Source organism: Pseudochaenichthys georgianus, chromosome 6 (assembly GCF_902827115.2).
Source record: "Pseudochaenichthys georgianus chromosome 6, fPseGeo1.2, whole genome shotgun sequence".
NCBI lineage: Eukaryota > Metazoa > Chordata > Actinopteri > Perciformes > Channichthyidae > Pseudochaenichthys > Pseudochaenichthys georgianus.
In genome coordinates, this window is record NC_047508.1 from 13,211,658 (window position 1) to 13,500,015 (window position 288,358).

A 288,358-nucleotide genomic window follows, 5' to 3' on the forward strand; every position below is an offset into this window, starting at 1 on the left:
TCATACATAATAACCTAATAAAAGTAAATGTAACAACTACTACAGTGCAACAAAACAGGAAGATTAAATGTGGTCTCTTAAACATAAGATCTCTAGCATCTAAAGCAATATTGGTAAATGATTTAATATCAGATTATAATATTGATATATGCTGTCTCACTGAAACTTGGTTGAGACATGAAGAATATGTCAGCATAAATGAGGCCACTCCACCCAGCCATGTCAACACTCATATTGCTCGAGGCACGGGCCGAGGAGGTGGAGTTGCAGCAATCTTTGACTCAAGTTTACTTATCAATACTAAACCAAAATGTAATTATACCTCTTTTGAAAGCCTCGTTTTTAGTCTTACGCATCCGACCTGGAAAACTTTGCAGCCAATCTTATTTGTTACAGTGTATCGTGCACCAGGTCCTTATTCAGAATTCTTATCAGAATTCTCTGAGTTTTTATCAACTTTGGTTCTTAAAACAGACAAAGTAATTATCGTAGGTGACTTTAATATTCATGTTGACGATGATAAAAATAGCCTTACTGTTGCATTTAACTCTATATTAGATTCTGTTGGTTTCTGTCAGAGTGTAAATAAACCAACCCACTGTTATAATCACACTCTCGACCTTGTTCTGACTTATGGTATTGAAATTGAGCAACTATTAGTCGAACCGCATAATCCTGCTTTATCCGACCATTTCTTAGTAACTTTTGAAGTACTGTTACTAGACTACAAAGCATTGGTCAAAAGCTCTTGCAGCAGAAACCTATCTGTTAGTGCTATAGCCACATTTAAGGAAGAGATTCAACCAATACTTAACTCGATAGCATGTCTGCATGTAGGGGAGGAAACTTATACAAAATGTACACCACCCCAAATTGATCATGTTGTTGATAGTGCTATAGATGCGCTGCGAATAAAATTAGACTCTGTTGCTCCTTTGAAAAAGAAGAAAATAAAACAACATAGATTAGCTCCATGGCATAATGCCGAAACCCGCAAAATAAAGCAAAAGTCTAGACAACTTGAAAGGATATGGCGTTCCACTAAACTTGAAGAATCTCGTTTAATTTGGCATATTACTCTCAATGAATATAAGAAAGCACTGCGTAAAGCGAGAGCAGCCTACTACTCTTCATTAATAGATGAGAATAAGAATAATGCAAGATTTCTTTTCAGCACTGTAGCCAGGCTGACAGAGAGCCACAGCTCCATTGAGCCTTCTATTCCCTTAGCACTCAGTAGTAATGATTTTATGTGCTTTTTTAACGATAAAATTGTTACTCTTAGAAACAAAATTAATGACCTCTTGCCTTCGACCAGTATAGTGTTATCAACAGCTCCCGGAATCGTAAGTTCTAATATTACACTAGATAGTAAACTAGAATGCTTTTCAGCCATTAACCTTGAACAATTACATTCAATGATTCTCTCTTCTAAACCATCAACGTGCATGTTAGACCCAATTCCAACTAAGCTGTTGAAGGAAGTTTTTCCATTAATTAGCACTTCTTTATTAAATATTATGAATATGTCTTTATTATCAGGCTATGTTCCACAATCATTCAAAGTAGCAGTGATAAAACCGCTTCTTAAAAAGCACAACCTCGATCCAGAGGTTTTAGCCAACTATAGACCTATTTCTAATCTTCCGTTCCTCTCAAAAATTCTTGAGAAAGCGGTCGCAAAACAGTTGTGTGATTACTTAAAAAACAATGATTTATTTGAAGATTTTCAGTCTGGCTTTAGAACACATCATAGCACAGAGACAGCTCTGGTTAAAGTCACAAATGATATTCTAATAGCCTCAGACAAGGGACTTGTCTCTATTCTTGTTTTGCTCGATCTTAGTGCTGCATTTGATACTATCGACCATGATATCCTATTGCAAAGACTAGAGCACTTAGTTGGCATACAGGGAACTGCTTTAGGCTGGTTTAGGTCCTATCTATCTGAACGCTCTCAGTTTGTACGTGTTAACGATGAATCTTCCACGCAAACCAAAGTTAGCCATGGAGTGCCACAGGGCTCAGTGCTCGGACCTATTTTGTTCACATTATATATGCTTCCGTTAGGCAATATTATAAGGAATCATTCTGTAAACTTTCATTGTTATGCGGATGATACTCAACTATATTTATCAATCAAGCCTGATGAAATTAATCATCTAAATAAAATTCAAGACTGCCTTAAGGACTTAAAAACGTGGATGACCTTAAACTTTTTGATGTTAAACACGACCAAAACTGAAGTTATTGTACTTGGCCCGAAGAATCTACGAAACAAATTATCTGAAGACATACTAACTATGGATGGCATTAATTTGGCCTCCAGTGAGACTGTAAGGAATCTTGGTGTTATATTTGATCAGGATTTATCCTTTAACGCCCACATAAAATCAATTTCAAGGACCGCCTACTTCCATCTACGTAACATTGCAAAAATCAGGCATATCTTGCCTCAAAACGATGCAGAGAAACTAGTCCATGCATTTGTTACTTCTAGGCTGGATTATTGTAACTCTTTATTATCAGGGAGTACTAAGAGGTCAATCAAGTCGCTTCAGCTGATTCAAAATGCTGCGGCTCGTGTACTAACCAGAGTTAGGAAAAGGGACCACATTACTCCTGTTCTGGCTGCCTTACACTGGCTCCCTATAGAACACAGGATAGAATTTAAAATTCTTCTTCTCGCCTACAAAGCCCTTAATGGGCAGGCGCCATCTTACCTTAAAGAACTCATTATACCCTACTGTCCTACTAGGGCATTGCGTTCCAAGAATGCAGGGTTGTTGGTTGTTCCTAGAATCTTTAAAAGTACAATGGGAGCCAGAGCCTTTTCTTATCAAGCTCCACATTTGTGGAATCAGCTTCCAGTTTGTGTTCGGGCGGCAGACACCCTATCCGTTTTTAAGAGTGCGCTTAAGACCTTCCTTTTTGATAAAGCTTATAGTTAGGGCTGATTAGATTCAGCCCCTAGTTTTGCTGATATAGGCTTAGTTTGTCGGGGGACATCTTACTTCTTCCTTCTCTCTGTCTATACCCGTGTACACTCATGTTCCGATTAACCCAGCTTCCCCAAATGTCTTTCTTTTTGGTGTCTATATACGCTGGGATCCGGAGTCATGGATGATCCTGCGGTCCTGTGTCCTGGATCGCGAGCGCTGGATCTTGAGTCGTGGCTGTGGTCCTGGATCATAGGTCCTCGATGGATATCCTCGTGGATTCATCTTCCTATTATACACACATGCATTTCCAAACATTTGGACTACCTATGTTGCAAATGTATTATCTTTTCAATTTACACACGGCATCTATTGCACGTCTGTCCGTCCTGGGAGAGGGATCCCTCCTCTGTTGCTCTCCCTGAGGTTTCTCCCATTTTTCCCTTTAAACTGGGTTTTCTTTGGAAGTTTTTCCTTGTACGATGTGAGGGTCTAAGGACAGAGGGTGTCGTATTGTCATACTGATATTCTGTACACACTGTGAAGACCACTGAGACAAATGTAACATTTGTGATATTGGGCTATATAAATAAACATTGATTGATTGATTGAATAGTTAAAGAGTAGAAGCAACTGAGCCCTTAAAACATCCATCAAATATTTTAAAGCTATTCCTGGCGGGACCTTGACATAATGTACATTCAGAACTGTGTACATAACGTTGTTTATGATGTTTCTCCTTTTGGACTTGACTATGTGAACAACACAATCTGTGACAACACTGAAGAGGCCAACACTCTCTGAACACATGTTGGTCTTGGCTATGATTTACAGCTTTGCACGCAGCTGTAAATATGTCTTTGATGATCGGTTGCAAATCTGAGTCATTGCCTCCTTTCCGTCCAGCTGTTGAGTGAAATCTTATCACAGTTGATATTATCATGCAGTCACTGTGTCAAACCAAATTGATTCATTTTAGGCTCAATAAATCAATTGTGACTTTAATATAGTTATCAAAAGCTTCCAATCTGAGTTGATACTGAGGTAAAAACAAATGGTTTCAACTCTGGATGCGTTTTCAGAAAACTGAGGTAATTAATGTTCTCTTTCTGTGACTGCCACCGCCTGCTGCTGGCAATAGGACGACCAGCTGTAAACAGCAAGAGCTTATTAAAATGCTATTAAACAGATCAGCAGCACCGTCTCATTCTGTGTCACAGTGTGTTACACTCATAACCCTGGAGGTTGTTGGAGCTATGGCTCACTTTATTTCCAGTTTCTGTTGGCAGAGGTGTTATTATGTTCCGTGCCAGCGAGCTGCAGACTAATCACTTTTTCAGGTGTTTAATTTATTCTACAATTTGTGACACTGTCATATACTTACTTTATGTTTACTTTGGAAGTTATAACATTTCTGAGAATACACCCGTTTACTTTATTCACTGTTCATTTCAAGCCAAGAAATATCACAAATCCACATTGAATAATTGTGGCACTACTTTCATCAGTTATTTAATTGTATTTCTGTGACAAATGTCCTTGCTAGATCATCATATTCAGTTATCCTTATAGTCAAAGACGCCCGAGGTTTTTTGGGTTTTCCCTTTCCTGCCGTGTAGGTTTTTGAGCATATCTATGGTCGGCAAAGGCTATAATCCCCGTGTTCTCCCCCCCACCCCCCCCCCTGCCTGAAACACCTCCATTGGACTCCTTTGTTTACTTCCGTAACATAATGACATCAATATGTAATGCTTTACTAACAATGCTGTTATTTGCTAGTGCTTCAACACGGCCAGCTAACCAATCAGAGCAGACATGGGCTCTGGTTTCAGACAGAGGGTGAAAAGAGGTGCTGCAGCAGGCAGTATGAGAAAAATAAAGACCTTTTTAAACATAAAAGCATGTTAACATGTCACAGTAGACACTACATACAAATATGAACCTGAACATGAGCAGAATAGGGCCCCTTCATGTTGAACTCAAGTATTGGTCAAAAGAAAAATGTGACTTTTTTTGGTTCGTTTTAGTCAGCTGACAATTTGAGTCTTTTGTTCCGGATTATATTAAACATTTGTGGAAATATTCTATTCAAAATACACCTTATCTGTTTCTACCAAGTTCTGTTGCTATCATTTGAAACTTTAAGTTTCCCTGTGTGAGGCCACTGTATTCCTGATATGATGCGTGCAGCACAGGAAACAGAAGTGATGCATTGAAAAAAAAAGTTGTGATAAATAAAGCCAAACTTAATAATTACTCGTTGCTTCATGAATTCACGAGTCACACTGTTTCCTAAAAGCAAAACAACTGAACAAGTGAATGGAATGACTCGGAGGCAAGAAGGATTTTTTTGTAGTCATGAAAACAGTGGCTTTTTAATGTAAACACTACATTCGATTGGTTTTTCCAGCACGGACATCCCACATGAAATAACAACCATTCACTAAAAAGGAGTAGAGGGAGAGAGAGAGAGAAAAAGAAAGCTGCACAGAAAAGCATTCACTGGGTAAAGAACAGAGGTTAAAATAAAAACAATGAAGGGAACAGGAACAGAATGCCAAAGAAACAGGTATATCATGTCATATTTTCTCTTTTCAAAACTAGAAATCAAGAAGGCAAGAAAAAGAGGTCTATATAGATGAGGGATAACATAGATTAGGGATGAACAGATAACAACTTTCCAAATCTACTTTTTGTGTGTGTGTGTGTGTATGTTTGTGTGAGTGTGTGTGTTACGTGAGAACTGTGCTTTTCATTGTAGACCTGGAAGGTGTGTATTAAACTGAAAGGAGACAGAAGAGGGAGAAAGGAGCATGACTTTATACAGCGTTGATGTGTGAACATGCGGCGTCCCTAACTAGTGGACGCAGCGAGAAACGTGCTCTCCCCAAAAAAAGTGTTTAATTTCTTCTGAAATAATAGAAAATAGATATCGTTATAATATATTTAATCGTTCTGAGTCAGGCTAAAATGAGGACACGGTTCTAATGCAGGGAAACAGGCAAAAAGGTAAAAGGAGAGGGGGGGGGGCACAGTTCAGAGCATTACAACAACACAGGGTCAGTCCGAGATCGTCGTGGTCCCATATCAGCTTGCTGTCAAACTGGAACCCTTTGCGAAACAGCTTTATTTTTAGAAAACTGAGAAATAGAGAAAAAAACGTTTCATAGCTACAAAGCACAAGAAAGATCTTTTGAGAATATATCAGGATCATTGTGATCGTAGTCGTTCATGTTGTAAGACCCTCGCTCGTTGGTTTAATTATTTTTTGTGGTTTTTTTTTTTAACTGTTTGAATTTGTTGTGTTACTGCAAGAATCCTCAACTCTATACGTCTTCTTCCATCCTCCAACACAACCTTTATTTTCATTGGACCCCGTCCATCAGGAACCAATCCTCTCCTCATTCTGTAGCTGCTATCCGTCTTTTGTGCTCTTTTTTGGTGTATTTTTTCCATCTTTTTTATTCATCTTTTGCAATTTTTATTAAAACCTTTTCTTTTGTTATCGTATTATCTCAACAGTATCTATGTGAAGCTTTCTTTTGGTAGTTTTATGAATTAACTGGTCTCTTTATACAAAGGCTTGAGTATCTCATGCTATCTGTGTCAGGGCTTTAGTAGGAAGAGAAGAGGAGAGGAAATCAGGACGACAGGGCGCCATGCAACAGAAAGAGAGATGGATGGAGGTGAGAGAAGTAAAGGCATGATGGTGGTGTGAAATTGCAGAGAATGAGAGAGAAAGTGGTATGTGTAAGAAAGGTGATCTATCAATACATTAACTAATAAATTAATCAAAAACCAGGAGGGAGATTCCTCACATGGAGAATATTAGTAGGTCATAACAGTGTGGAGTTATGACGTTGTGTACCTGCTTCTAAAAAGAGTAGCTACAGAACAGTACCTCTGTTACATGGCACTGATGTAACATTTAGCACATTGCCTATTGGCTCTCAGACTCGGCCACAACTGACAGTTGGCAAATGGCTAAGGCCTGTAGTGGGAAACAGGAAGCCTGTTGAATGAAAACTGGATTGGGGGGCAATAAAATGATACAAAAAAGAAATGTTTTGATTTAAAAAAGGCTAATGTAAAACAAAAGACTTACGCTAAAATTGGTGTTGTCAGTTTCAGCAGGTCTCAAGTTTTTTATTTAATGTTATCGCCAACCTGCCTGGTGATCTTTAGTGCTATCGACATTTGCACACATTTCTGCAAAAATTGTTATTACATAATCACCACTATACCAAGAAAAACAACTAATACACAAATAAGAGGTGTCAAGGTGAGGCAAAATGTGAATACAAATCAGTGTACAGACTGATAGTCATGTAATAAATATACACACAATCGACAAAAATAAAACAGATTCATAGTAGCAATACAAAAAAAACAGCCAAAAAAAGAACAGGTTTTGTTTTTGTTAACAACAAAAGACACAGCGGAAAAGACAAAGGGAGCAGGACGGGGAGCGGAGGCTTTCAATTACTTTGTTCAAGACGTTTTCCAGGTCGCAAGGTTTCCTGATTTTTACTAAATCAAATTAATTTGCCTGGCAGCCGGCCAAAAATAAACTGGAGGAGAAGTCGGAGCGAGAAGAGACAAGAACTAAAAACATTATATATATATATATTTTTTTATATATACGTTTGCCTATTTTTTAAAATTATCCTCAATATTAATATGTACCTAGTTGCATTTTTCTTTAAATAATCAGCAGAATCCTCATCATCACCATTTCCACAGCAGTGTCAAAGGAACAGGAACGAGGAGGGGGAGGAGGACAGGAGGGGCGAGAGAGAAGAGGGGACAAAGGCAGAGGACATTACGGGGTGTGTGGGGCGCGCTCAGTACAAGCCACACCCTCGGAGGTTGTTAGCGATGATGATGTCGGTCACGGCGTCAAACACCACCTGGATGTTTCCTGTATCTGTGGCGCAGGTCATGTGACAGTAGATTTCCTTATTTGGAGAGCGGTTCTTGCTCTCGAACTGTGCTTGAATGTAAGCTGCTGCGTCATCGTAGGTATTGGGTCCTGGAGGGAGGAGAGAGAGAGGGATGGAGAAGTTGATAGGTGAGACAATTCTCGGAAAATACAAGTATCAAAATGTAACCTACCACGATTTTCCGCTACGGTAGAATCCCACAAACAGAGATTAGATTATTATCCTGTGAGGTTTCTAGCATGCGTTTGTTTTAAGTACGAGTGTGTTTTCGCATGCTGAAGACGTGATGTCATTAAACAAAGAAACCTTACCAAACCTCAGTAACACTACGAGAAACTCTCACAGCTATTTCTCACCTTTTAATACTATTATTATTTAAATATATAAAGCAATATATATATATATATACACACATATATATATATATATATATACACAGTGGGGCAAAAAAGTATTTAGTCAGCCACCAATTGTGCAAGTTCTCCCACTTAAAAAGATGAGAGAGACCTGTAATTTTCATCCTAGGTATACCTCAACTATGAGAGACAAAATGAGAAAAAAAAAAATCCAGAAAATCACATTGTCTGATTTTTAAAGAATTTATTTGCAAATTATGGTGGAAAATAAGTATTAGGTCAATAACAAAAGTTCATCTCAATACTTTGTTATATACCCTTTGTTGGCAATGACAGAGGTCAAACGTTTTCTGTAAGTCTTCAAAAGGTTTTCACACCCTGTTGCTGGTATTTTGGCCCATTCCTCCATGCAGATCTCCTCTAGAGCAGTGATGTTTTGGGGCTGTCGCTGGGCAACACAGACTTTCAACTCCCTCCAAAGATTTTCTATGGGGTTGAGATCTGGAGACTGGCTAGGCCACTCCAGGACCTTGAAATGCTTCTTACGAAGACACTCCTTTGTTGCCCGGGCGGTGTGTTTGGGATCATTGTCATGCTGAAAGACCCAGCCACGTTTCATCTTCAACGCCCTTGCTGATGGAAGGAGGTTGTCACTCAAAATCTCACGATACATGGCCCCATTCATTCTTTCCTTTACATGGATCAGTCGTCCTGGTCCCTTTGCAGAACAACAGCCCCAAAGCATGATGTTTCCACCCCCATGTTTCACAGTAGGTATGGTGTTCTTTGGATGCAACTCAGCATTCTTTCTCCTCCAAACACGTCTAGTTGAGTTTTTACCAAAAAGTTCTATTTTGGTTTCATCGGACCATATGACATTCTCCCAATCCTCTTCTGGATCATCTAAATGCTCTCTAGCAAACTTCAGACGGGCCTGGACATGTACTGGCTTAAGCAGGGGGACACGTCTGGCACTGCAGGATTTGAGTCCCTGGCGGCGTAGTGTGTTACTGATGGTAGCCTTTGTTACTTTGGGCCCAGCTCTCTGCAGGTCATGGACTCGGTCCCCCCGTGTGGTTCTGGGATCTTTGCTCACCGTTCTTGTGATCATTTTGACCCCACGGGGTGAGATCTTGCGTGGAGCCCCAGATCGAGGGAGATTATCAGTGGTCTTGTATGTCTTCCATTTTCTAATAATTGCTCCCACAGTTGATTTCTTCACACCAAGCTGCTTACCTATTGCAGATTCAGTCTTCCCAGCCTGGTGCAGGTCTACCATTGTGTTTCTGGTGTCCTTTGACAGCTCTTTGGTCTTGGCCATAGTGGAGTTTGGAGTGTGACTGTTTGAGGTTGTGGACAGGTGTCTTTTATACTGATAACGAGTTCAAACAGGTGCCATTAATACAGTTAACGAGTGGAGGACAGAGGAGGCTCTTAAAGAAGAATTTACAGGTCTGTGAGAGCCAGAAATCTTGTTTGTTTGTAGGTGACCAAATACTTATTTTACCGAGGAATTTACCAATTAATTCATTAAAAATCCTACAATGTGATTTCCTGGATTCTTTCCCCCCATTCTGTCTCTCATAGTTGAAGTGTACCTAGGATGAAAATGACAGGACTCTCATCTTTTTAAGTGGGAGAACTTGCACAATTGGTGGCTGACTAAGTACTTTTTTGCCCCACTGTATACAGTATATATATATATATATATATATATAAATAATGTGACAGTATTAACCACTTAAATGGATAAAAAAATGCTTGTCACAGAATCTTTGACAAATGCAAACACAATTAACCCATTGTCATAATTACTTATAATTCCTATTTTAACTATAGTTAACTATTTATGAAACAGTAGTCTAGCGAATGTAAGTGCACAGTCATTTTAAAGCATTTGACAGTCAATAAAGTGTCATAGTTTTACAACAATTGACAAGGATCAGCAATTCTCCCAATGTTTTGTTGTCTTCCCATCCCCACTGTGTTGCGCACAACACTCACAACAACATAGCGCATATTACCAGAGCCTGCAGATTAAAACACACGTGCACTTTTTCCAGACCCCAAGACCACTGCTGGAGTCATATAACGGATAAAAAAAGCAGTGGAAAAACCTCCTGCTTCCCTGATGTCACCATGTGGTTACCTTTTGCCTTCCTTTGAGTAATGTAAAAAAACGAATGGTCAACGTCAGAAAAACGTTACAGTTCAATATCTGGTGGCTTTCTGCCGGGGAGGAAACTCCAGCTTTGGTTTTAAAATATCCTTTGCCAAGATCGTCATCTGATATCTATGGTGGACGTTGTAGAGTTAGGTAATTTGATATCCTAAAAAATGTGGACATTTTCCCAGCTCTAAGTACTTGTACTGCAGGAGCAGCAATATTAAGTTACAAGAGAAAAGAAAGAGGTTAGAAAAAGGGGTTTTCCGCAAGAGGTCAATTAAGGTGCATTTTATCTAGAGCAACAACACAGTACATTGCTGGAGTAGTCCGTATTTCCATTGTATGATTCATGAACCATAATACCATTAGTTTTACTTTAGTTGCATAGGGTTAAAACACAACTCTCAGAGGCTTCTCACAGGAAGTAAGTATCTGATGAGGCAGAGGAAAAGTACTAACATTTTATATAGACTGACTGTGATTATCAAGGCAGTTAGAAAACAAGTAAAGCGTGAATGGATTGGCTGAGAGAGCTGTGTGTGGGAGAGAGAGCAGGAGACAGCTCTCACTTGCCATCAGTTTCTTCTCTCTTCATGGCTGCCGAAGCGTGACTGTCTCCTGCTCTCTGACTCACAATCCCTTCCTTTTCCCTGCCACAGCTACATCTGACTGTCACCTCCACGTGAAGTTTTTCTCCCCCTCACAGCTTCTCAGCTGGTGCCCTTAACCCCCCCCCCCCCCCTTCCACTGTTTATTACAGTAAATCAATGCTCAGGATGCTCAACTCAGTGACAGTCAATGGCCAGATCGGTTCTCGCAGCAGGGACAGTGAAAACAAACGTATCTTCACATTTTGTAAAGCCATTTCACTTCATAGATTTAACTGCTGATAATCATTCAAACTTTAAACTAGTGTTTCCCTCTTTACCCTCGCCTTATAGATCAGGATTTCTGCAAGCAGGCATATCTGTGAACATAGCAGTTTGGTGTGAGTGCAGTTTAGTTATTTCTTTCCTAGAATAAATGCCCCAACACGTCAAGACCCATGACAAGTCCCTGTGTCTCGCTTGCAACATGCTGGGTTAGCCCTGAAGCTAGCAACTTAGCATCACTTAAGATGGGCTGGCATTTTAAGTGGAACAGCTATTCAGAAACGCCCTCAAATGACCGACATAAATGGCAGCCGGGCATTATGACCTTTCTGGTGGTAACCTTGTAGAACAACCTGCATTTCAATCCGATTAAATGTTCTTTCCAACCGTTTTAGAACATAAGATTGTACGTTTTGTCAGGAAAAGAACTGTTGAGCAGATTTAAAGCCTACCACTCATGTTTGTACTAAATAACAGCCTGCCGCCAGTTAGCTTTGCATAGAATAACAAAGGAAAGGGGGGAACAAGCTAGCCTGGCTGTGCACAAATAAATGTCCTCCTAACACATCACGGCATTTCGTGTTATAGTCACGAAATTTCATCTATTGATTCGTGTTCACCAACACGATCACACAGAACGATTTTAAAAGCAATGTATTTCTATTGGTAGTTGTTTCGTGCCTGCAACACGTGTTTTTGTCCGGTCTGGTCTTGGAAGACCGGAAGCTGTGTGGTTTTAATTTAAAATCGTATAATGTCTGATTTTTTTTGCCGTCCGCGAGGAAAATAAATGGGGCTCAGAGTCTCAGAATACTGAAATCTGTATTTTTTCAATAATTGTTTCCTTCTAATTTGTTATTCTTATCTAAATAACACACTGTTATTTACTCAACAATAACACACAATTATCCTTGTTTTTATTTGTTTAATTCTATTATCTCTGGCTTTTTTGGCATCCGTCAGGAACTGAATTTCAAAATAAAATAACCGGAAACAGATACACACCCACTGAACTGATTACCCAAGATCCTCAGCTATGGTTTAAGCTCGGTGATTGGATTGTTTAGCCGCAATGCACGTTGGTATATGGTGTTTATGCGATATGAAATCCGAAAAAAAAAAAAAATTTAAAAAGAAGAAAATAATACTTTATTCCGAGTGTGCTTGCTTTTCTCTTTGAAAGTCATCACATAACGGCATTGTAATACACGGTTCGGCTGCATTAAATATTACATCTGCCGTAGTTCTTTATTTATAGAGCCCTGATTAGAAGACCTCTAGACAAACAGGAGAACTGCCACCGAAACTGAATATCTGACGTGGATCATAAATATATCAGCAATTAAACAACATCTTCAATTTCTCTTTACACAATACGTCTCCTTGCAGTATCAACACTAATTCGGCTGACTTTTATATTCGATCCAATTGGTAGATAGGCTATATTTACACCATAACGGTGCACAGCTGATAGAAAAGGACTTAATATAAGAATGTAAATACTGAGTTGAGAGAATAGTCAGGAGATTTGGGTGATGGGAGACACATCTATGGAATCAGAATTTCCATAGCTTACCATTAAATGACGGATATACCTTTCTGTCTGTGATGTTTTACAAATCAGATATTAATGTGTAGAAGTAAAACATGAGAAATAGTATAGCAATATCCTGTAAAATTATGTAAAACCATGAATAAAACTACACATCTTCAGATGTTATACATACATAAGTGTCCTACACTAATAATACAAAGTTATTATTGCATTGTATGCTGTGTGTACCTTGTGTGCACCACCTAGTGGTTAAAGCATGTTATTGATTTTTCTTTTTTATATGTTATGTTTGATGAAAAAAATATTAAGAGTACATACTTTCATAGGGGGAAAGTAGAAGGTCAATGATAGAAATATAGAATATAAAAAATCAAGAAGATACTGAAAGTGATCTCTACAATAAAACAGTTTAGTGCTGGATGTACAAAGATAGTAATAGGAGGAGGTGCAAAACAGAAAAACGAATTAACCTTTATTTAAAAATTAAATAATACATTGGGTTAAAGGTGGGGTAGGTAAGTTTGAGAAACCGGCTCGAGATACACTTTTTGTTATATTCCATGGAATGCTCTTAACATCCCCATAGCAATGAATATCTGAAGTGCTTTGACAAAAAATCCATAACAAAATGTCATCTGTGGAAGCCGTAGCACTGTAAAAAGCACGACCTACCTAGGATGGCCTAGCTGCTTGTCAGCCTCCCATCGGGGCACAAACTTATCTCGTGCCCTCATTGGTCATGTGCGCGTTCGTGTGTGTTGGAGGAGGGGCTCTATAAGGAAGTGGCAGATTTTCTCCGGTTGTGTATTTTCAAATTATAGCGATCTCGAGCCGGTCTCTCAAACTTACCTACCCCACCTTTAAGGTCTTCTTTTAAATAAGAAAAAAGCTTTGGGGGTATCGACAGATACATATTAAGCTTGACAAAGTACTTAACGTCTAATATATTGCTTTCCTGCAATGTTAACTATGTTGAAGCACTTATTTTAACTGATATTATACATATAAATTATACTCTTATGTATGTAGATAGTATAAGAAATGTGCAGAATATGGTGGAGGTACACACATACTGATAGATGTCTTGTAATGCACTGTTGAGGAACCTGTGACCAAAGTTTTTCATTCATTGCATAACTACACCGTAGTTGTGTATGATATGTTAATAAACCTTTAAAATCTTGAAAGGGATGTGCAAAATAGCCATAATATACAGTCTTTAATTAACTATTAGTAGAGAATAACGAGTAATGAATATACTTTATAGGGATCTGCAGATAAATGTTTAGTCTTCTCAAGCACCAACTAATATCTCTCCTGATTGTTGGCACTTCACAATCACCTTCCCTGAATTTTACTCAGGTGTAACTAAAGTCTGATTTAAGGGTTGTTTATATTTCATTAATCAGAATCTGCAAAGTAACTAAAATAAATGTAGTGGAGTAAAAATACCAGGTTAACCTCTGAATTGTAGTGGAGTAGAATTACAAAGTAACAATGAGCTGTCATATGGGTATATATTAATGCTGCGCATTATGGACACAAGCGATTTTCACCCATTTATTAATTATATGTTTTAAATTTGATAACACCAATATGTTTAATACTGGCAATTTCTAATTGTGGGAAAAACGAAAACGTTCCCATTAGAGACGTCCCATAGAACATTTTGCGAAACACAATAGCCAGCATGTGTAGTTCTGGGGGGGCGGGGGTAATCAGTTCAGTGGCTGTGTATCGCAATGATGCTCGAAATGTCCCATATAGGCCTACGTCTGTTTCCGGTTATTTTATTTTTAAATTCAGTTCCTGACGGACACCAAAAAAGCCTGAGATTATAGAATTAAACAAATAAATAAAAACAAGGATAATTGTGTGTTATTGTTCAGTAAATAACAGTGTGTTATTTAGAAAAGAATAACAAATTAGAAGGAAAAAATATTAAAAAAAATACAGATTTCAGTATCCTGAGGCTCTAAGCCTCATTTATTTTCCTCGCGGACGGCAAAAAAAAATCCGACATTATACGATTTAAAAACAATAATCGTGGCTTGATATTGAGTAAGAACATGTTTTTACGAACCCCACAGCTTCCGGTCTTCCAAGACCCAACCGGACAAAAATACGTGTTGCAGGCACGAAACACACTACCAATAGAAATACATTGCTTTTAAAATCGTTCTGTGTGACATGAAAAAAGGGGAAAATCGTGTTGGTGAACACGAATCAATAGATTAAATGTCGTGACTATAAGACGAAATGCCGTGAGACTGGGTTGTAACACCATTACAACTCACACATGTGAGCAAAGCTAAAACGGTACATCTGTGTTCTTGTCACTTTCTTTTCATCGTATATCAGACTCTTTCTCTGTCTACATAATTGGATTCCTTTTCCCTGGTCGGCAGCTTTTTGTCTTCCCTAAGAAATCAATTCTAAGCACCTGTCAGGTTTCAGTGCTGCTTACGTGTTCTGAGAGCTATGCACTTAGGATAACTGTCATCTTTTTCTTCCTACCTGTGTATTCGGGGAAGCAGATGCTGAGTGCAGACTTCTTGATCTTCTCTAAAAACAGATCCTTCTTGTTGAGGAAGAGGATGATGGAGGTGTCGATGAAGAACTTGTTGTTGCAGATTGAGTCGAACAGCATCAGAGACTCATGCATGCGATTCTGTGGAGGAAGTATGAAGAAAAAGGGGGAGAGAGAAAGGAAGATATTGAAAAGAAAAGAAGGATGACATTGAGGAAGGAGGAGAGAGGAGAAAGATGCCAGGGAAGGGACAGAGAGTGAGAAAGAAGGGAAAAGTTATAATCAATCTAAAAATAGACCGAGGAAAGGATCAGGCCAGAGTTCAAATTTGTTTTACTTAAACACAAAGATAGAGAGAACATTGCAACACCCCAGCCTCTTTCCGATTACAACTTTTGCAATAGAGAGAAGAAGATTAAATAAAACATTTTCTAAACAAGTACAGTGCTTGTGCATCTCTGATTACATTCAGTACAACTTTACAGACAAAGCGACCACATGTGGGGTGATTCATTTGTCTCACTAACACCAACAAGAAACAGTGCAACCAGCATTACATGAAAAATATGCACACACACAATCATTAGGTCAGGAAAATAATCACACACAACATCAAGATACTTATGTGGTGCTTTATTGTCATTTGTCTTATGTATAAATACAACGTTCAATAAATTATCACAGCAGTGAGCGAGATACAGCAGATATATTTTACTTACAGTGCTCAATTCAATACCACACCCGCCCACGCACAATAAACAAGCTTGTAGATTTTGCTGTATGACCTGTACAGTATATACTGGTTGGTATGGACAGAGGGGCTGAAGGTTAGAAAAGCGACCGCAGTAAGGGAAGCTAAACGTGAGGACTTTCAGCAGCTCTTACTCCGACTGCTTTATTCGACACAGGTTCATTATGGACGCGCCCTGCAGCTTTCAGTCAAGACGGTTTGGCTACTTTTTGGGGGATTTCAGAAATTGTTTATATTGCAGAGGCATTGAATTGGCACATGGTGCTGACTCTTATGTTGTGCCACCACCTGCTGTCCAGATACATAAGGACCTTTGTCACATGAATAGGCCACTGATTGTGTTATGTTACAGTTACCCGTACACCGACTAGCCTGACTCCAGACCACATTACCTACAAATCTCTCTTTCGCTGCAGCTTATACAGTAGGAGTGTATCATTTATGGCTGGGATTGGCAGGGACATAAACTACATTACCCACTATCCTCTCTGGTTCGCTCTGATGTTATATTTCACTTGTTGGGATTCATTTGAGAGGTTTAGGTGTTAAGGTTGGCACGTGTAGGACACAGTAGGACTACTGTAGGCTATTTGTATTATATGTACAGCACTTTGGCTCGACCAAAAATCGTTTATAAATGTGCTATATAAATAAAACTTGATTTGATTTGACATTTTCTAATTTGATGTGGTTTATTTTAATAACAGTGGGCGTTTTTTGGTCCAGTAAACCAGCAATTATAATCAAAAACATCAAGAAATTCCAATTGAAATTGACACAATTAGGGGAGGATCTCACAGGGGCTGAGTTAAGGCATTTGAATAAAAACACATCTTTTTTTAATCACTTCTTAATTGTTTATTAATAGTGTACAAATTCTACAAAAAAGTTACTCAATTTAATAAGGTATGCTGTTGTGATTTATAGACATTATTTAAGTATGCAAGAAATAGTAATGCTCCTTTAAAATCGATTTAATTTGCTGCTGAATAATCCGTGCAGCAGAAACGTGGATTGGTCCTGTTCTCTGTGCTGCCAGAGGCATGAAAGAAGCTCGAGGAGACAAAGCTCCAACAGTACGCAGCCGTTGCTACCCCGAGGGCAAACACACATGTAGGCATATCCTTTCAGCTGCATGTGAATTGGAGCTTGCTAACCTACTGTGGATACAAAACTCACCAGCACATTGTTCCACAGCTCATGTCGACTGCTGGCTGCTCTTTCATGCAGACAAATAAGCACATGAATGTAGACAAATAAAAGTTTTCCACACCGTAACCTGCCCTGCATTAAGTGAGGATGATGATCGACAAAATGATTCAGTAGCAGGGCATTTGGGACGGATCATTTGTGTAATGTAATTTAGTGGTTCTATTGGTTCAGGTTCTACTATAGTGCAACCGTTAAGATAGTGACAACAGTTTGTTTTTTCTTTGCAGTATACTGCATTCAAAATAACCTTGAAATGAAAGCAGAAATGCTCAGCATGTCAATGGGAAGTATTCTTCTACAGTATGGACATGCCCATTAGTGGAAAGTGAAGTTAAGAAGTGCATTCAGAGACTGCTTTTAGGTGATCTTATTTGCACATCTTTTCGGGACAAACCATTATGATGTTTTATGCATATTTCAAGTTGCATTTCTGCACAAAGATGATTTCTCATTATACAATTCATTTCAGAAGAGAAGATTACAATGTATAAAGCCTGCAGCAGCAGCGGCCGGCTTTATGTTTGGCATCAGAACCAAAACACATCCGAGGCCTTCTGGTTGGATATGGGGGTCTCTTTTTGTATTTGTAAGTCCCCTGGGTGTGTTAGTGCCTTCAGTGTATATGCGTGTGATGAGAGCCTATGTGTGGAAAGGGTAGACCGGTGCCTTCTGGGTAATTAATCCACATATACTGTCTCCGCCACAACCTTCCATGGGCTCACACACACACACACACACACACACACACACACACACACACACACACACACACACACACACACACACACACACACACACACACACACACACACACACACACACACACACACACACACACACACACACACACACACACACACACACACACACACACACACACACACACACACACACACACCAACAGTTTGTGGATCTGTAATTGTTGTCACAGATGTGGTAGGAAGGGTCGGTGACGTAATCTTCGTTGAAAAATAAATTGCGTTCCTGAGCAGAGGCAGACATTGCCTGGCTGTATGAGTGTGGGGGAAAGTGGTATGAAACAAATGCCCTGCTCATAAATAATGAAAGAAGCAGAGAGCACTCATAACAGCTCAGTCTACACAAGAGTCCTGAGGACAAACACAGCTCAGTTCCTACAGTATATGTAAACTGTTGCTCATGATATTTACCTGGTATTTAATCTCTTTGGCTTTAATGTCAATGCTCACACGTGGACAGTTCCCACACAACACTTTCATGGTATCTAAACCACAGTTCAACCATACAGCAGCTTTGGGACAACTTTACTTACTGCTGTCGAGCACACATTGGGGTTAAAACAATAGTGACAAGGTCGACATTCAAGTCCCAGAGGATGACATGTACTTACTCACCAGCACACAATCTCTCAAAGATTACCTTGAGAGAGAGAGACAATTGTGATAATGCACTGTGCATCAGTGCAGTCAGAACATCTCTTCTGGTGGCGCTTCATTTAAAGTCATTTTATACAAGTCCCTTATACGCTATGAGGGCTTGGGAAAATCAATCCTTAAATACGACTAGAGGTGACGTCCACTGGGAGGGAAAAGGAGGGACGAATACAGAGCAACTTCCTCGCTACAACTTCCAATACAAACTAAATATTGAAGGTAGAGGTTTAAGAAAATAAATGATGCGGCTCTATTTAGTACAACTACTAATAATACAATCTCCATTACAATCTTCTATAGGGACCATTGACCAAACTAAAATGTACTCCAGGCCAAGGCACTAATGACGCGATTCCTGTGCGACATGGAAACACCCTTCAGTCCTGCTGTGTGAACATCTGTTTGGTACTTTTCAATAACATGAGAAGCAACCATTGCTCAAACCAATACTGATGCTGCATAGCTGTCAACAACTGACACAACAGACAATGTCTATGCCTAAATGAAACATCTCTACAACATATACAAAAACTATATTTTAGCTTTTTCCAAATGTGTCATCATATTTCTTAAATCCTAAACTTATATGAAGCATCTTTGAAATCATTCTAATTGCATGAGATTGAGGTTGTAGAAAAACAGCCTTGTTTAATATGTGGATTAATAATAGACTTTCCGAATGATCTACTCTGACAATTGAGTGAGGCTTTGCTGCTGACGAATCGATGCTGAAAAGAGCATGTTTGCTTCTCTAAGGACAGGACGAGATGGACACTGTTATCCATTTTGTATACTTGTTGAGGCACTAAGCAAGGCATCAAGCTGTTTGATAAGGAACTACATGATGGACAATATTAAACCAATGAATACGAAATTAGACTTATTGTGATGATATAAAATGCATACGGCTATGAGAGAATACAGAACATCGAATCATTTGAAAAAAATCTAGAAATACTTTAATTAAAGGTGGGGTATGTAATTTATTTCAGAAACACTTTTTGTTATATTCCATGGAATGCTCTTAACGTCCCGATAGCAATGAATACATTAAATGCTTTGACAAGAAACCCATAAAAAAAAAATCCATCTGTGGAAGCCGTGGCGCTGTAAAAAGCACGACCAATCATCTGAGCCGGCCCGGCTAAAGTAACTGGATGGCCTACCTGCCTGTCAGCCTTCCATCTGTGCACACACTTATCTCGTGCCCTCATTGGTCATGTGCGCGTTCGTGTGTGTTGGAGGAGGGGCTCTGGAAGGATGTGGCAGATTTTTTCCGGCTGTGTATTTTCAAATTCTAGCGATCTCGAGCCGGTTTCTCCAAAATTACCTACCCCACCTGTTAGGGATTAAGTCTTTACTTAAGATATTTGACCTTTCGGCCTGTTGACGTTTTACGACCGAACCCTAAGTCTGTTATCTGTCTTAAGGAATGGGAAGCCTCAGATATTGCTGACATTACCAGTTTTATGACCGGTCAACTCTCGGTCACAAGAGCCATAGAGTCAGATGAGTGATTCAGTGTCTCCAGGTGCTCACGGATACTTTCCCCAATATGCTGATTAGCTCTCGGTAAACTAGTTAAAGATCTACCAAGATGCGAGGCGGATCAGAATTGACATGGCAACCCACCCGTGCAGTCAGAACCTTTAACTGTGTGACTTGTGATGTGAATTTCTCCGGCCGATGCTTGTATTAAATCTCAGTGTTTGACATCAGAACTCCTATTCGTCCCGTGTCTCCTTCATGAGTCGGTGACTCCCACTGCATTGCTACACAGAAGTCTCCTCCACACCACCTTTAACTAAAGTTATTAAAATGTGTTTTTATCATTCTTATTTTGGACATTTCTCTATTTTGAAAGTGTATTTGTCTTTCAGTGACAATCCAAGCCTGTTAGCAGGCTCAGCAAAGGCTATAATATAAAATGTTATTGTGAATTTCATATTCACCTGACATAATTAATTAAGTTTGACTTCATCTAACAATTCTACAATGTATGCTGTTCTATCTTTTTGAGTACTTTGATGATTATGTTGGAGCTCCGTAGTTAACTGAGCACAGCTAAGTGCAACACATACAGTCAGACAACGTGCATCTCATCCCAATAACAAAAGAAAACAAATAACACAATCCATGCCAAATAATGCAGCAGGCTCACACACTAGCTAGTTTGCACAACACCTACAGAAATTCAGTTTTTCTTGCTTTGAATTTCTTCTTGGTAGGCTGGACATACCCGTGTCCAGAGTTAAATATCGCATTCAATAATAATCCTAAGAGCATCTTTCAAACATAAACTGAGTTTTAATTCAACTTGACCTGATTAAGTACAGTTTTACATCTGCCCTCCATGTGACTCAGGCACAAGTCCCATGCAAAGGCGTTTCAATGAAAATGTATGGAAAATACATTGTGGTAGAGGACTGATAACAGCTGGTTGCACTGCTAGTTAACCTGTAATGGTGGCTGCAGTTAACTAGCAATCAATCTAGTTCTTTGAGTAAGGCACTACTGTATGTACAAGCACGTCTCAGATGGGAACGGTGTATCCCTGTAGAAATGACTGAAGGAGTTCTGCACAGTTACTGCAGTTCTTTTCTAGGTAAAAAAGGCAAATACATTTAAAGAAGTCTCAACCAACCAATTCATTGTTTAAGAGTCAAGTTGGACCAATAGCCAGCCTGTTGGGAAAGCACTACCCATCATATCGTGAAATGACAAATAAGGGCCATCCTATGTGGTACAAACTGGTAAACAAGCATCCTGCATCAATTGGCTGACATGTTCCTGAATTATCAGTACAAGCCACACCCCCGAAGGTTATTAGCTATGATGACATCAGTGACAGCATCAAAGACAAACTGGATGTTGTTGGTGTCTGTAGCGCAGGTCACATGGGCATACACCTCTTTGCTGGGCGACTTGTTCTTGCTCTCGTACTGACACTTGATGTAGTCTATTCCCTCCAAGTAAGTGTCTGGACCTGGGGAGAGAGACAAAGAGACAGAGATGACATATCGTGGGAGTCAGGTGAAGGCTACAAAGCTGTTGTCATCTGTATTTTTAAATCAGTGGGCGGTCCTACATTACCAGCATCAGCAGGATTGTTTTTGTTATTAATCAAAACATAACCTTGGACTTTCTAGCTCAGCACACATACTGCTGACTGCAGACACTTTGATACATAGGGACAATTGAAAGATGACAAATGAATTGCGATTAGAAAAAATGCATGTATCGGTATTGTTGGCAGTGTGCCTGTTTGAGAATATCTCCAATGTATCAGTCTTTAAACAGCCACACTGTGACAGAGAATGAGTTCCCAGAGCAAACCGGGTGGAACCATTATTAATACTGTACACTGATTCATTTTACAGAAGGGCGAAATCTGCATTTGGTGTTTTAAATCTAATCTATAGCTTTATTTGATTTAACGCTTTTGGAAAACATCTACTTGGCTCTCAGCCAGTAGCAGAACTGTGTGTGTTGGTCAGAATAGGCACGAGGTCTGGCCATGTCAAAAGGATGAAGAGAGGGGAAGACGAAGAGGAGGAGGAAACAGGTTTAGAATCCTAATGGTGTCCTTCTCAGAGTCTGGCTGTGCTCTCACTAGCTTTCCCACAGTCTTGCTTTGTCTGTTTTCTCCTTTCTTTCCCCCCTCACACTCTTCTTTTTTCAGTCCCTCTTACATTCTGTTGTTCCCCCCGTATCATCTTTTTTCTCCTCACTCAAGCTCTTCTGCTTTGGAAACCTGGTAATACGCCTGTTTCATTCACTCAGTTACTTTTCGACTTCTTTGTTTTGTTCCAGACTCTGAGCCTATTGTCTCTTTTCTGCTTCCTTCAATTGTCTGTTTCCCATTGCGTCTATGAATGCGTCCTCTCCATGCATCCTTCTTCAAACAACCCCTTTGTCTATTTTCTCAGAGAAAATGTGCCTTTTTTACGGATAATTGATTTCTTTGCGTATTTGCCGCCAAATTCACCTATTTATCTTCTCCATAGGATTTCTTCACAGGGCTCATAAGAAATGTTTTGAGTTAAATATGCAGAGAACTCGGGCTGATACGATAAAGGCCAGGGTCGACCAAAGACGCATCACAGTGAACATGTGCACTGACAACATGTACGTCTCAAAGTGAGAACTGGTTGTCTGTCCTAAACCTGGTACTCTTCACATGTCACAGAGCCTCCTAGTGTCCAAACCACGATAGAGTATAGCATTTGAACTAGTAATTGAGTATCCCTATGAGGTGCATGGATATATACCAGAGTACTCGGGGAAGCAGATGGATAGTGGTGACTTTCTGATCTTGCTTTCGAAGAGATCCTTCTTGTTGAGGAAGAGGATGATGGAGGTTTCGTTAAACCACTTGTTGTTGCAGATGGAATCAAAGAGCTTCAGAGACTCGTGCATGCGGTTCTGCAGAAGAGAAAAGGGTTAATTGGGCTTTAGAAAACATTCTTCTGTATGACTATTGATCAGAGATACACACTTAAAAGTACAAACCAGACAAGTGACAACATTTGTGCAAATGTTTTCAGAAAACACATGCAAACAGATGAAGAGCCCATACTGCATATACACCATTGCAACACAAAGAGGAACTGAGTAAATACAACATGAGAAAGCAGAACAGAAGTACTGAGGGGTTCCTCATGTCTGTGGACACAGCATTTCCTGCTGCGTGTGTAGGTTGTATTTGTGTGTGAGTGCTTGTGTGTATCAAAGCATCATTAATAGCAAGTATCAGTAAGCTGGGCGTTTCAGCTGTGTTAAACAAAGCCATGCACTTCTAGCTTCAAAGCTGCTGCGTTCTTTAACTGTAGGATGGTACCACGACTCAATGATAGCTTAAAGGTAACCTGTGGAGATTTGACCACTAGGGGCACTGTTGAGCAATGCATTAAAGAGGAAGCTCTCTTTTCGGAGAGCATTAGGTATTCTGCAGCGTGTGCTCCAGGACACAACCTGCTCACAGTGAGCAGAGGTTCGTGTAATCTGCAGAGGCAACAACACTTTTTAAAGGTAGTGAATGATAAAGGCTGCAGCGTACCCGTGAATGAAAATAACACAAAACAGGGAGATGGAAGTGATGCACAGTCAAATGAGCTTTGCACATTTCTATTTGAGGTAGGACATTCAACGTGGGTATCGGGCCCATTGGCCACAATGCATTTTGTGTTAGAAATACTAAAAGTTTACAATGAATACTCCACAGGGTATATAAAGAATAAATGCTAAACAAAATAAGTTTAAGGCCTAGATGCAAACACTGTTAAATAAGCATCTGAAATGAAACCAATACAAATAAGAACTTAAACCATTAATGATACAATCAATTTAGTAGCTCGTATTATTTTCATCATGAGGCACTTTTTCATGTTAGTATATCATGGGACTCTTTTTCGGAATTGAGTTGTTAGCCATTGTAGTGTGCTTTGTTAGCATAACATAAATCAGTGTACCTTGACTAATTATCACCAACATCGAAACCTCTGTTGGCTAATTGGTGAAAGGTGAAGAGCAAACAAAACGTTGGTTTGACTTTTAATGCACATAATAACACACAATAATCAATAAAGAAAACTAAGCATACTGCATGTAAAAGTGCTTAGTGATGAATATGTATACGACTGATTATTTTCAATAATGAGTTGAAAGCAGTTTCTCTCTGGATATATATGGCCTGTTTAACTATCAACCAATCACAATAGAGGAAATTAGATATAGCCTTACATACAACACAATGACAGAAAAGAGGATATATCTATCTATACATATAGATATATAGATAGATGGATATATAGAAAGATATATATATATAAATAAATATATAGATAGATAGAAAGATAGACGGATATATATATATATATAGATAGATAAATAAACAGATAGATGGATATATAGAAAGATAGATGGATAGCAGGATATATATATATATATATAGATAGATGGATGGATATATATATAGATAGACGGATATATAGATAGATAGATAAACAGATAGATAGATAGATATATATAGATATAGATAGATACATAGATGGATATATAGATGGATGTATAGAAATATAGATGGATAGATAGATAGATAGATGGATATATAGAAATATAGATAGATAGATGACTGCAAAAAGCACACACACAGCAACTTTAATTTCATTTCATTTCAAACCTTTATTTAACCAGATTGGTCCCATTGAGATCATAGATCTCTTTTTCAAGGGAGACCTGCAATGACTTATTCCACAAACAGACAGAGGCACTGCTTCCAACTCATTGTAAGTGTATTAACCTATGGGGAGGTTTCATACCTGTCTGTGGGTGGAGCATCTGTAGAAGATCTGACTGCTGATTGGTTAGAGAGGACAGTCGGTGGCGAGAGTGACAGGAGGAGTGGAAGGAGCCAGAGATGCTGCAGGACGGAGCTTAGAGCAGGAACAGAAAATGCAACGGGCCCGCTCACCCACCCACATCCTTCTTCCTTTACCCCGAAAACACACACACACAGTACACACACACACCCCTAGTGCTGAAAAGAAAGTGTTTAGAGGCAGGAGGAGAGGAATTTATCCTGAAAAGATGATATTGTGTGTGTGTTTGTCTTAAACTAGACCAGGAGATGCAGAGGAAAACGCAATGCAAGCAGTTCTTCATTAGAGAGCAGGGATTCACAAAGCAGCAGCAGTTTGTGTTGTACTACATGTGTGTGCATATTTCTACAGAGCATTTAGATGTTGACGTGGATATAAAAGAAAACATGTAGCATGACGCCAGTGAGGCGCTCTTTTACTCTATATTGTCCCATTACAATGAAAGACATTCACAAACAAACAGACAGAATCAGTTCAGCAACCAGTTCTGTCACCATATTGACCGGACAAAACCATACCATATCAAACAGATACCACACATGACAAGGTAACGATAGGTCTTGAGAACTCTTTAAAAGCACTAAATTGTTCAATAGGACACATCAGAATGATAACAAACAAGGTTAGCTACAGCACAGTGTTAATTTCGTCAACGAAAACTATGAAGAACATTTTTCGTCTACGACCTTTTTTTTTTACGAGACGATGACGAGCTAAAAATAGATTCTTGATAACGAAAACTTTGACGAAATGTATATTTAGTTTTCGTTGACGAGACGGGACTAAGGTGTTAATGGTGGACTATCGGACATTCAAAATGCTGGGTATGTCCCCCCAATTGTCCGTCTTGTCTGTCAAAATGCATCTTACGTTTCTAACTTGCAATATCATTATTTCCGCTCTCTTCACTCCAGAAGAGCGATCTCTCTGTGTCTCTCTGGGGGGGGGGGGGGTAGTAGCTAGGTAGGGTTATTCACCCGATATGTTAGGTACAGGATATGAGCAATTACTCTTTTCAGGGTTTCACCAATGATTTTCAATGACTTCTCCATGACATGTTACCTAATTTTCCATGACCAAAAAAATTACTCTCAGCGGTACCTCTGAAAATGGTTTATTTTAACATGGAACAGGAAATAAGGTCTGCATATGAAACATGTTGTGCCTATCTAAAACAAATCAAATAGTAGGCTTACGAGCTTCTACACGCTGAAGCAGGGGTGGGCAAACTGTTTGGCTCGGGGGCTACTATGAGTTTTAAAATTTGACAGACGAGCCGGGCCAGTAGCAGATCGGTAAAAAGATATTTAGCTGTCCACTCCTCATTATACACTCGGCACTCAATGTTGACTTTTCTTTTCTTTGGTCCACTCATTGTTACAGATGCAGGTTCAACGGTGAATTAGGTTCAACGGTGAATTATTGCGTCATCGTTTGCGTCATGACGTAACCGTTTACGTGCCTTCTTATGACCCACACAGCGTTGTACGTCGCTGATTTTCTCCGCAACACCGCTCACAACAACATCAAGAGGACTGCGTCGGGTAGTTTTTAATTATACGAAGCCAGATTAAATTAAAGAACTACATTGTTTATTAATATGGTTCAGCTGCATTACTGCCTGCTGCAGTGCTGCTCGTCTACCAGAGTTTAGTCTCCCGTTAACTCGCGGCAGCTGTAAAGCTTTCACTGTCTGACTGTCACAGAAGCAGCTGATAAATATCCCCCATCCCCATAAGTGAATGTGTTTCAGTCTGAAAGCTGTTTGGCATCACAACGCTGTTATGAGAGTTTCTCTGGCATTCGACAGGTGGTGTTAGCTAATCAGACTATCTTGACTACTTGTTGCTATCATATTGTGGCATAAGCCGTTTTCTACACGCATATTTTACCGGCGTAGTTTTCGTTATGATTTTACTTGTGATGGCCACATGTAGCCCATGTATTGATTCCATCCGATAGCTGCAATAATACAAAACAACAGGAACACGTCTGCCTCTTCACAATGGTCAATAACAGTGAAGGTTATTAAAGTAAGGTGAAACAAACAGAATCACACTAAGCCTGGTTAGTGTTGCCTGACTTTATATATTACATTACATTACATTACATTGCATTTAGCTGACGCTTTTATCCAAAGCGACTTACAATAAGTACATTCGACCAGGAAGACACAACCTTGAAGAAAACAGAATCATATAAGAACATCAGGTTTCAAAGAGCCAATCGTTTCAAGTGCTACTCAACTGGCTATAGATAAGCCAGTCCTTTATTAGTATATAAGTGCTCTGTTAGCAGTTCTTTGTTAGTCATTCTATCGCTCGAAGTGGAGTCGAAAGAGATGAGTTTTCAGTCTGCGCCGGAAGGTGTGTAAGCTTTCTGCTGTCCTGATGTCAATGGGGAGCTCATTCCACCATTTTGGAGCCAGGATAGCAAACCCACGTGTTTTTGCTGATGGGAACTTGGGTCCCCCTCGCAGCGAGGGTGCAGCGAGCCGTTTGGCTGATGCAGAGCGTAGTGCACGTGCTGGGGTGTACAGTTTAACCATGTCCTGGATGTAGGAAGGGCCAGATCCATTCGCAGCATGGTATGCAAGTACCAGTGTCTTGAAGTGGATTCTAGCAGTTATCGGAAGCCAGTGGAGGGGGCGGAGGAGCGGAGTGGTGTGGGAAAATTTTGGAAGGTTGAAGACCAGACGAGCCGCTGCATTCTGAATGAGCTGCAGAGGTCGGATGGCACATGCAGGTAGACCAGCCAGGAGGGAGTTGCAGTAGTCTAGGCGTGAGATGACGAGAGCCTGGACCAGAACCTGCATCGCTTTCTGGGTCAGCTGGGGACGTATCTTCCTGATGTTGAAAAGCGTGTATCTGCAGCAGCGGGTTGTAGCAGCGATGTTTGCAGTAAACGACAGGTTGTTATCTAGGATAACACCCAGATTCCTTGCAGTCTGAGTCGGGGAAACAACAGAGGGGCCGATGTTGATAGTTAGGTCAAGAGAGGGACAATCTTTTCCCGGAAGGAAAAGCACTTCAGTCTTGTCAAGGTTGAGCTTGAGATGATGAGCGGACATCCACTGAGAGATGTCAGCTAAACAAGCAGAGATGCGTGCGACGACCTGGGTCTCTGAGCGGGGAAAGGACAGAATTAATTGGGTGTCGTCAGCGTAGCAGTGGTATGAAAACCATGCGGGCTAATGACAGATCCGAGCGAGTTTGTGTACAGGGAGAAGAGGAGAGGACCAAGAACAGAGCCCTGAGGGACCCCTGTAGTTAATTGACAAGGGTCGGACTCAGACCCTCTCCAAGTAACCCTGTAGGTGCGGTCTTTGAGGTATGAGGTGAGGAGGGAAAGTGCAGAGCCTGAAACTCCAAGTTCTTGGAGAGTGTGAAGGAGGATCTGATGGTTCACCGTGTCGAATGCAGCAGACAGGTCCAACAGGATGAGGACAGAGGAGAGGGAGGCTGCTTTAGCAGTGTGCAGTTCCTCAGTGACAGCAAGGAGGGCAGTTTCTGTTTCTATACAAGTGTTTTTTATAAGGGTGTGGTCGCGTTCTAGTCACTTTGCTCAGCGCTACTGCTTGTTACAACTTGTATTCGCCGTACTCGCCATGAACTGTTATTGCTGCCGAGTGGGGCCAGCTGAGAGAATAGACCAGACTCCAGCAAAGGTAAATTGTGTCTAGAGTGCGCCATCTAGTGGGATCAACTGAAATGCCGGGTATTGCAGGAAAAAGGCAAAATGAATGCGGTCTTTTGTTTTTTTCCCATAACTTTTCCAGGGCCTGTAATTAGTATTTTGAATTTCCATGACTTTTCCAAGTTTTTAGTTATCGTAAGAACCCTGTATTTTTCACTTGATGCTAAAATATAAATGTCATAATCTACGACTTTTCTATTTCTCTGAAGACACTGCACATGCTGGTAGTCACAGGGATTTTGGAAGATTGAATAGCTTCTATCAGTTATACCAGGAAAACTGTCACATGTTTTCATATAAAAGACCATCATCTACTCAAACAGTGCTACATGCATAAGAAGGCAATATTGTTATGTAAAGTAATGACTCTGAAGTTGGCTTTATAATAATAAATACCCCTAAGAGACATTGAGTATACATTACTTGTGCATTATCTTACTTTTAAAAGGGCTGGCATATTAAGAACGGAGAGAAATCAACCTTTAGATACTCTTAACGTTTGTCCAGTCTGGATCAGTATTATGGGAAAAGCTTGCATTATAATTATATTCAAAATGATGTCCATGAACTACCCAAAAGGGATATATGTATTACTTGATCATAATGGGGGAAGGGTATTCTTAGCTTTCCTGTCTGATTGTAGAACATCTTCACTGCACATTGCCGTACTTTATGAATCACATGCCATGAAAGTGTCTGACAGATGATATGGGCGCATGCCAAACAAATATTTTTAGTAATTTGCCTGGTAATTATATCTCCCACGTTAGTGTTTACTCTTCAATAATAAAAACTAAATGTTGACCAGAACCCTATCTCAAAAACAAAAACAGACCTGCTATTACTGTTGACTGAACATGAACACATGTGGGATGCTAATGCAGGGCCTTGACTTTGTTTTTAATTGGGATTGGTTATTTACTTTTTGTTACACATATTTTGACAAAAATGGCCTTATCTATTTAAAGTTAGTTCGCAGGCTCTGTCGGGGCAAAGATGAGGCTTTTTGAAGCTTAAATGCAAGAACCAGAAGTGAAAACCTAAACTATAAAGGAAATACATCAAGGTCTAATGGCTGTGCATCACCTCCACTAAGCTAAAGGCGGAGGTACTGTAGGCAGTCGTAGAAAAAAACTTTAAAATCTGTTAGGTTTGTGTCAGGCAAGACCTCATTTTCAGAAAGCAAAACACAAAAGTGAGAAAAAAGATGAGGGAACGCGAGGCAGTAAAATGCTGGATTCAAAACTCCTTCCTGCTCAATTGAGGTATTGTCAGAGGAAAAATGTGTATCTTTATTTCATATTTACCCTGGAAATATTGAATATCCCTTTGATGCTTAGGTTTAAATGATATTTACTGTTAATGCTGTTTAGAGCGGAAATATTTTCTGATATCAAACACAATAGCACCTGTACTTAAGACATCACCGTGACCTTACATTGCCTTCATTTAGGGACTGTTTATGAGTGTGTTTGCAAATACATATTTCCCCTTTTCATCTCACATTATCCTGGTGTTCCCAGCTCACAGGGGGGCTTGATGACATCTGCATAAATAGAGCAGCTCCTGAGCATCATTTCCTGTGCTGGAATCCTCTGAGGATACAATTCAAGTTATGTAAATAGCAGTGAGCAGCATGCATTCAAATCAGCTAATTTGTTGTAGGTTACAAACAACGCATTTCCATGGCAGGGGGTAGCCTGTATGTAGTTCAGCACATGATCTCATCAAAGGTAACTATGCGTTACCACTCCCACAACCTTATAAAACCAAATAACAGATGTAGACCGTAACTTCCCATTATTAAAATCTGCTTGGCCTTGTTTTGGAAATGTGTGGGAGAATGATTTTCATGTTTCCAATGCGCATTTTGAATATGGCCTTCAGCGGTGTTGATTTATGTACTCATTTGTTTGGGATAACGGAGGATCAATATTATGATATCCTATTACATTCTTGGAAATGCACACTAAAATGTAAATATTACATTTTTTATGCATTCATTTATGCATTTAGCAGCTGCCGCCCTGTTTCAATCTGTCACACAGGGCGTGGGTGTTATGTCAGATTACACATTGAATCTACAAATAGAACAAGCTTGTAAATGTCCTTCCTAATGTTTATAAAAGGACCACAAAGTGACAATAGGAGTATCAGTGGGACAGGGAGAGAGGGACAGAGTGAAAGAGAAAATATACAACACATGACCATCTGTCCTTACCGTGGTCTCGTCCTCGTGCAGCACCTGGTCGTATCCGCTGAGCGCCACGCAGAAAATAATAGCAGTGACGTCCTCAAAACAGTGGATCCACTTCTTCCTCTCCGACCTCTGACCTCCCACATCAAACAGCCTGATTGGGGAGACAGACGTGAATAAATACACATGTACACCCTAACCATGACCGCTGGAGGAATACTGTAGAGCTGAAACTGTCAAGCGACAAAAGAAGCACACTCAAGAAAAAGTTCATGACCAGTATCTGAACCCTGATGAATCTTTTCCATCGAGCAATTCATGTTTTTCCACAAGCCTGGAATGACCTCTCATGTATAAGCTGTATTTTGGTGGTTTTTAGAGAACTCTAGAGAAGCCACTAACAGCGGGGAGGGAGTCTAAAGTGAAGTGAAGCCATTTCCACATGTGATGGGTATAATGGTTGGTGAAGGGTTACACCCAGTACAGGAACACTGCTGTCTCCCACACACTCCCTGACTGCCAGTAATAACAATTGAGCCGGAAATATTTGGGCTTCTCACCAAAAGCACACCCAGCACATGGCCTACTCAACAGCGAGAGTAACAGCGTCACAGGACGTGTGTGGCGCAGTGGGTGGTGCGCATGTGTTTGGATCAGGGGGTCACAGGTTCAAACCCCACTGCAGTCAGCATGTCGTTGTGTCCCTGAGACACTTCACCCCAAATTGCTCCTGTGGGGATTGCCCACAGTATTGAGTATGTAAGTCGCTTTGGATAAAAGCGTAACAAGTAACATGTAATGTAATGTCATCCAGGAGAAACAATATTTCCCTGCTTGTCTAAATTGAGTGTGCGCAACTTGAACACACTGTATGATAAAGGCTGGGACAGAAACAGTGGAAGTCAGAACTTACATCCATCCTGAAACATAATTGGTGTCTCCAGTTTATTAACCTTCTCCCCTTTGTAAGTCTGTTGATACTTTTCTGTGTGTGTGTGTGTGTGTGTGCACAGGAACATGAGAGGGGCAGAAATATGGTAGTTAAATTAGAGGTTAGAAAAAGCCTCGCCATTCTTTTCTCTCTTTTTTTTCTACCCCCATCATCACAACACACCCCTCCACTCGGTCACCATTCCCACAGCTCTGTGCTCTAATTGAATCAGATCTCATTAAAATGAGAGACATAAATATAGGCACCTTTTATTAATTACACACTGGAGTTCCTACTGTAGCCTGGATGAGGAAGTAAAGTCAGTACCGATGACAGTAAGATAAATGCCCTGGGTTAAAACTGACCTGAAGTGGAGATTTTTGAAGGTAAAGTGTGTCTCGACAATGCCTGTGGTCTTCACTCGGGTCCTCAGGATGTCCTGCTCTGTGGGCTGGTAGTCTGGTGCACCAATCCGATCTAGGCTGTCTAGGTAGCTGCACACACAAAGACAGACATGATTGTTATTGGCAGAAATTCACTTCTTGTTTAGTTACCCTAACGCAGCGTCCACACGGCGGCGTGCATTGAAGCTTGCCGGTGAGCTTGTCTGAAACTTGACCAACAACCAATCACATGGGAGGGGGATATATTTTCAGGTGATGGTCATCATCATGGTCCCGTAAATCTCCAGAGCTTGCATTCATGTGGATAAATTGTTATGCTATAAATTGTTATGCTATAATATATATAATATATAGATGAATTCAGACGATTGCTAAAAAACATCAGGTAGGATTTTCTGTGAAATGGCAAGATGGGTGGGAAGAGGGGGGGACGGGTGGAATGGGAAAGGGATTCCCTATATATATATATATTTTTTTTTTTTCTTTCTTTCTTTTTCTTTTTTTATTGTCTATATAATTTGTATCTGTATAAGTCCCTTTTGTGAGGGCAAAACAAACAAAACAACAACAATAAAAAGTTGGTCACAAAAAAAAAAACTGCACTTCCTTCAATCCTCAGCAATTAAGGGCATTTTGCTAATCACACTGACAAGAGAAGAAGTGTTTGCACCTACAATGGATGCATTTGTTTGTGATCCACCTTGTGTTACAGTAAAATGTTGTTGCTCAAATGGTTGGTGCCTCTACTGTAACATGTTTACATGCTTCAATGTTCAAAAAGCTCTTTATTTTTCTCATACTGCCTGTGCTGCAGCACCTCTTTTCACCCTCTGCCTGAAACCATAGTCCTCTCTGATTGGTTAGCTGGCCGGCTCTTTTGTGATCGACCCCTTAGAGAGGTCCCGCCCCTTAGCCTATCACGTAAAAGCTAGCCAATAGAAGCTCGTTACATAGTGATGTTATTATATTATGTCTCAGGCAGGGTGGGAGTGTGTGGGAGTGAAACTCTCTCTGGGATTGTAGCCTTTGAGATTGTATCCCTTGCAGACTATTCACAACCTTTATAAGACACTACAAGAAAAGTAAAACCCCTAAAGGCATAATAGGGCCCTTTCAAACAATACAAAACAAACAGAATGTGCAAAACTAACGAGAGTAACAGTGACTACTCACTGCAGCAGGGATAATTGCATTTCCTTTATACATTCCCTCTATGAAGGGGCACAGGTCAGCTACAGATCAATACTGTCACAACAGTTGTATAAATATTCTGTACTGCCAATGTAAATATCCCTACATTCTCGTCTCCATGGTTGCTACACCTTAATAATAATAAACACTATTAGCCCTAGTCAGCAGATGGAAGAAAATCTACCATGTTGAGTAGCCACTGGGTAAGAAGTGAGAAGGGGAAATGGTTTTCTGAGATCTATTCAGTTATGTAATAGAATATCCATGGAAGTGGACTTTGATTGTTTTATGGAGAAGTATAAATCAAATGAATGGCCCAGATCAGAGATTCATCTCACAGCCTATGCAGGGCAGCTCCCCGGCTGAGGGATGATACTCTACTGTCAAGTAAAGAATAAGGCAGTGAGTGAAGAAAGAGCTGTGACTTTATTTCTTATTCACTTTTACAGCATGGTTTGTTTTGTTCTTTGCTGTGTGGTTCCCAACTCAGAGGTTATTATTCCTTAAATATTCCCTTCTGAGAGTCAAGTGCAATCCAAGTGTAGAGTTCGGCATTAACTGAGCAATATGTTCCCAACCAATCAGACATTATTGGTAGGGCTGCACTGTCCTAATGTTATCACAATTGCAATATGGACTATTGAAAGTATCGTGGTGCAACAAACGGTATCCTACAGACTTAATGAAAAATCCTTGTTTGGTACAGATCTTAAATTATAAACGAGTGTCGTGGATGTTTTTGTCGAAAGATTATTGCGAGTGTATCAGGCCTTTGAAATGAATGCTGTGTTACTTTTGAAAAGAATGGTAGAAGAAGATGAAGTCTAGAGAGGGAGGGAGATGTTGGGCTGACGGTAACAAGAAGTGGTTGGCACACACAAGTACAGCGCACACTCACACAGCTTCAATGATAAGAACTATTGATTAGAGAGCAAGGAGTATGTGTTAGAGTGGGGGTGAGGAGTGAAATTAGATAGGAAAGCTATAAGGGAGGAGACAAAGAGAAAATAAGAGGGTGAAAGCAGTGTTTTTTTTTGTGTGTATTTTCTTACCAGGCCACAATAAGGCAAAGCAATCGGCAAGACATGGGTTTATTTTTTTAAATGGAGAATATATAACAACATGCAGCATGTCCTATACACAGCTGTAGACTAAAGCATCAGCTGACTGGCTCTGCTTTAATAATGATGTAACTGTCAATAAAACATGATGATTTGGTGCTGTTTTTAAGCAAAATAATATAATCTAATAAGATACAAAGATGGATAACAACGCTTCTACTGCTGTGGCTAACAATATTTAGAAGAAGAATAAGAGGAAGAAGAACTGAAGCAGAATCAATATTTGTATGTATTTTTAGTCAAATAAAACACACATTACACCAATTATTGGGAATGAAGTGATAATAATCATTAGTTGAAGCCATACAATGTTAAATTACATATTCAATACCCTCTCAAGATGTATGCCATACGTCATTCACTCTTGGCTTTATGTTGGAAAACTACCAGACTGCACTTAAACATTAGACTTTAAAGTAAGAAAGGCCACTTAGGGTTGCCATTATTTTACATGTTACTTTGATGACCTTTACTTCCGCTGGAGGTTGACACCTCTTTGAACAGAAGCAGTCACCTTTTGGAATAATGTTTTGGATATGCACTTACATTATCACTAATGCACACAATATTCCACATATAGAGCTGCTATCCCCCTGGAGGTCTTACACCCACAGTCATGTCAATTACATTAAAGAAGCCTGGGCAGGATAATGACTTTTGCGTGCTTATGTAGTTTTAGATGGCGTACAGTATATAGACCACTGCTGCATTAGTCTCTTCCCTCATCCTGATATAACTCTTCATGGAGCGCCACATTGATTAACACTGGACCCCAGTGTGTGCTCCTCTAATTTGCCAGTGATGCAAGTATTATAGATTATCACTGAAATAGAGGCAACTGGAGAGTATAGCGTATGTAGTAAGCTTACCACACACACACACACACACACACACACACACACACACACACACACACACACACACACACACACACACACACACACACACACACACACACACACACACACACACACACACACCACACACACACACACACACACACACACACACACACACACACACACACACACACACACACACACACACACACACACACACACACACACACACACACACACACACACACACACACACACACACACACACACACACACACACACACACACACACACACACACTTTTTGTGGCCAGTCAGAAGACGTGCAGCTGCGTTTTCGACTAGCTGCAGGAGTGTAATTGAGGCCTGGTCCATACCCACATACAGAGCGTTGCAATAGTCCAGTCTCAAAAGGTATTAATAACCCTTTCTAGGTCTTCAAAAGATAAAAACGACTTGGTTTTGGCCAATAGTCTTATTTTAAAAAAGCAGGATTTGACTACGGGGATGACCTGCTTGTTGAATTTAAAAGTGCTAGTGAAGGTCACTCCAAGGTTCATGACAGAGGGGAGGATGTTTTCATTGAGAGAGTCCAGAATATCAACTGGAGGTCGGGGTTCAAAAAAGATGACCTCAGTCTTGCTCTCATTGAGGTTAAGGAAGTTTTTGCTCAGCCAGGATTTTATCTCTATCAAGCAGTCCATCAACTGCTGTAGTGAGTGTTTGACATTTGCTTTGAGAGACCGATAGATCTGTACATCGTCGGCGTAGCAGTGGAAGGGAATATTGTGTTTAGTGAGAATTGAACCTAGGGGCAGTATGTACAGTAAAAAGAGGATGGGGCCCAGGATAGAGCCTTGGGGAACCCCACAGGTAAGAGGGGCTTTAGCAGAGGAGAAGGCACCTAGCTGCACTGAGAAGTTACGGTCTGTCAGGTAGGACCTGAACCATGCCTGTGATGCCTGCGGACTGTTGAAGCTGTAACAACAGGATGCTATGGTCCACAGTGTCAAAGGCAGCTGTCAGGTCTAATAGCACCAGGACAGCTGGGCTACCTGAGTCGGCGGCTAGGAGCAGATCATTAAAAACTCTTAAAAGGGCTGTTTCAGTGCTGTGCATAGGTTTGAAGCCAGACTGAAACTTTTTGTGGATGGCATGCGTGGTTAAGAACGACTGTAACTGGACATAGACTACTCGCTCCAGGGCTTTAAATAGAAAAGGTAGCTGGGAGATGGGCCTAAAATTTGCGAGAATGGAGGGGTCGAGATTTTTCTTTTTAAGTAGTGGCTGGACCACGGCATGCTCGAAGGCAGCTGGGGCACATCCTGAGCTAAGAGAGGTGTTTATTAGTAATAAAATACTTGCTCAAGCTGATTCGAAAACATCTCTGAGAAGGCGAGAGGGAATGCTATCTGAGGTGCAGTTTGTCGGCCGCAGGTGCTTGACAACATCCGAGAGAGAAGAGAGGGATACAGGCTCAAAGTGGTTGAGGACAGCAGGGCACAGAAAAGGAGCAGGATCTGGGGTAGCATTAGTGTGGGCTAGCCTTTTTCGATAAGAAATGTAAGAAACTTATCACAGAGAGTAGGTGATGACACAATTGAAGAAACATCACAGGGATTAATGATAGAGTTGAGGACATTAAAAATAACCTGAGGTTTATGGCTGTTTTTGGAGATTAACAGAGAAATGTGCTCTGTTTTGGCTGCTTTGACTGCCGTCTGGTAGTCGGAAAGGCAAGCACGAAGGATTTCTAGGGAAACATGGAGTTAATCCTTTTTCCATTGTCTCTCTGCATGCCTGCAGGTGCGAGCACGAGTACAGTCATTGAGCCACGGCTCTGAGAGAACTTCGGTGCGTCTCTTTCGTATAGCCCGTTCGTTCACACGAGGCCGTAACGGAAACGGACCCCGCAAACGATAACGGGTCCCAAGGTGGGTAGATCTGCAAATGGAATGCACTGGGGGGGAAAAACGGCTCCGTGTGTACGCCCTACTCGATCATTTCCTGATAACGATGAAGCCATACCCCCACCTCTCCCCACCTCTGCTGCTCACTGCTGTAGCATGGTCAGTAGCTACTGGCTACTGCTACTGCTACTGACCATGCTATAGATGTTAGTGCAAAATCTACAGCTACAACCATCAACAACAAGTGGACATGGAGAACTACATGAACAGTTGAACTACATGTTGCTAAATCGCGGGGCATAAACAGAAGGGCAACCATGGCAATCATGCTCGGGGGTCTTCTTCGCTGCTTTTGGTGTATTTTGTGGCGAAAGTACAGCGCCACTTACAGGCCTGGCATATGTACTACAGCGTCTCCAGCGCTTTCGAGGCAGACATCTATCGACGGCCGAAATCGGCTTGGGGTGTCAGGGCCTTTAGCCGTACAATGTGTTGGAGCGCTAGCCAATAGAAGCGCAAGTGTTAAATAGTGATGTACAGATGTAGCACTCCAGATCAGACTCACATGGGTGTGTCCCAGTCAAAAGCCCAGCGGATGCCAGTGGCTGGGGGTGTTGCCAAATTGCTAGAGGGCGTTGCCCTATTTCCCCATTTGTTCAATTACAGGATTTAACCATGAGATGGCGCTTCATTCACAAAATACACAAAGACAACTGGGTGTTGTAGAACTTAGTCTGTTTGCAATGTTTGCAGCTCTGCAGTTGTGTTTACTGAATACTGTAGCATTTAATCACTTATTTGTTACTGTATGGTTTTCACAAGCTACTATAATGAAAAAACATCAATATTTTAGATCAAATAAAGTATATAGTTTGCTTTATGCAGTATATTTCTTGTAATATTGTTGGGGTATTTTTACACAGTACAGTAGATTGAAGTCAATCAATTTATACATTAAGATAAGATAAGATGGACCTTTATTAATCCCGTGGGGAAATTCAGTAGTTCAAACAGCAACAGGGTGAGAGTGAAAAACAGGACAGCACAGATTCACACAGATTAATAAAATCAAAAATAAGATGAGCGATAAAAATAATAATAATGAGAAACTATGAAATAAGAAATGAATAAAACTAAAATGTAATTATCATATCATATTATAATTAGGGCTGTCAGTCGATTAAAATATTTAATCGCGATTAATAGCATGATTGTCCATAGTTAATAGCGATTAATCACACATTTTTTATCTGTTCTAAATGTACCTTAGAGGAATATTTTTCAAGTTTGTAATACTGTTATCAACATATGAGTGGACAAATATGCTTTATGCCAGGGGTGGGGAACCTTTTTCCTCTCAAGGGCCATTTACATTTTTTCAACATCCTCCGAGGGCCGTACAAATGATTGACCTCTGCTTAAAAATACTAAAATCACAGCCCATTCATTTGGCCTTTCTTTCATGCTGTGCAAAGAAAAAGCAACCTCTTTTGCGGTCTAGATTTCTTTAATTTTTTTCTTTTTTGCGTGTGTTTATAAATGACCTCGAGGGCCGTACCAAAAGGTCTCGCGGGCCGTATACGGCCCGGGGGCCGGAGGTTCCCCACCCCTGCTTTATGCTAATGTTTATTATCATTTGAACAATGACAAATATTCTCATGAATATTAAACACAACAACCTCTGAACAAATATTTGCCTCAATTCAACCTGGAACCTCTCCCATACAATAATACAATACAAATGGTGCGTGTGTGTGTGTGTGCGTGTGCGTGTGTGTGCGTGTGCGCGCAACTCAAGGCATATGCTCGAACGGGAGCTGCCTGGACGCTGCAATCATGTTGCACACTATCCGAGCTGAGTGTGCTGACTTTTCGTACAATGTCCCACTGTCTGGCTTCCTGCATAAAGTCAAGTGCTCGGCGCAGTTGTGGCGAAATGTCGCTCCTCTGTTTTCATTTAAACAGCTCCTTCTATCCGTTAGCGCAGCTAGCTAGCACCAGATGCTAACAACAACAATGCACGTAAGGTCTCTCTCACACACACACCCTCCCGGTCCTCCCAATAGCCAGTTGGTGCCTGCCGGTGAGCGTGGAAGTGTGGTCTGCCACAAGCGGGCGGCAGGAGCGGGCTGTCAGCATCAGCTTGTAGATGGTATTTTAAACTCGATGCGCTCAGAAACTACGGGGCGGACGAGGAAAAAAAATACACATGCATTAATCACGTTAAAATAATTAGTGCCGTTAATTTGTATTATTATTATTAACGTGTTAACTTGACAGCCCTAATTATAATGTATTGTATTATTAAGTAATATCATACATTAACCCCATTATAGCAGATGCCACATTGAATGGATGGACACATGTATGCATCAATAATTACAAGTATTACTAAATACAAGTTGTAAAAATAGTTATATGTATTTAATATTAACCCTTTGGAGTCGACCGTCATGCCGGCGTGATCAGATCACATGACCTGTTCAAGCCGGTGCCGCATAAAAACAACAGTCCGGACAACATTGCTGTGTGTTTCTGTCGAAAGTACTGGCTTGAAACTATATGCCAGTCTTTGTTTCATGCAAAAAGACCCAATAAACACGGACATACGATGATATAAAGTTAATACAGATATATTTCAGAAGTATGAATAATGGAAGCACATATTTTAATATCTTCGCCGTATTTTATCATTTTACAAAACGGAAAATACTGGAAACTGTAGATTCTGCTCAACAGGATGTATTTACCAGGGAGGGGGTGAGGTAATCAGGTAAACGGAGTGATACGAAACGAGACGAAAAGAGACGGCGGGAACCGAAGAGAGACGGCGGGAAATGAAGAGAGACGAAGATATACGAAGACAGGCGGCGGGAGACGAAGAGAGACGGCGGGAGACTGCGATTGAAGTAAAGTGACAGACAAACATTGAGAATTTAGATATAGTTAGATAGATTTAGAGTTTTGAAGATTCAACTATGATGAAGAGAACTCTGAACGTGAGTCAAGCTTTAAGCTTGTTTTTTGACATGGAGGAGGAGGAACCTGTGATGTTGCCCTCTGTGTCGTAGTTGACAGAAACCGCTTTGAAGCGTGGCACAGATAAAGACAGAAAAAACAGATTTTTGTACATAATGTGTATATATATATATATATATATATATATATATATATATTTGTATTATATTTATAATAACACTTTTGCCTTATCAGAATGAAATCCCATGCTACCTCAATCAAACTTTCACATTATCATAGTGACATCCCATGTATATATTTCCAGCTTTTAAACGGTTCCGTTGTGTATGTTTGTGGTACCTATATGAAAAATACTATCATTTTCAAAATCTGTTTTTAGGTTTTTTTTGTGATTTTGGGTCCAAAATGTTCATATAGTAGAAGATCACTGCTCTAAACAAAGTCAAAAATCATACATCCAAACGAAATAAATATAATTAATTATGATGAATACGTTAAGTCTTGTTCATTGTTTTTCACTTTTATTAAATGTTTGATATTTCCGATGGAAATGGTGGACTATCGGACTTTCAAAATGCAGCATATTTTCACTCCTAAACACATATATTCTCCTTTTACATACATACATTTTCACACTCACACATTCATACATTTTGCTCTCATATTATCATATTTCAATGCACACATTCATATATTGTCACTCACACATTCATGCATTTTGTTCTCATATTCATATAATTTAATGCTCATATTTATACATTTTGCTCTCATGCGAAATCTACTAAAACAAAGTATGTCATGGTGGTCAGCTGTTAAACACAAAAGTGTATCTTAAGGGCTGTAAATATAATAAGCCTGTTGTCAATTTTAGACACAGGCTTATTACATTTACAGTGATTAATAACATTCATTTTCTGGACTCAATGTGTGTCTTGGCTGTTTTCTTTGTTCCAAGCAAACGAGTTATTTTTGTTTTGAAATCACTTCCGCGAGTTTCGCGGGCCTCCCCCCTCGCTCCACTGACCATTAGACCATTTAGTAAGGTAAAAAGCAAAAGGGCAAAAACGTCTCTCAGACGCTCTTCCGTTTACTTTTTTAATAAAGAAAAACAAATGGTCCGTAGATACACGGACTCATATGGTCTATGTACATGTATGTATACTGTAAGGGGGGGGGGGGGGGAGAGCTGTGGAATGTGACCCTTGGGAGAATTCCTCCACACATTCCAATGGCCAATTCGTTTTAAACAAAGAGTTCGCAACACAGGACAGCATAGGCAACATGGGGGGTGGGGGCTGGTGAACGGTCTGGTCAATGTTTGTAAACACAATCCCCAGGATGTGTCCTAATCAACCCAAAAGAGAAAATGAAGATATCCTTCTCTCTCTCGACTCGCTGGTATCTCGAGCTGAGCGCTCATTGGTGTTCATACTGCTCACAGGCTGGGCTGCTGTGTATATCTAGTGTATTCATACTGTACCCCTCCTCACTGTTTATTCATCATTCAAACATTTACACCTTCCTTTTTTCCCGTCAAGAGGTTGAAAAAGATTGAGTCCTATGTTTCCAATTGGTTCCCAAATCTGAACATTGACTAGTGGCATAAGATCAGGAGCCGGGTAAATGAGAGACTGAGGAGCCCCCGAAAAACATATCCCGAAATAGCTCGTCCTGGTTTCCGCAGCAGATAGGCCTACAGTATGGTGTCTGTTATGTCAGTTATTTTAAATAAAATGTTGAACACTGAACTTGAACATTGTTTCCTCTTTTTATTTTATTTATCATTTTCGGGACAGGGAGACGTGGAGAGACGTGTGTGATTAATTAATTAATTTGCAGAAATGTAAAGTGATCTACCTAAGTTCTATTAATATTTTTGACGGGAAGAGCCGTGTAAATGGGTGGCCATATATGCATTTGAAAAGCAATATAAATCACACAGTTATTATACAATAGGCTATAAAAGCACCATCGATAACCATTACCTTTATCCAATTCAAACTTTGGACGGGAAAAAAGGAAGGTGTACATGGTTGGGCTTTTTTTTTCACTCTACACTCGTCGATCAGAGCGAGCGGAGCACATTTTCGCGAGCGGAGCACATTTTCTCATCCGCCTCACGGAGCGTGGAAAGTGAGGGGCAGGGCTGCCTCTCTTCCGTCGGCGTAGATAGGAGGTTTACCTGTGCTGTTGTGGGGAGGTTTTTCCCGGGAAGTCGCGGAGAGACGGAGCGGCTGCACGTTGTTGTTTGGGCCCCCTTTTTCCACCTGCCCAGTTGTGCTGTGGCGGGGACCTGCTTCCACTTGTCGTGTGCTGCTGTCCTGGCGAGATTTTACCCCGGGGGTCGTAACGGAGAGACCGGAGCGGCTTCGCGTTCGGGCTGCGGCCTGCTTTACACCTGCTGTAGCGGAGGCCTGTATCCACCTGCTCCACCTGTCGTGCTCTACGGTGCCGAGGACGTTTTACCACGGGGATATCGCTGAGAGACCGGAGCGCCTCTACGCCTCGAGCTGGTCCTGCTTCGCCTATCCTGCTGTAGGCCTACTGAGGAGGTTCTGCACCGGGGATATCGCGAGGAGAACGGAGCGCCTCCACATTTCGGGCCTGCTTGCACGCCTATCCGGATGCTCTGCTGGTCTGGGAAAATGGCCCATATCGGGATTCTGCTATGCCTGTTAACTGCTTTGGACTATGAGAAGATCTCTAGTCATTCTGAGAAGACTACTGGATTCAGGTCTGTTCTGCCACCTGCAGTGGGCATCCCCTGCAAAGGTTCGGATGTGTTACACAAACAATTACCGGTTGCCTTGTCACAGACAATCTGCTCGACAAAATATGTTTGTCTTTTTTATTTTCCTGCGATGATGGTTCTTCAGGACTGCTTCTTAAGCTCTAATCACACTCTCGCAGACTTTTCCGGTGTTTCTAAATTAGATGACAATGTATGTGTCATTTAAGAGGAAAAGATGCCTGTTTTTTTTGTTGTTATTACTGTCAGGAAATGTACAACCTAACCCTGGTCCGCCCAGTAGTAATAGTCAGATCGCTACTCCTGCTGATTTTAAAGCTAGGTCTGGGTTGGGTTTCATCCACTTGAATGTGCGCAGTCTGTTAGGTAAACTAGATTTTGTCCGTATCTGGGCAAAATCGACTGACGCTGACATCATTGTCTTATCTGAAACATGGCTAAATAAGTCTATGTTGGCCTCTGACATTGCCTTAAATGGTTTTAATGTGTATCGTACTGACCGGCCTAATAAAGGTGGTGGCGTTGCAATTTATGTTAAGAATAAGTTCAGTGTAACCACATTAATTTCCAAATCGATCAGTAAGCAATTTGAATTTTTAGCCTTAAATATAGAAGTGGCAAAGGGTCAACAGGTCATGTTGGTGGGCTGCTACAGACCCCCCTCAGCTGTCAAAGACTCCTTGTCTTCACTAGCAAATATTTTATCACAACTAGACTACAAGGAAATAGTGCTACTTGGAGATTTTAACTGGGACTGGTTAACTGCAGTGTCAGAGGATTTTAAAAACCTTTGTATCTCATTGAATGTTACTCAGATTGTTGACAGTCCTACTCGCCCAAATATTAAGTCCCCTATTAAATCCTCCCTAATTGATCTCATTTTAACTAATGTTCCGCATAAATATTCTTCTGTGGGAGTATTTGCAAATGATCTGAGCGATCACTGTGTTGTAGCCACAATTAGGGACACTAAGGTCCAAAAGGTTAAACCTCGCATTATCATCAAGAGAGACATAAAACATTTTGTGGAGCAGGGTTTTGTGCATGATCTGTTTGATTTTGATTGGGGTAAAATCGATCTGTGTGCTGATGTTGAAACCGCATGGTCTTATTTTTATCTTGGTTTTATGGAGATCATTGATAGACATGCACCCCTGCGTAAATGTAGAGTATAGGGACGAGACAATCCTTGGTTTTCTGCTGAGCTGTCCAGTCTCCTTCATGAGAGAAACAAGGCCTGGGCAAAGGCTAGGAAATCAGGCTCAGAGATAGAATGGCTGCGTTTTAGGCAGCTAAGGAATAGCTTCACTTCAAATGTCAAAAGTGCAAAGTCAAAGTACTATTTGTCAGTTACCACAGAAAACCTAAATAATCCTAGGAAATTTTGGAAAGCAATAAAATCGATATCAACCGGTGAGATCCGTAATGAGCTACCTCCGTGCCTTACCACAGCATCTGGCCCTATATCGGACAGGGCTACTATGCTAAATTGCTTTAATGAGCATTTTGTGTCCTGCGGTTCTCTATTTGATTCTGTCACTAACTCTGCTTCTGTAAACACCACAGTCTGTGACTCTGAACAACGTGGTCTGGAAAACCCTTTCAGTTTTACCCCTTTTACTGTTGATGTTGTTCATGAAGCCTTATCTAAGCTAGATCCTAGGAAACCGGCTGGCCCGGACAACTTGGAACCTTTCTTTTTAAAGATAGCTGCAGATTGTATTGCTCCACCTCTTACTTCTCTTTTTAACCTCTCCCTCAGCACAAATACAATTCCAAAAGTATGGAAGTCTGCTTATGTCTTGCCTGTACTGAAAGGAGGGGAGGCAACTATTTTAAATAACTCTAGGCCAATCTCTAAATTGTCAGTTCTGGCTAAGGTTCTTGAACACCTAGTGAGTGAACAGGTAAAGGAGTTTTTATGTACAAATGACATCCTGTCTAAACATCAGTCAGGATTCAGAAAGAAACACAGCACCATCACTGCCACAATGAAAGTGGTGAATGACATTACTAGTATTTTAGATAATAAGCAGAGTTGTGCAGCTCTGTTTATTGACCTTTCCAAAGCGTTTGACACCGTTGATCATCGCATCTTAAAGCAGAGGCTACTCAGTATTGGCATATCCAGCCATGCAGTGGGTGGTTTGTGAACTACCTCTCTGAAAGGTCCCAATGTGTTCATTTTGATGGACTGTCTTCTGAGTGGTTAAACATTTCTAATGGTGTACCACAAGGTTCTGTTTTAGGACCACTTTTATTCTCCATATATATTAACAGCGTAGGTGATAATGTGGATGAAGCTACTTTACATTTGTATGCGGATGATACTGTGATGTATTGTGCAGGTCCCTCCATTAAGGAGGCTGGTGTTAAATTACAGGCTGTTTTTAACACTATTCAGACTCAGCTCTCTGAATTAAAGCTTCTTTTAAATGTGGATAAAACCAAGGTAATGCTCTTTTCAAAAGCAAAAAAGACACCAGAGCCTGTTTTAGATATTGTAACTACGCAAGGAACAAAACTTGAAGTTGTTGCCTGTTACAAATACCTTGGTATCTGGCTTGATGATTGTCTCTCTTTTAAACTTCATGTCAATAACCTGCTAAAAAAACTGAGGGTTAGGCTAGGGTTCTTTTTCAGAAACAAGTCCTGTTTCTCGCTTGAGGCCAGGAAAAGGCTAGTCACTGTGACCTTTTTACCTGTGCTGGGGGATCTGGTCTATATGAATGCAGCTGCCCATTGCCTGGTCAAGTTAGATGCTGCGTATCACAGTGCACTGAGATGTGTGACAAACTGTAAAGCATTAACCCATCACTGTACCCTGTATGCAAGGGCTGGTTTGCTTTCACTAACTGTACGGAGGCTCAGTCACTGGTACATTTTTATATGTTAGGGAAACTTCCATCTTATATCTGCTCCCTGATCTCACGGAAAATTGTAAGTGGCTACTGCCTGAGATCGAATGCTGTGGTTTTATTAAATGTGCCAACTGCTAGGACTGTCTTAGGGAAGACAGCTTTTAGATGCGCAGCTCCTCTGTCTTGGAATAGTCTGCAAATTAAATGGAAACTGAACAATCTGGTGCCACTAAATGTTTTTAAAGCTCGGTTGGATGCTAGTCAATCAGAAGCTATTGGTACCTGTTTATGTGGATAATTATGTAAATGATGCTGTATGATGTCCTTTTGTTGTTCTGTTTATGCTTTTATGTTTCATGTGGAACTACTTGAGCAGGTCTCCCTTGGAAAAGAGATCAATGATCTCAATGGGATTTATCTGTATAAATAAAGGTTTGAAATGAAAAGAAAAGACTGTAGGCCTACTGTATACATACAAAGGCCATTCAAGCTAGAGTTCTTCTGGAAATGTTCACATCAGGCCAGAGTCCTGCATCGGGTGACCCGCAAAAAAGGTGATTCTCGGGTGGTATATGCTTTTTTCCGGGTTCGGTTCTGGGTAAAACAAAGATGATGCGGGTCGGGTCGCGGGTATTGCATAATAAATATATTAAAATAATAATAATTTAGTTTATTGTTTAAATCCTCGGACAGTGCATAATCATAACCTCTGCAGCGCATCAATCTGCTGCTGTGCGCGCCACATTCGAAATAGCTGAGGTGAAGCTCTCTAGTGGAGAATACAGCATTTTCAATAACACTTCCTCAAGAGCGAAATCCAACGTCTGGGAGGCTTTTGGTGTCATCCTAGATGGAGAAAATAACCAACATCCCACGCTTTTTGAGACAAATATGCAACTGCATGTGTTAATAATTGCACGTTTTCACTACTCATATATAGGCTAGGCTATGCGGGTTCGGGTCGGGTTGCGGATCTTGTGCCGACGGGTCGGGTTGCGGAACTAATTGGCAATATGTGCGGGTAGCGGGGCGGGTTCGGTATTGCACGTCGCGGGGCGGGAGCGGGTCTTGAAAATCAGACCCGTGCAGGACTCTGCATCAGGCACCTTCAAGTTAAACAATACTACAGTAAACAATTAACACAGTAGGCCTAAATTATGTGGATTAAACCACATTTATTTCGTTAAAAATAAACGAAATTTTGTTTGAATGATTAAATGTCATCAGGCACCTTCAAGTTAAACAATCAGGTGTACACTTTAATGTGCCGCCACCTCCGGACTCGGCTTGACTCGGTTTAAAGAATGCACACATGTGTTTAATCGTTTATGTCAAATATGTACTAAGTAGCCTAAATACATTTGTTCCTGCTCAAGATTAGATTCAACTTTATTGTTATTGCACATATTGCAGGTACTGAGACAACGAAATGCAGTTTAGCTTCTAACCAGGTGCAACAAGCAGCGAAAAGTAATGTGCACAATACTACAGTAAACAATTAACACAGTAAATTATGTGGATTAAACCACATTTATTTCGTTAAAAATAAACGAAATATGATTTTGTTTGAATGATTAAATGTAGGGTGAATTGCCCTAATGTGGAACATTTTTGCATTTCAGACTTCGGGAATATATTGCGATATGAAGCCGATACAATAAATCAAAATCCAGTACCATTCGAAATCCCCAGTAATATTAGACACTAATAATACAGTAAACTATTAACACTGTACATATTATTGTTTGCCCGTGGGATTAGGATGATCGGTAGTGAGAGACGCTGCATTTTCCTCCGGTCGGATGTGATATAAAAACAAAGCGATTATTTTGTTGTTGTAAACTCACGTGGATTAAATGTAGTGCATTCATTTCAACTCGCGAACATATGATACATTACATGATCGTGAGGATGATGATTGAAAATCGTTTGTTTGAGCCTGGATGCATTTCCTGATCTAAAAACATAGCGATGGTTTTGTATTTACGCCAACGTGAATTAAACATTATTTTGTTAAATAAAAACATGGTGATGTTTAGTAAATGATTACATGTCTCTTATTTAGCACAGAATATGATCCTATCCGTGACATATGGATCTTAACAAATATCCGCTATATCAGATACCTGTAGATCAGCTGTTTATTTCACATGAGTTCCAGTGTGGCAGCTTTTCACGGCTCCCCCTGGTGGATCCATTATCCATTGCAGCTGGTTTAATTATAATTAAATGTATTTATCAAGGGGGCGTTTCAAGTCCTGCGGGGGGGTTTTCCTTTTCAGCAGGGGCCCACCCCGTGCCGATCACGGACCCGCACGGGTAGGCGTCTGAAATAAAGCGCTACATCTGTTAGGGAGGTATACAAAGGACTACAATCAAGGAGTTTCAGGCCCGCTGGAGCAGGGGTTCCCAACCTTTTTTCCCAAGAGCCACCGCAAATGTCTCCTGTTGGAAGTTGCCTCAAATCATCTGAGGCCTGGCGCACCCCCTGCGATCTTTGGCGTCCCTCCAAGGGGGGCGTGCCCCCCAGGTTGGGAACCACTGCTCTGGAGGGAAGTTTGGGATGTTAGCTATTTATTTAAAACCTATATAACACACTACAGGAATGGGGAAAACCCCAAAAAGCATAATAGAGCCTCTTTAACACTGAGCAGATTGCAACTTTTATTTTGAATTTAAGCCTTTTGTGGAACAACATTTAAACAATGGGTTACCTATGGTGTCAACAGAATATATATATATATAACTTTCTAAAGCCAGCAATCGACAAATAGCAGCACCCAGCAGGATGAAATATGTTTACTTATTAAAATCAAAACGGCATAAGTAGCTTTACATTATTATCCAATAAGAAGTTCAATGACGGTCATATCAAATGCAAAGCTAGACGCAGAATCAATATCCGTATTAAAGAAAGAAGAATGATGCCCTTTTGTGTGACCTTCAATTAGATCTAAACAAGGATACTAAGACAGCTTTGCTTTTAGTGGGCTTGGTGCACTCCATCTGTTTCATAGTGCGGTCTCTCACTGTTATAAACCAACTGTCCATTTCAAGTGGCAACATTGTCAAAAAAGGCAGCAGACGTAAATCATAAACAGTGGATGTGTTTTGCGATAAATAGGTCACGACATGCAGGGCATTGAAGAGAGAGAGATGGCTGCTGGCAGTACATGTTCCTGTCATAAAAGAGATTTCTGCTTTCATTTTAATACTACCACACAGTGCATGTGTGTTTACACTCTCCCCCCCCCCCTAAAACCCTCACTAAATACCTCATCTTTGAACTAACTGTTAAACCTGACGACGAAAAACGAGAGGTTTCTTAAGCAGAAATCCTCATGGTATGATCATGTGATACCAGTCCTATCTGTTCATTGGCTGCTTCTCCTGTTCTGCACCACAAGTTCCAACATAACAGGAAGTGTGCATTCATCTTTAATGTGACATTTAGCACACACAGAGGCGGCTTTCATTCACACACAGAGAGGATGTTGTTTGAATTAATTTACCAAATGTAATTGTTGACAGGAATATGTTTGCACTTCCAGGTTGTCTGCTATTATGAGAAATAACTAAGTGTTGCAACTCTGTATTTTCTTCTGTCCATTCTGTCTTGCTTTATCATCACTTTTGACTCAATGGAATACTCTTTTTCCTGACCTTTTGGTCTCTATTGTCTCTCAGTCTGTATTCTTTAATTATTCTGATCTGTTTTATCCTTGCTTAAGCCTCGGCTTGGACTCCCCCGACTTAATGTATCTGAACGTATCCCTCTATATCCTTCCTGCCCTTTCTCTTTGCACCTTATCTCAACTTCCCTGCAGCTCTTAAGTAACATCTGTGTCTGCACTAGATTTGCTTCTAGACACTTAGTTTTCACTGGTAGATTTCCATCCAAGTAGTGCATTTGATGGCTCTTTTCTTGCTTGAGTTTTTTTTTAACTGTCTGCTGCCTCTAAATGCTTCTTGAGAAATAAAAACACTGCCAGTGAACTGAAACGAGTACTAAAGTAGAAATTCAAACGCAGGAATGATTTTCCTGGATGAATATGAATTCATATTAAGTGGTCACAAAATAAACTAACACACAAGCTACATTCACTACATCCACAGTTGCCTATAAGAGTGATTTACAGTATGTGTAGTGTATGTGCCGCACACAGCAACAAAGATATACAACTCTATCTGTCACTCTCCTTCAATGTATCTTTGTCACTGTGTAATTTCATTAGATGTATGGCGGACAATTACACAAGGGCTACACGCACAAACATGGAACTTGAGTAAAATGTCCTCCCCACACCCCCACCTTCATCGCTCTCTCCTGTTTTTCTCCAGCTGTCTCTCTCTCGCTCTCCACCCACACTCAGGCACTCAGCATAAATCAGGCCGTGTACTTGTAATGGTGATTGACTATGTGTCGTAATAGCCAGTGTATGATCGTATCTAGGAGATTATAGTTAAATATAAATAGTTGAGTGTGTGAGTGCATGTGTTAGGGAGCATGTGTTTCGTTTTCATCTTTTATGGTTGGTGGGTGTATTGAATTAGGCGGGGGGAGGTCGGTAATGACTGATGTATTGATCCTGACACGTCTCAGCTGAACAGGTGGAACACACACACTCTCTTGCTGTTGTGCTGAGTCAGTGATATAGTGCTTATTGGAGCGTTAAACAAACACCATCGCAGTTCGCCAATCTGTCCTATCACTCACTAGAAACACACACACATACACATGCCCACTGACAACAAAAGGATGCACACACTCAGTTTGCCTGTATTCTTATCTGATTATGCTAATTAAATATTGATAATAAGATGATAACAGCAAGGAAAATGTATGCTTTTCTAAAAATGAAATACTTTAATTTGTCACTTTGTAACATCTCCCATTCATACTCAAGCATACTCTGACTGGATGATATCACTTGTGATCAGTTGGATGCGGCAGGAATGACTCCTGAAACCTGGAAATGAGTAAGCAATTCTGCAGTTTCAGTTCCCCTGTCTCAAGGTCAAGAGGTTTTTTTGGTGAGATTTCTATGCTTCTTAAATGTTTTAAACACACTTAAGATATTTTACATTTGGTTCTATAACATAAGAGACACTATTAAAAAAATGTACGCAACTTAACAAAGATGCTGCTAACAAGTAGCTTAATGATAACAGAGGTTGTCTGGGACATCCAACATTATCAAGTCAAACACAAGGACATTTTAACTCCTGGCAATTGCATTTAAGCTTGTCAAATCTAAAAAATGCATTACTTTGTTAAAACCTGTTTAGCCCTGAGCCTGTTTTTCAGGTTTCAGGCTCGAAAATGACATTCCCAGAACAAATGACCATATCTTCCCTTTTAAAAGGGTTAAATTAATAATCTTTTTTCTCAAAGTAATGATAAACCTGTGAGTTGGATGTTGAAAATTCAGAATCAATATAGATGTTTTTTATTTGAAAGAAAATTGAGATTGAACATAGCTGTAAATTATAGTGTCCGTCCAAAAATTATTTTTTACTTATAGTGAAAACTACCCTTGGATGATGGTAAGGTTGACTAAAAGCTTTATGAATGCAAAGTACAACATATAATAAGTACCCTGTATCAAGATTGATGCAAAACAAGTGACATTTGACATTTTTAGAGAGGTTTAGCAAAACAACTCCACCTCTGAGGTGATTTGGGTGGAAATGGGGGTTTTACAGTTTTTCTGGAACCCATTGGTCGATTTTGGTGATTGACATCTCTTTTTGACCGTTAGAGCCAATAGAATCGAAGGGGAATCTCCCCGCTCACACACATGCTAAAACAAAAAGGTGGGGGCTTCGCACAAGCAGTTTTGCATCAGAGTGAAAATATTTCTAGCTCTGACATCTAGAAACGGAAAAGCAAGTTTATTGTTTATGGATTATCAGAAATCATTTCAAAGGGACACAGACACATTGGATTAACCTACGGATTAACTTCAGCAGTGTTTTTATCGTTTTAATGTCATTGAAGACCACTTTTGACCAGACTACAACACAGGTGAGCCATGTTAGCGTTTTTAGCTATCTAGCACCACATGTTTTGATGTCTGTTCTTGTTAATATCTCCGCGAGTTCGTATAATTGAGAGATAATGAAGGGTACCCCTCGATTCTGTGTCATCTCACAATGTGAAACGATGGGTTGGATGTGCAGCAAAGATAAATAATAAGGTTTTGTGAGTGCATTTTGGTGCAGTCACCTGTTAGCATTTTTCGCTCGTTGCTAATTCAGAGGCTCAGCGTTAGCATTGTGGGGTTTTAAAAAAAATAAAAATAAATAAAATGATCAGTGTAGGAGCCAATTAACTGTGGGTATAAAGGTAGGAACCTGTGTGTTGGTGAGAGGTTCCGCCGGAAGGCCCATACAGTTTTTGACCACACACACAGAGCAAACACACACACAAACACGGGATTACAAGCAAAGCAAAGGTATTGTGTAAACGGTAATATCGTGTGGTGAATATGGAAAGAAGCAAGTAAATGGAAACCAGTAAAATGGAAATAAATGGACTGTTTCAAACTGGAAACTTTGTTTCTGACCTTTATTCGGCAGCAAACTTGTGTGCGTCAATTACACCCACCAAGCGGATCCTCAGAGGCTTAAAGCATTGGCTTAGCCTCTACACATAGTTAAAAACTGTATGGGCCTTCTGGCGGAACCTCTCACCAACACACATAGGTTCCTACCTTTATACCCACAGTTAATTGGCTCCTACAATCAGTTAGATGAGTTTCTTCCTGTTACATGGATATAAAACATTCAGTTTATTAAATGAACATGCCCTCAGACACTGTTACCTGCAAGATGTTGCGGGAGGGCCCCGGTACCGGAGTCTAAATTCAAGATTAGCCTACACTTCATCCCTGCAGGATTCAATAACCACACAAATTATAATGTTAAACTCTGTAGAATACGTACTACTGCGCTGAGTCGTTGAGCTGGTACTCCCGGGCGCGGCTGAAACACTCCTGGTTGCCTGAGTCGGACCACAGGCGCATCATGGCGCCGAGCAGTTCGGCGGAGTAAGGCTCTGTGTCCTCCATACGAGTGACCACGTCACACACCATCTTAGCATCCGCCTGGAGAAAACACAAGAGGAAAGAAGCAGGAGGTTAGTAATCTTAGAGGCCTGAGGTGGAGCAGCGTTTGTCCTTAACTCTAGTTGCTGCTATCACATCACCACTCAAAATGACATTAGTATAACTGTAAACAAACACAGAGTTGTTCAATGCATTTTAAACAGTGTGCCACTTATAGGATACATTTCCAAGTGCACTACAATATGATTAATACCCTATGTTACTTGAGGGTGATCTAGTATATATTTTTTATTTATTAGAAGTATTACATAGGAGCAGAGTTGGTTACTTTGTAACGCGTTACTGTAATAATATTACTTTTGTCGTAACGGAGTAGTGTAACGCGCTACTTTTATAATTCAGTAATCACACTACAGTTACTAACATTGCCCCGACACACGTTACTTCGCTACTTTTATAAAATCAGTCATAATCACACTATGGGCTCAGAACAGTCTCATAATACACACATGCACACAGAAGGATTCACACTTGTATTTCATGATCTGCAAAAGGATACACACTTGTATTTCCGGATCCACACTTGTGTTTTTCAATGCACACACAAATGTGTTCCATTTCATATACATGTAAATAAAATCCAAATACAGAAAAAAGTGTTACATATGTATTTTTGATCCTCACATATTTGTTTTCCATTTAAATCCCCTGAACCTGCAAACACAAACCGCTTCCTGTGCACGGATCGCTGTGCATTCGTGTGTGGGTTTTTTGAGACTCCCCTGACGGTCAGCCGATTCGTACTTGGAATTTTTTCTATCTATAGCCAATCAGATGTCTCAATTTTAAGCCTGAGCCCTCACATGAGCGCGCCCCCACGGGGGTAGATTTTATGTAGAGAGTAACGAAGTAGTGTAATATATTACTTTTTTTTAGTAATGACCCCATCTCTGCATAGGAGCCTACCTAACAATGGACTAGAGGGGGGACGGTTACCATGAAAAGAGCATGGAAAAGAGAGGACGCTTGAGGTAACAACGATTACAGAAGGGGATTACAGAAAATGACAGAAGAGAACAAGAGAATCAGATTAGGAGGAGAGAGAGAAATGAATAAGAGCCTTTTAAGCTCCCGCTGCTCTTTTATTGTTTGGTGAAAAGGCTTCACAAAAGCATCCTTTAAAATCCAAGTCACTACAAACCCTTGGTCAGTTATTAGGCAGACACACTAGCTAGTGTAGTTAAAGAAAAAGCCTAAATTATACCTTTTTAATGTCATCAAATTGCATTGTGGGCAAACCATTGAGAAGATTCTTTAAAAATCTCCAGCCAATCTGCCTTTGGCGCGTTCACACCGCAGTACTTTTCCCACTTTAGTTCATCAGAACTATTTAGTTCTGATGAACTAAGTACAGATCGCGTTCACACCGGAATAAATTCCTGGGGAAGGATTAGGCCAGGCATCCTCAAAGTACGGACTCCGGTCCGGATCCGGACCGAACCACAACTGTCTCTGGACTCTGAGCAAATTATACTTTTCATATGTATTCTCTGTGTTATCTGCGAGACATCGCCACAACGCAACGAGTCAAAATGATCCGCTATGTCCATAGACTGCAAACAGCGCTCATCGGACATTTATGAGAGAAAGTCTCTAATGTCCGAGTGCAAGTGAATGCAGCACAAGATGCACGTCATGTAACCCCTCCCCCGGTCCTGGCGCGAGCCTGGACATATGATTGGCGGCGATTTCATTTGAACGGACGGGGAAAAACGAGAAGCATTCGGACCCAAGCACTGAAGGAATGAGGTATTTGCGGTCTACACTGACAGAGAAGAGACTGTCAGTTTGGCTGTACTCAGCATTGAATCAAAACGCACTAAAGCTGTTGATCTTAATACGTTTGTGAGGCGTTTTGCTGAACAAAATGGTAATCGCCGCATTCAGCTGTAATACACGTCAACTTGATGCTCTGCTCACGGATGAGCATACAAAACTATTAAGTTGATGACCTTACGTGTGTAAATATATTTTTTTCTTTGAGGGGGTCTGCCCCCAAAAAACAGTTTTAAGTCCTGAGAAAGTCAAATAAGACGGTGTGTAAAACTACACTGCTCAGCCAAAAAAAAGTAACCACTTGGATTTAACTACGTTAGTAGGTAAGGACATTCCACTGAATAATAACTGAAGAATGCATGACTAAAGTGATGGAGACCATGTTGAAAGCAAGCAAAAAGAGGAAATAACAGGTCAAATCAAGCAAATGCCCCTCTCAGATTCCACAGCAACCAGAAGAACATAAATACAGGCTGGTGATTTGATTAATCAGCTTTGTGATGGAATAAAAAATGCACAGTGCATTTCCTTAGCTGTGGGTGAGTCCACTGACACCACTGACAAGGCTCAGTTGCTGGTGTTTGTGAGTTTTTATGATGAGGCAAAGGGGGAGTTTGTTGAAGATGTGTTGGGCCTGACGAACCTCAGTGGACACACAAGGGGGCAAGACATTTATAAAGCAATAATGGGAATGCTGAATGAAAGAGGGTGCAGCTGCCTTTATTCATAACTGTGCAGCTCTTACACTGCGACTCTGAGGGGTCAAGCACAGACACAATAACAATGAAAACTGCTGCATACAGATTATTTTTGTTTTTGCAACCTCGTGTTAAGAATCTTGTTGCAATTGTTTAAAAGTTTGAATGACCGTAATAAACGGACCTTTGTCTTATTGAAACATTTATTTTGGACCTTTAAGATTTGTATTTGAGTACCCCTGGATTAGGCAAATGAAGCCGCTGACATCACTTCTTCTTCTTCTTCTGCTTTGGGTTTACTGGCAGGCCGCAAACAACTTCACGGCATATACTGCCGCCGGAAGTCCCCGGAGTTGGGGACTGAAGCCTTCTGAGTAAATCGCCAGAACGCCGACACCTCCTCATCTCCACCGCTCCCATGTTTTATTTTGTGTTGCCATAAATTAGTCTCTCTGCGTTTCTGCGCTGGCCTAATGCTAGTAATGCAATGCGAGGATAATAAAATGGCGGCTTCACAAAACTTTTTTGGAGTTTTACGAGGCGTGGTTTGCAATCCGCCCAGCCAATCAGAAATAGGAACCTTTTTCTCCCACGAAAGTCCCTGCTCTCTAGCAGGGACTGAAAAGGGGGTTAAAAGGTTCTCATGAACTAATTTAGTTAACACATAACACATAATCCCAGTAGATGCTGATACAATTCACATGATAGTACAAATTTGACTTGACAGTATCTAGAGGAAATCAGAGGGACAACAAAGTAATTCCGAATCATCCTCTTGAAAAATCTATAGTAAATGTAATTGCTATCACTCAATATAACTTGATATTACATTACATTACAATGCATTTAGCTGACGCTTTTATCCAAAGCGACTTACAATAAGTACATTCGACCAGGAAGACACAACCTTGAAGAAAACAGAATCATATAAGTACATCAGGTTTCATAGAGCCAAACATTTTAAGTGCTACTCAACTGGCTATAGATAAGCCAGTCCTTTATTAGTATATAAGTGCTCTGTTAGCAGTTCTTTGTTAGTAATTCTATCGCTCGAAGTGGAGTCGAAAGAGATGAGTTTTCAGTCTGCGCCGGAAGATGTGCAGGCTTTCTGCTGTCCTGATGTCAATGGGGAGCTCATTCCACCATTTTGGAGCCAGGATAGCAAACCCACGTGTTTTTGCTGATGGGAACTTGGGTCCCCCTCGCAGCGAGGGTGCAGCGAGTCGTTTGGCTGATGCAGAGCGTAGTGCACGCGCTGGGGTGTACAGTTTAACCATGTCCTGGATGTAGGAAGGGCCAGATCCATTCGCAGCATGGTATGCAAGTACCAGTGTCTTGAAGTGGATTCTAGCAGTTACTGGAAGCCAGTGAAGTGAGCGGAGGAGCGGAGTGGTGTGGGAAAATTTAGGAAGGTTTAAGACCAGACGAGCCGCTGCATTCTGGATGAGCTGCAGAGGTTGGATGGCACATGCAGGTAGACCAGCCAGGAGGGAGTTGCAGTAGTCTAGGCGTGAGGTGACGAGAGCCTGGACCAGAACCTGCATGGCTTTCTGGGTCAGCTGGGGACGTATCCTCCTGATGTTGTAAAGAGTGTATCTGCAGCAACGGGTTGTAGCAGCGATGTTTGCAGTGAAGGACAGTTTGTTATCTAGGATCACACCCAGATTCCTTGCAGTCTGAGTCAGGGAAACAACAGAGGTGCCGATGTTGATTGTCAGGTCAAGAGTGGGACAATCTTTTCCCGGAAGGAAAAGCAGTTCAGTCTTGTCAAGGTTGAGCTTGAGGTGATGAGCAGACATCCACTGAGAGATGTCAGCTAGACAAGCAGAGATGCGTGCGACGACCTGGGTCTCTGAGCGGGGAAAGGACAGAATTAATTGGGTGTCATGAAAAACCATGCGTGCTAATGACTGATCCGAGCGAGTTTGTGTACAGGGAGAAGAGGAGGGGACCAAGAACAGAGCCCTGCGGGACCCCTGCCAGTGGGTCTGGGTGTATGGGAGAAGGAATATGCTGTGGAGAGAGCTGCTGGGGTGGATGTGTTGAATGGAGTAATCCAGGTCTCAGTGAGAGCAAGGAAATCCAGGGTCTGCAGGGAGGCGTAGCCAGAGATGAAGTCAGCCTTACAGATGTAGCGCTTCATTTCAGACGCCTACCCGTGCGGGTCCGTGATCGGCACGGGGTGGGCCCCTGCTGAAAGAAAACCCCCCCGCAGGACTTGAAACGCCCCCTTGATAAATACATTTAATTATAATGAAACCAGCTGCAATGGATCATGGATCCACCAGGGGGAGCCGTGAAAAGCTGCCACACTGGAACTCATGTGAAATAAACAGCTGATCTACAGGTATCTGATATAGCGGATATTTGTTAAGATCCATATGTCACGGATAGGATCATATTCTGTGCTAAATAAGAGACATGTAATCATTTACTAAACATCACCATGTTTTTATTTAACAAAATAATGTTTAATTCACGTTGGCGTAAGTACAAAACCATCGCTATGTTTTTAGATCAGGAAATGCACCCAGGCTCTATCATCATCACCACTGCTATAGTCTCTTTCCATCTGACTTCTATTGACATTCATCTCTTGACAGTTTTTTTTATCCTTGTTTTTCCCATGTCTGTCCTTCAGCTGTCCTTCCATCTGTGTACATGACCATGTTTGTTTTGTTCTTCTCCATTTGCCCTCTCTTGGCATCATGTTCCTGTTTTCTTCTTTCTCTCCTTTCCTTGAGTATTAATGTCCATCACAACACCCTCACTCTCTCACTGTCCATTTGTCAGGCTCTTCTACTCCTTGCGTCTCTCGGTTTGATTTCCCCTCCCTCCCTCTTCTCTTCTGTCTTTTAGTCAGCAATCTAGTTTCCTTTCATAACTCTCTACATCTCTCTGTCCTGTTCTGCTGCTACCCTTTCTCACTTTCATGACACTGACCTGTGTTCTGTTAAACCATTTTTAACTCTGTCACCAAGGTGTGTCTGTGTGTTTTTGTATAAGACCATGTGACAAGTGTGTGTTTCTACATTTGTCAGAGATGATTGAACTGATTTTAGTGTCTTTTTATACATTCAAATTTCTTTCTGGACTGAATGGCTCCATCTACAATATGATAGAGTGGGACCAGAATTGTATATACACAATCTGTCATAACATGTACAATTGCATATTTAAGTTTTGAAACTGTTGCGTTGTCTTGAGCAAATCATAGCAGAACAAGAACAAATAATACTTAAAGGGGCCCTATTATATTTTTCGGGGGGTTTCCCTTTCCTGTAGTGTGTTATATAGGTCGCAAGTGTTTTGTGATTTTGTCAAGTCTAGTCCAAAGTCATCAAATTGGTGACTCGAGTCTGACTCGAGTCCAAGTCACGTGGAAATTGGTATCCCTGTGAAGAAAGTATTGCTTTTAAATGTATGTATGGTATTAGTCCGAGTAATTATAATTCTGTCTATGACACCAATTTCAGAGTTTACATTTAGGTACATTCTGTGCATATACTTCTAAAACTAGGCATTTGTGGTGTTTTAGCATCAATAATCAGAGGACATTTGTATATGATAGTTATGAGTAATCATACTTTGTATTTCTTATTTACCTGCCCTTCATCCTTGCTTGGACAGTGCATGGGCAATCATGCCAACATCATTCCTCCATCCTCTGTATCTGATCCTTTCACTTCTTTCTCTCCTCTGTCCTTCCATTCAATACCCAATCAGAGCACTTCTGCGTCCTTGTCGTCAATCTATAGCGAATCATCCCTCTGCACAGTACATCAGTACGCCCACCACACATTTAACTGCATAAACTTACCAAACCTATATTTACGAAACACACATTCCTCCATCCTTCCCTCCATGTATATGTGTGTAGGTGTCATCTAATGCAGAGGCTGAATGAGCAGAATATGACACCTTTAATTATAGAGAACAAAATGTACCATGTATTTCAAGAGTTACGTCACACACATCACCTTCTCTGACCTTTAACATTTACTGAGAGCTGTTCACTTTCTCTCCACTCACATCCTGACTAATGTTCTTAAAGATGTGTTGTACACTGATTTGCATTTTTCTCATACAGGTATATACACATGTGTACTGATTAAAGAGAGGCTTGAATTTTAAATGTATGTGCCGGTCTATGCAATAAACTGATAACATATGGCTTTATTATTGAGGCACAGGTCCTCCGATTCTGTAAGCAAATGTATTTTATCCTCACATTAATTTAGTTCACTTTATGGGAAGGATTACACAATTTGATCTTATTTACAATAATTTGTATAATACAAACTAAAACATCCCTTTACATTTGAGATTACTGGCAGTGATATCAAGGGATTGTGTTATCTTTGGCGTTTATGGCATTTCTTACCTGGCTGATACCAATGTTTGAGAGTTTAAAAATTGGATACAACAATAAAAAAAAAAATCAATAATCATGTAACTTAAACAATTAAGACTTACATGCTGTACTGTGTGATAAGTGGGTTGCCCATATAATGACACAGCAGCGAGAATGATACGTGTGTTATACCTACAGTCTGTTTGAGTGGGATTGTGTGTTATTTTACAAAGGGATGGCAAATCAGCAGGGCTACATTTATAATTGATACCCATCTACACTGACAGGATAGGTCAGGATCTAATGGGAAAAAATCATCCCACTGGAAAGATCTTAGTTACAGATTTAAACTCTAAAATCATCGACATTTTTACTAAAAGCAAGAGTCGAAATACCAAGTAAACATATATATTATTTTAGGTATTGAAGTGAAAAACTCAGTGAGCAGGTACTGTCTAGACACAACGATAATAAATAAATGATTACAAAACAATGTAGTGATACGTGAGATTTGTGGCAGCAGAAACACCCTCAATGTTTTCAACTTGATTCTGTTCACTTGTTTATCCTTCTGCTAAGAACCTACTCTTTGATGCAGACTGAAACTTCTCCAAAATCCTACATAATAAATAACTAGAACAGTATAGAGACTAATTCATTGTTTAAATGTCCGGATTAGACACTAGTATTTATTGATTACTGACCTTGTGTTTTTTTTTAAGATAAGGTCTAGTTGGTTCTTTTTTTTTCGTTAGATGAATATTATGCAAATGGTCTCAATTATGTTTTATTGGACACTAAAGATATACATTAGCATTTCAGATAGGCAGAGGAGGAGACAATGTATATTATTACTGTTACTGTTACCTATAATGGTGCATTTCCACTACAGCGCGTAGCACGGTTTAAGCCCGGCCCGTTTTTTGTTGCGTTTCCACTAGGGGTAGTTCCGGCTAACGGGCACTCGTTCACAGTTTTTCTGGCCCTCCAAAATCGTGGTTCTTTCCGGGTCAACAACCGGGCTGACTATGCTAAACTAGTGACGTGAGTGTCTACAACTACAACACAATAAACATATTTTACCGGGATTTAATTGTAATACACATTTCAAAATGATGCCGAAGTAACAACATACTGATACCGGTTAGTAAAAACCACGAATTAATGCTTTGACAAGTCTGCAGACAGACAACTACGGCCTATACAGACATAAATAAACCAGTGACTGTATTTGCCATGACACAGACAGTCTGTGGTTTGTACTTGTTTAACTTTTGTCTAGTTTCTGAACAGATATGAGGAGCTGTGAGCTCTGAGTGCTAACAGCTGATGTTTTGGTTTTGTGGTTCGCATTGAAGATGACGTCACGGCTCCGCCTACACTGCGTTACTATAGTAACTGCCCCAGCTACTAAACAGTAATGGAAACGCAGCATTAAGTGAGCCTGGCCTACCAAGGCCTAACTATACCGTACTAAGCCGTGCGAGGCCCTGCATTGGAAATGCGCCATTAGACACCTAAGAGGAGTTAATGTTGAGTGCTGCATGGTTTCCGCCAAGTGTTCACCAAAAACTGAAATATTTGTTAGTCATTGAAAATTGAGCCCAAAGTGCATTTTTTGCTATTTCACAGGTCCATACACCTCCTGGTCGTTCATGGAAGCACTATTTGACAATCCCTGTTGAGTAAGATAAACATGAAAGGGGCTAGAAGTTAATCATTTGCTCTCTGACACGGTTGTCAGTACAATCTTTGAAAAAAGGGCTCTGGCAGTGACAATAACCCTGAGCCACTTTTAAATCCAAGTCCCTGGTCTGCTGTTTGGCCTCATGAGACATCCCGGACATGTATCTCTTTCAAAAAAATGAAACTGAAGCTCTCTCCATCTGTCATCCTCTACATGGCGCAAAGCCTATTCAAAGGGGGAGTTCATCTAATGGAAATGTGTTTCAGCGCAGGGTAAAAGCTCTCCGTTCCATTTCCCCTCTGCCACTGATGCTCCGTCCTCTCACTCAGCAGACACACATTGCCTGATGCGCAATGAGTGGGAGTGTGTGTACATCTGGGTGTCGGTATGAATGAGGGGCAGAGAAAGAAGAAATTGAGACAGATTTCTGTTTCTGTGCAAGTTTGTGTTTGTATGTCCTGAGAGGGTGAGTTTCAGTGTAAAGTCCTGGGCAGAGGGCCACCGACACATTTAAAACACACAGCCTAAGCCAGGATACTTTCTAAACGGGCATATGGAAGGACAGGGTCAGGATGTGTGTGTCTGTGTGTGTGTTTTTTTTTGTGTCAGAGCGACAGTAATGGTCCGCTCGGATAGGACCAATGGAAATCTTCCTTTTTGCCTCTGTAGCCATCTTTGAGTTCTACTCAAACCTCCACACATGCACACAAACACACAACCACAGTCACAGTTGTCAAAGAAACAGGGATAGTAATTACCTTTTAACCTTTTCCTGATTAAATGACCCACTCTTATCTAGGAAAACATTACTGGATCCAAGGCCAACCACTTGGAAGGTCCACGAACATATTTTTAATAATCGCATTTTTGAATAACTGCCGTCATGTACACAAGAATGCACTCAATCAGGCAATCATTTGAGTCAGAAAAGAAAACTGTACGTCTGCAGTAATAATACAATTACTGTAAAAGCAGTTTACCACTAAAAACTGTAGTAAATCTCAACCAATACTGAGCACATTTACTGCAAGTCTATTAAAAATGAACAGTATGTCAGAAACTGTCAATACTCAATTAGATGTTCTAGGTTAGTATTAGTCATAATTGTTTTTTTTATCAGAATTCGTTTTCTGTGTGCAAGAAATCCAGTGATGTTTAAAAGATTAGCAAGAAAGTCTGAGCAGTAGACATGTTGAACTCAACCACCCAAATATTGCATCTTTTTAATAAGGACTACGAGGCATAGCGTAAAAAAAGAATAATGCTGGATAAATCAAATGACAAAAAGGTAGAGTTTAAACTAAAGTAATAACCGGGGAGCTCACATTTGGTAGGCATTGTGAAGTACATACTGAATGTGTTTGTAGTATGCAGACTTTCCTTTGCTAGCTAGCATGGTAGCTAGAGCAAGGGCTAGAGCAGTGGTTCCCAAACTTTTTCTGTCAGGCCCCCCCTTTGGAGAAAAAACAAAGTCGGGCCCCCCCCAACACAAGTCAGACTCAGTGGCGGCGCCAGAGATTTATTTTGGGGGTGCTGTGGGGTAGCTTGAGGTTTCATAGAGGGTGCTCAAACATTTAGGGTTTCCCATTAATGTACCGGGCGCTACAGTGGAATTTTCTACTGCAACAATCCCCACGCATATACACAACGTACTCGTGACTGTTACAATGAAGGCTCGATAATCAGCTCACTGCATAGGTGTAAGCCGGGTTAAAGTGCTATTTTTATAGGTGGTGTGTGGACCTCACATAGATTTATTTTTAAATATTGAAGTTAAATGCATCAATCTGGTGCACTTTGAGAGCAAAATGAAGATATCTATGGATACATCTCTCAACACCCATATGAAACAGAACTGTAAACAAATTTACTTTTTCTTTATGGATATTTTTCAAATCACCCTTTTAAACTTTATTCTTGTTTTACTATCATATAGTATTTCATACCTGTTTTTCATTCATTCTCTTGTTTTTTTATAACTATAATGATAAACGTGTGCCTCGGAAATAATTGTTTACATTAATGGTGACCAAAACGTTTGAGACCCACTGAGATAACACTGAGAGAGTCCTTTAGCTCACTGAGTCTCTCAGTCTGACAGCAGAGGACTCTCCTCCACTTTGTTGTTGAAAAAAACTCCTTATATCCGTTAGCGTAGCTCGCTAGCACCAGAAGCTAATAACAACGATCTCCGGTACCGGTGCGCTCTCTCTCGCGCATGCACACAAAATGGCTCTTTTCACACACATACACAGAGCCGAGCTTTAATGAAACACAGAGACCCAGACGTAATAGTGCTGTACTGTGTCATATTATTTTCGAATCAATAATTTTTGAAATTATGATTTACATTTTTTTTTTAATAACCATTTTTTCTCCTGGTCTCTCGCACCCCCCTGTCATGACTCTGCGCCCCCCAGGGGGGGTGCGCCCCACACTTTGGGAACCACTGGGCTAGAGCAATGCATTGACCAAAGGTGTGACCAAATTATAAATTAGAGTGTAGGATCAATTCAGATTGTCCACATGCAAGTATAATCGATTACATTTTGAAAACTGAAAAGCAATTATTTTCAGATCAAACTAAGTCTAGCACTCGGAGAATCAACCTTGGGTAAGTAAGTGCATCGCAATAAATAACCATTGATTCATATCATTCAACTGGGCAGTTAAACAAGAAAGCTATTTTTTGTAATCAGTCAGCTCTGGCTGATGTGAGAGGCAACACAAGGAGACAATGACTGTGCACAAGAAAACATTAGCATGTTAGTGTGTGCGTGTGTGTGTGTGTGTGTGTGTGTGTGTGTGTGTGTGTGTGTGTGTGTGTGTGTGTGTGTGTGTGTGTGTGTGTGTGTGTGTTGTTTGACGTCATAGTGAACATCAGCCATCGGATATCGTGAAGAAAAAAACATGGCTGGCATTCTCTATCAACAATCTGTTCTCACTCGCCTTTCTCTATCTCTCCCACCTCTCCCCTCCCCTCTTCTATTTGTGGACTCCAGTTTCAATTTCTTCATGTATCTTGTCAATGACAACTTCTTTCTTTTTTCAACTTATGTCTCTAATAGTCTAACCTTTATCTTTCATTGTCTGGAAAACACAATGTGACACTTTATGTTTATGTGTCTGTAATCCAGTACAAAAAACACACTCACAAGTGATTTACATAAACGTATTGTTTTACATATCTTTTTTTGTCTCCACTTTATTATTTCATCTCATTACCATCTCTTTTCTCTTCTCTCCTCTGTTGTCTGCCGGCACGACCCCACCCTCTCACTCAGTCTCTCTCCTTTTTTTGCTCTCACTCCTTTGCATCATGTGACTCTCAGCTGCAGTTGCCATGGAGACCATCCTCATTTCCCAGGAATGCAATCTTGTCTCAGATTCTCTCTCCCTCCCTGCCAATTCTGCTGCACCCTCCTCCTCCATCAGCATCATCCTTCTTTCCTTCATCTTTTCCTACATCGCCTTTCCTATCCAGCTCTGGCGGATATGGGACATGTATAGTATATGCTGTTATTTGAGTGGATCGTTAAAACACACTTAGTCTGTAGCAGCCAGCGAAAAAATCAATCAATTCTACTGTCCCGACTCCCCACCTCAACCCAGAGAGACAGAGAAAAGAGATGGAGAGAGCAGGAGGAGGAGGAACAGCAAGCTCGGCTTTGCATGTAATCATAAGCATGGACATGAGTGTGTTACAAAACATTATGTATGCAAAAACCTCTTCAGCAGGGAAGCATATTTATGACGCTGTTGTAAGTCTCCACCTAGAATGGAGAACAATAATGTAGACAAAGGGCTCAGAAAAAAGTAGCAGATTGCAGCAGAACACCTTAGATATTTTATTTGGGAGGCCTCATTAAGACAGGGTATGGGTTTTACTTCAAAGCTGTTTCAAGGAGTCTAATCTATCAGTTTACTCAATTGTATAGCAGCTTAAAAAAAAGGTGTGTGTTACTTCTCAGCTGTTCTGTAGCATTACAAAATATGCGCAATGCTTAATTTAATTCCAGCCTTAATGTGTGTGTGTGTCCCATTTTACTACACCAACAACACTACAAGGCCCACCCCAGACACCAATCTATCACATCTGTGGCAGCTCTGCGGACACACAATCTAACGTGTAACCAAGACAATTAATTGAACCATTTTACCAGCAATTGTCATGACATAAACCATGTGGCCTGCCACACCCAATGAAATTACTGCATGACAGTGAGAAATGGGTCACGAGTGGGAAATGAATGAGCACTAAGGATGTTAAGGCAGGGCAAATAGATGGCATGAATACTGCCTGAAAACACCCCCCAACACACACACATCAGGACCTCCATCTGTCTCTGTCAACAGCCATTATTTAAGAAAAAAAGAAAGAATAAAATCAAAAGTCTGTTCTGGATCTGGAATATCTATTGGCTTGCTGGCCATCTTCCTTTTATGTCTTCTCTGTTTTGCAGTTTGGGCTCTCACAGTTGTGTTGTACTCTGATGCATTGCAAATAATTTAAAAACAGGATCACTGTGCTCTTTCCTTTGTGAGGATAAAAGACTGATCACTTGTTTTGTTGCGAGGCAGCTTCACACTCGGTATGATTAATTGTTTGTTGACTCCATTTAGACCCCATTTACACGCAAACGCATTCAAAACGCAAACAAACCTGTGGCGCTGTACTCCCGCCACAAAATACACCAAAAGCAGCGAAGACCCCCGAGCATGGTTGCCCTTCTGTTTATGCCCCGCGGTGGATTTAGCAGCAGTAGCAGTAGCTACTGACAGTAGCAGTAGCTACTGCTACTGACCATGCTACAGCAGTGAGCAGCAGAGACGGGGCTATGGCTTCATCGTTATCAGGAAATGATCGTATAAGGCGTTACACACGGAGCCGTCTGCCCCGCCAGAGCGTTCTGTTTGCAGATCTATCCACCTTGGGACCCGTTTCGTTTGCGGGGTCCTTTTCTGTGTTTTTTTCTGTTACGGCCTCGTGTGAACGAACGGGCTATACGAAAGAGAAAAGTAGCAGATACAACCGTTTGCGTTCTTGTGTAAAAAGCACATTAGTGTTGTGTTCTTAATGTCTTTATGATTTATTAATCACAGAGAATAGATACATTGTTAATCAACACTTTTACAGTAGGTAATCCACTGTTTTGCACTTTGGGCATTAGAATGGTTAAGGAAATCTAAATACTTTTTCTCCTTTATCCTGGTATTTTATTTTATTTATTTTCCAGTGAGTCTGTTTAGCTATTACAATCTGACTTCACCAACAATACATCTTGAAATCATTCCCATATCTGATTCTATCTTAGATTTTGTTGTCTTTTTTCAAACTCCCCCTTTTCCCTCTCTCTTCAGCTGTCACTCTTTGTGCTCCGAGTGTTCTCTTGGCTCACCTTATCAGTCCCACACCATCACTAACTGCTTCTTTCTTCTCACACTTCAACTATACTTAGCTCCATCAGTGAGCTGTCCCCCCAGCACTTTACTAATAGTCCTTGTTCTCTGAGTTTAATGGTAAGGCAGATGCAACAATGACACTCAACATACAGTAAATGAATCCTGAAGAAACATTACAATTAAAGTTCCTTTGAATCTTTTGAGAACTGGCAGGTGGTAGAGATCAAATCATACCCAGCACACCTCTGTATTTCAGTTAACGTATAATATATTCGCATAGCTGTTATATAAGGCACATATAAACAAGTGGAGAGGGATAACAAGTAGTTCCTATGTCTGGGTGTTGGCTCTGTGGCAGTTTAGCAGGCTGATTATACACATTATAGACACGTTTATTGCTGCTTGTGTGTGTACAGATATATTTGTGCCCTACTGTCTTCCACGCTAGCCGTCAGTCATGTGGATTGTTTAATCATAATATTTGTTCATCAACTGTGTTGTGCAAGACACTTGGTTCTTGTACTCTAAGAGTTCTCTTGAAAAAGGATAATGTTTGCATAAAGTAAGTCGGTTTTTGATATTTGTTTACCTGTTGCTAGAATTTTGTTGGATGGGTAAGGTCTGTCGTATTACTTTTAAGAATAATACTTTTTTTACAAGTAGTTGTAAAAGAGGCCCTATTATGCTTTGGGTTTCTCTCCTTCCTGTAGTGTGTTAAAAGATGTCAACGTTCCCTCCAGAGGGAGTTTCTCTCCCACACACTCCCCTCCCGCCTGAAACGACTCCTTTGTTTACTTGCGTGACATAATGACACTTGTGCTTCTATTGGCTAGCGCTCCAATACATTTGACATGATAGGCTAAGGGGAGGGACATCTCCAAGCGGTTGACCAATCACAACAGAGCCGGCCAGCTAACCAATCAGAGCAGACTGGGCTCTGGTTTCAGACAGAGGGTGAAAAGAGGGAGTTTGAGAAAAATAAAGAGCTTTTTGAACATTACAGCATGGAGACATGTCACAGTAGAGGCACAACATACAAATATGAATCTGAAACCTGTCCTCTTTAACAATACCATTTAGTATACAGTACAATCTATTATGTGTTCCTGCTGCCAGATTTTTCATCCTATTAAGATTTCAACAAATTAAGAATGAAAATGAAAAGAAAATCTTTCGATAGGACTTGTTCCATGACTTCACTTTTATGATAATCAGCTAAATATTTCGACAGCTTGCATGAGAGAAAAAAACTGGAACTCAACTGAACATTGCTGGGTTCTGAGGTAATGGTAGGATCAAATGGATTTTAAAGTTGCCATGAAATAATTCAGCAAAAATATTTAACAAAAACATGGAAATACCCCAATTATTTTAAGTTGGTGTCATGAGTATAAAGAAAGTTATGCGCAATTTAGAGCAGTGAAACTACTTCCTTTCATGCAATCACTCAGTGGAACCTGCAGATCATGAATACCAGGGAGTCATAAGATCATCTGTGGTGGTGAGCAGCATTGACCTTTTTAAAAGAGACATTCAGCAACAAACACATTCAGCAACAAACAAACAACTTATTCAGGGTGTCTGCCTGGCGTGAACATTAGATTCTACTTCCTAGCCTTTTATGTATCCAATGCTCCTGGGTTGCAGTATCAGTATCAACAAAGTGAATCCATGTGATCGAGACAGAAGGCGAGGGGGAAGGGAAGGAGATGTAAACAGGAGCAGAGGAGCGATGAAGAAGAGAAGACATGAGGAGTATTTGTTGGGGCCCCCATTCCAACCACTAGAATGTGAACAGACAAGGCCAAAACACAGCATCCAATCGTGTGAAAGGAAGGTGGTCAGGTGACCGCATGGCTGCATGTTCCATGGAGGTGGCCAGCTAGTCTGGTTGCTACGGTAACAAGTCGGTATCCTAGAGACTGGCAAAAAAGCCTTATAGAAAACTGAATGGTAAGAAACCCAGAGGAAGGAGAGAGAGAGATATGGCACACACACACACACACACACACACACACACACACACACACACACACACACACACACACACACACACACACACACACACACACACACACACACACACACACACACACACACACACACACACACACACACACACACACACACACACACACACACACACACACACACACACACACACACACACACACCCCCCCCCCCCCCCCTTGGGACAGTGTGCATTTTGGGTGCTGTGGCCATTAGAGATAAGAGCTGTTTGATTATCTTATTTTCCCAGCTACAAACACACACACATCTCCACACACTACAGCCAGGCCTGATGCTTCATTGAACTATAAATAATGACGGTCCACACTCACAAACAGGGACGCTTGATGGGTCCAGCCTAGATATGCCTGTGTGTCTGTGAATCATCCAAATAAAGACGGGTCAACTGTGTGTGTCATCTCAACCTGAGAACAGATTGTACTACCTTTTGTATGAACCCATTTTTCCCTCAGAAATCATTTAACAGGACCTTTTTTGTGAGCGTGTCATAGCAGAGCATCATCGTTATTCTCTAAGCTCTAAGCTCGTCATTTGGATGTCTTCATGGTTCATTTGTACACTGACACCAATTGTATCACCATTAGTCGCTGTAGACTATTTCAGAAGTGTGACATTGTATTTGTAATGTGATTATCAAAAAAAAGTCAGTGATTACTTCTACTGCTGATTTAAGTCTCTGGCATCCAATTGAAATATAGAAGACACTCACTACTTTCTTCAAACAAAGTGACCACACAATTATTTCTTATTGACCTCTGAACTGTAGTGGAGTAGAAGTACAAAGTAGCATCAAATAGAAATACTCAAGTAAAGTACAAGAATCTCAAAATTGTACCCAAGTACAGTACTTGAATAACTTAGTACTTCCCACATCTGAAATCAGATATGACTTCAAGTCATGTCATCATTTCTTAGTATTTGATCCTTCAACTTGGCCTCATGAAATGCGAGGACTTCACAGTTTTGGCAACACGTTTTGGAGAAAGCAAATTGGAGGCTTACACAGAGACAGGGAGGTGCATCTGCAGCATCTTCATCATCTAGCATGCAAGAAGAGGAACTAGAGGACAGTGAAGGAGACACTGAGGAGGACAGTGAGGAAGACTGCACTTATTAACACCACACTTCGTGTGGGGTGAGTACCGAACGCTGTCTCCTGGTACTCATCTGAGTAACTCACTAAAAAAGTTATCTGCACCCCTGTATGTATGTATGTACAGTGGGGCAAAACAAGTATTTAGTCAGCCACCAATTGTGCAAGTTCTCCCACTTAAAAAGATGAGAGGCCTGTAATTTTCATCCTAGGTACACTTCAACTATGAGAGACAGAATGGGGGGAAATAATCCAGGAAATCACATTGTAGGATTTTTAATGAATTAATTGGTAAATTCCTCGGTAAAATAAGTATTTGGTCACCTACAAACAAACACGATTTCTGGCTCTCACAGACCTGTAACTTCTGCTTTAAGAGCCTCCTCTGTCCTCCACTCGTTAACTGTATTAATGGCACTTGTTTGAACTCATTATCAGTATAAAAGACACCTGTCCACAACCTCAAACAGTCACACTCCAAACTCCACTATGGCCAAGACCAAAGAGCTGTCAAAGGACACCAGAAACACAATTGCAGACCTGCACCAGGCTGGGAAGACTGAATCTGCAATAGGTAAGCAGCTTGGTGTGAAGAAATCAACTGTGGGAGCAATTATTAGAAAATGGAAGACATACAAGACCACTGATAATCTCCCTCAATCTGGGGCTCCACCCAAGATCTCACCCCGTGGGGTCAAAATGATCACAAGAACGGTGAGCAAAAATCCCAGAACCACACGGGGGGACCGAGCCAATGACCTGCAGAGAGCTGGGACCAAAGTAACAAAGGCTACCATCAGTAACACACTACGCCGCCAGGGACTCAAATCCTGCAGTGCCAGACGTGTCCCCCTCCTTAAGCCAGTGCATGTCCAGCCCCATCTGAAGTTTTCTAGAGAGCATTTAGATGATCCCGAAGAGGATTGGGAGAATGTCATATGGTCAGATGAAACCAAAATAGAACTTTTTGGTAAAAACTCAACTAGACGTGTTTGGAGGAGAAAGAATGCTGAGTTGCATCCAAAGAACACCATACCTACTGTGAAACATGAGGGTGGAAACATCATGCTTTGGGGCTGTTTTTCTGCAAAGGGACCAGGACGACTGATCCGTGTAAAGGAAAGAATGAATGGGGCCATGTATCGTGAGATTTTGAGTGACAACCTCCTTCCATCAGCAAGGGCATTGAAGATGAAACGTGGCTGGGTCTTTCAGCATGACAATGATCCCAAACACACCGCCCGGGCAACGAAGGAGTGGCTTCGTAAGAAGCATTTCAAGGTCCTGGAGTGGCCTAGACAGTCTCCAGATCTCAACCCCATAGAAAATCTTTGGAGGGAGTTGAAAGTCCGTGTTGCCCAGCGACAGCCCCAAAACATCACTGCTCTAGAGGAGATCTGCATGGAGGATTGGGCCAAAATACCTGCAACAGTGTGTGAAAACCTTGTGAAGACTTACAGAAAACGTTTGACCTCTGTCATTGCCAACAAAGGGTATATAACGTATTGAGATGAACTTTTGTTATTGACCAAATACTTATTTTCCACCATAATTTGCAAATAAATTCTTTAAAAATCAGACAATGTGATTTTCTGGATTTTTTTTCTCATTTTGTCTCTCATAGTTGAGGTGTACCTAGGATGAAAATTACAGGCCTCTCATCTTTTTAAGTGGGAGAACTTGCACAATTGGTGGCTGACTAAATACTTTTTTGCCCCACTGTATATATATTTTAGAGTGTAAAGTGTTGTCTGTAGACCAGATTTCTTTCCAGCACCTTCATGCCTAATTTTAAATTATATTAATACATAATTTGCCTTATTGCACTTACTGAAATGTTGATGATGCACAAGTCCATAATAATAAAAAATAATAATAATATTATGAGCCCATCTCTGGTAAAAACAAGATATAAAGTTATTTATTTTCATGATTGTATAAAGAAAACTTAGTTTCAACAATATGAGTGTAGTATGAGTAAGAGTTTGTATAATGTGTGTGTGTGTTCATAAGTCATAGAAATGCTGGCACTCGTCTGACTAGCACTCATCCTACCGTGATAAAAATATGCAGTGTAAGAGTGTGTGCATGTGTGTGTCAGCACCCTGGGGGCAGAAGTTTCTGAAGTACAAGTCTAGAAAGCAGCAGTCATGCACTAGCTGCTTGGCTGACTTAACATACACAAACGCACACACAAACATCTTCCGTTTCCCTCCCCCCCACACATTTTTCTCTCTCATCACTCAGCCCATTACTCTGGTCTTTTCAAGCTGCCCCCCTCTCTTCTCTCTGTTAGAGGACTGAATAATAGTGAAGAGAAGCAGCTATGGACAGACACACATCCTCAGAAGAGAGAGAGAGGGGTGCGCTGAGGCATATTACTGTTTGCATGACAGCACTCATACAGCAATCACTATAGCAGTGAACTCACAAAGAGCACATCAGATCATGGCGGCATTAAATCTGGCAGTCTCTTTCTCTGTTCTCCTGCAGCACTTCCTCTGTGTGTCACCGTGTTCATCACAACAGGCGCCAGTTCAGTGTTCGTCTCCCATACCAAGACCCAGGGTGGGAATTTCATGACGGCCACGACGGCCATGGCCGTCGTTGCCCCGCACTTTGGCCGTGATGCCCTGTTAAAAAAAATGCAATTCACGGCCAAAGTGGCCTTTGTGCCCCTGTCAAAAGTTAAAAAAAATGTCCTGTGGTATTGGTATTTTGACTAGCAATTTAGTTAAATTGTTTCGTTTATCAACGCTACAATATAGCGTTTCGTGAGTCGGTTGTCGTTGTTGGGGGGGGGAAGCTCTCGATGTGCTCCGCAGCAAACAGCTGTTTGCTGGAGCACAGCGCGAGCAGGCTCCCGTGAGCGGGAGGGCGCTCCTTTTTCACTACAGACTATCGCGCCACCTAACCATTCGCCAAAATGTTTTTAATACGGGCGGTAACCGGACAAGCGCCGGGCAAAAAACAGTCTTCTAATAAAAGAAAGTCACCGGAGGAGTTAAAGGAGTGACAGGGAGTTGGCTGCAGTGCCGCGTCCTAAAACCCTTTTATAATCTGTCGATTAGATTTATGATTCAAAAATTATAAAAGTAGGGTAGACATTTATCAAACAGGTTTGTTTTCCATAGACCTTATTTCCAGCTATTTTTCAAAACCCTGTGGAGAAATTCCATTGCTTTTTGTGGAGGGAACCAGCCGCTTACTTCCTGGTTTCAGGACGCGTCACTGGCTGCACCTCTCAATATGATGCCAGTATAAACAAGGTCTTCTGTCGGCTCTGTACATCAATGCCGACCTATGCTGACAAGTAAGTGAAGAGTAGACAATATAAAAGGTATTGGCGAAATGTCCCAGCAGTTTAGGATAATGAAGGTTCTAATCAAATCAATTACATATAGCCATTACATGTCTAACTCCTAATGACAGGAAGGCAGAAAGTGCATTATACAAATAATAATACTCATAATAATAGCAGACATTTTTTAACAATGACCACAATATCATTATTTTAATAAACCAAATATGAACAATTGAGGAAAATGAGGAAGAACTGATGATTAAAATGTTGTAGTACAAGTAGTAATGTAGTTAGTGCATAAATTATTGCCAGTGGTTACAATGGTGGGGCCAGTCAAGTGACAATACAATTGTACCCTTACTGTCTACCCCTGGCTGACTTATGTTGTTTATGGCTGAACTTAACGTATACGTTTAAGAAACACTATTGCTATTCAGCCGTTTGTAAAACGACTGGTGTTGACGTTAGTGCTACACTTTTCAGTCATGTTGATTGACCAGCGTAATTTAACCAAACAGCCTTTGTGCCCTGTCATGTGGCCTTTGTGCCCTGTCATGTGGCCTTTGTGCCCTGTCATGTGGCCTTTGTGCCCTGTCATGTGGCCTTTGTGCCCTTAAAAAAAATGTGAACGGGAAGGCCAAATGGCCTTGCCCCTAAAATGACGAAATTCCAAGCCTGCCAAGACCTTCCTCTGCACAGAGTCAAAGGCCCTGTCTGTGTGCATGTGTGTGATTTTGTTTCCATGTGCTGAGAGAGAACAATCGAAGGTTAAAACTGAAATAGTAACACTAAACCACCCATAAATGATTTAGGCAAGGTTATGTAAATGACAAATTAAAAGTTTCTAGCTGAACTGTCCTGTGCACATTAGGCCTAGTACAAGGGCACAACAAAATGCATCTGTGTGTCTTTCTGAATTATTTTGTTGTAAAAGCTTGTTGACAAAAGCAAAGCTTGTGGAGCTGATGGGTAAACTACTGTAACTGGCAAAATAATACTATTTTACACTAGTCAGGAGTGTGGGAGCGAAACTCCATCAGATATACATGCACACAAACCTATTCAACAGACTACAGAAAGGAAAAACCCCAAAAGCACAATATGGCCCCTTTAACAGCTTGAAGTTCACTAAAGCTTAATGTTGACCTGTAATACAAATTGTAAAATGTGTGCAAATTAACTTTTTCCCCAGAACTAAATGGTTATTCAATAATCAAATAGATTTTCCTGCAAATGTTGCTTGTTTTAAATGGTTCTGTGACAACCACAACAGTGGAATTATAATTGAAAGCATTGAGCTGGTGAAAGCTTCCCCATCCGTCATCATAATCCTGCGTATCAGTCACGGTAACCATGTCCTTATTTTCTTCTCATCTCTTTGCCTTTAGGCAGTTGCAATATAGTGCTGATATAATGCCATAAATAAATATTGTTATTGGATATAAAAAAGACGAGACAATAAAGAAGAGATTCACTCTGGAGAATGAGAGGTGAAAAGTGATATCTCACTGTAGGACAAGTAATGTGCATATTGGTGGATAGTGACAAATGGGACTAAATCAATATAAGTGGACACTATTGCAATGTGTTTGGCTGTGCAGTGATATACTGTGTTATTGTTGAGGATGTTCAAAGAGTAAAAGAGAGGCTGTGGCTCAGTGTGTTAGTGCGTTGATCTTCGGATCAGGGGAGCACCGGTTCCATCCCCACTGCCGTCAGCATGTCGTTGTGTCCCTGGACAAGACACTTCACCCCAAATCGCTCCTGTGGGGACTGCCCATTGTATTGAATATAAGTATTGGATAAAAGTGACATGTAATGTCAAATAAATTAAAATGGATCCCGAGTAATTTTTTTGTGCATTAGGGCTATATGTAATGGACCACAATTGTGCGAAAAAACAAATATAATGCGTGTCCTGCACGTCATATATTGATAGTAATGTTTTGGGAAAAGACTAACAGAAGATAGGCATTATAGTTTGGGAAAGGCCAATGCTAATAACTAGTGCTGTCAAAATTATCGCGTTAACGGCGGTAATGCATTTTTTGAATTAATTGCGTTAAAATATTTAACGCATTTAACGCATGTGCAGAATGGCCCGCCCCATACGTGCCACCAGTGGCAGCGCCAGGGTATGGCTGGGGTAGGCTACACCCATACCAAGAAATGGCTTAGCCCCACCATGAACAATGATGTTAAAGTAAGCAAAATAAAGTCTGCCAACTCGCGGAGTAAATTGCACAGACAGCAGTTAGTAAGATTTATTTCAGTAGCCACAGTTTTGAAAACTTTTGTCACGTAGTGATCGTCTTCTCAATAGAACATCTTTGATAACGGCGTGGTGTTGTTGCAGGAAGTCCCGACGGAGATTACATTTGCTGTAGTACAGGGGTGCACATAACTGGTACGCAGGTTATGTGCATAATCTGAAATGCGTACCGTCACTTGTGTCACAAAGCGCATTTGCGTACCGACGTACTTGTGAAGCTTTTCCAGAAGGCGGTTAGATCACCGGACGACAGAGTCGGTCTCCGTGTGCACAGACAGGGCTGCTGTTAACGTCGGTCTGTACAACGGAATTGTGCTAAAACTATGCCAACCGGCTGCGGAGGGAGACTCCCCCCTTCACTGGAGAACTGCGCTAAAACAGCTGATCACAACGTTCACACTCTGTGGTCACGAAGTACTCCACTCGTCGCCGCCGCCTTCTTTCATTTATCTTTCCATTCCCACAACAATATACATAAATAAATGGCATATTTTGGACATAGTTCGAATGGTGATTAATCATGATTAATTAATTTTTAAGCTGTGATTAATCTGATTAAAAATTGTAATCGTTTGACAGCCCTACTAATAACTGTTTCTTAGAAAGAGTTACGTAGATAAAACGAGGAAAACAAGATATGAGACCATTTACTACTTTTGTGAAGTTTTTCCCATAATATGTGATGAAAAGGAGTAGTCACTACTACTTGGTGGAACCTCATACGATGGCTATTCTGTATACATTTCAAGGATTAATGAATATCGGAAAATTACTTTAAGCCTAAAAATAGTATTTTTTGTGATTTACGTTCATTTGTGTGTTAGCGTGTGCTTTTTCTAACAAGGCACAATTTTAGTTTGTTTGATTATTGATGTATGTATACATGTGTACGTATGAGAAAAAAATAATTAATATACAACTCCTGCTTTACTGATGGGCAGGGAAACATGGATACATAATCAGTGCAGGTCTACATGTTTGAGCAGATTTACATCGAAACATTTACGCACCAAATATTGATTAGACGGGGAACAATTGTTCTTTCATAACAGTGTGATGTATACAATAATATAATATATTCTGCCTCCTACAGCCAACACACCAGGATCTGCTGACATAGCAGGATAAAACAATACAAAGTCCACAGTGTGTTTTTTTGAATATATACAATATAGAAAATGCATGTCCTTTTTAGAAGTGTAACAACTTCAAAACTAAGGGCAGTTAAAGAAACACCAGTTGCAATAAAATAAAGTTATTGAGTGCCCTCACAGGTACAGGGATACATGTATGTGTGGGAGAAAGAGAACAATGATAACACATGGGTCTGAGAATTAGTGAACTGGTTAAATTATTATGCTCAGGGTTTTGTCTAAACCGAGGGGTGCTGCGCCGTTTTACTTTCGGCGTGCACCCTCATACCAGAATGCCGATTTCCCCCGTAAAAGTGATGATTGAAGTGATGCCAGAAAACAATATTTATGTCCCGGTATATATAATTACTCCAAAAATATGAAAATTGTGGATAGTGTAAAGAAATATTTGTATGTATTCAGGTTAGTAAACTATCAAGATGCTTAAAAAGGGAAAATGATTTGGGTGAGAAAACTGTGAACTGTGTTTGGAGCCTGGGAACATTTGGTTTTGTGAGGACAAAGGAAGAGGGGGAAGGTGTGGAGTTGACATACAGTCATCTCAGATCCCTGTGATAAGGAAGCTGAGCCACTGGGATTGGGGACTTAAGATGTGGGGTGTTGATGATAATTTGGGCAGCCAATCACTGGTCTGGAAGGGAGGCGCAGATAACTCCTCCTTGGGTCAGCGAGGGATATAGACAGAAACCCCGCTGTGTTCGGTCTCTTTCTTCTCTGACTGGCTGGCTGGCTGGCTGGCTCACGTGAGTATCAGGTAAATGTGGGATCCCACAGAACTGTATGTAATTTGTACTGTATTGATTGTACTTGATTGTATTGCATTGTATATTACCATTAAAGTGGATTATTGTTAAACGGTTACTTGTAGGTTCTGGGTTTCCTTCCTGTAAGATAATGGCTCGTGTAGGGACGCGAGGAGATTTGGAAATGCGGCCTAATTAACATTTATATCTCCTAACAAATGGTGACCCTGACGTGAATAAACATGAGCTGTGGAAGGATTCAGAGGACCACACTGGGTCGGGAACAAGCACTTTTAGACGCCTCGGACAATAGCAGGGCCCTGTGGGATTGTCTGTAGGCGTTTCAGAGTGTTTTTGAAGTTTGAATGGAGTATACAATGCATCTTTTTTACCATGTTAGGAAAGTTATATATAACACGTGAACGTTGATCGCCAGGTATAGAGAGTCCTGCGTAACGAGAAATTAGAGCAGTTTAGCGTGGATCTTCAGGTAGTTTAGTCCTGAAGTGGCGTAGGAGCGGTGCAGTTCGTGGGATGTGCGGTGTGAGTCCCACACGGCGAAACCTGGATGATCGATATTTCTGATCGGTCCGCCGTTTATAACTGGGGGTAAAATAAGAGTCCAAGACCAAATAAGCGAAAGTGTCAGCGGACTTTTATCTGTTAAATCCTTGGGAGAGAGCGCTAACGTCACCTACATTGTGACGAGACCGGCTCCCGTTTCCCTTGTCTGTAAAAATTAATTTGAAAGGCTGACGTAAACATAACGTTGATCGCAAGGTAGGCAGAGAGTCCTGCGTGACGACATATGAAGCACGTTATCAAGCCGGACAAAATGTAAGGGGAATAAATCTGTGTGATTTTTACCTAAATAACCTGTATGAGCATTGTCTATGGATATCAGACATTGAGTCAGAAGAGTGAAGCTCATTTGTGCTCTGCTGCTGCCATCTAGTGGCTGAAAGGGGGGGAAGCACGTTAATTAAGTCAGATAAATAAAAGCGAAGTCAATATATTGCGTATATTTAACTAAATGAGCTGTCTGTGGGTTGTCATTGTTGATTAGTACAGACCTTGTTTTATGTTGGTAAATGTCATGATACAAAAGCAAGCTATTCATCACAATTGTATTTTTAGGTTATGAATAAAACAAAAAGTACTAGCTTATGCCCGCTTCGGTTTTCAATGTTCGCCATCACGTTAAAACAGGATTGGTGGCATTTTCAGTTCATTGCTTGCTTCCACACGCCTTCCCCCTCCTTGTCTCTTTCACGACTATAGTTAATGCATTAGAACGATTGTCAATTTGCCGTGTTTCTAGGAACACGGCTGTTCCGGAACGGCCTTTCAAAATAAAAGCCAAAGGCCGCTGTTCGCCAGAGATGCCTTCACAATAAAACAGTAATTACCTTAACAATATATTTAACTTATATTGCGTCTTTAAATATTGATTTTAATTCATTACAGATCTAACCTGCTTGTAACACCACTTTGATCAAAATAATAGGATAAGCAAGTGGTTAAAGGGGGTTTCCTGTCTGGCTCATTTGATTTAGAACTGAAGTAAGGGAGAATAGTGTTTTATGAGTCATTCCTCATGGTTTATAAAGATAAATCATCAGTTTGTCTGGACTTTGATATAGAGATAGGATCATGGTGGAGAAGGAAGACCTTTTTTGGTTTCAAATTAAAAGTAGAGTTTAAGGATGAAGTAAGCAGGACTTCAACTGGCCAAAAGACATTTTAAAGTTTAATATTCTTGGTTAGCAAACAAGACATCTGATTATTATGTCACACATGATAATCTTGTTATAGAAACTAGCTTAAAATATTGGAGAAAATATGTAGATGTTCTTTCGTGGTGTGTGGAATATGTGATGCTGGAAACATTTTCAATGTATAGGAGAACATGTTTTCCTGAAAGAGTTATGTTGGGTAAATATGTAGCAATGGATGAAACAATTTTTAGAGTGAGTTTTTGTAATATCATTTGTAGACATCAATTAGGTTGTTTAGATGGCATTTAACAATTAAGACAGATAGTATGATTACAAAGAGTCAGAGTGGAAAGGGTTGGATTTATTTAACCTCAGTGTGCTAGATTTTTTATAGGTAATGCGTCCCGAGACCTGGACTCCCCCTCTGAGTTAGAAAAGGCTTCGATCCCGACCCTCCAAGCAGACAAAAGACCTAACCCAACAGGAAACTCCTCCTTCTCCATCGAACAGACAGAGAACCAGAGCTGAAACAACAACAACAAGACTGCAGCCAGAACTATCTCCACCTGTGGCATCCAGAACCAGACAGCATGCTGACGGGCAGAAATCTACGCTCATCAGTCCCTCAGACAGGACCATGAAGTTCCAAGCTGAGCACAAGAGCAAAGTGTGGGAGATGAGAGCAGAATCTGCCCCCCATAAAAACAGCAGAGAGACTGTAAAGGAGGGGATAAAATGCAAAGCAGTGCAAGATGGGGCATGCAGAGGTAACTGGGCCAATGGCTGACAGCGGATGAAGTTACAGCTGATGGACTGAAGAGAACACAGAATCAGAGGAGTTGGCATGGTCGATTAGAAGTGAGGAGGCCGGGGTCACGGCTTGAGAAAACCAGAGGAGGAGAAAAGGAAAACGGGAATGAGTGAGTTTACACATAAACACACTTATTCACAAAACGCACATTTAAAGCATAAATACATAAAGACAGAAAGATTTATTAAAATAAAAATAGCAGTAGACTATTAGGGTAAAATGAGAACACACTGAGGGTTCAGAGTACAACCATACTCTTCAATCTTTTCGTCAGGTTAACAAAATATTCTTTGACATTTTTTATTCACGTGTGAATAAAGTAGTGGGATAGTTTTAGGAACCACTCTATAAGACAAATCTTTATCTGTATGGATAATGTTAAAGGGAGAGCTGGTGCCAAGCCAGATATAGTATTCCAATCTAAATAATTGATTTCACCATTGTAGCATAGTTATTACCATGGGAAATATGAAATGACTTCTGTTTTTAAATCCTTGATAAAGGAGGGAGGAATGGTTGCATGTTCGGACATCCAGGGTTCCACACACTGCTAAAGAGTTTAACATTGGTTTTTAGGTGGACCAGAATTGATGACATGTGGTTGTTATACCATTGTTATCGTGAACAAAACATAAATAAGGACATAGTATCTGCTTGAAGATGAATGGATTTCATATCCTAGAGGGGATTAGTTATTGTGAAGACTCCACAAGGTATCTACTAATGTATTGTAAAGAACTTGAATTGACTTGATAAATAAGTGAAGATAAGAAGATGTATGGACCATAAATTAGTCAATTGGTAAATAAAAATAGCGGAAAAGAGGGGAACTATTAAAGGGAAGTGAAAAATCAGTCTAATACACACTGATACAAAAAAAGGGGGGGGGCATGAAGGAAGTATGCACTGGATTTTTTATTCGTGTGTGAATTTGGTAGTGTTTTAATTTGTTACAGTATTGATCAGTTCAAAGGGAGAGTTTTAGTAACAGCTCTATAAGATCAGATACATATTTATTTATATAGGTCATGTTGAAGGGAAAGCTGGTTCTAAACAAAATATAGTATTTCAATTTGAGGTACTGGTTTCATGTTCAGACACCCAGAGTTCCACACACTGTGAAAGAGGGTAACATTGTTCTTTAAGTGCACCAGAATTGAAGATAAATTGATAGAATGAGTTATGGAATAAATAGCAGAGCTTTACAGATCCTAGTAATGTTTTGACACAAGATAGTGAGGTACACATGTTTCTGAAATAGATCTATTAGTCATTTTAATACTAATTAGGTGTAAATGAATTGCAGTAATAGTACAATAAGGAAGTGACATTTTTTTGGCTAGACACTTTTCAGGGAATGTGGGAAACAGCAAGGAGGGGTTGGAGATATCTTGAACATTATAGTTGTAATTGTGAATTAATAAATGATGGTGCTCCATATATACAGATTTGTATAGACGGAGGATGCTGGCCTGTGCTGGAACATCAAAGTCTCTGCAGAGCACAACACATGGCCAAAAAGACTGAGACCAACTGACCGACAGGGTAACTTGGGAAGGCACTGTCAATGACTGACTCTGCGGTGAACCTGACCAAACCTGACTTTACAACCTGACAGTGTGAGTGTGAGTGTGTGTATGTCTGCACCTGATCAGTGCAACTGCATGATTTGAAACGATGACTAATCAAGCATGTTTTGGACTAACACATTATTTTTGTGTGATAATAATGTGTGAAATGAGAGCTTTCCTAACATTGCACAAAAGGGGAAACCGTATCTAATCTGGTTGATGATGTTTCACTCCCACAGGAGGTGGCTGTTTGCAGAATGTGAAACTCAAACTAGGAAATTTGGAATTCTGTTTCTTTTAGGACTGAATGATGGAGAGAAACACTCTCAAGTGTTTACTGGGAAAAATGTTTGGTATTGTCTTATAATCCATTATGACCTGAAGGTTTTCTTCCCATACAGGTTTTTGTTTACACATGAGAGAATGTGTAAAAAAGGGGGAGTGTAAACTTTACAATGTACATTTTTCATTTAGGGACTGAAAGGAACCTGCTGCCCAACTCCATTGTTCAATCTGACCATTGATTGACAGTTTTAGAATTGACCTGCTCCATATTTGGGGATAAGAGGCTGTTTGGTGAATGTTGACATGTCTCTAATATTGATTGAGTTATAGCAGGTAACACAGATAGAGAATCCGTGGCCAAGGGGCTGCCAGAGAGATGTAAGTCCAGAATGGAATACTGGAGAGGCTGACCGGTGAGTAATGTGTCAACTAATGTTTCAACAGGTATTAAAGTAACGGAGGTTTGAAATGTAGAAAGAACATATTTACAGTTAAGCTAAAACATAGTAATGTAATGAGACACAATGTAATTTGGACAACATCATGTAACTAGTCTGGTAAAGAAGTAAAAGCCATAGACTTGATTGTTTAGGTCATTATGGGGATATACATTTCATCTACATTTAGAAAGACATTTGATGACAATTGGTGGGAATTCTGTATTCATTTTTTCAGTGGGATAATATCTAAGCACTGACGGGTAGAAGCAGTATCACCAGGAAGCCATTCACTTTGTTAGTATTGTGATTTTGGTTGTTTTTGAATCCATAAGATTAGTGTGTTTCTTTACCAGAAACATTAACAGTTCAAATCATATTTTTAGATTTTTAATGGGATCTCAGGGATTTCATTTAAAAATAAATACAGATGCTTGTCAGAAATTCAGAGCTATTGAAATATGTTATTTTAATTTACCTAAAGATGTTGGGGTTCTTATTTAGTGGGCACAGTCCAAGATTCTGAAGCAGCACAATTAATTTAGAAAACCTGTGCACACACGTCTGTTGTTTTAAGACACCCCACCAACAGGCTCCAAGTTGCCACGCACTGGTGGGTTAAACAGCCGAGGGCCCCAGAGCCCGGAGCGTAGGCTTGAGGGATTTGTATCAGATTTCTCCACACAGGTTGCGGACGCCGAAAGAGGGACCCGAGACGCAGGAGGCTGACTGTCAACCCCAGGCTCTCCGGCCCCGACCGAGTGACCCAGAGGACATCCCGCGCCGTCCGCCTACAAGGAAAGGGGGACAACTGGTACCACTGTGCGGAGCCAGTGTGCGGCGGGGGAAAACACCTGCGAGGACCCTAGACGACATCAGGACGGATCGGGCTCTCATCATGGAGGTCGACTGGGAGGCATCATCATCGGACCGGAGAAGGAAGATCGGGAGGACATCTATTCAGCATCGACTCGGAAGCCGCCATCAGCAAGCCGGAGGAGAAGGAAGACATCTCGCCGCCGTCAGCGGATCAGAGGGGACAAAGACACGGCAAGCCAGGATGGCACAGGGGACTCCACTCTCCGCTGAAACAGGAGTGTGGGTTAAGTGCAACAAGACGGTGTATGGAGCCAGCCAGGCCTGCCAAGCTATGGGCAGCCTCTACCATGACAGCTGCTTCACCTGCAGCGCCTGTAGTCGAAGGCTGAGAGGGAAGGCGTTCTACTATGACGCAGGAAGGGTTTTCTGTGAAGAGGACTTTCTGTACTCTGGGTTCCAGCAGTCTGCAGACAAGTGCAACGCAGGTGGACATCTAATCATGGACATGCAGGCCCTGGGGAAGTCTTACCGCCCCGGTTGCTTCCGCTGCGTCATCTGCAACGAGAGCCTGGACGGAGTGCCCTTCACTGTGGACACTGAGAATAAAAAGTATGGAGACTCAGCAGACAAGGATGCAGTTTTTTGCAAGTGCCTTGTGTAAATTGCACTCTCTTTTTTAAGAGTGCAAAAGAGGGAATTGTAAAGAAATATTTGTATGTATTCAGGTTAGTAAACTATCAAGATGCTTAAAAAGGGAAAATGATTTGGGTGAGAAAACTGTGAACTGTGTTTGGAGCCTGGGAACATTTGGTTTTGTGAGGACAAAGGAAGAGGGGGAAGGTGTGGAGTTGACATACAGTCATCTCAGATCCCTGTGATAAGGAAGCTGAGCCACTGGGATTGGGGACTTAAGATGTGGGGTGTTGATGATAATTTGGGCAGCCAATCACTGGTCTGGAAGGGAGGCGCAGATAACTCCTCCTTGGGTCAGCGAGGGATATAGACAGAAACCCCGCTGTGTTCGGTCTCTTTCTTCTCTGACTGGCTGGCTGGCTGGCTGGCTGGCTGGCTGGCTGGCTGGCTGGCTCACGTGAGTATCAGGTAAATGTGGGATCCCACAGAACTGTATGTAATTTGTACTGTATTGATTGTACTTGATTGTATTGCATTGTATATTACCATTAAAGTGGATTATTGTTAAACGGTTACTTGTAGGTTCTGGGTTTCCTTCCTGTAAGATAATGGCTCGTGTAGGGACGCGAGGAGATTTGGAAATGCGGCCTAATTAACATTTATATCTCCTAACAATAGACAGCTTTGTTTTGAAGGACCTCCGAATAAATAGGGCATCGATGTCCGGTTGGTCTGCCGGTGAGGAATTGCAGGAATTATTATTTTCACCAGCAAGTTGGCGGGGAAGTAATTTGGTCCGGGAAGTGACGTTGGCACCATCATACTATATTTTTGTAAAACAAACCCTGTTCTTCATGTCTTTTTCTCAAACTGCCTGTGCTGCAGCACCTCTTTTCACCCTCTGTCTGAAACCATAACCAGAGTCTGCTCTGATTGGTCAGCTGGCCAGATCTGTTGTGATTGTTCAACTGCTTAGAGATGTTCCCCCCTCTACCTATCAAACACAATGTGTTGGAACACTCCTCAATAGAGCAGGGAGTGTGCGTTAGTGATGTCACCATGTTACGGAAGTAAACAAAGGAGTCCGATGGAGACTTTTCAGCGAGGGGGAGAGGGTGTGGGAGAGAAACTCCCTCTGGAGGGACCTTTTGGATTTTAGGCTTTACAGACCGTTTACATGCACAAAAAACATTAGAACGCATAACAGGAAAGGGAAAACCCACACGTGAATAATAGGGGCCCTTTAACTATTTCTGATCAATCTGATGCTGTCTGGCACAGATTTACTTCCACAGCCAACTAAGTTCCAAATAAATGGAGAGAGGGGAGGAATGGAGGGAGGAGAGAAAGAAGGACACCAACGAGGATGGTTGAGAGGGGAAGAGGAAGAGACTCCAACCAGCTTTCCTTTAAAAGTCCAGACACGTTGGGGCCAAAACTGTCATTGCCCAACACACAGAGGCAAACAAACCCTTGAGCCTTTCCTCCACTAGTGGATCAATAGAAGCAGCACTTAGGATTGCAGCACAAAAAGAGATGGAGAGGGGAGGGTGGTGAGAGTGAGGCCTGGGAGGAAGAATTAGGAACATTCCAGAATCAGCGGTGAAGTCGGATAGGAATCTTAAAACCCTTGTAGGGCGAAACTGTGGAAAGTAAAAGTCTTGTGTGGGTGTGAAGTGTGAACATGAAAGTGAATATTAGATTTGAAAATCCAACATAATTGTTACACCTTAAACAATGTATCTCCCAAGTCTCTTTCATTCCATCTTTTGAGAGTAGTTTAGATTCTCTATTTTATCTATGCCCACATAAACTTTATTGTACATGGCCAAAAATGTTGTAAACTCATTGCATTCATGCAGATGAGTTCAGCACTGGTCTGTGGCCATTTCTTTTTCATCTTTGTTGCTGCTTAAACAGCCTTTTCAAAACAGAGAGGTGTCTAAACATTGAGTTCCATCACATATTTAAAAAAGGGAAATAAAGTAAAAAATTCTGATCAATTGTGTTGAAACTACAAGATCATTTTCAATCACTAAAATGTCTCTTTCATTCTTTTTTATTTGCCAAAATGGGTTCAGCAACAGATGAAAGCAAATGAATCAGCAGTTGGACATAAGAAGAGATACAAAGAGAGACGGATGCACAATATGTTAAAGGGTAAGAAAGGAATACAGGAAGATAAGGAAGTAGGACAAGTGGACAGGGTGGAAGGATAGATGGATGCTTTTCCATTTCATGTGCACAGGGGAATGGGTTCTGCCTTCACACACAGGGGACACCCCATTTGAGGCTTGATTATTTATGAACAGACAGATGAAGCTTTTTATGAAGTTAATAATTGAAGAAAGATGAATTAGAGTGGGGGAGACAGGGATACAGGGTAGAGACACTTTTTTTGTAATATTATTTACCATAAACCTACTCAAAATGGAGGGCTGGCCTCCTCGCCCTCCCTTCATCTACATTTCCATTAACCTCCTTCTGCTTTTCTTCACGTTTTCCACATGAACAGTGGCCATCTTGATTTTCTATTCGGCACCTTTTTCCCCTCTCTCCCTCCCTCCCAGGTGATATTGTTACCATGGCAACAGTAGACATCAGAATTAATGACTTTGAGGGCTCATTTCTCTTTCAGCTACAGTGAAACCCACACACACACATTGTGTCAGGTTGACGGGACATGACACTGTCCTCATGCTGACTCGACATAACTGCAACATTAGTAGACACATGCAGACACACAACGATCCAGGGATACATTTACTGCTGACACAATAAAGATTCCACTATTAAAACATTATTTCAAATCTCTAATTAAAAGTTGTTCATACTGCTGGCATTACAATCTAACATGGAATGAGGAATTGTATTTGAAACACATTAAGGTTGAGGTTTCAGACCATTTTATTCATAGTAATCAGCAATATAAATGAAATAGGACTATGCAACAGAGGAGGTGCAAACTATTGTTCGCATTAATCAGCAAAGTGTTAGATTTGGGGAGCGTAAAGCAAGCCTTCAGTTGCATCATGACGCCGTCTACCATACCCCAGCGGGATGTTCAGCTGATGGAAATGTTCAAACGTTAGCAGATGTGTCCGAATGTGAGCGCTTTGTTCGTTGAGAGGTGGATAATGGCGCTCTCGAGGTGGACACAAATACAAATCTGTTGACCAAAGACAGGAAAGGAGAAGGGCAACGAGAGAGAGGGAGAGACTCAAGCTGACGGTATATGCTAACCTTCAATTAGCAGCGGTAGTCAGCAGGGCATTAATTAGCCTCTAAATGCCATGGTGGTGAGCAAACATCTGCACACACACACACACACACACACACACACACACACACACACACACACACACACACACACACACACACACACACACACACACACACACACACACACACACACACACACACACACACACACACACACACACACACACACACACACACACACACACACACACACACACACACACACACACACACACACACACACACACACACACACACACACACACACACACACACACACACACACACACACACACACACACACACACACACACACACACACACACACACACACACACACACACACACAATGGGTACAGTCGCCTGCACAGGTACTAGTTCATGTAACAAGTTATTTAATGTCCTTTAAATGTGTGCTGTAGACAATTTGACAGATAATGAAAAAGACAACATTATGTACACTGTAGGGCTTCTGTATTCAGATGCACAGGTGTGGATTGTGTCCACAAACAACTGAAGCTGTGCCACTCTGCTATTTCTGAATGCTCAGCTTTGCCCAGGCACCCTTGATTAATGACATCACAAATTGAGTTTGCTTCACAAGAGCCAGGAAGAAATGTTGCTGAGCGGTGCTTACAAATCTGATTTTAGAGCAATTTCAGTCAGGCTTCATGAAATACCACTGCACCAAGACTGCACACCTCACAGTACTTAAAGATCCCGACATCCCTCGAACATCGTCTTTTTTAGCTCTCTCTGACCTTTGCGCTGCCTTTGAAACCACTGATCATCTGAGGCTGAATCCTAATCAGAGTTTGGGGATCTTTGGTTTATCCTAAATTTGATTTACTCCTTATTAAAAGTCATCTTCAGCAATTCAAGATTGTAATGTATGATGCTGACCTTTGGGGAAGCTCTAGTTCTGCTCATGTTCAATTAAAAAGGTCCCTGCGGTGAGTTTTGGTCGCACATTGATGATACTTCTGGAATCTGTGTGGAATCAGCTTTCATGTGTTTGTACAGATCTGATAAGTAATAAGGTATTTCTACCGTGAGTTCTGTGCTAAGTGGGTTAGCATTTTTTTTCCGAGGCTTGATATTACCCTTGCGTTTCGTTTAGCTAAACATTGTTAATATTGTCTGATAGCTGAGTTTCTTCCCGTTAAGTGGGTATGACACATTCATAGTTTGTTAAATGTTAAGAAGCCCTCAGACGCTGTTTCTTGCAAGATGTTGCGGGGCATGGGGCTTAACTGGTTAAGTCTTGTCTGGGCACATGTTTCACAGTATTAAAAGCTTTCACCCGATCTGGGAACAAACTACCGAAAAACACAAATCAACATCACTGTAAGTTCACTCTGCTCTAACTTTCCTGGCCATGCAGAGCACGATCAACACCAGCAGCAGTCTAACTGATAGCGGCTGGCGACACAAATATTGTCAGCAAGGTCACCGAAATGTCAGTTCTGACTTGCAACAACTCAGACAGAAGAGCCGATGCCTCGGATTGACAGGGCCTCTGTCACGAAAATGCACTTTATTCCTTATATAGGTATGGCCATAGGTCAGATTGTTTGCCATTCCTGTCAACTTCCTTATTTTTGGTTGTCTACTGGTGCAAATGTATCACATTTGATCTGCCACAATCTTTCTTCTAGCACAACATTTTTTATAGGAACATTTACAAGAAAACAAGAGTGTACCGAAGGGTGTTGAAGAAGTCTACAGGACAGTTATTCAATATATAAAAGGTGCTCCAATTGAGATATACAGACACCTCTCCATGCTTACCTCACAACATGCAAATACAGTCACACCACAACAATGGGTAGGTCAATTAATTGCAGGGACCTCTTACCCTTTCAATCCTTAAAACAGACACATACATGGACTCACATAAACAGAAGGTGGCACACAAACAGAGTTACTGCAGCTATTGCTCTCTGGCAAACAGCTGGTTTCTAAATAAGAGGCAGTCATCAAATATAGATTCAAATATCCTTCATAATTTACATCTACAAGGCACAGAGACACACTTCCATTGCTCTGGCTACATGTATGCACTGCATGTGAGTGTGACCTGGGAGATGCGTACGTCACCACTCACCAAGTAGGAAAAGGGGATACATAGAAAATAGAAAAAAGAGGAATAGAAAAGGAAAGACAGAGAAAGATTTAAATAAAATGTGTTCCTTCTCTGTTGTACGACCAAGTGAGGAGTCAGGTTCGATTGTATGCAGAGAGCCAGTTGCTTATTGGTTCATAATTTAGTTGGTTTCATTTTTACCAAACTCATCACATGGTGTCCTGGTGTGGCAGCCAGATTGAACACAGAGGAATTCAACCACAACAATGTCAAAGAATACACAAAACTGCATGAAACACAAAGAGGGAAGATATTATGCATTTCTGTTTCACTAGACAGTTTAGAGCATAATATCTATACGTTCCTTTTCTCCTCTGAGTGTGAGTCTGTGTGTGTTTGCAAACAGACTGTACTGTATACAGAACAGAAGTGTAGGATACTGTTTCTGTGGTCGGACATAGCAATTGATGACATGTGGCTATTTTGCAGAGGCATGGAAATGTGATGACATTAAACGCAGGGTGCTTTATCAACCTGATCCAATCACACACACAGGCATGCAATAGCAGAGTGATGTGCCAATGTGCTAAACCCCCAAGGACCATCTCCAGGGCTCCTTTACTCTATGCTCTTTTTTCTCTTTCCTGTTCTTCAAGTTTTACACCTGAGGGAGAATATTTCATCCTCCCCTCTCTGTCCCCCTCTCGAGGGGCTCAAGCAAATGTGCTGTGTCTCTGAGCACCTGAGATCCCAGTCCCTGAGGAAACTCACACTCATTCCTTGAGATAACTGGACCACAGGACACAAACTGTAAAATGCCAGTTGCATTCATGAGATAGCAAGCCAGTGCTATTGACAACATTACACAATCATTTATTTTGATTAATTGTAGTGCATGCTGTTGTTAATCAGAATCAGAATACCTTTATTAGTCCCCCAGAGGGGAAAAGGGGGCCATTTCAGCTTTGTGGGGGTTTCCCCTGTCCTGGAGTGTGCTATATAGTTTGTTATGCATGTACATGGTCTGCAAAGGCTAAAATCCCTCCAGAGGGAGTTTCTCTCACACACACTCCCCCGGCCCCTGTCTGAAATGCCTCCATTGGACGCCTTTGTTTACTTCAATAACATAATGATGTCACCATGGACATGTTTTGCTTCTATTGGCTAGTGCTTCAACACATTGTACATGATAGACTGAGGGGCGGGACATCTCTGAGTGGTTGACCAATCGGAAACCAAGGTAAAAAGAGGTGCTGCAGCACAATTATGAGAAAAAAAGAGCACTTTTTGAACATCAAATATGTAAACATGTCAGAGAATAAGCACTAACTAAAAATGTGAACCTGAAATTAGCATAATTTAAAGGAAGCCTGCAGATCACCGTGAAAAAAAGAAATGTTTAGGCTTGTTCATCTAACAGTGCAATTTTTTTCCCCTCAGTCCCTCTCTCTTTCATTGTAGAAATATACTGTTGGAGTTTTATTATTCTCGTAAAGTATGGATTTAGAAGTTTATTATCACACTATAACTGGTAGTCATTTGTTTCTTTGCCCCTTACCTTTTTGTAAAAACAAGTCATATTTTCAAACTCCGCTGCTAACAAAATGTCCCCTCTATCATCAATGAATATATTTTCTATAACACCATTGTAATCAAGTTTGTTAACCAACGAAAAAGGTTCCCTCACTGTGGCATCCCTAACCAGTGCTGATGATTGGCATTCCTGGTAGTTTGGGGCAGAAGCAAAGCATCATGGTCCGTTCTTGGCAATGTGCTGTTAAGGCATGGCAGGACAGGTCCATGTGCCTGTCAAATGACGCTGGTAGCCCCAGTCTGGCAAACACAGTGAGGAGGTAAGCGAGACAGAGGCTGTGCAGTTGCTTTTTGTGTGTGTGTGTGTGTGTGTGTGTGTGTGTGTGTGTGTGTGTGTGTGTGTGTGTGTGTGTGTGTGTGTGTGTGTGTGTGTGTGTGTGGTGTGTGTGTGTGTGTGTGTGTGTGTGTGTGTGTGTGTGTGTGTGTGTGTGTGTGTGTGTGTGTGTGTGTGTGTGTGTGTGTGTGTGTGTGTGTGTGTGTGTGTGTGTGTGTGTGTGTGTGTGTGTGTGTGTGTGTATGTAAAGTGCTAAGGGGAGCTTGTTAAGAGCTCTTGCAGATACACAGTGATTTGTGTGGATGCGACTGTGTATTGCCTCCCCTAAAATCCCTTCTCTGAGCCTTTTCTGACGTTATGCACTCTGACGTGTTTTGCAGGTTTGGCTCTATCCAAACAGGACAGTTGGAACGCAGCAACACAAACAGAGAAGACAAGAGGGCAGTGGAGTGAGTGGAGTGGAGCTACTGTAAGTGAAGTCAATAACACACTACGTGGGTTGCAATCACACAGTATGTACCAGCAGCTGTAGTGGAAATGTTTATCTTTCCTTATATGCTTAAACCAAATGCTTCTCAACTCATTGGCTAAAACACCTATACCATTTCCTGAGATGTGCTGTTCTTTCTTATTACTCTAATGAGGGGTTTTATTCCCAAGCGCTTCAAGGCTACAGAGCTGATTTGGCAGACTATGTTGAGACTACTCCTCTTCACACAAAGTCTCACAAGAACTTCCCTATTCTGAGAACCGTTATACTATCTACAGCTCAAGGACAGGTGTCTAATAACAATATGAGACTGTGTGAAGACAGATATTCTGAGCTTCCCGCCCTTTCCTGTATATAAGCTTTGCTATGTTATTACTATTGCGCACACTCCTGCAGACTATCCTATACTCTGTGAGACCTGTGTCTTGAAGCTTCAAATAAATAACCAGAAAGACAACTGCTTGTTTCACCATTTATTTGTTTGATCACCCTGACTTGTGTATCTCCACCGTATTGACAGGGGCTAAGATTTCCATAACAATTGGCGTTGTCGGCAGGATCTCTGCAAGTTCGATTGGGGACACCTACGGACGCTGGTGGTCGCTCCAGGATCCTCGGATTCTCCTCTACCTCGACAGAAACCGTACGGGACGAGAGGACCAGCGCCGGAGTGGAACCGATTGACTTCACGAGATCCAACAAACTCAAAAGGCTTTCAATACTCGGTGAGATGTGCAGTGTCTAAATTGGTTATAGTTAAACGTAATTAAACGCATGACATTTATGAGAGGGACTGCTTGAAAGTAGGATATTTGGGATATCCATCGTAGCCTGGGTTTACGATCAGTAAGCTTTGCTATGTTATTACTATTGCGCACACTCCTGCAGACTATCCTATACTCTGTGAGACATGTGTCTTGAAGCTTCAAATAAATAACCAGAAAGACAACTCTGCTTGTTTCACCATTTATTTGTTTGATCACTCTGACTTGTGTATCTCCACCGTATTGACTGGGTCTAAGATGTCCATAACACAGCCCATGTGTTTGTTCTAAGAACTACTATTACAGAAATAACAGGCATCATTTGGTCATCATTACATCTCAGATTATTTCTTTCCATCACTCTAATCATTCCATTCATCTTCAACAACTCATTCTTTAAGTATATTTTTTATTTACCTTTGTTTAACCTGTTAAGCCCAGGCTCGAAAATGAGATGCCCAGAGCAATTGACTATATCTTCACTTCTAAAAAGGTGTAAATTAATAATATTTTTTCTCAAAGCAATTATACACTTGTGAGTTGGATGTAGAAAAGTCAGAATCAATATAGATGTTTTTATTTTAAAGTAAATTCAGAAAAAAAATTATAGTTTCCGTCCAAAGAAAACCCATTACTTATAGTGAAAACCACCCTTGAATGATGGGATAGTAGACTAAAAGCTTTAGGATTCCAAACTATAACATATAATAAGCACCCTGTATCAAGATTGATGCAAAACAAGTGAAATTTGACCTTTTTAGAGAGGTTTAGAAAAAAAAACACCTCTGGGGTCATTTGGGTGTATTTTCTATATCTCTGGAACCCATTGGTCGATTTTGATGATTGACACAATTTTTTAACCGTTAGAGCCAATAGAATCGAGAGAGAGTTCCTAAATCCACCTACACGTTACCATTGAGGATTGAGAGTGATGTGCACGCAGTTTGCCCAAACTGAAAGCTATGTTAAACTCTGAAAACTGAAAACTAGGCTTATTGCCATACATATGATGATGGATTATCAGTAATCATTTCAAAGGGACACAGAGACATTGGATTAACCTTCAGCAGCGTTTATATAAATAATAATAATAATATATAATATTTTTATAGCGCCTTTCAGGAAACCCAAGGTCGCTTTACAAGTCGGGTAGGGGGGGGGGGGAGTAGGGGAAAAAAGGCAGACAGGTTAAGGGGGTGGGGGGGGAAGTAGCGGAAAAATAAACCTATTAAACTAACTATACAGTGGGGAAAGCCTTGGTAAAAAGGTGCGTTTTGAGGGCTTTTTTGAAAATGTCCAGGGTTGGGGCGCTGCGGATTTCGGGGGGGAGAGAGTTCTAGAGGGTGGGGGATGCCACACTGAAGGCTCTGTCACCAAAAGTCCGCAACCTGGTACGGGGGGTGGAGAGGAGATCCTGTCCAGATGATCTTAGCTTCCGGGATGGAGTGTGGTAGCGGAGAAGGTCAGACAGGTATTGGGGGGCGAGGGCATGGAGGGATTTGTAAGTCAGAAGAAGGAGTTTATAGGTGATACGGTGCTTGACTGGGAGCCAGTGGAGGTGGATCAGGGTGGGGGTGATGTGCTGCCAGGGCTTGGCCGAGTTCTGCACATACTGGAGAATGTCCAGGGCTTTACTGGGAACCCCGAACAGGACTCCGTTGCAGTAATCCAACCGGGAGGAGACTAATGCATGAATGAGGGTCTCGGCCACGGAATCAGAGAGTGATGGTCGTAGACGGGAGATGTTCCTGAGGTGATAGAAGGCAGACTTAGTGACGGATTTGATGTGTGACTGAAATGAGAGAGTGGAGTCAAGGATGACACCCAGGTTACGGACTTCGGGAGACGGGGAGATGGAACAGCCGTCAATGTGGAGGAGGAAATCCCCAACCTTCCAGAGCAGTGCTTTGGGGGCCACAACCATGAGCTCAGTCTTCTTACTGTTGAGTTTGAGTAGATTTGCTGTCATCCAGGTTTTTATGGCATGGAGACAGTTGACCAAAGACTGTGGAGAGAGCTGGGCGAATGGTGAGGTGCTGAGATAAAGCTGAGTGTCGTCAGCGTAGCAGTGGAAATTGAGACCGAATTGACGTATGATCTGGCCAAGGAGGAGCATGTAAATGGTGAAAAGTAGGGGACCAAGCACGGAGCCTTGGGGGACACCATGGTTGACTGGGGCCAAGGGGGAGGATGAGCCGCTGATGCTAACAAACTGAGACCTGGTTGATAGATAGGACTGAAACCATGACAGAGCTGTGCCAGTGCCATCTCCCACTTGTAGAGGCTGTACTGGAGAGGTTTTTTTACCCCGGAGTCGTCGCGGAGAGACGGAGTGGATCTACGCTTCGGGCTTGGCCTGCTTCCACCGGGCGTGTGCTGCTGTACGCAGGAGGATCTTACCACCGCTGGGGCCTGCTTTCCACCTGTCCTGGTTCTGCTGTTGCAGAGGCCTGCTTTCACCTCGGGGATACCACGGAGGGACCGGAGCGCTTCCACGCTGCTGTTTTCGCCTGTCCTTTGCTGCTGTGCTGATTTTGCTCCAGGAACATCGCGGATACTGTGTGCTGGTCTTGGAAAATGGCCCATATCGGGATTCTGCTGTGCCTGTTAACTGTTTTGGACTATGAGAACATCTCTAGTCATTCTGAGAAGACTACTGGATTCAGGTCTGTTCTGCCACCTGCAGTGGGCATCCCCTGCAAAGGTTCGGATGTGTTGCTAAAACAATTACCGGTTGCCTTGTCACAGTCAATCTGCTCGACAAAATATGTTTGTCTTTTTTATTTTCCTGCGATGATGGTTCTTCAGGACTGCTTCTTAAGCTCTAATCACACTCTCGCAGACTTTTCCGGTGTTTCTAAATTAGATGACAATGTATTTGTGTCATTTCAGAGGAAAAGATGCCTGTTTTTTTTGTTGTTATTACTGTCAGGAAATGTAAAACCTAACCCTGGTCCGCCCAGTAGTAATAGTCAGATCGCTACTCCTGCTGATTTTAAAGCTAGGTCTGAGTTGGGTTTCATCCACTTGAATGTGCGCAGTCTGTTAGGTAAACTAGATTTTGTCCGTATCTGGGCAAAATCGACTGACGCTGACGTCATTGTCTTATCAGAAACATGGCTAAACAAGTCTATTTTGGCATCTGACATTGCCTTAAATGGTTTTAATGTGTATCGTACCAACCGGCCTAATAAAGGTGGTGGCGTTGCCATTTATGTTAAGAATAAGTTCAGTGTAACCACATTAGTTTCCAAATCGATCAGTAAGCAATTTGAATTTTTAGCCATACATATAGAAGTGGCAAAGGGTCAACAGGTCATGGTGGTGAGTTGTTACAGACCCCCCTCAGCTGTCAAAGACTCCTTGACTTCACTAGCAAATCTTTTATCACAAATAGACTACAAGGAAATAGTGCTACTTGGAGATTTTAACTGGGACTGGTTAACTGCAGTGTCAGAGGATTTTAAAAACCTTTGTATCTCATTGAATGTTACTCAGATTGTTGACAGTCCTACTCGCCCAAATATTAAGTCCCCTAATAAATCCTCCCTAATTGATCTCATTTGAACTAATGTTCCCCATAAATATTCATCTGTGGGAGTATTTGCAAATGATCTGAGCGATCACTGTGTTGTAGCCACAATTAGGGACACTAAGGTCCAAAAGGTTAAACCTCGCATTATCATCAAGAGAGACAAAAAACATTTTGTTGAACAGGGTTTTGTGCATGATCTGTTTGATTTTGATTGGGGTAAAATCGATCTGTGTGCTGATGTGGAAACCGCATGGTCTTATTTTTATCTTGGTTTTATGGAGATCATTGATAGACATGCACCCCTGCGTAAATTTAGAGTAAAGGGACGAGACAATCCTTGGTTTTCTGCTGAGCTGTCCAGTCTCCTTCATGAGAGAAACAAGGTCTGGAAAACCCTTTCAGTTTTACTCCTTTTACTGTCAATGTTGTTCATGAAGCCTTATCTAAGCTAGATCCTAGGAAACCGGCTGGCCCGGACAACGTAGAGCCTTTCTTTTTAAAGATAGCTGCAGATTTTATTACTTCTCTTTTTAACCTCTCCCTCAGCACAAATACAATTCCAAAAGTATGGAAGTCTGCTTATGTCTTGCCTGTACTGAAAGGAGGGGAGGCAACTATTTTAAATAACTATAGGGCAATCTCTAAATTGTCAGTTCTGGCTAAGGTGCTCGAACGACTTGTGAGTGAACAGGTAAAGGAGTTTTTATGTACAAATGACATCCTGTCTAAGCATCAGTCAGGATTCAGAAAGAAACACAGCACCATCACTGCGAGAATGAAAGTGGTAAATGACATTACTAGTATTTTAGATAATAAGCAGAGTTGTGCAGCTCTGTTTATTGACCTTTCCAAAGCGTTTGACACCGTTGATCATCGCATCTTAAAGCAGAGGCTACTCAGTATTGGCCTATCCAGCCTTGCAGTGGGGTGGTTTGTGAACTACCTCTCTGAAAGGTCCCAATGTGTTCATTTTGATGGACTGTCTTCTGAGTGGTTAAACATTTCTAATGGTGTACCACAAGGTTCTGTTTTAGGACCATTTTTATTCTCCATATATATTAACAGTTTAGGTGATAATGTGGATGAAGCTACTTTACATTTGTATGCGAATGATACTGTAATGTATTGCGCAGGTCCCACCATTAAGGAGGCTGTTGTTAAATTACAGGCTGTTTTTAACACTATTCAGACTCAGCTCTCTGAATTAAAGCTTATTTTAAATGTGGATAAAACCAAGGTAATGCTCTTTTCAAAAGCAAAAAAGACACCAGAGCCTGTTTTTGATATTGTAACTACGCAAGGAACAAAACTTGAAGTTGTTGCCTGTTACAAATACCTTGGTTGGCTTGATGATTGTCTCACTTTTAAACTTCAGGTCACTAATCTGCTTAAAAAGCTGAGGGTTAGGCTAGGTTTCTTCTACAGGAACAAGTCCTGTTTCTCATTTGAAGCCAGGAAAAGGCTAGTCACTGTGACCTTTTTACCTGTGCTGGACTATGGTGATTTGATATATATGAATGCACCTGCCCATTGCCTGGAAAAGTTAGATGCTGCGTATCACAGTGCTCTGAGATTTGTTACCAACTGTAAAGCACTTACTCATCACTGTACCCTGTATGCCAAGGCAGGTCTGCCTTCACTAACTGTACGGAGGCTCAGTCATTGGTACATGTTCATTTATAAAGCCATGTTGGGTAAACTACCTTTTTATATCTGCTCTCTGATCTCTCGACGAATTGAAAGTACGTATTGCCTGAGATCTCATGATGTTGTATTATTAAATGTGCCAAGTGCTAGGACTGTCTTAGGGAAGAAAGCTTTTAGATGTGCAGCTCCACTAAATTGGAACAGTCTGCAAACCTGTTTATAACTGAGCACTTTGGTTCCCCTGCATCATTTTAAAACTCGGCTGGGTGACATGCTGTTTGATACTCATGGTACCTGTCACTGTAAATAGAGTTTTTTTTGTAAACTGTACCCTGTACATTATGTTGTATGTCATCCTTATTGTTGTTCTGTTGTTTTTATGTTACATGTGTAACTAATGTCCTGCAGGTCACCCTTGAAAAAGAGATCTTTTGATCTCAAGGGGCTTTCACCTAGTTAAATAAAGGCTACAAAAAAAAAACAAAAAAAAAACTTGGCATTCCTGAGGCAATTCTCATTTTTCATGGCTTCACTTAAAATAAAAACAACAATAAAGACATATACGTGCTACTCTTGGCCCACAGAGGGCGATGTCTTTCCAGCTCGTCCCTATCTGTGTCTGTCTGTCTCTGTCTGTATCTGTGCGCTCATGGAGCCTCCTGCATCTTCCCCCCCTTCTTCTTGACCCTCTTCTATCCCAGGTGTGAAATCCTCATCTCTCTCATCATCTGAGAGCTCAACATCTGAATCTCCCTCAACTATCTGGTACAGAATATGTCTGCTTCAGTTCCATCTCCTGCAAACAATATTGAGTCATTAAGTCCATGAAGATGGTCCTGACGTCCACTAGAATGGACATATATAAAAGAGCTCTTATTTCAAAACTTGAATAATTTAATTGCTTTCAAAACTAAATTATATAGTTCCTCACATGTTAATAAACAAGAATATATATCATTTTCATGTTAAAAATAACAAGTATTCAACAATATTTGACTTGACTTGTTTTTGGTATGCCAGCCATTTTGGATGAAACGAAAGAGGAACTTCCCAGCATGCCATTTTAACCAATGACATATCACTGGAAAGCCCAGGATGTCCTCTGTACAGTACATCAGAGATTGATAAAGTACCTCAAAAGAGTAAAAGGAGATGCATGTTAACAAAATGTCCACTACAGTGGACATTTGTCAATGGGCTGGGTCCCAGGAGATATGACACTTTGGTTTATCATATTTCAAAGTGTGGACTGCATCTTCAGCCAACATGCTAACATTAGCACACTGACATTGACAATGCGGATGACAGATATGTATAATGTTTATAATCGCCATCATCTCAGTTTAGTGTGTTGAGGATGTACCACATGTATTGGTATTCAGCCCAATCGTGTTTGAGACATTTGACCAACATTTAAAAAACAAATGTCAACCTCAATATTGTGTTGAATGGGATGTTTGGAATCACCGAAGATATTAAAATTCAGTATATAGAAATAATAAAAGGTCTGTGTAAAATGTCATGGAAATGTATCCAGTAATTTGTGCGATATTTTAGACTGGATTAAAGTGATAGACTGACTGACTCTGCTATCCCCTGACACAGAGCTATGGCTAGCAAAATTAGTAATTGGATAATTGTTTAACATCAACATGTATTAAAAAAGGAAATACAATTATTAATGTAAAAGTAGATTACTATGAAAACATAATCAGTTGTTGCCTGTACAAATGTTAATGGTATGATTTCAGATGTTAATATACTCATTTTATTTAGCCTTTTTCTGCACTGTACCTTTACTCTAACAATGTAAATGTCATCGCTGCGACACAAATAAAGGATTTCTGTTTCTGAAGATGACCCACAGGTCACCTAACCTAATATTTTGATGACACAAGCGCTCTTGGGTAAATGTACAAAGCTTGTTTCCTCCTCACTGAGTATCTCTGAGATGCAAGTGAGCCAGGCATCCATTCGTTCTCTAAAACCGCTTAGCCTGTTCAAGGTCGCAGGGGGCTGGAGCCCATCCCAGGGTGGTTTGGTTGCCAGTCCATCACAGGGGCTGGCACACACATTCATACTCACATTCACACCTACAGGCGATATGTAGCAGCCAATTCCCTAAACGTGCTAGTCTCTGGACTGTGGTAGAGCAAGGAGAACATGTCAAATGTACACAGGAGGGTCCCAGCTGGGCCTGGGATTCAAACCAAGAGCTGACAGTGAAACAAGCTACTGAACCAAGCCGTAATGCTTCAGTGCAGCCGGCGGTGGAAAACTGTCACCGCACTGGGCAGCCTCCAGTATCCAAGGAAACCTGAGTAGTTGTAGACAGGAGATCTCTTCTATGAATACTGAAACAACTGTTTGTACATCTACATTAAAATCATAGAAGATGCACTGCAATAACCTAAAACATCCATAAAACAAAAGACACACTCCCCAAATCTCAGGTATGGGATCATGGTTTTCTGTTGCTAAGATACAGTTCACATCTCTCTTTTATAAAAGGCGGACTTCTCCCTTTCTGGTTTACTATATTTATCCCTCTCCCTGCATACACTCCCATGATCAGCACACACACATCCACACACAGCTGGCCTTACATCCACACAGTTTACTGGTTTGTGTGTTAATTAACCAGCTGCATTTACCCACAGACTAATGACCTCTCAACACAGGGGCCGGGATTAAAGATTCAAAGTCTTGATGAATTGATTGAGCTGGCCAATCAGGTGCCTCATACAGAGCTTATCCTATTGATCTTTTGGAGTTGATTTGACGAACAGAATAGAGCATTGAAGGTAAGGCAAGGGAAACGTGGAGAAAAGCCAGTGGCGGCATTAGAGAGAGGGTGAAAAGAGGGAGGGAAAGATGATAAGAACAGATTCAAGGAAAAAGAAGAAGGGATTGAGAAGAAAACAAATTTGGGGAGAGCTATAAGGTGTAAGGATGATATGAGGAAGGAAATGATGAGGAGAGACAGGTGGAGAGAGGATGCGAGGGAATACAAATCAAAGGGAGCTCAGCACTGCAGGAAGGTGGCAGACTGACACACACTTCAAACACACACACACCCTGCTTTCACCAACACACAAACACACACTTCAAACATCTGAGGTTGTGTAATGGAGGCAGTGTCCACTCAATGACCTTCTTAACCTGGTAGGAAGGAATCTTTAATGACACAAATGCCAATTCAAAGCCTCGTAATAAATAACCCATGAGTGTGTGTCACAGGTTTGGGGACATTGGTAATATGGACACACCAAGCCCCCAGCAAGTGCCTCGCTCGATGAAGTACATTTCTGACAGTGGCCAAACGGTGATACTACAACTTCTGTCTCAGTCAATTTTTGCAATTGGGCCCAATGGAAAGAGGCGTCTTTAAATCAGTGTAAAAAGTTATAAAATCCTCCAATTGCTAAATCCAGAGTTATATCTCCTCCTTTCCAACACTGTATCCAGTTCTCTTTATACATCCATGGTTAAGAACTGATGACGTGTAGTGCCATCATTCTCGTAGCAGAGAAAGAGATGCTGGGACTCACCTGCTGCATCATCGATGTCCATCTTTCACTTTTTCCTATCTGACTTATCCATACACAGCTGTGGAGTCGGTATAATGAAAGATAGGACGCACATATCTCATTAATAAGCATTTCTCAAACCGTTTGTCAACGAACAAAAAAAAAAAAAATGGGTCAAACTTGTTTTTTCGGGTCAGTCTCCAACAGAGCCGCAAATAAGGAGCAGCACACGGTTCTCTAATTATTTTTAGCAGAGGGAAGTTGCATTTTATACTCTTTACTTATGCTGTAAACAACAAAACTAGCCCCCTGGATAATATGACTGAAGCTAAAAGAAAATCATCCTCATAGGTATTGTTCTATTGAATAGCATTTTACATACCATGAGTCCAATCAACAACAAAAGCCAGAAAATCCATGACATCAATCAGCAACACAATCAGAAACATTACAATACACCACACAGGAGATGGTATTTGAGTCCCAAAAATGTATGTATCCCAATCAGAGACAACCATTTTGCCCTGACATTGTCAGCATCTGCAAAATCATTTTAAAGGATGAGGCTGGTTTTCTAGACTACAATTGGATCGCAAATAGCAATTAAAGTTGGCAATTAATGTAGCTATTTTCAGTTGAGCACTGAATTGATTGTCTATAACATGGCACAAAATATAAATATAAATGACCATCACAAGTTTGCAATCCCCAAGACAATTCCTATCATCACTTGTTTTAGCTGACAGTCCAAAATTGTTGTGGATTAATCGATTACAATAGACTTATTGTAGCAGCTCTAGACCAAACCCATCAATGGGTCTGTCTCTAAATACTTTACCACTTGTCCAGCTTCTCAGCCCCAAGACCATTAAATGCATATGATAAAATATACAGTATACGTAAGGCTAAATAATTAAAACAGCTGGCCAATAGCACATTACTTACATTACAATACACTACAGTTCCCTTGTTTATTGTTGTAGGCACACATTACCCAGTATGACCGTGTAGCTCATTGATCTGTTTTTGATCATTTCTGGCCAAACAATGGAGCTTTATGGAATAGAAGAAGAACATCTGTCAGGCTTTGGATACACAAACAATACTTGTTAATAGTTTCAATGTTATTAGGTGGAATGTTTTGACAGAATAAGAAATATATACACTTTCACGTTCTGGGGGTTTAAAAATGCAGCTACTAAAAGTTTGCATTAAACAATATGGACAGAAAAAAAAACCTTAAGGGCTTGTGTTGCTCTTCAACACAAATCAAAGTGTTCATATGTCATCTTTGACTGGAATACTTGCATAAAAAGTACTTATTTAACGTTTTAAACAAAAACTATGGTTCTTGAATGCTTTGCATGTTTAAAGGTTTAAATACAACACACTTTAAGAGTCAAAGTAAGTCAAGAAAATTAGACCTGTTGTACGTACCTCCAAATTATACTACACTCAAGTGCGCCCATGTGCAAGTTGTTTTATTTTTTAATGAGCAGAGGGAACATTGTCATCAGTGGGGTGTTGTTTACACACCAACATATTAGGATACACACAGACTAACACATGAGGATAACTAGCTGGTTTCCACAACAACAGGTTGCAACCTGTCTGACAGCTCTCTCTCTCCCTCTCTCTTTCTTCATCTCATCCCTGTGTTCGTTCCATCTCCATGTCCCCCCTCCCTCGTTCCTGAGGGTTTTTCTGATGCCAGTATTTGTGTATATGCGTGCACATACACGATGCAGTCAGATAACAGCTGCGTCCTTAATTTCCTTCTCTTCATCAGTGCTTCTATATTAAAAGTTGTGCTTTAGGTGCCCAGCACAGGGTTCCTGCAGGTTTCACCACCTCAAATTTAAGACTTTTTAAGACCACTTTGAATAGAATTTAAGATCTATTTCGCGTCAAGAAAGTATGAATGAAAATGTCTATGAAAGAAGAAATACGTCCCATAATTACTTACAAAGTAAATGTATTCATGTTCAACATAAGAATGATGACTGAACAATAACAGGACACAGAACTGTGTTAGACAAAAAGTGTGTGAGTGTGTGTGTGTGTGTGTGTGTGTGTGTGTGTGTGTGTGTGTGTGTGTGTGTGTGTGTGTGTGTGTGTGTGTGTGTGTGTGTGTGTGTGTGTGTGTGTGTGTGTGTGTGTGTGTGTGTGTGTGTGTGTCAAGAGCTATATTCAGAGCTCTGCTGCCTTCATGCTGTTGTATGATTGGTGTTTAGCTACGGTATTTAGCGTCCCAAACGTCACCCGGAGGTCCCCCGATGTTGCGGGAGCTGCTGCACTAGCTAATGCAACATTAGCTAAACAAACGCACATCTTTTTTTGCAACAGGTGCAGCGGGCTTCAAACACGTTCCCCTCCACTGGTTTCAACCAAGCACTAAATTCGATGTTTTCCAACCAAATACAGTTGAACTTACACTTTTCCCATATTTATGTGTAGATAGATTAGAAGATACCGGAGTTTCTGACTGCCGCTAGCTGAAGCTTGGTTGCTAGGTTACTAGCTGGGTGTTCTCCGATAAGGGGCCGGAGAAACAAAATTAGTGATTACTGGTTTTACATGTATGTTGATGTATTTCAATACAAATTGTTAGGGGGAGGGGCTATTGGTTACTTTGCAGCCCGGACATTTCCCCCAAAACACATTTAGAAGCGATCGCAACACAGAAGTAGCCTACCTTTCAAATCTGATAATTTTTAAGACCTTTCTTATTTTTGTTATCATATTTAATACTTTTTAAGGCCTTAAATTCTCATTATCAAATGTAAGACTTTTTAAGACCCCACGGGAACCCTGCAGTAACAAGTGTAATGATGAGGAGCGAGGTGAGGCTTAAGGCACGGACACACCAGGCCGATTATCGGCGTCGGTGGGCGTCAGGCCGACGATGAGCGTCGACACGCCCTACTCAGATTGGTGTGTCCCGCACCGTCTGGTCTTTTCAGCCGGGCCGACGCCTTTTCGGCCGAAAACAGTCGGCCAAAGGGCAGTCGGCAAAATAAATCACTCTGATTGGCTGTTCAGCTTAGCGAATCAGTGCATGAGAAGCGAAACGGAAGTGAGGGTCCCAAACAAACTATTAAGAAGGCAAATCTGAGATTTCATTTAACTCCAGCTCTCGACACAGGTTCGGGAAAGCCCCATGAGCTTCTCGTTGTAGAGTGAAAATGGAAAGCAAACGCTAATTGTTGTTTGTTTATATCACGCAGTCTGTTCTTCTTCTCTCGGTTATCACGCAGTCTGTCTTCCAATTGTTGCCTCTTTTGAATGACAAATACACACTACCACCGCCTTCTGGTAAGGAGAGTTATTGCCACTCACGCATGGGCAGTTCGTACGTGCTACTTGGCCGTCGGCTGAAGTTTTTGCGGTGTGTTCCAGTGCGACTGTTGGCCAAGACACAGTTGACGTGAGGCGAAATAACAGTCGGGGTCCGTCTGTGTCAGTTCTTTGTTGTCAGATTGGTGTGTCCGGGCCTTTAAGGATCTGACTGAGTACAACACTGGAGATTTAATGTGAAAACGCTTGGTTTCCATTGTATCTGTCGTAGTTGTTTTTTGTTAAAAGATAGCGTTGCAACATGACAAAATTATAGGACATTTTTTAAATAATCAATTTTAAGTCAATCACATGAGTGCGCCCCCACGAGGGTAGATTTCTTGCATTCATGACGTAGCGCTTCATGTACGCATTTTGCGCAGTCCGGAGCTGACAGGTTCATGGAGCCTGCCTGCAGGCGCTAACCTCAGGACACCTCCACTCTCAGTACAGCGCCACTTTCCGAACAGGAAATGCATGCAAATACAAGCCTTTATATTATTAAGGTACATCGCCACTTTCCTAACCATTGATGAATGCTTGTGTACACAAAAACGGCAGGCAAAACCGTTTTAAATGTGTGTTTCCTGTGTGGCGAATACAGCTGCGTTATTTATGTCTGTATGAAGTTGTTGTGAGTGTGGAGGGAGCAGCTACAGGTTAGCTTAGCCTAATCGATCAGTGCACTACGAAGCCAGTGCTAGACAGTGAACTGTCAACGGGGGGAGCCCCGCCGGTCATTATCGGCCGATATTCACTCTTAATAGTTTGATCGGTGCTCTCTATAAAGGCCGATCAGGAGAGCTGGATCTGATCTATATGGACAAAAACGTGAAGTATAACCGGACGCAAGAGAGAGATCAGATCAGCTGCTGAGTCTGACGGAGACATGCAGCTCTGCATGATCACCTGAAGCTCCGTTCTCTGTTTAGCGAGCTGACCGGATTGCGCAAAATGCGTATATGAAGTGTCATGAACGCAAGAAATCTACCCTCGTGGGGGCGCGCTCATATGATTGGCTTAAAATGAAGGAGACATCTGATTGGCTATAGAAAGAAAAATTACAAGTACGAATCGGGTGAGCGTCAGGGGAGTCTCAAAAAACCCACACATGAATGCACAGCGATCCATGCACAGAAAGTGGTTTGTGTTTGCAGGTTCAGGGGATTTAAACGGAAAACAAATATGTGAGGATCAAAAATACATATGTAAAACTTTTTTCTGTAATTGGATTTTATTTACATGTATATGAAACGGAACACATTTGTGTGTGCATTAAAAAACACAAGTGTGGAGCCGGAAATACAAGTGTGAATCCTTCTGTGTGCATTATGAGACTGTTCTGAGCCCATACACTTCTGCCATAAGGACAAAACTTGTGCGTGTGATCGTCTCCCACTGGCACCATTCGGCTTCCAACTTCATTTATTTAACCAGCATTGACATTGAACAACTAATGTTGAGCATGCATGCCTACACATACTGTCAGGCTGGTGAATATACACCCAATGGATTGTGTGGATGCATTGAAGCAATTAGTGTATAGAAAATGTAGCCGAAGGCCAATGCATCAGTAACATACACACTGGCACACACTCGAAAAAAATTACATAAATAAATCTGTAGCTCGAGGCTCACTCTTAATACCCTCTAAAGCTATTCAGAGTCAGAACCAAAGATTGCAGTTGTGTTACAGCAAGTGTAAAGATAATGTCAGAGAAATATCTGGCAGCACAATAAGGAAATTCTGATAGAATAACAATCACCAAAATGGCTGTTAGCTTAGCCCCCCCCTCCCACTTTGGTCACTACATTTGTTGCTGTGGCTCTAGACTCTACATATGCTGGTTAGAATGATAAACATTTCTCATTTACCACTCAAATTATTTCTATTCTTGATGTAAGATATACTGTAAGTATTTTGTCAATACTAGCTGCCAGCTTGATGCAGCTTTTGCTGGCAGATTGTATTTATTATAAAATAGTGTTATATCTCGTAGATCAGTGGTTCTCAACTGGTGGACCCGTTTCGAGTGGGTCGCGGTTGTGTGAGTGAAGAAAGAAAATTGTAAAAAAAAAAAAATTTTATTTAGTCAAACTTTTCTTTTGAAGGCCCGAATTTCTAACGCTGTGCATGCAGTAGGCGCTGAACTGGAAGTACCGGAGACCATAAACGGCTTTGAAAACTTCTGTTACGTAGTGATCATCTTCTCAATAAAACATCTTTGCTGATGTTTTTTCGAGTCTTCTGGCAAATCAGAATCAAGATTGTTGCCGGAGAATAACTTTGCGGTAGAACAATTCTTTATACATCCATGGGTACAACTTCAGATACAAATGAACACGTAATGAAATATGACCCCCGGTTTGATGATTGACAGGTCACAGAACAATGGGAGCTATCTACCCTAACCCACAATTTAAAGTAAGTCACACAGACTATCTCTCTCTGTGAGGAGCAGCAAGTTCAGCTTCAGAACAAAGTGAAAAACAAACAATGGCATAAAATATTATTAATATGTCGGGTAGTGATATATTTATTTATTTTCTTCTCAGAGTGTACCAGAATGCGTAGTTTACGTTAGTATTTCTAAAAATCTCCTGGGGGAGAATCCCCCCAGACCCCCCTGCTGGGGTTGGGTTTTCAGCATGTGTGCCTTTTTATACAGTTCAGCGTTGATTCCATCAACTCATTAAACTTTTTTTAAAAGCATACTCTAGTTATGTGAAGGGATATAAGGGATATGCACTGTACTTCACTGTAATTAATATTGTATGTTGAAAAGCGTATATATTACAGCTCGATTTTTTGTTGAATAGATTTGAGTGCTTCAAAATGTTGGGTCGCGATTTATTGACCAAGTAAAAAGTGGGTCCTGAGGCCTGACCAATTGAGAACCACTGTCATAGATAGATATCAATGTTTTTAACAAGACTGTGTACTTTCCTTAAATAAAAATAAACAAATCAATAACAAACTTAAAATTGATTTGACGATCAAAAAGCACAATGAATAATATCATTTACGTCTCTTCCTCTGTGGCTTGACTGGTATATCCTAAAGCTGCTTACATGTGTTCAAAAGTGTTCAAACTGACATGGATAGAGACACTAAATAATAGGAAAATGACTCTATAAAAAGCAGCAAGAAAATAAATGTTTAAATATTAATTAATACAAAACAATGAATATCTCCAACAAAGACCAAGGAGGTAAAACTTGCTTGTAGATTCATACAGCAGTGACGACGTGCAGTCTATTTCGAGCTCGCTATCAATGTGTGAGTGTGTGTGTGTCACACCGCCCTTGGACATGGGCTTGCGGAATGTGTTGAGAGCAAGGCAAAACACTTGGTTGCCACAGCAACTGTCCAAGGCCAGGGGGGACACAGATGTAGGGAGGGGGTGGGGTGTTATCAGAAGACGAGGCGAGAGCAAGCAAAAATAGGACAGGTGGAGAGACATTTTAGCGATCAATAAACTCTACCAAGAGGGACAACAAGGTGAAGGGAAAGACATAAGTAGCGAGAAATAAATGAAAAATGGCAGGAAGGTATAAAAAATGTGAATGTTTATAAATGAATTAATAGGTGTCCCCTTTTGGAGCTATGTTCCATCGTTTGTGGTTATGAGTAGAACATCTTAAAGTCCTCTGGTTACTTCTAAGGGAAGTCAGATGTGGAGTGTAGTTTAAACACAGCACAGTCTGCTCCCCCTATCTGTTTCTTGTCCTCTGTCATATTATCTCCATTCTCTCTTAAATCATCTTATTTCCTTCCTCTCTCCCTCTTATGCTTTTTCACTTTGCTATAAACTACAATATGTCTCTTCTTTAACACGCGTGACAGCGTGAAACCCTTCTGTCATTATTTACCCTCAATACTAATTCCAGCAGTATACTCTTTATATCAGGATATAGAAATATTGTTTTGGAAAATGATTGATTTACTAAATGAAATAATATTACTTCCTCAACATGGTTGAAACAAGAAAGGTAATGAAAGTAACTTAAGTCAATTATACTTACTAATTGTGTGTATCTGCTTATGTCTTCTCTATATCTTATATGTCAATCTGACAGTGGTGTATGCATTACATGACATGTAAAAGAGGCGTGATGTTAACACTGCACCGTCTAATAAAATATAGCATACTGTTTTAACTGAATCTCCAATCTTTTATAGTGATGTTTCCACTTCTTTAAGAGTTTGAAGAATTCAGAAGGTTTTACCCGGTCGAATTATCTACAATTTCTCTTTAACGTAAAGCACACAAAAAGGGGCAACACGAATGCTATTCATTTGAAAATGTAAATGGGACTTGAGTCAACTGATTAAAACGATTCCCTCTATCCATCCATGCATATGTTCTCATGTAGCAATACGGCAAGCAACAAAATAACCTTGTGTACCCTAAATGTGTGAAACAGGCTTTTTCATTCTGTCCATTCACAGTAAGTAAATCCAGGAAGATCAGCTGCTGCATCTCAGTGTGGGCCACTCCCATCAGCTGTTTACATGGAGTAGTCCCTCCAGTAGAAGAAAGAGGGACTCATGCATAGAGAAGGACAAGGAGGAGGAGGAAGTTCCCTCAAGGCACATGACCTCTGGCTTGCAGTACCATTTTATCTAAATGATTATAAGGCAACAATTAGCAGTCAGGTCCTTCCCTTCACCTCTGACTAGATATGCAATACCAAGACACATAAAACACACACATATCAAAACCTAATCAATAGGTGTATTGTTATTTCACCCTCCAATCTGAGCATCAACAGCTTCCTTGTGATTCAAAATGCACTGTGCCTTTGGATAAGATTAAGGCTAAGAGTGAGTGTGTGCGTGCGTGCGTGCGTGCGTGTGTGTGTGTGTGTGTGTGTGTCAGAGTAGAAATAGGCTACAGAAAATAATACATTTAAAGCATCTTTTACTCAGAAAGGTTGCTACCAAAGAAAAACAGGGCGAGTTAGAGGCCAACATTGACTGACGCATTATAATGGCGCGTTTCCACTGCAGCGGGTAGCTCGCTTTAAGCGTGCTGAGCCGTGCGGGGCCCGTTTTTGGTTGCGTTTCCACTTGGCCTAGTTTTGGCCCGGGGCTACTTTTTCACCTTTTTTCTGGCCCGACTAAATCGTGGTTCTACAGCCAGGAACAACCAGGCTGAGTCGGGCTGAGTATGCTAACCTATGGCGCGTTTCCACTGCAGGCCTCGCTCGGCCTCGCTCGGTTTGGTTAGGCCTTATTAGGCCCGGCTCACTTTAATGCTGTGCTTCCATTACAGTTGAACTGGGGCAGTTACTATGGTAACGCAGTGTAGGCGGAGCCGTGACGTCATCTTCAATGAGAGCCCAAGAAAAACAACACAGCCGTTAGCTCTTAGCACTCAGAGCTCACAGCTCCTCATATCTGTTCAGAAACTAGACAGAAGTTAAACAAGTACAAACCACAGACTGCCTGTGCCATGGCGAATACAGTCGCTGCCAAGGTGAAAAAGTAGCCCTGGGCCAAAACTAGGCCAAGTGGAAACGCAACCAAAAACGGGCCCCGCACGGCTCGGCACGCTTAAAGCGAGCTACCCGCTGCAGTGGAAACGCGCCACTAGAGAGAGAATTGCTGGCAAGGTGGCTACAACTACAACAAGATGAACATATTTGACCGTGATTTAAATTGTAATACAGGTTTCAAAATGATGCCGAAGTAACAACATACTGATACCGGTTAGTAAAAAACCATGAATTAATGCTTTGGCAAGTCTGCAGACAGACGGCAGGCGAAAAACCCTTTTAAAATGCGTGTTTTCTAAATGGAGCTTGGCTAAGCTAACGTTATATATGCTCCGACCGTCCACACTCACAACAACGGCCTATACAGACATAAATAAACCAGCGACTGTATTCGCCATGACACAGGCAGTCTGTGGTTTGTACTTGTTTAACTTTTGTCTAGTTTCTGAACAGATATGAGGAGCTGTAAGCTCTGAGTGCTAAGAGCTAACGGCTGTGTTGTTTTTCTGGGGCTCTCATTGAAGATGACGTCACGGCTCCGCCTACACTGCGTTACTATAGTAACTGCCCCAGTTCCTAAACTGTAATGGAAGCGCAGCATTAAACTGAGCCGGGCCTAATAAGGCCTAACCAAACCGAGCGAGGCCTGCAGTGGAAACGCGCCATAAGTCAGCCCTTATTATCTTCATCATAGTTATGCTATTACTCCTCATCAATCTAAATGACACATCATTGTCAACTATGTTGCATACTACAGCTCTACGGTTGTATGATTTAAGATTAGAGAGCTTTAAACTCGATGTTTCCAATGACATCATTACATTTGTCACCCACGTTGCTTCATTTGTTGTGCGGGTTTTCAAAGAGGATTTCTAGTATGAATGCAGAATATGGCAATGAATTAAATAAATAGGTGTGACAAAACATACATAATGTAGTTTTTCCCACAGAAAAGGAGAGAGGGGGTTGTCATGTGATGGCGGCAAACATTTGTCCCAATTGCATTGCTTTATAAGAACATCAGTGCTTGTATCTAATGTACCTTGACTTATAAAGATCCAGTTTAGATGTAATCTTAAATGCATACAAGTAATCTCAGGTGCTGCGTCGCAGCATTCAGTGGGTGTTTCTCAATGTCGAGGACGCTTGCTTGGTAGCACATGTCTTCCGGATCACTTGCTTCAGAAGCGAGGCAAGAATCCTTCCGAGCCTCGGAAAACGAAGAATTGTGGAACAGGCTAACAGGTGTGCAGGTGTCCGCCTTAAATGGAGCGCGATTTCCGCCAAAGATTTGGAAATTGGTCCGTGCGCAAAGCATTGTGGGGATTTTAAGACCGCGGAGTCTACACATGTGCAGCCTCGAAATGTTTCGCTATGAAGTATGCCGGCCTCGGTAGAATTCCAAGTATTCTGGACATTGGAACAGTCCTTTGGCGGCACTCAATTACGTAGTATGCTTGAAATAGTGGCTCTGGAGCAGCTTTACTCGACATTGAGAAACACCCAGTGTAATGCTCACATTGGGTTCAACGCGTCATAGAGCGACCAAGTCATTTCATTGGACGAGAGGCATACTATGAGAGCTGGTAACAGGGATGCGTTAAAATGTAGTCAGTAATTTGAGGAACTGGCGAAATGACGAATGCTGATAAAGTTGAGCTCGAAAATCCTCCAGCATCATTGAAGTCTCCGGTTTGGTAACATTTTGGTTTCGCAGTTACGTACAAGGATGACGGACAAAGACAGGTGGACCGAACCAAAGCTGTTTGCCGGCATTGTTCAACTAAAATTGGTTACGCGGCTGGCAATACATCAAACTTGCACACTCATTTGAAAAGGCAACACCCGAACGTGAATATCACCGGTACCAAAAGAAAAATTACTGAAGTGTAAACCCAAATCCCACTAGCATTTAAGCCTCCACCACTCGCAAAAAGTTCAGACCGAGCCAAAGCTATTTCAAACGCCAAATATCCTTATATCGCCATGTTAGCAAAGCGCTACCTGGTTTGGGAAAAAAATCTAATTGCGATTTTTCTAACAAATATTGCGATTGCGATTCGCGATATTTGTTTTTAAGTGACCCAACGGAAGTTTATTGTAAAATGCGGCCATATTTCCGGCTAGGAAGGTCGCATCAACATGCTCCCGTCTCTAGCACCCCCGCAGCCCGAGCTACGAGTGAATGAACTAAACTTACATGAAACTTCGGTTGGGTTGCTTTAAAGTCAAGCTTCAGTTTAAGATTCACCCTGTAATAGAAACATGTGATGGAGCATTACTAACCTGACTCAGATGGTTCACCAAACCATCTAGGAAAACTCCATTGGAAGCCATTTGGAAAGGGCAGGCACTTTCAAAAATACTTGGCAGGTGATTGGATCAATCCGTCATATTTGTATTTATTTATAGAAGGAGGGGTAGGTAAGTTTGAGAAACCGGCTCGAGATACACTTTTTGTTATATTCCATGGAATGCTCTTAAGATATTCATTGCTATCGGGATGTTAAGTGCTTTGACAAAAAATCCATAAAAAAATGTCATCTGTGGAAGCCGTAGCGCTGTAAAAAGCACGACCAATCATTTTAGCCGGCCCAATCATTTTAGCCGGCCCGGCTAAAATAACTGGATGGCCTACCTGCCTGTCAGCCTTACATCTGTGCACAATCTCATGCCCTCATTAGTCATGTTGTGTGTGTTGGAAGAGGGGCTCTGTAAGGAAGTGGCAGATTTTTTTCAGTTGTGTATTTTCAAATTGTAGTGCACACGAGCTGGTTTCTCAAACTTACCTACCCCACCTTTAAATAAAAATATCTAAGATATAGTATGACAATACAGTTCAAATAAAAAAAAACTCAGATTACATTGTAATTAATGTTGGCATGACTGGTTGCTTAATATCATTTTTTGCACCATAAGAAAACAAGTTAAAATCAGTACAGGTTTTAAGTTCAACTGGACGAGTATTCCAGTGCTTGATGGCCGTAAACGAAAATGCTGATCGTCCAAAGGCAGTGCGCCTCAGAGGGATGGTTAGATCTGCATTTGATGCAGATCTGGAGTTTTTGCAACTCTGCTCACGGCGAAGCTGAAAAAAGCCCCTCAACGGTGGTGTTGTAGAATTGTGAATGATTCTGAATACCAATCAAACTCGGGAAAGTAGAACATGACTATCAAAACTGAAAAGTTTGCATTTGGACAGTATATTGCAATGATGCAGTGGGTGTTTTAATGACTTTCTATCCATAACTTTTAAGGCTTGTTTATAAAGAACCTCAGGTGGTCTCATAGCAGTCTTATGGCACATTTCCACTGCAGCGGGGTAGCCCTGTTTAAGCGTCCCTAATCGTCCTCGCTCAGGCCTGGGGCTGCCTCGCTGGCCGTGGCGCATTCCCATTACAGTTTAGTACCTGGGGTAGCAACGCAGTGTAGGCGGGGCAATCGGCTTTTTTTCACATTTCGAGTTGTTCCGTCGAGCTCCCGCTGTGATCATCCCCAATGAGATGTAGGAACGTCGTCACCTCGATGTGCTTTTCTTTGACGTTGCCATTTTTGTAGCTCCTCCGTTTACAAAAATGCTGTGTATAGAAATGCTGCAAGCTTGCTTCTAGATATATATATATTAGGGCTGTCAGTCGATTAAAATATTTAATCGCATGATTGTCCATAGTTAATCGCAATTAATCGCAAATTAATCGCACATTTTTTATCTGTTCTAAATGTACCTTAAAGGAATATTTTTCAAGTTTTTAATACTCTTATCAACATATGAGTGGACAAATATGCTTTATGCTAATGTTTATTATCATTTGAACAATGACACATATTCTCATGCATATTAAACACAACAACCTCTGAATATTACAAATATTCGCCTCAATTCAACCTGGAACCTCTCTCATACAATACAAATGGTGTGTGTGTGTGTGTGTGTGTGTGTGTGTGTGTGTGTGTGTGTGTGTGTGTGTGTGTGTGTGTGTGTGTGTGTGTGTGTGTGTGTGTGTGTGTGTGTGTGTGTGTGTGTGTGTGTGTGTGTGTGTGTGTGTGTGTGTGTGTGTGTGTGTGTGTGTGTGTGTGTGTGTGTGTGTGTGTGTGTGTGTGTGTGTGTGTGTGTGTGTGTGTGTGTGTGTGAGAGAGATCGTTGGAGCTATGTGCAACTCAAGGCATATGCTCGAACGGGAGCTGCCTGGACGCTGCAATCATGTTGCTGCAATCATGAGTGTGCTGACTTCTCGTACAATGTCCCGCTGTCTGCTGCCTGCATCAAGTCAAGTGCTCGGCGCAGTTGTGTGGATAGGGCGCTCCTCTGTTTTCATTTAAACAGCTCCTTATATCCGTTAGCGCAGCTAGCTAGCACCAGATGCTAACAACAACAATAGCCGCGTTCACACTGCGGTACGGTAAAGCACGTAAGGTCTCTCTCTCTCGCTCGCTCGGGCCACACACACCCTTTTAACGCGTTAACTTGACAGCCCTAATATATTATATATGCACATATATATATATATATATGCGCATATATATATGCACATATATATATGCACATATATATATGCACATATATATATATATATGCACATATATATATATATATATGCACATATATATATATATATATATATGCATATATATATATATATATGCACATATATATATATATATATGCACATATATATATATATGCACATATATATATATATATATGCACATATATATATATATATATATGCACATATATATATATGCACATATATATATATATATATGCACATATATATATATATGCACATATATATATATATATGCACATATATATATATATATATGCACATATATATATGCACATATATATATATATGCACATATATATATATATATATGCACATATATATATATATATATGCACATATATATATATATATATATGCACATATATATATATATATATGCACATATATATATATATATATATGCACATATATATATACATACATATATATATATATATATATATATATATGCACATATATATATATATGCACATATATATATATATATGCACATATATATATATATGCACATATATATATATATATATGCACATATATATATATATATATATGCACATATATATATATATATATGCACATATATATATATATATGCACATATATATATATATATATATATATATATATATGCACATATATATATATATATATATGCACATATATATATATATATATATATATATATGCACATATATATATATATATATATGCAACGCTCGGGATGATCTCGCGTGCGATCTTGTGACGATTCTCTCTGACCAATCAGCAGTCGAGAGTGTTGACGTCACTAGTTCAGCCCTGGCCTGATAGAACCACGATTTCATGGGGCCGGAAAAGAGGGAAAAAGTACCCGCAAGCCGGTGCTACGCTATATGGAAAGGCCACCAATAACTGGCCTGGCCGCTTGAGGACGATTAAGGACGCTTAAACGGGGCTACCCGCTGCAGTGGAAATGCGCCATTAGTTGCTTGGGACCAGCAGGTTATACTGTAGTGAAAATGTGATAGTATCATGGCATGCAAAAAGGTTTTCGATGCTTCTATGGTTAATGAGATCCTAATATGTTTACATTTGAAAATGTTATATTTCAGCTTTCTCGTCATGCTTCTAATATGGCTTTCAAAAGTCAAATTGGCATCCAAGATCACTCCCAATCTGTCCAATCACATTCTATAGTGGGCCACTTCTGATTCGTTAGCAATGGCTGGTACATGTGGAGCACAGCACTTCTGATTGGTGTGGATGACTGACATACAAGAACAACAACAAAAAAATGTAAAAAAATGCAAAAAATCCAAGGCTTTGCGATTTGATAATCGCATCATTTCAAATTGCGATTTCGATTTAAAATCGATTAATCGTTCATCCCTACTACCTGGCTGTATCTGCTACCTCTGTCCCTAGCGAGAGGGTGTTTTCCACAGCAGGATCCCAGGAGATCTGCCCTTTCGGCAAGCAATGTGGACAAGTTAATTTTTCATTAAAAAAAACATGAAAATACAATGACAAGCAAGTCATTATGTCAAGCTGGCTGCTTAGGTACTAGTGCAGTACAGTTCAAGTACAGATTATTTCAGTTCATCGAAATGCTGCACCTTAATGTTTATTTCATTATATTCTGTATTTATTTGAGTGAATACATTATTCACAGTTTAATAATAATTAAAAACCCCCAAAAAATGTTTTATGTTTTGTGATAATTGTTTCAGCTGTACCGAAAATGTACCGAACCGTGACCTAAAAACCGAGGTACGTACCGAACCGAAATGTTTGTGAACCGTTACACCCCTAGTACGTATGTAATGTACATCTTGACAACTCTTGGTTTGAAACGTGATAGTTTTGGGAGCTAAAACCTGAGGCAACGGACAGGAGAGGTTGGTATAACGCAACACTGTCTGCATGATCGTGACATTTCTAATTAACCTCCTACCATTGCACTGTATTGAGTGAAAACTGATTCTCTTCTGTGGATTACACTCATAATCCTTCAATTAGCGTATAATATATTAAACTTGTGTGCTTTAGGATTTAAAGGACTTAGAAGCAGGACTAACTTAGATTGCAATGAGCCTACATGGAACTAGCATGACAGGCAGTATTTCCCATCATGCCCTGTATTATGAATAAAAACCCATGTCAATACAAACTGACACCACTTTTGACAAAAAGTTGAAGATGGTCATCAGAGCCAAGGAGAAAGAAAATATTTTTACATGACAAATAACTTAAAGAAAATACTTTATTTTGACTTCTCAACTAAACACAAGAGACATTGTCATTGTCATGATTTCCTTCTCTCTACTATCCCAACGTATATTCTCATTAAATGCTCTATAAAGCATCTGCAAACGCTAAATATGCAGCTGTTTGTTTTGGATTGTATTTTCTGCCTGAGAAATTATGTTACGCACCCGTTATAGATGATACCCAAACTAATTCTCCAGCTGATCGCATAATATGCCCAACTCTGCTGACAGACACAGCTGCTGAATAGGCAATGTTTAACCAGTCCAAACTGTATACAGTGCATGGGGAAGTTGTGCATTAACCATGAACATCAATCTGTCCTTGGATTATGAGCTGCAAGTGAGCCTTTGGCAAGGTGACTGAGTGTGTGTGTGTAGTCCACATTGCTACACTGCAGCCCCAGTAGGTCTTCTAATAGATGTTAAAACCAAATATGTAAGCAAGTTACTGGCATAACCTAGATTATTTTTCCTTCTTATGTCATTTTATTTTGGATGCATTATTTATCAGTGTATGTAAAAAATGCTTATTTACCATTATCAGCTCTAGAAAAAAAGCTGCTATTAAATCTAGATGTATTCTACATTTACAATAAAACTCTGCACAGGCTCAGGCAGGCACAGTAACAACGACATGTTTCCATGACAGATTGACAATTATAGTGACCAAATCAAAATAATGTGATTTATTCTGTCCATCCGTATTTCTTCCTGAGAGGTCGGAGCTGTGACCTTAAGCTGGTAGAGATAGGTGTCTTGCCCTGAGATACTTTATCAGGTCCGACACAAGAGCTGGACTCCTGTTGCTTTGGTTGAAAGACAGTAACTCTGTGTAAGGCACATTGTGAACTCTCCCTCCAATTTTGCAGTGGCAACTTGCCGTATTAAAGACTAAAGCTGAGCATTTGACGAATAAGCTCAATGGTTCATTCTGAATGATATCTCCATTTAGCTTTGTTCAGTTTACAGCTGTGTTTTGTTTCTGTGCTACATTTCAGTGTTTTAAATACTACACAACACACTGTTGGTGATAGAATTTCCAAATGTAAGTGTAAATATTGCTGTGGGTATGTGATTCCACTGTATGCATCTGGTGTGTGTGTGTGTGTGTGTGTGTGTGTGTGTGTGTGTGTGTGTGTGTGTGTGTGTGTGTGTGTGTGTGTGTGTGTGTGTGTGTGTGTGTGTGTGTGTGTGTGTGTGTGTGTGTGTGTGTGTGTGTGTGTGTGTGTGTGTGTGTGTGTGTGTGTGTGTGTGTGTGTGTGTGTGTGTGTGTGTGCGCGTGTGTGCATGCGGGGGGCGAGTGCTGACCTTCCGCTCTTTGTCTCCGTACTCCAGGCCCAGTGTATCCATGGCACGGACGATGGCTGCCAGAGATTGGATGGTGTTGCTGTAAACGACAGGCTTGTACTGCTTTACGTCATCACCAGAGAAACCGTCCTCATGGATGATCCTAAACAAGCACAAATACATACAAATTAGTCAATAGGTTGATAAGGATTGGCATTGCTTTTGTGTACAGACAGGGAACAACAGTGCTTTCATACTCCTTATACAGACATGAATAGGAAACATAAAAACATGAATGAAATAAGAAATGATGTATGAATAGCCAGATTTGATAGTGTGTTGACAATTTATTCATCTCCATGTATAAAGAGAACTGGATACAGCGCTGGAGGCAGGGCATGAAGCCAAAATAGCATGACAGAACAAAAATACCAGTTTGTGTACCTGGATGTTTAAGGACTCTGGGCCTAAAGAGGATGCGCACCTGGATTTTCCTTAAGCCCCACCTCCAACCAGCCGGGCTCAAATGTTAAAACAATTATGAAAAACCTATTAATGGAGTGGGAAAATAAGTCTTGGCAAAGTAAATGTTCCTAAAAAAAATATGTACATATATACGCTGTTTCACTAACATATCTGAAAGTTAGTATGGTAAAAAGTATTCTTGGGCTCAATGATATCATGTGACTGGCACAGAAGTTGTAGTACTGTCGTTTGGCCAATAAGGAAATTAGCTTCAACACCTGGTGCACTTCCTGGGGACTTGGGTGCACTTGTGCAACGATCAAAAGGTAGATAGAATCCTTGGTCTGGGGCTGAGGCAGAATGTTGACCACCAGCAACTAAACTATTTTCAGTCAAGGAATATTTCAAACATGTCTGTATAGTGTGAACCTTTCCCCAAATACAAAAGACTCGGAAACACAACTCTCTTTATATGAAAGTTTAAAATACAAAATGTTTTTCCTATTCCTGGTGATCACTGCATCTAGGTCATGGTGCAAAATGTGTGTTAGTATTTCCAAAGTGTTACCATTTACATCCCATACAACATTGGAGAGCCCACAGTTGTACATTGTGGTTCCACTAATGTGCATTAATCTACATATTCTGTAACCTGCATGCCCTGGAGATACTGTATCACAATAACCTGATTGAAGATATATATATACACACAACTGAAATGTTAAATTAAAAAAGGTATTCATGTATTTTCTTTGGAAGTTTTTCCTTGTACGATGTGAGGGTCTAAGGACAGAGGGTGTCGTATTGTCATACTGATATTCTGTACACACTGTGAAGACCACTGAGACAAATGTAACATTTGTGATATTGGGCTATATAAATAAACATTGATTGATGATTGATTGATTGATTGATGTAGACATTAGGGCTGTGCATATTCACTGGTCTCACGATTCGATTACCATAATCCTGTCAACGATTCGATATCCCGATGCATCACGATTCCAAACAATGCGTTGCCTCCTCAATTTTCTATATTACTGCACATGGCTTCTTTTTCATCAATGAATACATGCAGTAAGATACATATGAACTCCCTTTTTATTATTTAGAAAGTGCGTCAGAAATCAATAACATAAATGTCTTGACATTAAATAATAAACCAAAGTAAACCAATTGTATAGGTCTGGCCTCCATATATTTGCGTGTGAAATTGTTCCATCCTCAAAAACTAATGCTTCTGCAGTGTAGCTGCAGCTTCGAGCAACAGTTTTCTACTCAAAAAAGGACACAGTGGCCCAATTCCTATCCACCCCCTACACACTACCCCTCCGTTCGCGCGCAGGGTCCGCCACATTAAGTGCTGTTCCAAACAAACGAGTGTGGAGGGGGAGTGGGTTATCAAGCCCTCAAACAGCGAGGCTGCATCGGTGCTGACTTCACCTGCTGCCCTACCTGACCGGACTCAACGCTGTGTGTGTCCGTCATGAAACAAGCTGTTTACAAACAGTTCCTGCAAACATTCACTGATAAATTGCGATGTTAACAACCTCATGATCACCTCATATTTGTTTAAGTTAGGGTCAAACCTGTGTTTAGTCATACCTATGCATTTTATTATAGAGTAGAGTTTTAGATATTTACAGACTGTTGCAAAAACTAAGAAGCTTATAAACATCAGGTTTAAAACTAAAAGAGCTTTACAAAAAAGCTCTCACAATTAAAGATGTTTGGAGTTTTATTTTAGTTATTAATTTTATTTTTTGTCCAAAAGATGCTGATTTGAAACCGTTGTTACATACAGTTACAGCTAGTGCTGCGTACCGGCAAGTTTCGGTTCAAGTCAAAACCGGAACGTCGGGAACCGGTACTTGGACTCGCAAAAAAACTAGCACTTACGTATATTCTGGTGTCTGTTGTTATTTAAACATTCCCTGATAAACGTTATTCAGCGTCAATAAATGAGTGCTAATCCCAGTGTGCTCAGTGTACAACATCACATGTCATTTCACCTTCGATTCACGGTTTGAAAACGTAGCCTTTCGCCACATGCTAATGCTAACCGGAAGTGAAGAATTTTCAGAATAAAAGTATTAGTTAAGTTAATAGTGTGAACTTCCGGTTTTTTCAGAATAAAACTGATTTAAATTAAATAGTGTATTTAATTCAAAATTACGCCATATCAACATTGATTTTAATTTCTAACAGTATGTATGTACATCACTATGTATGTAGTATGTACTGTATAATGTACACATGTAGAGTTGTAGAAAATACATGTACAGACAGTACAGTACACTCTGACTGTACAGTCACTACAGTTTAGCCTATACTGTATAGTAGGTGTGTAACAGTGTAATGCGTATAGTCTACTCTACACTCTACCTTTCAGCAACGTTTTAGGGATTTAGGCTCAGTCAGCTCAGGGACTGTTTGGTTACTTTAGTTTGGTAAATGAAATAAATGTTTGAACTTTGTAGTAGTTCACTGTAGTTGCTGTCATAAGTCATTTGTAGACTAAGTGGCAAAAAGTGTTTTTTCTACATTTGTACTTTGTAGAGAAATGTGGACACAAGTTAGATGGGAGCACAATACACCTGATGAGTTTGAATTTGAGTTGATTATTGTTCATTTTAAATTGATAATTAGCTCACAATAAGTTCACTTTAGTTACTCACACAACTTGACACAAGACATGGGTTCAGGTCCGGACTTATAAGTCCGGACCTGAACCTGAACCTCTGGACTTGAGTCCGGACCTGAACCTGAATGTGAGTCCAGGTACGCAGCACTAGTTACAGCATTTCCTGTTTCTGCCGGAGAGAGGGGATTTTGTTCCAAAGCTTGCCGCTGTATTTCCACCCTCAACCTGAAAGGAGGGAGCCTCGTTAAGCTGCGAGTGTCACTCCGTCACGGAGTGGGTAGGGTGGCATCACAAACATGACTTGAGTCTGAACACAGCAGACAAGAGGAGTATTTACAACAGCATATCAAAAATAGTGCATGTGGGTGCACACTTATTCTCTGTCTTGATGTTAAATAAATCTCATGATTATATGAGATTAAGTTAGCGTCATCATATCTCAATGAGTGATTAAGTGAATAATAACGTTTCTATCAGGTTACTATCAGCCTGTCACTCATTATATTCAGGGAGGGGTTTGGAAGAACAGAGGAGACGGTGATCGTGGAAGCTTTCCTCCTGCCTTCACAAACTGTACACACGTATTTATCATCTGAAAATAGCAAGAGGATATTCATACTCTGCAATCTGCAAAAAAAAAAAACTGACATGACGATAACGAGTGTTTTTCAAAAACATAAATCGATGTGTGTCTCTGAGCCGCAGCGACACGGCCTGATTCAGAGCGGGTCATTCTGCTTGTTGGTTCTGGAGTTCTTGTGTTGGTGGATAAAGCAGACTGCTCCGTGTTTGGAGTCGCTGTGCCGCTGTCACTTCTGTTCCCTGATCTCTGCGTCACCGACCGATTTGATATTTGTGTGACAGAAAAAAACGTTATTATCCAGCCGCGACCGGAATATCAGGAAGCAACGTTAATACGCTGTAATCGATTATGTTCCTGCATCGATGCAGAATCGTCCACGTCACGATGCATCGTAAAAACGATTAATTTCAACACCCCTAGTAGACATAAGAAATGTTCCTGGGCTGTATTAGAAATATTGGGTAGATATAGGAGTGAAAAGGTTTCCAAGAATTGGGGGTGAGGGGTTAGTGAGAAAACACAGGTGGTCCAAGGTGGGTTACAACAAAAACACAAAAGAAAGAGGGAGCAGGAGCGGGGGGGGAGGGTTGGAGGCTCCATAACCAGCGGGCTAAGCTGACATTTAGGCACACTGGGCTAGCAGCAGCCCATCCTGCTGTTTTAAATGTCATACCGCCTTTCACTGCAGTTACACAAGGACACACCGACAGACAGATTTAGAGGCAGTTAGACAGTTACCCATGCGGACAGACCGTCAGGAGGATGTAGACATGGACAGATGGACAAATCAGAGAAAGTCAAACACAGAGAGTTGACAGAGTGATAGACAGCCATGAACACCAGACAGGACACCAGAAAACAACGGCCTAATACAGACAGACGGATACAGGTTGGACCAACATTGTGAGGCGATTCAGAAAGACTATGTCCCCCCCACGCATGAATTAATCTGAGTGAACACAATTTCCACCAGAAAGAGCTGAGGATAGAGCCAGGCTCGTTCTTTAAAACATATCTAGAAACAAAAACACCCATCTTGATCTACTTCAGTACATTTGTCTAGCCCTACTGAGGCTCTACCCTCATGACACCTCCTGATACACCACAGATACGCCAAGGGGCACACCACCCACACATCTCTGTGATGTTTGACCCGCCTACCCACTGCATCTATTCAAGTGCAACACATTTTTGCCAGTAGGATTTGGTTGATTTGATCAGGTACAATTATTTTTAGAAGGGTAATTCGAAGACCACAGATAGCATTAGTATTTGAAAATGTGTGTGGAAAGTTGTAGAACCATTTAGAACATTTGACAACATACACTTTATTGAGGCGATCTTGTAGTGTAGAGTGTGAAGAAATATTTTAATGAGATCTGTGCAGGGGAGAATTTTAGCGTTTTCCCTATGTGTCTTGTTTGTAATTTACACAGGGCAAAAGGCCCTGCCTCCCTGTGGGGGAGTGTGGCTAATGCGCAGATGGTGTTAACAGACCAGTCCTTTGTCTTTGACATGTGTGATATCGATTAGGATGGAAAGCGCGTGAATATAGGCCACTCCTATATTCTCTGTGTAGAATTGCGCTGTTCTGCTCTGTAATGAGCAGTGTTGACTTGGGATTCTCATGATGAAAGTTGTGTCGATACCTTGTAAACGCTCACGGCCATGACTCTCAATAAACTCAGGTATTTGATTTAAAGCGGATTCCAGCTTCCATTTCTTTCATCAACATTGCTGAGCAGAAGTTTCTCTCACAGATTGGCGTCACGGAACAGGATACCAAAAGATCTTCAGAGGCTGGTAAGTATATTTCTATTTTGAGATTGGCTTGCCAGTATCTGAGGTTGACAGTATCATAAAATTACCTGTAAAAAGAACTGAGCTGCTGCAATTTTTTTTTGTTTCTCTACTCATTTACATTCGGAGGCTAATTATAACCTCGGGAATCGGTGTCAAGGGGGAGTGGCCGCAGTTGCAATTGTTGTCTGACACAGTACACTTAGCAGGCTATGCTGTTGTAAATGACTGGGAAGTTTTAGAAAGCCGGGCCTTGCCAAATGGCACGTCGGCTCAGGCCGCAGAATTGTATGCTCTGCTGAGGGCGTGTATTTTGGCTAAAGATAGAGTTGCAACCATTTTCACAGACTCCAGGTATGCATTTGGTGTGTGCCACCATTTTGGTGTCTTGTCGAAAATGCACGGTTTCTTAACTTCGGCTGGTAAGCCTATTCAACATAATGCGTTAGTAGCTCAGCTATTAGACGCTATCATGCTCCCTACACAGCTAGCAGTAGTTAAGTGCGCTGCTCACACAAATTCTGATGATCCTATATCGCGTGGAAATGCGTTAGCCGACACCGCGGCTAAACAAGCAGCAGTTTCCTCTTCTTCTATGGTGCTCCAATGCCCCTTCGACACAATCCGCAGAGCCCATTTGTTTGCCTTCCTTTAATGATGCAACATGCAAGCCCGCGCTGATGTTAGGGATAAAGATTTATGGCTAAGACGAGGTTGTACACTTGACGCTGAGTCCAGCTTGTGGCTCCACCCAGACGGACGGATGGTCTGTCCACGTTCATTCCTCCATGTTTTGGCACATGTTGCACATGACAAATCACATGTAGGAAAAGGAGGGATGAATGGGATTATAAAGTCCCAATGGTTTGCTCCAGGCATTACACTAGCTACACAGACCCTAGTAGATAGATGCATGATATGCCAGCAGACAAGACGAAGAAGTGGTCAAATTCAGCATGAACACTTACCGCCCCCCTCGGGGCCCTTTGTAAATATGCAAATTGACTTTTCACATATGCCACCATGCCAAGGATTCAAATATATTTTGGTAATAGTGTGCCAGTTCTCCAAATGGGTAGAGGCCTACCCTACCAGAAAAGAAGATGCTAGAACAGTTGTAAAGTGTCTTCTCAAAGATGTTATTCCTAGATTTGGTGTGCCCACAGGAATTAACAGTGACAGAGGTCCAGCATTCATTTCTAAGATAACCCAGAGTCTAGCTACAGTGTTAGGGTTCAAATGGCAATTGCATGTTTCCTATCACCCACAGAGCTCACGCCAGGTTGAGAGAATGAACTTGACTATAAAGGAGAAACTCACTAAAACAATGTTGACCACAGGACTAAAATGGGTAGACGCGCTGCCACTAGTTCTGTGCTCCATCAGAAGTTCACCAAATGCAACGACAGGGCTTAGCCCACACGAGGTATTGATGGGAAGGGTAATGTTCGCAGGATCTAGCCCCCCAGTAACACCCCACAAACTCACTCTTTTGTGGACAGAGGATTACATGACTAACTATGTCAAATATCTAACTGACATGTTGAGAAAGTTTCACAGGCAGGTGGCTGACGGGCTCCCCCAGCCGGGAGAGGAGCCCACCCACCCCTTTCAGATTGGTGATAATGTACTAATCAAATCTCTTGAAAAAGATGCTCTGTCTCCGAGGTGGAAAGGTCCTTTCCAGGTGTTAATAGTGACCAGAACAGCCCTAAGAGTACAAGGGAGACCGGAGTGGATTCACGCTACAAGATGTCGTCTCTCCCCTCTACCGGATGCTGGCGTGTGAAGGCAGTCATCATCATCGTCATACTGGGTCTTCTGTACCTGGCCAAGGTCACCCTGCTAGATGGAGCTGTGGAAATCCCAACGACAGGTGGCGAGGGATCTCGCCCGTCTGAGGAAGAAAATAAGGTGCTCTTATCTACGAGCGCAGACGACTTGACCACTCAGGGCCCAGACCCTGAGGGCAAAACGACACCAACGGGCAAATCAGTGCCTAGCGACAAGGACAGGTTGTATCCAATCACCACACAGACATTCAGTATGGTGCAAGAGACACAACGAGAAAGAAAAGGAGGAAGAATCAGGAGGATTGTCTCCCTCCCTGATCATAAATCAGAGACTATTTCTTTTAACTGTCCAGCTTTAATATGTGATCCATCCAACTGTATTATTATATTTTATGTGTCCTTAGTTCACTCAACGTGGGAGATATATCCAATGGACCAGTACCGTGCGGACGGGGTGGCGTCGGAGGGGGTGAGAATAGCACTCGACACCATTGAAGACATGCCCCCAGAACTGTGGTGTAGCACTAGAGAACAGGTTAAGACACTGATAAAGGATAAAGCAACATGTAGAGTGAGGAAACCAGATTACCAGGTTCCCAATCCAGGTGCTACTGCATGCAAACTGTCTGGACCAGATGGAAAAACAAATGTTCTATCCACTCCACTTAAACACTCAGGAGGTGATGTAGATTTTTCAAAAAAGGCCTTAATCACTCCTTTTAAACGAACTAAAACTAATTCTGCAGTAAGTTTAATGTTAGACTACGCACATGAACGTAATATTAGCAACTGTTGCCAGAATCCATGCATTCTCCCATGTTTAGCCCAATTCCTTTCACAAAAGTGGAATATAAATTAGTCAGCTGGAACGATATTGACTCTAGGATTAGCGATGAGGCTGAGGACTGCTACACTCCTTCATACCCAACAGAATCGGATAAACCGTTACAGTACGAGGGTCTGGTCTCTCTCATTGTTGAGACAGTAAATACAAATTACCTGCCTGACGGTTTCAAACGATTGATGTTTTTAAAACTAATATATGTGAAGAAATACATTAACCTAGCTTTTGAATACAGATTCCAGTTAGCTCTGGTACAAACTAATTGTTCGGTTAATTCCACAAGTCCAACATGCACAAAACAACCACACATGGCATCTTTATTAGTTGAAACTTTAGTGACAGTGGTACCCTGGTTTGGCTCCAGAACAGTGGACTCCGTTGAGGTTCAAATACATGATTGTACGCAACCAATACCCCTAGCCAATCCCCCTACATGTGACTGTTCAATATATGTTCCCCCAATTGTAGTACATGAATGGAAGAATGTGTCCATCTGTTTCCAGAATGAAGCAGGATCTCACACCTCTCTGGATGTGGGACACAGCGACTGTAATACCATAGTGAGGGTAAAATTAGCCAGAATTCCCCTCCCACAGAGTTTACTTAGTTTGTGGCGACCGGGCTTATGGCTGCGTACCATATGACGTTTTTTTATGGCACCTGCTATCTAGCCTACCTAATTCCTTTAATCCGTAAAGTAGAGGCAAATGAGATTGCAGCGATACTTCCCTCTCTACACAGGAACAGCAGGTCCATTACAAAAGGACAACAGGTAGCGAGCCTATTTTTGCCTTGGTACGGCATTTATGTTAGTCAGCAGGAAATCATGGCATTATCCAAAGTAGTGGAAAATCATCTAAATGTATCAAACACAGCAATGTTAGCTGAACATAAATAATTGCAAGAAGTTAGGACAGTAGCACTACAGAATCACATGGCGCTGGACCTCCTCTTAGCTGCCCAGGGGGGCGCATGTAAAGCAATTGGTGCGGAGTGCTGTTCCTTTGTCTCTGACGCCACACCGGAAGTCATGGATATGATTCATGATACGGCTAACGGGATAAAAGAATTGCATGAAATTCATGGGTTTACATTTGGGGATTTAAGTGGAACCCTTGGATCCTGGGGAGCGGGGTTGGTTAAATTTGTGGTTACTGTTGCAGTGTTTATCTTGGTTGTGCTAATCCTAGTGATTTATTTGATCACTGTAGTTAAATTAGCCATATGCAGGGTTGCCAAGACTACCCTGCAGGCCCCACAGAGGCTAGTGGGGTATTCTACTGTAAATGACACAATGTTGATGTACGACACCGAGCTTCCAGACCCATGGGTCTCCATGGCAGTTCCTGTACCATGGGTACCTCCTTTCAGCGATTGATACATTGATTAAAGTTGACACTCAGAATAAAGAATAGATGTTTTGATTTGCCTTGAATAAAGAACAGATGTTTTGGATGTTTCCTTCCTCAGGTTGTTACAATAAAATGTCTGACTTTTCCTTTTCAGATTTTGAACAAATGTATTTGAATAAAATGTATGTAGTAAGTGCCTTACTCTTGAATTAAGTGTATTGAAGTAAACGTAAAGTAATGTTAAAGATTGAGGACACTGTACCTTTACAGATTACAGATTGATCGATTCATCACTGTGAATGTATACCTTAACTGGGAATCTTAACTGGATTCCTTATGATTCTGATTTTATACCTCAATTGGATTTCTTATAATCCTACATTCTAATTGTGTTTTAATAAGTAATTGCCTTGAAGTAAATCTTTAAGATGTAAGCTGATTTTGAATTTGTGTTTGATGAATGAGATTAACTGAGTGATAAATGATAAAAGATCTTGTTTTGAAACATATATTTTACCATTATATTTGTGTATTACATGTGTGTTATTATTGTGCTTTTGACAAAAAGAAATCAAACACTGAAGAGAGATGATTTTTCTATTGTGGTTGTCTGTATCAACCATTGTGATTGACTGTTTCAATCTTATTCTGCTTTTGATGTAATTAATGTAATGAGAAATCCACACAAACTCTGAGGACGTTTTATTTGATTTAAGTAGTGATTGAAATATTCTTAGACTAATGTTAATTGGTTATCAATAAATTGATAAAAGGGAGGATCTGTGAAGAAATATTGTAATGAGATCTGTGCAGGGGAGAATTTTAGTGTGTTCCCTCTGTGTCCTGTTTGTAATTTACACAGGGCAAAAGGCCAAAAGGCCAAAAGGCCCTGCCTCCCTGTGGGGGAGTGTGGCTAATGCGCAGATGGTGTTAACAGACCAGTCCTTTGTCTTTGACATGTGTGATATCAATTAGGATGGAAAGCGCGCAAATATAGGCCACTCCTATATTCTCTGTGTAGAATTGCGCTGTTCTGCTCTGTAATGAGCAGTGTTGACTTGGGATTCTCATGATGAAAGTTATGTCGATACCTTGTAAACGCTCACGGCCGTGACTCTCAATAAACTCAGGTGTTTGATTTAAAGCGGATTCCAGCTTCCATTTCTTTCATCAACATTGCTGAGCAGAAGTTTCTCTCACAGAGTCGACCATAGGTGCCAACACAAAATAGTTACACCAGGAGATTGATAACCATCTGTGATGTGGCTATAATGACCAAATGGCTAAAGGCTAATAATAGAGCATCTAAAACAGTCTATAGTTTCAGAAAAGTACATTACTTACTGTAATGCAGCCTTTGAAAGTAGAGAAAGACTAGATCTTATTACGATATTTCCAAAATGGAATACAATATCCAGCCTCATATCACAATAGCAATATATAATTGATTCATGGCCCAGCCCGTAAGTAATCTAGAAATCTGTCTTCAGAGACAGGTTTGTGTATAACCTGTGTACATGTTTAAAGAATCTGAAAATGGTGGATTCCTGGACCCATTACCAAAGTACGAGTATGCACATAGGGATTGATTTACAGTTTCACAACCCTCCTTTGGTGTGAATTGAACAATCATACCAAATAGAAATCATTAATTAAAATAAAGCAACAGAAGAACACATGTAGCCATGTAAGCAGTTCCAGGGGGGCAGTACTGCAGAGCCAGAGAGCAATTGTTTGGAAAATTGAAATGTGCTGTCCCATGAGAAATTACAGAGAACTTGGAATAGGAGCTTGGGGATTTAATTGGCTCTACTGGATAACATTCAAGAAATTGTTGAGAAATACTGCTTATGGGGTATGATGCATCATAGCTGAACCAGAGGCACAGTTCAGACATTTGGGAAATAATCGTATTATTCTTGTCTGAGTGCAGTTGCCAGGCAACTTGCAGAGACTCAGAAAGTTCCTGCTCCCTGCTAAGCAAGATATCATTTGTTAATTAGTGAGCTTTAGAGGTACAAGTTGGCGGATTTTTTAACCTTTGAACTAGTCTGACTAACAGAGCGTGGGTATTAGCCTGCCTTTAGGCTGTATATTTCGTATTATTCTCCCAATCTTTGTTACTGTATTGCAAGGCACTGCGGCTGCATCCGGGTCTTAAGCCCTGCCTATGACATTAGGATTTGATGAAGGAAACATAAACCAGCCAGAGTTGTTATTTATTATTACTCTATAGCAGAATGATTATGGGCCATATTTTCTGCAGCCCTGACACAGCACTGTGGATATTATTATTTTTAACAGAGCAAGCCGTTTCCTCGTGTCGTCTTCATGCTACGCTAAGTTAAGCTAACCTGACAGTCTTCTGACTTTTGTCATGTAACACTCAGGAAGAAAGGAAAAATATATCTAGAGCTGCACGATTTATAAAATATGTATTTAAATGTTATCAATATCGCTATAAGGAATAGCACAATATACAAATCACAGTAATTGCAATATTTAGTAGAGGCAAAATATATTAAGAAAGATCTTAATTAAGTTTAGGTTCCCGACCTTTAAACAGTCTTCTACGGTCTTAATAAAAATATGTGTTTGGGACAAATCACACCATGATCATTTTGAAATATGGTCAATGTTAATGTGAATAATGTTTCAAAAATCATCATTACAACCAATATTACCAATCATAAAGAAATTTCTCTCTCAGTGAAAATAATTGCAAATAGTTAATTCAGTGTAAGAAAAAGTGTTTAGAGAGTACTTGTTCATGGACAAGTGAGTTTGGCAATTTACTTATCCGAATACATTTTTCACTTGTCCATTGCTATATTTTGTGCATGATGCACCTATTTTAAATATTATTAAATAACAACATAAAGCATATAAGAATCTGGGTTACTGTAACTAAGGTAACATTTAATTGTTTATTTGTTCATATTTGGCAAGAAACATGCTATACAAGAATCTTCCTCATGGGGCCACTGGAATCTTCTTCTTCGGCATTGTATTTTACATTTTCCCACGGTTTTACGACACCGCTAACGTAAGTGAGCGGTAAGTAGGGATGGATATCGTTAAGGTTTTAACGGTACTACTACTTTTATCGATACCGCTTATTGATCCGGTACTCTTATCGGTTCTTTTGGAGACAAAAAAACTAAACAAATTGTGAACAAAACTAACATTGCTTTTTATTTACAGGTCACATGTCATGGCCATTTCCACTGATCATAATTCCATTGTTGTGGTCAACTAGAATAGATGTATACTGTGCAATTTTACAAACTCACATTGGTTTCGCATACAGCATCTCTGTAAAGTATGTGTATTCACTCTCTCCACTAAACGGCTCGTTGCAGCTCTTGCCCCCCCCCTCCCTGTGAGCCCAGTGTGCTCCGATTGGTCGGGACCAGTCGGGACGTTGTGAAGCGCGCTAAGCTCCGTGGAGGTGTAATTTCCTTGTTTAGCGATACACAGCGAAACACAGCCAAACTCACCCTGCCTGAGCACACACAAAGTCACAGCCGAAGTAAAAACAATAAGTGTGGCTTGATATTGAGTAAGAAAAAGGTTGATAAACGCTGTGAGAATGGGTCTGCAGAGAGAATTTCGCCGCGATCCCAACTGTCTGTTATCAGCCTGCAGCCAGGGAGGAGAGATCAGCAGAGCTGCATGCACTGAATGTGTGAGGAAGTCCGTGGATTGTCAATTTGGACCAATCAGCGGGGGTTAACGTAACGGCTCCGCGGACGTAACGTAACGGCTCCACGGATTGGTCCATTTAGTTCCGTGGACGACATGAGATCATGATGTCCCCGGAAGAATCAAATGGACAGTGACGTATCTCCAACGAGGCGTTTTGGAGAGGTATTTTCTGTTTTAGAGTTTTACTCCCTACATGGTGTACTTTGAGGGTTTTGACTCTGCACACCGTTTACATGCATAAAAACCTTCATAACACACAAGGGGATGGGCAATAACTGGAAAAGCATGACATGTCACTTTTAAATAAAATAAATAAATTTCACATCAAAAGAAACAACAGTGTTTTAACAAATCATATTAAATAATGTGATGACAGAACTGTAAAAAGAATAGCTGAAACTTTAACAAAATAAATAACTCAGTTACCTCTAATCATTAACCCATGTTTGTATAATGTAGTTAACTCTGTGTGTTGCTGCATGCATGCATGTAGCAGCTGCGTGTGTGTAAACTGCCCCGCCCGCTCGCAAACAGACCGGAGAGAGAGATCTCTCGTCTGGATTGGAAAGATCAAAAATACAAAAAATAATCATAGACGCATTTTGCAGTCTTTTTGCATATTAGAAACCGGAGTTGGCGACACTAAAAATGCAATATAATGTTTGTGTAGCAATAATACATATGACATATTTTAGATAAAAAAGATAAAAAGACCCATAACGTCGGAGCTTAACGGTACCACGGTCTTTAATAATTCAGCCCCAGGGCCGGATTAATACCGGGGCTCGGTACCCATCCCTAGCGGTAAGATTGTACTGCATTACACATAGGGATGGGTATCGAACGGTACTACTACTTTTATCGATACCGCTTATCGATCCGGTCCTTTAACGGTACTCTTATCGGTTCTTTAGAAGAAAAAAAGGTAAATTAACTAAACAAATTGTAAATAATGTGAACTTACAGAATAGTAAAAAACAAATAAAAAACAAGTATTTACTGCAAAAATACAGTGGTACAGAGCAACACAGGTGGGGCATACAGGTATGCAGCAAAAGGCCTAACGGTTCTTCTGGAGCAGTGTTTCTCAAACTTTTTCATACCAAGGACCACTTAACCAATAAAAAAACACTCGTGGACCACCCAACTCAACACACTCACTCCCTAAGCGTCCAATAGCGACGTTTGGTCAGTGTCCGTGGCGTCCAATTGTGACGCTCCTAGGCTCCTTCAGCGTCATAAAGGGACGCAAATAGCTTTCAACTGATTGCAATGTATTCCCATCTGCGTCGGGATTTGACGCTCATGGAAGCACGGCATTCGTTTATGTCGGCTGCCCTTAAAGGTAATGTGAGCGTCCATTCCCAGGAGTAAAGGATGGCAGAAGACACTACACTACCCAGAATCCCCAGCTATCGTTTGGACTACACCATGTGCTCTTGACAAACCCCGTGATAGTCCTCAAGCTCTGTGATTGGAGAGTGTGCTCCGAGGGTTAAGCCGATTCTCGAACAGCACTTGAAATGGGATGGAACCACGGCAGACTGTACAAAACTGGATTTGAACGGGTCCACCGCATCCCCCCTCCCCCACCCCAGAACTACACATGCTGGCTATTCTGTTTCGAAACATGTTCTCTATGGCACGTCTCTACTGGGAGTTGTAGTTTTAAAAGACGTTTTCGTATTTCCCATAATAAGAAGTTGCCAGTATTAAACTGTGTACATCCCTGGAGGTTTAGGGGACAGGAAACACTCACATTTAAAACATATAATTAATAAATGGGTGAAAATTGCTTGTGCCCATTATGGGCAGTATTAATATATATACCCACATGCCAGCTAAGGTCAGAAGAGCTTTATTTAACAGCTGGTCTTATGTGTGTAACCCCTGTGATAACATTACATTACATTGATTGATAAGCCTGAAACATGCACTTGTCAAGGTTCAGAGGCACATTTTGCAAATATGGCAGTAGCCATCGATCAGCTTAAGATAAGATATACTTTATTGATCCCAAGTTGGAACATTTGCGTTACATCAGCATGTGTAACAGTTAAATATGCAGTTGTGTTTATTTGAAAATCATTTAGTATAATCACATAAATTCTGTGTTTTATATTCAACAATTCTGTGTTCTTTATTTATTGATTGTTCAATACCTGACAAGGCCGGAGATGAAATATCTACATACATCTTCTAAGAGTATAATACATTATGTATAATATCAGTTAAAATAAGTGCTTCAACATAGTTAACATTGCTGGAGGTATGCACAAATATTGATAGATGTCTTGTAATGCACTATTGAGGAACCTGCAACCCAAGTTTTTCATTCAGTGCAGAACTACACCACAGTTGTGTAGGCCTATATGATATGTCAATAAACCTTAGAAAATCTTGAAATCTTGAAAGGGATGTGCAAAATAGTCATTACATACAGTCTTTAATTAACAATTAGTAGAGAATAACGAGTAATGAATATACTTTATAGGGATCGTATTAATATCTAATAATAAAAATATTGAAATTCAATAACATGCTTTAACCACCAGGTGTGCCTTTATATCAGCTGTGCACCTTTATGGTTTAAATACAGCCTATCTACCAATTGGATCAAATATAAAAGTGAGCCGAATTAGTGTTGATACTGCAAGGAGACGTATTGTGTGAAAAGAAATGTAAGATGTTGTTTAATGGCTGATATATTTATGATCCACGTCATGTTTTCAGTTCCTCATGTTTGTCTTCTCATCAGGGCTCTATAAATACAGAAATACGGCAGATATGTAATATGTAATATGTAATGCAGCCGAACCGTGTGATGACCGTTATGTGATGACTTTCAAAGACAAAAGCAAGCACACTCGGAATAAGGTATTATTATTATTTTGGTCTGTTTCCGGTATTTGTTAAAGACGATGTGCTCTGAGATATGAGACTGGAATTGCACAGGGGAAAATAACGTAGGCTATCTTTAGATGCGGATTTTGTTAAACTAATATGTTTAGGCTGTGGACCAACACTATACATTGACGGGGAAGGGGGTAGCAATAAAGATAACACCATTAAACAGTTACACAACATAACAGAAATAATATCGATAGCCGCGTCCCTAGCAACCACCTTGGTAACAATGAAAACGTCGCGATTTCCTGAAGTAATCTTCGTAATAACTAGCAAACTAAAGATCATGTACATCCACTGCACACATAATCTGAAATAACAACTCATATTTCTCGCATCAAATGACATCAAAACGCATTTTAATGGCCAAACTAACTTTAAAATAGGCATTTTCTACCAAGAATAAAACGAATTTCGGCCATGTTTTCTTTTTCTGCAGGGAGAAATTTGAAGATCATGTGACATAGACGCTGGGGATTCTGGGTAGTGTAGTGTCTTCTGCCATCCTTTACTCAGAACAAATATTTGTTTCTCCGAATCGAAGGGGAAAAATACAAAAGCATTGCACACAATTTAAACCAATCAATGTTGTGTAATTAACAAGGATAATCTGGTGTTTTTTAGTCGATGAGTAGTGCAGATATCACTGTAAAATCAATCGACAGTAAGAGGAATACTTACTTCCGGGTGTACAATTCTCCTTATCCAATGGGAATGGATGCTCACATTGCCTTTAAGGGCAGCCGGCATAAACGAATGCCGTGCTTCCATGAGCGTCAAATCCCGACGCAGATGGGAATACATTGCAATCAGTTGAAAGCTATTTGCGTCCCTTTATGACGCTGAAGGAGCCTAGGAGCGTCACAATTGGACGCCACGGACACTGACCAAACGTCGCTATTGGACGCTTAGGGAGTGAGAGTGTGTTGCCTAACTCCACAAATATCCAAAAACACATCGTTTTTCTAGAACAGATTACAAATCGCCTGAAAATGGTACAAACAAGTGGCAACATGTGTGATGAAGGTGTTGCACTGGGCTATATCATGCAATAGGAAGTTAAACTTAAGCTCAATCCATTGCTGAGATATTTCCGCGAGAGTGCGGAAAACTTTAATTTATGTATTTCAAATGTGAAATTTTACCAATATACTCACGGACCACTAGGGGGTGCTCACAGACCACCAGTGGTCCACGGACCACACTTTGAGAAGCATTGTTCTGGAGGAAGATTGAGGTTGTGGTGGAACATTACGGGACATAATGTGTTGTTGTTGTTTAGACAAATTGCTCGTGTTACCTACCGCCCTTACATGCTAAACTCTTATTGCACTTTTGGCAGGGAGCATTGCCCGCTCTCGGGTGGACGCCCTCTCAGCCCTGGTCTGGCGGAAACTGACAATTGGTTTACTTTGGTTTATAATTTAATGTCAAGACATTTGTGTTATTGATTTCTGACGCACTTTCTAAATAATAAAAAGGGAGTTCATATTGATCTTACTGCATGTATTCATTAATGAAAAAGAAACCATGTGCAGTAATATAGAAAATTGAGGATGTAAAGCATTGTTATGCATCTGTTACGAATAGGTGAAGCAGGTAGGACTCAAATGCAGAATAACGAAAAGCGAGCTTTATTAAATAATAAAGCTGTGGCAAAAACAAGGCAGAATCCAAAATATCCAAAGCAGCACAAGGAACACAGACCGTGGAATAACATGGAGGGGAAACAATGAACCGACATGGAACACAGGGGAAGACTAGACTAAATACACAGAAGGGTAATCACAGAACAAGACACAGCTGGGCAGGGGAGGAAAAACACAAGGACAACAAGTGAACACAATCGGGTAATCAGGGAGGGAAACAGTCAGAAAGCAGACAGGCAGGAAACGGGGGTGAACACTTTACACAATAAAACCCAAAGACAAGAAAAACACCAACACAGACAAAACTACAAACGTGACATAACATGAGAATCGTGATAGAATCGTGACAGAACCCCCCCCCTCAAGGGACGGATCCCAGACGTCCCAAAAAAAAAAAAGGTCCAGCAGGGTGGGTGGAGGGGGACCGGAGGGAGGACACCTAACTAGGGCCAAGAAAGGGTGGGTGGAGGGGGTCTGGAGGACGGGTCTCGGGCGGACGGCCCGGGGGAAAGGCAGAGACCAAGGAGGGGGTCTCGGGCGGAAGGCCCAGGGACGGGGTCTCGGGCGGAAGGCCCGGGGGCAAGGCAGAGACCAAGGAGGGGGTCTCGGGTGGACGGCCTGGGGGCAAGGCAAAGTTCAAAAAGGGGCGAAGGCCACAGCGAGCAAACTCAGGGGGCCGTGCATGAGGGAAAAAGCAGCGGCAGGAAGAGTCAGGGGGCCGGGCCCGAGGACGAAGACCGCAGCACTCAGGGGGCCGGGCTCGAGGGCGAAGACCAGACAGCTCCGGAGGCCGGGCAGGACCCGGTGTCGGCCGAACAGGAACCGGAGCCAGTGGGACAGGCTTCGGCAGGATCCCCCACGGAAGAGGACCAGTAGTTGGCAGGACCCCCGGTGAGACAGGTGATGGTGGGGCCTCCAACGGAACAGGACAAGGGGTTGGCAGGACCACCGGCAGAAGAGCAGTCGGCGGGACCTCCAACGGCACAGGACATAGGGTTGGCAGGACCCCCGGCAGAAGAGTAGTTGGCAGGACCCCCGGCAGGAGAGTAGTCGGCGGGACCTCCAACGGGACAGGACAAGGAGCTGGCAGGACCCTCGGCAGAAGAGCAGTCGGCGGGGCCTCCAACGGCACAGGACAAAGGGTTGGCAGGACCCCCGGCAGGAGAGCAGTCGGCGGGACCTCCAACGGCACAGGACATAGGGTTGGCAGGACCCCCGGCAGAAGAGTAGTTGGCAGGACCCCCGGCAGGAGAGTAGTCGGCGGGACCTCCAACGGGACAGGACAAGGAGCTGGCAGGACCCCCGGCAGGAGGGCAGACGGCGGGACCTCCAACGGGACGGGACAAAGGGTTTGCAGGACCCCCGGCAGGAGAGTAGTCAGCGGGGCCTCCAACGGCACAGGACATAGGATTGGCAGGACCCCCGGCAGGAGAGTAGACGGCGGGACCTCCAACGAGACAGGACAAGAATCTGGCAGGACCCCCGGCAGGAGAGTAGACGGCGGGACCTCCAACGGGACAGACATGGAGTTGGCAGGACCCCCAGCGGAACCTCCAACAGACCAGGACATTGGGTAGGGACTTGAGACGTGACTCAAGAGGGGAACTAGAGACGGAACTCCAGAGGGGACTAGAGGAGAGACTAGAGGAGGAACAAGAGGAGGGACTAGAGGAGGAACTAGCGGAGGGAACTCGAGAGGGGACTTGAGAGGGGAACTAGAGAGGGGACTCGAGGAAGGACTAGAGAGGGGACTAGAGGAGGGACCTCGAGAGGGAACTCGAGAGGGGACTCGAGAAGTGACTAGAGGAGGGACTAGAGATGGGACTAGGGAATTGACTAGAGGCGGGACTTGAGTAGGGACTAGAGATGGAACTCGAGAGGAGACTGGAGAAGTGACTAGAGGAGGGTTTGGGGGTCACGGTTCGGTACAACAAGAAAAAGCAAAAAAAGTCCCAAATGCATAATTCCAGGTTTGTTGTTATTTATTTTTGAACAGTAGTGCAAGTTTCAGTTTAAAAATAAGGAACTCTGACATTTTGAATAATTAACTGTATTAAACAGTTAAAAACAAACCACAAACAGTATACACACACTCAGGTGGCCATATTATAATTGCTGATGTCAAACAAAAAGGTTTCATCAAGCTGTAAAACTAAAAAGAATGTCTTGAAAATATGACATCATAAATAATAAGAAAGTGTTTCAAGAGTGCAAAGTCATTGAAAAACATTATGCCAAAAGCTTCCGTTATTTATTTTGGTCTCTCGGCTCTCATGTCTATTGGCTTCTTAAAAACAGTGGGGATCAGCTGTTGAACTGCTGTTGTCTTTTGCCGGGCTCCAGTGATTGGCAAATCTGGGTGATGCCTTCTGACATGATTTTGCATGTTTGGCGTGTGTTCCCATTAGCATACCGCACTGCTATCGAACAACACCGACACACCGCCCTCGTCCGATCCACCACTCGCACTTCATCGTTATTGTAGTCCACAGGGAACCCGAAATGTTCCCACACAGCTGATTTAAAAGAAGCAGGTCGGTTCTAGCTCCTGTGTGTTATCTGAAATCACCATACTAACTTTGCTTCTTCTTGTAATTTGTTTGTTTGGTTGGTTTTGTTGTTGTGTTTCTTCTTGTTCTTCGTTTGTTTAAAAGCTGACAAACAGCTTTTAGGCGCAATACCGCCCCCTGGATTATAAATAGTGTAGTGGATACTGCCCTGAATGACAGACTTCTTTCCCACTCGTAAAAAAAAGGCGTATTCGCCGTGTGACTGCATGTGCCGAACCGTGACGTCCGAACTGTGACGGTACGGGACGAATACGGATACCGTTACACCCCTACTAAGAAATGATCACATGACTTGAAATGATATCTGATTTCAGATGTGGGAAGTAACTAAGTTATTCAAGTACTGTACTTAGGTACAATTTTGAGATTCTTGTACTTTACTTGAGTATTTACTATTTTATGCTACTTTGTACTTCTACTCCACTACAGTTCAGAGGCAAATGGTGTACTTTTACTCCACTACATGTATTTAATACCTTTAGTTACAAGACAGATCTGGGTGAATGATGTGAAATATAACCAAGTGTTAAATCAGACTTTAGTTCCACCTGGAGTAAATTCACAAGCTACCCTCAGACTTTTACTGTAACAGAGTATTGCTACACAAGAGCTGAGTACTTCTTCCACCTCCGTCTGATTTCAAACTCTTCCATTAACACCCTGAGTAAGTTTGCAGCTGTGTGTTTTGCTCCACCTTGTTGTAAATAAAACTGCAGCAGCTTGACCACAGATAAATTAAAAGTCTCACATTAAGGAACGTTGTGATCCGCTGATTTGGTGCAGTTCTCCAGTGTGTGCGCGGGGCAAAGAGTGTGCACAGGGGAGTCTCCCTCCGCAGCCAATTTGCGTAGATTTGGTACAATTCTGTTGTACATACCGACGTTAACAGCAGCCCTGTCTGTGCACACGGCGACGAACTTTGTGGTCCAGTGATCTAAGCCTGCCTCCTGTAAAGCTTCACAGCTCCGTCGGTTATGGCCTGCGTGGCTTGGCCAGCTCCAGTTCAATCAGTCCAAGAACGTCTGAAGATTTTTTGTAGGGAGCAAAACGCCTAGGAGGCTGCTTAATGTATTTTAGTTTTTTGGACATGTCTAATAGTTTACTCCACTGAGTGTTGACGAGAAACACGTGTAGACAAAATATGTGTTTTGTTTTTGATGACCTATCAGGTACGCAAAGGCGCGCAGTGATAAAAGTGACGTTACACATTTCAGATTTTTGACGCGCATGCAGACCTGCGTACAAGTTATGTGCACCGCTAATTATAGGTCTGGGTCCGTATAGGTCGGCGCCTGGGCTCGGATCTGGACCGCGGTCCGCCTGTTACTGAACTATGATGTATATATTATGGATGAATCTGTACTGCAGCACCGCAGAAAACAGATAAAGGTAAAACCTTTAGTAGTTCTGCATTATCTTGACACTCATGGCTTGCCAAGCAGAAACTTAAACAAAAAAAACTCTTCCTCGCATCTTTCATTGAACCAGAGGGTGAAGCGAGGACAACATTAATTGGCTGCTTCAGTCTCTGCAGAAACAATGTGTCGAGCTGCAGATGCCAAGGAGAGGCTGATGTGTCTTTAAGAGACAACGCAAACAACAAATCAATAAAAACCTTCAAAAAATAGAATCAGGGACGCCTGAACTCAGAGATCTCGGTACCTCAGGACTTTTCATTTCCAACACTGGACATATGATATCTGTCATCAATCTGCTCTGGAGTATAATGAGATACCACGGTTTTGCAATTTAAGAACGGTGATAGTGGACCTGAAAAGATAAGCGCTATGCTTTTGTGAGATGTGTTTCGAAGTAGTATCAAACTCTCCCATATGATCTTCCAACTAGAAGTCAGCGTGGGCAGGGATTAATGGAGAACACAGTAGAATCATTACTGTCTTCCTAGAAAGTGAATATTATCCTTATTACCCTGGAAATATGAGAAAGATAGAGCAACATATCAAAGAAGTCATAAGAAAGAATCAAGGGCAACAAAGTAAGAAAGTGTTGTAGGAAGGTATTTAGAAGCCTATCAAGGACTTGTTTTCAAGTGTGTGTGCGTGTGCCTGTGTGTGTGTGTCTTGGGTTGACTGTCCTGCTGATGTGAGCTTTCATGCATGAGGACCTGTTCTCATTACCCACTCTCCAAGCCCTTCTGTCAGCAAGAGAGAGCTCCATGTGTGTATGTGTGCAATTTCCCGTGGCTTTGGCACAATCTGCACAGTGACCTGAAACATAGTTTAGTTTCACACTGAGTCCAACACATGGACAGAGAGACGGACATATGGGCAATTTAACCACGATATTGTACCATGATATAGCTGAAAAATGTTTTGGATGTATAACAGGTGCTAAATGTAATGAGTAACAGTGAGCAATCAATAATCACATTGACATCATTTTCTTTTCTTTTGTTGTGAGATTGCAGGAACTCATATTCTTTGTTTTCTAAAGTATTTCTAAAAGGTGTCTCATGATCATCTGTAATCAAACAATCCCTGGTCTGTAACTCAAGTGGTCGCACGCATCTCTGCTTGTCTGGCTAAAACATCAGTGTATGTCTGGTCACCACCTGAAGCTCAATCTAAACAAGACTGAACTGCTTTTCATCCCAGGTAAGGACTCTCCTATTCATGATCTTTCCATCAACACCTGTGCTGAGTGTGACCCTGGAAGAACAACTACATGTCACTGCTAACATCGCTGCTAGAGCCCAATACTGCAGATACGCACTATACAATGTCAGAAGGAAACGCAGGTCCTGGTCCAGGCTGGCCCCAGGTCTTGATTCCTGCAACTTCCTCCTGGCTGGAATACCTGCAAATGCCATCCGACCTCTACAGCTAATTCAGAGTGCTGCAGCCCGACTGGTCTTCAACCTCCCCAAGTTCTCCCACACTACACCTCTCCGTCGCTGCCCAAATCCGCTTCAAGACACTGCTACTGGCCTACCGAGCTGTGAGGGGATCAGCCCCTTCAACCCAAGCACTTCACTCTGCATCAGCCTATCGGCTTGCTTCTCCATCACTGCGAGTTGGACCCGGGTACCACCGACCAAAAACACGCCCGTTTGCTATCCTGGCTCCTAAATGGTGGTATGAGGTCCGCAGGACAGCAGAAACTCTGCATATCTTCCGTCGGAGATCAAAAACCTGTCTGTTTTGAGTGTACCTTGGCAATGGTATAAAGAATAAAGGAAAACACTTAAGAAAGTGAATTTAGTATTTGTAACTAATTCACCAGCACTCATAACGGTAAGCCTTGCTTGAAGTGAATATATATCTACACTCTATTTGTAGTTCGGAGTCTGAATCTTTATGGTTTTTGCATCCCATAGTAAGTCCCTTTGGATAAAATGAAACTTATTGTAATTCAATACATTTACATTTGACAGCATTGCATTGAAAAATAGGGTCAATCATCAGCACACTTAAATAATGTGTTGACGAATAGTCTTTTTTGCTTTTTTTTTATTATTTCCAAACTGATTGGAGCCATGGCAGCCATGATAAGAGCTGTTTGAATTCTTTAAATGATAGGAAAGGAGCTCCAATGCTGTCTTAATGATATCCTTTAGCTTAGGATACACTGGACCATCCTTCACAAAACAGAATTAAGGTAATGCTGTCCCACAATTCCTTGCGGCAGCAACATTTAAATAGATGTACAATCGTACATCTGGCTGATGCTAATATCGGCTGTGTTGCCTATAATTTTCCCCACACTGCACTCTTCAAAGGCAGCTGCAGTGCTGAACAAACAATCCTGCCACTTAAAGAGCCTGTGACAGCATCCCAACAACTGTTGTGCAATGAAATATTGGGCTACTAGTAATCTCGAACCGTCAGTTTAAAAAATAAAAAGCGATACCGTTCCGTTAAATATCAATAATTTCGAACATCGCGGGGAAATTCCTTCGACTCATTTTGAAGTTTTGGGGGAAGCCGGAAGTGACGTCAATGCGTGAACGCTTCGAGAGCCAAACACGGACAAAGTGTGTTGTCATGCGTAGAAATGGTGAATTACTGAGATTAGGCACGTTAATAACGTTTTAATGAAGTTGACTACAGTATATTCATATTTGTCAGTGCTTTCATGTCAATTCGGCGACATAAACATAAATGATCGTGGTGAAGATGATGATTACATTAGGATTAAAAATCGGGAGTGAGAGCTGCTGAATTTCCTCCCGTCGGATGTGATATAAAAACAAATCGATTATTTTTGTAGTTGTAAACTCAAGTGGATGAAACTACATTTATTAGTGCTTTCATGTCAATTCGGCGAACATATGAACACATTAAATGATCGTTAGGATGATGATTAAAAATTGTTTGTTTGAGCCGGTCTGCATTTCCTGATGAGAAAACAAACCGATGCTTTTTGTAGTTGTAGTACACCAACAACATGGATTAAACGTGTGGTTTTTTTACCACAATGTTGGGGAGATTAATGGATAAAATGCACGGATTATTATTATTATTCCCACTCCGATCGGGACACGAGGTCCACCGTTTCCCCGCAGCGAGGCTCCCCCCGTTGACAGTTTACGTGGGCTGGGTGCAGTGGCGGACTGGCCGGTACCGAAGTGGGCCGGTCGGATAAGTAACTAGCACATCCCCCATAGGCGGCGCGTGAGGCTCAGGTTTGAGAAGGCTAAATAACTTCTTTTACCTGACGCTGCCCGCCTTCGGCGTCTATAGAAAAGAGAGCAAATCTCTCAAGTCATATTACAGGATAAAGGAAATACAGTTTAAACTGCCGTATGCAGAGAAGACGCCGACGTGTCGCACTTATCATTCATATTACATCATCAATCAGATCATCGATCATATAATATTAGGGGTGTAACGGTTCATAAACATTTCGGTTCGGTACGTACCTCGGTTTTTAGGTCACGGTTCGGTTCGGTACGTTTTCGGTACAGCAGAAAATTATCACAAAACATAACATATTTTTTTTTAATTATTATTAAACTGTGAATAATGTATTCACTCAAATAAATACAAAATATAATAAAACAAACATTAAGGTGCAGCATTTCGATTAACTGAAATAATCTGTATTTGAACTTTACTGTACTAGTAGGCCTACTCACAAAACATAAACTATTAGTTTTGGGTTTTTAATTATTATTAAACTGTGAATATTCACTCAAATAAATATAAAATATAATAAAATAAACATTAAGGTGCAGCTTTTCGATTAACTGAAATCATCTGTATTTGAACTGTACTACCTCAGCAGCCAGTTTGACATTAGGACTTGCTTGTCATTGTATTTTCATGTTGTTTTAAAGAAAGATGAACTTGTCCACATTGCTTGCCGAAAGGGCAGATCTGCTGGCACTCGCAACGTCTCCTGCTGTGGAGAACACCCTCTCGCTAGGGACAGAGGTAGCAGACACAGCCAGGTAGCGCTTTGCTAACATGGCAACATAAGGATATTTGCCGTTTGTAATAGCTTTGGCTCGGTCTGAAGTTTTTGCGAGTGGTGGAGGCTTAAATGCTAGCGGGAGTTGGGTTTGCACTTCAGTCTTTTGGTACCGGTGATATTCACGTTCAGGTGATGCCTTTTCAAATGAGTGTGCAAGCTTGATGTATTGCCAGCCGCGTAACCAATTTTAGTTGAACAATGCCTACAAACAGCTTTGGTTCGGTCCACCTGTCTTTGTCCGTCATCCTTGTACGTAACTGCGAAACCAAAATGTTCCCAAACCGGAGACTTCAATGATGCTGGAGGATTTTCGAGCTCAACTTTATCTGCGTTCGCCATTTCTACAGTTCCTCAAATCACTGACTACATTGGAACGCATCCCTCTGACCAGCTCATCCAATGAAATGACTTGTTTGCTCTATGACGCGTTGAACACAATGGGAGCAAATTACTCTGAATGCTGCGACGCAGCACCTGAGATTACTTCCAAGAAGTTGTTCACGTTCTCAATTTTTTACGTTTAACGTTATATTCGTTCGGTACACTTCGGTACACATGTGTACCGAACCGAAGGGCCCGTACCGAATAATTTCGGTACGGGTACGTGTACCGTTACACCCCTATATTAGTGTTGTCACGATACCAACATTTTGGTTTCGATACCGATACCAAGTCAAGAATTGCGATTCCGATTCTTTTTCGATACTTTTCTTAAAAAAAGGGAAACACGGAATATCGGCTTTAAAATTAGGAATAACAGATGATTTTAGCAGTCGGAACAACTAAAGCAGCAGTGTTACTAAGAACAGAAACGCCAAAGAGTCACATCTAATATAAATATATATAAAAGCATTTATTTTAATTGTGTAGCAGTGAGTTTAACATTTTGGCAGCACTGTTGAGCATTTTGAAAATGTATTTTCATGCCTCTGTGCAAGGCTTAGTCTTTCTATCTTTATAGCCACTGGTGTAAAGTAACTAAATTCATAAACTCAAGTACTACTTGGGTACAATTTTGAGATACTTGTACTTTATTTAAGTATTTCAATGTTTCTTTTGCTACTTTGTACTTCTAATCCACTACAGTTCAGAAATAATGGTGTACTTTTCCTCCACTACATGTATTTAATCCCTTTAGTTACTTCACAGATCTGGATGAATGATGTGAAATATAATCAAGTGTTAAATCAGACTTTAGTTCCACCTGGAGTAAATCCACCAGCTACCCTGCAGTCTACAAAGTCATTCAAACTAGCTGCACATTTACCAGCTTTGAGAACACTTTCATGATCAATCATTATAAAACATATCATATATATTATTCGGAAATGGACCAATCTGCACAAGGACTACTTTTACTGTCGCTACTTTAATACTTTTACTTGAGGAACATTTTGAATGCAGTACTTTTACTGTAACAGAGTATTCCTACACTCTGGTGCTTCTAGTACAAGACCTGAGCACTTCTACTTTTACTGTCGCTACTTTAACTATATTTTGATGATAATACTTTTGTACTTTTATTTGAGGAACATTTTGATTGCAGGATTGTTCCTACATTCTGGTACTTCTACTTTAACTCAAGTACAAGACCTGGGTACTTCTACTTTTACTCAAGTACAAGATATATACTTATACCACCTCCGTTTATAGCCTATGAAAAAAACTAATAGAAAACGAAGGCTAAAGCTAACGTTAGCAGATAGTGATGCTAGTTTGCTAGTTAAGTTTGCTCAACGATAATATTGCGACAGAAACACTTTTCAGTGCACATCACGCTCTTCCGCTGCGACAGGGAGCTCCGCTCTGAACACCTGAACGGCCCGTTCACAGACTTCTGGCGTCTTTTTTGTCAACAAGCCGAGGCGCAGCGGCAGTTGCACTCCCACTTGCAGCCATGCTTCTCCTTTTCTCACATGCTCTGGCAGCTAGCGCGTGGCCGCGTGCAAGAGAGAGGGGAGGGACTTAGAACGTGCTTGAGAGGAGCGGGACTGCAGGCACGGCTGCAGTGCAAGAAGTGGAAGCAGAGCGTTGAACACACACGGCTCTTATTAAACGGCGTTTTTTCACGGGAGTACTTTTCCCCGTCATTCTTAAAGTACCGATACTAATGAAACGGAGGAATCGTACCGTTTTTAACGGCAGGGTATCGCGGTACCTTTCAAGTATCGGTACACCGTGCAACACTACCCTATATAATATCATAATATATCATATATTTCCTTATCTGAGTCAGCTTCTCCAGCCTCATCTGGCCGTGCAACACTCACAGTGTCACAGACTGTATGCAGAAGTATTATTTTATGCAACACATTATGTTGACGAAACACTCGAGACAAATGTAATTAAAGTCAGATCCACTCGTGTCTTAGACGTGAACGCGCTCTCAGCTGGAGAGAGAAACCCTGGCTTGATTTACCGAGTTGATAACCAGCGTCGTAGGACCGCTTAGCGAGATCTCGTTTGTTAGTTTGTTGTTGTTAGTTTGTTTGTTACTCAAACATATCCAGGGTCTGTTGAACTGGCTTCGTAGTACAGGGCACAGGTGGCTAGGAGCGCTAATGTCAAAGACACAGACATTATACATTATATTTGTATTTTACCAGGATACAGTGACACAAATATTTACATATACTATCTACAGCACCCGCCGCCCCTGACATCCCCACTCCCCCCGTTGACAATTTACTAGCGGTACCGAAGTGTGCCGGTCGAGAGTCCCGGGATGATCTTTAGTCCCATTCCACCACTGGCTACATGACCTATGATCGCCCATATTGACGCACCTCATTCCTAAACTTCTAACAGATACAACATAAACCGATCCCTCAGCCTCATATGAGCTCTCAGACACGTTCAAAATTAAACTGTCATCGCTCTCTGAGCTTGCTGCTGTGTGCACCATCGTGCGTTTACATGCAGAAGCTGGGATCCTGAACGGTGCAGCTGGAGCGCTGTGCCCGCAATGACGTCACCCATCATTTGGCGGGACTTGAAGAATCCGCGAGAAGATCCAGAAAATTGTCAACATTGAAGGCAGATTAATGGTTATCAAAGTACAAATATCCAAAATCAGTTCCGTAACGGTTTTCAAGGGGACAATATTTACTCAAATTGATGGGTTTGGATGATGGGGGAAAACCGTGTCACAGGCTCTTTAAGCAACATAATGCAGAAAGAGAGAACATTCTTAGACCCCATTTACACGCAAACGCATAGGAAATGAATACGATATCAAAAAAGAAAGCGCTGGAGACGCTGTAGTACATATGCCGGGCCTGTAAGTGGCGCTGTACTCCCGCCACAAAATACACCAAAAGCAGCGAAGAAATCCCCCGAGAATGGTTGCCATGGTTGCCCTTCTGTTTATGCCCGCGGTGGATTTAGCAACATGTAGTTCATGTAGTTCTCCATGTCCACTTGTTGCTGATGGTTGTGGTAGAGGAGCTGTAGATTTTGCACTAACATCTGTAGCATGGTCGAACTGTAAATCCATCCATCTTCTCCTGCTTATCCGTGGTGGGGTCGCGGGGGTAGCAGTTCCAGCAGAGAGCCCTAAACTTTCTTTTCCCTGGCCACATCAACCAGCTCTGTCTGGGGGATCCCAAGGTGCTCCCAGGCCAGCGAAGAGATATAATCCCTCCACCTGGTCCTAGGTCTACCCCTTGGTCTCTTCCCAGCTAGACGTGCCTGGAACACCTCCCTAGGGAGGCGCCCAGGTGGCATCCTTACTAGGTGCCCGAACCAGCCGTAGATTTTGCACTAAAACTTCTTCGGGTGGCAGTATACGCCGTGAAGTTTGTTTGCGGCCTGCCAGTAAACCCAAAGCAGAAGAAGACCAAGTGACGTCAGCGACTCATTTGCGTAATCCATGGCCATGCCGTCATTGCCCCTCGGTCTGGCCTTGAAGCCCCGAAAATAATTGTAAGTCCTACGGCCACCATGGCCTGCGTGCCCCTGATACTGTCATCTCGAAGTTGCTTTAAAAGCGTCAGAACAGTGGTTTCTGAACTGCATTATGCTGCAACCTGATCTCACCAGAATGCGTGACTCCACCACGACTCCTTAACACCGCATTGCATGGTGGACTCACGAACTTTGTTACATTTACGTGTCTGCACCACGCAAACAACCCCAATGTAAAGTGAATGAGGCTCTTTTGTCGTGGTGCACACACGCATTTCTACAACGTCCTGCAGTGAGCTTTTATTCTATAAAATGTTTTTAAAATCTACTTTATAGCTTGTAGTAACTCACATAATTTTTATTTTTCGTCAGAATGTATTATGGTGCAATAGTTACGAATTTTTGTTCTCAAAAAACAGTGCATTGTGTGTAATACAACTGTGTTGTTAGTTTTTAAGGAAGGCCAGAGCTTCAGCTGTGTCCAATAGATTGTTCCCTTTAGTTTACGTTTTTTAAAAGAACATTATATTCCGATTTGATCATGTCCCCTTTATTGTATTACGGAGAGCAATGTGAGCATCCATTCCCATTGGATAATGGAGGATTTTACACCAGGAAGTCTGCACTACTCATCAACTCAAAAACACCAGATTATCCTTGTTGATTACCCAACATTGATTGGTTTAAATTGTGTGCAATGCTTTTGTAATTTTCCCCTTTGATTCGGAGAAACAAATATTTGTTCAGTTTAGGATGGCCGAAGACACTACACTACCCAGAATCCTCAGCTCTTGTTTTCCGCGTTGCCTAAAGCTCTGATTGGTTGACCTCCAACAGCATTCCATATGAAAAAAACGTTTCGTAAAAGATAAATCATACTTTATTCAGCAGTGCTTGCTTTACTCTTTGAAAGTCATCACATGAATGCATTGTAAATATTACACATGTCGTAGTTCTTTATTTATCTACAGAGATCTGGCCTCAAAAATAGACCGGAAACTATTCTTTTACCGTTCCGTTTTAATTTCACAATAAAGTTAGTAGTAATAATTTGTTTTGATATTATTGTTTTTTATTAACTACTAGACCGCTGGGTCAGATCCTTCCACGTGTGCAGCAAGATGCTGGAGATCTTCTAGTCTGTTGTGGCCAGTGCACTCTTCTTTGCTGCGGTCTGCTGGGGGGGGCAGCATCAGAGCCGGTGACACCAGCAGGATCAATAAAGTGATCAGGAAAGCTGGGTCTGTCATCGGCATCAAGCTGGACCCCTTTGAAGCTGTGGTGGAGAGGAGGACCCTGAACAGGCTGTTGTCCATCATGGATAACCCCACCCATCCTCTCCACCTGCAGCTGGACAGACAACGGAGCTCCTTCTCCAACAGACTGCTGCAGCTCCGCTGTCACAAGGACCGATACAGGAACACATTCCTGCCCACTGCAATAACTCTGTACAATAAATCACCGAAGGCTGGAAGAGAACTCTCTGCTCCATAGTTTCTCTAATACAACCTTGCTGTACATTTTACACATATATAATCTGTTCAATATTTGATATTCCATTGTCATATATTTTTGAATATGTATATTTGCATATATAATATCTACATGGGTACATGTATATTTTCTATTTCAACACGTATATTTTATATTTTCTTTTTTTCTATTCTTGTTTATTTGTAGTTTTGTTTTATTGTAAAATGCCTCGTCTTTTATGCTGCTGCAACAAAAACAATTTCCCAAATTGGGATCAATAAAGTACCATCTTATCTTATCTTATCTTACATCCGGACTAAAACCACCAGACTCAGGGACAGTTTCATCCCACAGGCCATAAGACTATTAAACACCTGAACTTTGAAATAACATCCATAGCATTAATCTGGTTGCTACTTAGAAATGATTTGTCTAATATATCATATTCCAATCAATCACTTGTATAGACTCTTATTGCACTGTTGGAGGAGCTTGTGACCTGTTTTGAATAGACAGGCGTAAACTTCCCGCACTGCCACTCCAACATCCAATCACAGAGCTTGAGGACAAATCACAGGGTTTGTCAAGCAAAGCACATGTTGTAGTCCCAAACGATAGCTGAGGATTCTGGGTAGTGTAGTGTCTTCGGCCATCCTAAACTGAACACATATTTGTTTCTCCGAATCGAAGGGGAAAATTACAAAAGCATTATACACAATTTAAACCAATCAATGTTGTGTAATCAACAAAGATAATCTGGTGTTTTTGAGTTGATGAGTAGTGCAGATAGCACTGTAACATTAATCGACAGTAAGGGGAATACTTACTTCCGGGTGTAAAATCCTCCGTTATCCAATGGGAATGGACGCTCACATTGCTCTCCGTAATACAATAAAGGGGACGGGATCAAATCGGAATATAATGTTCTTTTAAAAAACGTTAACTAAAGGGAACAATCTATTTGACACAGCTGAAGCTCTGGCCTTCCTTAAAAATAACTAATTTAATAAAGATCACAGTTGTATTACACACAATGCACTGTTTTTTGAGAACAAAAATGTGTAACTAATGCACCATAATACATTCTGACGAAAAATAAAAATTATTATGAATACAAATAAAATAAAAGAAGCCTCCCGCGAGTTACTACAAGCTATAAAGTAGATTTTAAAAACGTTGTATAGAATAAAAGCTCACTGCAGGACGTTGTAGAAATGCATGTGTGCACCACGACAAAGGAGCCTCATTCACTTTCAGTGTTGGGACTAACTGTAACGCCGTTATTTTTGGCAGTAACTAGTACTCTAACGCATTACTTTTTAAATTCAGTAACTCAGTTACCGTTACTACATGGTGCGTTACTCCGTTACTGCGTTACAAGACTATCATGGTGGCGGCGGAGCTCAAGTCTAGTTTCTCCACCTGGAGATATTCTCACTATTTCACTTTTATCGAGCACAAAGAAAAGAACGTTTTAGTTAAATGTAAGTTGTGTCCTGGCGGGTCAAAGAGCCTATCTACTGCCCAAACCAGTCATTCAAATCTCTTAAAACATCTGCAAAAACAACATGCTGGGACGAAGCTAGTAGCTAAGACCACAGAGACTCAGCCGACGCCACTCCACCTCCACCTGCACCTAAGCAACAGCGTCTGGATTTTAACCAAGGGACTGCTAGCCAGGGAAAAGTCACCCGCTTTCAGGGGAGCTAGTTAGCATGATACCATGTCCGGGCGGCACACGGCATATGAAACGGAAAACTTTTTCCAACTACCTGGAGAAAGAATATACAAAAATGTAAAGCCAGCTAATATCGATGCTATCCAGATTGCATATAATGCATGTCAAGTTGATCAACAGATTGTATTATTCTCCAATGCAATAACAGTACTAAAATGAAGGCTATAAGAGCATTAATATAATGGGAGCCCTTTTTTTAAGTAACTAAAACGTTACTTTTCACAGTAACGCATTACTTTTTGGTGTAAGTAATCAGTAAAGTAACTGAGTTACTTTTGAAATGAAGTAACTAGTAATGGTAACTAGTTACTGGTTTTCAGTAACTAGCACAACACTGTTCACTTTACATTGGGGTTGTTTGCGCGGTGCAGTAAATGTAACAAAGTTCGTGAGTCCACCACGCAATGCGGTGTTAAGGAGTCGTGGTGGAGTCACGCATTCTGGTGAGATCAGGTTGTATGCTGCGTTCACAAAGGACGCGATGCAAATATTCTCAGCGCTCTAACCGCTGGAGTTTCACCGCGGCTGTCAACTGTGTTTACTCCTGTCATTCAAACAGGATGCGCTGGAGAGGGGGCGGGGCTTATATCCATGTAAATACTGTGGTGGAAACCAACTACGACAAAATTAACCTATTTTACCATGATTACATTTGAATAGACGTTTCAAAATGATGCCGAAGTAACTACATACTGATAACGCTTAGTAAAAACCAAGCTGTCTAGTCAGGATTCAGACAGTATTGCACTTCATGTATTGTCTTGGTTGATTCTGTTGGCTTATATTTTTATTTTATCAATAAGGTATTTATATTGTTTTTCCCTTTTGAAACAGATGTTCAGTTATGCTAAAGTATTTGATTGCACTTCAAGTCTAAAGTTTACATTTTAATTGTTTGGCACTGACTTTTCCTCATTGATGTTTTATGTTTTACTTAGTTATGTTTACTCTCCTGTTTATTGATGTTACATCACTGCTAGTGCTACCTAAAACAGAAAGTGAATTTTTACACTGAGAAACTGTGCCTTGAATATTTTATTTTATTTAGCAAGAGATTGCACTTTACTTGGTGAAGAAACCAGTGTTAACGTTTGTTGTGTAGGGTGTAGGCCTACCTACTTGAACACTGAGGAAGCCATATCAAAATTCCTGTTGAATTGTTCATTCAGGGATTCATTGCAGAATTAAAACCAGCTTGAAATGCTATTTTGGTCTGTTACTCCTTGTTATTGTAGTTTGTGTTACCTTGTAGGTCAGGGGTACGGCCCTCGAGGTCATTTATAAACACACGCAAAAAAGAAAAAAATGAAAGAAATCTAAACCGCAAACAAATTAAACAAGCGAGTGCCTGTTTTTCCTGGCCAAGATCAGGGTCCTTGAACACAACACGAGCCTAACGTGTCATCACGTGGTATATGTCTCGTCTGACAGGGGTGCAAATCTGACGGAGAGCACCAGAACACCGCTCCGGCACTTCCAAAAATTGCAGTAGCCAATAGAACAATAGCAGTAGAACCCTTAAGGAGCCGTACACATGCCGCAGTTTCTGCGTGGCTGTGTCTTCAGTTGAAAGCCCAGTGGCGATCTGCTCATCTGTCATACTGATCATACAGTCAATAACTTTGTTGTTATTAGCATCTGGTTAGCTAGCTATGCTAACGAATATAAGAAGCTTTTTCTCCAACCAGTGAGGTAAAGGCACATATTTATATGATCATTATTACAAAAAAGTAAGATAATAAAGTAAACAGGTATAAAATACTATATAACAGTAAAAAAAGTTGTTATTAATAAACAAGAATAGCCTACAGTTTGAAAGGGGAGTGATTTGGAAAATGTCCATAAAGAAAAAGTAAATCTGTTTACAGTTCTGTTTCATCTGGGTGTTGAGTTGAGAGATGTATCCATAGAGCTCCTAATTTTGCTCTCAAAGTGTACCAGATTGATGCTTTTAACTTCAACATTTAAAAAAAAATCTTCCCGGGGGAGCATACCCCCCGAACCCCCCTAGAAGAGGTTAGGTCCCCCCCCACTTAAATCATGTCCACATGGATAGGAAACTAAATACATGTGTACACATCTTGTGTCCATATCTTTCTGTTTTGGTGTTCATGCCACAACAGTGCACGTGCATGCATCATCATGGTAAGATGTCTGGATTAAGAGGTTGCTTTTTCTTTGCACAGCATGAAAGAAAAGCCAAATTAATGGGCTGTGATTTTAGTTTTTTTAAGCAGAGGTCAATCATTTGTACGGCCCTCGGAGGATGTTGAAAAAATTGAAATGGCCCTTGAGAGGAAAAAGGTTCCCCACCCCTGTTGTAGGTGCTTGTACTGTTAAGTAACTTGAAAAATAACCATAATAACCGACATGAAAAAATATCGTGATAAATATCGTCTATCGTGATACTGCTTGAAAAATATCGTGATATTATCTTTTTCAATTTCGCCCACTGATTACTTGGTGTGAAAATATGGTCAGTAGCAGTAGCTAGTGACAGTAGCTACTGACCATGCTACAGCAGTGAGCAGCAGAGGTGGGGCTATGGCTTCATCGTTATCAGGAAATGATCGTATAGCTCAGAGGTGCCCAGTACGTCGACCGTGGTCGACAGGGGCAATGCTGGTAGATCGCGAGTCATTCATAAAAAATAAAAAATCCAGCTCCGTTAAAATGGAGTGGCGAAGTCTCTCCCCTTCCGGTGGACCTCCATGGGACCTTATTTCGAAAAAATGATGTATTGAAGTCAATGGAGAGAGAAAGATTATCTTTCGATCCCGTTTGAATTGTGCCACGAATTACACATATGATGTTTGTCAATTTAAAAGATAATTTTGCAAGTCAAAAAAAAAATAATGTGTAGCAACAGATTTGTTTGTGTGAAACGCTCAATTAACTACATCTCTGGTCTCGCAGAACAACACACGTCACCAAGATGGCCGTCACTACTGTCTTGTCAACAAAACAATTGACTACCCTCACTATCACTACAATGAAACACGTCCAGAAGAATGTCCTGCAAAGCTGCCTGCCTGTCTTCCTTTGATTCTCTCTGAACTGCCTGGTCTTTTTAATGTTTAATGTCAACCATTTGTGCAGATAGCATGAAGTAGAAAAGATCGGCGATCACCGATGCTAGCGTTAGCATTTCTCCCCCGGGCTTAAATTGTGTATTATAGAATGACCGGTGACAGTACTCTTCAAAGGGTTCACGAAATATGACTACTACTCTTATTGTTTAACATTTTGGGTTACTTAATGTTACTTAATATTAAGGCTAATGAAAATGACAAGGCTGTAATGATAACTAACGTGCTAGCTATTAGCTAGGTAGCTAACTTGATCCAGCCACTCCTGGTCCTTTCACCAGACGGGAAGCGAAAGAACGAGCAAGACCCATTGCTGGTATGATAACAACCTGGTACTAAGCACACAGGCATCTTGTTCAAGTTATCTTATCTTAGCCAGCGCCATATAGATAGGTTCTATCTATATGGTAGAATACAACTTTGAAGCTTGTAACGGCATAATTACAAGCGGAGAACGGAGCAGGCATAACAACAGCCGGTGTTTCTCGTGAGTGTTTTCCCCGGGAAACAAACACAATACACACAAACGCAAAATTACACAAACACACACACGTATACACACACACTCGCGAGCTTCCCCTCCAAACGAAAATATCTTCCCTCCGTAGTATCCGTAGCATCAGATCGATGGATTCCAGAGAAGAGAAAACTTTGAAGGCCTTTTTCTCAAAATGATGACTCTGTGACAGTCATGTGACATATTTCGCTTAATATTTAGAGTACAAAAACAATCCTGATATCATTAGAAAGCTAGGAATCTCCAGCAGTGTATACAACTCAAAATGTGTCTTCAGGTCAATGCGACTGATTTCGATGGAACAGGTCTGTTACGTTCCCTCTTTGCTAGGGGTAAGAAAGGGAAACGACACGACCAGTTTGTAATTGGTATTGGTTACCGGTGGTTTTATTTGTAACGGCAAAGTGAGCAAAACGTTGCACACAAACAGCTTGGCCCAACAACGGGTCAAGCTGTCACTAGTTCACAAAAGGGTCTCCAAAAGAGAGTAGCCCAGTACTATACAAAGGAAAGAAAATACCTCACTTCTAAAGTGGAAACAAACAACAACAAAACGGGACTGTGGGCAAACACAGCTGGTGCGGGTCTACGGGTGCTAATCACCTGGATCTACGCAATATACACACAGGAATGCTGATCTACAGGTGCTAATCACCTGGGTCTAAGCTGTTTCACAATGTAACTATCCTAAGCTAAGCAACCTGGATCTACGCAACACACACACACAAACCCTACACTAAACACAGAATACCACGACACACTGCTAACCAATGTGCTCGCACAGAACCCTACAGAATACACTGTTAGGCAGTCTACAGAAGCACAGAATACACACTGCTAGTCAGTCTACAGAATCACAGGAGGAAGGCTTTGTCACAATGAGAGGGTTGAGGCGTCTGTCACACAATACAGAGCCTCCAGAATGATGTCCATGCCCGGCCTTTGTACTCCTCCCCCGGATGACGTGGCAGAAGCCGGCGGGGATTGGGTGACATCCGTCCAATCACCGCAGATGTTGCAAGGTCGGGACGGCCAATGACAGCAGTGGAACTGCACAGCTCATTTACATAGGCACAACGTTAAAGGTACAAGGTACAAGGTAGCAACGGCTGTAACAAGGTCACAATTGTGACATCACTTATGCGATGGGATCGAAAGATAAGTTCTCTCTCTTCATTGACTTAAATACATTATTTTTCCGAAATAAGGTCCCATGGACCGGAAGTAGATGTGTGTGACTTTGCCACTCTATTGACAAAACAGGTTTTGATCCCTCCTCCCTTGGCCTCCCTGCTACTTAATTCAGGAGTTTACTTGATTGGAAAGCGATAGGTCGCTTTTTCTGTCAGTCTGTTAACCCAGAATGGAAAGCGATACAAAATCAGTAAAGTGCCGGAAAACTCAAATTAAGTTAGAGACAAACAACAAAATGAGTGCGAACCGAGCAAAAAGCTAAAGACAGACCACTTCCACCCAGAATGGGAGGAAGAATATGTGTTTGTGATGTCACATTCAAAGGTTATTTGCCTTATTTGTAAAGCAAGCGTCGCTCTGCCAAAGAAAGGTAACGTGGAGAGGCATTATCGGAGTGTTCACCAGGCATATGACAGCGACTTCCCTCCGAGTAGCGAGTTTAGAAAGAGAAAGGTCATGTATTATTGCTACACAAACATTATCTCGCAGTCTTAGTGTCGCCAACTCGTTTCTAACATGCAAAAAGACAAACAAATGGTATGGTCGGTGTATTTTCGACCTTTCCAATCGAGACTAGATCTCTCTCTCCCCCGTCTGTGTGCGAGGGGGCGGGGCAGTTTACACACACGCGGCTGCTACATGCAGCAACACACGGCGGGGATGGCGGAGAGAAGCGCTCTAAGGTGTGGTTAAATGTTACCCATCTTGAGGTGGACAATGCTCCTTGCCAAGAGAGTTTAGCATGTGAGGGCGGTAACACGAGCAATTTGTCTAAACATTTAGCAACTGTGCTCCACATTCAGATGGAGGAATGCACCGGGTTCCACTGTCTTTCTAGCAGCTCTGTAGCCCCATCCACGAGTAACGTTTACACGTCAGGTGTAGTTAACTACATTATACAAATATGGGTTAATGATTAGAGGTAACAGAGTTACTCTTTATTTTGTTAAAGTTTCAGCTATTCTGTTCACAGTTCTGTCATCAGATTATACGATTTGTTAAAACACTGTTGTTTCTTTTGATGTGAAATATTTATTTTATTTAAATAAAAAACAATGTTAGTTTTGTTCACAATTTGTTAAGTTCATTTAATAATGTATGTATTTTTGAATCAAGTATTCATCTTCATTGTTAGTTTCTACATGCCTAAAACAACCTCAAGCTAAATCTAAAAGTTGATGGCTAAATAAGAGCGCTTGAGAAATTGTGCAAGGCATACAGTAATAGTCCGAATAGTCGATTAATCGTTTCATTAATCGATAGATTAATCGATTATCAAATTAGTCGTTGGTTGCAGCTAGGGGTGGGCGATATGACGATATATATCGTCGTGACGATATTAGGTCTCCACGATAGGACGATATCTCTGAAAAAGCATATCGTGATAAAAAAAAAAAAAAAAAAATAGCGGGAGGGGAAGAAGCTCTCCGTGCGCGGCGCAGGGGGCTATGACAGCGGAGCCTCTTCCCCTCCCGCTCCCCCAGCCTCACCTACTGATTTTAATTTCACCATATATCAAGCCTGATCGATTTCACAATGTCAGCGCACCTCTGCTTTCGTTCAGTCCGAGTTGTTTGACACGCTCCCAAAGTCCCCGCCCCCTTTCTTTGCAGCGAGCAACCATAGGGCAGGCATTTCATAAAGGGGCTCCTTATGAAAAGACTAGCAAACGGTGGAAAGACATAACTGACGCGGTGGCGTTTTATGTTTTTCCCTTCAGTTATGCTAAAGTCTTTTATTACACTTCAAGTCTACTCTAAAGTTTACATTTTAAATATTTGGCACTGACTTTTCCTCATTGATGTTTTATGTTTTACTTAGTTATGTTTTACCCTCCTTTTCATGTTTATTGATGTTCACTGCTCACTTGTTCATTCAGGGTTTCATTTCTGAAATAAAACCAGCTTGAAATGCTATTTTGGTCTGTTACTCCTTTTTGTTTTAGTTTATGTTACCTTGTAGGTGCTTGTACTGTTAAGTAACTTGAAAAATAACCATAATAACCGACATGAAAAAATATCGTGATATATATCGTCTATCGTGATACTGCCTGAAAATATCGTGATAACATATTTTTCAATATCGCCCACCCCTAGTTGCAGCCCTATTGTAGTTATTCCATGTATAAATAAAACGTGTTATTCAGCAACCCTTGCAATTTGGGATTTTATTTTTGGTTGGTAGACCTCGGTGAGCTGGTCATTTCAAAAGTAGCTCACCAGCCAAAAAAGTGTGGACACCCCTGGTATAGGATGTACACACGGAGCCGTTTGGCCCCCCCCAGAGCATTCCGTTTGCAGATCTATCCATCTTGGGACCCGTTATCGTTTGCGGGGTCCGTTTCCGCATTTCCGTTACGGCCTCGTGTGAACGAACGGGCTATTGAAAGAGAAAAGTAGCTGATGCCACTGTTTGTGTTCTCGTGTAAACAGCACATTAAAAAGCTGCTTTTTAAATGATCGGTGCTTTTTAAGAATGTTCTCTCTTTCTGCATTATGTTGCTTAAAGGCCCTGACACACCAACCCGATTTTGGGAGTCGGAGGCCGTCAGAGGCTGTCGGGCATTCGCGGCGCCGTAGTCAGGTTGGTGTGTCCCGCACCGTCGACCGTGACACGCCTTATTTGGACTGCCAGACCAAATAATCACTCTGATTGGCTGTTCAGCTAGCAAATCAGTGCATGAGAAGCGAAGCGGAAGTGAGGGACGTAAACAAACGATTTAAGAAGGCACACACAGACTGCTATTCATTTTCATCTCATCATGGCGATCTGGAATGATGCAAACGAAGACCTGCTCATCACCTTGATCCAGGAGAGGCCAGCTCTGTATGATATTACGGAGAAAAGATACTCTTCTTCTTCTCTGTCTTCCGGTTGTTGCCTCTTTTGAATGACGAATACACACTACCGCCGCCTGCTGGTAAGGAGAGTTATTGCCACTCACGCACTGAAGTCGGTGCGGTGTGTTCCCGTGCGACACATGGCCAAAACGCAGGAGAACACAGCCAGGCAACAGCCGACTTCAGCGTCGGCTAGTCCTCTGGTGACTGCTTGGTGTGTCAGGGCCTTAAGTGGCAGGGTTGTTTGTTCAGCAATGCAGCTGCCTTTAAAGAGTGCACTGTGGGGGAAATTATAGGCAACACAGCTGATATTAGCATCAGCCTGCGAGCTAAACCAGCCACCCAGATTGGCCAGATTATATGCAATTAAGTAATGACAGCCACTCTTCAGCACCATTACCCTCTGGGAACTGGTGTGAATCATACAGAACTTCAAGTTGATATGCCAGTGCTATGCCACTAAACAACATCATTACATCTACAATAAAAGATGTATTGACAAGGAAACATTTATAAGTGTCCTCAGTTCCCCTAAAATGTAAAGAGAGTGCTTTTGGTGTGAAGGTGACAGTCATCAGACAGTGGCATTTACATTTTATCTCATCAATGTAAGTGAATTATAAAGCAATGCAGTACAGAAGGTCAGCATCTCTGAACACCACAAACAACAAATGCTAGATAAAAGAACAAGCAACCAAAACACTAAAAAAGGACCTTGTTATCAATTTATATAACATTCAAGTTTGTTATATGTGCTTTAGACTTAGCACACACACATTGTATTGAACACAACATGCCTGCCTCTCACCTTCCTATATTCCATTTTTCCTCACTCATATTTATCATTACACCTACTCATGTTAAACACAAAGTCACTATCTCTGTTCTGCCTAGTTGCTAGCTTACCACTGTTTGTCCCGGCACACACACACAAACAAAACCCTGTGTGATTGGTGCTTTATCGCTATGCTGTGCATCCACTCACTTTGTGGTCTTTGTCAACATAGCTCATAGTTGTGACAAAGTGCACGCTGACCGACTCCTGTCCACATAGCCGGACACAGTTACGTGTGTGTGTGTGTGTGTGTGTGTGTGTGTGTGTGTGTGTGTGTGTGTGTGTGTGTGTGTGTGTGTGTGTGTGTGTGTGTGTGTGTGTGTGTGTGTGTGTGTGTGTGTGTGTGTGTGTGTGTGTGTGTGTGTGTGTGTGTGTGTGTGTGTGTGTGTGTGTGTGTGTGTGTGTGTGTGTGTGTGTGTGTGTGTGTGTGTGTGCGTGCGTGCGTGCGTGCGTGCGTGCGTGCGTGCGTGTGTTTTACAGCAAGTGCTAAGAGTGAAGGAGAAAGAGGGGATGGATGGTGATAATGGATTTGAGAGACAGTATGAGAGGATAGGGAGATAATCAGAAAAATAAGCTATAAATAACCAAAGGTGTCAGTAATCCAGCCCCCAACTGACAGACACATATATACACACACACACACACACACACACACACACACACAGTGAAATTGAGGCATCTCATGCTCTGTCATTTGGCTCCACTCAGTTGCAATCACACCTTGAGGTCAAGCAGCAACACCCTGATCTGAGCAACCACCTCTATGCTCTGGGCTCTTTTTTTATTTTCAAAACACCCATAACTGGTTTGTCGATTTACCACAAATTAAAGTAAGTAATCTATTGGATGGATGGCCATGAATATGGGGACACAAATAGACAGTTTCCAGAGGATGTTTGCTGTGACTTTGCCATGCGCCATCATGATGTGGACTTTTGCTGTTTTGAGTAACTGTTAGCACTGTCATTGTTAGCATGCTGATGGTAGCATTTAGCTAGTCTAAAGAGAGACACCATATTTTGTTTGTATGATACATATTTTAGTCCAACTGATTTATAGACCAAATACATGGAGAGAAAATGACATTTAACAAAACTGGTCTGACAGTTGATAAATCCTTCTGATGCATCGGATCAATAAACACATGTTTAAGGGGCCCTATTATGGCCCTATCATTTCCAGGTTCATCTTTCTAATGTGTGCCTCTACTGTGACATGTAGAGGTACATGTTGAGCATGTTAACAAAGCTCTTTATTTTTCTCACACTGCCTGTGCTGCAGCACCTCTTTTCACCCTCTGTCTGAAACCAGAGCCCAGTCTGCTCTGATTGGTTAGCCAGCCGAAACTCCCTCTGGAGGTAACTTTGGGATTTTAGCCTTTGCAGACTATTTCCATGTACTAAAACCTATATAACACACAACAGGAAAGCACTAAAAGTCTGGATTCCAATCTAGTGGAAAAAATGAAACCCATTCACCTCCACATTTGCTTTTATATTCAATAATAAGTAAAAAAGGATAAGAAAAAAAGCTATTGTTGTAAACCTGAAAAATGGATTAGGCACATTTCCACTGAGACAGGTAGATTAGGAGTTTCCGCCACCGTTTACTTTTTGAGTCTGACAATGAATCCCCTGCTGGAGAGGAGTCCTGGCTCCAGGTTCGGTCATGTGCTGATGGAGCGCTCCTTGCCAAGGGACACAGTCTGCTTCACACAAGTTCAGAGGGGATGTTAGGAGCTGCACACACCCAGGCAGACAGGAGAACAGAATAATTACAGTTCAGTATTACATCTGGGAAGACCTCATTAAATCGGTCTGACATTACCTCTCTGCTCCACTGTCACATGTTCTCTCTATCTGCCTCTCTCCTCTGCCAAGTTCTCTTTCATCCCTTATTCCTGTGCGCCCCCTCTCTCACTCTCTGTACATTTCATACCTAACATCAAACTTGTTCCCAGTCAGTCTCTTCCACTTCCTGCCATCTTGTCTATCCTAATTATGTCTTCTTCTTTACTCTTCTCCCCTCATGTCCTTCCTTTTCCATTAAACACAGTGTTGCACCTTTTCTCCCTCCCCAATGTTTGATTTCTACAGGGAAACACAGGTGTGTGTGTACACAACCCACATGCACATGACACCTGCACACAGTTGCAGAGAGTGCAGTGTCCTCATTACTGTTGCCTAATTTAACAGTTGGGGAACAACAGCTGCACTAAAGAGTCACACCCAAAATATTGTGTCTTGTGTCAATTATCATTTGCTGGATTTTATTTTAATTCTAAATTCAGTCAAAATATTGTCTGGAAAACCAGACAGTAGGATTAGGGCCCTTTCACACCTCAGTACTAGGCTATGCTGGTAAATGTGTGTCCCCTTTGTACAGTAGATACACCAACTATAAAAAGGAACCAATTTGTGGTAATCATAGGTATAAGTATTTTTGTTGTACAGTATACGGTAGCCATGATGATACCTGAGCATGCTCTATATATGTAACATGTTCCCACTAGATCCATCCAATCACACCACTTTGCTTCCACTGTCAAGTGTCAGTTTGCTATTTTTTAAAGCATGTAGAATTAAGCAATGATGACAATTACTGATTCTCTTCTCAGAAAAAATATGTTTTCTTTACTTAGAGACCTTGAACAATCTTGGCTACAACCACATGTTGTACCCCTCTGTTGCCAGTGGACTCCAATAGGAACATATAAATGTCCCTTGTGAGATGCAACAAAAACATTCCAAGTACAATTTCTATCAAAATTCCTTAGAGCATTAGAGGAAAGTATGCTTACATAAAGTCATATAAAAGGCTCATGTTCTGCATTTCAAGACGACAGTACAATTATGGGAAGTGGTTGATCCAGGAGAAGTTGATAACATCAATGTTGTAGCCTGTATAAGGTCAACATGCAATGTAAGGCATTTGTAAGTTGAGGATTCCTCCAGACTGTAAGAAGGAATGGGACAGGGAGGGAGGGAGAGGGCCACAGGTTTAATCAGGTCGTCGCAGATACAAGGCCAAAATGTAATTATTCAGTTCTCCTGTCTTCCCCTGTGTCAATATGAATTACTTACTCTGAAGGATTTAAACCAAGGAAAGCCCAGTCATCTAGTGGTAACAGACACATGGGGCCTTCCTGCATTCAACTGCCAGATAAATGGCTCTAATATTGCTGAGTCACAGCGAAGCACTCCTAAAGTGGAGGCTAAGGCTATCAAATACAAATGCCTACTTAATTATTGACAGCTGTTGGATATATTACTAATAAATGTTAAACAGAGACTAATGAAAAAGAAGAGAATAACTTGTGTTAACCTTTTCATGTAGACAATCATCAATTCAAAACTTTAATGCGCAGAATCCAATGATTTATGACATAATATTTCTTTTAAAGTATGATATTCCCAACCACCTCGACCATTGCTCAGTGCAAATAAAGAGATGTTAGCATGATACCACGCTAGGGATGTCCCGATCACCTTTTTTTGCTCCCGATCCGATTCCGATCATTTGATTTTGACAATCTGCCGATACCGATTTTTCCCGATCCGATCTTTATGCAATGCATGAAGAGAAAAAAAAGGTAACAGATAACGGCTGGTCATCCAACGCGATGAATTCAGCTATCTTGGCTGTTATTGTGTTGGCCTTTTCACTGTTCTGGGGCAGTTTCTCTTTCCTTTTGAAAGTCTCTGAAAGTGGCGGTTGTGTCAGTGCCGTTACCCGAGTAGCCGCTGTGTACTCACCGTGTTGTTGTTGGTGTTTGTTTCTCAGGTAGCGTATTAGATTGGTCGTGTTGAACGTAGCTCTGTTCTTTCCACCACGCGGAACCTCTGCCTTGCAAATATTGCATCTGGCTGTTACACTGCCTTCGCTTTCAATTTTATAATACTTCCAAACTCCTGACATTTTCTCTGTCCCGACTCCCGAGTCACCAGCTGAACGTAGCCTCTCGTTAGCTTACTGCTACTATTAGACACTGCGCCCACCCTGTTGCCAGATTTCAGAGGAATAAGCAACCAGGTCTGAAAACAAGCCCAAAGAAAGCAACACATACATGATGTTGTGTCATTTTAAACCAAAACTAAGTCCTCAGGATGACTTTAAGAAGTGAACATGGTCATTTTTGTTTTGTAACATTAAATTAAAAAAAATATTTTATATAAAAAAAAAAAAAAAAAAAAAAAAAAATCCCGATCCCCGATTTTTTGAAAATCACGTGATCGGCTCTGATCCCCGATCACGTGATCGGATCGGGACATCTCTATACCACGCTAAACTTAACAATGTAGCTGCTTATCACTAGCATGTTAGCAGGTGAGGGGTTTATCTTATTTAGACAGTGGAACAAATAATACAAAAATATAATCCAAGAATCCACTCAATTTAGAAACGCTGACTAATACAAACACACGTAATGTGAAGCAATGCAATAGCCATACTGTCACTAAATATTGATTTTTGTTTAACTATAACTTCAGTTGCTTTTGTTTTGAATCAACCCTGTAGCTGTACTTTGTTGAGCGGTTGTATCAGACAGCATTATGTGGACCAGTGTTTATTTTAGCTAGGGCTGTCAAGTTAACGCGTTAATAACGCAAAAAAAAATTAACGCCACTAATTATTTTAACGCGATTAACGCATGTGTATTTTTTTCCTCGGCCGCCCCGTAGTTTCAGAGCGCATCGAGTTTAAAATACCATCTACAAGCTGATGCTGCTGACAGCCCCGCTCCTGCTGCCTGCTTGCAGCAGACCACACTTCCACGCTCACCGGCAGGCACCGACTGGCCATCGGGAGGACCGGGAGGGTGTGTGTATGTGTGGCCCGAGCGAGCGAGAGAGAGAGACCTTACGTGTATTGTTGTTGTTAGCATCTGGTGCTAGCTAGCTGCGCTAACGGATATAAGGAGCTGTTTCAATGAAAACAGAGGAGCGACATTTCGCCAAGCACTTGACTTTATGCAGGAAGCCAGACAGTGTACGAAAAGTCGTAACATGATTGCAGCGTCCAGGCAGCTCCCGTTCGAGCAGCGTGCGTGTGCACACGCACACGCACACATTATTGAATGAGAGGTTCCAGGTTGAATTGAGGCGAATATTTGTAATGTTCAGAGGTTGTTGTGTTTAATATTCATGAGCATATTTGTCATTGTTCAAATGATAAACAGTTGCATAAAGCATATGTGTCCACTCATATGTTGATAAGAGTATTAAAAACTTGAAAAATATTCCTCTAAGGTACATTTAGAACAGATAAAAAATGTGCGATTAATTTGCGATTAACTATTTTAATCGACTGACAGCCCTAATTTTAACACTTTGTCCACATGATTTACATACTGTAGGCTGCCTGAAGGGAAGACCTCAGGGAAACCTTGCACTACAATTAGGGCTGTCAGTCGATTAAAATATTTAATCGCGATTAATCGCATGATTGTCCGTAGTTAATCGCGATTAATCGCAAATTAATCGCAAATGTTTTATCCGTTCTAAATGTACCTTAGAGGAATATTGTTCAAGCTTTTAATACTCTTATCAACATATGGAGTGGACAAATATGCTTTATGCAAATGTTTATTATCATTTGAACAATGACAAATATCCTCATGAATATTAAACACAACAACCTCTGAACATTACAAATATTCGCCTCAATTCAACCTGGAACCTCTCATACAATAATACAATACAAAGTAAGTGTGTGTTCGTTGGAGCTATGTGCAACTCAAGGCATATGCTCGAACGGGAGCTGCCTGGACGCTGCAATCATGTTACGCGCACTATCCGTGCTGAGTGTGTTGACTTTTCGTACAATGTCCCACTGTCTGGCTTCCTGCATAAAGTCAAGTGCTCGGCGCAGTTGTCGGCGAAATGTCGCTCCTCTGTTTTCATTGAAACAGCTCCTTATATCCGTTAGCGCAGCTAGCTAGCACCAGATGCTAACAACAACAATACACGTAAGGTCTCTCTCTCGCTCGGACCACACATACACACACACACACACACACACACCCTCCCGGTCCTCCCGATGGCCAGTCGGTGCCTGCCGGTGAGCGTGGAAGTGCGGTCTGCCACAAGCGGGCGGCAGGAGTGGGGCTGTCAGCATCAGCTTGTAGATGGTATTTTAAACTCGATGCGCTCTGAAACTACGGGGCGGCCGAGGAAAAAAAAATACACATGCGTTAATCGCGTTAAAATAATTAGTGGCGTTAATTTTTTGACTTGACAGCCCTAACTACAATACAATCTAATGGAACATCTCACACCCAGATAAAATGATATTCATGATATTGGATTGAAACCGGTCCAGCAAGGTTAGTAGTAGCCTGTGCTGTATGGAGAAGAAGAGTATATTTGTTTCTGTCCTCACTTGGTGTGATACTGACACATAACTCAAAGCAGGAATTCAAACATACTCTTCCAGCTACAAACCCAGCCACAGTCCTCATCAGCTGACTTTCTATCAGCTGAGTGTAGTCACTGTAACAAGTCTCCTTTGTCTCGCAAAGCACTGAACTGACGTAAAATCTGCCAGAGGTCTAACACAAAAAACACACTCCCACAACTGAATCAACTTATCCACACAAAACAGCCAAATGGTGTGAATGTGTACAGGCATGCACACCCGCACGCACAACTTCCTATAACAAAAGACCTTTGTTTTTTCATGAGAAGCCCTGATTAGCACGCGGACCACACACACACAGTCACATTGACCTGGTCTGATACAACTCTGCAGACCATGAAAGAGAGCAGATGTAGCTTGGAGCGAAAACGGCTTTTCATATAAGCAAAAAATAAAGACAGAGGAAGAGAACAAGGAAGGGTATTGATGTAGAGACAGAATAATGTGCTCTATATTCAAAGCAAATGTTAAGTTACCACTAAAAACTAAACTGATAATGTGATCTGACAGAACACATACTGTATGGACATTGATAGGTAGGCTGAAACCTGGCCCTCCACACCTTTATTAGCAGTGCTGCTGTTAGCAAGAATATATTGGGGAACTTGTCAAAAAGCTTTCAACTGTAACGGCCCGTCCACACTACAGCTTCGACAGCTTCAAAAACGGTTTCCAACGCGTCTGCCCATTCACTTTGAATGGGGTGACGTCACGTTGCTTCGCTTTTCGCCGAACTGAATTGTGAGTAGCAGAGCGGTCCGTCTCCGGCGTCAGAAGTTGAACAATGTTCAACTTCTGACGCCGGAGACGCCGGAGTAGCCAGCGCCAGCCAATCAAATCCCGTTTCTGAAAATCTGACAGCTCAAGCCCTAGCCAATCAAACCGCGTCTAAGCTGGGAGAGATATCCCGCCGTTCATTTATATATTTCAAAAAAAGATGGAGGAGAAACTAATTATCGCCGTAGCAAATCACCCGGTTTTGTATGACCAGACCCTCTTCACCTACCGGGATACAAACCGGAGGAACCAGGCATGGAGGGAGGTGGCAGAGACAGTGGGTGAAACTGGTAGGTTTTCGCCTGTTTGGGGAGTTTATATATATATTGCTCCCATAAAATCCCCGGGGTTTTTTGCTTTGTATGTCGGGGGCGGGAGATTCATGTGATTGGTTGTTGGTCGCGTTGGTCGAATAAAATCCCCAAGCTTCAGACACGCCCAGCTCCAAGCTATTTTTGAAGCTGTAGTGTGGACGCTCCGTAATTAAACCTGCTTTGACTGTGTAAAAAAGCAAGTTTGTCCAAATGTCCAAAAGTCCAAAGAAAGACGTGTATCTGTCGAAAGAAGAAACAAGTACACAATGAAATGCTAACCTAAAAACGGCTAATGTTTGGCATATGGGACATTGTTTTGTGTTGCAGAACAAAACGTCCAAATCTCTTATGCTTGTATTAACCACAAACCTTATTTAAAGTAAAGTAAAATGCCAATACATTTTTGAGGTGTAATAACTCATTCCTGTACCACTCTATTAAGACGGTCTGTTTATGTGTCTAAGTGTGCTTTGATAAATATTGTTTGGTGGACTGCTGCTCATTTACAAAACGCAAATAGGAGTCAAATGCTGAATACATACAATGTTATCAGAGACTGCTTGGTCATGACAGCACACACACGCAAACAGCTATCATGAGATGCTTCCTTACTGTTATTTCACAACTCACTGAGGCAGCCAATCAAATCATTCGGGTGATGAACAGGCTCACGGCTACATTTAACCAATGAAGGGTGACTCTGGCTGACGGACTGTTTCAGACGACCAGTTACAGACTGTCTCTTCATGCAACACTTGAGTTGGTGTCGATATGAACACCAACTCATATCGCCCTCTCCCCCGGCTGTTACCCCTCCCTCTCTTTTTCTTTCTCTCCTTGTGTCTACCAATCCCAGGACAAGGAGGCTAATAATTATCGAGGAGAACAGAGTCCAGAAGAGGAGTACCCTTTGCACCTTGTCAACCATGTCCCCGTCTCCCTTTGTCACTTCCTCTAGGTTGCCTAATAAGTGAGAACATTTTATTTCACTTGCCAATCTCATCTGAAGCTCAAAATGGCTTTGCTCCCCTCCTTTTTGTCTCCCGTAACTCAATCACACTTATCCTCCGCTCAACCTCTCCCCCCTGCTGTTTCTTTCCGCATTCCCATATCACTACCCTTCATTGAAAAAAAAGAATAATTGTCCTCCCCGTTAGCTTTGCTGGGTGTTATTTTTTCCCTCTTATCCGAGTAGTTTAGCCTCTTTTTTATCCACCACTTCATTCTTTATCACTCCTCCCTTTCCGTATTTCCACCACTTTCAACAAACTTCCTATTTTCTCTAGTGGAGTCCTTTCTAAGCCCACTTGCTCTTCTCTTTCTTTCCATCTATTAACGCCCACTCTCCCTCTGCCTTTCTGCACAAAACACCAGCTTTTCTTCCCCCATCTTCCTCCCCTTCCCCCTTTTATTCTCCTCTTCTGAGGCTTAAACCTAATTATCTCCTGCTCTAGAGAAACCACACACACGGTGGGAACAGCCTGTCGGAAGCAGTGTAGCCATGAGGGTCGGACGGCGTTTGTTCTCCCTCCGGCCAGTCGCCTCCGATCATGTCAGCATGGCACAAACACACATACATTGTAGGAGAGAGCCAGATATGAAGGAACAAGATAAAGGCAGAGGGTGTGAAGCTCCATATTAGGGATGCACGATAATTATCGGCCCGATCATTATCGGTCCGATATTAGGAATTATGACGTCATCCCGATAAACCCGATACCAGTATTAATAGCCCCGATAATATACAATATATTTTTTGGGTAACAAAAAAGAAAAAAATACTGCGGTGTGGGTGGATTGGGATGAGGGGCGCTTGTTTTTCACTCGGCTCCTCCCGTTTTGCCAGTACTGTGGTATTAGTGGTTTAGGAAGAGGGGAGTTCTTCACAAATCCAGCGGTCCCTAATACTTCGAACCTGATCAGTCACCTGAAACATCGCCACGATGATGTGTTAAAAGCGTACGAAGACTAAAATACAATACAAAGTGTGTGTGTGTGTATGTATGTATGGGTGTATGTATGTGTGTGTGTGTGTGTGTGTGTGTGTGGTGTGTGTGTGTGTGTGTGTGTGTGTGTGTGTGTGTGTGTGTGGTGTGTGTGTGTGTGTGTGTGTGTGTGTGTGTGTGTGTGTGTGTGTGTGTGTGTGTGTGTGTGTGTGTGTGTGTGTGTGTGTGTGTGTGTGTGTGTGTGTGTGTGTGCACACGCGCACTGGAGCTATGTGCAACTCAAGGCATATGCTCGAACCGGAGCTGCAATCATGTTGCGCACTATCCGAGCTGAGTGTGCTCACTTTTCGTACAATGTCCCACTGTCTGGCTTCCTGCATAAAGTCAAGTGCTCGGCGCAGTTGTGGCGAAATGTCGCTCCTCTGTTTTCATTTAAACAGCTCCTTATATCCGTTAGCATCTGGTGCTAGCTAGCTGCGCCAACAACAACAATGCACGTAAGGTCTCTCTCTCGCTCGCTCGGGCCACACATACACACACCCTCCCGGTCCTCCCGATGGCCAGTCGGTGCCTGCCGGTGAGCGTGGAAGTGCGGTCTGCCACAAGCGGGCGGCAGGAGTGGGGCTGTCAGCATCAGCTTGTAGATGGTATTTTAAACTCGATGCGCTCTGAAACTACGGGGCGGCCGAGGAAAAAAAATACACATGCGTTAATCGCGTTAAAATAATTAGTGGCGTAAAAAAAAAAATATTATCGGTCTTGAGAAGCAGGAAGTTATCGGTATCGGTTTAAAAAAAAACAATATCGTGCATCCCTACTCCATATATTATATGCTCAAATTCTAATTCCAGAGACATTGTTTAATATTTATTGAAAATATTCTGCATACAGCTAATTGTAGAAAGTTGTTTTTGTCTTATTCAATGGGCTACAATGAGAAAATGATGAATGTTTGTGATTTACATAAAGAACCATCCATGTGACTTGACTCGTGCATTCTAAGAATTTATAAATTGCTGTCCTGTGTGTTGGTATAAATGAGTAAGTGTGTTATTGAACTACAAATCAAGAAGCATGTCTATTGGTGCTATTCAGCGCCGGTGAACATCAGACGGGATAAAAACACATGCAGTGTACCGGTTGTTTTATATGGGTTGTAAATTGTTAACTATGTCAGGAAGACTCACTGTGCTCATATTCTCAAACGGCTTCTTTGTGTAATTTCAAGCATATTTACTTCCCTCCTTATTGTGAATCATTTAAATTAGGACTCTGTTAATTTAAAGGAAACCACAGAAAATGATAGATATAGTTCGAGATATCCTAACTTCTAATACCATATCGTTTTGAATCCTGAAGCCTACATCTCCCATAATGCAACTCGATAGCATTGTTCATTAGACTTTTACTGTTTGGAAAACGCCCATGTCTTTAACATGCAATGCCTGAGTTTGTTAGGCACATTTCCTATTATATATTTGTTACCACCAAGCCAAGGTCGAGATCATCATTTGGGTTATTTTTAACTTGAGAGTACTCCAAACAGAGCCATTATGCGGCTGTTTCTGCAGTATCAACCACGACAAGTAAACCTGGAGCTATTCCTTTAAAAAATAACCCAATAATTGAAAAAACAACAAGGCATTACTAATATCCAGCTCAGTGGCTGGTTCTAAGGACTTTGTCAGAGCCTAGCACACACATCTCACACATCAATGACAAGAACAAAAGGGAGGGGGCTGCACTAGGATCTCTAATCCTTCCCCCACTTTTTATAATGGCTGTGCCAAAGGGTGGCTTCCTTGGTTCAGTTCAATTAAGTGTTGCAGGAATGAGTCCTAAACCCAGAAACTAGTCAGCATTTCAATTTTTTTAATTCGTCTATTAGTCGAACCTCAATGCTCCGTCCGTGCGGTGCGCTGTGACTCATGGCTTTCTACATGGAACACTTAATTAAATATTTAAAAAGGTACATTATTTCAGTTTTATTTTATATTGTACGTGAAGCACAATGTGTCATGCTGATATAATAACATTATTTGTCACCCTTTAAAACTAAAACCATTTTGGGAGATCAAAATAAATAAATAATATTAATAATTTATCATATACGTGTAACGATTCGTCGACCAATTGCCTAAATTGGGGCGATTGGTCGACTAGAAACATCTTTAGTTGAGGGCAGCCCTAGTGTAATGTACTCATACTTTCCTATAATAGTTTCCTTACAGACTCACACGCATACAGTGAGCGCTGCTGGAGAAGTCAGTGTGCCAGCTGGGCAGCGAGTGAACCTTTGCACACGTTTAAACACACAGGTCCCATAAACAGATGGCCTCGCACACACACCAAACACACCTCCATGCAGGAGATAAAGGTATGTTGACACATGACCAAAAGTCTTTTGGCTAGCTACACTCCTTTATAGGCCATCATGTATGTATAGACAACATACACAACCCAGTCTTTCACATGTTTCTCTAGCTAAACATCCTTTAAAATGTGCATTTTCGACAGTATTGTAAACAGCGCTTCATATTACCACTGACAAACACACACACTGTAGCTCAACATACACACCATGAAAACCAAATCTAATCAACTCGTCTGTCTCGCTTACTCTGTCTGAGGAAGGCAAACACACCCACACAATTGGTCACTTGAGCACGCTCCAGATGTTCAAAGCGCTGTGAAAGAAAATGCAGTTAAGGGCTTTCCACTGCTCAGATGCGGTTCCGGAAATAGCAGAGCGTCTCTGAACAGGAACGTAAAGGCTTCCCTACAGGGCGATGTCCACCACTTGAAAAGCAGCTTCCCACTCTATAATATCAGATTCCCTTTGAATAGAAGGACAAACACGAGAACATATTGTGAACAATACACGTAAAGGCTCAAATGGCACCACAACAGCAAGTATTCCAGTTTACAAAGACAGAAAGTTTCTCCTGCATTAGTTGAACATCTGTGCCAGGTCTATGACATCATCACAGGGGGAGGGGGCGTTGTCCACCATTATTTTTTTTTTAAGGCACATTGCATCACAGTGATTACTACACTGAAATCGGTTGGCCCTTAAGAATCATGCAGAGCGTATTCAATCAAATGATACTTTTTAAACAGTTAACAGAGAATGTTGTCTGCCAGATGCAGCCTCAACAAATCATGCATAAGCAAGAATAGCTTCTAGGGTGTTCTCAAACAGAAACACGGAGGTGGAATAATTGAAACACGTAAGCGTGGTGTGAACAAGCTGAAAGGAAATTGGCTCTCTTTCTGTCAGGAAATACTGTCAAATGAATAGTACCCATAGTATGCATAATAGCTGGAATAATAGTATAATATTGGTGAGCCTTAGTAAACTCACAAAGCCACATATTAATATTATTTAATGTGTGATTTCCTACAGTGAAATGAAATCAAGAGTGAAGTTGCTCCCAAGGTAATGACCTATACAGTATGCTTAATGAACCCACTGGGGGCATTAGTCAGTGTGCAGAATGTGCTGTGCTGCTGGAATGACCATTAACAGCTGAGAATCAGGATCCAATGAATCGTGTCCTCATGTGATATGTCACATAAGACCACAACCAAAGCCTATTATCGGCTAAAACGCACTCAGCTGTCTGTAAAATGAAGCGGCAGAGGAGATTCAAGAGAAACCATATGTCACCACTGCCCGGATTACAGATAAAATGACGGAGAGGGGTTAAAGTACAGTACGGTTCTGTAAATCCTGTAAATATATTATAGGATTATTGCAATGATATAGTAAATACAAAAATACTATTAAAGTCGCAATGAATTTTACACTAGTAAGCACCACAAATAAGTCCCTATAGAAGTATGAGAGGACACTGTAATGATACCGCAGGAGGAAAAAAAGACAACTTTAATTACTGCTAAGTGCCACAGGTACACATTAAGTCTCTACAGGGGTAAGGCAGGAGCACTGAGGTTGGATTTGATCAGAGCCCTATGGGATAGCTATATTAGTAAGAAGACATTAGACACAGACACCAACAGGCCACATGGTATTGTGGTACTAGTTCTGTAACGGTACAGGATGTTCTATCATCCTTTCCTTTCCTTTTTGTCAAACTCTATTCTAACACCGTTCAACTGAAGTCGCGTATATCTGTCGCTAAACTTCATATATATATATATATATATATATATAATGTATGACAGAATCACCCAAATATATGAATTAGCTGAGTGAAAGAAAAACTACTTAATGGCAGGACCCACTCCCTCTGAGCAGTCAGGCAGACCATAACCCCAAAACCAAGGTACATATTGAATCAATAATTATGTTTACCATTAAACCATTAAAGTGTGTAATGTGAGGTTGCCTCCGCACCTGAGTCCGAAGGAGCAGATGTGGAGGAGGAAATCAAAGTAAATCAGTGGCGGTGTGATCCTGCCCTTGAGCATTCATATCCTGACACTATGTGATATTGATTAAAGATTGCCCCTGTCCAAAACCCCGTTACCAATACTGAAACAAAGTGTGTGAGCATAACAAAGGAGAGTTTAAATGGATTATTGTCATGACACCTTCAATTTGCTACAAGAGTACTATATATTTCCAACATGACCTGGTGAAATGGCCACATGTCAATTTCTGAACCATCTAACTGAAGCAAAGTTGGTTAGTTGACTTATCCTTGCAGCTTTAATAGACACATATTCTAATGAGAACAGACAACCATAGCAGTAGAGATATTCACTACATATACTGTTTTCCCTTCACCCAATTTGGTACATGACTCCGCCCACATAGAGCAACATCAGATGTTTGACAAGGTCAGCCCGGGTAAATGTTTGGGCTGCTATCGGGTCAACACTCGTGCTTTTTCAAGAAAAAAACATGACACAGAATGACGAGCTTTGTGTGTGTGTGTGTGTGTGTGTGTGTGTGTGTGTGTGTGTGTGTGTGTGTGTGTGTGTGTGTGTGTGTGTGTGTGTGTGTGTGTGTGTGTGTGTGTGTGTGTGTGTGTGTGTGTGTGTGTGTGTGTGAGAAACAGAAAGAAAGAGTGAGAGAGGGACACACATCCACTCCATAGGGTTATTAGACAGTGCTTTTTAGAGACTTACTTCATCTGTTTGACGATGGTGCTTTTCCCTGACTCTCCAGCCCCTGATGGATAAGAGACAAGAAGACAATGTAAACAGGGTGTGTGTGTGTGTGTGTGTGTGTGTGTGTGTGTGTGTGTGTGTGTGTGTGTGTGTGTGTGTGTGTGTGTGTGTGTGTGTGTGTGTGTGTGTGTGTGTGTGTGTGTGTGTGTGTGTGTGTGAGTGAGAGAGAAACGGGGAGAATCAGCCTCCTAAAAACCTAAATGAATATGAAGAGCAGCAGCAGGGTGGAGATTAAAAGATGGAGAATTGGCTGCACCCTTTCTTCCTCAATGTGCTTTCCTTTTGTTATTCCTTTCTATCCACCATCTTTCTAGTAAGTCAATCAAATAAATAATTCTACTTAAAGGCTAGTTTCCCACAGAGAATCAATCTCCCACCCCAAACCAATGATACAACACTGCCTGTGCTTGGGCCTCCACTGCTGCATAATGCCATTTTAAAAGGCCCCCAATCGGTAGGTATTATAGATTGTCCACCTTGTACCCACTGATTCTTCAGAATTACAGTTAATCCACCTCTTTAATAAGAAAAACCTACCATAGCAGGTTGCTTCAACGTGATGTAATGAGCAGACATGGTGTGTTTAGTATGGAGAAGGAAGCTAATCAATGCCCATGTATGGGATTTTGGCGTTGTTTTAATATCTTATGAGGGATGTCATGTCTTTATGTATGTCAAGAGCAATCTTCAGTAATGGATGGTCATCTTTTACCAGATGCCCGCCCACCCCCCCCCCCCCAACAACACACCTTTCATCACCCCCGAAGCGTTTCATTTCTGCCGTGGCTCTACAGGCCCTACTGTGAGCAATTCAACTCTTACCGAGCAGCAGCAGTTTGACATCTTTGGCCATGGTGACTCCGTCCTCCTTCAGGTTTTTCTCGATGGCTTTGCTCCGATCCAGAGCCGCCCTTTCCTCTGCGCTCAGAGTACATCCCATGGTTAGAGAACACAGCTTGAAAGCGTAACCGAAACCTTGATCCAGAGAAAATTAAAGCAATGAAAGATTGAACGAAGCGTGTGCGCGGAAACAACGCTGTTTGCAAATCCGTTTTTTATTTTCTTGGTTGATTTCCTCCTTTTCTGCGCGGTGTCTTCGATCCCTCTTCCTCTCGCTCTCTGGGCAGCTCCCTCTCGCTCGCTCTCAAGCCAGGGGTACGGCTCCGTTAAAGCATTTAAATCACTTTGATCCACGGCGCGAACACAACTCGTTGTAGCCACCGCAGTTTCTCAAACGGGGTCTCTGTGGTGGGCTGTCTGTCCGCTCGTCCTCCGTCTCTCTTCGGTGTAAGTGTCGGTAAATCACTGTAACGGTTTTCTCCGCTCGTCGACAGTAGGCTCTGTGTTACTCAGCTGCGGCTCGCATCGTTTGATTCCAGCACTGCTTCTCACGGCGGCGCACAGCGTACCTTCCTCCGTGTAGCTCCTCCGAGGCTGGCGGCGGAAACTCGCTCTGTAACTCTACTGCCTCCCGGTAGCTCCGGTAGGGGCTCGGTCGTCCGTTAGTTCATTCGTTCAATTGCAGGTTGCTGACGTCAGAACCGTGAAAAGAGAGAAGTGGGGAAAGAGGGAGCATCAACTCGAAGTGGCGCGGCCTGGTGGTTCAAAGTAGGCTTCCTTTAGAAGCTTTTTGTACCAAAATGTGTTATCAAACACGTAGAAAGATATTAAACGCCGATTAAATTTGGTTTAAAAATATAATTTAATTCTCAAATCACGTCATGAGATTACACAAAGTAAATGTGTAGGATTTAGTTTAAAATTCCTGATCTGCGCATGGATAGGCTCGATTCTAGATTAATGTTATGCGGTCACTGTAGGCCTACGTGACTCAGCCAATTAGAGTTTAGTACAGGGGTATTCAACTAAAATTCAACGAGGTCCAGTTAGAGAAAATGTCCCCATGCAAAGGTCCGGAACATCAAAATGTCTAAGTTGCTTTATGAATTAGTGTGATATTGAAGTAGCCTGCAGCTTTATCAACGTCTGCATGCAATCAACAACTGACTGCCAATCAAATAAAGAAATTACAATTCACAAACAACAATATGTATTGTCAATTAACATTGAACTATACAGATATACACTAACTACTGTGGATATGTGTAATGTTCCTCTCGGGCTGCAATTAAAAATAAAATAGCTTTTGAAAATGTGTGCATCTTAAAAGCGCTTAATTTTAGATAAATAAAGTGTAGCAGCAGCTTGAGTTTCTCTTTTTCTTTGTTAACCGTTTCACATCATGACTTAACAGTTTCAGACGATTATAGAACAATCAGTCTTTACACATCATAACAATTTAATAGTTTTAAAGTTTCTCTTTCTTTCCCTCTTATATTGCAGTCCCTGACTCACTTTGTTCTGTTCAGTGCGAGAATTGAGCTCGAGCTTGTCCTGCCAGGAGTTTGTAAATCTGGGCTGAAATTGTGTCAGACTCAGGGCCATTCTCATACACACATGCAGGTGCTCATTGGTTAGCCTCGGCTATAGCCTGCCCTGGAACGATATTTAGTTTTGATTTTGATCCTGGTCGACTGATCATATCGGGCTCTGAGACTTCTTATTTGTTGTGACCTCAGTTCTGACTTGAGAGGGAATGTTTGGTCAAACCAGGGGCGGATCTACGGGGGGCAGCTGCCCCCCACTGTAGATCATTGCCCCCCCAGCTGCCCCCCTAACTTTTGTGTCCCTAAAACTGTACTTGTAGAAACAAACCTACACTATGTCCACAAGCTTCTCAAGCAACGAAACAAGCAGTGCATTCATTAAAACAGAATCATTTTAAATATCATCTTAGGCCCGTTAAAAACCCAGCTACGGCCCTGCATTAAACTGAGGAGCAGCGTTCACACAGACCGCGGCTCGCACCGCTGCAGAGATGGAGCGAGCTGTCCCAGCACCTGAAGGTAGATCACATTCCCCTGGGAGTATTTCCCCTTCCACTAGTTTTGTTTTTACTAAAGATCAGAGATTGACTTTTTTTTTTATAAAACGCTGCAGTTTGAATCGATAGCGTTTAACAGACGGTCGCTGTTTGGGACGTTGCATTACAAAATACTACGCAGACAGCGCTAGCTGGGAGATCGATCACTTTATTTGCTAAACTATGCGGTACTATTAAATCTACGTAAATTACACATCACAGTTATGAAGCCGGATAAATTAAACCAGGATATATCCTTTACCGTCAAACTGAATCTAAACACAGCTGCCTGTGTGCGTTTGATAAATACTTTCTGATTTCATATTTATTATAGGCTATGCTACTTATTAGCTACATGGCCCTAACGTGTAAAGTTATACAAGCATTACCAGTGCTTTTCACAAGTAGACTCTTGCAGGCCAGAGTAGCTGGAGTGAGTCAACAACAACACAAAGACATATCTGAGAAGTGATCAGGATGAACAGAAAGAGGAAAAGGAAAAGAGAGATCACTGAAGAGACCAGGAGGAAGAGGAGGAGATGAAGACATTAGTGAAGAAGAAGAAATGTATGTGAGGAATAAAGATTAAGTGTCAGAAAGAGGGACATAGGCAGGGATCAGGAGGCAGAGGAGAATCCAGCTGGACCACATGGTATGTTTTTATTCTCCTTACATATTCCATCACAGCAGCACAATCTAGCAGCTCTTAGTATTGACACATGTTGAAATGTGTTGCTGCACAGGTCACCTTTAGCTTTCTTAAGAGATGGGTGATGTTATTTGTGTACTTAATTATAACTAAGTACTCTTACTGTACTTACAGTAAACAGAATTCTAGGGTATCATGAGTATTGAGCTGTTTTATACTGTATTTTAGTTTGTTTGTTTGAACACCTTGTTCCTCTTGTGCATTAAGAACACTTGTGTTAGGGCATGGTTTAACAATAAATAGGTTATATATACAGTATAAAATACCACACTGTCCGCCCTCCCATGCCACCCTGGCATGACCTCTTGCCCTCCCTTTGCCACCCCATGTAAAATGTTCTAGAACCGCCACTGGGTCAAACACTTTTATTCAGTGGCGTTTTGGCACTTTTAATGAGCGCCACGGTCTCTGAACAAATGAGACACACTGGCTCTGTGCTCCCAGTGGGCCGGATGAACATGAATGAGTCCACTCAGGGTTCAAAGCACTGTCCACTTTCCTCTTCTTGGAGAGCGCCATGTGTAATTATTTGTCTCTCCCTGTCTGCAGCTTACACGCCTGTTCCCTCTCCTCTCCGCTTCTCTCCCTGTATCGCTAATTATTCTCTTCACTCACTTTCCTCTCCACTTCTATCTGCCGTGCTCTCATCTCTTCTTCTGTGTTTCTCTCCCTGTATCGCTCACTCGTCTCTTTAGCCCCCTGTCGGCGGCGGTTAAAATAGAATCGCCCCGTCAAAATTGAAATCCCCTATTAATGTATTGATTATAGGTCCGGGTTCGTATAGGTCGCAGATGTGAGTGAAGAAAAAACTTTTATTTTGAAGGCCCGATTTTCTAACGCTGTGTATGGAGTAGGCGTTGGACTGGAAGTACCGGAGACCATAAACGGTTTTGAAAACTTCTGTCATGTAGTGATCATCTTCTCAATAAAACATCTTTGCTGATGTTTTTTCGAGTCTTCTGGCCAATCAGAATCAAGATTGTTACCGGAAGTCCCCATGGAGAATAACTTTGCGGTGGAACAATTCTTCATACATCAACTTATACATCTCCTCTGTCATCATCCTGTTGGACCTGTCTGCTGCATTCGACACGGTGAACCATCAGATCCTCCTTCGAACTCTCCAAGAACTTGGAGTTTCAGGCTCTGCACTTTCCCTCCTCACCTCATACCTCAAAGACCGCACCTACAGGGTAACTTGGAGAGAGTCCAAGTCCGACCCTTGTCAATTAACTACAGGGGTCCCTCAGGGCTCTGTTCTTGGTCCCCTCCTCTTCTCCCTGTACACAAACTCGCTCGGATCAGTCATTAGCCCGCATGGTTTTTCATACCACTGCTACGCTGACGACACCCAATTAATTCTGTCCTTTCCCCGCTCAGAGACCCAGGTCGTCGCACGCATCTCTGCTTGTCTAGCTGACATCTCTCAGTGGATGTCCGCTCATCATCTCAAGCTCAACCTTGACAAGACTGAACTGCTTTTCCTTCGGGGAAAAGATTGTCCCACTCTTGACCTGACTGTCAACATCGGCACCTCTGTTGTTTCCCCGACCCAGACTGCAAGGAATCTGGGTGTGATCCTAGATAACAAACTGTCCTTCACTGCAAACATCGCTGCTACAACCCGTTGTAGCAGATACACGCTTTACAACATCAGGAAGATACGTATCCAGCTGACCCAGAAAGTGACGCAGGTTCTGGTCCAGGCTCTCGTCACTACTGCAACTCCCTCCTGGCTGGTCTACCTGCATGTGCCATCCGACCTCTGCAGCTCATCCAGAATGCAGCGGCTCGTCTGGTCTTCAACCTTCCTAAATTTTCCCACACCACGCTGCTCCTCCGCTCCCTTCATTGGCTTCCGGTAACTGCTAGAATTCACTTCAAGACACTGGTACTTGCTTACCATGCTGCGAATGGATCTGGCCCTTCCTACATCCAGGACATGGTTAAACTGTACACTCCAGCGCGTGCTCTACGCTCTGCATCAGCCAAACGACTCGCTGCACCCTCGCTGCGAGGGGGACCCAAGTTCCCATCAGCAAAAACACGTGGGTTTGCTATCCTGGCTCCAAAATGGTGGAATGAGCTCCCCATTGACATCAGGACAGCAGAAAGCTTACATACCTTCCGGCGCAAACTGAAAACTCATCTCTTTCGACTCCACTTCGAGCGATATAATTACTAACAAATAACTGCTAACAGAGCACTTATATACTAATAAAGGACTGGCTTATCTATAGCCAGTTGAGTAGCACTTGAAATACTTGGCTCTATGAAACCTGAAGTACTTATATGATTCTGTTTTCTTCAAGGTTGTGTCCTCCTGGTCGAATGTACTTATTGTAAGTCGCTTTGGATAAAAGCGTCAGATAAATGCAATGTAATGTAATGTAATGTAACTTTAACACACATATGACCCCCGGTCAGAACAATGGGAGCTATCTACCCTTACCCACAATTGAAAGTAATTTACACAAACTATCTCCTCTTTACTCTTTTCTCTGTGTGGAGCAGCAAGTTCAGCTGTCAGAACAAAGTGAAACACAAACAATGGCATAAAATATTATTAATATGTCTGGTAGTAATAGATGTATTTATTATCTTCTCAGAGTGTACCAGAATGCGTAGTGTATATGTTAGTATTTCTAAAAATCTCCTGGGGGAGAATCCCCCCAGACCCCCAGTCTGGAGTTGAGTTTTCAGCATGTGCCTTTTTGTGTTATAGAGTGGCGAAGTCCCTCCCCTTCCGGTGGACCTCCATGTGACCTTATTTCGAAAAGATGATGTATTGAAGTCAATGGAGAGAGAAAGGTTATCTTTCGATCCCATATACGAATTACGCATATGATGTTTGTCAATTTAAAAGATAATTTTGCAAGTCAAAAAAAAAAAAGTGTCGTAAAACTGTGAATTAACACATTTGTCATTTGCTGCGTTAGGCTAATGGCTGTCGGCCAACAGAAGTATCAAGTATGAAATAAAACCTTAAGGTTATTTAGAGGAAGTTGTTTCCCAATGCAAAGTGTTCTAGTGCCTCTGATGTAGCCTGACATGGTTCCGATCCATTTAGATTTTAAAAATGTTGGAACTTAAACAAGATAAACTATAGAATTTGTGTCAGTCTGTCTTTTGCTCATGATTTAAAAGAGTAATTAGTTCAATTGACTCCATGTACAGTCAATCAGTGGTGTGGTTTATTATTATCCAAGATATAACATTGTCACTCAAAACTGTTTTGCATTCCCTTTTATACTACTTTATATTCCCTATAAATAATCAATTGCCGTGTTTTTAATGTAAGTAACCTTACAAATATCTATTTTCATCAAATGCAGGTATTTTAAAACATTAAAATGTCATCCTTGGTAAATTACTAATTATTTAATGCAAAACAAAAAGAAGCCCTGGTTTAGCCATTAGCCAACAATTGTGATTAATTTAGTAATGAAGCAAGACCATTTGTGTTTAAGCATTGCACTCTGCAGGTCTGTGGTACTAGTACTACCTTTAGTTCTTCTGGTTTTCTGACCTGCTTATAAACTGTTTTGGTTAAAGGCTCATCTGCCCCCACATATGAAACCTAAGGCAGCCGTTTCCTGCACACATTCTCACACAAACTGAGAATATGCTACCCTGCCTTGAGGACCTGCATGAACTGGCAGTTAGCCAAAGTGAACAAGTGGCTGCTGCAGGAAGTCAAGCATTTGCTAACTAGTACGGTAGCCACATCCTGGTGTTTTTTAAAGGAAGTCTATTTTGAAAGAGTGACTGAACTTCGGCAGTTGTGGGGGTAATGTTTCTGGGAGATTTTAAAGATAAACAGTCACACACTAACATGCTCACACAATGATAAGGAAGCATCTCACTTTAGAGTATAAGCATGCTAATAGTTACTACAGCTTATTTGCCTTAAGGATGACTATGACAATTATGGAGATTTAAAAAAATGATCAAAATTGATTATCCAGGGACTCTGAATATAATCACCAAATTCCACAACAATAAACCCAATAGTAGATGGTGGTGCTAGAAACACATTTAGAGGATAATGCAAAGTCCCATGAAAAGAACGTACATTCAATGTCATTACATTCTCCATTTGACCAAATTTCACCCTTTCTCTTTTGCTTTCAAGGGTCATGATGTCCCTTCAGACCATATTTGTTGTGTCCCGTCAATTATGTTAAGTTTTGTCATGTTAGTTTAGTTTATGTTCCACTTCCTGTTTTATGTTGTACTCACCTTGTCTCATTCCAGGTCCCTTTACTTCCTGCTCTGGTTCCTTTTCCCGCCATCATCAGTGTCTGCCCCGCCCCTGATTGTTTCCACCTGTGCCCACTTACCTCATGTATATATTGTCCTGTCTCCCCTTGTTAGTTGTCGGTTCGTCTTGTTCATTGCTCCAAGAAGTAAGATCTAAGCCATTGTTTAATGAAAGCCAGTGTTTTGTAGTGATGGTGAGATGAAGCCTTATGAAGCTTTGAAGCTTTCCAGCCAATTGGTTCGCAAAAGGGTTCATCTCATGAGGCTTCATCATGGGCTTCATTTGAACACAAACCCCCTGTTGGTCAAAGTGTGTAAAACAGGCAGATTGGACATCTCAACAGTGTGCTCTATCTCATACCGAGTTCCCATTGAGTAAAGCCTTAGAATTACTCTAAACAACGAACATTAAATCATATTTTCATGTTAACAATATTGTATTTATTCCAGTTTAATGATTGTGATTGAAAAGCCTAAGGAGGCTGGTAAACATTGCAAAGAGGGATTTGTATTCCTTAATAATATTCGTAAACTTAACCATGTTGTAGCCGGAGAAAGGCTAAACCATATCAAAGAATACATTTATTAACTACATTATCTCATTTAGCTGTAGCTTTTATAAACAACAGAAAATACGTATAGGCGTTGAACCAGGGACCCTGCGGTCACGAGTCAACTGCTTTCAGGCTGAGCTACAGCACACACACTGAATCTCACTGAAAACACTGTAAGATATTTATTCCTGTATTTATTTATTCATGTTTTTATTCCTACATTTATTTATGCTTGTATCTATTTATACTTATGACATGTTCCGACCTCTATATAAGTGAGGGTCTGAGCTCTCTTGATTCCATCGTGTCACCGGGTACAGGAGGGGTAATATGGTTCTTATTATACATCCATGGGTATTATGAGCGTTGTGGTTCAACGGTTCAACCGATCTGAATCGCTTCGTGAAGCAGTCACGTGGTATCGACAGGCAGCGAGGCTTCGTTTGTCATCGATGACGTCACTGGCCCAAAACGATACAAGCCTCGATACATGCTTCACAAAAAGCTTCGGGGATTACTCGACACACGCTCCGAAGCCTCGGCGCAATACGTAACATCACTAGTGTTTTGCCTTTTACCATCCACGAGAGCGCTTTACGTTTTGTCAGTTTGTTCATTCCTCTAAAAGAGTGATTTTTTATTTTTATTTGCAAGTAAAGACTATTTTTTCTTCAAAAACCTTTTTGTCTCTGGGTCGTGCATTTGAGTCCTCCAAGCTATTGAGTCAAGGTTCCTAACAGAACGAACCGACCAATATGGACTCAGCCGACCCCAAGACGCTCCAGACTGCCCTGTCTGCACAGGGAAACATCATCTATCAGCACCAGGGGCAGCTAAAAACCATTAGCCATGGAGTGAAGGACCTTTCAGATCGCCAGGAGGATTTCCAAACCTCTGTCACGTCGCAGGTGAACCAGCTGGCAGAACAGCTCCACAGAGTCCTCACTCATCTAGAGGCAACTGCTACAGCTCCGATTTCTGCTACGCCACCTGATGCTAATCCTGCTGCTAATCAGGCCGAGGTCAGTTTCTCTCCTGTCCCACTGCGGTTGGCATCGCCAGAGAAATATTCAGGTGAATTTGGCAACTGCAGAACCTTCCTGGTCCAGTGTGACCTGCACTACAAACTTAACCCAGCCGCGTTTGTGTCAGATGAGGCTAAAGTAGCATTTATGGTCTCCCATTTAACTGGCAGAGCTGCCGCATGGGCCACTGCGGAGTGGTCAAGAGAATCCAGTATATGTGGATCTTTCACAGAATTCAAAGACACTATGAGCAGGATTTTTGATCTTACTTCACCTGCCGCTGAGGCCACCCGTGTACTCATGCAGCTCAAACAGCACCCACGGCCAGTGTTAGATTATGCCATAGAGTTCCGTACCATAGCCATAGACAGTGGCTGGAACACCCCAGCATTAATAGACGCCTTCCGGAATGGACTATCTGAAACCATCAAAGACCACCTGGCTCCACTAGAACTACCACAAGACCTGGAATCGCTGATTTCCATGTCTATCCGAGTTGATAACCGCCTCAGAGAAAGAGAGAGAGAACGGCGCCGAACTGCAACAAGACATCCAAGCCACCAGGGGCGCTCTCTGGATAAGCAGCCTTCATGGGATCCCTTGTTTCACTCTTCATCAGGCCCAGCAGTGACAGCGCCATCACAGGCACCGGAGGAGCCAATGCAGCTCGGGAGAACAAGGATTTCTCCAGAGGAAAGACGGCGCCGCCTGCAGGAGGGATGTTGCTTTTACTGTGGCCAATCGGGTCACCAGCAGGCAACATGCCCGGGAAAAGGGCTTGCTCACCAACCATGAGGAGGGCGTTGGTGAGCAAGATTTCCTCTAACTATCCTCCTCGCACACTCACCCAGGTTAAAGTCACAGCTAACAGTCAGACACATACTCTGGGGGCGCTAATTGACTCTGGGGCTGATGAAAGCCTCATAGACTGGGATTTAGCTAAACGCCTTAATATTAAGACTGTCCCTCTCAAGCATCCTGTCAATGCCAGCGCCCTAGATGGCAGACTAATGTGTAAAGTAACTGATTGTACGGAACCCATTCAAGTAACAATTGATAATAATCATGTAGAGATAATGCAGTTTCATCTATTCAATTCAGCACAACATCCACTGATTTTGGGGTTTCCTTGGCTAAAGACACATAACCCACAGATTGATTGGGGTTCAGGACAAATTAAGGGATGGGGAGGGAATTGTGAACAGTCCTGTAGAATCCCACAAACTGTTGCAGTTTCGGTTAGAAGCTCAGATTTTCCTGACCTTTCCAAGGTCCCCTCATGCTACCATGACCTTAAGGAGGTTTTTAATAAAACCAAAGCTCTGTCACTGCCCCCTCATCGCCCTTTTGACTGTGCCATCGACCTGCTGCCTGGCGCAGCCATCCCTAGGGGGCGCTTATACTCCATCTCGGGACCGGAGCGTGCGGCCATGGACGATTACATCTCCTCCTCGTTGAAAACGGGGATAATCCGTCCCTCTTCGTCACCTGCTGGTGCAGGATTCTTCTTTGTGAGTAAGAAGGATGGGTCGCTCAGGCCATGCATTGACTACAGCCCATTGAACAAAATAACTGTTAAGAACCGCCACCCACTCCCGCTGATGTCTTCAGCATTTGAACTGCTTCAAACAGCTAAAGTTTTTACCAAACTCGATCTTAGGAATGCTTACCACCTCGTCAGGATTAGAGAGGGAGACGAGTGGAAAACGGGGTTCAACACCCCAAGCAGACATTATGAATATCGGGTCATGCCTTTTGGACTATGTAATGCTCCTGCTGTATTTCAGGCCATGGTAAATGACATTTTGAGAGAGTATTTGAATGTTTCTGTTTTCGTGTATCTGGATGATATTTTGATTTTCTCCCCAGATAGTCAGTCTCATGTCATGCATGTCCGCCAAGTTCTCCAGAAGCTTCTTGAGAATCAGTTGTATGTGAAAGCTGAAAAGTGTGACTTCCATGCAACCACTGTCTCCTTTCTGGGCTATATTGTCACCGCTAATCAGGTGCAGATGGATCCATCCAAGGTCAGTGCGGTGGCCAACTGGCCGACTCTTGATAGCGGCAAAAAGGTTCAGCAATTCCTGGGGTTTGCCAACTTTTATCGGAAGTTTATACGCAACTTCAGTTCTGTAGCCGCACCTTTGCATGCTCTCACCTCCTCTAAAGTCTCCTTTCAGTGGACCTCCCAGGCCGAGTCCGCCTTCCAATGCCTCAAGAAGAGATTCACCACGGCACCTGTACTCACTGTTCCGGATCCCCAGAGACAGTTTGTGGTTGAGGTTGACGCATCCAACGAGGGCATCGGGGCTGTGTTGTCCCAGAGATCCTCCGAGGATAACAGGATGCACCCCTGTGCCTATCTATCGCGTAAGTTGACCTCAGCTGAAAAAAATTATGATGTGGGGAACAAGGAGTTACTAGCTGTCAAAGCAGCTTTGGAGGAGTGGAGACACTGGCTAGAAGGGGCGGAGCAACCATTTCTTGTTTGGACTGACCACAAGAATTTAGAATATGTTAGGAAAGCCAAGCGACTAAATTCACGTCAGGCCCGGTGGACTCTGTTCTTCAGCAGATTTAACTTCATATTGTCTTTTCGGCCCGGTACACAAAACCGTAAGCCAGACACACTGTCTCGTCTCTTTGAGCCTGAACATAATGCCAAGGAACCAGTATCAATCCTTCCACTGAACTGTGTGGTTGGGTCGCTAACATGGCAGATAGAAACAGATGTGAAGCAGGCGAATGTTGTGAGCCCGGCACCCAGCGAGTGTCCAGGCAACCGCTTGTTTGTCCCTGTGTCTTTACGCTCTCAGGTAATCCACTGGGCTCACACGTCCAAGTTCACATGCCATCCCGGCGTCCGACGAACAATGTTTGCCATAAAGCAGCGGTTCTGGTGGCCGGCCATGAAAAAAGAGGTCTCCGAGTACGTGGCGGCCTGTCCAGTGTGTGCCCGGAATAAGACCTCATCCCGGGCCCAGATGGGTCTTCTCCAGCCCCTCCCAGTGCCTCAGCGACCATGGTCGCACATCTCCATGGACTTTGTGACTGGACTACCGCCCTCCAAAGGTAACACTACCGTCCTGACGGTGGTAGACCGTTTCTCAAAGATGGCACATTTCATTCCTCTGCTCAAACTTCCCTCTGCCAAGAAGACGGCAGAGGTCATGTTAACTCACGTGTTCAGAATCCATGGTTTCCCCAGTGACATAGTTTCCGACAGAGGACCACAGTTCATTTCCAACTTCTGGAAGGAGTTTTGCCAGCTCCTCGCCGCCACCGTCAGCTTATCTTCCGGTTACCACCCGCAGTCCAACGGTCAGACAGAGCGCCTGAACCAAGACCTCGAAACATGCCTCAGGTGCCTCGTGTCCCAGAAGCAGACCACTTGGAGTGATCACCTTACCTGGATAGAGTATGCCCACAACACTCTCCCCTCGGCTGCCACGGGTCTTTCCCCTTTCCAGTGTGCTAATGGGTACCAGCCTCCTCTCTTCCCTGCTAATGAGGAAGAAGTCAAGGTTCCATCCGCGCATGCCATGGTCCGACGCTGTCGGCGGGTTTGGGCCGGTGCTCGGCAGGCGCTACTCCGGACCTCGACCCGGATGAAGTCAGCGGCGGATCGCCACCGGCGTGCGGCTCCCCTCTACAGGGCGGGCCAGAAAGTCTGGCTCTCCACCAAGGATCTACCCCTACACGTTCACTCCAAGAAGTTGGCACCGAGGTTTGTGGGTCCTTTCCCAATTTCAAGAGTCATTAACCCTGTCTCTGTGCGCCTCAAACTCCCCAGATCTTTGAGGGTCCATCCCACGTTTCACGTGAGCAAACTCAAGCCAGTTCGAGAGAGCATTCTGGTTCCCGCCTCCAAGCCCCCTCCACCACCCCGGATCATTGAAGGTGGTCCGGTGTACACAGTCAAGAGACTTCTGGCGGTCCGCAAACGGGGCCGAGGACGACAATTCTTGGTTGATTGGGAGGGTTACGGCACTGAGGAACGTTTGTGGGTCTCCTCAACGTTCATTGTGGACAAGACACTCATCAGTGACTTCTATGATCGTCACCCTGAGCAGCCTGGGCCGTCAGGAGTCGGCACTAGAAGGGGGGGTACTGTTGTGTCCTGTCAATTATGTTAAGTTTTGTCATGTTAGTTTAGTTTATGTTCCACTTCCTGTTTTATGTTGTACTCACCTTGTCTCATTCCAGGTCCCTTTACTTCCTGCTCTGGTTCCTTTTCCCGCCATCATCAGTGTCTGCCCCGCCCCTGATTGTTTCCACCTGTGCCCACTTACCTCATGTATTGTCCTGTCTCCCCTTGTTAGTTGTCGGTTCGTCTTGTTCATTGCTCCAAGAAGTAAGATCTAAGCCATTGTTTAATGAAAGCCAGTGTTTTGCCTTTTACCATCCACGAGAGCACTTTACGTTTTGTCAGTTTGTTCATTCCTCTAAAAGAGTGATTTTGTTTATTTGCAAGTAAAGACTATTTTTTCTTCAAAAACCTTTTTGTCTCTGGGTCGTGCATTTGAGTCCTCCAAGCTATTGAGTCAAGGTTCCTAACAATATTCCTTGGCACAATATGGCCCTCTTTTTTTTTTGTCCCAGGACTAAAAGTGGTTTCATTTGAAATTGAGATGAACGGTACAAGTACAAAATATCTGAATGTTTCTTCATATAATCAATATGAGAAGCCTCAAACTGTGTAAGTTGAAAAACAGTACAATATATTGGATTCTCACAAATCAGTCCCATATTCCATATTCCATCTATATCAAATTCAGTACAAAAAACATATCAAATCTCAGTTTTTATTTAATATAAATGATTTAACCCCAAACAGTTTTAAATAATGGTTTTCTTAAAGACAGTACACTTAAGGAGCCCTCAGATCATGACCTTCTTAGTGTCGTGTCCATGGAAAAAGGAAGGAATACAAACAGGATTTCCTGCTCATGTGATGAGGTCTATCTTTTCAACTTTGTAGAACTATCTTTCAGTAAAACTCAGAGAAAATGAAAGGTTTCATCACTGAATGTTCATACAGTCACTGCAATCCAATCAAACATTTTTTTTATTAGGAGCAACTGACACTGCGAACCATTGAGACCATTTGTCACCCCGCTTCAGGCTAAGCAGTCTTAACATCAATTCTCAAGTTAGTAAATATTTGACAACCCAATTTGAACATATAGGTTGTTTGTCATAGATGAGATCTATGTTCAAGATGTTTTTGAACATCTTCACAAAGGGCGTTGACACTAAAGTTGACCTTTGACTTTTCAGATAGATATGCTACTTCTAACATAGAGTATTATTAATACAGGGTTCTAAATAAGTAAAAGTATGTCATATTACAGTAAAGTATAGCTTGTAAAAATGCAAAAGCACATTATCTGAGAGTAATATTAATGAAAACTGGACATCTGAAGCATTTCTGAGCTTAATTAGGAGATATTTGCCAAACATGTTTTCACTTTAAACATTGAATTCAGTGAGTGTAATTGTATCTAGCACACACTCACTGATATCATAGAGGCATTGTTGCAGTTAGGGCAACTTCTGTCTCCTTTTCCTTCCTTTTTCACATATGCTCAGTCCGTTAAAAACACAGGCTGTGGTTACTGTTACAAAAGGAGAGCACACATACATACACACTCACACACACACACACCACACACACACACACACACACACACACACACACACACACACACACACACACACACACACACACACACACACACACACACACACACACCACACACACACACACACACACACACACACACACACACACACACACACACACACACACACACACACACACACACACACATAAAAGTGACGCAAGTATTCCTAGCATAGAGTAAGCACTATGTTGCCTCAGCCTCAGGGTGGCATTCGTACATTCATCTTGACATTCATCTGACCCATGGCAATTATTCTGCCAAGCAGAGGATTGCAATTAGAAAACTGTTCTACTAGCTAAAAATCGGTGTCAATAAGCACTGTAAACTTCATGTGTGCTGTGCAAGAAAGAAGTGGTAGTCAGGAATATTCAAGATTCAATTCAAAGATTCGAAGATTGAAGTTATAGCAGCAGACACAACTAAGGGAAGCAAGGCAATTATGTGCAAGCGTATACTACAGTCAGTAACCTGCAATATGATGCCATAGCTCCACCAAACAAAGCAAGGAACTATGGGTTATTTTTAATAAAAAGTGCAGAGATGATTAGACAACACTGGCATCATCTTTACTAAATAAAAGCACATGACTGGGGGGAAAACTGTAGGATGAGGGCTAACTTGCAGGGTGTCATTTGCACTCCTTCTTCCGCGGCTTTTAAAGAAAGGTGTTTAAAGATGGAACGGGCCGGATCAAATAAGGGCAGAATGATTTGAGTCAGAAAGAGACAGGCCCAAAGAGGAAGTGGTGAGTGGAAAACGGGAAATGAAATGTAGCAGTGCGGAGGCAGCATGAAGCATCCGGGTGATCATAATGATGACATTCATACACTGACTGCAGTACTGAGTAAATAAACTCAAACAACAGAGGAGGGAAGGGAGACACTTGAACATTTTTTAAAACATTCCCAGAAAGCAACTTGATGATCCAACAAAGCAGAGAAAACTACATTGAGACGTACATAAAATAAACTATCAGAAATAGTCAGCCCAACAGAATCAAATGGTATTTCATGTTTATGATATCATAAATATTCACTTTACCTTGATTATGCTTAACTTCATTTGTTAATATAATTAAAACAGGTGAGTTAAATATAACACCCCCCAGAAAATCATTTTTTGTACCTGGCTGCAAACACATTCTATTGTTGATGTTTTTATATGGGAGTTTATAGGGATTGGCTCACTTTTGGAAACAGCCTCAAGTAGCCTTTCGGTCAATTGCAGTTGATGGCACTTCGACATGTATTTTTTTCTGGCTACGGAGAGTATTGCTTGGTGGGACAAACAAGCAACGGAAAAAGATTCCAACATTCACGTCGGATTGATTTCATTATTACAATCCCCCACCCCCCCACCCCTGCCTGAAGTCTATAATTACTGATGCATTAAAGTGTTATCAAAGCTGGTAAAGGTGCAGCTAGTTTTAATTTCTTTGTAGCTTGTGAATTTACTCCAGCTTGAACTAAAGTCTGATTGAAGTGTAGATTATATTTCACATCATTAATGGAAGTACATACATAGCATGAAATTAAATACTCAAGTAGTAAAGACATTTTAAATTGTACTTAAGTACAGTACTTCAGTAAATGTACTTAGTTACTTTACACCTCTCAATCAATCAATCAATCAATCAATCAATCAATCAATCAATCAATCAATCAATCAATCAATCAATCAATCAATCAATCAATGTTTATTTATATAGCCCAATATCACAAATGTTACATTTGTCTCAGTGGTCTTCACAGTGTGTACAGAATATCAGTATGACAATACGACACCCTCTGTCCTTAGACCCTCACATCGTACAAGGAAAAACTTCCAAAGAAAACCCAGTTTAAAGGGAAAAATGGGAGAAACCTCAGGGAGAGCAACAGAGGAGGGATCCCTCTCCCAGGACGGACAGACGTGCAATAGATGCCGTGTGTAAATTGAAAAGATAATACATTTGCAACATAGGTAGTCCAAATGTTTGGAAATGCATGTGTGTATAATAGGAAGATGAATCCACGAGGATATCCATCCAGGACCTATGATCCAGGACCACAGCCACGACTCAAGATCCAGGGCTCGCGATCCAGGACACAGGACCGCAGGATCATCCATGACTCCGGATCCCGGCGTATATAGACACCAAAAAGAAAGACATTTGGGGAAGCTGGGTTAAACCTCTGTTTATTTCTATACAGTAACATGGTGGCATCTCTTCGTAACACTCATGCTTCTATTGGCTACCACTCCAACACATTGTACGTGATAGGCTAAGTGTTTGACCAATCATAAAAGAGCCGGCCAGCTAACCAATCAGAGCAGACTGGGCTCTGGTTTCAGGCAGAGGGTGAAAAGAGTTGCTGCAGCACAGGCAGTATGAGACCTTTTTGAACATTAAAGCATATAAACACGTCACAGTAAAGGCACAACATTCAAATATGAACCTGAAAATGAGCAGAATTGGGCCCCTTGAATAAAGTCTGGACTGTTTTGAAAGTTTCCATTACTAACATTTTAGTTGAAGATGGGATGAACCAACATTAACTACACAACCCCACTGCATATTCTGGTTTTGTTTCGGGTTACATAACATATACAATAATATTGATAGGTTTTTGTCTGCAGCTGTTAATGAGGCATATTATTTTCTGGTAATTTTATTTAGTTAACCGTTTTCTCTGTGTGGAGTATTTGGTGCACGGGTTTTGGAAATTACTGTTTATTTCGTGTCTAGCAGTGCTACTTGTCAAAACAATCACCTCTGTGTAATAAATGTGTGAAAAAATAAGTGAAATGTGTTTCCCTGTAACGGAAGGAGCCTCAGAACAGTTTCATATTGAAGAAAAATATTTGATCAACCTGTGGACTGTAACTCTTCCATCCTCCATAGTAAAATAAAAGGTATGCGTATGTTTACTCATTATCTACTTAGATGATCAGTTCTACAGTATCTCTGTCAACGAATGTTCGAAGATTACCTAAAAAGTAGTTTGATTTTTCAATATATAAACATCAAACAACAGCATATAAACTGCATTACAATAACAGCAAGCTTTAATGTCCCTTCTTTTTGTTTGTTTTTAACAGTGTATTTTCTATTTATTTTAATAGCCCCAATCCTTTCCTTTTAGTAAATAAAAATGAAGGCAAGATAATCAAATTAACCAAAAACAACACAGTAAGGTATGGACAGGATAAGCAATTTGAAACTCTATACAAATAATTGAAATATATATTTACACTGTGGATTCACCAGAGTAATGACCCAAATAAACTTTCTGCAGACTTTAAAAAAAGGTTGTGCTAGATATTGCAGCAAGAAAGAGACTCAAACTATAATATCACATTTATAAAAAGTGCTGGACAAAAGCCAGAAACCGCATGTAAACATTTACTGCTGAGAGCTTCCCACGATGATCCTGCACAGACATTGTAGAGCAGTATTAGCCTACATGGCCCAGTACCTGGAGTGAGGATTAAAAATAAGGATATGTTCTGCAAGCAAAATGTAGATATTATACATGTATTGTTCTTTGGTGTTAATCCCTTATATTTCATTTCGAAAGCTTTTTCGCATACATTCATTTACAACCTCTCAATTCAACGCGCTCTTTTTGATGCTTCCCCATAAACTGAAATGTTAGTTTATGTGTCAAAGCCAGGAGCACATCAAACATAATCCAGGACCACAATTTGTGTAGAGCTTGTATACAAATTCAAGATTTTTACATGAAAGAAGACTTATTTTCTTCAAATATGGTGACTGCAAATAACTGTAGGGACAGATCTGAACCCGCAGGCACTTCAGCCGGTGTTTAGCACATCCCTGTCACCCGTAGATCTCTCACTACCAACCTATAGACGAGATCCAGACTGCCAAATATAAACACCCGCCCTCTGCAGGCCTATACAAGCTGTGAGACATCGAAAGCTCAAGGCTGGAACGCACAATAACACGAAACAAAATACACACTGATACACAAATCCCCAAAAGGCACTGAAGCGTAGTGTAATCCCTCTTAAACAGTCAATGGAGATAAGTGTGTGTTTTTGTGTGTATACTTTCTGTGTTATGTGAGGACCATATTGATTTGAATGAGAATCTATATATATATATATAGAGTTTATCATGTTGAATTTTTAAGTAAAAAGAAAAGTAGGAGCATTTACATAGAGAAGGAGAATACAAATAAGAATATATTAAAATTCAGAAAACAGTTTAACAAATTATTGTTTACAAAAAGTATTGAATGATCCATAGTGGTGAGTTAGCAAGTGCATTACATTGTAGGCGGTTTAGGCTTTGTTTCACCTGGTAGAGGAAGATTTTTGTGTGTCTCGTGTGGCTGGTTTATAATTTGTACTATTTAAGATAGGAGCGACAGTAGATCACTACATCTGTTTACATTACACTGAATACATTTTCCCCAGATCCACAATTATAGCTGCACTGCCTCCTGGGAAGTCACTACAATTGGCTAAGGCAGCGCCAAACACCTTGTCCAAAACCTTTACATCTTTTGTTATAAATGAACTAAATAAGAAAATAAACATTTGTTGAAATGTATAACGTTACACTTAAGAGATAAAAGAAGAAGTACATCCGACAGAGCAAGATGTGTATATTAGATGGTGTGTTAACAAAAGCCATGGTCACACAAATATATAGTCTGTTGTCACAGATATCTAATGACATTTACATTTCATACTGTATTTCACTCATGGTAAGTTTCTATATTTCACCAATGGTGAACTTTCAAATTAAAATGGTATGCCTATAAGTTTACTGTTGGTGTAAGATTAAAAGCGTTAGCTCTGTCACCTGAATTTAAGCTTTTTAAGTAATTCCTCTTTTTATTTAATCGTTTATTTACAGTAATGAGTTAAAACATTAAAATGTGTCAAGCGTAACAGTGCCAGATTTAGCTTTGAGCTAATTTCCATCCGCAGTCCCTCACATAAAACATTTAAGAAGTTTACATTTTACAAACATAGCAAAAATAAAATACATGATATGCAAAAAGTGCAAAAGAGCAAGAGCAGCATATACAAGTATTTACCACATGGTTATACAATATAGCAGCAACGACATATTTCATTTAATTTCAAACCTTTATTTAGACAGATAGGTCCCTTGAGATCAAAACAACATAAAAACAAACAATAGAGGACATCATATTTACATATTCACCAACACTTACAAACACCCATAGTGTCAGAAAGCATCTCGTGCAGACGTGCCTTAAAAACATTCAGAGAAATAAAATTGCTCAATTTTAATTTGGACTGTAGGCTGTTCCAAGCAAGTGGAGCTGCGCACATAAAAGCTGTCTTACCTAAGACAGTCCTCACTCTTGGCACATCTAACAAGAACAGATGTAATACGGGAGTTTGCCCAACATAGCTTTATAAATAAAAGTGTACCAGTGACTGAGCCTCCGTACAGAGAGTGATGGTAAACCTGCCTTGGTATACAGTGTACAGTGATGTGTAAGCGCTTTACAATTTGTGACAAATCTCAGAGCACTGTGATACGCAGCATCCAATTTGCTCAGGTAATTGGCAGGTGCATTCATATAGACCAGATCCCCATAGTCCAGCACAGGTCAAAAGGTCACAGTGACTAGCCTTTTCCTGGCCTCAAGCGAGAAACAGGACTTGTTCCTGTAGAAGAAACCTAGCCTAACCCTCAGTTTTTTAAGCAGGTTATTGACATGAAGTTTAAAAGAGAGACAATCATCAAGCCAGATACCAAGGTATTTGTAACAGGCAACAACTTCAAGTTTTGTTCCTTGCGTAGTTACAATATCAAAAACAGGCTCTGGTGTCTTTTTTGCTTTTGAAAAGAGCATTACCTTGGTTTTATCCACATTTAAAAGAAGCTTTAATTCAGAGAGCTCAGTCTGAATAGTGTTAAAAACAGCTTGTAATTTAACAACAGCCTCTTTAATGGAAGGACCTGCACAATGCATCACAGTATCATCCGCATAAAAATGTAAAGTAGCTTCATCCACATTATCACCTACGCTGTTAATATATATGGAGAATAAAAATGGTCCTAAAACAGAACCTTGTGGTACACCATTAGAAATGTTTAACCACTCAGAAGACAGTCCATCAAAATGAACACATTGGGACCTTTCAGAGAGGTAGTTCACAAACCACCCCACTGCAAGGCTGGATAGGCCAATACTGAGTAGCCTCTGCTTTAAAATGCAATGATCAACGGTGTCAAACGCTTTGGAAAGGTCAATAAACAGAGCTGCACAACTAGTAATGTCATTTACCACTTTCATTGTGTCACAGTTTGCTTTCTCACTCACCTATTTTCTGCATTAACTTTCCTTAGTCACCTGGTAGTCACACCCTGTCTCTCTCTCACTCTGTTGCACCCATCAGCTCCATTAGTATTTAGGCCCACTTCACTTTCACCTCAGTGGCAGATCGTACTTTGCAGCATGCCAGTCTTTCCCGCATTACCCTTCAGATTGCTCTCCCGGTTTCGACCCTGCCTGTCCCTGACCAGCCTGCCTCGCCTGCTCCCTGACCCGTGCTGTACCTGCGACTCCCGTCCTGCTTTCTCCTGGAACCCTCGCCTGTCCCCGACCAGCCCTTTGCCTACTATCTGCCGTTTTGTCTCCTACCAGCCTATTGCCATCAATAAAGCTGATTACCGACTATCCCTGGTTTCCCGTGTTCTGCACTTTGGTCCTCAGCTCGTTTGTGACAGAACGATCTGGCCAGAAATGGACCAAGCAAACACCGGGTCTCCTAGAGACCGCTTTGAAAGGGTTGAGGATGCCATCCAAAGACAGGAGGTCACGATAGCTACCTTAGCTACCGAGACCCACCAGACAACCTCAACCCAGGGACAAATGCTGGATTACCTTACCTCCCAGATGCAACAGATGGGCGCCACGGTACAACAGCTAACTGCTACCATGGTTGCTACCGCCCCTCCGCCCGCAGCTCCGATGCCCGCTCCAGCCCCGGGCCCGACGGGATACGCTCCGGAGCCTCGTGTGGGAACGCCGGAACGCTACGCTGGTGAGCCGGAGGGATGCAGTCCTTTTCTCACAAACTGTTCCATATTGTTTTCACTGCAGCCCCACACCTTCGCCTCCGAGGCGGCTCGTGTAGCTTTCACCGTTAATCATCTGACGGGAAGAGCCCGGTTATGGGGAACTGCAGAGTGGGAGCAGCATGGCTTCCGATCATCCCACAACCTGGTCAAAACAACTCCTGTGGGTGGAGTATGCCCACAACACCCTCATCAGTTCCGCTACTGGTCTTTCCCCTTTTCAGTGTACATACAGTTTTCAACCCCCATTGTTCTCTGCATTGGAGAAGGAGGTTACCTGTCCGTCTGTCCAGGCTTTCATCAGACGTTGTCGGAGGACTTGGAGGCAGGCTCGAACAACTCTGCTTCAGTCTGCTAACCGGTACGCCACATCAGCGAACCGCCGACGCACCAAGGCACCTGTGTACCAGGTAGGCCAGAGTGTGTGGCTTTCCACTCAGAACATTCCCCTTCGGGTGGAGTCTAAAAAGTTAGCACCCAGGTTTATTGGACCCTTCGAGATTGTCAAGGTCATTAACCCCGCAGCAGTTCGACTGAGTTTTCCCCGGAACATGAAGATCCATCCCACCTTCCACGTTTCCAGGATTAAACCTGTCCGGGAGAGTCCTATGATTCCCGCCGCCCCTCCACCACCACCCCCTAGGATGATCGATGGGGGCCCTACCTACACCCTTCGTCGTCTACTCCGTTCCCGTCGCAGAGGAAGAGGGGTTCAATATTTGGTGGACTGGGAGGGCTATGGTCCCGAGGAAAGGCAGTGGATTCCTGCTCGCCATATCCTCAACCCTCAACTCATCCGAGACTTCCACCTGCGTTACCCGGAGCAGCCTTCTAGGACCCACGCTCAACCAGGCGTTAAGCCAGGGGGCATTCGTCCGCTACAGACCAGAGGCTTCGTCGAGGGGGAGGGGGAAGCGTCATCAGTCGAGGAGGACGAGGATTTCCAGGAGGGAGAAACCGAGAGAGCATTCTCAGATGAGTATTAGCCTTTCCCCATACCTCCACCTTCCACCCTTTGTCTGTAGGGTTTTTGTCTATTCTTCTTAGATATATATATATATAGTTTTTTTTTTTTTCTCTTTTTCTCCTAGAAATTTTCTTAGACGTCAGGAGCCGTCCATTAAGGGGGGGGGTTCTGTCACAGTTTGCTTTCTCACTCACCTATTTTCTGCATTAACTTTCCTTAGTCACCTGGTAGTCACACCCTGTCTCTCTCTCACTCTGTTGCACCCATCAGCTCCATTAGTATTTAGGCCCACTTCACTTTCACCTCAGTGGCAGATCGTACTTTGCAGCATGCCAGTCTTTCCCGCATTACCCTTCAGATTGCTCTCCCGGTTTCGACCCTGCCTGTCCCTGACCAGCCTGCCTCGCCTGCTCCCTGACCCGTGCTGTACCTGCGACTCCCGTCCTGCTTTCTCCTGGAACCCTCGCCTGTCCCCGACCAGCCCTTTGCCTACTATCTGCCGTTTTGTCTCCTACCAGCCTATTGCCATCAATAAAGCTGATTACCGACTATCCCTGGTTTCCCGTGTTCTGCACTTTGGTCCTCAGCTCGTTTGTGACACATTGTCGCAGTGATGGTGCTGTGTTTCTTTCTGAATCCTGACTGATGTTTAGACAGGATGTCATTTATACATAAAAACTCCTTTACCTGTTCACTCACAAGTCGTTCGAGCACCTGAGCCAGAACTGACAATTTAGAGATTGGCCTATAGTTATTTAAAATAGTTGCCTCCCCTCCTTTCAGTAAAGGCAAGACATAAGCAGACTTCCATACTTTTGGAATTGTATTTGTGCTGAGGGAGAGGTTAAAAAGAGAAGTAAGAGGTGGAGCAATAAAATCTGCAGCTATCTTTAAAAAGAAAGGTTCTAAGTTGTCCGGGCCAGCCGGTTTCCTAGGATCTAACTTGGATAATGCTTCATGAACAATACCAATAGTTAAAGGAGTAAAACTGAAAGGGTTTTCCAGACCACATTGTTCAGAGTCAAGGATTGGAGCGTTCACAGAAGCAGAAGTACAGTCAGTGACAGAATCAAACAGAGAGCCACAAGACACAAAATGCTTATTAAAGCAATTTAGCATAGTAGCCCTGTCTGATATAGAGCCAGATGCTGTGGTGAGGCACGGAGGTAGCTCATTTGGGATATCACCAGTGGAAATCGATTTTATGGCTTTCCAAAATTTCCTAGGATTATTCAGGTTTTCTGTGGTAACCGACAAATAGTACTTTGATTTAGCACTTTTTATTTGAGATGTGAAGCTATTTCTTAGCTGCCTAAAATGTAGCCATTCTACCTCTGAGCCTGATTTCCTAGCCTTAGCCCAAGCATTATTTCTCTCATGAAGGAGACTGGACAGCTTAGCAGAAAACCAGGGATTGTTTCGTCCCTTCACTCTAAATTTACGCAGAGGTGCATGTCTATCTATAATTTTCATAAAACCAAGATAAAAATAAGACCATGCAGTTTCTACATCAGCACACAGATTGATTTTACCCCAATCAAAATCAAACAGATCATGTAAAAAACCCTGCTCCACAAAGTGTTGTTTGTCTCTCTTTGTGATGATACGTGGTTTAACCTTTTGGACCTTAGTGTCCCTAATTGTGGCTACAACACAGTGGTCACTCACATCATTAGCAAATACTCCCACAGATGAGTATTTATGTGGAACATTTGTTAAAATTAGATCAATTAAGGAGGATTTATTTGGGGACTTAATATTTGGGCGAGTAGGACTGTCTATAATCTGGGTAAAATTCAATGAGGTACACAGGTTTTTTAAATCCTCTGACACAGAAGTTAACCAGTTCCAATTAAAATCACCAAGCAGCACTATTTCCTTGTAGGAAAGTTGTGATACATTTTTTTCCAATGACGATAAAGAGTCCTTGACAGCCGAGGGGGCCTTGTCGCAGCCCACCACCATGAGCTGTTGACCCTTTGTTACCTCAATATTCACGGCTAAAAATTATAGCTGTTTACTAACAGATTTGGAAACCATATTAGTTACACAAAACTTATTTTTCACATAAATGGCAATGCCACCACCTTTTTTAGGCCGGTCAGTACGATATACACTGTAACCATTTATATAAATGTCAGAGGCCAAAATGGATTTATCTAGCCACGTTTCTGATAAGACAATGACATCAGCATCGGTCGAACTCGCCCAAATACGGACAAAATCTAATTTAGGTAACAGACTACGCACATTTAAATGAATTAAACCTAGCCCAGATCTAGATATAAAATCAGCAGGAGTAGCTATTTGACTAATACTGCTCGGTGGACCTGGATTTGGCTGTACATTTCCTGATAGTAACAACAATAAAAATACCAAGCACCTTTTCCTCTTAATCAACACACATACATTGTCAGCTGTTCTAGAGTCACCAGCAAACTTCGCGAAAGTGAGATTAGAGTTTAAAAAACAACTCTGAAGGACCATCGTGGCAGGCATGTGAGAAAGACAAACATTTTCCGAAATGAAAGTCTGCGACAGTGCAACCAGCAATTGTTTGTGCAACACCTCCGAAACTGTACAGGGGATGTCCACAGCGGGCGGCAGAACATACCCGAATCCAGTAGATTTTTCAGGACGACTAGCGATCTTCTCCTTGTCCAGCACAGCCAAGAAAAGGCACAGCAGAAACACGACACCCGCCATTCTCCCAGTCCAGCACAACAGTATCCACGAGGTTCCCGGAGCAAGGTGGAATCAGGCCTCAGCTACAGCAGCACCGCAGAGCAGAGCAGGTGGAACCATGCCTCAGCTACAGCAGCACAGCAGAGCAGAGAAGGTGGAACCAGGCCTCAGCTACAGCAGCACAGCAGAGCAGAGAAGGTGGAACCAGGCCTCAGCTACAGCAGCACAGCAGAGCAGAGAAGGTGGAACCAGGCCTCAGCTACAGCAGCACAGCAGAGCAGGTGGAACCAGGCCTCAGCCACAGCAGCACAGCAGAGCAGAGCAGGTGGAACCAGGTCTCAGCTACAGCAGCACAGCAGAGCAGAGCAGGTGGAACCATGCCTCAGCTACAGCAGCACAGCAGAGCAGGTGGAACCAGGCCTCAGCCACAGCAGCACAGCAGAGCAGGTGGAACCAGGCCTCAGCCACAGCAGCACAGCAGAGCAGGTGGAACCAGGCCTCAGCCACAGCAGCACAGCAGAGCAGAGCAGGCGGAACAAGCCCCAGCTACAGCAGCACAGCAGAGCAGAGCAGGCGGAACAAGCCCCAGCTACAGCAGCACAGCAGAGCAGAGCAGGCGGAACAAGCCGCAGCCACAGCAGCACAGCAGAGAAGGTGGAACCAGGCCTCAGCCACAGCAGCACAGCAGAGCAGAGAAGGTGGAACCAGGCCTCAGCCACAGCAGAGGGCGAGATAGTTGCTAAAAGAAAATCACGACTAAGAAAAAGTGCAAGAGAAGATACAAGAGCTACATAAAGTGCAGGAGGAGATACCCCTGTATTAAAGTGCATTTAGCGGTGATTGCACGTCTGTTTGTTTCTCAACCATTCTTTGAGTTGACCTTTGAAGCTATTGAAAGTGGGACAATCCCGTATCTCAGTTGGGAGGCTATTCCAGAAAGAGCTGTCTTTAACTGAAAGTACATTTTGTCCAAATGTGGTCCGTTTACTTGGAATTTGACTATTAACACATGTAAAAGGATGACTCGGAAACAGCTGGTGAGCGTAACATTTGTTTATTAGAAAAGGGGAGCTGGGAGTGGAGGTTGGTTATGGCAGCAGTGGGAAACAGTGATGTTACGTATTGCGCCGAGGTTTCAGAGCGTGTGTCGACTCGAGTAATCCCCGAAGCTTTTTGTGAAGCTTGTATCGAGGCTTGTATCGTTTTGGGCCAGTGACGTCACCGATGACAAACTACCCTACCCCTCCGTGACGGAGTGAACTCCGTCTGTAGCCACACACGCAACTGAATGAAGTTCCCTCCATTAAGGGTTAAGGGTATAAATACAGCGGCAAGCTTTGGGACGGCCTCCCCTCTCTCCGGCAGAAACAGGAAATGCCGGCCCGTAACTGTATGTAACAACGGTTTCAAATCAGCATCTCTTAGACAAAAAAAAGTAAATTAATAACTCAAATACAACTCAAAACATCTTTCATTGTGTTACTTTTTTGTAAAGCTCTTTTAGTTTTAAACCTGATGTTTATAAGCTTCTTAGTTTCTTAATAATAATAATAATAATAATAATTCCTTACATTTATTATAGCGCCTTTCCAGTGCTCAAAGCGCTTTACAGATACACATTACACATATTTTTTATACATGCAATGGTCACTGTGGACAATACCCACAGGAGCAAGTTCAGGTGAAGTGTCTTGCCCAAGGACTCTTAGTTTTCTTAGTCTGTAAATATACACAACTTTATAATGCAGCACAATCTAGCGGCTCTTAGTATTGACAAATATGTATTGAAATGTGTTGCTGCAGAGGTCACCTTTAGCTCTCTAAAGAGATGGGTGATGTCATTTGTGTACTTAATTATAACTAAGTACTTTTACTGTACTTACAGTATTTTCTGCTGTATTTGAGTTTGTTTGTCTGAACATCTTGTTTCTCTTAAGCATTAAGAATACTTAGGGCATGATTTAACAATAAAAAGGTTATATACAGTATAAAATACCACATACTGTACGTCCTCCCATGCACCCCCTTTGCCACCCCATGTAAAATGTTCTAGAACCGCCACTACGAGACATAACCTTACAGTATAGTCAGAAAAAAGTGTGATTATTTTCTGATATTGTACACATTATGATATTATGAATACTGTGGGCCCACATACCTTTAGTGTGATTATAAGTGCATGTGAGTGAATATTGGCATGCAAATTCGTTTTTGTAAGTCCTATTAATTGTCTCAATGCGCTCACACATCTTAAGAAAGTTATCACCAAAAATGTTAAGAATGTTTTTAGAGAACGTTATCCTACCTTTCAGAAGAACATCCAAAATAAAACTTCCCGCTTTTTAAGAATAGTAGGGCATAATGTTCTAACAATGTTATCAAAAACATCTTAAGAAGGTTATCAAAAACATCTTAAGAAGGTTATCACCAAACATTTCAAGAATGTTTTTAAAGAACGTTATCCTATCTTTCAGAAGAACATTCTGGGAACCAAACTAAAGGTGCATTCACACCTAATAGTCCGTTTTCTGGTGCGCACCAGAGGACAGTTTGTGACATTGTTTCATTTTTTGAAGATATCCGTGTTCTTGTGACGTAAATACTGCGCTTCCTATGTTTTGGTGCGGACTGCGTTCACACCAGCAATGAACAGCTCCAGAGTTCGCAAGCAAGCGCTCCGAGAACACCTATTTTAGCGGACCAGAGTCTGGTTGTTTAGTTCACTTAAGAGGTCTTGGACTGTGTTCACACCAACCCAAATGAACCGTACCAAGTGGCTAAACGCGCCAGGGTTCGATTCAACCGGACTATACAAGGCAGGTGTGAACGCACTCTAAAACTTCCCGCTGAAAACATTCCTAGAACAATGATTGGTAATATTCTCAGAATGTTTTTAGAACCAAAATGTCTAGCTGGGAACTCACACATGCCACCGCAAACATGCAATATCTGCTTACAGCTTATCATGAATGACGTGCTTGTTTGTTTTTTTCAAAAGGAAAATATGGTCAGATTTTTTTAAACATCCTTTTCAAAGAAATGCAACATGTTTGTTTTTTAAAGTACTCTACAAATAAATCTGACGTTGACCATGACCGTGTTAATATTTGCCATCACAGGAACGTTTTATGAAAAAAAGAATAACATCCTGAAAACATTATCCGAATGTTGCTTTGAAAATGTTCTTCTTTTGTTATCATGTAACATTGAGGGAATGTTTTATAAAATAACATATATAATATGTTAACACAACAACGTCCGAAAAACATCCTTATAATGTTGCAGGCAAAACGTTCCACCTTTGTTAACATATCACATTAAAAACATCACATTCATCTCAGGCCTCAATAACATCCTCAAAACATCCTCTGAATGTTGCAGTTAAAACGTGTCGTTATGTCTTAGTTAACCTTAAACCTTATAGGAACATTATTTGAAATAATAAGCATCCTCAAAAGGTTCTTTGAACATCAGATTAAAACGTTTCTTAAAAAAGTTATTAGAACCTGTAGATAACGTTAGCCAAAGTTGTGAGAACGTTCCCAGTGTGTATTGCGCAGCTCGTTAAGGCAAGAGTGCGTGATGTCACAGCTATAGTGGAGGACAGCTTGAAATTTGCCTTCATATATTTTTTTTAACTTGCCATAATTCCCAAACCCTACACTCCTGAGACATAATATGTCATGACAAATGTAGGAAAACCTCTCTTAGTTTGGAAAATAAAAAATAATTAAACAAAATAATTAAACAAAATGCCTCTTGAGGGCATGAAGTGACAAAAACGTTCAACATGTCTCCATTAAGACCCAATCTAAATGCAGCGTAATCTTTCATCACAGCACCAGCTGCACACCTTTAGTTAATCTGCCAAAAATGCCACATTATTGATCCAAAAGTACAGAAAAAAGCACACATACACTCCCCAGGATCCTGCCATGCTCCGCGTTGACATTTTACCAATAGGTGCTACGGTTTTCAACAAAAGTTAGAAATGCAAGAGGTTTATCCCTCATTCAGAACAATGGAAAGGCTCTCCTTTCACTGCACCTCTGATCTCTGGGCTTACACACACAGGTGGTTGTAAACATTAATTCACTACTTACATTTAATATTTAACTCCTGCTTTCAGCTACAGAAACCATTCAACTATTAACTTATTCAGCTATTTCAGGACATTGAGGCTATACATGTTTTTTAAACATTTTCTTTTAAATATTAATCTTCTTCACTATTTTTCCTAATCATCCAGTTTAACATTTCACTTTCAAGTTTCCAACAAAGTCAATGCAATGCATTTGAGCAATTTGGATTCAAATCATTTCACTTTTCTGCATTTCCCCGCTAAGTTCAGCAACACACTTACTTGGTCTCTGTAGCTAAAAGCACCTACAGAGACCATTCAACTAATAACATATTCAGCATTTTCTGCATTTTCAGCTAAATTCAGCAACAAATGTTCACAGTTTACAGCATTCGCACGCATTTTCTGCAGGAAATGCATTTTCTAGTTAACACTCACAATTGCTCAATTCAGCAACCTTCTCACCTCCATTTCATATCTATACTCCTTCCTCCTTTACTTTTACACATCACAGGTTTTTTCTATGAAGTGACTCTTTTACCTCATGCACACCAACGCAACTCCGGTTCAAGCTCCGTGCGAGAGCTTTTCAGGTTCGAACCGGTTCTTCGGTTTAGCTCCGGTGTAGGTACCAGATGTGTTCGGGGCATGGATGTATAATAAGAACTGGATACAGCGTGGGAGGCGGGGCCTCATTCATTCCTATGAGAGTTGCTCAATGGCGCATGATGACAAAATGGCCCAACTTTTGAGAGAGCGAAACGTCACAGATTACCCGGCATGCCTGAGAAGTACCCGTATGTGCACTCATAGAGCATGCGCAACTTTAACCACGCCGCCCAAAAGGCTCGTTCACATTAAGCACATGAATTTGCGTACACGTAACAGCACCGCGCGTTCATGACAGCATGGTACTGGATTTATTCTTTCACACACACATACGGGTATTGGGCTGAGTGTGACACCGTACTTCCGGTATCCGCCATTTCATGCGAGGTGCAAGCAGAATATCATAGTCTATTGCCTTATAAAACAAATACACATCCTATCTTCATCCTGCAAAAAAGAGCCATACGAGTTATACATAAAACTACCTACAGAGAACCAACAAATAAATTGTTCATCAAACTAAAAACACTAAAACTACAAGACCTGGTTGACTATAAAACTATTCAAATTATGTTCAAAGCCGCAAATCAACAATTACCTCATAATATCCAGGGACTTTTCACACAGAGAGAAAGCATACACATGTTGAGAGGAAACTGCATTTTCAAGAAACCACCCGTACGAACAAATGCCAAACTTCATTGCATCTCATCAAAAGGTGTTAGTCTGTGGAATAACTGTAACGATGCACTGAAATATTGTACAAGTCTATCTAAAATGAAAGTATTATTTAGGAGTCTAATCATTAATGGTTATGAACAGGACCTGTAAAATCTCATTTGTTGTTATTTCTTGTAATTGTAAAAAGTAATTTCTTTCTGATTGTTTTGTAAAAAAAAAAGAAAAGATTAACAAGACAAACATGTCGCTGATGACGATGACCTAATGTTTTATAAGAAAAATATATGTTAGAGGGGGTAGGACCAGAAAAGTTTTTTAAGCTTCTTCTTGCCCCTGTTGAACATGAACAGAGACTATCTGAAAATTATTATTATTGTTTTTTTTTTTTTTTTGGTACTTTGTTATAATTATTAATCTGAGTGAAAAGGAAAAAAAAAAAAAGAAAGGAGAATATATATATATTATTGTTATATATTTGTTTTGTTTCTGACATGTTCAATAAATTGACTAACTAACTAATCAATATCTAGTCAACTCTAAAATACCACATATATGCAATGGCATGATAATATTATTGTGACAAGTGGGGTATTCACCTGGTGTTTCCAGAAATTAGACGTAGATGCAGCCAAAATCGACGAAGGCCACTTTCAAGGTTCGTTTTTCCATACATCTGCAGGCAGTCTGTAAGGGCAATCCGACAACCCACACAGCTCTAGTTTACGCTGCTAACGACCTAGAGCACACCCCTCAAGTCCAGAGATGTAATCCGAAGACATGCAGCGATTTCTTCGGTCGTTAATTCAGAAAAAAAACCTAGTGTGCTCTGCCTGGCTATGTTAGCTAGCTGTTTATATTAGCACCTCCAGGATATTAGCACCTCCAGGAAAATGGCGTATTTATATATATGGCACGCGTTGCATTGTGGGTAGCTCGTGATGTCACTGTGTGTGAAAGAATATTAAAGAGGCGGCAGTTAGCAGCTAGCGGCTAGCTAGTAAATTATGCTAAATTACACATCAATCGTTATGTACTTTTATATTACGCTGACATCAGGATCTAGTGATATCCAAGCAACAGAGCTTCATTTAGCATGATACTTGTGTGGGTTGTACATGAAACCACTTGGTAATATATAAAAATGTATATGTTGAAGCCTGTTATGATCAATTGTGAGTTAAAACTTTATTTAAAAAGTAAAGCTGATGATGGATTACTGTGGTGGAGTTAAAATAACAATAGCCTATTTCTTTTTTAAATGTGATGGAGTAAAAGGATAGTAACTATGATTATTCATGTTAAGTAGCCCACAAGTAACTAAAACAATTGCAAGTGCAATAAGAAGCTACAGGAACGTTAATCTACGTCGGTAATATTAACTTTATTTAATACAACATTTACGGTACAAGATTTACATCATACAGCCCATGTAGTATAATATTTTACAAATGATGAATTACAGCAAACATGTGCAATATATCCATTATTACAGCTCCGTGGGATGGCAGTAAGGCGATATGGGTCCGTTGTTATTGTGCATCCATGGGTAAAGAGAAACTCATGTAGAACTGAACACGTAACATGAACGTGCCGGGCAGCGCAGTCCCATGGGTTAGATGCGCGTTCATAATGCGGAGGGAAATATCTCTCAGAATAACATTATTAGCACATTTTTACAACTTGAGGAACGAATGTTTTTAATAAGGGCTATACAAACGTTCATACTGGGTAGTTTATTTAGTTTAAAAAAAATTATCTAACGAGTTACAGACCACTCTTTCCCAATGTAAGTAAATGGGAAAAAGTGTTTCCGGGCCCAGCAACCTAAAGGAAGTGTAGTACCGCCGTTTGACCAGCACGAATATTCTCATCAGACTCCAGGGCACTTCCTGCGGGCTTGGTTCGGGGTGTCACTACCCGATCCGTCCCCCTGCCTGATCGGTACTGCGCATGTGCGAGATGGTCCGCCATCAGTGTTGCCAACGTGGCGATTTTCTCGTTAAATTTGGCGGCTTTCCAAACCCTCCGGCTACTTATTTGTGTCAAAAGCGACTAACGACTAATCTAACGATTTATAGTGGTATTATTAGGGACTTTTCTGGTGTTTGGAGACTCACGTATTGTTCTGCAGTTAACGAGCCGCGGGTGCTGCCGTGAGCCCTGCCTCCCTCCCATAGTACTCACAGGTGCTCAGACTGACAGTTGCCTGGCCGCAGCAGAGCTGCTGCTGCAGTCAGAGCAGAGAGGAGCCAACCACACTCCCTCGCGTCGAGACTGCAAATGAATTGCGCATGCGCCAACTGCCAAGCCGTCCTGGTTTTGAGCGGGATTTAAATGTAAATGTTTCTTCACTCACTTTCACACTATAATAAATAACTGCCTTTGCTTTGCTTTGACTCACACAGCTTCAGTCACTCAATCACCTCGTCCACTGTATGTGTGCCTCTCTGTGATAAGCTAAACATCATGGCAGTCTAAATTGTATTCTCAAAAATACAGAAAGGAGTGGGAATCAAACCCTGAGTATAAAGGATGGTTGAAGCCATTTATTGGAGATGACACACGGGCATACTGCCTTTATTGTAAGGGGGATTTCTATGCCAAACTGTCTGACATCAAGAAGCATGTTAAAACCCAAAAACATACTCAAAAGGCAAAGACATTTCTGATGTACTGTCGTCTGGATTTAACTCCGGTGGTTTCAAGTTTTGATCCTTGAAGGGTTGGGAATGTTTTTTGTACTCCCCTCTACCATGCACTCTCCTACAGCCGCCATTACATGATATGCACATTAGACGATGACGTCATTTAGCGACTTCTGCCGACTTTTCGGACAGCTAATAGCTACTTTCCTTACTATGGAGTTGGCAACACTGTCCGCCATATTGGACAACTCCGGACGGCAACCCAAGATGGCAACCCAAGATGGACACTTGACACAGTGGCTTTTAGCAAAGCTCAAAAATAAAACGAGAGAGAGATGAGTTATTGTTATTACAACGTGACTTCACTATTATTTAACAACTCTTTTTATGGGGTTCTTTTATATGGGGTTAAGTACATTGTCAGAATAAGTGAGAAATGAATTTAACTTCTGTTAGACATTACATTACATTACATTGCATTTAGCTGACGCTTTTATCCAAAGCGACTTACAATAAGTGCATTCGACCAGGAAGACACAACCTTGAAGAAAACAGAATCATATAAGTACATCAGGTTTCATAGATTCAAGTATTTCAAGTGCTACTCAACTGGCTATAGATAAGCCAGTCCTTTATTAGTATATAAGTGCTCTGTTAGCAGTTCTTTGTTAGTAATTCTATCACTCGAAGTGGAGTCGAAAGAGATGAGTTTTCAGTCTGCGCCGGAAGGTGTGTAAGCTATCTGCTGTCCTGATGTCAATGGGGAGCTCATTCCACCATTTTGGAGCCAGGATAGCAAACCCACGTGTTTTTGCTGATGGGAACTTGGGTCCCCCTCGCAGCGAGGGTGCAGCGAGTCGTTTGGCTGATGCACAGCGTAGAGCACGCGCTGGGGTGTACAGTTTAACCATGTCCTGGATGTAGGAAGGGCCAGATCCATTTGCAGCATGGTACGCAAGTACCAGTGTTTTGAAATGAATTCTAGCAGTTACCGGAAGCCAATGAAGGGAGTGGAGGAGCGGCGTGGTGTGGGAAAATTTAGGAAGGTTGAAGACCAAACGAGCCGCTGCATTCTGGATGAGCTGCAGAGGTCGGATGGCACATGCAGGTAGACCAGCTGGGTCGCTTTCTGGGTCAGCTGGGGACGTATCTTCCTGATGTTGTAGAGAGTGTATCTGCAGCAGCGGGTTGTAGCAGCGATGTTTGCAGTGAAGGACAGTTTGTTATCTAGGATCACACCCAGATTCCTTGCAGTCTGAGTCGGGGAAACAACAGAGGTGCCGATGTTGATAGTCAGGTCAAGAGTGGGACAATCTTTTCCGGGAAGGAAAAGCAGTTCAGTTTTGTCAAGGTTGAGCTTGAGATGATGAGCGGACATCCACTGAGAGATGTCAGCTAAACAAGCAGAGATGCGTGCGACGACCTGGGTCTCTGAGCTGGGAAAGGACAGAATTAATTGGGTGTCGTCAGCGTAGCAGTGGTATGAAAAACCATGTGGGCTAATGACAGATCCGAGCGAGTTTGTGTACAGGGAGAAGAGGAGGGGACCAAGAACAGAGCCCTGAGGGACCTCTGTAGTTAATTGACAAGGGTCGGACTCGGACCCTCTCCAAGTTACCCTGTAGGTACGGTCTTTGAGGTATGAGGTGAGGAGGGAAAGTGCAGAGCCTGAAACTCCAAGTTCTTGGAGAGTGCGAAGGAGGATCTGATGGTTCACCGTGTCGAATGCAGCAGACAGGTCCAACAGGATGATGACAGAGGAGAGGGATGCTGCTTTGGCAGTGTGCAGTTCATCAGTGACAGCAATAAGAGCAGTTTCTGTGGAGTGGCCTGCCTTCAAACCAGACTGGTGCGGATCCAGAAGGTTGTTCTGATGGAGATAGCAGGAGAGTTGTTTAAAGACAGCACGTTCAAGTGTTTTAGACAGGAACGGGAGGAGAGAGACAGGCCTGTAGTTTATAACATCAGACGGGTTGAGAGTGGGTTTCCTTTAGGAGAGGGTTTACTCTTGCCTCCTTGAGACTGTTGGAAAGTGACCAGAAGTTAGAAGTGTTGATGAAATGGGTGGGAAAAGGTAGAATATCAGGAGCGATAGTCTGAAGGAGGTTTGAAGGGATAGGGTCCAGAGGACAGGTGGTAGGGCGGGCAGATGTAATGAGGGTAAGAACCTCACTTGGAGAGAGGGGAAAAGGAGGTTTGTGTGCGGGTGGAAGGAGGGTCTGGTGACCCATCGGTGAGTAAAGGTGAGTCAGAAAAAGAAGAGCGAATATCATCAACCTTTTTTCAAAGTGGTTAACAAAGTCGCTTGACAGAAGTGAGGAGGGGGGAGGGGCTTGGGAGGGTCCAAGAGGGTGGAGAAGATGGAAAATAGTTTTTTTAGGATTGGAATAGGAAGATTGGATCTTATCTTGAAAGAAAGTGCTTTTTGCCTGAGAGATCGAAGCAGAGAAAGAGGAGAGGAGAGCCTGATAGGTTAGGAGGTCGTCACGGTGTTTGGATTTCCACCATTTCCGCTCTGCTGCCCTAAGGACGGTTCTATTAGCACGCAGTGCGTCATTTAGCCAGGGAACAGGAGGGGACTGACGAGCCTGCCGAGATGTGAGAGGACAGAGAGAGTCCAGAGAGGATGAGAGAGTAGAGAGGAGAGTTTCCGCAGCAGAGTTTGGAGGCAGGAGTTGGAACGAGTCAGAGGAAGGGAGGGCTGAGAGCACCGATGAGGCAAAGGTAGAGGGGGAGAGGGAACGGAGGTTACGGCGGACAGGTGCAGGATGAGAAGAGATTAGTTTGTTATGTTTGGAAAGGGGTAGAGAGAATGAAATGAAGAAGTGATCGGATGTGTGGAGCGGCTTTACAGAGAGGTTAGAAGTAGCGCAGTTCCTTGAGAATATGAGATCAAGGACATTGCCAGCTTTATGAGTTGGTGGGGACGGAGACAGTGAGAAAGCAAAGGCGGTTAACAGAGATGTTAGTTCGTCTATCTTCCCCGTCTGGAGGTTGAAGTCTCCGAGAAGTACAGCGGGAGGGCCAGTTTCAGGGATGTGTGACAGGAGATTATCCAATTCCTCCAACAAGTTCCCCAAGGCGCCTGGTGGACGGTAGAGAACAACAATGGTTAATTGTATAGGATGGGTTACTGTGACGGCATGGAATTCAAAGGTGGAAGGAGTGAAGTTAGGTAGCTTGAAGAGGGAAAAGCTCCATTTGGGAGAGAGCAGGAGACCAGTGCCACCTCCTCTGCCAGTGGGTCTGGATGTATGGGAGAAGGAATATGCTGTGGAGAGAGCTGCTGGGGTGGATGTGTTGAATGGAGTAATCCAAGTCTCAGTGAGAGCAAGGAAATCCAGAGATTGCAGGGAAGCGTAGCCAGAGATGAAGTCAGCTTTAGGAACAGCTGACTGGCAGTTCCACAGGCCGTGGTTGTTATTACAACGTGACTTAACTATTATTTAACAACTCTTTTTATTGGGTTCTTTATGTGGGGTTAAGTACATTGTCAGAATAAGTGAGAAGTTAATGTAACTTCTGTTAGACAGCCATATGCCATACATTTGTGCATACATTCACAGTAAATATGTATTCAGTATGATAGCTGTCTAACAGAAGTTAAATCCATTTCTCACTTATTCTGACAATGTACTTAACCTATGAAACCTGATGTACTTATATGATTCTGTTTTCTTCAAGGTTGTGTCTTCCTGGTCGAATGCACTTATTGTAAGTCGCTTTGGATAAAAGCGTCAGCTAAATGCAATGTAATGTAATGTAATGTCTAACAGAAGTTAAATTCATTTCTCACTTATTCTGACAATGTACTTAACCCCATATAAAGGAACCCCATAAAAAGAGTTGTTAAATAATAGTGAAGTCACGTTGTAATAACAATAACTCATCTCTCTCTCGTTTTATTTTTGAGCTTTGCTAAAAGCCACTGTGTCAAGTGTCCATCTTGGGTTGCCGTCCGGAGTTGTCCAATATGGCGGACCATCTCGCACATGCGCAGAGTACCGATCGGGCAGGGGGGACGGATCGGGTAGTGACACGTGTCACCAGAGGTGTTCGGGTGTATTTCCGTCGCACCCGTCATCCGTCATAATCCGTCATATACTCACATCCCTCTGCTCCCAGCGCTCTGCTGCCACACACCGGCCGTCTGCGGACTGCAGCCGGAGGAACTCGGGGACAGCTTGTTATGTGTGGGGTGCTATGGTGGGGTCCCATGTACTTGTGCACATAAATAATGTTTCTAATTAGTTACAATTAAAAAATATATATTCTGCGTTACTTTTATAAGGCCACTAGATTAAATAATTATGAAATGTGTAGATAGAATACATATCTTTCAGGTTGTTATTTTGTCATTATGTTTAATGTTTTATTTACCTTTTAGTATTTTTATATAGTATCTGAACTTTGGAGAGGAGTTGGGAGACACACGACACATCAAATCATCTACAGATCAAGACGAAGCGAATGGAAATACTCCCATACTCCTAAAATGTTTGTGAAAACGTGTGCAAAGTCCGAAAATCCTAAAAATAAGCTCATATTTGAATTCCCCATACAAAACACATCATTCAGTAAAAACAAGGCCCCACTGATCATCTACTCTCTGAGACTATTCCAGGGATGTCTGGCTTGAGTTTCTACCACCAGGGAAAGTGGACAAAAGTGCCCGAGATCAGACTCTTAATTTACACAGGGCTTAGTGCTTGGCTTTGGGCATGAAAATTCAGGAAACTCCCCTGAGTATTTTATTAAATATCTGAACTTTGGAGAGGAGTTGGGGGACACACGACAGATCAGATCACATCTACAGATCAAGACGAAGCGAATGGAAGTACTCCTAGCGTGTGAACATGTTTGTGAAAAACGTGTGCAAAGTCTCCGAAAACGGAGCAGTGGCTGTGATGCTAGCTTTGCGGCTAGCGGTTAGTTGTTATTGTTTGAAGTCGTTGCTATGGAAACAACATGACGAGACACAATTAATATCTTCTACTGTTAGAAATTAAAATCAATGTTTTGATAGCATAATGTAGTAGGGTCGACCGATTATCGGTTTGGCCGATTATCGGGGCCGATATTCCGCATTTGACCGATTATCGGTATCGGCCTTTTTTTTTATCAAATTGCCGATAAAACGTTGGCTCTGATGCGGCCGTTTCTCTGGCTGCAGTCACCACTCTGTGTACACGAGCAATGTCCCGCCCACAGCGCTATCTGATAGGCTATTACTGAAGATTTTCCAGGCGGGAGCCAGCCAGAGAGGCGGGACCTTCTCAGATTACAGGAAGGTGCGAAAGAACGCAGACACAGACTGAAGCAAGCAGCAGCGCTGAGCGGCAGAGCCATACATGTGTTAAACCGAAGTTCAATAAACATCCCAATCCCCTATGCTGAAGTTGCAAAAACACCACGATTTTATGATCCAATTCTATCAGTTTCCCAGTTACACAGGGATGCGGGAAGTCAGTCAGAGTTGGGGGTGCGTATGCAGGTCTCACAGCGGAGTAGTAAGTACTGTGGTGGCGGAGGGGGGGGGAGGGGCTGCGAGTGAGCCTCGCAGTTTTTTCAGGTTGATATGTGGAAGCTCATTAGCTAATCAACATGTATTTAGCAAATGTTTAGCAAAATATTAGAAGTGAGGCTACTAGACTAACGTTAGGTCTACATTAATAGCCTCACTTTTAATAGTTTGCAAAACATTAGCACTAGTGTTTTACAGTTGCTAGCAGCTTATTGGGATTTTATACTAGATAGACAGATATAATAAATTAAGCATTATTGTTAGTTAAGCATGTCAGCCTGCAGCCCCACTTCTTGTCTCTCTCTAACTCATTGCAGATGGCTGCACTAAAGAAAAGGGCACAGAGAGAGGAAAACCAGTTGTAAGATGTTTAAAAGTTAATTAAAACATCATATATGCTTAAATGCATTTCAAAGAAGTTGTGTTGGAGTTTGTGTTATTCTACATTTTGACACCAAGATTTTTTTTTTTTACTGCAAATGTATATCGGTTCCAAATATCGGTTATCGGTCTCCTTGATTACTAATAATCGCTATCGGTATCGGCCTTGAAAAAGCCATATCGGTCGATCCCTATAATGTACCTTAAACATACCGTCAGTTTAGATGCTGTTTTATACTGAAAAACCAGAAGTTCTTGTGCACAACCAGTTGTTAAGCTTTTATTCTGAAAATCCTTCATCTCCGGTTAGCATGAGGCTAATATACCATTTACTATTGAGGTGAATTTAGCAGCGATATGATATGATGTTGCACAGCGAAACCTACTGATTTCAACACTACAACTATAGACGTCGAGATATTATTATTGTTGGATAAGGTACAGTTTATTTGAGTATGTTATTGTTTACAGATGTGGGTAGCATGTGACAACATTCGGAACGACCGGTGTTGTGTGACATTATGCCTCCCGAGTCCCCGGCTGAAGTCGAATAGTCCATTTAGCTTAGGAACCTTCCTAAAGGAGTGAAATGACCCGGAAGTCCCTCAGTGGCAGCCATGATAAGTGCCGTTCGAATTCTCTAGAATGATGAGAGTGATAGGAAAGGAGGTTTCAAACTTCCTTTATAACCTCCTTTAGCTTAGGAACCACCTCCCTAACCAACAGGAGAAGCGAAAATGCTGCCCCACAATGCCTTGCAGCCGCAGCATTTGCCGTCACTCAACAGTCGGCCGTTCACGGAAACAACCGATTATGACCGAGAAATGATATCATGAAAGTTACGGTGCTTATTAAGCATTTTAAAACATAGGTGGTACGTTGCCAAAGTGCTTTGTTTTGAACGTTCATCAGTATTATAATCAAAAAGAGAAATATGAACGTTAGTTTTCACTGCAATGATCAAATAAAGTCAACATTTCACAGTCTTTACTGAGCTGTGTGGGGTTTGTTCAACTTTTAAAAGATGTTTGAATGGTGATATACACAGTGATAGATGTTAAGGACTAATGTTTATAATAAATACATTTGTATTGATTTTAAGATCTTTAGTTCATACAATCATATGTATTGGGATCATTTGTATTAATGTGGACCGGAGGAGAGGGTGACGAGCAGAAGTTTCACTTTCCTTTTTTATTTCAATTCCAACTTTGGTCATGAAGAATATGTTTCTCTGTTGTCCACGTTCATAAAGCAAAGCAGCAGCATCAGAGCACGGTGCAGAGTCTCTAGATGAGTTTACAGAAGTCCCTCGTTCTTATTAAACATCCATGTTGTAGTCCGCTGTATAGAAAACTGTGGTTTCCATAGTTTCCCCACAGCAGCAGACGCACACAATGACGTCCGCTGGCGCATCATAAACACGTCGGATAGTGAAAGTGCATTCGGATTCTCTAAAGTACCGCAGTCTCTTCTCCTAAGTCCTTTTGAATTCTCCTGTCCACTATCCCTTAACCCCGTGACGTTTCACTCAGAGGTCAAGGAATAGACGATAGGGTTAGAACTTAGGAGCTGATTTTTGGACTATTCGACTTCAGCCCCCGTCATGAAATGCCCCCCTTGTCACGGGAACGCGCATTTCTAAATGATACGTTTACGCCTCTAAATGACACGTTTACACCATAGGTTTACACCTTAAAAAGATGTTTAAAACGAAAAGTAAACGTTCAGGGTTTTTATTAATGGTAATATTCAGACTGTGTGTTGTTTAGTGGTAGCTCATAGTCTGATTCTTATGGTTTAACTTTCGCTCCGTATTTGAGATGTCGAAATTCATTCGTCACTTCCTTTTCAGTTTTTGTTGTTTTTAATCTTTTTTTTAATCATTATTGTTACGTCCTGTCTGTATAAACGTGCTTTAAAATGTATTGTTAATTTTACATAGTTGTCATCTAATAATCAAATATGTTTACAAATGTTACATAGTCTTTGTCAGCATATTATTATATACGCTATGCGTACAAAATAAAAGTGTGACATTCCTGAAACTTGCTCCATTTATTGGTACCAGTCCTAGAACCATACCCTGAAAAATGCTCGAGGGTGGGATTAATAGAAACCTCTTTTGTTTGGGGGGGGGCATTTTATGACAGGCCTGGCCATCACAATATGCCCCCCCTTGCTATCTTACAAAATAAAAGTGTGACATTCCTGAAACTTGCTCCATTTATTGGTGCCAGTCCTAGAACCATACCCTGAAAAATGCTCGAGGGTGGGATTCATAGAAACCTCTTCTTTTTGGGGGGGGGGGCATTTTATGACAGGCCTGGCCATCACGATATGCCCCCCCTTGCTATCTTACAAAATAAAAGTGTGACATTCCTGAAACTTGCTCCATTTATTGGTGCCAGTCCTAGAACCATACCCTGAAAAATGCTCGAGGGTGGGATTCATAGAAACCTCTTTTGGGGGGGGGGGGGGGCATTTTATGACAGGCCTGGTTTATCATCCGAGTCAGAAATAAAACCAATATGGAGTGAGTGCTAGTCCTGCAATTGTCCACACATTTACATACACAGTAATTAATAATACATGTTGAATGAAATAAAGAAATAAAGTGACATATTATCCATACTAAAATTGTGTACATTATCCAATTGGGGTTGTTTGCGTGGTGCAGACACGTGAATGTAACAAAGTTAGTGACTCCACCACGCAATGCGGTGTTAAGGAGTCGTGCTGGAGTCACACATTCTGGTGAGATCAGGTTGACATTATCACACATAAAATAAACATTTATTTTGAAGATTTATTAGATTTTTATAGGCAAAGTTTAATATAAGAAACCTTGCAGTCTCCCTGTAGCAGCCAAAATCATGTAGACATAAAACGGATAATTAACTTTAAAAAATACAGCCGCTGAGGCAAGTTAGCAGATCTTACGCAGGGCAATGGTCATCCAAATCCAGACAAGAACCTCCATTTGTGCATTTTATTCCATTAACAAAGTACAATGAACAGGTTTCCTATATCTCTTCCTTAAGCCTTTCCTATATGGCTTTCCTTTATGTGGCTTGAAACACCCTGCTAAAAAACCGTTTGCCTACTAGTGCTCTGGCTCCCACCACCCACCTGTCTCCAATATATACAATTACACCAGGTGCTCTAACCACCCAGTGCCCAAAACATGCCTTCAAAATAAAAGCATATAAATTACTTTAACGTATGAGACTAACTAAGAATATATTTACAATAAACACTATAAACAGCAAGAAAATAAATGTTAAACTATTAAATAATATTAAGAGATATATAGCTCCAACACTCCCCTTAGCCCAGATCAAGAAATAATGTAATGCAGGTAATTGCTCCTGTGGGGATTGTCCTGAATGTATGTAAGTCGCTTTGGATAAAAGCGCCTAACAAATGACATGTAATGTAATGTAATAATTATCTTATATAGAAAAGAGGTTTCTATGAATCCCACCCAACAAAAACTGAAAAGGAAGTGACGAATGAATTTCGACATCTCAAATACGGAGCGAAAGTTAAACCATAAGAATCAGACTATGAGCTACCACTAAACAACTCACAGTCTGAATATTACCATTAATAAAACCCTGAACGTTTCTTTTTCGTTTTAACCATCTTTTTAAGGTGTAAACCTATGGTGTAAACGTGTCATTTAGAGGCGTAAACGTATCATTTAGAAATGCGCGTTCCCGTGACAAGGGGGGCATTTCATGACGGGGAGGCATAATGTGACACAACACCGGCCCTGAAATACCGTTGATGTGAATGAGGTATTTGTATCCCTTTGTATTTTCATTCAGACCTCCCTGCTTTTTGAGCCCATTAAATATGCACCATATGTTTCCTCTCGTTTCCTTTTTCCTCGTCGGTGCAGAACTTTGTCCCTGCTTCTGTGACGCCGCCAGTTGAAGTGCTTCAGCTCCGTGCTGCTGGTAGCTATGAATAAAAGACGCGATATGCTGTTGTAGTCTGGCCGTGCATCTGCCTGCAGCTGCTGCTTCAGTGATCTCTGAGGACCCCTGGCTGGTATTTGAGGAAGAGGAGAACAAAAGAGGATCATGTGTGAAATAGCAATGGGGGAACACTTCTTTACATTCACCTCAGTAGGGGCATGAATGGAAGGAATTCATGAGTTTGTCTGTGGGTGTGATGCCCTGACTTGATGCGTGTGTGTGTGTGTGTGTGTGTGTGTGTGTGTGTGTGTGTGTGTGTGTGTGTGTGTGTGTGTGTGTGTGTGTGTGTGTGTGTGTGTGTGTGTGTGTCTGGTGCAGGCGGGGTTTGGCAGGGAGGGGTTAAACACCACAGCGATGCTTCATGGAGCGCGATGAGAGGAGAGGTACTCTGGGACAACAAGCTATTCCAAATAGCACTCAGTCTGAATAATGCAGCAGTATGGAGGAGGGAGGAGGTGAGGGGAAGAGGAAAGGGTGTAAGAGAGATTGTGTACTAGTGAGTGTTGAGCAAAATAGTTTCAAAATGATGCAGGGAGTGCAAGGTGGAGGAGAAAAGAGAGGAAATGAGGTGCAGGATGAAAGGCGAGGAATAAATAGAGAAATGCAGAGTGACAATGATACAGGAGAGGTGAAGAAGAAGAAGAAGAAGAAGAAGAAGAGGGAAGTGGAGGGAGAGGATGGTGGAGGTGGCAGGAGGATAAAAGAGGGAACAGTAGAGATGTGGAGGCAAGAATAAACAGAGCAATCTGTAGCAAGAGGAAGGGAAGGAGGACATGAGTAGGGAGGATCAAGCTTTTTTTAAGGTCTAATAATAGCTCCACATCTACAGCAAATATAAAGACAGCTGTGTACTTTACAAGAAACCACATTTAATTAGTTATTTGATGCTGCATGTTTCAATGATACAATAAATATCATAGTATTGAAAGAGGAAGACAAAGACAAGCAATAGGTAACAAGGAATACATACATTAAAAAAACATTTCAAATGTAGATGGTGGGATCAAGATAATTCATATTCATAATACATTGAGATTTGTTATAATACCATACAATGTATCATTAATAAATAATAAGAACAGCTACAAATTTAAATCTATGATGAATTGTTTCACATCTATATTTTAAATATTAAAATCCCACTGACATCCCACTTAGTTGTCCATCTCTTAAGTCAAAACAGTGTCAGAATTTAAACTAAATGAAAATATACTATTTTTAATACATGGACTTAAGGGGATTAATTAGGTTTTGGCTAATTTAAACCTATGATATATGTTTTATAGATACACCAAATAATTAGTTGCATAGCGTCTTGCAAATAAGAAGGTGAAATAAATATACCCGTAGTACAAAAATATATTAAAAAAATACATATGTAGCAAATAAATATGAGATACTTTTTAACACTAGAAATATTATTTTTAATATATAGAAAAATGTAGCTCTCAGTACTGGAATAACAGTGGGGAAATTTAGGCAAAAATGATGTATGCTTCTTATATTATCCAACACATAACTAAGCAATTAATTATAAATATGGTTATTCTTCAATTTCATAGAAGATGTCTCTAAAAAAGCCTCAATGTTTAAAAGACACCCCGTTTTTTACCTGGAGGATATCACAGAGGTTGAGGTAAAAATATAATCTCAGGGTTAAGAGGTTCTAAGGCTAGGGATGCATATGATTATGACACCAACTGTATAAAGACACATACCGACGGTCTAATAAAACCAATTACTAGTGAATAGGGGTGTAACGGTTCACAGAAGTCACGGTTCGGTTTTGTACCTCGGTTTGGAGGTCACGGTTCGGTATGGTTCGGTACAACAACAAAAAAGAAAAAAAAGTCCCAAATGCATAATTCCAGGTTTGTTGTTATTTATGTTTGAACAGTAGTGCAAGTTTCAGTTTAAAAATAAAGAACTCTGACATTTTGAATAATTAACTGTATTAAACAGTTAAAAACAATCCATACACAGTACACTCAGATGGCCATATTATCTATAATGGCTGATGTCAAACAAAAAGGTTTCATCAAGCTGTAAAACTAAAAAGGATGTCTTGAAAATAGGGATGTCCCGATCACCTTTTTTTGCTCCCGATCCGATTCTGATCATTTGATTTTGACAATCTGCCGATACCGATTTTTCCCGATCCGATCTTTATGCGATGCATTAAGAGAAAAAAAAGGTAACAGATAACGGCTGGTCATCCAACGCGATAAACTCAGCTATCTTGGCTGTTATTGTGTTGGCCTTTTCACTGTTCTGGGGCAGTTTCTCTTTCCTTTTAAAAGTCTCTGAAAGTGTCGGTTGTTTCAGTGCCGTTACCTGAGTGGCCGCTGTGTACTCGCCGTGTTGTTATTGGTGTTTGTTTCTCAGGTAGCGTATTAGATTGGTCGTGTTGAACGTAGCTCTGTTCTTTCCACCACGCGGAACCTCTGCCTTGCAAACATTGCATCTGGCTGTTACACTGCCTTCGCTTTCAATTTTATAATACTTCTAAACAGACTCCCGAGTCACCAGCTGAACGTAGCCTCTCGTTAGCTTACTGCTACTATTAGACACTGCGCCCTGCCCACTCTGTTGCCAGATTTCAGAGAAATAAGCAACCAGGTCTATGAAAACAAGCCCAAAGAAAGCAACACATACATGATGTTGTGTAATTTTAAACCAAAACTAAGTCCTCAGGATGACTTTAAGACGTGAACATGGTCATTTTTGTTTTGTAACATTAAATAAATAAAAAGTATGTATTTTTTGAAAATCACGTGATCGGCTCCGATCCCCGATCACGTGATCGGATCGGGACATCTCTACTTGAAAATATTACATCATAAATAATAAGAAAGTGTTTCAAGAGTGCAAAGTCGTTGAAAAACATATGCCAAAAGCTTCCGTTATTTATTTTTGGTCTCTCGGCTCTCATGTCTATTGGCTTCTTAAAAACAGCGGGGATCAGCTGTTGAACTGCTGTTGTCTTTTGCCGGGCTCCGGTGAGTGGCAAATCTGGGTGATGCCTTCTGATATCATTTAGCATGTTTGGCGTGTGTGTGCCATTAGCATACTGCACCGCTGTAGAACAACGTCGACACACCGTCCTCGTCCGATCCACCACTCGCACACCTCATCCATCGTTATTGTAGTCCACAGGGAACCCGAAATGTTCCCACACAGCTGATTTAAAAGAAGCAGGTGGGTTCTAGCTCCTGTGTGTTATCTGAACTCACCATACTAACTTTTCTTCTTCTTGTATTTTGTTCGTTTTGTTGTTGTGTTTCTTCTTGTTCTTCATTTGTTGTTTAAGGGCGGCTGGCAAACAGCTTTTAGGCGCAATACCGCCCCCTGGAGTGTATATATAGTGTAGTGGATACTCAGGGTTGGGAGGGTTACTTTGTAAATGTAATCAGTTACTGATTACTGATTACATGGCTCTGAAAATAATCCGAATACAGTTACAGTTACGTGTCTTAAAAAAGACGTAATTGTTATGTATGTGTCACATCAGGTGTGACTGTGCCTTTAAGATGGCACCGGGAGTTTTGGGATGTGTGAACCGGATACGGTTGTGTTGTTGTGGTGTTGTCATGGAAGCGTATGCAACAACGTGTTCAATAAACGGTCAACCTAAATGTCGTAGTCCATAGTCTTATATATACAACATTGGCGACGAGGATTATGGATTCTCTACTCTCACCTCTCTCCCCGTTCCTCGCACTGCCGGGCGAACCGCCGATTCCGTGGGTTCGCTGGCTTGAGTCCTTCGAAACGTTCATAGTAGCCGCGGGGCTAGCTGAAGCTAACGACGACAGGAAGAAAGCCCTGCTGATACACTCACTGGGCAGCGAGGGACAGCGGATTTTTCGGACTCTCGGACTCGCTCCGAAATATGCGGACTGTGTTACACTGCTCACTGGACACTTTGCTGCCCCACAAAATGTTATGCTCCGGCGGATTGTTTTTCGGCAACGCCGGCAACAGGCGGGTGAGTCCGTCCACCATTACGTGGCTGATCTGAGGGGACTAGCCAGCCTCTGTAAATTCGGGGCGCTGGAGGATGAACTAATACGGGATCAGCTGGCTGAGCACACTAACAGCTCGACTCTCAGAGAAAAGCTACTAATGATGACAGACAAGCTCACTTTAACAAGAGCAGTGGAGGTAGCTTTCCAGTTTGAGTCAGCAGCAGCCTTAGCATTCCAGCTAGCTCCCTCCTCCGGTTCCTTTCCCCACAGACCCATGCTACTAACTCAAACGGTGGCGCTACCCATGGAGCCTCACGGGGAGGTTTTCCCTGAGGACAACTATGATGTGAACTTTGCAGCACGCCAGGGTACGGCAGCACGCCAGGGTACGGCAGCACGCCAGCGTACGGCAGCACGCCGGCCCTGTGATAATTGTGGCTCATCATCGCACCAGAGTCGAGCTCCGAACTGCCCTGCTAAGGGACAGAGGTGTCAACGCTGTGGCAGACAGAACCATTTTGCACGGGTCTGTCGCTCTGTTCCTGCAGCCGACGGCCCACCTCCACGTACGCCTGGGCCACACGCACCGACGACCATCCACTCCGTGGGCGCCATCTCCCGACGGCTAAAGTGCTGCACGGTGGAGCTGGATGGGGTCTGCCTCCCGCTGCTGCTGGATACGGGGGCCTCCAAGTCCCTCCTGAATGTTTCCAGGGTCCGGCGTCTCTTTCCGCTCCGAACAATCACCGCCGACGCCGAGGATTTGTACGGGTATGGACACTCTAAAATTGGAATGGCTGGCACAATCACCTTGGCTGTGCGTTACGGGACTAAGACTCTCCCCGCATTCACCTTTCAAGTGTCTCACCAGGGGGCCAACCTCATGGGTTTTGATTTGTTTTGTGAGTTGGGTTTCACCCTTGTGGACAATTCTGGGGCCGCTATCTTGTCTGTTGGCTCGCCGTGGCATCAGCGCTGGCCTGCCCTGTTCAGTGGTTTGGGCTGCCTCACCGCCTTTGACCACCAGCCCCTCCTCAAGCCTGAGGTACACCCCGTGATTCAGCCCATACGCCGCCTGCCTCTCGCCCTGCGCGACGACGTCACCGCCGAGCTGCAAAAACTCTTGGACGCGGGCATCATCGAACGCATTGATGCTTCCCCGTGGATTTCAAACCTGGTGGTGGTGAAGAAGAAGTCAGGGGGCCTGCGCCCGTGCATCGACCTCAGGCCGGTGAACAAGGCCGTGATACCCGACAGGTATCCGCTGCCCACAGTGGAGGAGCTAGCCGCACAATTCTACGGCTCTTCCATGTTCACGAAACTAGACCTTCGTCAAGGCTACCTGCAGGTTCCGCTGCACCCTGACAGCCGCAGCCTTACAGCTTTCGTGACTCATGTCGGAGTGTTTCGCTACACCCGCATGCCTTTTGGCCTCAGCTCGGCCCCCAGCTGTTTTCAAAAAATCATGTCCACCATCTTCGCCGGCATCCCGGGCGTGGTCGTCTTCCTGGATGACATAGTGGTTCATGGTGCTTCACCAGCCGTTCATGACGAACGCCTGGCCTCGCCAGTCACAACCTCACACTCAATGGGGAAAAGTGCACCTTCGCTGTTCCAGCCATCGAGTTTGTGGGGTTCCGCCTGACCGCCGACGGCCTCAGCCCGTTACACTCCAACGTAGAGGCGGTGCTGCGCCTGCCTGAGCCGTCCTGTCCGGCTCAGATCTCTTCATTTCTGGGGATGACGGCCTACTACCTGCGCTTTCTTCCTCAGTACTCCTCGACCACCTCCCCACTACGTGAACTCCTGAAACAGGACGTGGTCTGGGAGTGGACCCCGGCCTGCTCTGCCGCTATTCGCCAGCTCAAGACGCAGCTCACCTCAACGCCGGTGCTCGCATTCTTTGACCTGAAGAGCCCCACGTTCGTGACCTGTGACGCGTCCAATACGGCAATAGGGGCGGTGCTGTCCCAGATCCAGGGGGTCACAGAACGCCCAGTGGCGTTCGCCTCTTGGTCCCTCAACTCGGCCGAACAGAAATACTCAGTGGGGGAGCGGGAGGCGCTGGCCTGCGTCTGGGCGTGCGAGCGGTGGCACATGTACGTGTATGGGCGGCATTTTACGTTGCATACTGACCATCAAGCTCTTACAGCCCTGCTTGCTACATCGGGGTCGGGGCACAAACCGCTGAGGATCTACCGCTGGTCAGAGAGACTCCTGCCGTATGACTTCACCACAGTGTTTACTCCCGGCAGGGAGAATGTGGTGGCTGACCTGTTCTCCCGCGCCACCCCCACCCCAGCGCCCGGCGAGGGCCCGGACGCAACAGAGTCAGAGCTCATACTCATGCTCCACGCCCCGCTTCAGGCCGCGGTTTCCCTGGATGACCTTCGGCTCGCGTCGGAGGAGGACCCCACTCTCTCCCGGCTCCGCACTTACATCCGGGAGGGATGGCCTGCGAAGTTCCCGGAGGAGCTGGCGTCTTTTCATCGGGTCAAGGACGAGCTGACCTGCTGGAACGGTGTCTGTGTGGCTCGGGGCCTCCGCACGTTCGTTCCCATCAACCTCAGGGCCCGCGTATTGTCTATGGCGCACGAGGGCCACCTGGGTATCGTGAAGGTAAAACAGCGCTGCAGGGATTTGGTGTGGTGGCCGGGCATAGATCGAGATATAGAGACAATGGTGAAGGAGTGCACGGCCTGCCTGGTCAGTGGCAAAACTGGCCCGCCACTCCCACCGCCCCTGCAGCCCTTGCAGTGGCCACACGCGCCTTGGGAGCACATGCAGCTGGACATCTGTGGGGAGCTGCATGGCGTCCCGCACCACCAACGCTTCCTTGTTGTGATGATTGGAGGGTGGGTATGTAGGCTCTGTTGCCCTGTCTGTTGAGAGGGCTGGGTGTGTGTGTGTGTGTGTGAGATCCTTGTGGCTGCAGGATGGGTGAAAGGAGAACCGCAGATTGAGGCGGTGAACTTTGTGCCCATGTTTTTAATAAATGCCCACGCCGGGTTATATTTTTGGACGTTCTGCCTCTGCCTCCTTGCTTGGTCGGGCCGCTCAATTGTCAGCTTCACAATTGGTGTCAGAAGTGGGATTTGACCAAGTGAGGAGGTGAAAATTGCGAGAGGGAAGAGGAGGGACCAAGGAGAGGAACTGCGGCTGGGGGTGGCTGTGCCTGGAACGGACCAGGGGGCCACGGCTGTTGGGCAGCAGGAGACGAGAGACGAGCCGCAGGAGACGAGAGACCAGCAGGAGGAGCAGCGTTTGCGGGTCGAGGAGGCGGACCCGGACCCACGAGACTGTACAGACACTGTGCTTCCGGGGGAGAGGAGGAAGGAAATGTGGCGAAGGTGGCTTCGTCACTATGGACTGACGGCTTCAGGCCGGATGATATGGCACTTTGTTAGCGTGATTGCACAGTATAGGTTGTCTGTGGCTGATGATTGTGTGCACCTGGTGTCCTGTGGTGTCTCCTCCCCCCTCACCTGTGTCTTGTTGTGATGATTGGAGGGTGGGTATGTAGGCTCTGTTGCCCTGTCTGTTGAGAGGGCTGGGTGTGTGTGTGAGATCCTTGTGGCTGCAGGATGGGTGAAAGGAGAACCGCAGATTGAGGCGGTGAACTTTGTGCCCATGTTTTTAATAAATGCTCACGCCGGGTTATATTTTTGGACGTTCTGCCTCTGCCTCCTTGCTTGGTCGGGCCGCTCAATTGTCAGCTTCACAGTCCGTAACAGCTCGGGTGGTCACAGACTTCCTCTCCTCTCTGTTTGCTCGGTGGGGCAGTCCTAACGCCATCACTACGGATAACGGCCCACAATTTGTCTCCTCTGAGTTCGCCACCTTTGTGGAAGAGAGGGGGATTAAACACATCCGTACAGCTTTCTACCACCCGCAAGCAAATGGGGGGGTGGAAAGGTTCAACCAAACCCTAAAGAACGGGATCAGAGCACACCTGGCAGATGGTCTTCCGTTCTCAGCCGCGCTGCTTCGCACCTTGCTTCACTACCGGGCGACGCCGCATTCAACTACCGGCAGCTCCCCAGCCCTCTTGATGATGGCCCGTGAGCTGCAGCTCCCTTTGGATCGGCTACGGGCCCCGGCGGCCATCACGCCAACAGCCACACCCTGCCAGAGTGCCAGGGTTGCAGAGGCTCAGCGTTGCATGAAGCAGCGGTTCGACAAGAGACGGAGGGTGAGAGCGCCTCCCTTCACAGTGGGGGACTGGGTCAAGATTCACCGTCCTAACCGGGACCACAAGCTGCTATCCTTCTGGACGGCGCCGATGAAGGTCACCGCTCAACTGGGGTCAGCCACCTTTCGTTTGGCCGACGGATCACGGTGGCATGCAAGCCGGCTTCGGAAGGTGGCACCGCCCCCCATCTTGGACCCAGGGCCCAGGGAGGACGGGGACTTTGTTTTTTCTGATGAGCAGTTGCAGGGTCCAGCCGGGTTCCCACCTAAGCCGGTTGAGCCAGTGGTTCGTTTTGAAGCTCATCCGGCCCGTGTCCGGGTCAGACCAAGATACTTGGAAGACTATATTGTGAGCTTGTGACTCTCAGGGGTAATGTTCAGAGCATAGTCTGTTGCGTGGCAGAATAATCCACATGGCTATACTGGTGACTGGCAGTCTACCCAGTTCATCTAGAGTAGATAGCTAAAAGTTAATTGGGTTCCTTGTGGGGAGGGGTAAATGTTATGTATGTGTCACATCAGGTGTGACTGTGCCTTTAAGATGGCACCGGGAGTTTTGGGATGTGTGAACCGGATACGGCTGTGGTGTTGTCATGGAAGCGTATGCAACAACGTGTTCAATAAACGGTCAACCTAAATGTCGTAGTCCATAGTCTTATATATACAACAGTAATCAGATTACTTTTAGATTACTTTTGGATTACTTTCTTTTTCCATCACAGATGGGTATGTTTTGGTGAACAGGAGACACAAAAAAGGAAACTGAACGTGTTTTTACTGTTTTAATGGCTTATCAAGAGCACATCTGAAACGATTTAACAACATAATACACGTTTTGGGGATGCAGCTTGGGATGTGAGGAGTGAGGGACACGGCTTAGAACGGGTGTGTCGCCTTCTGTCCTGCCAGTGTTGGCAGGACAATTAAAATGTCGAACTCGGACTTCATTTTAAGGACATTTCGGCCAGGGGTGTAGAGCTATAGTTTAAGCACCGGATTGGCAAAACAGGAGAGTGTGTGCACCAGTCTGCCTTGATCTATGAATGCATGTCCGTGACACTCACAGTATCTGCTGCCCACAGCTGTTTTTTAGAAGGAAAACCTCCTTCACTTCATGACATCTCTGCAGCGCCAGGAGGCAGCGGGAGGGTTAACTCAGCCTCTGAGAAGACGAGCACGCCGCGCAGTGCCTTTCACGCACCGCCTTTCACGCACCGCCTTTCACGCACCGCCTTCACTGTGTATACCTTCAGAAATAATCATTAGTAAGGCTAAAGACTAAAGAGCGACCGCAGGCTGATGTGTTTTAACCACACACATATATATACACACACGCGATTTAAACGCAGACTTTTGTTCCTCCATGTTTCGTTGTTATTGTTTCACTGAGCGAGCAGACCCGCGATTTTTTTTCAAACGCTATTTTGGTCCATCTGCGGCGGTAATAGGTTTTGTGATGATTCGGCTGTTACTACTTGAATATTAAATGTTGAGAGGAAATCTTTCCACCAATAATTCCAATAAGTAATCCAAAATGTATTCACTTCAGGTTTACGATAGTAACTCCAATCAGATTACTCGTTTTTCAAATGTAACGCGAGCTGAATACAGTTACTTGATTTTTGTATTCTGATTACGTAACGCCGTTACATGTATTCCGTTGCAACCCAACCCTGTGGATACTGCCCTGAATTACTTTTTTCCCACTCATAAAAAAAAGGCGTATTCGCCGTGTGACTGCATGTGGCGAACCGTGACGGTACGGGACGAATACGGATACCGTTACACCCCTACTAGTGAATCAATCTATCAGCACGAGGGAAGTTCCATCATCCTGGAAGGTGGCCACGGTGACACCGATCTTTAAATCTGGGAATAAGGCAAAGATATCCAATTATAGACCTATCAGCATCCTCCCCTGTGTCTCTAAGATTGCTGAGAAATGGGTGTCAAAACTAATCACCAAACATTTAGACAAAGGTTTCGCTCCACTCCACCCAATGCAGTTTGGCTTTCGTGCTCACCACTCCACTGAGACAGCTAACTGTGTCTTTGTGGAAAAGGTTAAATGTATGTTGGACACGAGCCCATATGTAGGTGCTGTCTTCCTTGATCTCAAGAAGGCTTTTGACACTGTTGACCACAAAGTGCTCCTTACAAAGCTGACTCATTTAAACTTTTTGGCAGTTTCTATACATTGGTTTAAGTCTTACTAATCTAACAGAAAACAGGTGTGTTTTGGTCAATGGTGCCAAATCGCCCGGCCTTGTCAACCCTGTTGGGGTTCCACAAGGTTCCATTCTTGGACCCTTACTTTTTTCACTGTACATGAATGACTTGCCTAATGTATGTCCTGAGTTGAATGTGCAAATGTATGCCGATGATGCGGTCATCTTTGTACACGGGAAGAACACTGAAATGATCTCATCTTGTCTCTCAAAAGCTTTGGACAAGGTTCAACACTGGCTGAACAACATTTGCTTACAGTTAAACATAAAAAAACAGTATGCATGATGTTCAGTAAACGACCAGTCAAAATCGAAGGATCCAACATGTTTTTAAAACGGAGCAGAAATAGAACTAGTCTCCCAGTTCAAGTATCTTGCAGTCATCATAATGGACTCAAACTTGACTTTTAAGAAACATATTAAGAAAGTATCCAATACCATTAAATTCAACTTGCAACATTTTAAACAAATTAGACCTTTCTTAACTGTCAATGCTGCAAAGTCATACCTCCACTGTGTGATTCTATCCCACATTGAACACTGTTTTACAAACTGGTCGTTTGCTTTAGCCACAAGCCTGAAACCCATAGAACAGCTGTACAAGAGAGCTATCAAGGTGTTTGACAGAAAGCCTTATTCATAACACCACCATCCTTGAAAAACACAATTTCTTAATTTTTGACAATTTTAAGTCTTTTACAAGTATGTGCTTTTTTTATAAATGTTTACATGGACTGCCCCCCCCCCCCCCCCCCTGGGGGAATTAATCCACAAAAAACACACTGGACGCTGCACTAGGTCAGAAACCAGAGGAGACTGTGAGGTCCACCGTAGACAGACCACTTTTGGACAAAATGTCCTCTCCATTAAAGGCAGCTCATTGTGGAATAGCCTCCCAACTGAGATACGGGATTGTCCCACTCTCAATAGCTTCAAAGGTCAACTCAAAGAATGGTTGAGAAACAAACGGACGTGCAATCACCGCTAAATGCACTTTAATACAGGGGTATCTCCTCTTGCACTTTATATGTCGTAGCTGCTATATTGTATTACCATGTCATAAATACTTGTGTATGCTGATCTTGCTCTTTTGCACTTTTTGAATATCATGTATTTTGTTTTTGCTATGTTTGTAAAATATAATTTTCTTAAATGTTTTATGTGAGGGAACTGCGGATGGAAATTAGCTCAAAGCTAAATCTGTCACTGTTACGCTTGACACATTTGTAATGTTTTAAGTGATAATTACTGTGCATTGGCCCTGCCAAATAAACGATTAAATTAAAATGAAAAGCAGAACACATCATACTGGGAAAACCTTAAACTGTTATAAATGGGTGGAAAAAACTAAAAACCCTGAACTGCTTAAGGCCCTGACACACCAAGCAGTCACCAGAGGACTAGCCGACGCTGAAGTCGGCTGTTGCCTGGCCGTGTTCTCCTGCGTTTTGGCCATGTGTCGCACGGGAACACACCGCACCGACTTCAGTGCATGAGTGGCAATAACTCTCCTTACCAGCAGGCGGCGGTAGTGTGTATTCGTCATTCAAAAGAGGCAACAACCGGAAGACAGAGAAGAAGAAGAGTATATTTTCTCCGTAATATCATACAGAGCTGGCCTCTCCTGGATCAAGGTGATGAGCAGGTCTTCGTTTGCATCATTCCAGATCGCCATGATGAGATGAAAATGAATAGCAGTCTGTGTGTGCCTTCTTAAATCGTTTGTTTACGTCCCTCACTTCCGCTTCGCTTCTCATGCACTGATTTGCTAGCTGAACAGCCAATCAGAGTGATTATTTGGTCTGGCAGTCCAAATAAGGCGTGTCACGGTCGACGGTGCGGGACACACCAACCTGACTACGGAGCCGCGAATGCCCGACAGCCTCTGACGGCCTCTGACTCCCAAAATCGGGTTGGTGTGTCAGGGCCTTTAGGTGTGACATTTCCAAAAACTCAAACAGCAAACCTTAGATAACCACTTACACTACTCTACATACATGTATTGCCATACTGTTGCAGAACAGAATTGAGTTCCAACAACATTGAAATATTATAGCAGTAGAAAATATTCAAAGTGTAAAACATCCGGTGAGGTGGACATGAATAGCCGGATTTTAGGATTAAAAGACGGCTTAAAAAATAAACAAATACAAACGGCGGCAAAAATAACAGCTAATGAAGCTGACTTCAGGAAAGAGGGACTGATACAAAACTTTAAACAACAGCAGGGGCAACAACAATTGGATCAGAGTCAATCAAAAATAGAGTTATGACAACGATAATTTTTTAAAAAAACAATGAAGGAATAATATACTTTTTACAGTGAGATTGGATCTAACCTGGTTGTGGTAAACTGCACATATCTTGCTGCATACCTGCCTGGAAGCAACATTTTCTCTGACATCATTGTTGTTAGAACATTTAAGACAGGGATTTGACACTCTTTGGTTGATGGCTGGTTAAAAGGGCTGAAATCTAATTTGGAGGATTCACAAATGCAGAGGGGTAACTGGAGAGGAGGAGAGAAGACAAAGAGAGCCTGAGAAACACACGTTGAGAGGAAAGATAATGATATTAACAGCAGCTGAAGGCCCATGCAGACAATGTTAGGGGGGCATGGGCCATAATGTATAAAGGGACATGCTAGTGGTTTTTGTTAATAATTAAATAAATATTTGCCTAGAATAACAACTTTTGTGAAAGTATTAAGGTATATTCAGATGTGTGTATTTAAAACAAACCTGAGGTTGGTTCATACACTGCCAAAAGTTAACTAATGAAGCATGCAAAGAAATGAAGTGTTTTCAGTCAATTCGGAGTGACAGGAGCTCTGTACTGCTGACAGAGATGCACTTCCTCGCACGCCTCCATACTCCAAAGGCATTAGGGCATACTTGATCCAATTATAATGGCCAACAAGAAGCCACTGGTATTGTCTGACTAAGATAATAATAATAACTTATTATAACCCATACATATTAATAAATAAGGTGTATGAGACACAGGTTTATTTTTTTTTCACTTATTTAAGATAATTTTTACAGTTAAAATTCCTTTAACCCTTCAGTCCTTCCCTTCAAAATAATGCGATATAATAACAGTTTCTTTTTTCTGAATTACATGCTTTGTTATTAATTAATCTAAATATATAATAGCATATAGCAAGATTTGCTGTGAGAAGCATTTCAAAATATTCAAATGGATTTTTGGAAGATGAGTGAATCAATGAGTACGCATTATAAACGTGTAGGTCAACATGTCTTTAATTTCAATACTATTTCTCCAATATCTTGTATGCCACAAAAATCGTAAATATGTTGAAACTTTAGCATCAGCGGCATTGCTAGCTAGCTCCGAGCTAGCTGCTAAGTGCTTTATGTGAGGAGATATTTCAGGCTTTAAATTCTCCGATGGTACGGAAATGTATGGAAGCAAACAAGAGACAGAAGTATTTGAATGTTATATATTTATAGCATTGAAAATAATTACTTTGAAAATCATGTATCTGAATTTTTTCAAGTTAAAAAAATGTGAATGTTCAAATACAGATCCCAAAAATTCAAGTGAAAAAAATTTGAATGCACAATTTCGGTGTATAAAATTCGACGTCAAAAATGTCGGTGCAGCATCATCCGGGCTACTCAGACAGGATAAGCAATCGAGTCCGAATGCAATCAAACCAACTTCTGGCCTATCAGAGCACGGCTTTGTCAGTCATGTGATCACAACAACACGGGAGAAAAATGACGGAGAACAGTGGGGCTCGGGTAAGTAGTCAGTTTGCCTTGCTGTTAGCAAGCTCCGTAGTTATCATTAATTGAAGTAAATCACAACGTTACCGTGTAATTTTGTGTGTGTGTGTGTGTGGGGGGGGGGGGGGGGGGTGACGGTTTGCAAAGTAACGTTACGATCACTTCGGTTAAATAAGTCAAGTAGACCATGCTACACTACACAAATACTCTCTTACAAATACTCTCCTGTATTTAAACATGTTAATGTTACTTTAGTAAAAGTATGCTAGTATAATTAGGAAAGTGTTAAAGTATTTAAAGTAGGGCTGTCAAGTTAACTTGCTAATAACGCGCTAACGCAACAAAAAATTAACGCCACTAATTATTTTAACGCGATTAACGCATTTGTATTTTTTGTCCTCGGCCGCCCCGTAGTTTCAGAGCGCATCGAGTTTAAAATACCATCTACAAGCTGATGCTGACAGCCCCGCTCCTGCCGCCCGCTTGTGGCAGACCACACTTCCACGCTCACCGGCAGGCCATCGGGAGGACCGGGAGGGTGTGTGTTTGTGTGGCGCGAGCGAGGCACACCTTACGTGTTGTTGTTGTTGTTAGCATCTAGTGCTAGCTAGCTGCGCTAACGGATATAAGGAGCTGTTTCAATGAAAACAGAGGAGCGACATTTCGCCGACAACTGTGCCGAGCACTTGACACGAAAAGTCAGCACACGTCCAGGCAGCTCCCGTTCGAGCATATATGCCTTGAGCTGCACATAGCTCCAACGATCCATCACAGTGTCTCCACACACACACACACACACACACACACACACACACACACACACACACACACACACACACACACACACACACACACACACACACACACACACACACACACACACACACACACACACACACACACACACACACACACACACACACACACACACACACACACACACACACACACACACACACACACACTTTGTATTGTATGAGAGAGGTTCCATGTTGAATTGAGGCAAATATTTGTAATGTTCAGAGTGTGTGTGTTTAATATTCATGAGAATATTTGTCATTGTTCAAATGATAATAAACAAACATATAAAGCATATTTGTTCACTCATATGTTCATAAGAGTATTAAAAACTTGAAATATATCCCTCTATAGAACAGATAAAAAATGTGCGATTAATCGCGATTAACTATGGACAATCATGCGATTAATCGCGATTAAATATTTTAATCGACTGACAGCCCTAATTTAAAGTAGACACAAGTTATACTATTATATTATATCATTTGTTTTATTGTTATTACCGATGCAAGAGTTGACTTAACTGTGTGTAGTTGGAGCTCATTTTGAACAATGAGCTAACTAATGATTACTTTCATAATGGTTTAATGTGCTGACTATTTTCTACATTAATACATGAAGGTCTGGTTTGTTCAAACTCTCAAAATAGTACAATCGCCTACAGTTTGCAGCAGTGGGCTTCACCGCACTCTGTCCCGGAGTTCGCCGTTTGGCTCTGATAGGCCAGAAGTCGGTTTGATTGCATTCGGACTCGATTGCTTATCCTGTCTGAGTAGCCCGGATGATGTTGCATCGCAATTTTGGACATCAAATTTTAAACCCCGAAATGTTTGATGTCGAATTTTAAACACCGAAAATGTGCATTAGAATTTTTTTCACTTGCAATTTTGGGATCTGAATTTGACTATTCATTTTTTTTTAACTTGAATTGTTACATTTTTATTTCACAAAAACATTCAGATACATGATTTTCAAAGTAATTATTTCAAATTCTAACATTCTCAGTATCAAAAATGGCAGTTTTAACCAGAAAGTGGCCATATTTTTACTCTCGGTGGGCTGATGTCAACTACCATGAGTAGACCATTGGATATAGAGAGCAGGAGATACAAATGATTGTCTCTACTGTGGATAACTTTAACCCTTAATCTTCAAAATCGACCCAAAATTCATCAAAATCAGCAACGGAGAAATACAACTGGCAGAATTGGATCAAACAAACCAGAATTAGCAGAGACATCACCTGGGTTGAGTCTTTGACCACTTCTGTTTTTAATGAATACATGTTTTTAACGTAATAAGTATATAGTATAAAATATATAATAAGATGAAATGTTCTTATTAACATTGTTCTTTTTTGTGTCATTGTAGTCTTTAAACTGTAATTGAAGTTGCTCATTTTTTACAATTGACTTTATTTTACTAACAGCCAGGCTATTTGTTGACGTTTACATTAGAACTAAACACAATGATCAATCCATTTCCTGCATTTATATTCTTGTACTTTTGATTCCGCAAACGCAACAAAGACACCATTTTTAGTTTTCAATTCACCACACACTCTTAGTATATTGAGCATTGTTCTCACTGCAGCCCTATGCAGACAGCTTCACATTTACAGTTGCCTGTGGACATTGCATGGTTAATTGCATACACAACATGTATTTGCAGAGAGCAAATTAACAACAATTCCAATACTAATTAAAAATGAGTAATACTAATGCCTCTTAGTCTGCTTTCTTTCAGTTTTATTTTTTTTAACAACTTAAAAAGTTCATACACAGGTGGAATACATGTTCAGTTTCTTTGACTCTCTGTAACAATACACTTTAGTCTTTGCAAAAACAATTCACATTTTTAGCAGGTTGGCATCCATTTTCAAAAGCATCCAAGCACCAAGATCGCCTGTGTGTCTTTGTTGATAGCAGGTGTACTTGCATGTACGCTTTGTCATAAGAAAGGGTATTATACGGCGTATTGTTGTTCGTTGGAAGTGCCTGTGGGATGCCAGTCTTTTTACAGCAGATATTTTCTCACTCAGAAACACAAATACTTCCTTATCTATATGCAATCTCGACAAGCATAAATGTCATTTAACACACATCCATTCATGTCCAGTGCAAATTATTAATATGGAAAACAGAATAAATTAAGAACACAACAGCAACTGAATGTGCGTATTCATCACTCTTGAAAAGAAAATCATTAACACTCATATTATCATGAGGAACAAGAATAAATTCTATGTCTAAAATGTACTGTATACTCTCAAATATCATACGACTGTGATTTTTAGTGCAATTTCACTTGTTATACACCACAGCTTGTTTTTTCTCCCCTGCACAAAGAAGGAGTGTGTGACACAAAGATGTTAACCTGCAACGGGCAGTTTGCATTAGCTTTCTAATTTGGCAAATTAAATATAATGTATTTTATAATCATAATATGAACACAGCTATTAGCTAGTAATTCTTCTTTAACTTCAATTGTAATCATTTCTATATCAGTGGGATTGATTTCTAACTTTTGCAGAATCACTCTGAAGCCAATCTCAATGCAAAGTTAAATATTTATAATAGGAAAGTTATAGTCATTAAAGTCAAAATAAGTAGTAGTAGTACACGACAGATTCAAAGGTACATAATCGAAAAAATGCAATGCCTTTTTGAAAGCTAATGCAAATCATTTCCCTTATATTTAGCCTTGCTAGCAGCGCAAAACTCTGACGATAACATTTGTGGTCGGCTGGTCAGTTATTTCAAATATTTTTCATCTGAATTGGGCTTTTAGATACACATATGGGACTAAATGTCCAGTTACTTGTTGTGTAAAGAAAACATTCCTGAAGCTGTATTACAAATGATCCGTTAAGTGGTTCTGATTAAGCTACAGAGCTAGCTGTGGTAGCCTACATCGTAGCTTAGCTGGTGTGTGTATCCCCAAAACTTAAATCACTGGTTGAAGCTTTTGTCCGACTCAGAGTAAAGAGCTTGCAGGGCTTTTAGACTCACACACTAGCATTCTCCTTCTCAGTGCATATAACCTGTGTTCCAGTCCAACACTCACAGTTGCTGTATCCTACATTCCTACGGTCATCCATGTATTGCAATTTTGTGAGTTCTCACAGTTCTGTACAGTATTGCACAATTCAACTCATCCCAAGGAAGTTTCCCAGAGGAATATTTATCATTAAGTCAGCCTTTAAACTGTTGCCTGCAATCAGTGATGAGGACTAATATTTTACATCAATAGTCAAATAGTTATTTTTCATTTATCGTTCCATAACTTCAATTCTAAAGTAACCACCCCACCATACATTTAATCAAACACAGTCAACCATAATGAAATTTTCTTGAAGACTGGCTCCTGGACAGTTTAATATTCTTCTCTTTTTTTTCAAAGTACAAAAAGTAGCATCCCACTGTCTTTACTTTGTTTCGGGGATTCTATTTTCTATGCACATTCAAGTCCTAACTCAATAGGCGCATTAGGCGCATTCACACTGTGGTACTTTTCCCACAAAGGTTCATGCGAACTTAGTTCATGATCGCGTTCACACCAAAAAGAGCCGGTACTAAAATTAGTTCATGCGAACCTTTTTACCCCCCTCGAAAGGACTTTCGAGCGGCTCTTTTTTGAGAAAAGAGCTATATTCCTGATTGGCTGGGCGGATTGCAAACCACGCCCCGTAAAACTCCCAAAAAGTTTTGTGAAGCCGCCATTTTATTATCCTCGCATTAGCATTATTAGCATTAGCATTAGCCCAGCGCAGAAACGCAGAGACTAACTTATGGCAACACAAAATAAAACATGGGAGATGAGGAGGTGTCGGCATTCTGGCGATTTACTCGGAAGGCTTCAGTAGAAGCTGCTGGGACTCCCAGCAGCTTCTACTGAAGCCAGTCCCCAACTCCGGGGACTTCCGGCCGGGGACTTTGGGCGGCAGTATACGCCGTGAAGTGGTTTGCGGCCTGCCAGTAAGCCCAAAGCAGAAGAAGAAGAAGTGACATCAGCGGCTTCATTTGCCTAATCCTCCCCCAGGGACTTTTTCCGGTGTGAACGCGATCTGTACTTAGTTCATGCGAACTAAAGAGTTTGCATGAACTAAGTTTGCATGAACCTTTGTGGGAAAAGTACCGCAGTGTGAATGCGCCTAATGTGTGGTCTTTGTTTCCAGATGAAGACGGTAACATTCATTACTCTAGGCCTACATTTTGCTTTTGAGTTTGGGAAAACTCTGTAAATGAGGCCAGTATCTCCAGTATGCATTTGTTTGTCATCTACAAACAGAACATAAATTACCTATTGTCAGAACTAAAACTAGTGGTACAGATTGTGCAAAAATGCAGTGGTGTTCGTGGTTGTGTTAAATGAGAAGTCTATTTCCTTTAAACTTCACATTTAAATAGACAGAAGAGAAGTAACTCTAAGTCTCAAGCTACATGTCAGGACTGTGCAAAGATACATTAGATGGGTGCTTCAGGGTGTAAAATCTCCTATCAGGATATGTTCAAAAAAAAGGTTTATTTTCAGATTTTGTGGCTTGAAACCATTTTGTTATAAAACCTTTCATATCATTCAGAATCAGATGTATTACTCCCTTCTCATCTATCTCAACACATTTATCATGATTTGAAATGCATGAAATATATGAGGAGCCCTTCAATTTGCAACACCCTTACACAGACTGAAAGAAAACCACATAACTTGTAATATACAATATGCTACATCACCCCCTTTTTTGCCAACGTTTTCTCTTGAATACAAATACAGTATACTTGTCATAAGGATAAAATAATAAAAAATATTCATTTGTACATCCGTAATAGATTATTTATATAGTAGAGGGAGAAAAATTCACTTCCACAAGCAGGAACTTCCTCTCACACAAAGACTAAAGTGCTGGAGCCAAGAATGCACCATCTGCATCCAGCTGGCTTAATATTGGAGTCTAGATATAAATATGTCATAACACACTTGTTTCTTAGGGTAACTATGAGACACTTACACCCGTGTCTGTCCTCATGCAGGCAGCAGTCATGCCCACAGAGCTGGAAACTGAGGATACAGTGTTTTGTACTGGCAGGGCCGTGGGATCAAACCCATGCAGAGTGGAATAATGAGGGGAACAACCGCTTCTGTGTCCTGAGGAAAGAAACAAGAAAATATGACAACCACAGCACTTCCGCATGGAGGAATGAAGATAAGGAAAATAACAGTTAATTTAATAATCTTAAACTCTTGGATTTAAATACATGAAAGGGACCCTGTATTCTCCATCAGGGTTAGTGACGTTAAAGTGTTCTTCTCTACCTAATCAATATCATAAGGTAGTTGAAGTGTAGTCATTTAAGACCGTAGAGCTAGAGTCAATAACCATTTCATTTTTAAGATGTTGTTGGTATATCTGAGTAAAATGGAAGGCTATCATGTTGTGAAACCAATTGGAATGTCAACTTGAATTGTCTCATGTCTCAATAAGCCTCATAAAAGCTTCTGCTACATGTTCTCAAGAATTGACTTTAGTCCAAAACAATGTCGGATTGTCCAATGATGGACAATATGGATAGAACAAACTCTCTCAGGAAACACATGGCACATGAGTATTGAGTTAAAAGGAAAATGTATGTATATTCTACTTAATGCTCTAAAACTATTATAATATTACAATTATCTACAGTTCAAAATATATCTGCAAAATGTTTGCTTGTTATGTTGGTGGCAATAACATAAATGTGTGTTTTTAAGGATGAGTCTTACGTATCATCAAGAAACCCCATGTACTATTATTGTCCAAATTCCAAACACATCAATGCACAACAGTGCTGCAATGATTATCATTTTATTTGCAACACAGAACTATAGATTTCTTAAGGTCAGTCCCAAAAACACTGGCATCCTGCTGGAAATACACGTTGGTGCACAAAATGTGTATTAACCCATGTCTGTAAATAGCCCCTAACAAATGTGCTTTTGAATCTGTTTGCAGGAACAAAGCAATGACATTGCCTTGCTGCTTTGGGAAGATGTTCCCTTTTTTAAGGAAAATATATACTCTATATTTTTGGAATGGGTAGGAAACCATTTGTTTGTACTCCACCTGGGTAGGAACCTGTGGGCTTGGGGCTGAGTTTCACATAAAGGCTGTAGAAGTCATGTTTGAAAAAAGACCAATACGTTGGTGTTTTCATGGGATTCGTTGATATTAACAAATATATATAATATCCCCAGCGTTATACTTTAGTGACTCAGCCCTAGGATTAATAAGATAATAACAAATACTGAGCACTTTACCAATGGAATAAGTCACAGGATCGTTACCTTCCACTTCAGGAAAGACAGTCCACAGCACATATCGATCACTGTTCCTCACAGCCAGCAGCTGGAAAAGCCTCCGCTTCCTGGTTCTGGAACATGTACTGTGACAGAAAACATACGTACAATTAGTATATCAACTAACCATTAAAGGTGGGGTAGGTAATTTTGGAGAAACCAGCTCGAATGCGCTAGAATTTGAAAATACAGAGCCGGGAAAAAACTGCCACTTCCTTACAGAGTCCCTCCTCCAACACACACGAACGCGCACATGACCAATGAGGGCACGAGATAAGTTTGTGCACAGATGGAAGGCTGACAGGCAGGTAGGCCATCCAGTTATTTTAGCCGGGCCGGCTAAAATGATTGGTCGTGCTTTTTACAGTGCTACGGCTTCCACAGATGAAATGTTTTGATGGATTTTTTGTCAAAGTACTTAAGATATTCATTGCTATCAGGATGTTAGAGCATTCCATGGAATATAACAAAAAGTGTTTCTCCAGCCGGTTTCTCAAACTTACCTACCCCACCTTTAATGTCATAACAAATTGTTGAACATTTGTGCTATGTTGGACATTCATTATTCAACATGTGCTCATTCAGGTGATACATTTGATGTTTAAAGGCCTGTCCTTTCATACAGAAGCTGGGCTGCCAACACCCACACCAGCAATATGTGGACACTTCCTTTCTCCACTGTGTTCCTAATATAGACTGTGAGCCCTGATTGTGGTCATCTGGCCAGGGATGAATCGAAACACTCAGATTGGAAGGCTATTTTCCAAGAAGCACATCAATTTGCATTTCCACTTTCTTTTCAAACTGCCACATCCTCTTGTTAAAGTGATTTTGTTAAGCTACTTGTCAACCGTTCTCTCTGACACCAGTATATGACTAACAGATGAGAATGCTGCGTGGGGTCTGGGTGCCGTGTTGGCAGGACGTTGCGGGGCTCGCTGCTCCGCCCTTTGAGGCTCGAGGAGCGGAGTGTGTGTGTGTGTGTGTGTGTGTGTGTGTGTGTGTGTGTGTGTGAGGAAGTCCGCGTAGCCGTTACGTCACTTAGCCCCGTACGTCACTACGACCCAGGAAGAAAAAAATGGAAAAATAAAAATCTCCAACAAGGCGTTCTGGGGCAGCATAGACAGGTCTTTTCAGGGTTTGTGACTTTGCAGACCGTTTACATGCAGAAAAAGCAACATAACACACAAGGGGACGGGTAATAACCGAAAAAGCATGACATGGGACCTTTAACATATGGCATGAAAAAGTATATTGAGTTGCATTGAGGTTCTCTATAAAACGGTTATGTCCAAAGTTAATATTCTGAAAATTAAAACCAATTATGACCATATGATCGCCTGTGTTGAAAGGACTGAGAAGCGTATAATCTCCGCGCTTGAATAAATCCTGCAGATTCTCAAGACCAACAGAAGTGTCAGTGTGTTAGAGTGGAGTGATGAGGTGCGTTCACACCGCAGTACTTTTCCCACTTTAGTTCCGATATAGTTCGGAAATGTTGCGTTCACACCAAAAAGTGCCGGAACTAAAATTAGTTCATGAGAACCTTTTCACCCCCTTTTCCGTCCCTGCTAGAGAGCAGGGACTTTCGTGGGAGAAAAAGGTTCCTATTTCTGATTGGCTGGGCGGAATGCAAACCACGCCCCGTAAAACTCCCAAACAGTTTTGTGAAGCCGCCATTTTATTATCCTTGCATTAGCATTATTAGCATTAGCCCAGCGTAGAAACGCAAAGAGACTAACTTATGGAAACACAAAATAAAACATGGGAGCGGTGGAGGCAGCTTCTACTGAAGCCAGTCCCCAACTCCGGGGACTTCCGGTGTCAGTACAATATCTGCTCGGGGTACCATATCTGCTCGGGTGTATTTCCGTCGCATCCGTCATCCGTCATATGACGGATTGTACGGCAACTCAAGAGGGCCATCATACACGGTCAAATTCCGAACATTTAAACATAGCCTACACTTCATTCTTTACTTTGTCCGTTATTATATGTAGAAGATTATACTTTTTCTCCGTCATGTTGTTTCCATAGCAACAACTTCAAACAGGCATAGCCTACACTTAATTTCTTTACTTTATCCGTTATTATCATGGTTATTATATGTAGAAGATGTTAATTTTTTCTCCGTCATGTTGTTTCCATAGCAACGACTTCAAACAATAACAACTAACCGCTAGCCGCAAAGCTAGCATCACAGCCACTGCTCCGTTTTCGGAGACTTTGCACACGTTTTTCACAAACATGTTCACACGATAGGAGTACTTCCATTCGCTTCGTCTTGATCTGTAGATGTGATTTTATGTGTCGTGTGTCCCCCAACTCCACTCCAAAGTTCAGATATTTAATAAAATAAAATAGTTTCCTGAATGTTCATGCCCAAAGCCAAGCACTAGGCCCTGGGTAAATTAAGAGGCTGATCTCGGGCACTTTTGTCCACTTTCCCTGGTGGTAGAAACTCAAGCCAGACATCCCTGGAATAGATGATCAGTGGGGCCTTGTTTTTACTGAATGATGTGTTTTTTTATGGGAAATTCAAATATGAGCTTATTTTTAGGATTTTCGGAGACTTTGCACACGTTTTCACAAACATTTTCACGCTAGGAGTAGGCCTATGGGAGTATTTCTATTCGCTTCGTCTTGATCTGTAGATGTGATTTGATGTGTCGTGTGTCTCCCAACTCCTCTCCAAAGTTCAGATACTATGTACAAATACTAAAAGGTAAATAAAACATTAAACATAATGACAAAATAACAACCTGAAAGATATGTATTCTATCTACACATTTCGTAATTATTTAATCTAGTGGCCTTATAAAAGTGTTGGCTAAAGTAACGCAGAATATATATTTTTTAATTGTAAATAATTAGAAACATTATTTATGTGCACAAGTACATGGGACCCCACCATAGCACCCCACACATAACAAGCTGTCCCGAGTTCCTCCGGCTGCAATTCCGCAGACGGCCGGTGTGTGGCAGCAGAGCGCTGGGAGCAGAGCGAGGTGAGTTGCGGTGAGATGCCGTACAATATAACGGATATGACGGATGACGGGTGCGACAGAAATACACCCGAGCAGATATGGTACATGAGAGGCTTCTCAATTCTTAAATTTCCCCTCCTCGACTCCCCTCCTCGAGACTTAGTCCCGCCCACAGGAGATGCGAGCGGAGGACCGAGGAGGGGAACCGATGAGAGAGGAGGGGAAGCAGCAGACGTTTAAAGAAATGAGAACTCCTCTCCTCTGAGCAGTCATATTAAAGCGACGTCCGTTCATTATTACGTGGCAACAGCTGCATCAGCTGTCGAGTGTTTTGTCATAGCCTGTATTTTATAATCTCTGTTAGATCAGCTGAACATTGTTCCCCCACATAATTACTTTGAATTAATTGAGAGTGCGGTATAATGAGACAATAACAGGCTACAGATGCGGACACACACACATAAATATAAATATATAAATATATACTGTCATAGTATTGTTAACTGACTACAAGGGGAGTTGTCATATACGTTACGGCATGTTACGACAGTTACAGTAAGTGGGGGTGGCGGGAGAACCACCGGAGGGAGCAATAAAGGGTCCAACTGTTCCGTTGTCTGTTAATATCCAAGATATTACATGGTGCCAGAAGTGGTCGAGTTTCAACCACCAGAGAGTTTTTGTTTCGAGAAACCCGCCGAATGGTCAGACTGGAAGAAACGGTTTACACGGTACAGGACAGCTACTAAGTTGGACAAAGAAGAAGGTCCAGTTCAAGTAAGCACGCTGGTGTATGCGCTCGGGAAGGAAGTAGAGAACATTCTCAGCTCTTTTACCTACGGGGAAGAGGAAAATGAGTCGCAGTATGATGTTGTACTGGCATAATTTAATGCATATTTCATCCCGAGACGCAACGTTATACATGAACGGGCATGTTTCAACCAGAGAGTGCAGCGCGCGGGAGAGTGCAGCGCGCGGGAGAGCGCGCAGAGACATTCATCCGCGCACTATATGAGCTGTCGGAACATTGCAACTTCGGAACGGCTCGTGAGGAAAACATAAGAGACAGAATCGTGGTGGGAATTCTAGACAAGGATCTGTCTCAGAGGCTACAGCTGATCCCTAACCTCACTCTGGAGATGACGGTACAAGAGGCGCGTCAATCAGAGGAGGTAAAAGCTCAAGTTAACCATCAGGGGGAGCGGGCTTACGTCGTGCAGGAAGTAGCACAAAGGCATAGCAGAGGTGCAACACAGAAGTGGCGGCACCCACAGAGAGAGAGGCGCCAGGAGAGAGAGAGTGAGAATGACCACAGGAAGTGCTGGCGGTGCGGCAAAATGCCACACAGCCAGCAGGATGACTGCCCAGCAAGGAGGTCTACTTGCAATACTTGTGGGAAAAGTGGACACTGGGAAAGGGTGTGCAAGAGCAAGCAGGTGAGAGAAGTGACTGAGGGTGAGGGATCAGAAGATGGACAGTATTATTATCTGGGCTCAATTAATAGCATGCCTCACAATGATAATGAATGGACAGTCACATTAGAGATTGGTAGCTCACCTGTAGAATTTAAAATAGATACTGGAGCCGATTGTAGTATCATAAGCGAAACTGTGTACAAAACACTGGAGCCAAAAAGGGTTCTACAGAGGCCAAAGAAGGTGCTGAGTGGTCCCGGGGGTGGATTGAACTGTTTAGGGCAGTTTATAACTCAGACCAGCTACAAGGGAAAAACATACACATGCAGGCTCTATGTCATTAGAGGGCAGAGTGTGAATAACCTACTCAGCAGGCCAGTAGCTGTAGCTATGGGGTTAGTAAAGCGAGTGGGCGAGGTCAACACCAGTGAACAGGAGTTTGGCCTACTGAAAACACAGCCTGTGAAGATAGCTCTAAAGGACAATAACCAGCCCTATGCAGTATGCACAGCACGCCGGGTCCCCATACCGCTCCTGGGTGCAGTGAAAGAGGAGTTGGAGAGGATGGAAGCCAACGACATCATTGAAGCCGTGACTGACCCAACAGAGTGGTGCGCACCCATGGTGCCAGTCCAGAAAAAGTCTGGAAAAACACGCATCTGTGTGGACTTAAAGAAGCTTAATAAGGCTGTCAAAAGGGAGAGATTCATCTTGCCGACATCAGAGGGGATGATAGCTCAGCTCAGCGGCTCCACAGTCTTCTCGTCACTTGACGCAGCGTCAGGGTTCTGGCAGATCCCACTGGACAAAGACAGCCAGAGGTTGACCACCTTCATCACGCCGTACGGAAGGTACTGTTTTAAACGTCTTCCCTTTGGGATAAGCAGCGCACCTGAGATATTTCAGAGGAAGATGGTAGAGACGCTGGAAGGGCTGGATGGCGTTGCCGTCTACATGGACGACATCATCATCATCCATGGCAGCAACACCAGCGAACATGATGAGCGGCTGCAGAAGGTTCTGGATCGGCTGGAGTCTGCAGGCCTGAAGCTGAACAATGAGAAGTGTGTGCTGAGAAAGGAGGAGCTGCACTTCCTGGGTCAGGTGATCAACAAAGATGGTGTACGACCCGACCCGGCCAAAGTGTCTGCTGTCAGCAAACTTGAACCACCAGAAAACGTGCAGGAACTAAAGAGAGCACTCGGCATGATCAACTACCTGGGGAAATATATTCCAGACTTCTCCACAGTGGGCCAGCCACTATATGCACTGTTAAAAGCAGACTCGGTGTGGATGTGGGGTCCGGTGCAACAAGCAGCCTTTGAGCGAGTTAAAGAGCTCCTCACAACGTCACCTACCCTGGTGTACTATGATGTTACCAGGAGCACAGTGGTCTCAGCAGACGCAAGCAGTTATGGGATAGGCGGTGTCCTGCTGCAGCTCCATGGCGAGGAGAGGAGACCGGTAGCATACTGCTCAAGGCGACTGAGCGACGCTGAAACCAGGTACGCTCAGATAGAGAAGGAGTGCCTGGCGAGCGTGTGGGCGTGTGAGAGGTTTCAGATGTATCTCCACGGCCTACCAGCATTCAGACTGATTACAGATCACAAACCCCTCATCCCACTGATGAACTCCAGGGATCTCGACAATGTGCCACTCCGCTGCCAGCGACTCCTCGTGCGGTTGATGAGGTTCAACCCGGAGGCTGAGTATGCGCCGGGGAAAACCCTGGTGGTGGCAGACACACTGTCCAGGAGCCCACAGGAAGACAAGGAGCTCAGTAGAGACACAGACGTGGAGTGTTACGTGGCAGCTGTGATGAGCAGCATTCCAGCATCGCCGAAAAAGATAGACAGCATCCGCGCGGAGACGGCAGCGGACGAGCAGCTCCAAGAAGTGATCAGGTACATACAAGCGGGGTGGCCTGAACACCTAGCACACATAAACACCTGTGTTAGGGAGTACTTTCCCGTTAGGAACGAACTGTCTATGCATGATGGGGTAGTGACCAGAGGGAGTAGAATAGTGATACCAGGGAGATTGAGGTCAGAGATACTAGAACGCATACATGAGGGCCATCAAGGTCTTAACAAGTGCAGAGACAGGGCCAACACTTCGGTGTGGTGGCCTGGCATAGCCACACAGATCACACACAAAGTCGAGAACTGCATGTACTGTCGAGAGCAGAGGAGAGCACAGAACAGAGAGCCTCTCCTGTCAACACCTCTCCCAGACAGGCCGTGGAAGAGAATTGGCATAGATGTATGTGAACATGAGAGAGAGAGTTACCCAGTCATAGCTGACTACTACTCTAGATACCTGGAGATACTCCACATGCCTACCACGACTAGTGCACATGTGATCTTGAAGCTGAGAGCCACGTTTGCCCGGCACGGAATACCGGAGGAGGTTGTCAGTGACAACGGACCGCAGTTCAGCAGCGATGTCTTCAGAGGCTTTGCCTGTGACATGGACTGTACGCACACAACCTCTAGTCCCCACAACCCACAAGGAAACGGTTATGCTGAACGTGCAGTCCAAACGGCAAAGGGGATTCTGAGACAAAAGGACCCCCTACTTGCTTTAATGGTTTACCGTTCTTCTCCACACAGCAGTACGGGTGTCAGTCCGGCAGAGCTCCTAATGGGCAGGAAAATCAGGACGACGCTGCCCACTCTGGCCAAGAACCTGCAACCAAAGTGGCCGAGCAGACATCACATCAGAGCTCGAGATGCTGCGGAGAAGAGCAAACAGGCCTTCTACTATAACAAGCGCCATGGCGTGAGAGAGCTCACACCACTGCAGCGAGGAGACCATGTTCTCACCAGACTGGACAATCAAAAGACCTGGTCCACACCTGCAGTAGTGGCAGGTGAGAGTGTTACACAGAGGTCTTATCTCATCGAGACGGAGCAGGGTGCTCTGTACAGACGTAACCGTCGACATCTCCAAGCGGTGCCCGTAGCGGGGCCTCCAGCGAACGACGACACAAATCCCAGGAATAACACACCAGACATTCAGATGAGCCCAGAACATGGCTCGCCTGGTCCAACAAGGAACACTGATGGACTGATCCAAACCAGGTCTGGTAGACCTGTTAAACCTGTCCAGAGACTTGACCTGTGAGGGGACAGTTCAATAAAAAAAAAGGGTGTTGATATTGTAAAAAAAAAAGAGAGAAAAAAAGGGGAGATGTCATAGTTATTGATGTGTTGATATTGTTAAAGAAAATATATCCAAGTTATTGATATGTGTTGAATTGTTAAAGAAAAGATATCTAAGTTATTGATATATGTTGATATTGTTAAAAGGGAAAAAGGGAGATGTCATAGTATTGTTAACTGACTACAAGGGGAGTTGTCATATACGTTACGGCATGTTTACGACAGTTACAGTAAGTGGGGGTGGCGGGAGAACCACCGGAGAGAGCAATAAAGGGTCCTGTTAAATAACCAACTGTTCTGTTGTCTGTTAATATCCAAGATATAACATATACAATTTAAAGTATGAGAGCACTCATAATAACGTAACACAATCAGAGACTGGACATATATCCCCCCCCCCCCCCCTCTCTCTCTCTGGTCGCTGAAATGGGGAATTGAAATTACGGGCCAAAAGTTGTATTTACAAGTATTAAAAATAAGCAGAGGACACCAAACCAACTGGGACCCATCTGTCCACCGCATCTACGCACTGTCCATTACAACACACACCATACACACTGTACCACACACACACCTACACACTGTAGGCCTACCACACACACCTACAGCTCCTAAAGCATAATCAGGCTACAGCCATTGTGTATTTTATTATGTGAAGCACTAAATGGTCTTAGAAAAATATCGACTCTTTGTTTGTAGTTATCTAGCCCACTAAACTAAAGCAAATAAAGAGAGTAGCCCTGTTATACTGAGTAATATACATTTTCTGCACGGACCTCACAGCTGTTCTCTCTGGAAACATCGCGACGCAATGAAAGCAGTTTCTAATATAATATCCAGGGGATGCCATTGGCTGAGATAAGTCCGGCCGTGTGTCACGCCTCCACCGTTCCCGGAAATGCATCCGCGGGGGAGCCGTGGAGGAACCATCAGTGTATCCTCGGTTATAGCTCCTCCAGAGAGCCTCCTCGATGCTCGATGCTCGGTCCTCGGTGTGCATTTAGAGAAATTAGATGTCCTTCAAAATGGCGCGCTGAAATTCATTTCTGGGTCACTACCGGAGGACCGAGGAGTCGAGGAGGGGACATTTGAGTATTGAGAAGCCTCTATGGATGTATAATAAGAACTGGGTTGCGTTCCAATAGTCCATTTAGCTTAGGAACCTTCCTAACGGAGTGAAATGACCCGGAAGTCCCTCAGTGGCAGCCATGATAAGTGCCGTTCGAATTCTCCAAATGAAAGGAAAGGAGGTTTCAAACTTCCTTTATAACCTCCTTTAGCTTAGGAACCACTGGACCTCCCTTACCGAAAGGAGAGGAGAAAATGCTGCCCCACAATGCATTGCAGCCGCAGCATTTGCCGTCACTCAACAGTCGGCCGTTAACAGAAACAACCGATTATGACCGAGAAATTATATCATGAAAGTTACAGTGCTTATTAAGCATTTTAAAACATAGGTGGTAAGTTGCCAAAGTGCTTTGTTCTGAACGTTCATCAGTATTATAATCAAAAAGAGAAATATGAACGTTAGTTTTTACTGAAATTATCAAATAAAGTCAACATTTCAGTCTTCACTGAGCTGTGTGGGGTTTGTTCAACTTTTAAAAGATGTTTGAATGGTGATATACACAGTGATAGATGTTAAGGACTAACGTTTATAATAAATACATCTGTATTGATTTTAAGATATTTTCATACAATCATACATATTGGGATCATTGGTATTAATGTGGACTGGAGGGAGAGGGTGACGAGCATAAGTTTCACTTTCCTTTTTTATTTCAATTCCAACTTTGGTCATGAAGAATATGTTTCTCTGTTGTCCACGTTCATAAAGCAAAAAGCAACAGCCTCAGTACACGGTGCAGAGTCTCTAGATGAGTTCACAGTAGTCCCTCCTTCTTATTCTTATTATACATCCATGTTGTAGTCCGCTATAGAAAACTGTAGTTTCCATAGTTCCCCCACAGCAGCAGACGCACGTCCGCTGGCGCATCATAAACACGTCGGATAGTGAAAGTGCATTCGGATTCTCTAAAGTACCGCAGTCTCTTCTCCTAAGTCCTTTTGAATTCTCCTATCCACTATCCCTTAACCCCGTGACGTTTCACTCAGAGGTCAAGGAATAGGAGATAGGCTTAGAATTTAGGAGCTGATTTTTGGATTATCGGAACGCAACCCTGCTAATTAGCGCATGATGATAAAATGGCCCAACTTTTGAGAGAGCGAAACGTCACAGATTACCCGGCATGCCTGAGAAGTACCCGTATATGCGCTCATAGCGCATGCGCAACTTTAATCAAAATGCTCGTTCACATCAAGCACGTCAATTTGCGTACACGTAACAGCACCGCACGTTCATGACAGCATGGTAATGGATTATTATTATGATGGTTTGATATTAACGAGGCGGCAGTTAGCAGCTATCGGCTAGCTAGTAATTATGCTAATGTACACATCAATCGTTATGTACAATATTACGCTGTAACAGGATCTAGTGATATCCAAGCAACAGAGCTTCATTTAGCATGAAAGAATTATTGCACTATATATTATATATATATATATATATATAATATATATATATATATATAATATATACTTATAATAATAAGTAATATTAGGCTAACTTTATTTAATACAACATTTATGGTACAAGATTTAATCATACAGCCCATGTAGTATGATAATGAATTGCAGCAAACATGTGCAATATATCCATTATTACAGCTCCGTGGGATGGCAGTAAGACGATATGGGTCCGTTCTTATTGTGCATCCATGGGTAAAGATAAACGCAACTCACATTGGTTTCTCAAACAGCATCTCTGTAAGCTAGGTGTATTGACTGAATTTCACTCTCTGCCTTTAACGGCTCGTTGTAGCTCCAATAGCTCCAGCCCCCGCCCTCCCTGTGAGCAGTGTGCTCTGATTGGTCGGGACACGTAACATGAACGTGCCGGGCGGCGCGGTCCCGTGGGTTAGATGCGCGTTCATAATGCAGAGGTAAATAACTCTCAGAATAATGTTATTAGCACATTTTTACAACTTGAGGAACGAATGTTTTTAATAAGGGCTATACAAGTGTTCATACTGGGTAGTTTATTTAATTTAAAAAAAATTATCCAACGATTTACAGACCACTCTTTCCCCATGTAAGTCAATGGGGAAAAGTGTTTCCGGGCCCATGGCAACCAAACGGAAGTGTAGTACCGCCGTTTGGCCAGCACGAATATTTTCATCTGAGTCCGGCGCACTTCCTGGGGGCTTGATATGGTACCCCGAGCAGATATGGTACCTACACCCATAGATATGTACTTAGTTCATGAGAACTTCATGAACTAAGTTCTCATGAACCTTTGTGGGAAAAGTACTGCGGTGTGAACGCGCCTATTGAGTAAGCTCAGGAGTGAGTATTGATTCCTGCCCCGGAGACAAAACAAAGTGCCTCCCCTGTGCTCTCCAACCACCATTTATATAGTGAAAGGTATCATAAAACATGTGCCTCTGTGCTTTGGATATGGGTTACTAATGGCTTAACCCCTGCATGGTGAAAAAAAGGGCGCAAAGATGTGCGATGTTTTAATAAAAGCTAATTCATAACTTTTCATTTTAGTTATGAATCAAGTATCGCAATAAGAGATGTGTTGATAGTATTGGGAAGTAACAAACTGAGGAAAATATGTATTTGGAATACAAATCAATAATTTTCATGCAACAGGATATCATCATTTTAGAATTGTTCTTGCAATACAAATCGTATTGTGGGATTCACCTAGTGTCAATCTTATTACAATCAATCTTAAGAGAGCCAAAGTGTCTTTTTTCTTTTTAATGACTGATTTTAAATGCCATTTTCTTAATGTCTTTCATTTTTTGTAAAGCACTTTGAATTGCCTTGTGTTGAAAAGTGCTATATAAATAAACTTGCCTTGCCTTGCCTTTGTATGAAATAAATTGCGTCCGGAAATAATGCGGTTGTATGAATTGCAATATGGACAGCCAATTATGGACAGCCAATTATGACTTGATTAGGACTCAACCGCAAACATTGGGACTAGCTTGTCGTGACTAGTTGTTACAATCATTCAATTCACACATCTAATGTTTAAATAAATAAAGAAGGCCCTGCAGAACACAAGTTCATCATATATGGTATTATAATACACCGTAAATTACTTTTTACCTTTTCTCATTTAATGATTGTGACAATGTGATTTATTCTTGATACATAAAGTGCATATCTTTTAAAAACGGTATTGATCGTTGTCTTCCAATCTTATCACAGTGAAAATTAAATAGGAATAAAAAGAGGAATGTGTGTGAAAACTAAATTATTCCAACTTTATGGGCAACAGTGCTGTTTGATATTCGGAATCACTGATGAAGACACATTCCAAATGGCTTATCAGGCAAACACGTCTCTAAATGATTTTGAACCAGTTTATAAATTATTCTAAGGAACCAATTTCCCACTTAACATCTCTCCACTTCAGCTTTTAAAAGCAATCTTCAAAATGCAGCTGCAAAGCATTTTTTGGAGAAGTGCTGTATACCAGTGGGATTTGTTGCACTCTTCCTGCGGCAGCTGCTGGCAGTGATAGAGCGTTTCACAAGGTGAGCCACATGAGAGAATATTTAACGCCCACAATATGTCAAGACAGATTGAACAGCCTCACCGTCCTGTCATTTCAATACAAGGTGTTTCAAAATTGTACTTCATCACATTATTGAATACTTTGCTAGCATAGATGTTCAGCAATGGGTACATTGCTGAAGAGGGTTGTGGGGGAAAGTACATTTCATAGTGGGAGCCGTGTGTACAATCGATATGATAGTTGGGCTGAAAAAACCTCCTCCTGGTCAAACTTTTCTGCACTTTGGTGTTATTTGCGTGAACCACATCAATGTATCTTTGCGATGAGTGTCTCAGTTGTCTGGCTTTTTGGAACCAGAAGTGCCGAGAGGGGGAAGCAGAGTAGAACAATATGCTAAAAAATATATAGATTTCAGATGACCAAATGTTACAATTACCTTTTTTGAACACACTGTGGAATTGTTAAAGTTCTAAGACAGAAACACGGTGAAAGCCTTAACAGAACAACAACAATCAAATCAACCATCATGCTATATTGAGATGGACTTGTCATTGCATGTTTAACGGAGTGGTTCATCCAGAGTACATGTCCTCTTCTAAACTGTGTCCACGTGTTAAACAGCTCTCACACTATGACTCACTGATTTGAGGTTGGACTCCATCTCTGTGAAGTTCCACTCGGTCAGAGGCAGGCTTAAACTGAAGGGCTAGAGTAAAAGAGAAAGAGAGAGACACATTAGTAAGACAACTTTTATTCATTTAGAGTGCTGTATAAGGAGAGTCTGGCACCAATACCAATTTGAAGTTTCAAATATCAGACAAATATGAATCTATGTGGAGTAAAACAAGTTGTGGGTTTCCATTTGTATAGTGCAGATCTACTGACATCCATAACAGCGCTGGTCCCAGCTTCCACAACATTCTGCTGATGGCTCCTGAGCAGCAGCTGTTGCAGTTCCTCCAGGCTCATATCCACATTCTCATCTGAAACCTCCACCCTGCAAACCAAACACACACACGTACACTTACATACTTAATATATAACACAGGCTCAAAGGGTCACTTTGTTCCCTACTTGTATCACTTCTGTACAAACATCTCTGTGTACATTGCATTCTCCATGTGCCCCACCTGTGATCTGTGTGAACGCCTACCTGTCCATTGCAGGTCTCTTACTCCTTCTCTCCACCATGGACGCCACAGAGCCCCTCCCCTCCAGAACAGACTGGACCATTGCGACGGGGAGGACAGGAGGTTCAGAGGAGCAGACGTCACAGGAGGAGCTCAATGCTATGGCCTCTCCTGCGCCTACACTGCCTCCTTTTCCTGCTCCTCTCACTCCTGGACTCACAGGCTCCTCTTTGATAAGCATCATGCACTTCTCCCTGTTGGATGAAGATGGAGAAATGTTGTTAAAGGTGAGCTAATGAACGCTATTAATTCCTTTCCGCATCCACTTTGGCTGAACCAATCGGACAGAACCCAATAAAGTTGTAGGAGAGAACTAACATTTAATACCAAGTGCCAAAGCGTCTTTGCACCAACGATATGTGTATGTGCGTGTGAAAACGATGCAGTGGTCTACAAAAAATGAATTTCAATATGGAAAACATGTGGTTCAAAATGGATGAATAACCAATAATAAAATTAGGACTCGGGAGTAGCCTGGATTTGACCTGCAAAACAATCAGTCACCCCTGCCAATATGAATGATCTCTTTCACAATATCGGGTTATAGATGTTGCAATAGATGTGGAGCTGATTCTTGAGGTTACCTAATCTACAATGAGCAATGGTGAAGTTATTTTGCATCACTCACCTGGCCTCTTCAGGTTGCATCTGGAGGGCCATACTGGCCTGAGACATATCAGTAACATCAGATATGATTGGTCCTCCAGTCAGCCCACTAGCAGAGCAGGAAGCAGTATCATTGGATGGCTGGGAAAGAAAAGGAAAGAAAAAGAGTACTTTGTTGTGTGTTTGATGATCTTATGTGGGTTCTCCTCTGCCAACATTTCTCTCATTGGGCCCAATGTGTTGATCCAAAGCATTGGTGTCAAGTTACATTGCAACAAACTAGACTTAGCTAAAGCCTTAGCCTATTTCCCTAGCTCTCTCTGTAATTGAAAAATATACCTTTTAATGATCTCACATGGTTTTGGTAATTCAGATTGGTATCCACCATAGCTAAATCCAGATTTAAGATGGATAAGAAAACTAAAACAAAACAAAAAATAGCCAAACTAGTTTGACTTACAAGCCTAGCAGAGTAGGAGTGGTTGCTATCTCAGCTTATTTGTTGTGGTTAAGCTAAAGTGTTGAATATCATTCAAATATACAAGATATTAGGGATATGAAAATGTTATTAAAATATAGTTCCTTTCTGAAACAAACTAATTAATATGGAAAACACTCTTTAATTGAAGCTAGCATACTGTGTTTTCCATATATTTTATCCAGTATCGACATTTTATTATGCGTTATGCCAGTTCATCAGGGAGGGAACAAAAGTCTAAAAATGGTATCAAGTGAAGGGCAGTATGGTTCCCTTGTGTAATTATCATTTACAAACCACTTTACACAAATATTAATTTGCTTCAATCCAAGGCTTTAGTTTGTACAGCCTGCAATAATGTACACTGCACAGCACATCTACGGTACGGCCATCAAACGATGTCACTGTGCCCTGCTGCCCTCTAGTGGCGATGCAACATAACAGATAAACTCAGAGCAGCATGTCCAGATAATATACTGTCTGTGATGTAGTGGAAAGAGCATGATTAAAGAACAGATTCAAATGAAAGTTTTTATTTTCTGAATGATATCTTATCTGTCTAATAAATACTGTGGTAAATCACAGACATGGCTAAACACTTAGAAAGGCCATCCAGTAACTTTATGTTTACTGTGTTTGTCTGCCAGCAACATTTGATCTGAATGTGGTAGGTCAGGTCAGGAGATAAATAGCTTACTTATTATGCTCTGGTACTGACAAAGGCTGCAAAGCACAGGTCACTCTACAAAAGGTTTAGTTTTCGTAATGAAGGTAATTTTACCATTTTGATGTATGTTAATTACACTTTAGGGGTTATGAAGCACAGTGGTATACATTATATGTATCCAGAGGTGGGAGAAGTACTCTGATCTTGAGTGAAAGTAGAAGTACCAGAGTATAGGAATACTCGGTTACAAGTAAAAGTCCTGCAATCAAAATAGCCAACCAAAATTAAAAGTACTCATTATGCAGATTGGTCCATTTCAGAATAATATATATGATATGTTTTATAATGATTGATCATTAAAGTGTTCTCAAAGCTGGTAAAGGTGTAGCTAGTTTGAATGACTTTGTTTACTGCAGGGTAGCTTGTGAATTTACCCCAGGTGTAACTAAAGTCTGATTTAAGTGTTGATTATACAGTAATTCACATCATTAATAGTGGTGTGTGGCGCAGTGGGTTGGTGTTTGGACCAGGGGGTCACAGGTTCAAACCCCACTGCAGTCAGCATGTCGTTGTGTCCCTGGGCAAGACACTTCAGCCCAAATTGCTCCTGTGGGGATTGGCCACGGTATTGAGTATGTAAGTCACTTTGGATAAAAGCGTCTAACAAGTAACATGTAATGTAATTAATCCAGGTCTGTAAAGTAACTAAAGGTGTTAAATACATTTAATGGAGTAAAAGTACACTATTAACCTCCGAGTTGTAGTGGAGTAGAAGTAAAAAGTAGCAAGACAATTAAAATACCTCAAAGTACCTCAAAATTGTACTTGAGTTAATTTACTTAGTTTCCCATCTCTGTATGTAACAATTTCTTATTTTCTCACCGACTGGATGTAGAAGGGCTCATGCATGGACTCCATTGGGTGATTATGGCTGAACTTGGAGACAGGAGGGCTGGGAGAGCCATCGTCCAACATCAAGGGCCTGAAGGGAACAATAGTTTTCTCTCAATTACAACTTTGTTTTTAAAGGATATATGTCATTATCATGAAAGTAATAATTCATTTAATGCATTTGAGCAGTTTTGGGTGGGCATTGGTTTAGATTTATAATTGTTGGTTAACATGTTGGATTTAGTTAAGTGTGTATCTCTACTTCCTCTAAATAAAACAATAAACAAGTTACCATGAATTTGAATAAGTTGGTATTTAACAGCATTCCAATCACGCAACGGTATTTGGTGTTTATTGCTAATTCGGAAATATTAGCTCGCGAGCCCGCCCAACAAAGAATGTACATGGTAAACATTGAATCTGCTAAACATCAATATGTTGACACTGATATTCTGAATAGACAAGTGTCCTAACAGAAGTTTGTTATGCTACCGTTTTGCTTTTTAAATATGCCATGTGGAGATGTGACAGTAAATGACAGGGGTTGGAGTGATGGATGAGTGAGTTATCAGTGTGTGTAGATGTTAAAAGGTAAGGCCGAAAATAACTATCATTAAAACATAGGGTAACATTGCACCTTTGCCAGGTCGCACAATGACTCTGACATATACGTTTCTATTGTACTTTTGTGTTCCAGCGTGCCTTTCCTTTCTCATGACGGCCTTGTTCCCACTCAGCAACAAAGCTGAACCAGCATTTTTCACACACAGGGTCATGCACACTGCTCTGCCTTCCCTGTGTGTTAATGTGTGTGTTTGTGTGTGTCTGACTGACTGATTCAGCACTTGTCTCCATTCACAGCCCTTGTTGAGTTAGATTGTTCAGTTTGTCAGCTGAGCCAGCCCTTCCCTCTGCCCTACTGTGGCCCTGTGTGTGTGTGGTGTGTGTGTGTGTGTGTGTGTGTGTGTGTGTGTGTGTGTGTGGGTGTGTGTGTGTGTGCGTGTGCGCGTGCGCGTGTGTGTGTGTGTGCGTGCGTGCGTGTGTGTGTGTGTGTGTGTGTGTGTGTGTGTGTGTGTGTGTGTGTGTGTGTGTGTGTGTGTGTGTGTGTGTGTGTGTGTGTGTGTGTGTGTGTGTACTCACAGCTTTCTCTTCAGGCCCACAGTGCTGGGTGTGTTGGACTGCATCTGGCTGAACAGAAACTGAATCAGCTGGCAATGAGAGAAAAAGCACAGCATGAATCAGCATCCTCCTCCTCACTCACACACACACACACACACACACACACACACACACACACACACACACACACACACACACACACACACACACACACACACACACACACACACACACACACACACACACACACACACACACACACACACACCCACAGTTTGTCCTTCTCTAAATACATCAAAACGGTAAAGGACAATAACTTGAATGACCCAAAAAAACATAATTCGTTCTACAAGACAATACATGTAATCTATACTGTATGACAAAACAAGCCTAACACTATAAGGAGCATACATATATTTGATTTTAAACATGTTAAAACATAGAGTTGATACATAATGAAAAAGGCTCCCTTAGTTGTGCTTGCAGGACAATTGGCAGATAATGTATATAAAATAATTTCTTTCAGAGGTATCAGAAGAAGTGATAACACCACTGAAATGTTATTCCTGAGTAATCCTTAAATGATAGACAGTAGTAGTATATACACACACATACACTCTTATATTCACAGACAATATACACACACACACACATAGATCTTCTGAACACACCAATGGCTGTTAAAGTTGTTCCAGAGAATCTCCCTTGTTGTAATACTGGTACGACCTATAGTTCAGACCCACACACTTGCACTCGTAAAGACTGACCTTGTTCATGACTTTCTGCTGCTGTGTGTGATTCTGTCTCAGTGAGACCACCTCTCTCCACAGGACTTCATTCTGCCTGCAAACAGGAGACAGACATTTATAAGAGGTGGTCGCTCAAATCTTCATTTTAACCTGGTTAAGATTTGGAAGTGTCTTACCCAACACATAGCTTGTTTTATATGCATTTAGTTGAACATCACTTTCGTTTGCGTTTTTCTCATCAACCAGTTGGTAAGACATTCAGGTGTGTTATACTAGTAGCACCGAATGTAGCATTGAGCCATAACTCTAACGCTGAAGTAAGGAGCAACAGAGGTATGGTAGGCTCACTTCCAAGATGTCTTTGTTTATCATCACCCTTTTGCAAGCGATCTACTGTGCAATATATCTATATCAATTCTAAATATATGTATATATTCAGAAGTAGAAAACTTGTATCATGTCTGCACAATATACTAAAGACTAAATTGCGTGGCGGAATATGGCATTGTCCACGTCTACAAAAATGTGTGTGTGTGTGTGTGTGTGTGTGTGTGTGTGTGTGTGTGTGTGTGTGTGTGTGTGTGTGTGTGTGTGTGTGTGTGTGTGTGTGTGTGTGTGTGTGTGTGTGTGTGTGTGTGTGTGTGTGTGTGTGTGTGTGTGTGTGTGAGTCAGGTGAGCAGGTGAACATTCTCTCCTGTCATTAGCAAACAATACTGAGCACAAAGCAGCTCCATCAAACAATAGACACATAGCAGCTATTTTCAGCAACAAAAGCCCCAGAGAAAAAGTCCATCCACTGGATGATTTGCTCCAATTTAGAGGATTAATTGACAGACCGACTGAATGTAAACTTTAACTCCTCTTAACTATATGTTCTTTACAAAAGACAAACTAAATATTGACCATAAGGCCATTTAAAACAAGTCATAGTCAGGCTTAAAATGTTTTAATCAGTGGACAAAATTAACCGTCAAATTAAATCACTTTTTTTCAGATTGGTATGTAAATTAGTTTGCATTCACATACTGAATCACATATTTGAATGTTTACCACGACACCAACCAGTTATCTATTAAATGAACACAAACGAAATAATAACCACAATAATCAAGGTCTTTAAACTAGGCCCCTACAAAACAGGACCTTAAGATAATAAAATAACCCAGGACTTGTGATGGTCGCTTTACACATTCCTAAACTCCTAATTTCCATTTGCAACTAACGGAACAATATACAACCTCCTGACAATAATGAAGCTTGTTCCTGAGGTGTTGGGGCCCCGGGGCAGCAGCTTAGGGCCGGGTCGGGTATTGGAACACAAACAACATCTCTGTACTCACTGTTTCATGTCTTGCATCTGACACTCCATGTTGTCCTGCTGTGTTCTGAGAAGCTGGACTTCATACAGCAGTTTACTGAGGTCCTCCTGACGAACTTTGGTCTCCTCACTCTTCACAATGGATACCTAAACACACAGTACAGCCTTATTGGGTAAGTTATTCAGACAACAACCACATATTCCCTCTGCTGTGTTTGTGAGCAAGTAAACTCACTGGAGATGTTAGCCACACTGGCAGTACAGCTGCCATGAGAGCAAAGGTTTACCCCTTTTGTCTCAATAACCTTTCGCGTTAATTGATAACATGTTGCAGAGTCATGGTCCCCAGAGGTTGAACCCTAATTTCTTATGTGATCCCCTGACTTTTTCTCTCGCTGCAATCTTACGTTGACATTTATGAGTGTAATGTCTCAACAAATATTGGCGGAAAGTATAGGAAACTGGCTATATCCATGTACATATACTTCAAAATGATTGTTTTCCATCAGCATTAGGTGTGTCATCGCTAACAAGCTTATGATGATATGCAAAACCCAGCCAGTCCACATGCTAAGTACTTTCTAAATCAAAGCATATTGGCATTCGACTTAGACTGCTACCACTGCATGTCGTAATGAAAGTAAAATCATTTGTATGCTCCTTTGCTAAGATATCTTTCCAGGAAATCCAATGAAAATATAGTCATCCAATGCCATTTAAATACAAATATATATTTCTTGCTAGACAGGTAGGGTTTCAATTCCTGTCTGAAATTCCATTTTAACAGATCACACGTTTTTTACTTTTATAGTGCAACAGTAGTTCAGTTGGCTCCGGAAAGTATGTTCTTGTTCCTTTCAATTATGCAGTTCTCCTGATTATCATGCAATGTGTCAAATTAGCAAAGTAGTTCCTGCGGGGTTTAGTAGCTACATACAGCTTTTTGACATCACTTCACACACTGTGGACTACGGAGAGCGGTGGTCATGTTCAGAGATGAATCACTTCTAAAGTCACACAGAGCACATGCTTCTTATGTCACTGTGATTGAGCTTAGGTCATTTCTCCAAATCTCCAAATATGTCTTTCTAAATTATTTTGAAGCACTTCCTGATCACTCTATCTTTGAGACTGTGTGTACGTGTCCATACCTTCCTCTTGATGTGTTCCAGCATGTGTTCATGCCCCTGGAGGAAGTACAGATGTTGGAACTCTGTGTCGTCTCTCTCAGGCTTCACCAGACCGCTCTGCTCAATGTTCACCACCTTACGGAAACCATCTAGACACACACATTAAAAGCATACACACACACACAAAGTCAAAATACATACTGCTGTTGAGAGAAGAGTACAGAGGAGATGAGGAACGTGTACTCACACATGTTGAGCTGTCGGACAAAGCTTGCCATATTATTGTGTTTGAAGTACTTTGGCAGGACTTCCTTGGCAAAGCGTCCCTGGTCAAACACATGGAAGCTTGTCCCAGACTGAAACAGAAAATAGCTGTCATCACATAATTGACATACACACATGAAATTCACAACCTTTTTGTATCTCCATTCTAATGATAGGTTTTCATTTACAATCAACACAATATCTTGACTTGTCTGGTTAGTCTGTTCCTGCTTATTATTACTCAGGGTCACTTGTTGATGCCACTCTCTTTCTGATGATCAGTTCATGATGTACTATGCCATCTTAAAAACGGCTCCAGAAACAAGTCAATCGTGAGAAGAAGCAGCGATCATGAGAACATTAAGTAAGAGAAAATAATTCATGCTGCAACAAATCATATTGGCTGGAAATGAGTTTCCAACAGCTACTGAAACTGAGAAGTGGTATGCTTACAAGAAAGCAAGTGTTCAGAAAGTGTCACTGTAATTAATAATATTACCTCACTTCCTGGGAAAACCTATGAAGTGATGAGGAACCTATGACGTTGCTTGCAAAAAAGTCAGACCGTAGTAAAATGAAGAATAATGTTAATCTAATTTGTCACGCCTATTTTCCATTTTGCACCACGTTGTGCTTCATCAGAGAAATTGCAGAATTTATGACAAAAATGCCACATTATATTCCCATGAACAGGAATACAAATTACCCGGCTACTCTCTGCATTTCTTGATAATTTATCTCATAAATGACCTCGCATAAATAAAAAAAAAACAGAACAAGAGTGATAACTTTAAATCTAATGCAAACATGGAGCTTTTGAGCCAACCCGGAAACGTTTTAGAGGCTTAGGAGTACACTGTCACTGCAGTTTACAAAATGCTTTGCATGAGCTGTAATCTTATGCCTTTCAGGATTCTAAAGAACACGTTTGTAGATATTTAATATGCTCATGAACACTAAGGGGTACATTTAAAAAATGATTGCTTTGTTTGCACAAATGAGACAGAAGGAGACAAGGTACATCTCTAAGCGCCTCTAAAAGCATAAAATGAACGCCTAGCTGTGCTGCAAGCAAATAGTGGCGTTCCATTGCTGTTTGCCAGTTTATAAATCAGGGCATTTGCATCCATGTGGCATAACATTGGCCCATTTCTATGCAGATCAGTGCTAATATCCACACACTGAAAAGATTAGCATGTGCAGAGATTTGGTCATAACTGAGACTTTGTGAACATGGCAGCAAGGATTGTAGCCATGCTAAAATTCAAACTAATTTATTTTGGAATGCAAAAACAGGGTGTACTGATTGGTGTGTCATGAGAAATAATGGATAAAGCTCCCCTACACGCTGAAAAAACTCAGACATTGACTTTAATTAAATGTATTATGTCAACAAATGTCACATACGTGCATTAGTATAATGCATTAATGTGAAATCATAGGAGAATAATAAGATGTTGAACCTATTATAATATATTTTTTAATTAAAACTTTATATTATTTCTTGTTTTCTGTGTACACAGGGGAAACAAAGACACATGAACAATAGAAAATAAGGTTATCAAGTAACGAACACATTACTTTTCTCCTCTCCCTCTGCAGAGAAAAGGACAAGTTGCACTCAGTGACTTGATACGAAGCAGGGAGCAGCTGTAACTGATGCAATCCATTTTGGGTGAAAACTCCCCTGAGTGTGCAGATCGACCTACAGATCGAACTAATGATTCACTGGTACAAAAAGAAAATGAAAAGAAGTATTTTTGCAGGTTTTCTAGGGCTGCACCGATTGAACAAATCTCAGCCAATGCCGTTGCCGATGTCACACCGATGTAATGGCGCATCCCTATTGTTTTTTAAATTGCCACAAGAATAATGTTGCTTCTGTTTGTCGGTGACAGCTTCACCACATGTTACTCAGGCTACCCTATTAGAACATATGCAATCGAAATAACAAAAGGACCTTTATAAGGAGGTGATACACTTTCCCAGAGCACAGAGTACATTTATCAGAAGCAAAATTCAGCTCAGTCAGCCAGTCCTTCTCTCTTTTAATATGAGTGATGAGTCATGCTCTCTCATCCAACATTGCACTCTAACTAAACGACTGCAGTAGCTCTTTTACTCTGAAAAGATAGTTGTGGAGTTAGCAAAACCCATGTACATAACAAATGAGTAATGATTAAAGTTTTGATAATTCTAACAAGACCTACTGTTGCTTTGTTTGTTGTAATGCTCACTTGCTCACTAATAGTCTGACAATGCAACAGCTGATGCCATACACTCTTAACTACAGATGTCATGGGACTAAAGAGCTTCTGTCAGTGTGTTTGTCTCCGCACAAAAAGAACAGAGAAGCTGTCCTCTTCCTGTTTAGCACAGAAGCCTGCGTGACACACATCAACCCTGCACACATGCAGCTATTTCCCTTGGATAAACAGTGATAAACGCATAATGACCTGCGAATGGTCGCTGTTTACATCTTGACAATACTATACAAATTGACTTAAACACTTACATGAAGTAGGTACTTCATTGTAAGAGCTTAGGTCAATTTTCGTTACCTGCTCACAAAATGAAACATGTAGGTGCTCATCCTAGGTCAAAGGTCAAATGCGTTGTAAGAGTGGCAATCACAATATACTTAAATGTTAGATAACACTCGACACACAGTTTTTATATGACCAAATAAACAGATTCATCAAATAAATGCAGGCTTAACAACGTACATACAAAACGTGATTTGTATGATGGCTGTAAAGGTTCATTGTAAGCCAACCAATAATATTATTGATATATTATATATTATTAGTATAAAATAGTGGGACTATTGTCACATTCTTTGAAGTGTGATTTTTCCTGTAAGCTTCTCAAATGGTTTTATTTCAATCAAATGTAAAGACCTGGAGAGGTAAAATGATCAAATATGAAATATATTTATATTTCTTATCCCAGATTTATCTTTGGACCATTTGAGAGGGTTCCTACCACTAGCCTATTAAGACCATAACTCACCAGGAGTTTCAGGGCATTAAGACTTAAAAACAACCTTCTTTAAAAGCCGAGGCCAGCTAAACATCAGGATTATCAACTTTTTTGTATTAATGTAATTGATATTAAATGTGTTAATTGTATTATATTGTTTATATAACTATTTTATAGAGGTTTTTTTCATCTCGGGCTATTTCGCTTGTGGGGTTAGTTTAACAACATGAGCAGGAGGGTAATTTTGGCTAGCTAGGCTAAATGATAGCAAATGCAGATAGCAAGCTAAACATGTGCAATCCAGTCTCATGACTTCATTTTGGTGCCTGAAATGTATTTCTGACTTGTGTGTGCTTTTGCGTTTCGTTTGATTAACATTTTAAATGGGCTGTTCCTTATCACAGAACAGCAGGAATACGATGAACACTGCCTATGGGGTTTCAAGAAAATACTTGAAAGTGTGTAGCCAAGGGCCTAGAAAGTTATTTTGAAGAATGGACAGAAATAATAGTAAGTGAAAGTGCTTGAATTTATATATTTTGTGCACAGATTGATATTGTTTTACTTAGCTCTTCAACTGCTAAATATGCCTCTTTCTCTATCGTTCAACTTACACAATATATTGCTTTACTGTGCTATGAGGCTGTATAGTGTACCATCACTGCAACACACCACGAAAGTGTTCACACATCTTGAATATAAGAGAATTAGGCCTGAAAAGGCCTTAAAAAGTATTTGAATTAGCTGTTTAAGAACTCTAGCACGAGTTTATCCACTAAGGAAGATAATACAACAAAGTACATAGATGTACATTTTTACTTTCTCGTATGTTTTTTTTAATTCAAATGAAATTCCTCACAGTTTATACAGCTTATTTTACATTTTGCCCTGAGGACTGACTCACAGCGCTCCAGCAGATGAGGTGGTTGGTATCTGGATCCTCCACCAGTGTCCACAGCTTGGTGAGAAATGCGGGAACATTGCTGGCGTAGCTTCCATCAACACCCATGGCACCCGGAGACTCCTGCATAGTGACACCTGTCCACTGCCAAGATGGCTCAAAACAGGAAACCAAATGTGTATGTGTGTATCAAATATGTGTGAGAATGTATTTGCGGACTCAGAGATTAGTCCATGATTGAGAAACTCCACCTCTGACGATCCTTTATTGATAATCCCAAGTTTGTCTCAGTCTCTTGGATTCCATCTCAGTCCGTCAATCTGTCACCTTCCGTACTTTGCAGATTCAACTTTGTCTCTTAGTTTTTTTTTACTCTTGTCTTTTGTTTCTTTTAAATATAGTCTATTTTAATCTACCTTTGTTGCTCTTATGGTTTCCTTTTCTCATTTGCGATTCCTCTCTCTGTGCTCCCTGCCACATCAGTTACACAACTGAATGTCATCACAGAAGGTCCATGTCAGCACACACACACACACACACACACACACACACACACACACACACACACACACACACACACACACACACACACACACACACACACACACACACACACACACACACACACACACACACACACACACACACACACACACACACACACACACACACACACACAATACCCCCGGCCTCCCACTGACAATCAAGAGACCGCCCAGTAAAACAATCCACACAAAAGCTTCAATAATACACCCCTGTTCCCCCATCAAAAGGCTTTTGTAAAAACGGAATAGCGCAGGGTTCGGTGTACCTGTATGCCAGGTAGAAGGGTCCCTTCTCCTATGGAGGATTATCAAAAATGTCTTGACAAATGTTATTAGGTAGGCAAACTGTCCTGTTTTGTGCTTTAACACCACATCAACTCTACTGGCCTACTTCTAAACTTTGTGATTTAATCACAAACACATGTAAGAGTGTGTTACATTGCTGGGAGCAAGAAAAGTTAATCCATGAGTATTTGTTGAATTATAATAGTAATAGTAATAGTAATAGTACCAACATTAATCAATGAATAAGTGCTTTGAGGGGAAAGGGGAAACAAAACTGGTATCAGTGGCCATCGCATTCATTTAATAAGTCCGAAATAAAGAATTGGATGGTCGCACATTCTGCTGTGTTTGTTGTATATGTTGTAATGCACATTTTTGGGGAGGTATCCTTAACGGCCCGTCCACACAGCGGCGTGCGCTGACGCTTGCCGGCGGGCGTGTCTGAAACTCGACCAACAACCAATCACATGAATCTCCCGCCCCTGACACACAAGCAGTGGTTTGATTGGCTAGAGCTTGTACTGGCATATGATTCGATTGGCTGACGCCTCTGCCGAGGTGTCAAAAGTTGAACATTGCTCAACTTTTGCAGCGAGCCACGCCAGCTACGGTCCACGTTGCTTCCCACGATGCATTTCGGCTAAAAGTGACATCACCCCATTCAAAGTGAATGGGGAAGCGTCAACGCACGCCGCTGTGTGGACGGTGTTAGGAGATTTTGGTGGACAACTCGTCCGCTTTCTTAAATCTCCTCGCGTCCCTACACAAGCCGTTATCTTACAGGAAGGAAACCCAGAGCATACAAGTAACCGTTTAACAATAATCCATTTTAATGGTAATATACAATGCAATACAATCAAGTACAGTACAAATTAAATACATTTTATCTGTGGGATCCCATAATTACCTGTGCCAGCGAGAGGAGAGAGAGAGCGGCACACAGCGGGGTTCCTGTCTAAATACTTCGCTGACCAGAGGAGGAGTTATCTGCGCCTCCCTTCCAGACCAGTGATTGGCTGCCCAAATTAGTATCAACACCTCACATCTTAAGTCCCCAATCCCAGTGGCTCAGCTTCATTATCACAGGGATCTGAGATGACTGTATGTCAACTCCACACCTTCCCCCTCTTCCTTTGTCCTCACAAAACCAAATGTTCACAGGCCCCAAAAACAGTTCACAGTTTTCTTACCCAAATCATTTTCCCTTTTTAAGCATCTTGATACTTGATACTAACATGAATACATACAAATATTCCCTTACAAATCCCCCTTTTGGTCTACACTTAAGAGACCAACTATTCCAAGACATTCACATTATAACCTGGGATCCAGACTATTTAAACATTCAGGAATGGCTCCACCTATCAACTTCATATGACCGTGTAGAAATACCAAAATATGTAAATAACTCCATACATCAATTACATTACTTAGTAATAACAAAGTTAATAAAAACCTTCAATCAGAATGATTGAGTACCGCTAATCCTAATAGAAAATCATCTCTCCTCAGTGTTTAGACAAATCGTTTATCAATAGCACAAAAATAAACATACCAAAAAATATAGAAGAAAACAGTAAAATAACATCCAGATAACATCTTTTATCATTTATCCTTCAGTCCTCCTTAATCATCAAATTACAAACTTTAAAAATAGCTTGCATCTCAAAGATTTGCTCCAAGACCCTTATAGTAAAAACACATTTAAAATTTTAGGATTATTAGAAATCCACCTGGGGTATAAAATCTGGATTGTAAAGGTCCAGTTGAAATTCACAGTTTAAAGTATAACCTTCACAGTGGTGATTGAATTAATCTGTAATCTGCAAAATTGCAGTGTCTTCAAGCTTTAACATTACTCCACGTATACTTCATTACGCTTTAGTCCAAAGTAAGGCACTTATCAATACATTTATTTTAGTCCAATACATGGTTCAAAAATCTGAAAAGAAGAATCAGACATTTATTGCGTAGTGTGAAAAACCCGAAAAGATATATACATCTTCTACATTCTGAGTGTCAATTTTCATCAACTTGTCATTCATTTCGTGGGGGTCCCCATGGCGCAGATGCCGTGATTGAGCCCCACGGATCTGAAAGCTGGGCGTCGTACATCAACACGGAGTCATTTACTGTGGAATATCCTACTAGTGTCTGGGGAGCCTGGAGGGCGGTTTTGGTCATCTTTCGTATGGCTAGTTTAACTACAGTTACCAAGCAGATTATCACAATTAACACAACTAGGATAAACATTGAAACGGTCACTGCTAATTTAACCAACCCCGCTCCCCACGATCCAAAAGTTCCAGTTAAATCCCCAAGGGTAAACCCATGAGTTTCATGCAACTCTTTTATCCCCCTGGCGGTATCATGAGCCATGTCCATTATTTCAGGAGTAGCATCAGAGATGAAAGAACAACACTCAGATCCAATCACCTTGCATGTGCCCCCCTGGGCGGCTAATAGAAGATCCAGTGCCATACGATTCTGTAATGCCACAGTCCTAACCTCCTGTAATTCTTTATGTTCGGCTAACATGGCGGTGTTAGATGCATTTAAGTGATTTTCCACTACTTTGGACAATGCCACAATTTCCTGCTGAGAAACATAAATACCGTACCATGGTAACAATAGACTAGCCATCCGCTGTCCTTTTGTAATTGACCTGCTGTTCCTATGTGGAGAGGGAAGTATAGCTGCAATCTCATCAGCCTTTACTTCACGGATTAAAGGGATTAGATAGGCCAGGTAACAGGTGCCATAGAAAATGTCATAAGGCATACAGCCATAGGCTCGGTCCCCACAAACTAAGTAAACTCTCTGTGGGAGGGGCGTTCTGGCTAACTGCACCGTTATTACAGTATTACAGTCGCTGTGTCCCACATCTGGAGAGGTAAGAGATCCTCTTTCATTTTGGAAACAGATGGACACATTCTTCCACTCATGTACCACCACTGGGGGAACATAGACAGAACAGTCACGGGTAGGGGACTTACCTAAGGGTAATGGCTGTGAACAGTCATGTATTTTAACCACAACTGAGTCCACTGTTCTGGAGCCAAACCAGGGCACTACTGTTACCAAAGCCTCAACTAATAAAGATGGAGTGTGTGGTTGCAGTGTACATATTGGACTGGCAAAGTTAACCGAGCAATTAGTCTGGGCTAGAGCTAATTGGAATCTGTATTCAAAAGCTAGGTTAATATATTTCTTCACATATATTAGTCTCAGGACCGTCAACTGTTTGAAGCCCTCTGGCAGGTAATCTTTATTTACTGTCTCAACAATGAGCGAGATTAAACCCTTGTATTTTAGAGGTTTCTCAGAGTTTATTGGGTACGATGGAGTGTAACAATCCTCGGCATCATCTCCAATCTTACCATCCGTGGCGAGACCCGGAACTCCTGATACTGTGTCCTTGGATACGCTTTCCACACCGTGGAGTCGCCCCCCTTGTTAAAAAACACAGGGTACTTAATAACACAGTTTGGTGAGTCACATATTGCAGTTGGGCAGTTAAAAGAAATGTTCTGTGGTTCGTGAGCAGAGAGAGGGGCATTCCTCCTTCTTCTCACTCTGTGTCTCTCTCTTTGTCTTTCTCTCATCGTACTGTATGTTCGTGTGGTGCTTGGAAACAACCTGTCTTTGTCGCTAGGCACTGATTGGCCCGTTGGTGTGATTTTGCCCTCAGGGTCTGGGCTCTTAGATAAGAGCACCTTACTTTCACCCCCCGAGGGGCGAGAGCCCTCGCCACCTGTCGTTGGAATGGCCCCAGCTTCATCAAGCAGGGCTACCTTGGACAGGTACAGCAGGCCCAGGATGAGGGGGATGATGACAGCTTTCACACGCCAGCCTCCGGTCGAGAAGACAGACGCCATCTGGAAGCGTTGATCCACCCCGCTCTGCCTCGTTCCCTCAGTGCCGTTCCTCCTCTGGGTCGGTGATAGGAGTGCTGTCGTCTGGGTCGGTGATAGGAGTGTTGTTGTCTGGGTCGGTGATAGGAGTGTTGTCGTCTGGGTCGGTGATAGGAGTGTTGTCGTCTGGGTCGGTGATAGGAGTGTTGTCGTCTGGGTCCTCCTCTGCGCAGACCACGTCCGTGATGAGGTCGTCTAGGGTCCTTCCCGGAGGTTTCCCCACGGCGCACTGATTCCAGTGGTACCAGATGTCTCCTTTCCCTTCCAAGCGGACAGCGTGAGATGTCCTCTGCATCACCCGATGGGGTCCAGAGAACCTGGGTCTCAGCCACTTGGGTCTGATCGCTTTCAGCCAGACGAACTCCGCAGTGTTCGCTTCGTGTTTCTCGGGTCCCCCTTTTGCCTCTGCAACCTGGGTGGAAAAATCTACCACTAATCCCTTAAGTTGCTGGAAGTATGGTTTCGAACTCAGAACCTCTATTTCCTTTCCTACACTTAGGGCCCCTGGGCCTGGGAACTGGTGACCATGAGTGAGCTCAAATGGAGAGAAACCTGTCCCTTTGTTAATGGAGCTCCTGATTGACATAAGAGCTAGAGGCAATGCTTCTAACCATTTCATGCCTGTCTCCTCGCATGCTTTGCTGAGTTTTTGTTTTAAGTTCTGGTTCATCCTTTCCACTTTTCCCTGAGACTGTGGATGATAAACTGCTCCAAAACTGTGTCTTAGTCCTAAGGACTGTTCTACTGCGCGTAGGTCATGGTTCTTGAAATGGCTGCCATTGTCTGACCTCACCTTCCTAGGAAATCCATGTAATGGAATGTAATGCGTGACTAGGAATTTGATCACTGAGTCTGCATCCTCTCTCCTGCAAGGGATAGCTTCTGGCCAACCTGTGTATGCATCTACTACAACTAACAAATATCTGAATCCTCTTACTTTGTCAATCATGTCAGTGTAGTCAATGATGATTTCTTCTCCTGCCATCTTAGGTAAAGGAAACTTTCCCTGGTGTGGTTTCACTGTGGCTCTGATGTTATGGGTTAAACAAATTACACACTCTTCTAGGGGATTTGCTATCATGTCAGGTAGGTAAGGGTGCCACCAGTGAGTCAGGTGTCTGCTCATCTGAGTTTTACCACAATGCGTTGGGCCGTGTGCTTCTTTAAGCATGGATCTTATCCACTCTGGGGGTATCACTGGTCTCCCATCTGGGGAGTACCATATCCCATCTTTGTTGGTAGCCCCCCTGTTTGACCATAGTTCTTTGTCTTGAGGAGACCCCGCTTCTTGAGCTTCTTTAAGCGTCTCGTCTGTTATTGCGGGCAGCAAGTCAGCAGATTTTAAGACAAGCATTTGATACCATGGTGTATACCCTGCCTTCTCTTTAGCTGCTTTGTCTGCTGCATTGTTACCCCAAGCCAAGTAGTTATTTTCTGTGTTGTGACCTCTACATTTAAGTAAAGCTAACTTGTTAGGTAACATTACTGCTTCTGCAAGCCTTTTGATCTCTTTCTCATGTTTGATGGGGGTATTTGTGGACGTTACAAATCCTGCTCTCATCCACTGGCGCATTTCCACATGTATGACACCATGAACATATGCTGAGTCCGTATAGATGTTTACATCTTTTCCTTTTGATAGCTCTAATGCTGCAATGACTCCCACCACTTCTGCCAACTGTGCTGAGACTTTCCCAGTTACTTTTCCTGCTGCTCTTTCCTCAAACTGTCCCTCCGCTGTCTGAGCCACCACTGCGTAGGCTGCCTGGAGCCCGTCGGTGGGGTGTCTGAAACAACAGCCATCTGTGAACAGGTTTTCTGCATGTGGCATAGGCTCGTCTCTGAGATCTATTCTTAGCTTCACATCCTGGATGATTCTCTCCTCACACCTATGGGGTTCTCCGCTGCCTATGGTGTCTGCGCTGTTAACTCCGTCATGTGTGTAGGTGATGTGTGCTTGTGTCAGAGTTTTCTCCAGCCTGGTCTGTCTTGTGGAAGTCATTGTGAATGCACTTGAGTTCACAAAAGAGACAATGCTGTGTGTTGTCAGTACTGTCAAAGGATGGCTCATCACAATGTGTGAAATCTTGTTTAAGATACGTGCTGTACCTGCTGCATGTCTCATGCAGGGAGGTTCTCTGTTTTCCACTCTGTCTAGTGTAACACTGACATACATCAATATTGTCCTACAACCCCCCTTTTTCTGAAAAAGAATCCCATTTACTGTGTTTTCATTTTCAGAAACATCAAGAAAGAATGGTAATGCATAAGATGCAGAGGCGAGAGCCGTGACTTGGGACATGGACTGTTTGAGAGAAATGAACGCAGCTTCTGCAGCTTGTGTCCAGTTCAGCGTGGCAGTGAGATTGCGCATGCCTTTCTCATTGATCAGTGTTCTGAGTCCAGCTGTTCTTGGGTTATACTCTGGGATGTAGTGTCTGCTGTAGCCCGTGAGACCCAAAAAAGACAACATGTCTTTTACTGTTTTGGGTTTCGGGTGGTTCAAAATGTGTTCCTGATGCGCTGCCGACATGCCCGTGCCTGCTGGGGAAATCACTCTGCCCAAAAATGTCACCTCTTTACGGGTGCATTGTAGCTTTTTCTTGGAGACTTTGAACCCTGATGCGTGGAGCCGCACCAGTAGGTTTCTGGTGGCCTCCAAACAAGAGGCTGCAGAAGGTGCTGCGATGAGAAGGTCGTCTACATACTGTATCAATACTACCCCCACTGGCAATGTAACGCCCTCTAGCTGTTCCCTGAGTACTTTGTTAAATATCCCCGGAGACAAAGTCCAGGTGTGTTGTCCCGAGGTCGGTCCAACCGTCCCCAGAATATAGTGGCATGTTGAGTTGCTTCTGCCTCAGTGGACTGGGCCAACATCATCTGAGAACCCGATTTTATGTTAGATAACGAACAGTTGATTGTCGTGCCATTTGGGAATGATATTATCAGTCCATCCGGGGAACAGAGGATGGAGGCATTTGCTTTGATCAGAATATCCCTTCCCATTAGGTTAGCCGGGCTTTTAGGTGCAAGAATATACTGGTGCAAGAATGTCTGTCCTGCTATCTTGGTGGATAACAGCGTGGAAAGCGGTATTTTTTCTACTTTTCCCGAAAACCCTATGACTGAAACTGTTGTAGATGAAAGGGACGCCTTGAAGGCGGGAGAATTGATGGTGGAGTATCTTGCTCCTGAATCAACCAGGAATGGTAGCTTTGAGTCTTTAACAGTCATAGTCACCCTCAAGTCCTCTTCCTCAGTTCTACTTTCTGCATGTTGTTTGTTAATTTTACTCATATGATGGGCTAAATGACGTTCCCACGTCTGTGTGTTTAACTGATCTACCTCTGGATTGTCCTCCATCAGACTTTTAATTTCTTTCGGTACCGCTGCAAGCACTGCCCTACGAAACATTTGTATATGTTGGTCATTACTATCTGGACTGCAGTCAGTTGCCACTGTGTATTGTTGGCGTGACCTGAGCAACATGGTTGCCGCAGCCTCTCCAGGTGCAAATGTAAATGACAGCGCCCCGTACCCCCCCCCTGTCTGTGGGAAATGCTCTCTCATTGCTTTGCCCAGCAGGCTGTGAACATTGTTAAAGGAAATAGGCACGTCATCTTTCATTTTTGATGTTCCTGATCTATCCTCCACTCTTTCCACTTCATAATAGGAAGTCTGTTGTGCCAGTATTCTCCTGAAATCTCCCAGACAGATAGTCTGTCCTACAGCCATGTCTGCAAACCTTCGCATCCAATGTCTCCCTCCCTCAGTAGGCAACGGCATTTTATCGATCAGCGCATGTATGTCCCCTAGTGTGAAAGGATGATAAGCCGTTTTCCCACTTTGCACGGCCACTAAAGGCGCCTGTAATACTGGAGCAATAAAAGCATGCTCGGTGGGGTCTTCTGTGGTGTGGTGAGACCTCAATCTGTTACGGGGCATTGAAAGAACCTGACCTACCCCCAGTCGTTCACTGATTGTTCCTGTCAGAGATATCAGCTTAACTTTGCACCTCGCCCCCCTGCTGTCTTCCTCTTCCTGTCCTGTTTGTTCCTGCTGAAAGGTGTCCTGACAGCTGTCTTTATGACCCTGGCCTCCTGCTCCATTGTAAAACCCCTCAGTTTTATGACCTGCTGTTTCCCTATCTCTTTTATGGCCAGCCGACCTTCCCCCACTTCTGTGGTCTGCTGTCTCTTCCTCACTTTCATGGCCCGACGCCCCCCCCCCCAGCGCATGGGTAAAAAGACGTCGATGTTTGGCGTGATCTGTTCTGAAAAGGATCACATTTCTCCCCCTCCTCTGCGCGCCTGTGTACACCTGTGTGCTGGTCTCTCCTCTCCCTAATTTCCTCTCTATCTTCTCCCGAACCCTCATATACGCTTTGTTCCTGTCCCCTGACTTCCTCCTTACGTCTATCTTGAATTTGTTGTTCATAGCCCCGTCTGTCTTGTATTTCCCTCTCGTCTAGGAGGTCAGTTATGTATGTTATTTCTCTCTGTGTAGCGCCTGAGTGGCTCTTTGTAAGATCTGTTAGAAGGGAAGTCAATTGTTCTGAGGTGGGCTCCCTATCAGGTTGACTGTCCCCTCTCGGGGGAACCACCCCCTGGCCTGTGTTAAAACTAGGCCTCCGCGTGGTGTGTGCGCTGTGTATTCCGTCTAACGGGGAGGAAACTTGTGTTTTTTTAACATGTACTCTTTTCTTTGGAGTAGGGACGCCCCTTAACGGACTCAACGCTACCGTGCCCACCATCCTATAATTCCCCCCGCTCATGGCAATCTCCCCTCCTTCTGTGTCCGATGCATCTGCTACTGTCATTTGCAATTTATTTGCGCTTTCGTCGGGTAGAGAATAAGGGGGAGGGGGCTGTGTAATCAGAGTACCTAAATTCGGGTAAAGGAGAGAGGAGCGGGTGGGAATGGCTGGGTTTTGTATGGGCCCCGTTTGAGATTTCTGCTCTGAGTTAGAGACACCCTTATTTTGCATTGTTGTATAATATTCGACCCGTTCCGCTATATAGGCAAAAATGTCACCATCTGTAGGCACCTTCGTGTCTTTATCTTCATGTGTTTCTATGGGGCTTTGGATTGCCATTGCACCCGGGAGATTTTCGTCTGTGACGGGAGGAACATAAATCCCAATCATTGCGAGGGCAGCATTGTGACAAATCCTCCTCAATCTATCTAGTGCTTGTATTTGTTTGTTCCATTTGCTACGGGCAAACCATCTGGGCTTCTGTTCGTTTAGGTGTGCAAGTTGCTTTACAATCTGTCTTTCATATAGATTTAATGCTGAGCTCAAATTACCTACGGTGTCATCATCCTCCACTCTATTCTCTGTTATCATCTTATCGTGTAGGAAACGGAGATCATTACAAGCCTTTTCCTTAGCTCCCTGTTTGACTCCACTTAAAATCAATCTCTTAATCTGTTCCCATTGCTCCCTGTAACTCCCTGGAATTTCAGAATTGGCTCTACTTTTCTGATGTTCCATTTTGACTTCGTTTTTTTTATCTTACTTAATTAAATATGTGTTCACTTGTATTAATATACTAGGCTATTGTCGTCGTTACTATTAACGTGGTTCCCTTCTTCAATACCGAGCAGCAATGTAATGAGTAAACTTGTAAGGGTGTTACCCCCTTTCAGCCACTAGATGGCAGCAGCAGACCACAAATGAGCTTCACTCTTCTGAGTGCTTTGGTCACACAAGTATTTCAGGTAAAAATCACACAGATTTATTCCCCGTACATTTTGTCCAGCTTTATAATGTGGTGTTTATTTCAACAGGCAGACCAAACCATGGACGGTGCTTCAACACGCATAAGGAATGTGACCGTCCCATGGAGCTTAAACGCCCAGGTTTCAGCGAGCCCTTTACCACACGTTTGCTTTTCAAATTAATGTTTACAGACAAGGGGAAACGAGAGCCGGTCTCGTCACAATGTCGGTGACGGTAGCGTTCTCTCCCCAGGATTTAACAGATAGCAGTCCACTGACACTTTCGCTTATTCGGTCTCAGACTGCTATTTTACCCCCAGTTATAAACGGCGGATCGATCTGAAATATCGATCATCCAGGTTTCGTCGTGTAGGAATCACACCTACAGCCCACGAACTGCACCGCTTCCACGCCACTTCAGGAATAAACTACCTGAGATCCACGCTAAACTGCTTTATTTCTCGTCACGCAGGACTCTCTGTACCTTGCGATCAACTTTCATGTGTTTTATATAACTTTCCTAACATGGTACAATATGCATCGTATATTCCATTTAAACCTTTTGTTTTTAAAAATCAAAAAACACCGTGAAACGCCTACAGACAATCCTAATGTTTTAGATATACCCAATCACAGACAGTTGATTTTCACAACAGGCGTCTGTGGTACCTTTTGTCTTGTTGATGCAGGGCCCTGCCTGATTGTCTGAGGTGTTTGAAAGCGTTTGTTCCCGACCCAGTCTGGCCGTCAGAATCCTTCCACAGCTCTGTTTATTCAGAAACGTCGGATCACCATTTGTTAGGAGATTTTGGTGGACAACTCGTCCGCTTTCTTAAATCTCCTCGCGTCCCTACACAAGCCGTTATCTTACAGGAAGGAAACCCAGAGCATACAAGTAACCGTTTAACAATAATCCATTTTAATGGTAATATACAATGCAATACAATCAAGTACAGTACAAATTAAATACAGTTTATCTGTGGGATCCCATAATTACCTGTGCCAGCGAGAGGAGAGAGAGAGCGGCACACAGCGGGGTTCCTGTCTAAATACTTCGCTGACCAGAGGAGGAGTTATCTGCGCCTCCCTTCCAGACCAGTGATTGGCTGCCCAAATTAGTATCAACACCTCACATCTTAAGTCCCCAATCCCAGTGGCTCAGCTTCCTTATCACAGGGATCTGAGATGACTGTATGTCAACTCCACACCTTCCCCCTCTTCCTTTGTCCTCACAAAACCAAATGTTCACAGGCCCCAAAAACAGTTCACAGTTTTCTTACCCAAATCATTTTCCCTTTTTAAGCATCTTGATAGTTTACTAACATGAATACATACAAATATTCCCTTACAACGGGCCGTAACCCTTATGTTGTGTTTGGGTCTCCCGTGAGCCGTTTCAAGTTAAAATGATATAATAACTATGCTCTAGTTTTTTTTATCAGAACAAGGCTTCATGATATCCTCCACAACAGCTATATAAACACTACAAAACTGATTTTGACAATTTTTGCCAAGTCTGAAGGTCTCTAAAAGAAAAAGTGTATATTTTGGTGTTCGGGTCTGGGGAGACCCAGCAGAATTGTTTTGGGTGACTCGAGGTCAAATTTGGCCCCATCAAGATTCATCTTTGACTTTAGACACGCTTCTTTAGACAAGCTTCTGCCAGTGTGAATATATTGTCCCTTAACTGTTATCATTGATGCGGCAACATGTGAATGTCATTCTAATCTTTGGCAGATTATGACCTGAGTTTAAATACTTTATATAAAAAAATGCATCATAGAATATATCATCACAGATTTGTATGTAACAAGTTAATTAGCTAAGCAGGAGCGGGTCTAGACATTTTTGGGTTGGTTAGCCAATCTGGGGCACAGACTCAGAGCATGGTGGCACATTTAAATCACTTTTCAAAAGTAAAAATGTAAAAATGAAAGCCCTACTCTCTAGAAAATATATTATGAACAGCACAATTGCAAAAGAAGCAACTTCACATGTACAGTTTTAAAGATCCACACAGTGGCGTTGCTTGGATCTAGTAACATCTGGGCCCAGCCAGAGAATTGTACATTACAAAATATATCCTTTATATATCAATAGAGTATAAAGAATATGAAATGTAAATACTGAATCAAAACTTAATTAAAACTCTCTGTAAATCTACTACCCAAACAGAAACATATGGGCATTCTGTAGGTTACTATATAAAAAGTGTGCAAATCAGTTTAGTATCCTAGCCATGTGAACAAGGGGGTGGGACTCACATCCTCTAGGGGGGTCTGGGGGCATGTTCACACAGGACAATTTTATTAAAAGTCGACCTATAATGCAATATTTGAAACATATATTGTAGGGCCATACCTATACAAAACATGTCTGTTTAGTTCTTTGCTTAAAATACCAAACATATCACCCATTGTAGCCCAGCCTCATACTGCTCATACCCCTCTATTGCAGCCCAGTTCCAAAAAGGCTGATTCTGCTTTAAATTGAACTTCTGCTGCTGGCCACGCCCCTTTGTAGCGTCACGCAGCGTTCCCATGCTAGAGAGATTTCTATCAGGAGAAACTCAGCTAAACGCTGCGGTGATTAAATGTCATATTATGCTCCCATCCACTTCAAGCATTATTTCTGAAACAGTATGGAGCTCAATCCTTTCTCTCTCGCAGAGTTTACCACAAGGACATTACGTTACACATATTCTCTCCAGTAGCCTATAGTGTTAGATCCATGGTTAGCATGCTTGCTAATGTAAACACAGAGCATATTACATTACATTTCATGTTACTTGTTAGACGCTTTTATCCAAAGCGACTTACATACTCAATACTGTGGGCAATCCCCATAGGAGAAATTTGGGGTGAAGTGTCTTGCCCAGGGACACAACGACAGGCTGACTGCAGTGGGGTTTGAACCTGGGCTTCCCTGATCCGAACACCAACGCACTAGACCACTCCCAAAACACGCAGCGCATTGTTTATGATACACCAGATAGCTTGGCATGTTCTTTCTTAAGTGTTTACTGCTAGAACAGTGCCATTATATGTATTAGATATATAACAACTTTACTCTAAGTGCCTCCTGCAGACATCCTGCTGAATACACAGGAGGCTTGTTTGAGACAAGCGAGACAGAAGCAGGCCTGCGCAATTGCGATCGCCGTCTTGCTAGTGCGTTTAGTGTTTAGTCATTTTGTCCGACTTGCTCTGGAGGCTCGCCTGAGACGTTGACATCTCGTGGGACAAAGACGCCCGCAGACTTGAGAGCGAGTCGCGGCGAGGCAGCGCAGTTTCTCTCCATGGGCTGCGGAAGCGAAATGCTTGATGGGAAACGACTCGCTGGTATCTCGAGCTGAGCGCTCATTGGTGGTTTTTACCACGTGCTGCTGATGAAACTCTCCAATTGGCTCTGCAAAAGTTTGTTGTTGTTTTGTGTCAGTTTTACGTCGCCACTTCCATTCACATTTTTCATCATTGTTCCACAATGTTTATCATCATGAAATTAATATCTATATATTTTATACTATACTTGCACTGCTTACCGTTTTCATACTTTATATATCTTAGCATATTCATACACACTGTTCATACTGCTCACAGGCTGCTGTGTATATCTAGTGTATTCATACCCCTCACTGTTTATTCATAATTCAATTCATTCTATATTTTATTGTGTACATTACACAGTCTGTGAATGTCCTTGAGTGCCTCAGCCAGAGCCCAGACTTGAACCGGATTGAACATCTCTGGAGAGATCTGAAAATGGTTGTGCACTGACGCTCCCCATCCAACCTGATTGAGCTTGAGACGATCTGCAAAGAAGAATGGGAGAAACTGCCCAAAGATAAGTGTGCCAAGCTTGTACTGTAGCATCATACTTAAGAAGACTTGAGGCTGTAATTGCTGCCAAATGTGTTTCAACAAAGTATTTAGTAAAGGGTGTGAATACTTATGTGTATGTGATATTTGAGTTTGTTTTGTTTTTAATTAATTTGCAAATATTCTTTAAAAACTTTTTTCACTTTGTCATTATGGGGTATTGTGTGTAGAATGTTGAGAAAAGAAATGAATTTAATCCATTTTGAAATAAGGCTGTAACATAACAAAATGTGGAAAAAGTGAAGGGGTATGAATACTTTCCGGATGCACTGTAAATTAGATTGTAAACACTCAGAGAGTCCTTAGTTTACCCTCACCTGAGCCTCTCAGTCTAACATGAGAGGACTCTCCCTCCAACTTGTTGTATAAAAAGCTCCTTATATCCGTTAGAGCAGCTAGCTAACCAGATGCTAACAACAACAATCCCTGCTCCACTCTCTATTGCTCGCTCGCTCGCGCACTCACACAACATGTGCTCGTGCAACACACACAGAGCCGAGCTTGAATGACACATAGATCCCTAAAATACAAGTACTACTTTATCATATAATTTTCGATGGCATAATTGAATTATTAGTTTGACAGATGAAATTCGGGATTTGCATTCAAATATGAAGTGCTTTATAAATGGAACTCATTATTATTATTATTATTATTAAATTATCCTGATTATTTTTCAATTTTCTTTATGTTGTGAAAAGAAAAATTATCTTGAATTATTTCTAAAACGTCCAGGATTATAGCCTGTGCTAGACGACGTCACTGGATCCCGATATGAAAAATAACATTAGGTGCCTCGTAAAAGTTATATTTGTGGTTAAAATAACTGCTTATACTTCTTGTTGACTAACCATATCACGTTCCAGGGGTGGCACCTGCCGATCCAGGCCACCCCTCTGGCCCCGCCCATGCAGCCAAGTAACATTATGTTAGCTGGATGATTTAGAGGAGACACAAAATACAATATTTCCAAAAAAACAGGTTTGATGTCCTCAAAGAACCTTTCTGTCGTTATTTATTGTCGGAAAGATGAATTTCTGTTGGTTTTGGAACTTTAGTGCCACCATGATGTAGAAATGAACCATCCTTAGAAAATGAACAATTTCCATCCTTATTAGATTTATTAATTAGATCAAAATGTACATTGTTTAACAAGTAAAATATTCATTGGTAACAAGGAAACACTGAGAAGTACATTTCATGAATTTAGAAAATCTTAAGTTTTCTAAAAAAAAAGTTGCATCTGATAAGGCAAGGCAAGTTTATTTATATAGTACCTTTCAACACAAGGCAATTCAAAGTGCTTTACAAAAAATGAAAGACATTAAGAAAATGGCATTTACAATCAGTCATTAAAAAGAAAAGATAATAAAAGAAACATTAAAAGAAAAATACATGGATAAAAGTTACAGTGCAGTTTAAGATGTGAATAGTTCAATTAAAAGCAGCGGCAAAAAGAAAAGTCTTTAGCCAGGATTTAAAAGTAGTAAGAGTTGCAGCGGACCTGCAGTTTTCTGGGAGTTTGTTCCAGATATTTGGAGCATAATAACTGAACGCTGCCTTACCATGTTCAGTTCTGACTCTGGGGACAGAAAGCTGACCAGTCCCTGAAGACCTGAGAGATCTGGATGGTTCATAATTTAGCAGTAGGTCAGAAATATATTTTGGGTCTAAACCATTCAAAGCTTTATAAACCAGCAACAATATTTTGAAATAAATTATTTGACACACAGGAAGCCAGTGTAAAGACTTCAAGGGCAAAACTCAAACGGACTATAAACTTTAAACACAAGTCATGTGCACGGAAATGCTGTTCAACCATTGGTCAGACATTAAGGGGGTAAAAAATGCAAATCCCGGCAATTTCTACCGGAGCCTCCGCCATGGAGCATTGGCACTTTCGGCAGGTTATTCTCATGCTGATCAACAGACACTAGCGGCCCACGCATAGATTATATAATCAGACAACGTCCGTTAAAAACATTATAACACATAATGAGAGACGTTCTGCAGTAAGGAGGAGCATTTCCACCGACGACAGGTGTTCTTAATTTTATGTAGTTGACGGAGCATTTTTACTTTACACGACACTGTTCAACACTTAATTCTGCTTCACTCTTTAACTAAACAACCACGGACTCTTTCGCTAACGATTTTTTAAGACATCCGCGTTCTTGTGACATGTAAATACTATGCTCCCTATGTTTTGGTTGCGGACTGCGTTCACCCAGCAATGAACAGTTCCAGAGTTTGCAAGCAAGCGTTCCGAGACCACCTATTTTAGCGGACCAGAGTCTGGTTGTTTAGTTCACTTAAGAGGTCTCGGACTGTGTTCACACCGACCCAAATGAACCGCACCAAGCGGCTAAACGCACCAGGGTTTGATTCAACCGGACTATAAAAGTCTGGTGTGAATGCACCTGATTTGTTCAATGCACTTACTCAGTGTTTTAATTGGAGCATAGTCTCCTGGTAAAATTGTTACGTAAATGTGTGTGTCATCCGCATAGCTACAGTCTATGGTAACTTATTTTTTTGTTTTTTCATTATCTGAGCCAGTGGTAGCATGTAGATGTTAAAGAGAAGAGGCCCCGATATGGAGCCTTGAGGTACCCCACATGTCATATTTATCAACTCAGATGTTTATTTACCTATAGAAACAAAACATTTCTGTTCTTTAAGTAGGATTCAAACCAATTTAGAACCGTTTCCGAAAGTCCCACCCAGTTTTCTAGTCGGTCGAGTAATATGTTGTGGTCAACAGATAAGATATAATACTACTGTAGAGGCTAAGCCAACACTTTAAGCCTCTGAGGATTCTCATCCCCAGGATTTAACAGATAGCAGTCCACTGACACTTTCGCTTATTCGGTCTCAGACTGCTATTTTACCCCCAGTTATAAACGGCGGATCGATCTGAAATATCGATCATCCAGGTTTCGTCGTGTAGGAATCACACCTACAGCCCACGAACTGCACCGCTTCCACGCCACTTCAGGAATAAACTACCTGAGATCCACGCTAACTGCTTTATTTCTCGTCACGCAGGACTCTCTGTACCTTGCGATCAACTTTCATGTGTTTTATATAACTTTCCTAACATGGTACAATATGCAATCGTATATTCCATTTAAACCTTTTGTTTTTAAAAATCAAAAACACACCGTGAAAACGCCTACAGACAATCCTAATGTTTTAGATATACCCAATCACAGACAGTTGATTTTCACAACAGGCGTCTGTGGTACCTTTTGTCTTGTTGATGCAGGGCCCTGCCTGATTGTCTGAGGTGTTTGAAAGCGTTTGTTCCCGACCCAGTCTGGCCGTCAGAATCCTTCCACAGCTCTGTTTATTCAGAAACGTCGGATCACCATTTGTTAGGAGATTTTGGTGGACAACTCGTCCGCTTTCTTAAATCTCCTCGCGTCCCTACACAAGCCGTTATCTTACAGGAAGGAAACCCAGAGCATACAAGTAACCGTTTAACAATAATCCATTTTAATGGTAATATACAATGCAATACAATCAAGTACAGTACAAATTAAATACAGTTTATCTGTGGGATCCCATAATTACCTGTGCCAGCGAGAGGAGAGAGAGAGCGGCACACAGCGGGGTTCCTGTCTAAATACTTCGCTGACCAGAGGAGGAGTTATCTGCGCCTCCCTTCCAGACCAGTGATTGGCTGCCCAAATTAGTATCAACACCTCACATCTTAAGTCCCCAATCCCAGTGGCTCAGCTTCCTTATCACAGGGATCTGAGATGACTGTATGTCAACTCCACACCTTCCCCCTCTTCCTTTGTCCTCACAAAACCAAATGTTCACAGGCCCCAAAACAGTTCACAGTTTTCTTACCCAAATCATTTTCCCTTTTTAAGCATCTTGATAGTTTACTAACATGAATACATACAAATATTCCCTTACAACGGGCCGTAACCCTTATGTTGTGTTTGGGTCTCCCGTGAGCCGTTTCAAGTTAAAATGATATAATAACTATGCTCTAGTTTTTTTTATCAGAACAAGGCTTCATGATATCCTCCACAACAGCTATATAAACACTACAAAACTGATTTTGACAATTTTTGCCAAGTCTGAAGGTCTCTAAAAGAAAAAGTGTTATATTTTGGTGTTCGGGTCTGGGGAGGACCCAGCAGAATTGTTTTGGGTGACTCGAGGTCAAATTTGGCCCATCAAGATTCATCTTTGACTTTAGACACGCTTCTTTAGACAAGCTTCTGCCAGTGTGAATATATTGTCCCTTAACTGTTATCATTGATGCGGCAACATGTGAATGTCATTCTAATCTTTGGCAGATTATGACCTGAGTTTAAATACTTTATATAAAAAAAATGCATCATAGAATATATCATCACAGATTTGTATGTAACAAGTTAATTAGCTAAGCAGGAGCGGGTCTAGACATTTTGGGTTGGTTAGCCAATCTGGGGCACAGACTCAGAGCATGGTGGCACATTTAAATCACTTTTCAAAAGTAAAAATGTAAAAATGAAAGCCCTACTCTCTAGAAAATATATTATGAACAGCACAATTGCAAAGAAGCAACTTCACATGTACAGTTTTAAAGATCCACACAGTGGCGTTGCTTGGATCTAGTAACATCTGGGCCCAGCCAGAGAATTGTACATTACAAAATATATCCTTTATATATCAATAGAGTATAAAGAATATGAAATGTAAATACTGAATCAAAACTTAATTAAAACTCTCTGTAAATCTACTACCCAAACAGAAACATATGGGCATTCTGTAGGTTACTATATAAAAAGTGTGCAAATCAGTTTAGTATCCTAGCCATGTGAACAAGGGGGTGGGACTCACATCCTCTAGGGGGGTCTGGGGGCATGTTCACACAGGACAATTTTATTAAAGTCGACCTATAATGCAATATTTGAAACATATATTGTAGGGCCATACCTATACAAAACATGTCTGTTTAGTTCTTTGCTTAAAATACCAAACATATCACCCATTGTAGCCCAGCCTCATACTGCTCATACCCCTCTATTGCAGCCCAGTTCCAAAAAGGCTGATTCTGCTTTAAATTGAACTTCTGCTGCTGGCCACGCCCCTTTGTAGCGTCACGCAGCGTTCCCATGCTAGAGAGATTTCTATCAGGAGAAACTCAGCTAAACGCTGCGGTGATTAAATGTCATATTATGCTCCCATCCACTTCAAGCATTATTTCTGAAACAGTATGGAGCTCAATCCTTTCTCTCTCGCAGAGTTTACCACAAGGACATTACGTTACACATATTCTCTCCAGTAGCCTATAGTGTTAGATCCATGGTTAGCATGCTTGCTAATGTAAACACAGAGCATATTACATTACATTTCATGTTACTTGTTAGACGCTTTTATCCAAAGCGACTTACATACTCAATACTGTGGGCAATCCCCATAGGAGAAATTTGGGGTGAAGTGTCTTGCCCAGGGACACAACGACAGGCTGACTGCAGTGGGGTTTGAACCTGGGCTTCCCTGATCCGAACACCAACGCACTAGACCACTCCCAAAACACGCAGCGCATTGTTTATGATACACCAGATAGCTTGGCATGTTCTTTCTTAAGTGTTTACTGCTAGAACAGTGCCATTATATGTATTAGATATATAACAACTTTACTCTAAGTGCCTCCTGCAGACATCCTGCTGAATACACAGGAGGCTTGTTTGAGACGAGCGAGACAGAAGCAGGCCTGCGCAATTGCGATCGCCGTCTTGCTAGTGCGTTTAGTGTTTAGTCATTTTGTCCGACTTGCTCTGGAGGCTCGCCTGAGACGTTGACATCTCGTGGGACAAAGACGCCCGCAGACTTGAGAGCGAGTCGCGGCGAGGCGGCGCAGTTTCTCTCCATGGGCTGCGGAAGCGAAATGCTTGATGGGAAACGACTCGCTGGTATCTCGAGCTGAGCGCTCATTGGTGGTTTTTACCACGTGCTGCTGATGAAACTCTCCAATTGGCTCTGCAAAAGTTTGTTGTTGTTTTGTGTCAGTTTTACGTCGCCACTTCCATTCACATTTTTCATCATTGTTCCACAATGTTTATCATCATGAAATTAATATCTATATATTTTATACTATACTTGCACTGCTTACCGTTTTCATACTTTATATATCTTAGCATATTCATACACACTGTTCATACTGCTCACAGGCTGCTGTGTATATCTAGTGTATTCATACCCCTCACTGTTTATTCATAATTCAATTCATTCTATATTTTATTGTGTACATTACACAGTCTGTGAATGTCCTTGAGTGCCTCAGCCAGAGCCCAGACTTGAACCGGATTGAACATCTCTGGAGAGATCTGAAAATGGTTGTGCACTGACGCTCCCCATCCAACCTGATTGAGCTTGAGACGATCTGCAAAGAAGAATGGGAGAAACTGCCCAAAGATAAGTGTGCCAAGCTTGTACTGTAGCATCATACTTAAGAAGACTTGAGGCTGTAATTGCTGCCAAATGTGTTTCAACAAAGTATTTAGTAAAGGGTGTGAATACTTATGTGTATGTGATATTTGAGTTTGTTTTGTTTTTAATTAATTTGCAAATATTCTTTAAAAACTTTTTTCACTTTGTCATTATGGGGTATTGTGTGTAGAATGTTGAGAAAAGAAATGAATTTAATCCATTTTGAAATAAGGCTGTAACATAACAAAATGTGGAAAAAGTGAAGGGGTATGAATACTTTCCGGATGCACTGTAAATTAGATTGTAAACACTCAGAGAGTCCTTAGTTTACCCTCACCTGAGCCTCTCAGTCTAACATGAGAGGACTCTCCCTCCAACTTGTTGTATAAAAAGCTCCTTATATCCGTTAGAGCAGCTAGCTAACCAGATGCTAACAACAACAATCCCTGCTCCACTCTCTATTGCTCGCTCGCTCGCGCACTCACACAACATGTGCTCGTGCAACACACACAGAGCCGAGCTTGAATGACACATAGATCCCTAAAATACAAGTACTACTTTATCATATAATTTTCGATGGCATAATTGAATTATTAGTTTGACAGATGAAATTCGGGATTTGCATTCAAATATGAAGTGCTTTATAAATGGAACTCATTATTATTATTATTATTATTATTAAATTATCCTGATTATTTTTCAATTTTCTTTATGTTGTGAAAAGAAAAATTATCTTGAATTATTTCTAAAACGTCCAGGATTATAGCCTGTGCTAGACGACGTCACTGGATCCCGATATGAAAAATAACATTAGGTGCCTCGTAAAAGTTATATTTGTGGTTAAAATAACTGCTTATACTTCTTGTTGACTAACCATATCACGTTCCAGGGGTGGCACCTGCCGATCCAGGCCACCCCTCTGGCCCCGCCCATGCAGCCAAGTAACATTATGTTAGCTGGATGATTTAGAGGAGACACAAAATACAATATTTCCAAAAAAACAGGTTTGATGTCCTCAAAGAACCTTTCTGTCGTTATTTATTGTCGGAAAGATGAATTTCTGTTGGTTTTGGAACTTTAGTGCCACCATGATGTAGAAATGAACCATCCTTAGAAAATGAACAATTTCCATCCTTATTAGATTTATTAATTAGATCAAAATGTACATTGTTTAACAAGTAAAATATTCATTGGTAACAAGGAAACACTGAGAAGTACATTTCATGAATTTAGAAAATCTTAAGTTTTCTAAAAAAAAAGTTGCATCTGATAAGGCAAGGCAAGTTTATTTATATAGTACCTTTCAACACAAGGCAATTCAAAGTGCTTTACAAAAAATGAAAGACATTAAGAAAATGGCATTTACAATCAGTCATTAAAAAGAAAAGATAATAAAAGAAACATTAAAAGAAAAATACATGGATAAAAGTTACAGTGCAGTTTAAGATGTGAATAGTTCAATTAAAAGCAGCGGCAAAAAGAAAAGTCTTTAGCCAGGATTTAAAAGTAGTAAGAGTTGCAGCGGACCTGCAGTTTTCTGGGAGTTTGTTCCAGATATTTGGAGCATAATAACTGAACGCTGCCTTACCATGTTCAGTTCTGACTCTGGGGACAGAAAGCTGACCAGTCCCTGAAGACCTGAGAGATCTGGATGGTTCATAATTTAGCAGTAGGTCAGAAATATATTTTGGGTCTAAACCATTCAAAGCTTTATAAACCAGCAACAATATTTTGAAATAAATTATTTGACACACAGGAAGCCAGTGTAAAGACTTCAAGGGCAAAACTCAAACGGACTATAAACTTTAAACACAAGTCATGTGCACGGAAATGCTGTTCAACCATTGGTCAGACATTAAGGGGGTAAAAAATGCAAATCCCGGCAATTTCTACCGGAGCCTCCGCCATGGAGCATTGGCACTTTCGGCAGGTTATTCTCATGCTGATCAACAGACACTAGCGGCCCACGCATATGATTATATAATCAGACAACGTCCGTTAAAAAACATTATAACACATAATGAGAGACGTTCTGCAGTAAGGAGGAGCATTTCACCGACGACAGGTGTTCTTAATTTTATGTAGTTGACGGAGCATTTTTACTTTACACGACACTGTTCAACACTTAATTCTGCTTCACTCTTTAACTAAACAACCACGGACTCTTTCGCTAACGATTTTTTAAGACATCCGCGTTCTTGTGACATGTAAATACTATGCTCCCTATGTTTTGGTGCGGACTGCGTTCACACCAGCAATGAACAGTTCCAGAGTTTGCAAGCAAGCGTTCCGAGACCACCTATTTTAGCGGACCAGAGTCTGGTTGTTTAGTTCACTTAAGAGGTCTCGGACTGTGTTCACACCGACCCAAATGAACCGCACCAAGCGGCTAAACGCACCAGGGTTTGATTCAACCGGACTATAAAAGTCTGGTGTGAATGCACCCTGATTTGTTCAATGCACTTACTCAGTGTTTTAATTGGAGCATAGTCTCCTGGTAAAATTGTTACGTAAATGTGTGTGTCATCCGCATAGCTACAGTCTATGGTAACTTATTTTTTTGTTTTTCATTATCTGAGCCAGTGGTAGCATGTAGATGTTAAAGAGAAGAGGCCCCGATATGGAGCCTTGAGGTACCCCACATGTCATATTTATCAACTCAGATGTTTATTTACCTATAGAAACAAAAACATTTCTGTTCTTTAAGTAGGATTCAAACCAATTTAGAACCGTTTCCGAAAGTCCCACCCAGTTTTCTAGTCGGTCGAGTAATATGTTGTGGTCAACAGATAAGATATAATACTACTGTAGAGGCTAAGCCAACACTTTAAGCCTCTGAGGATTCGCTTAGTGGGTGTAATTGACACACACAAGTTTGCTGCCGAATAAAGGTCAGAAACAAAGTTTCCAGTTTTAAACAGTCCATTTATTACCATTTTACTTGCTTCTTTCCATATTCACCACACGATATTACCGTTTACACAATACCTTTGCTTTGCTTGTAATCCCGTGTTTGTGTGTGTGTGTGTGTGTGTGTGTGTGTGTGTGTGTGTGTGTGTGTGTGTGTGTGTGTGTGTGTGTGTGTGTGTGTGTGTGTGTGTGTGTGTGTGTGTGTGTGTGTGTGTGTGTGTGTGTGTGTGTGTGTGTGTGTGTGTGTGTGTGTGTGTGTGTGTGTGTGTGTGTGTGTGTGTGTGTGTGTGTGTGTGTGTGCTCCGTGTGTGTGTGTGTGTGTTCTCTGTGTGTGCGTGTTCTCAAAAACTGTATGGGCCTTCCGGCGGAACATCTCACCAACACATATAGTATGTTCCTACCTTTATACCCACAGTTAATTGGCTCCTACACACCAGCCCCTAATTGATAGTACAGGTATCAATTGAAAACAATTAAGGAGCCAATACATAGAAATGCACATCCTACACTTCATGTACTAAACATAGTTTAGTAATAGGTCGCACAATAATGTTGATATTGGTCTGTAGCTTTACAGAGCGCACCAGTCCTCCTTTGTCAGGAAAAACCTCCAATACTTAGTAGTCCATCTTCCAGAATCGGATCCAGCTTGAAGATGGAACTGTGTCTGCTCACTGTTCCTGTTTCAGATGTTAAAGTGATTTCATCCTTAAACCTATGCTGCTGACCGTAGCGTATTATAGCCAACTCAGCTTCCAAAAGATCTTTAGGAGTCAAGATGTGACTCTCCGGGTTGACTTTGGGTTTCAGTCTTTTCACTTGACCAGCTTGTGCAGAGGGATTCAAATCCTTTATTTTACGACTCAACTCCAACAGAATTGTCTTCAGCCTGAGAAACCAGGCCACCGACACTTTGAGCCTTTTCCAGTCTGAGAAGTAAGTCATGAGCTGGTCTGTTGCATCAAGTGATTCATTGACTGATATTAACCGAGGTATCTTTTCTGACTTCTGGGTCAACCAAATCCAATATGACATCACCGCCATAATATGTAGGCCATTCCTTTTCAGATTTTACAAGAAACGTGGGACCCTCAAGCCAACTGCGGCTCTTCAGAAAGTCAGGGATCTTCATTCCTCTGGATGCAGCATCAGCTGGGTTGTCTTTGGTTC

At 41.9% G+C, this 288,358-nt stretch overlaps 2 protein-coding genes and 1 pseudogene across 3 annotated transcripts; 1 reads left to right on the forward strand and 2 right to left on the reverse strand.

The window, feature by feature from the left end:
- Positions 1 to 5,282: 5,282 nt before the first annotated feature.
- gnao1a (guanine nucleotide binding protein (G protein), alpha activating activity polypeptide O, a) lies at positions 5,283 to 175,526 on the reverse strand. 2 transcript variants are annotated; one of them, XM_034084482.2, is made up of 8 exons: positions 174,797 to 175,526; positions 173,933 to 173,975; positions 118,060 to 118,201; positions 52,943 to 53,103; positions 32,307 to 32,435; positions 31,035 to 31,164; positions 15,350 to 15,503; positions 5,283 to 7,971 (listed from the first exon to the last, which is right to left on the reverse strand). In XM_034084482.2, exons 1-8 carry the CDS (start codon positions 174,912 to 174,914, stop codon positions 7,784 to 7,786), a joined length of 1,065 nt encoding a protein of 354 aa, XP_033940373.1. In that variant the 5' UTR covers positions 174,915 to 175,526; the 3' UTR covers positions 5,283 to 7,783. The 2 variants fall into 2 exon arrangements, with proteins under 2 accessions (XP_033940373.1, XP_033940372.1); XM_034084481.2 differs by lacking the exons at positions 5,283 to 7,971; positions 15,350 to 15,503 and adding exons at positions 18,166 to 21,723; positions 23,009 to 23,162 and having other exon boundaries at positions 174,797 to 175,523.
- On the forward strand, positions 79,762 to 84,577 carry LOC139434045 (LIM domain-containing protein 1 pseudogene; annotated as a pseudogene).
- Positions 175,527 to 234,491: 58,965 nt separating the features above from the next.
- hsf4 (heat shock transcription factor 4) lies at positions 234,492 to 263,626 on the reverse strand. Its single transcript, XM_034084480.2, has 13 exons — positions 263,501 to 263,626; positions 259,598 to 259,706; positions 259,372 to 259,499; positions 258,243 to 258,367; positions 256,921 to 256,996; positions 256,175 to 256,242; positions 255,026 to 255,125; positions 253,021 to 253,139; positions 252,356 to 252,586; positions 252,088 to 252,199; positions 251,843 to 251,908; positions 239,028 to 239,125; positions 234,492 to 237,851 (listed from the first exon to the last, which is right to left on the reverse strand). Exons 1-12 carry the CDS (start codon positions 263,624 to 263,626, stop codon positions 239,066 to 239,068), a joined length of 1,320 nt encoding a protein of 439 aa, XP_033940371.1. The 3' UTR covers positions 234,492 to 237,851; positions 239,028 to 239,065.
- Positions 263,627 to 288,358: the final 24,732 nt, after the last annotated feature.

Excerpts from the sequence above, each read along its gene's own strand:
- gnao1a (XM_034084482.2), bottom strand. The coding sequence starts at position 174,914 with ATGGGATGTACTCTGAGCGCAGAGGAAAGGGCGGCTCTGGATCGGAGC. Across the intron at positions 173,976-174,796 it reads TGTCAAACTGCTGCTGCTCG|GGGCTGGAGAGTCAGGGAAA; the intron begins GTAAGAGTTGAA and ends CTTATCCATCAG. Across the intron at positions 31,165-32,306 it reads TTCAAAAATCTCCACTTCAG|GCTGTTTGATGTGGGAGGTC; the intron begins GTCAGTTTTAAC and ends CTCCCCAATCAG.
- hsf4 (XM_034084480.2), bottom strand. The coding sequence starts at position 263,626 with ATGCAGGAGTCTCCGGGTGCCATGGGTGTTGATGGAAGCTACGCCAGC. Across the intron at positions 256,997-258,242 it reads CAGATGCAAGACATGAAACA|GCAGAATGAAGTCCTGTGGA; the intron begins GTGAGTACAGAG and ends TCCTGTTTGCAG. Across the intron at positions 251,909-252,087 it reads GGACCAGCGCTGTTATGGAT|CCCTTCAGTTTAAGCCTGCC; the intron begins GTCAGTAGATCT and ends CTTTTACTCTAG.